We start from the raw sequence: 288358 nt of genomic DNA, 5'->3' as shown, positions 1-288358 counted from the left end.
TGACCTCGTGATCCACCCATCTCGGCCTCCCAAAGTGCTGGGATTACAGGCTTGAGTAGGGGAGGCTTTTAATGCTATAACTGTTTTGAGCAGTTTGATACTTTCTTATGAATTAACAGACACCACAGGTCTTCAAGATATTTTTTTAACTAGTACAACCTTGAAAAGGCTGAAATTGAAAGTGATGAAATTTGCTAGAGAAATGCCAGTGTCCATTGTAGCAACTATTGTTGGTCTAGAAAAGGTAATGGTTTTGGACAATTAGTGTTTGATGGGTATTATTTACTAAGTTTATTCAAACTCTTGTGCTTTAAAAATTTTTTTTTCCACAGGCACGATGATGTTGAAAACTAGAGCATATGTTGCCTATTCTTTGGCAGAATTACATAATAAGAAGAAAGGATATTTTGAATATTTACCCTTGCTTGTACTTTATTTCAAGCAATATGTATTAACAACAAGTTTTAAGAAGTAAAATTATTGGCTGGGCATGGTGGTTCACGCCTGTAATCCCAGCACTTTGGGAGGCCGAGGTGGGTGGATCACCTGAGGTCGGGAGTTTGAGACTAGCCTGACCAACATGGAGAAACACCCTGTCTCTACTAAAAGTACAAAATTAGCCAGGCATGGTGGCACATTCCTGTAATCCCAGCTACTCGGGAGGCTGAGGCAGGAGAATCACTTGAACCCGGGAGGTGGAGGTTGCAGTGAGCCGAGATCGTGCCATTGCATTCCAGCCTGGGCAACAAGAGCAAAACTCATCTCCAAAAAAAGAGAAAAGTAAAATTACTACTTCCTTGAAGTTAAGCATGAAGATATTGATCATTATGATTTTAAAAATTATATTATGATTTTTTGATATAATGGTATTTATTAATAGAGATGTTATTACATAGCAGTAATATTCTTTATAAAATATGATTAATAGTTTATTTGGAAAACAATTTGTAGACCTTTTGATCCTCAGTATTATGAAGATGAATTTGAAGATGAAGAAATGCTGGATGAAGAAGGTAGAACCAGGTTAAAATTAAAGGTACCATTTCATGCTTTTTCCTTTTTTTTCTTTTATAAAGTAAAACCTGGAGAACTAACTTGAAACTTGAGCTTTTGAAAGTGATTTTTTTTAGGCCGGGCGCGGTGGCTCAAGCCTGTAATCCCAGCACTTTGGGAGGCCGAGGTGGGCGGATCACGAGGTCAGGAGATTGAGACCATCCTGGCTAACACGGTGAAACCTCGTCTCTACTAAAAATACAAAAGATTAGCCGGGCATGGTGGTGGGTGCCTGTGCTACTCGGGAGGCTGAGGCAGGAGAATGGTGTGAACCCGGGAGGCGGAGCTTGCAGTGAGCCGAAATCCAGCCACTGCATTCCAGCCTGGGAGACAGTGAGACTCTGTCTCAAAAAAAAAAAAAAAAGAAAGTGATTTTTTCACCTAACACTTCACTATATGGCTGTGTTCTTTTGATTGCTTTTGTTGACTATTAGGAGAAAATTTGTTGTACTAAATTCCCATTAATGCTTCTCTTTGATACCTCATACCATCTGGTCACACTATCCAAGGAGAGCCTCTAATCTTTTAAGTAAGGAGGCTGTAGGTTGAGTAGAAGTTTCATCTTTTTATTTTGAGACGTGGTCTTACTCTGTCATTCAGGCTGGAGTACGGCGGCACAAACACAGCTCTTGGCAGCCTCAATGTCCTGGGTTCAAGTGATCTTCCCATCTCAGCCTCCTGAGTAGCTGGGACTACAAAAAACATGCCACCATGCCCAGCTTTTGTTTTTTTTTCCCCGTAGAGATGAGGTCTTAGCTGTGTTGCCCAGGTTTATCTTGAGCTTCTGAGCTCAAGTGATCCTCCCGCCTTTACCTCCCAAATTGCTGGGATTACAGGTGTGATCGCTACTGCACTTGGCCAAGTAGACATTTTAGAATTGAGTTGTACAAGGGAACAAGAGGTGGTTGAATGCATGATACTGAAACTGGAATTATGCATTTTCAGTTCTTAAATCTGAAGGATTTCCCATAAATTTCTTATTTTCCAGTGGGTATATATATATTTTTTGAGATGGAGTCTCGCTCTGTCGCCCAGGCTAGAGTGCAGTGGCACAATCTTGGCTCACTGCAACCTCTGCCTCCTGGGTTCAAGTGATTCTCCTGCCTCAGCCTCCCAAGTAGCTGAGATTATAGGTGCGCACCACCATGCCCAGCTAATTTTTGTATTTTTAGTAGAGACAGGGTTTCACAATGTTGGCCAGGTTGGTCTTGAACTCCTGACCTCAGGTGATCCACCCACCTCGGCCTCCCAAAGTGCTGGGATTACAGGTGTGAGCCACCACACCCGGCCTTGGTACCTTAAATAGTATTAAATTGTTAGAAAGGGATAGTCTGGTATTTTTTAGGTGCTGAATTTTTATATTTTTAATAGTACCATCTCTTCAATGTGGTGGATTAACAACTACCTAAATAACCTTGGTATAAGATGGTTTCTATCCAAAAACTTTTCAGTAGACTTCACTACTCCTCTTAATGGAAATGCAAATCAAATAAGAAAATTGAGATAAACAGATGCCAAGAATTTGTTCAGGATCACACAGTCAACAGATATAGTGCTTATACTATTTTTTTTTTTTTCCTGTCCTCCCTCTACCACCCATCTACTCGTCTCTGTTTATTAGCCCATCTGTTAATATTATTTCCATGGGACATGTGGATGTATTGATTTAGGCTTGTATCAATACATCTATTATATTTTTAGACCATGTGATACCAGATGCTAGTATGGGTATCAAACTTCCTAAATAAGGCTGGACATGGTGCCTCATACCTGTAATCCCAGTACCTTGGGAGGCCGAGGTGAGAAGACTGGCCTAGGAGTTTGAGACCAGCCTGAGCAACAGAGAAAGACCTTGTTTCTACTAAAAATAAAAAAAATTAGCCGGCAGAGATGGTGCATGCCTGTAGTCACAGCTACTCTAGGAGGCTGAGGTGGGAGGATTGCTTGAGCCCAGGAGTTTGAGGCTGCAGTGAGCTGTGATTGTGCCATTGCACTCCAGCCTGTGTGCCACAGCAAGACCCTGTCTCCCAAAAAAAAAATTTATAAATATGTATTTCACCCTAAAATTTCAGTGCATCAGACTATAAAATATTGGTGTTTAACATAAACTGTTGTCTTAAAACCTTGGTGTGTGATAGAAAATAACCCTGGACCCTTATTTTCTTGAGTGATGTTTAAGACTAGGCTGACCAGTCTTAAAGCATGTTGTAGTTAATTCTTTAAGAACAAGGAACCATGGAACCAGGTACAGCTTATGTACCTCTCTGAGGTTCCCCTGTCTTCAGAAATGCTATTATGTGTCCTTCATCCCGATAGATTAGGACCTAGCAATGTGTCCTATTATAGAATAATTACTATTTGAATCACTTTATATAATAGGAAGCATTTTTTTAGAATGGCTTCTCGATTAATAATGGCCTATTCGTTTTTTTGTTTTGTTTTGTTTTGTTTTTGAGATTGAGTCTTGCTCTGTCGTCGCCCAGGCTGGAGTGCCGTGGCACAATCTTGGCTCACTGCAACCTCCGCCTCCCGGGTTCAAGCGATTCTCCAGCCTCAGCCTCCCGAGTAGCTGGAATTACAGGCACGTGCCACCACACCTGGGTAATTTTTGTGTATTTTTAGCAGAGATGGGGTTTCACCATGTCGGCCAGGCAGGTCTTGAACTCCTGACTTCAGGTGATCCGCCTGCCTCAGCCTCCCAAAGTGTTGGGATTACAGGTGTGAGCCCCACGCCTGGCATATTTGTGTATTTATATGTGGCCAACCTATTGTGTGAGAGGGCAGACAGGAATAGTGACAGATTGTTTTGTTTTCATTCCTTACTAAGGAAAATTTCAAACATACGCCAATGTATTAAGAACAGTATAATGAACTCTCTCATGTGCCCATGACCCACTTCAACAGTCGTCAAGTTAACAATTTTTTGTCATCTCCACATTCCCCACCCCAGCTTCCCCAGACTATTCTGAAACAAATTTCAGGTATGACGTCATATTTAATTCATGAATATTATGGAGTTATTCAGTCAGCATACTTTATAGCTATTTGTGAGGAATAAATAGGGAAAGAAGAAAAACTGGAAGGGGGAATCATTAGGACCCAGTTGCACAGACATTTGCAACTAAGGGAGTGGAGATGCAGACGATCTCCTTGGGACTGGGAGCAGCTGTGTTTAGGATTGACACTGGGGGAACAGGCAGAGGGAAGCACGGTCTTGGCATTGGCAGTTTTCACATTGTTAGCTTCTGTCTGTCTGTTGCCAGCTTCATTCTCATTCTTTCTATCCTTGTCTGTCCTGTTTTGACTCTTCATTGTCATTTTAGTGGGTTTCCAGGAGGCAGCAGTGATAAACTTCATGCATTTAGCATGCTGTGTTTTCCTGGAGGTCCCACTGACTTTAATTTCAGTAACAGTGGTTTTCATTTGCCAACTCTGTCTGGTGTTTCCCCACCATGCAGGTAAGATAGGCTCTAAAACTATTGAAATCTGGGGTTTAAATTTTCATAGGGCACTTATTTATCCTTGCTCATATATGGGAAATTTTTTTTTTTTTTTTTTTTTTGAGACGGAGTCTCGCGCTGTGTCACCCAGGCTGGAGTGCAGTGGCGCGATCTCGGCTCACTGCAAGCTCCGCCTCCCAGGTTCAGGCCATTCTCCTGCCTCAGCCTCCGAGTAGCTGGGACTACAGGCGCCCGCCACCACGCCCGGCTAGTTTTTTGTATTTTTTAGTAGAGACGGGGTTTCACCATGTTAGCCAGGATGGTCTCGATCTCCTGACCTCGTGATCCGCCCACCTCGGCCTCCCAAAGTGCTGGGATTACAGGCTTGAGCCACCGCGCCCGGCCGGGAAATTTTTCTCTTTGTGCCAATAGGCAGAGTTTTTGGTCTCATTTTTCTAGAGTTTTTAGCTCTGTGAGAGAACCTGCTTTATATAGGGGTTTCAATTCAAAATTTCTGCCTCACATGGACTCAAGTTTTATCGCCTGTCCCTTGTAATTCTTACTGTGTCTTAACGTATCTCGGGGTTACTGTACATTTAGTATCTGCCATCTGCTCAAATGCTCTAAGCTTTCTCTATGATTCTGATATTGGGAGTTCAGAAATTCACTTAAGCATATTTTTTCCCCTGCTTTTAATTTATCCAACATCTCTAGGTGATTAAGAGGGTTTCAGTGTTGTTCATTTTCCTGCCACACATACATCTGTCACCTCTGTATGCTTATTCTGTGATTATGTGCCTCTTGAGGAAGAAAAAGATGCATAGAATCATTTAAACTGTAATTTTCTAAAGTACTTGTGTTGTGAAACAGGTAGAAAATACTATAAGATGGAGGATACGCCGGGATGAAGAAGGAAATGAAATTAAAGAAAGCAATGCTCGGATAGTCAAGTGGTCAGATGGAAGGTGAGCACAAAATGCCTAAAGGGTATTGACATACCCAGAATGGGTCAGAGGGATCAAGTTTTGAAATACTTTTTATTTTTAAATTTATTATTATTAGTTTTAGAAATGGGGTCTCTGTTGCCCATGTTGGAGTGCAGTGACATGATAATAGCTCAGTGGAGCCTCAAACTCCTAGTCCTAAGTGATCCTTCCACTTCCCAAGTAGCTGGGACTGCCTGGTGTGCACCACCCTGCATGGATTATGGGAAAAAATAAAAAAAGCCTGGGCACGGTGGCTCACACCTGTAATCCCAGCACTTTGGGAGGCCAAGGCAGGTGGATCACGAGGTCAGGGGTTCAAGACCAGCCTGGTCAAGATGGTGAAACCCCGTCTCTACTAAAAATTAGCTGGGTGTGGTGGCAGATGCCTGTAATCCCAGGTACTCTCAGGAGGCTGAGGCAGAGAATTCCTTGAACCCAGGAGGCGGAGGTTGCAGTGAGCTGAGATCGCACCACTGCATTCCAGCCTGGGCAATAGAGCAAGATGCCGTCTCACAAAAAAAAACCAACAAAAAACACTTTGTAGACACAGTTCTCCATATGTTGCTTAGGCTGGTCTTGAACTCCTGGGCTCAAGCGATCCTCCACCTCCCAAAGTGCTGGGATTACAGGCGTCAACCACCATGCCCGGCCACAAATTGACATTTTAGAAAAATTGCCCTTCACTGGGACTGTAGTAGAGCCTGGTAAATGTCCCAGCATGTGTTACTTCTTTGTAGTCAGTCAGTTTTTCTCATTATGACTTCTTATTTTCTTTCCTTCTGAATTCTATTTAAAGAGAGAGAGCAGCAGTTGAATCACATTTTGTTTTGTTTTGTTTTTTTCCTTGAGATGGAGTCTTGTCTTATCGCCCAGGCTGGAGTGCAGTGGCACGATCTTGGCTTACTGCAACTCCACTTCCTGGGTTCAAGCAGTTCTCCTGCCTCAGCCTCCTGAGAGCTGGGACTACAGGTGTGCGCCACCACACCCAGCTGATTTTTGTATTTTTAGTAGAGACAGGGTTTCATCATGTTGGCCAGCCTGGTCTCAAACTCCTGACCTCGTGATCCCACCCGCCTCAGTCTCTCAAAGTGCTGGGATTACATGTTTGGGCCACCGTGCCCAGCCTGAATCACCTTTAAGTGAAGTAAGATGGTAGAGTGAAAGCTTTATGACTTTAGTATATGAAATGTTTCTTCTTTCCAGCATGTCCCTGCATTTAGGCAATGAAGTGTTTGATGTGTACAAAGCCCCACTGCAGGGCGACCACAATCATCTTTTTATAAGACAAGGTACTGGTCTACAGGGACAAGCAGTCTTTAAAACGAAACTCACCTTCAGGTAACTGTTACTATTATTATGTTTTTTTTTTAATGGTAAAAGCAGTGAAACATAGATGTTTCTGTAATGCCTGCCACCTGATTGATGGAACCCCACGGTGTGATTCAGCAAGAACCAAGATCTTGTGCATAGTTCTGATGGTTCAAAGGTTATTTTGTCAAATACACTGAAAGTTGCTATTTCTTAGGGAACCAGGTCATGCTAACCAGACTTACAAGAGAATGTCAATGTATTTAATTCCAGTGACTATTATAACTACCTTGGGTAATGCTTATCTTTAGAGGGGGCACAATAATGTTGGTTATGATTTAGCTTTTTGAAATTGTAAAGGTCAACATACAGGCTTTGGAATCAGTTAGGCTCATATTTGAATTCCGTTTCCACTTGTGTGACCTTGTGCCACTTTCTCAATCTCTTTTTGCCTCAGTTTCCTAAATCTATAAAATAAGATAGTTATATTAACAATATTAACATATTAATACTAATTAAAAGTAATGGCAAAAGCCGTAATTACTTTTGCACCAACCTGTAGTATCTAATTCATGTTGCTTGAGCTTATCCATTTATTGCTTCTAGAAGGCGATCATGCCATACAGTCTTTTTTACAACCTTCTGTTTTCATTTGTGGAAAAAGAATGTCTCAGTGAGCCACAGAATGAAGAAAATCACAATCTTCCACCTGGTATATTCAGTCGAGTGTCCCTGCCTGTTTGTTCAGGTGACTAGGAAATGGTCACTGGGCTCTTCTGTGACGTGGGTATCACTGGCTCACAAATGTATCTGGTAAACAGTGAGATGCTCTTTGTTTATTTCCTGGCAGACCTCACTCTACGGACAGTGCCACACATAGAAAGATGACTCTGTCACTTGCAGATAGGTGTTCAAAGACACAGAAGATTAGAATCTTGCCAATGGCTGGTCGTGATCCTGAATGCCAACGCACAGAAATGATTAAGGTATGTTTGCTAAGCCTTATCCTGGGATTCTTTGTTAATTAGGAAAGTATTTCCCAAAATGCTTGTTCTTCATCTCTTCTTGGCCCACCTTTTCCTCTTCCAACCGACATGAATAGGGAGCTGGATTCATTTCCTCAGCATTCGCCAAACAATGCGTGATGCGGCGATGACAATAAAACAGACACATGGCTCAAGTTCTCTCTTCACCAGGCCCTGAGAGTTCAGCAACAAACCAGTGATTGAAATATCTGAATTTTCATGTATAAGTCCAAAGATCATTAAGTCTTCTATGTGTGGTTTAGAATCCATGTCAGAAGTCAGTGGAGATACTAGAGAGTAGTGTAAAATAGAGAAGAGACCAGGAGTTTGAATGAGAGAGTGCCTAAAGGAGACTCTGGTAAAGAATAAGACGAGCTTATGAGTTTTTAAGGTCAGTTTGTAACATTCTACCTGGTATATTTTCAAATGTGACCCAGCTGTTAATTAGGCACAAGTTTATTTGGGGCGTTGTACCTAATCGATAGAGCATGCGCTCATATTGGCCATTGGCCTTTCCTGCAGCACTGTGTTTGAGAAGCCAGATGCAATGGTAGAGGCTCATCATTTCTCCTCTCCATCTCCTCTAATCCCTACTAGATTTTGGCCTTTGCCCAACCTGCCTTTGTGATTATATTGTTTAGTGAAGCAGGGCATGGTGAGGCTAAGACAGTCCAGTTGCCTCAGGGCCTTTCTTACTAATCTTATGGTCAGGCTCTGCTGCAGGTTTGGCTCTGAGCCCTTACTTTTTCCTCCATCCTATATTTGTTCATCGAGGCAGATTAAATCAGATCTCATAGCAGTACCTAACCCAGTGGTATATAGGGGCATTTGCTTTGGAGCTGGGCTTGTTCCATTTCCCCACCTTTTCTGTACAGGCTAAGGGAGTTGGAGGAACCTGCAGATTCCAGCCTCAGCATTACTGGAGGAGCTCTTGAACCACTTTAAGCATCCCCCTACACCCTCCTCCATGTCCCCAGCTCCTGTGAAAATGTAGACAAGGAGTCAGCTAGTTTGTTCTCAGTCCCTGTACTACTGACAGTGATTTTTACTCTAACCTCCGTACAGCCACATATTACAAAAACAATCTGTTTCATAGAATTCCTAGCAATAGATGTGGAGTTGTGTATGATAATACAGAGCAATTGGATGAGGAAGACCTTCAAAGAAATCCCAGAATATCCCTGAAACCTACTCGAACACCACTCCTACCCCCAACCTGGTTTAACATCAAGATGCAGAATGCCAGGCAGTGCAAAAGAAACGAAAGCTCTACCTTGTGGCTTTAGGACGCTCCCCAGCCTGTCATCAGGAGCCGTGAGGAGCTGTCTGGGTTGAGGGGCTGAGGGGCTGGGACCAGAATATCTGGAACTATGGGCGTTTGGTAGAGCTGGGGCAGATCAGGTGTCTGTGGTTCAGGGATGAACAGGAACAGCCACTGCTACTCCAGGGAGTCAGTTTAGGTGTCTGCTGGGCATGGATGGGGTTTCTCAGGCGGGTCGCTTCTCTCTGGGTTAAGTGGCAGCACAGGACACCAGCACGGCTCCCAAGGACACACCTGTGCCAATGCCAGTTGGGCTGGTTAGTGTCAGGGCTCCCTTCTGCTGCTTTACCCTTGTGTTGCCTTCGCTCCTCCTGCAAACCAAACCAGAGGGTCCATGTGGAGGCACAGAGGTGTGATGGGGAACACACATGGGACAGCTGTTATCTTGACCAGACATTACATGCTGTTTGTGATAAAAGTGGGTTCAAGTGGGCACAAAAGTAGCTCCTTTTTAGGTTAAAGAGGTTATTTGCTTCTTTACAGAAAGAAGAAGAACGTTTGAGGGCTTCCATACGTAGGGAATCTCAGCAGCGCCGAATGAGAGAGAAACAGCACCAGCGGGGGCTGAGTGCCAGTTACCTGGAACCTGATCGATACGATGAGGAGGAGGAAGGCGAGGAGTCCATCAGCTTGGCTGCCATTAAAAACCGATATAAAGGGGGCATTCGAGGTGAGTCATGTGTGGAAATTACATTTCATCATTTCAGGATTCTGGACTTCATCCTAGCATTGGATGTAATCTGACTGCCAAGTCAATGGACCTTTTTTTTTTTTTTGAGACAGAGTCTTGCTCTGTCATTCAAGCTGTAGTACAGTGGTGTGATCTCGGCTCACTGCATCCTCTGCCTCCCGGGTTCAAGTGATTCTCCTGCCTCAGCCTCCCGAGTAGCTGGGATTACAGGTGTGCACCACCACACCCGGCTAATTTTTGTATTTTCAGTAGAGACGGGGTTTCACTATTGACCAGGCTGGTCTCAAACTCCTGACCTCAAATGATCTGTCCGCTTTGGCCTCCCAAAGTGCTAGGATTACAGGCATGAGCCACTGTGCCTGGCCAGGACATTTTTAAAGAACCGGTTGTCATGAGTGATCTTAGTTCATTCAGATGGGCTTGAAAGGTAGGAACTGCTGTTGTTCCCACTTTGGGTTTTATCCCTTGAGCTTCTGCTTTCTGACTTGAGAATCTGTCAATTATATTGGAACTTCTGTAAACTTTTTTTTATTACCTAATTGGGAATCAAGAAATTAAAGTATTCCGAAATTATGTGATATTTTCTTTCATTCTTCTTCTACATTTCTCTTAGAAGCATATTTCCTCCTTTCGCAAGTATCAGTGATTTCTGATGGTTACCGTTTTTTCCACACATACTGAATTTTAGGCAGATGCTCAACACTTGACATGCATCCTATTTGATCCTCATAACAACATTATGATCTAGTTGCTCTTATTTCCTTGTTCTTATTGCAGAAACTGAGACTTTGAGAGGTTGAATAACTTGCCCAAAGGCACGTAGTTGCTAAGTGGTCAGTTCTTAAACCAAGGTCATCTGACTTCTGAGACATCTGTCCCACCTGGTTCTTACCCAGGGGTTCCCCCAAGCCAGTAGCAAGAAGACATGCTGAAAAGCAAACGAAGAAGACCTGGCTGGCCTCGACCCTGCCCACTCTCATCTCAGTCCTGCCACTTTTTAGTTGTGTAACTTCTGAAGAGTTACATAGTCTCCCTTAACTTCTGTTGCCTCATCATGACAAACACAACCTATTAATAATGGTAGTTAGAACATAAGGTTGTTTTGAGGATTACATGATATAATATATTTAAAGTACTTAGCCTAGAGCCCGGCATTTAACAAGTAAATTTTTAAAACACCCAAATTTATTTTTCTCTGACTCTCCTGTGAAACTCATTTCTCCTTTTCTTGTAGTGACTGCATTTGGTCTGGTGACCTGTTACATATTACCTATCTATTATTTTTTTGGGGGCCACAGTACAGAGACCCTTTCTTTTTTGTCAATGCTGATTTCCCATAGAAAAAGATTCAATTGTGTGGAAATAAACCACACAAAAATTAAATAAAAATTTTAAAAATCTGAGGATGCTTTAAGGGAGAGAGGTATGTAACATTCAGGTCACCAGAGATTAAAAATCTAGCACATGAGTCTAGTAGTGCTCAGATCCATACAGTAATCAGATAGACAAGGAGCGGGGACAAAGGGAAGGCTTTGGGTTTTGAGGGGAGGGGCTTGGTCTAAAGTCCTTGGCTCTTATTCCACCCAGAGGTCCACCTGGGCTTGGGCAGTGGAGCAGATGGGCGCCCCTCTGCATCTCTCTTTGAAAAGTCCACCTGGCAACAAATGGTCTTTACAGGACCAGGAAAACACTTTCTTGCTTTACCTTCAAAGCTCATTTTGGAATTAACTGTTACTGGTGGAAGAATGTCTCAGGCTTTAATAGTTGACTTCGGAAGAGTAGGGTATCTGCTTCTTTAGAAACCTTGCACACAAGCCTTTTTGATCTTTAAAGGTGGTCAGGTTTTTGTATTTTGAGAGGGTAAGTCTGCTTTATTTCAACATATCTAAAATTTATATTTATCTTTAAATCAAAAACTTTAAAATTATTTGGTTCCTCTGGGAGGAAATATATAGAGGGAACTAAAGATATTTATGAGAAGAAACCATTTAAGAATGAATAGTTCACTGTCTTCGAAAGTCACTCACAGCTGGGCACAGTGGCTCATGCCTATAATCCCAGCACTGTAGGAGGCTGAAGGAGGAGGATTGCTTGATTCTAAGAGTTCAAGACCAGCCTGTGCAACATAGCAAGACTTCATCTCCACTAAAAGGAAAAAAATACTAGCTGGGCATGGGTAGGTAGTGCACACCTGTGGTCCCACCTACTTGGGAGGCTGAGGCAGGAAGATCACCTGAGCCCAGGAGGTCAAGGCTGCAGTGAGCCATGATTATGCCACTTCTCTCCAGCCTGGGCCTCAAAGCAAGACCCTGTCTCAGGAAAAAAAAAAAAAAAAAGGTCACTCACAATCTATACTTTTGCTTTCAGAGGAACGAGCCAGAATCTATTCATCAGACAGTGATGAGGGGTCAGAAGAAGATAAGGCTCAAAGATTACTCAAAGCAAAGAAGCTTACCAGTGATGAGGTAAGACCAAATTTATTCAATTCTAGGGGTTTATCCTGTACTCAGGAGCCAACTGCTTTGAATGAAGAGCTTACAGATCAGGCAGGCACAAATTAGTTGTCTACACACTTCACTGAAATCCAGCGAGATAAATGCAGTAACAAGACAGAGTGCTCCAGAGGAGGGTCTGATACCAGTATTTAGAGAGGTCTTAGAAGGCTGCATGGAGGATGAGACTTCTTGCTGGGTGTTGAAGAGTGATCAGAAGCTTGCTGGGCGAACTGTCCTATATCTGGTAGGTCACTCTGGATAGATGGAAAGGCCTGGAAGAAAAGGTGCAGGTCCCTGACATACCAAGGCTCATCCAAGAGAGAGTGATAGATCATTCAGTGTGGTAGACCAGAGGGTGTATCTCCTTTTTGTAAAAATTCTCAGTATTTTTTTTTATTAGGAAAATAATTCATTCTTGGTTAGAGGTGGTGGCTTATGCCTGTAATCCCAGTATTTTGGGAGGCCTAGGCAGGCAGATCGCTTGAGCTCAGGAGTTTGAGACTAGACTGGGCAACATAGGGAGACCCCATCTCTCCAAAAAAGTACAAAAATTAGCTGGGGGTAGTGGTGTGTGCCTGTAGTCTCAGCTACCAGAGTCTTGAGGTGGGAGGATTGTTGGGGTGGGAGGATTGTTGGGGTGGGAGGACTGTTGGGGTGGGAGGACTGTTGGGGTGGGAGGATTCTTGAGGCTGCAGTGGGACATGATTGCACCACTGTGCTCCAGCTTGGGCAACAGAATGGGACCCTGTCTCCAAAAAAAAAAAAAAAAAAAAAAAAAAGAATTCATTCATGTGTTGGGAAAACATATTTTCTTTTTATTTAGATGAAATAGTATTTGGCCGGGCATGGTGGTTCACGGCTGTAATCCCAGCACTTTGAGAGGCCGAGGCAGGCGGATCACTTGAGGTTGGGAGTTCCAGACTAGCCTGACCAACATGGAGAAACCTCGTCTCCACTAAAAATACAAATTAGCAGGACATGGTGGCGCATGCCTGTAATCCCAGCTACTCACAGCCTCAGGAGACTGAGGCAGGAGAATCGCCTGAACCCGGGAGGCAGAGGTTGCGGTGAGCTGAGATCGTGCCATTGCACTCCAGCCTGGGCAACAGGAGTGAAACTCCATCTCAAAAAAAAAAAAAAAAAAAAAGAAAGAAAGTATTTGAAATTGTATTGAGTAATAAATTGAAATAAGTTTTCATTTATTATTGACAAAATAAATTATTTTAAACAGTATTCTTTTCATATTATAAGAGAATAGGCCCTGAGAATTTTTCTTTTTCTTTTTTTTTTAAGCCTTGCTCTGTTGCCCAGGCTGGAGCGCAGTGGCATGACCTCGGCTCACTGCAAGCTCTGCCTCCCAGGTTCATGCCATTCTGCCTCAGCCTCCCGAGTAGCTGGGACTACAGGTGCCCGCCACCACGCCTGGCTAATTTTTTATATTTTTAGTAGAGATGGGGTTTCACCGTGTTAGTCAGGATGGTCTCGATCTCCTGATCTCGTGATCTGCCCGCCTCGGCCTCTCAAAGTGTTGGGATTATAGGCGTGAGCCACCACGCCCAGCCTCTTTCTTTTTCTTAATACCCCAGCAAGTATTTCACACCCCACTGGGTGATGCAGAGATACTGAGAAATTTAAAGTCTTTATTATACCAGTGAAATACTATATATGGTAGAGCAGATGGTGAAAAGTGGTCAGGAGACAAATTCTGCAGGAAAGGGATATAGAGAATGTTCTGGGGGGTCTTGGGAGTTGGGATATTGTACTTTTAGAAATACTGTTCAGGGAAGCTCTCACTGGAATGGTGATCTTTGAGTAAGCATCTGAAGGTAGTGACAGTGAACTGTTCAGCTCTCTGGAGAGTGGTGCATGCAGAATTAGGAAGTGCAAAGGCCCTGAGGTAGGAACCTGCCTGGCATGTGTGAAGAAAGCACAGAGGCTGAAGCTAGAGCCTTGTGAGGGAGAGGGCAGAAATATGATGGGGCCAGATCACCTACGGCCTCACACCATTTGTAAGGCCTTTTTTTTTTTTTTTGTATTTTTTGTAGAGACAGGGTTTCAGCATGTTGCCCAGGCTGGTCCTGAATTCCTGGACTCAAGCAATGTGCTTGCCTCAGCTTCCCAAAGTGCCGGGATTACGGGCATAAGCCACCATGACAGACTGATTTTTTTTTTTTTTGGTTTTTTATTCTGAGTGGTTTTCGTTGGAGGTTTTCAGCAGAGGAGAGAAGATACGATTTAACTTTTAGTAGGATCACTGACTGCTTTGTTGAGAGTATGTTGATTGTGCCTGTGAAATAATGGCCTTACCTGTTTCCCAGGTATCTATAGATCAAGGTAGCATAGCAGAGCTAAGAGAGTAGAGGCTTTGGAGTCTTAAAAGACTACCTAGGTTTGAATCCTGCTTCTACTACTGAAATCTTTTATCTTAAATATCTGGCTTTTCTGAACCTCATTTTTCTCTAAGCGTTGCTGTAAAATTAAAATTTTATATCATGTGTATAAATTAAAGTTTACACATAGTATATATAAAAGTATATAAATACATATTTATATTATGAAGATACCATTACTATTTCAAAGTGTGATGAAATTGGAATTTTTAAAAGGCACATGGAAACAGATTGTTGACCATTTCAGTTTGTTCTCTGACAAGTACGCCTAAACTCTCTTAAGATAAGGACTTCCCTTAAGTATCATTCAGGAGTAAATCAGTAATGTACCAGACAGCATGATTATTAGCAATTAAAAATTATAACTAATTTTTTAAAAATTCGTATTTCTATCCTTTACCCTAACTGGTACCTTTGTAAAGCTATGTAGCTGAAATTCCTATTTTCTTCGTTGGTATCTTTATCTGAAATATATTTTATCCTCTTGAAACATTTTCAGTGGTTATGCAATTTTAGAGCAATTTTCTTTCAGGAGATTTTTGGCTTCCATTATTATTATTGAAAAATGAGCTTTCTAATGGTGATTTCTTTTGGCACTTTGAATATGCCATCCTCTGCCTTCTGCCCTCCATTGTTCTGATGAGAAGCCAGCTCTTTATCGTCTTGAGATTCCCTTGTATGTGACCAATCATTTTTCTCTAGCTGTTTTCAGGAATTTTTTTGTCTTTCAGCGTTTTTACTGTGATGTATCTGCATGTGGTTCTCTTTGCATTTATTCTACTTGCAATTTGTTGAGCTTCTTGGATGTGTAGGTTAATGTTTTTCAACAAATCTGGGAAGTTTTCAGTCACTGTTTCATTTAATATTTTTTCTGCTGTTTTCCCTCCTCTCCTGCTGTTCCCATTAGGTATATGTTGGTGTGTTTAGTGGTGTCTCGCATTTCTCTGGGACTCTATTCATTTTTCTTCATTCTCTTTTCTCCGTTCTTCAGACTGCATAATCTCTTCGTTCCATCATTAAGTCTGCTGATCCTAGTTCAAATCTACTATTGTGCCCCTCTGGTCACATTTCATTTCAGTTACCCTTTCAGTGTAAGAATTACCATTTGATCCTTTTTTTTTTTTTTTAAATCATTTCTGTCACTTTATTGATATTCTCTCTTGATAATACATTATTACCAGGCCTTTCTTTCTTTTCTTTTTTTTTTGAGACAGGGTCTCACTCTGCTGCCCAGGCTGGATTGCAGTGGCGCAATCTTGGCTCACTGCAACCTCCACCTCCCAGGTTTAAGTGATTCTCCTGCCTCAGCCTCCCAAGTAGCTGGGATTACAGGTGTGTGCCACCACACCTGGCTAATTTTTGTACTTTTAGTAGAGACAGGGTTTCACCGTGTTGGCCAGGCTGGTCTCGAACTCCTGACCTTGTGATTCACCTGCCTTGGCCTCCCAAAGTGCTGGGATTAAAGGCGTGAGCCACCGTACCCAGCCTATTTTTAAATTTATTTAATTTAATTAATTTATTTATTTTTGAGACAGATTTTCACACTGTCACCCAGGCCGGAGTGCAGTGGCGCGATCTTGGCTTACTTCAACCTCCGCCTCCTGGGTTCAAGCGATTCTCCTGCCTCAGCCTCCCGAGCAGCTGGGATTACAGGTGCCCGCCACCACGTCCGGCTAATTTTTTTGTATTTTTAGTAGACATGGGGTTTCACTATGTTGGCCAGGCTGGTCTCGACCTCCTGACCTCGTGATCTGCCTGCCTTGGTCTCCTAAAGTGCTGGGATTACAGGTGTGAGCCACCGCGCCCAGCCTATTTTTTATACACAGAGGGTCTCACTTTGTTGCCCAAGCTGGTCTCAAACTTCTGAACTCAAGGGATCCTCCGACCTCAACCACCCAAAGTGCTGGGATTACAGGCATGAGCCACTGTGCTCGGCACTAGACAAAATTTGTTGGTGTTTTTTTTTTTTTTTTTTTTTTTTGAGACCAAGTCTCATTCTCTTGCCCAGGCTGGATTGCAGTGGTGCCATCTTGGCTCACTGCAGCCTTCACCTCCTGGGTTCAAGCAATTCTCCTGCCTCAGCCTTCCTAGTAGTTGGGATTATAGGCACCCGCCACCATGCCCAGCTAATTTTTGTATTTTTAGTAGAGACGGAGTTTTGCCATGTTGGTCAGGCTGGTCTCAAACTCCTGACATCAGACGATCCACCTGCCTTGGCCTCCCAAAGTGCTGGGATTACAGGTGTGAGCCACTGCGCCTGGCCAAAATTTGTTTCATTGTTCTGCAACATACTTGTTTTAAATTAGATGAGGCAACATCTTAATGATACATTTATAGTGCTGAACTGTTGGCAAACGTGAGTCCTCATCTAAGCAGATGCTATCTTTTTCTTGGCAAATAGAAACTGTGAATGAAAATTGAGAAGTATCATGGGACTTCTGTCTATTCCTAGTATTCTCAGAAGTGAGTTTTTTTTTTTTTTTTTTTTTTAAGTGATCCATCAGATAGCCTTCTTCTAGGCTGGGCAGTTGCAAACCTATACTGCCTGACTTAAAAATGCCTCTTGGGAATGGCCACCTAGCTATTACAGGAACCACCCTCTACCTCCCTTATCCAAATACTCTCTTTCAGGTCTTCCTGCACTCTTCCCTTTCCTGCCCTGACAACAAAGATTTTACTTCTTCCTGGACCTCTCAACCCCTGCCACTGCCTCTTCATGTTACCCTAGTGTGAGTCCTGGTCATGCGTTACAATGGAAGAAGGAATGGGAGCATTCCTGTTCTAAGTCCCTCTCTGTTCTTTGCACACTAGAGCCCACCCAAACATCGGGAGCCTGGGTATGCCTCTGATATTAAGGGGAGTTTTCAGACCCCAGGTCCATAGCCCAGAGAACACCATTATCATCATAGCATGCCTTGAAATGGAGGTGAGGGCCAGTCTATAGTAGAGTGAACTGCATCGATTTTGGTGCTACCCTTTCCCACTTGTATGGCCTTGGGCCAGTCATCTCGTATTTCTGAGTCTATCTCCTCATCTGATCAATGGAGTTTATGCTCCCTGTCTTGTAAAAATGTTGTATTACAGTATTAATAAACAACAGATTTGAAAGTAACACAATATGTAGTAGCTGAACAAGAAATACTATTTTCCCTTTTCCAACAGAGTCTAAGTTACCAAAAAGAAGAAAAATGTAAAGGAGAGCTTTTTATTCTCCCTCATTTTTTTAAGTAGTTAAAACTTTACAAAACCTCAATTACCTCAAAGATCTAGATAAACAGGTAGGGGGAGAAACCGTGTGCTGGTACTCTGTTCTCCAGGAGTCTGGGAAAAGGGAAAGGCCCGAACTGAAAGAAACATGGAGACAGTGGAAGGGAGAGGTATCAAGGCCAACCCTCGGCTTCTTAGACAAAAGAGGTACCTGCTGTGAAGGATTAGTTAGAACATGGTGCCAGGCAGCCTTCTCTCTGTGTCTCTTTCTCCAGCTCTCCCTCTTGAGACTCCATTTCCCCTCTGACAACCCTGCCTTATCTTCATAACTGTGGACTGTTTCTGTACCTACAGGGACCTGCATTCGTGACTGTATTAGCAAGTTTTCTTTTAGACTTAATAAACATATTTTTGTCATTTACTGCATTTATATATGACACTGGGATCCATTCCAGTTATGTTCAGTAAGGCAGCATCCCACATCCTGAAGGCTTCTGTCACCTTTCTAAGTCCTGGGAGTCTGAGAAACTATACACCTTTGCTCTGTGTGATGGCTGACTGGCTGGCTGGCTTATTTATTTATTTATTTGTTTGTTTGTTTGAGATGGAGTCTTGCTCTGTTGCCCAGGCTGGAGTGCAGCACCGCGATCTCGGCTCACTGCATACTCTGCCTCCTGGGTTCAAGTAATTCTCCTGCCTCAGCCTCCAAATCCACGCCCAGCTAATTTTTGTATTTTTTAGTAGAGACAGGGTTTCACCATGTTGGCCAGGCTGGTCTCTAACTTCTGACCTCAAGTAATCTGCCTTCTGCAGCCTCTCAAAGTGCTAGGATTATAGGCACGAGCGACACGTGACCTTATTATTTATTAAAATTTTTTTTGTAACAATTATTATTTTTTTTTTTGGTGAAGACAGATGTCTTACCATGTTGCCCTGGTTGGTCTCACTCAAACTCCTGGCCTCAAGTGATTCTCCTGCTTTGGCCTCCCAAAGCCCTGGGATTACAGGCATGAGCCACTGCGCCCATTCCCTTTGTTGTGTTTTTCTGTGCTCATGTCTAGCTGCCAGAGAAGTCAGTCCTTGGCAGGCTTTTTTTTTTTTTTTTTTTAATGAGACGAAGTCCTGCTCCGTCTCACAGGCTAGAGTGCAGCAGCGTGGTCTCAGCTCACTGCAACTTCCGCCTCCTGGGTTCAAGCAATTCCCCTGCCTTAGCCTCCCAAGTAGCTGGGATTACAGGTGCCTGCTACCATGCCCGGCTAATTTTTTTGTAGTTTTAGTAGAGATGGGGTTTCACCATGTTGGCCAGGCTGGTCTTGAACTCCTGAGCTCGTAGTCCGTCTGCCTTGGCCTCCCAAAGTGCTGGGATTACAGGCATGAGCCACCACACCCAGACTTTTTTTTTTTTTTGAGACGGAGTCTCGCTCTGTTGCCCAGGCTGGAGAGCAGTGGCATGATTTCTTCCCACTGCAACCTCCACCTCCCGGGTTCAAGTGATTCTCCTGCCTCAGCCTCCTGAGTAGCTGGGACTACAGGCATGCACCACATCTGGCTAATTTTTTGTATTTTTCATGCAGACGGGGTTTCACCATCTTGGTCAGGCTGCTTTCAAACTCCTGACCTTGTGATCTGCTGGTCTCAGCCTCCCAAAGTGCTGGGATTACAGGCATGAGCCATCACGCCCAGCCAGTCCTTGGCAGGCTTTCCAAAGCAGAACTTCACAGCTTCTCACTCCAGAGGATGGATTAGGACTGGTGCCAGTGAGACTTCTTTGGGAGAGACCTGGCCATCTCCTGGCTGCTGCTGTCCAGGGACCTTTAGGACAGGCTGGACCATCTTTTAGAATTACCATGCTAGTTCTTTTAGTGATTCAAATTTCATCTCCTTAAAGGATTTTAGAGCTGAAAAGACAAACACACCAAGGCTCATTTTTGGAAGGTTACCAAAAAATAGTGATTGCATGTAAAATGTTTAAGATAAGATTTTTCCTTTGAAAATTAAAAGACAAGTAGTGTGATTGAATGTGCTCTTTGCCTGTGGGGCTGGGAGAGAAGTATTTGGGTTTGCTCTAGCCTGTAGAGTAGACAGGAGGGGCTCTTGTTCCTTCTTGGGGGCAGGATCTATCTTTCAGTGTTGCTGTTTAGGTAATTTCCCTGCTGCCAGCTGGGAAGTAAATGGAGGAGGAGGACTTCTCTAAATCCCTTACTGTGGATTCATAACTTCCCCCCTTTGAATTCTCCTATGGCCTTTCAGGTCTGTGGGAATGTATTTGGGATAACAAGGCAGAAAACAAGTGTGAGATGCTATCTTGTCTGTCAGAGGGCCAGCCATGAGAACCATCAGAAAAAAGTGGGCATACCAGGTTGCATTCTACATCTAGCAGCCTGTGGTCACAGCAGCAAGATGTCTGGCTTTCCCTAACTTCAACCTTCAAACCGTTTGTTCATCCCATTTAATTTTTAATTTTTATTTATTTTTGAGACAGAGTCTTGCTTGCTCTGTTGCCCAGGCTGGAATATATTGGCACGATCTCAGCTTACTGCAGCCTTTATCTCCTGAGTTCAAGCGATTCTCCTGCTTCATTCTCTTAAGTAGCTGGGATTACAGGCGCGTGCCACCACACCTGGCTAATTTTTGTATTTTTAGTAGAAATGGAGTTTTGCCATGTTGGCCAGGCTGGTTTCAAACTCCTGGCCTCAGGTGATCCACCCCCTTTGGCCTTCCAAAGTGCTAGGATTACAGGCATGAGCCATCGTGCCCGGCCCATCCCACTTAGTGTCAGTTTATTTTAATCAGTATTTGACACTTAGATACTGACATGTTCAAATTCTATCTGTAAAAAATGTTTTTTAGATAACTTCCTAAATTATTTGTTTCTGTTAGAACATTTGTACAGAATGATTTTAAACAGAGGAAACTTGTGTATAGATGCCCTTTAATGTCATGAAATATTTTCTTAAAAACCTTTATGATGTGAGTTTTTAATGCATTGAAACAATTTGTTCCAAAAAAACCCAAATCAACAGTCTTTAAAATACTGAATTTTAGATAATGAAAAGAAGTGAAATGCTGAGGAGGCAGAGAAAAAAAGCTTGAGAAATTACCTGATCATGGTAAAAATATCCCGACAGGACCAGTGATTAGACAGGCAGAACTTTTGGGAGAGCCCCGCCCCTTCTGTGGCAAATCCTGTCTCCAGTTTCCTGCACATCCTGCTCTGTGTTCAAAGGTTTCCCTGTGAGAGATTAGCTCACAGTTGCTGACACCTCACAATCTCCCTCACAATCTGCAGGAACAGTTACTTTGAGTTGTCAGAGGGTCATTCAGCTCATAGCTACTTTTGATAAACCATCCTAAAAATGTTCTTTATTGACTTGTAGATTTGTAAAAATTGTATCTGTTTAGGAGGGTGAACCTTCTGGAAAGAGAAAAGCAGAAGATGATGATAAAGCAAATAAAAAGCATAAGAAGTACGTGATCAGTGATGAAGAAGAAGAAGAAGATGATTGAAGTATGAAATATGAAAACATTTTATATATTTTATTGTACAGTTATAAATATGTAAACATGAGTTATTTTGATTGAAATGAATCGATTTGCTTTTGTGTAATTTTAATTGTAATAAAACAATTTAAAAGCAAGTCTCTGTTCAAGAAATCTACTTTTCCGGCCAGGTGTGGTGGCTCATGCCTGTAATCCCAGCACTTTGGAAGGCCGAGGCGGGTGGATCACAAGGTCATGGTGGCATGCGCCTGTAGTCCCAGCTACTCGGGAGGCTGAGGCAGGGGAATCGCTCGAACCCGGGAGGCAGAGGTTGCAGTTAGCCGAGATCGTGCCACTGCACTCCAGCCTGACGATAGAGCAACACTATCTCAAAAAAAGAAAAGAAAAGAAAAAAAAAGAATCTACTTTTCCCAAAGCAAACTGATTTTGTTAATGCTTTACACAAAGTCTTAGGTCTCAGTGAATTCCTGCTGCTCTCTCAACCCCCTTACCTCTCATTCCCCACAAAGAAGCCTTCTGGCCAGGCTGAGATTCTCACAATTCTGGAGACTTGGAGTCTAAAATCAAGCTGTGGGAGGGCCATGCTGCCTCTGAAGATTCTTGGCAGGGATCCTTCCTTGCCTCTCAGTTTCTGGTAGTTCCTGGCAATCTGTGGCTTTTGACAGTATGACTTCCGTCTCTGCCTCTGTCTTCACATGACCTTCCTCGTGTCTCTGTTCCGGGTCTCAGTATCTCCAGATCTCCCTCTGTTCATAAGGACATCATTCATTGGATTTAGGGCCAACTCTAATCTGGTGTGATATCATCTTAACGAATTACATGTGCAAAATTCTCTATTTCCAAATAAGGTCACATACTGAAGTTGTGGGTAGACATGGATTCAGTGGGGTGTGGGGGGTGGGTCACTATTCAATCCACAATGATAACCATGATAAATATTGTTGTAATGTAATTTTTAAAATTGTATTCAAAATTAATGTCAAAAAAATCCATGATGAACAAAATGTCAAAATTTTAAATGAAGACGGGATCTGGGCTGGGCGCGGTGGCTATCCTGTAATCCTAGCACTTTGGGATGCCGAGGTAGGCATCACTTGAGGTCAGGACATCGAGACCATCCTGGCTAACACGGTGAAACCCCGTCTCTACTAAAAATACAAAATTAGCCAGGTATGGTGGCACATGGCTGTAATCCTAGCTACTCGGGAGGCTGATGCAGGAGAATTGTTTGAACCCAGGAGGCAGAGGTTGCAGTGAGCCGAGATCCTGCCAGTGCACTCCAGCCTGGGTGACAAGAGTGAGACTCTGTCTTAAAAAACAAAAATTACAAAGGGAGGGGAATTTGATTCCTCTTGATTGGAAGAATGGCAAAGAATCTGCAGGTATGTTTGAAATCCACCACACACATATTTGCCTTCTCTGTGGAGCTCTTCTACATACACTAATCTTGTCCTTACTGATAGCCTCTACTTTGACTCATCTTTCTTCCTGGTGCTATTAGTCCAAACTGAGAGTGGCAGTTGTGGGAGGCTTACCCTGAAGCCTGGTTATAGATAAAGAAAAGTGACATCAAGAGAGGGGAGGCCTAAGTCATCATCATGTCACTTTCCTAACTCAGAAATCTTCAGTGCCAGCGATTTCCTGGCTTATCAAATGGAAACCCCTCTACCTGGTTTTTAAGAGCCTTCATTCTGACTCCACTCCTTCCAAGGCAACACAATTTTGTGTGTTTGTTTTAAACATGTTACCAGTAGACACCTGTGTCAGTTGTTAAGCTCTTGTCTCTTCTCCAAACCTACTCTTCTGTACCTGGCACGGAGGTGCTGGGGCCAGGAGTCCACAGACCAGAGTTGAGCTTCGCCAGCTGCCCCCTGTTAGGGGGCGCCAAAGGAAGACTGGAAGCCTGGAGAACTAAGAAGGGATTGCTCCTTCCTGTTTGCTTATGGAACTTTCTGGGGGCTTCCTGTTGACTTGCATTTTCTGAGAGGACCCACCAACACTTCTTCACCTGAGCAGAGGCAGAGCCTTTCTGCAGCTGCAGAGTCCAGTTTGCAGTTTTGCCAGCACTTGCAGAGCCAGCTTCATTTTCCCCCCTGAGAGACATCAGGACCAGCTGGGCAGCAGCTTTTCCTCAGGTATGAGTTAAGCTCCAGGGGGCCCTTTATGTAAGTGTTTTAAGTTTTTATAATCCCCCCTTTTCCCTATCAGCCCCACAGGTGGAAGCTGTTCTTTGCATCTGCTACCTCTGTGAACCCTCAGAGTTCCTCTTTTTATACTTTCAGTAACCTAGTCCACAACTTTAAACCCAGTTGCAACTTTAAAATATTAAATTATGTCTGTACAGCTGTACAGACAACTGGTGTGTTTTCTGTTCCCTGACTAGAACCTGACTAGGTGGTCAAGGCAACAAATCCTCAAAGATGGAGTTTAGGGGTTGGTTTGGGTTTGAGTGCAATTCTGAGCTCCCCACCAATGAGCAGGGGGATGCTGGTAGCCCATGGTGTCCATTGGTATCATGATGAGTCAGATTATCTCCTTTACTAGAGTAGACTACAAACTGGGGAAAGGAAATACCCAGAGTTGGAGGACTACTAGATACTGGCTCAGTTGATGCTCACTCCTAGAACCTCAAATACTCCACTAAATACAAAGTGGAGACTGACAGTGGTCAGGTGATAGATGGAGTTTTAGCCCAAGTTCAACTCACAGTATGCCCTCCAGATTTACTGACCCACCTTGTGGTTTCCCCAGTTCTTAAATATATGATTGGAATAGGTATATTTTGTCAACTGAGAAATTCCCCACATTGTCTTCTGATCCATGAAGTACCATTAAAAAGTAGAAAGGACCAAGTGGAAGCCCCTGGAACTTATTTTTCTCACCAGGATAATAAACCAAAAACAACACTGCATGCTTGGGGGAATTGCAAAGATGAATGATACCATCAAAGACTTGAAAGAAGCAGAGTTGATGATACCTCTTACATCCCCCATTTATTTATTCATTAATTTATATTATTTATTTATGAGACAGAGTCTCGCTCTTTATGTATTTGTTTTTGAGACAGAGTCTCGCTGCATCGCCCAGGCTGGAGTGCAGTAGTGCGATCTCAGCCCACTGCAACCTCCGCCTCCCAGGTTTAAGTGATTCTCCTGGCTCAGCTTCCCGAATAGCTGGGATTACAGACACACGCCACCAAGCCTGGCTAGTTTTTTTATATTTTTAGTAGAGATAGGGTTTCACTATGTTGGTCAAGCTGCTGTAGAACTCCTGACCTCATGTGATTTGCCTGCCTCAGCCTCCCAAAGTGCTGGGATTACAGGCATGAGTCACTGCACCTGGCCACATCCCTCATTTATCTCACCTGTATGGCCTATTGGCAGATTGATCTTGGAAATGACTGGTTATCTTATACCGAATCAAATAATGACTATATTAGCAGCTGCTATTTCATATATATTTCTTTGAGACAGTTTCATTCTGTCACCCAGGCTGGGTCACAAGGAAAGTGAGAAATACATTAAGCAGAGGAGGACATGTATCCTTCAAAAGCTGTAGGCAGGGCCAGGTATGGTGGCTCACACCTATAATCTGAGCACTTTGGAAGGCCAAGGTGGGTGGATCACCTGAGGTCAGGAGTTCAAGACCAGCCTGGGCAAATGCTTTTTTCCCCTTCATATTAATATGTAAGGACAAACAGAAACAGTTCGCTTTTACTTTTTAGACCAATGGCACCCCTCATTAGACCAATGGTACCCCTTACTAGACCAATGAAACCCTTTGGTCTGAGGCAACAATCTTGCCTCACAGCTACATGGACTTACCTATATACTTTGCCATATGGAGTCTGCAAAACTCCTGACCATCTTGATGTTCCACATGTCACACTGGTCCACTGCAGCGATGACATTATGCTGATGGTATCTGATCTGATGAGTAGGAAATAACTGTACTTTAGATGCCTTAGTAATCAGCCCTCAGCGTGTAAACCACAGAGTGGGAGATAATCCCCATCAAAATTTAGGGGCATGCCACCTCAGTGAAGTTTCTGGGGGACTAATGGTCTGGAGCATGTCTGGATAGCCCCTCCAAAATGAAGGATATGGTGCTGTACCTTAAACCACCTACCAGTGCAAAATAATGCTTGGTGGATCTTTCTGGATTTAGGAGCCAATGTACACTTTATTTCATTGTGCACTTTGACCTTTTGCCAAGTAAGGCAGAGATGCTACCTGTTTTAAGTGAGGACCAGAATAAGAGACTGTTTTGCAGTAATTCCAGGTTACAGGGCAAACTGCTCTTCCACTTCGGCCTAATAACCCAGCATATCTGATAATGCTTAGTGTGTCTGTGGCAAATATCACTGCTGTCTGAACCCTGTGGTTAGAATCAGCAAGAGAACTGAGTACAGGTCTCTAGGGATTTGAACATATCCACGTCCTCTTCTGTAGACAGTCGTTTTTTTTTTTTTTTGGAGACGGAGTCTTGATCTGACCTCATGATCCGCCCGTCTCGGCCTCCCAAAGTGCTGGGATTACAGACATGAGGCACCACACCTGGCCTAGACAGTCCCTTTTAACACTTAATCATGGAACATCAAGTAACCACACAGGCTGAGCTTCTCAGAATGAACTGGGCATTTTCTGTCCCAGGAAGCTGTAAGATTGGGCATATGTATGGCAGTCTTTTACCAATCTATCATCTGGGCTCAATAAGGTCTAGAAGGCATGAGAAGGTTTCTTGTAGAGGTGGCTCAGGCTCCCTTAATACAGACTCTTGCTGAATTGTCTCTTCTGTCCCCTTCTCCAAAAGCAAAAAGCCTGGTTTCAAATATCCTCAATTTATTTACTCATTTGTTCAGTCCCCAGTATGCAAATAATAAAATGACTATGGCTGTCTGCTCAGCTCTGGGCCATACACAGTGGCCATGCAGGCCAAGTTCCCATTTAATTTACAGCTCAGAAAGCTCTACTCATATTGAGAATTAAAAAGATTCCAGTACCCAGAGTTTAAGAAAGGGGCAGCAACTGCAAATATCTTAAAGAAAACACCCAAGAAACTCCAACTGAATGAAATACTATGTGCTCATGTGTACTTTGCCAAATGATTTAAGATTTGACACAAATTAGGCTGGCTAATTTGGCTCACACCTGTAATCCCAGCACTTTGGAAGGCCGAGGAAGGTGGATTACTTGAGGCCAGCAGTTCAGGACCAGCCTGGCCAACATGGTAAAATACTGTCTCTACTAAAAATACAAAAATTAGCTGGGTGTGGTGGCGCACGCTGGTAATCCCAGCTGCTCTGGAGGCTGAGGCAGGAGAATCGTTTGAACCTAGGAGGCGGAGCTTGCAGTAAGCCGAGATCGTACCACTGTACTCCAGCCTGGGCGACTGAGTGAGACTCCGTCTCAAAAAAAAAAAAAACCTGAAAACAAATCACTCTCAAATTCAGCACTTAACAACAACAAGCATTTACTATTATCATGCTGATTCTGAGGATTAGGAATTCAGGAATGGCTTACCTTTCACCCACCAACTCTGCCTCCTTCTTTCTCCAAAGACACTCTAGTTAGTTAAGCTTCTGAGAACCTGGCTTAGGGAGCCAGTTTGAGGTTGGTTTAATGGAGATTTGTTTTATGAAGCTTGGGACTATGTTGAAGTGGTGGACCAAGAACTGTGTATAAGAACTTTGGTTGGAAAAATTAATACTGTGCATTTTCCCCCAACACCAAAGATCCTAGTGGGACCATGGATCTGTTTGGAGATATAGATGACATTTCTTCTGAGAGTGATGAGGGCAATCAACCACCTACTCCACGACAGCTGGTTGTAAGTACAATCACCAATATCAACCAATCCCATTATTCAAAGCTAAAAAAAGAAAGCTTCAGAGGCTGATGGGTCTGTCTCATGTTGAGAGAGGATGTGGATAGCCAAACATCTGATGAATAGGTGACTTTCTTAGCTATATTGGGAATTTCTGGATATAAGAAGGCACAGAAGGAACTACTCAGAATAAAGCTGATGCCAAACTTTAGGGGCTAGACTAATATAAAACAATATAAAAATATAATACATAACATAAAAACCTTTGATTTAAAGGTTTTTCTTATTCAAGCCTATGACAAGAAGCATGAGCGATGCTGATATTCTCTGATTTTAATAGTTGTCTAGTATTGATGGGGTGAATAATTTCATACTTCTGTTGCTGAATATGTTATGCAAAATACGTCAATAAAATAGATACTTTTTTCCAATGTTGGCTAACGGATCCTGTTTTCCCGTGTTTTTTTTCTGTTTGGTTTTGTCTTGCTTTTTTTTTTTTGAGACGAAGTTTCAAAGATTACAGACATGAGCCACCACGCCCAGCCTGTTTTGCTTTTTGTAGGCATGAGGTGAGGTTTTAGGGAGAAGCTTGGAAGAATTGCTGACTGTTTTGTCCCTAAAGTGGAGTGTAAATTTACTTCCCAGCCAGGCGCGCTAGCCCAGGCCTATAATCTCAGCACTTTGGGAGGCCAAGGTGGGCAGATCGCCTGAGGTCAGGAGTTTGAGACCAGTCTGACCAACATGGTGAAACCCCGTCTCTACTAAAAACACAAAAATTAGCCAGGCATGGTGGTGCAGGCCTGTAATTTCAGCTACTCAGGAGGCTGAGGCGGGAGAATCGTTTGAACCAGGGAGGTAGAGGTTGCAGTGAGCCGAGATCACACCACTGCACTCCAGCCTAGGTGACAGAGTGAAGACTCTATAAAAAACAAACAAACAAACAAACAAACATTACTTCCTGTCAAACCTGCATCTGCCTAGTGCAGGATGAGTAAAGCTAGCACATTTCTAATGTCTTCAAGCTCTCACATTCTGATTCCTTTCTTAGGATGAACATGGAGTGCCTCAGGACCAGCAGGAGGAAGAGCCAATTTCTGAAACCATAATAGAAGAAGAAATTCCCAATATCAACTCCGATTTAGGAAATGAATTGTATTTTGTTAAATTACCCAAGTTTCTCAGTATAGAACCCAAGTAAGAGGACTGATTAAAATTTTCAAGATATTAAAAATATGTGTAGAATAAATATTTTTTTATTTATCATGAGTTTGCTAATCACAAAGATGGGAGATTTCTCATATAACTTTGAAAAAATTAAATCTAGGATGTGCTGTGGTAGAAAAATGAATCACTATTGAGAGAGAATTTTAATGCTAATAATTTTTCTAGCATTTTGGCACTTTCTTTTACATAAACAGATCACAATGGATGAAGGTGTTTCTCCCTAGTATAAAGCTGACAAATCAGAAAATAAGAGTGACAAAGTCTGCTAGAGAAATCACAAATGTTGTGGCCGGGTATGGCAGCTCATGCCTGTAATCCCACCACTTTGGGAGGCCGAGGCGGGCAGATCACTTGAGGTCAGAAGTTTGAGACCAGCCTGGGCAAAATGGTGAAACCCCGTCTCTACTAAAAATACGAAAATTAGCCGGGCGTGGTGGCACACGCCTATAATCCCAGCTACTTGGGAGGCTGAGGCGTGAGAATCTCTTAAATCCAGGAGATGGAGGTTGCAGTGAGCCGAGATTGTGCCACTGCATTTCAGCCTGGGTAACAGAGTAAGACTCTGCCTAAAAAAAAAAAAAAAAAAAAAAAATCACAAATGTTCTATGCAAAAGCCATTGTGAATCTAGAAAAGACAATTATTTTGTACTACAAAATAGTGTCGGTGGGTATGATTCACTAAGGTACATGCATGCAAGCTCTTGTGCTTAACACATTTTCTTTAAAAAATATGGGAAGACCATGTGTTACCTATACTTTGGAAGACATATTTCATCAAATAACATTTTGAATTGTTAGTTGCATTTGAATTTTATTTCAGGCAATATGTTTTAGAAACAAATTTCAAGAAAGCATGGTACTTTGCATACTTCTTTGAAGGTTTACATGAAGTTATTTGTTTACTGTGATTTTTGGAAACACATGGGGACACCTTGTAGGGATGATTAAATATAATATTAATCATATTCCTTACTAAATATGGCTAACATGATGTTAAAAACACAATTTGTAGGCCTTTTGATCCTCAGTTTTATGAAGATGAATTTGAAGATGAGAAAGTGCTTGACGAGGAAGATAGAATCAGGTTAAAATTAAAGGTACCATCCCACACTTTATTCCTTTTAAGTTTTTCCTTTTATAAAGTAAAGCAGGGATGACAACGTGAGACTTGAGTTTGGGAAATCCTCTTATGTTTCTTGTTCAATAGCTCTTTAGACCTAGGAATTAAAACACCTTTTCAGAATATTTTTACGGGAGGAGGTATGTGCTCTTTTTCATACCTGTAGAATTGTCACTTTCTTCTTTTGGTTGCAGTTATGCTTTTTTTGACATAAGTAAAGATAAACAGTTTTGAAAATTGTTAGCTACTTCCTTCAGGATAAATAATAATAAGGCATATGGAATTGACTCCACATTTTACAGTGGGTAGATCCTGGTGATTTCCCACAATAGAAATGTCTCAACTCTTCATGGATATTCAAACTATGCACAAAAGAGAACTTGTCATTAGGTGGTTCCTCTCTTGAAGGCCGGGGACAGCAAAGCACTACCAACTGCTTTCACAGGCATGTTGTTCTTCCTTAAGGGGGTTTCCTTTAAAACAATTTTTTTTTTAACTTAAAACTTTGTGTGGGTTTTTTTTTTTTTTTTTTTGAGATGGGCCTTGCTGTTTTTCCCAGAATGGTCTCAAACTCCTGGGCTCAAGCGATCTTCCCACTTCAGCCTCCCGAGTAGCTGGGTACAGGTGCACACCACCACACCTGGCGACAGGATTGCCTATGAGTTTCTACCGGGGCCCCAGTGGTAGCACTGGGCAGGGGAAATTGTTGTTGTTGTTGTTACTTTCCACCATATGGGTAGAATAAATTCAGACTCAAAAACAGGGCAAAGCACTGATCTCATGTTTTAATTTTTTAATTCGTTATTCTTTTTTAAAAATTGTAATTTCATGCCCAGAGCTTCCCTGTCTCACTAGGTGAATGGGGCACTTTTTTTGCCTGTCTTTCATTGGGTTCATCTTCAAGTGGCCCTACCATAGGCAGAGGTCTCATTTTAACTCTCTACCTCATGTGGACCCAAAGCCTCATGCTGTCTCCTTTGGAGTTCTTCATGTGTCTTGTTTGATAACACCTCTGGCCTGCATGCTACTTAGCTCCTGCTTCCACTGATATGAACTGGAGCTCAGAAGAGATTTGAAGAAAATGTCTGGTTAGTTTAACCAACATCTCTAGGTATATGTAGCAGGTAGGTTTCAGTTGTGCTGAATCAGTTAGTTTTTGTAAGCTCACTCTATTATTACCTATCAAGTCTTTACACATGATTATAAATCACTTGAAGAAAGAAGAACATTTAGTTAAACTGGTTTAACTAACCAATGCCTTTGGGTTTTTAACCAGGTAGAAAATACTATAAGATGGAGGATACGCCGGGATGAAGAAGGAAATAAAATTAAAGAAAGCAATGCTCGGATGGTCAAGTGGTCAGATAGAAGGTGAGCATAAAATGCCTGAAAAATACTGATATGCCAAGAGGGAGGCCTGGGATGAGTGAGGTTTTCTTTGTAGAAACTTCTTTTGGGGTCATTTTCTTTTCTTTTCTTTTTTGTTTTGAGACAGACTCTCGCTCTGTCAGGCTGGAGTGCTGGAGTACAGTGGCGTGATCTTGGCTCACTGCAACCTCCGTCTCCTGGGCTCAAGTAATTATTCTGCCTTGGCCTCCTGAGTAGCTGGGATTACAGGCATGTGCCACCACGCCCGGCTAATTTTTGTATTTTTAGTAGAGACGGGGTTTCACTGTGTTGGCTACGCTGGTCTCGAACTCCTAACCTCAGGTGATCCGCCTGCCTCGGCCTCCCAGAGTGCTGGGATTACAGGCATGAGCCACTGCGCCTGGCCTGGGGTCATTTTCACTAAAGGATTTACAAAAATTTAGGTCTCTGGAATTACCTAGGAAACTTGAGAGAAGTAAATAGGGTAGTGGTCTTATAGCTGTGCTGGTGGAGACTTCGGAAATGAACTGAAGATGTGACAAAAGCCATTGTATCTACCTTACTGAAGTGAAAGACTAAAGGTAGCTCCCATTGGTGAGATATCAGACATGACAAATTGATACTTTTGAAAACTTGTTTCTGCTTTGCTAATGAAGTGGTAGAGATTTGTAAAATTACAAAACAATTAAGAGGATAGATTTTTACCACTTTTTACTTTGGAAGGAGACAGGTTATTTACAGCATCTTTTCTGCTTTTCCTATGAATTCAGTATGAGGACAGGATCTAGCAGTTCCACACTATTTTAAGCAAAGCTCACATGACAGAATGGAAGCCGTAGGACTCATTAAATATCCACCCTAATATTTGAACTGTTTCTCATTTCCAGCATGTCCCTGCATTTAGGCAATGAAGTGTTTGATGTGTACAAAGCCCCGCTGCTGGGCAATTACATCCACCTGTTTGTAAGAGAAGACACTGGTCTGCAGGGACAAGCCATCTTTAAATCCAAACTTACCTTTAGGTAACTATTCACACCGACACATGATTACCTGCAGTTAAGGAGTAACAAAGTAGAGATAGTACAACCCAACCCTGGACCACGGTCTAGTTCTCATACACCTTTTAAGTTGACTCCAAGCTGAACTGCTCAGGGAGCCAGTTCATCCTATCAGAATTCCCAGGAGAGTGATTATAACCCAGAATGTAGGTATGTTAATCCACAATGATCAGTACACTTGGTAAGAAGCCGGGAGGATTTGTCCTTGCAGCTCTGCTGCTCAGCAGGTCCTTTCCCTGGAGTGAAATTGACCTGGGAAGCTAGGCCATCATCAGAATAGTGCTGGTGTGTGCTGGCAACAGACCCTTGCCTGAGGCTGCTGCAGCCTGTGCCTGAGCAGTCAGATGCCGTGGCCAGCTAAGCTTACTGTTGTGGCCCCTTCTCCATGCCTTCCCTCTGAAGGACACAGTACTGTTGATTAGGAGTAGGCTTTCCTCCAGAGGTGGAGTACTTAAAAGACAAGCGCTCTTTTGGGGGACATGGAAGTTTTCTAAAATCAGACAGGGGTCATGGTTGTAAAACTGTTTAATTGTATACTTAAATGAATGGATGTCATAGTATGTAAAACATATTCAGTATATCTGTTGGTCTTTTTAAAGACTATAAATAGGGACAGCTCTCAGGTTATGTAATCTTGAGGAAGGGTTGCAATCTCACTAGTTTCCAGCTTCCTTATCTATAAAATGGCAATAACAACATCTACTGCACAGGGATGTTGTATCAATGAAGTCAAATAACACATAGAACATCACATAGAGACCTGGCACAAGTGCTGAGTGGTGCTCAATCCAGTCTCTTCATCATCTCTCCTAGAATAGCGTCCTAAAAGACGTGTGATTCTGAGCTTGCTTTTTTTCACTGTCCCCCGTGCTCCACACTGTGATATTTGACTGCCTGGCATCATCTCATTCTGGACGTCCCATCTCTCTGTAGCCATGCTCTCTCTTCCAGAGACTCTCCCCTAAGGATCATTCTCCTCCCCTCTGATATACATAATTAAAAGCTGCCTTCCTGTAGTCAGGAAGACATTTCTTTCCACCCAGGACTCCTGGTCTAGCTGTATTATCCCCCTGGGCTGTTATAAGGCCCCTGCTGCTACTGTGACCTGCCTCCTTGCTTTGACTTCCAATTTTTTCCAGATGGAGAGACTCATTGTTAGTTCTCTAAATGTCCCTTCTGGCATCTGCACCTCCCTCTGGGAACTGAGATTTCATATTCCGTCTCTTCTCCTCTCTCTGACTGCAATCGGGGATATTCTTTGTAAAATACTTTGACCTTGCCACCTGCCTCTCCTCACTTCTGCTGCACTCCCACTTTAGCCCAGTTAGCTTTCCCCAGGAGGTGGGGCAGAGGGAGGAGTTTCTCAGGAGGCTGAGAAGGAAGAACTGTGATCCTACCTCCTCTGTCTGCTGAGTGCGAGGTCCTCGTCCCCAGGTGTTTTTGCTATGGGTATGATTGCCTCCAAATGTTCATAGTGACCAGTGAGACATTTTTGTCCACTTCCTGGCAGACCTCACTCTGACAGTGCCACATACAGAAAGATGACCCTGCCACTTGCTAATAGAAGTTCAAAGACACAGAAAATTAGAATCTTACCAATGGCGGGTCGTGATCCTGAAGGCCAACACACAGAAGTGATGAAGGTATGTTCGGTAAGCTTTATCCTGGGACACTTGGAGTAGTAAGACCTATGTTTTCCAGAACATTAATTCACCATTTCTTATTGCCACTGCTGTTTTATTTCTTGCAGTCATCAGGGAACCAGCTTCACCTTCTAAGTGTGTAGTTAACCACAGTAATGTCAGTGGCTGCTGGTGAGACTACCAAACAAAGGACTCTGAAATCTAGAAAACTGATGATTTAAAAAAATGTAACCTTTCACAAACATACATTGTGAACCCCAATGTGTGAAATGCCAGGCAGATTTTAAAAAATGGAGTCTACCTTGTGGCTCAAGAACTGTCCCCTAGTAAGGCCTCTCCATTCTGTCACTGGAGCTATGGGGAGCTCTGGGTTGAGGGGTCAGGACAAGAGTATCTGGGAGCCATGGGAGTTTGGTGGAGCCTGGGCAGGTCAGGTCGTTGTGGCTCAGGGATGAACAGAAACAGCCTCTCCTGCTCCAGGTGGTCAGTTCGGGTGGGTTGCTTCTCTCTGGGCCGAGTGGCAGCACAGAACAGCAGCACGGCTCCGGAGGACAGGCCTGTGCCAACAGAACAGCAGCACGGCTCCGGAGGATAGGCCTGTGCCAATGCCAATCAAGCCGGTTAGTGTCAGGGCACCCTTCTGCCTCTTTTTTTTGAGATGGCGTCTCGCTCTGTCGGCCAGGCTGGACTACAGTGGCATGATCGTGGCTCACAGAAACCTCTGCCTCCCAAGTTCAAGTGATTCTCCTTCCTCAGCCGCCTGAGTAGCTGAGGACTACAGCTACAGGCGTGTGTCACCACCCCCATCTAATTTTTGCATTTTTTAGTGGAGATGGGGTTTTGCCATGTTTCCCAGGCTGGTCTCAAACTCCTGACCTCCAGTGATCTGCCCGCCTTGGCCTACCAGATTGCTGGGATTACAGACGTGAGCCACTGCACCTGGCCCCTTCTGCCTCTTCACCCTTGCATTGCCTTCACACCTGCAAACCAAAGGATCCATGTGGAGTAACAGAGGTGTGATGGGGAATATGGTGCCCCAAAGACACATGGGACAGCTGTTACCCTGGACTACGCATTATGTGTTCTTTATGGTAAAAGTAGATGCAAGAGGGCACAAGTTTTGGTTTTAGGCTGAAGAGGTTATTTGCTTCTTTACAGAAAGAGGAACGCTTGAGGGCTTCCACTCACCGGGAGTCTCAGGCAATCCATCTGCGGGAGAAGCGCTACCAGCAGGAGCCAAGTGTCTCCTACCAGGACCCTGGCAGTGACGGTGTGGAGGAGGAAGGCAAGGACACCTTCAGCCTGGCTGCTATTAAAAACTATTATCAAGGTGAATTCCAAGGTGAGTCAGGTATGGAGGTCACATTTCATCATTTCAGGGTGGCAGTGCCTGCTTTTGCTCTGGCGAGCTGTTACTCCTTGTCCTACTATTTATTGAGGACAAAAGTACGAAAGCCTTTTTGTTTTCTCTCCCACAGAAAAGATTAGCTGTGAAAATATGGCATCTGGCCGGGCGCAGTGGCTCACGCCTGTAATCCCAGCACTTTGGGAGGCTGAGGCAGGCAGATGACCTGAGGTCAGGAGCTGAAGACCAGACTGGCCAACGTGGTGAAACCCCATCTCTACTAAAAATAGAAAAATTAGCCAGGCGTGGTGGTGGATGCCTGTAATCCCAGCTACTCGGGAGGATGAGACAGGAGAATCGCTTGTACCTGGGAGATGGAGGTTGCAGTGGGCCAAGATTGCACCACTGCACTCCAACCTGGGCAACAAGAGCAAACTCTGTCTCAAAAAAAAAAAAAAAAGAAAGAAAAAGAAAAGAAAACATGGCATCCTCCAAATAAAATCAATTAAACAATTTATGTCCTTGTGGAAGGAAATGTATATAAGATAGTTCCTCTGCTTGTATAATTAAAGACCCAATATTTAAGCTTCACAGTTCTTAAAACTGATGTGTATGTATTTAAAAGTGATCAAATAACCTGAGAACAAAACCTCTCAAATCTAGTCATTTCAGCATGTCTGAAAGTTCTATTTACCTTCCTACTGAAACTTTTAAAAAAAGTTGACCCTTCAGGAAAAATGTACAGTGGGAAGTAACAATATTTGGCAGAAGAAACACTGAGGAATAAACCATCTTTGAAGGTGAATCCCATGTCTTAAATTCCTTTGCTTTCAGAGGAACAAGCCAGCATCTATTCCTCAGACAGTGACCAGGGATCAGAAGATAAGACTCAAAGATTAGTGAGAGCAAAGAAACTCAGTAATGATGAAGTAAGACCAAATGTAGTCAATTCTCAGAGTTTACCCTGTGCTCAGGAGCCAACTGCTGGGAACAGAGCTCACAGACCAGGCATGCACAAATTAGCTGTCTACACACTTGACTGAAATCCAGTGAGATAAATGCAGTAGTAGGACTAGGAGTGACCCAAAGGTCTGATACCTGTGCTCGGGTGGGTCTTGGAAGGCTGCATGGAGAAGGAAGTCTCTGCTGGGTATTGAAGAATGAGCAGAAGCTTGCAAGCACACAGGCCAGGTTAGGCACTCTAGGAACATGGAAAGGCCTGTAAAGAAAGGTGCAGGGCCTGAGATATCAAGTCTCAGCTACAGAACTACAAATTGCTTCATGTGGGTAGAGCAAGGGTGGTCTACCATGTTCATTGTGGGACACTGGGTATCTTTTAAAATTTATTTATTTGAGATGGAGTCTCACTCTGTCACCCAGGGTGGAGTGCAGTGGCACAATCTCGGCTCGCTGCAACCTCCACCTCCCAGGTTCATGTGATTCTCCTGCCTCAGCCTCCCAAGTAGCTGGGATTACAGGCACCTGCCACTAAGGCTGGCTAATTTTGGTACTTTTTAGTAGTGATGAGGTTTCACCATGTTGGCCAGGCTGGTCTCAAACTCCTGACCTCAGGTGATCCTCCCACCTCAGCCTCCCAAAGTACTGGGATTACAGGCATGAGATACCAATACCACCACACCCGGCCTTTTATTTTATTTTATTTTAAAGACAGGGTCTTGCTCTGTTGCCCAGGTTGGAATGCAGTGGTATGATCATGGCTCACTATAGCCTCAATCTCCTGGGTTGAAGTGATCCTCCTGCCAAAGCCTTCTGAGTAGCTGTAACGAAAGGCGTGCACCACCATGCCTGGCTAATTTTTAAAATGGTTTGTAGAGATGGGGTCTCAATATGTTGCTCAGGCTAGTCTCGAACTCCTGGCCTTTAGCAATCCTTCCACCTTGGCCTCCCAAAGGTGCTGGGATTACAGACGTGAGCTATGGTGCCTGGCTTAAAACTGGGTGTCCTTATTGTTTCAATGTAATAGTAGTTGAGGGGTTATCTCATTTGTTATAAAATATTTTCCTTTGTTTTCTTTTCCTTTTATAAGATCACAGGTACAAATAAATTTTAAGTCATTTATTTATTTATTTATTTATTTATTTAGAGACAATCTTGCTATGTTGCCCAGGCTAGAGTCAGTGGCACAGTCTTGGCTCACTGCAACCTCCGCCTCCCAGGTTCAAGCAATTCTTGTGCCTCAACCACTTGAGTAACTGAAACTACAGGCATGCACCGCCATGCCCGGCTAGAGAGAGAGAGAGAGAGAGAGTGTGTGTGTGTGTGTGTGTGTGTGAGAGAGAGAGAGAGAGAGAGAGAGAGAGAGAGTGTGTGTGTGTGTGTGTGTCTTCAGTAGAGATGGGATTTTGCCATGTTGGCCAGGCTGGTCTTGAACTCTTGGGCCTCAAGTGATCTGCCTGTCTCAGCCTCCAAAAGTGTGGGGATTACAGGCGTGAGCCACTGTGCCTGGCCTTAAATATGAATTATATAAGACAATCACTATGGTATTGCCCATTGGCCATATTAATTCATTGAATGTTTTCTGAACACATGCTCTGTTCTAGGTTCTAGAGATACAGACAGGAAAAACACTGCAGTGACAACAGTGGTCACTGTGTGTTCATTTATTTTTTCCTCTCTCTACACAACACACAGTTGTCCCTCAGTATTCATGGTGGATTGGTTCCAGGACTCAGAGGATACTAAAATCACAAGTGCTCAAGTTGCTTATATAAGATAGTTTAGCATTTGCATATAAGCTATGCACATCCCCCTGTACGCTTTAAATCATTTGTAGGCTGGGTGCTTTGGGAGCCCAGCACTTTGGAAGGCTGAGGCGGGTGGATCATTTGAGCCCAGCCTGAGACCAAGATGAGACCCCCATCTCTACAAAAAAAAAAAAATTAAAAAATTAGCTGAGCGCAGGTAGTCTCAGCTACTCAGGAAGCTTAGGCAGGAAGATCAATTGAACCCAGGAGGTTGAGGCTGCAGTGAGCCGTAATCGTGCCACTGCACTCCAGCACAGGCAACAGAGCAAGATCCTGTCTCAAAACAAAAAATTATCTCTAGATTACTTATAATACAATATAAATTCTATGCAGGCCGGGTGTAGTGGGTCACGCCTGTAATCCCAGCACTTTGGGAGGCCGAGGCGGGTGGATCACCTGAGGTCAGGAGTTCGAGACCCATCTCGAACTGGTGGAACATGGTGGAAACCCATCTCTACTAAAAATACAAAAATTAGCCGGGCATGGTGGTGCATGCCTGGAATCCCAGCTATTTGGGAGGCTGAGGCAGAAGAATTGCTCGAACCTGGGATGTGGAGGTTGCAGTGAGCTGAGATCACACCACTGCACTCCAGTCTGGGAAATGAGCAAAACTCCGTCTCAAAAGAAAAAAAAAAAGTAAAGTGTCTCTTCAGCCTTGACCACTGCCTAGGGGAAACCTATTCAGTTGCCTGATCTAGACGGTGTCTGAGCTCTAGCGTGAAGGGCTGGCTCCCTCACTGTCGGGTCAGAACCATTTTAGATAAAATTTCCAAAAACAATTTATTTTAAAATGTCTTACCTCTCATATTTATTCAGGCACACCTTCTGGAAAGAGGAAAGCAGAGCATGAAGAGGAAGAAGATGATATAAAGCCCTAAAATGTGCACTCACTGTATTCAACAGTTTGTTTTAAAACAATTATGAAATGACTTGTTTTAATTGAAGTTGAGTTGCTTTTGCATAATCCTAGTTGTGAATAAAAAGTTTTCAAAAGCAAGTCCATTACGTTAGAAAATTCACTTTTTCCCAAAGAGGAGGATTTTGTTCACTGTTTACTGTAGGTGGATTTTAGGTTTTAGTGCATTCCTGCTGTTAAGTTTGGCTCAGTTATGGCCTCCTCCAGGATGTCCTCCCTGGACTGCCTAGCTGAGTTTGGGGCCTTTCTGTGCTCTGTAGTCCCCTTAGTATGGCATTAATTCCATTTCCCATATGGCACTGTGCTCTTGGAAGAGCAGGTACAGCAGGGAGAGCTCACTGGATACCTGGTACTTAACCAGAACTGTGTGGGCTTGACCACTTCTAATCCTTAGGGCAGGTGCTATTATACCCCTTTTATAGATGTGGAAGCTGAGGTTTAAAGAGCGTAAGACTTTTGTACAAAGCTTTTACTTAAGTAAACAAGTAAGCTTTTCTGAGACAAGGGTTAGAATCTTCCATGCATAGTGATCACAATGCTGGGCTAATACTTTAGTGACCTTATGAAGATACCCAAAATATCTACCTGAGATAAACAGGCACCATTAGGTTTAGGGAAAAGTGCAATGGGAAACAAAATACCAGATTTGATTTCTAGTTTTGTGATTGCTACAACAGCTGGAACATAATAGAACCTAAAAACTACTGAATGAACAAACAAATGCTGTTGTGTTGGACAGTCCCTTCTCTGACATCAGTTTCTTGAACTAGGGGGGCTTTAGATTTGACCACATAAATCCTTCAATTCAATGTTTATATTTCTTTACCTCTGAGAATACTATATATATATTTTAAAATGTTTTGTTCAATAGAAATGATCAAGGGGAAAAAAAACTAGCCCATTTCACCATGCCAAAAATCCCATTTTACAATTCTATTTCCTTCCCTTTTATACTTTTACAGCATAATTTTGTGCTTGTATATTAAACACATTCACAATTAGCATTAGCTTCTAAAGAAGAATTGAGAGACTCATTCAGAACAATGAAGGGTACTAGCACAACTTAATTTTAACATCAGGTTTCTTTCTAAGGGGCTGGCCTTGAGGATCTGCTACGTCTGTGAACAGGACAGGGGCTGGGGGACTGGGTTGGGATCTACAAGCCCTCGACCTTTGCAGACCATGCAGGAAAGCTTAACAGTTGAAGGAAAAAAATGTTTGGCAATTTTAGACTCACAAGTGGTCAAGCCACTCCCACTATTTGGTACCTATAAGAGCAGTGGTAGCACCAGGCTGAGCATTTTTAGTTGGACTGCTTTGGAGGACATGGTGAGGGCACTGTTGCCGCACAGCCAGTCCCTGGCACTCAAGTTCTCTTGAACTCAGGGGAGCAGCTCACAACTCACGCACCCGAGTCTCCCTGACTCACCAAAGGGAATATGCATCGAGGCTTCCTGTACATGAATATGAAGCTCAACAGCCATTCTCAGAAGGGAGAATGACATTAAAGATTCCAGGTCAATTTCTTTATTCCCCTAAGTTAGGAAAACTCTGAAAACTTTAAATTATTTAACTTTTATCCTTAAGTTTCCTCAAACCTATTACATGTTTCCCTGTTTTTTTTGAGACGGAGTCTCACCCTGTCACTGAGGCTGGAGTACAGTGGCGCGATCTCGGCTCACTGCAACCTGTCTCCTGGGCTCAAGCGATTCTCCTGTCTCAAGCCTCCTGAGTAGCTGGGATTATGGGCACTCGCCACTGCACCTAGCTGATTTTTGTATTTTTAGTAGAGAGGGGGTTTTGCCATGTTGGCCAGGCCGGTCTTGAACTCCTGACCTCAGGTGATCAGCCCGCCTTGGCCTCCCAAAGTGTTGGGATTACAGGCGTGAGCCTCTACGCCCAGCCTTTTTTTTTTTTTTTTTTTTGGGACGGAGTCTTGCTCTGTCACGCAGACTGGAGTGCAGTGGTGTGATTTTGGCTCACTGCAACCTTCACCTCCTGGGTTCAAGCTATTCTCCTGCCTCAACCTCTTGAGTAGCTGGGACTACAGGCATGTGCCACCATGCCTGGCTAATTTTTGTATTTTTAGTAGAGACGGGGTTTCACTATGTTGGCCAGGCTGGTCTTGAACTCCTCACCTCAGGTGATCCACCTGCCTCGGCCTCCCAAAGTGCTGGGATTACAGGTGTGAGCCACTGCACTTGTCTGACCCTGCTCTTTCATATTTGTCAACTCAATTCAATTTTATGAACAGACAGGGCCTAGTACTGATGATATTAGGTTGAACCTTATGAAATTACTATTTTTATGAGTAAAAGTGTTCAACTATTATAACTAATTTTACATGATTCATAGACTGAGTGGCTTAAATAACAGAAATTTATTGCTCACGTTCCTAGAGGCTGGGAAGTCCGAGATCATGGTTTGGTTCCTGATGAGGGTTCCCTTCCTGGCTTGCAGACAGCTGCTGTTTTGCTGTATCTTCACATGATGGAGAGAGTCTCCTGTCTCTTTGTATAAGAATACAAATGCCATCATAAGGCGACCAACCTTGTGACCCTATCTAGCCTTAATTACCTTCCAAAGGCCCCATCGCCAAATACCATCACATTGGGGGTTAGGGCTTCAACATGTGAATTTGGGGTGGGGGGCAGGTGTGGATACAAATATTCAGTCCATAACAGGTAGGACTGAATAACTCAGGGAAATTGATAAACTTGTTCTTGAAGAAGGATGTAAGGAATGAATTTTAGAACTTAGGAATGAAAGGGATTACATGCTTTTTCAAAAAGTCCAAGTTTACAGAATATTTGAAAAACTTTATTGAAACGATTTATCCCAGTATATATTGGTTAAGTTCTAAATGCTTCTAGTACAGTCTTCAAAAGAAACTTCACTGTGCTGTTATGAATTTGGATAATATTTTGTATTACTTAAATATCAGTGTTAAAATTCATTGCTTTTATACTTATAAAAATGGAAAAATAAGGCAATTACAATGTTGGATATTTTAGCATTAGAAAAAAATGTAAATACCTGATTTCATTTGACAATGAATGATACTCAAATGATTGTTACAAAGGTAATTTTCAAGCTTTTAAATGTAACTAAAACCAAATATAATAATTCATCCAAAAAACACATTTGAAATTACAAAAATTTTTATGTTATACATGTATATACATTTGAAAAAACAATTCTTAAATGGATTGATCTAAAAATTTGAAACCACTGAATCAAAAGCTTATCTTTCTGAGTACAGGTGAAATTTAAACTTCTAAAAACTGCTATATACACCTATCAAGAAGCACCAATAATTCATTCTTAAACCTTACTCTCTGAATGTATAGACTATAATATTTGAAACATTTTAGGCCAATTAATTGCTTTGCATCAATTAAGACATACTGAGTGTAGAAAAGGGAGTAAAACTTCATATATGTAGACTCTAAGAGGTGTCTGATTGTCTTAAGAATGTAATAACTTGGGCTGGGCACGGTGGCTCACACCTGTAATGCCAGCACTTTGGGAGGCTGAGGTGGGTGGATTAAGAGGTCAGGAGTTCGAGACCAGCCTGGCCACGATGGTGAAACTCCATCTCTACTGAAAATACAAAAATTAGCTGGGCATGGTGGTGGGCGCCTGTAGTCCCAGCTACCCAGGAGGCTGAGGCAGGAGAATCGCTTGAACCAAGGAAGCGGAGGTTGCAGTGATCCGAGATTGCACCACTGCACTCCAGCCTGGGCGACAAGAGTAAAACTCCATCTTAAAAAAAAAAAAAAAAAAAAGAATGTAATAACTTGTTACAGCTATATTAACAAAACACTGCTGGTGGTGTTTCTTAATACATATATTTTTTGGAGATGGAGTCTCACTCTGTCACCCAGGCTGGAGTGCAATGGTGCAATCTCGGCTCACTGCAACCTCCACCTCCCGGGTTCAAGTGATTCTTCTGCCTCAGGCTCCCTAGTAGCTGGAATTACAGGTGCACACCACCATGCCCAACTAATTTTTTGTATTTTTAGTAGAGATGGGGTTTCGCCACGTTGGCCAGGCTGGTCTTGAACTCCTGACCTCAAGTGATCCTCCCACCTCGGCCTCCAAAGTGCTGGGATTACAGGTGTGAGCGACTGCACCCGGCCATTACAATCTATTTTTATCTAGCCTTTAGAGCAGGTGTCCTAGGTGAAAGACAAAAACAACAACAAAAAAACTGCTGGGTTTTTTTTTTTGGAGACAGAGTCTCACTCTATTACCCAGGCTGGAATGCCGTCACATGATCAAAGCTCACTGCAGCTTCAACCTCCCAGGCTCAAGCAGTTCTCCCACTTTAGACTCCTAAGTAGCTGGCAGTACAGGTGTCTGGCTAATTTTTAAATTTTTTGTAAAGATGGGGTCTTGCTATGTTATCCAGGATGGTCTCAAACTCCTGGGCTCAAGTAATCCTCCCTGCTTGGTCTCCCAAAGTACTAGGAGTACAGCTCTTTTTTTTTTTTTTTTTTTCCTTGAGATAGCGTTTCACTCCCATTGCCCAGGCTGGAGTGCAGCGGCATGATCTCATCTTATTGCAACCTCCACCTCCCAGGCTCAAGCACTTCTGCCGCCTCAGTCTTCTAAGTAGATATGACTACAGGCATGCACCACCACACCCAGATAATTTTTGTACTTTTTGTAGAGATGGGGTTTTGCCATGTTACCCAGGTTGGTCTCAAACTCCTGAGCTCAAGTGATCCGTCGGCCTCGGCTTTCCAAAGTGCTAGGATTACAGGCATAAGACAGTGCTTGGCCAAAATTCTTCATGTGTTAATGAAGGCTTTCCAAAATACTTAGTTATGGCTTACAATAGTTTACTTAGCCATGTCTTTTTTCTAGGTTGACCTTTCTGAACAATCAGACTGCAAGACAGAGCTTAAAATTAATAAAATATATTATGTTTTATTATAAAATTTCTAATTCATTCATTTTTTATAGGGAAGAACTTATAGAACTGAATTATAGTGGAGAAAAATCAATACAGGTTGAGTATCCCTTATCCAAAATGCTGGGACCATAAGTGTTTCAGATTTCAAATTATTTTGGATTTTGAAATACAGGGCATTACACCAGTTCAGCATCCCTAATCTGAAAATCTGAAATTCTAAATGCTCCAATAAGCATTTCCTTTGAGCACTATGTTAGTACTCAAAAAGTTTTCAATTAGGGATGTTCAATCTGTAGATCTAAGAAAGAATGACCAAATTAAAATATAAGCATAAAGGCCGGGCACGGTGGCGCAAGCCTGTAATCCCAGCACTTTGGGAGGCCGAGACGGGCGGATCACGAGGTCAGGAGATCGAGACCATCCTGGCTAACACAGTGAAACCCCGTCTCTACTAAAAAAAATACAAAAAACTAGCCGGGTGTGGTGGTGGGTGCCTGTAGTCCCAGCTACTCGGGAGGCTGAGGCAGGAGAATGGCGTAAACCCGGGAGGCGGAGCTTCCAGTGGGCTGAGATTCGGCCGCTGCACTCCAGCCTGGGCGACAGAGCAAGACTCCATCTCAAAAAAAAAAAAAAAAAAAAAAGAGTAAGTCTGGGTGTGGTGGCTCAAGCCTGTAATCCCAGCACTTTGGGAGGCTGAGGTGGGCGGATAACCTGAGGTCAGTTTGAGACCAGCCCCACCAACATGGTGAAACCCCGTCTCTACTAAAAATACAAAAAATTATCCAGGCGTGGTGACGGATGCCTGTAATCCCAGCTACTTGGGAGGCTGAGGCAGGAGAATCACTTGAACCTGGGAGGTGGAAGTTGCAGTGAGCTGAGATTGCACCACTGCACTCCAGCCTGGGCAACAGAGTGAGACTCAGTCTCAAAAAAGAATATAGAAGTCTTTGCCTCTGAATACTATTTTCTCAATTTAAAAATAATGAGTGAAGAGTTTCTTTGCTTTATTGGTAAGCAAGTCTTAGGGCAAGAAATATCCAGAAACATTAATGATCAGTGAAGGAAAGGGTAATTTTACAGATACTTAGACCCCAAGAACTCACGGCCCTTAACTGAGAGCAGCAACCCGAGTTGTCTCTAATGCATCCATATGTTTGCTTCTCTTGGGTGCCATGGGTCAATACATTCGAAGTGCAGTAGCACTGTAGAATGAGTGAAGTTGGGCAGTACTAAACTTGCAAAGAATGGAAGTGACTAAGGACTCCAGAGAAAGCATGATCCTTGCATCTGCTGAGAGGTTAACAACGGTTCCTGGTTTTATAGGGAAAAAGTGAGGCAACCCTGGGAACACAGACCCTAAATAAGATTTTATAAAACTCCATAAAGGCTGTCATCTTATTTTAAAGACAGCAAAAGTTAGATATAATGTACAACATGATATGAGTAACATTTTATCAAAACTTTTTTTTTTTTTTGAGATGGAGTTTCACTCCTGTTGCCCAGGCTGGAGTGCAATGGTGTGACCTTGGCTCACCGCAACCTCCGCCTCCCAGGTTCAAGGAATTCTCCTGCCTCAGCCTCCCGAGTAGCTGAGATAACAGGCGTGTGCCACCACGCCTGGCTAATTTTGTATTTTTAGTAGAGACAGGGTTTCTCCATGTTGGTCAAGCTGGTCTCGAACTCCCGACCTCAGGTGATCCGCCCGCCTCGGCCTCCCAAAGTCTAGGATTACAGGCATGAGCCACCGCGCCCAGCCCCAAACATTTTTAAAAATAATTCTTATTATGTCATGGAATCCTCTTTTTAAATGAAAACACAACAGATACTTGGTCAACTGGAAAACAATTTATAAAGGTCTATTTACATGTAACTTCTCCAGAGTGCATCTCTTATACAAAGCAAGGATGTGGGTTATTTCATTCAAATAACATGAAGTCGCAATTAAATGACCAAACTAACTCTCCTCGAAGTCTCTAACCATCTGCTAATTTATTTAATACAAAAATGCTTATTTGGTCTTTTAATGACAGGCAACCTTTGAAAGTGTATTTCACCTATTCTTGAGACTTCTACTAGGCTTTAGCTATAAGAATATAGCACCAAAATCCATTTTAATAGTATTAATATTTGCCACTAATATTGAGTTTTTAATACATACAATTTCATGTAGGAATATTGGGAAAATTCAGACAAATATGAGTATAACATTTTATAAAATGGGTAATAAAAAGCTTTTTTAAAAATAGCAATTTAAAAACACAAAGAATATTCTTTTACAGAACCAGATAAGCTGGTTAGACTACAAAACCTAAGGTCTCAGAAAACCTTTGGCTTAAAAATTAAGATTACTGCAAAACCGTAATCTATTTATTATAAAATTTTAGAGCAATTTAGAAATACTGAAAGTTACAAAGAGGTGCCAGATTTTTAAAGATTGAAGTAAACACGATTTTTCTCCCTTATACTTTTGGAAAGATTTTCTATATTCAATTGGATGAATGTTCATATTTAATGTTACTTATGAAGAAATCCTTTCTTTCAGTTATACAATGAACTATTATAATGCAGAATTGAAATGGTACAAGCAAAATACTCAACTTCATGCTTCGATAAACAATAAAGGAAAAAGATATTACCCATAGGTATGAGGCAAAATTATAGGTAGAGTCCCACTTACCTATATTAAAAAAAAAACCAAAAAACTTAAGGGATGAAGGGGGTACTAGTTATCAACTGATTGACTTACAGGATAATGCAAACGAGGATGCCTGACTGAAAGTCTAGGTGACCAATTCTTTCTGGTAGCCTGAGATGCCTGCTCCATGCCTGACTCTCAATCTTGCTGGAACTGTGCAGTCTCTACAAAACCAAATACAATCAAAAAGCTGCATATGGGCGCGGGGAGGGGAAGAGGGGTGAAGAAGAGAGGGAGGGAGAGAAATAGGGAAACAGAAAGTCGGAAGGGAGAGGGATGGAGGAAGGGAGGCAACAAAGCAAGCAGGTGAGCCTTGCTAACTTAGAAAAATATCAGTGGCCTTTAACTGACAGGGAATAGTGCAAGTTAATCTTTGGCCCCTATAAAACACTGGATACTGATATAACAAAACAAAACAAGACAAAACCAAAAAAAGAAACCAAAACAAAACAAAACAAAAAAACCAAAGACACATACCACAGTTCTTATGAGGGAAGCTTAGTCTATTAAGAAGGCTTATTAACAGAGCACACAAGAAGCTGCCTTGCTTGTTAGATAAACTGTCCAGCCCAAGCCAAAGTAGCAGACGTATTGCAATTCAATTTCAAAAAGTATTTTTGTTTTTGTTTTTTTTTTTTTGAGACAGAGTCTTGTTCTGTCGCCCAGACAGCAGTGCAGTGGTACGATCTCGGCTCACTCCAACCTCTATCTCCCAGGTTCAAGTGATTCTCCTGCCTCAGCCTCCCGAGTAGCTGGGATTACAGGTGTGTACCACCACACCCAGCTAATTTTTTGATTTTTAGTAGAGACAGGGTTTCACCATGTTGGCCAGGCTGGTCTTGAACTCCTGACCTTAAGTGATCCACCCACTTTGGCTTCCCAAAGTGCTGGGATTCCAGGCATGAGCCACTGCGCCCAGCCCAAAAAGTTAAAAAAAAATTAATAATGATTAGCTACCTTGCCTCCCTCAGAAATGAGATTTTTTCCCTTCAGAAACATCTCTGTAAATGATACAGCCAGGCCTGAATTTTGAGGCCAGGGTTACCTCAGGTTCCATTCCTCCGTTTTCTGCAGCTGTAAATGCCTCTGCCATCTCCTGCTCCAGGGGCTGCCCTGAGACAGAACATGAACACAAGTCCAGATCCTCTTCCCACCAGCATCAGCTCTGCAGTCTCCAATCAGTCTCCCAATCACAGTACTCTAGTTCAATTGTTCACTTTAATACTTTGAGCAAGAAAGACTGCTTTTATTATAGAAATGACTTTTATAAATATGGACAAAAGTATAAGATGAAAGGAAGCATATACTAAAAATTAGATTTATGAAGAATAGCAGTTTTCCTTCTTGGCTGGAAGATCTGTAGCAGTGATTAAATACTGTATGCAATTCTGCACTGCAAATAGGAACTTCTTGATACTGTGTAACACCTAGTAATTTACATACATGCTAGCTTCCAGTTGACTTACAGTAACCATCAGTTTAAACAACTGTTTTGCAAGTGCCTCATACTGGAACTCTATCATATTTATTCTCTTTGATTTCATTGTTTAACAGTTTTCTTTTTTCTCTTACCCTAAATAATTAAGAGTTGGCTGTATACCTTTTTTTTTGGGGGGGGGGGCGGTGAAAACAGCTTTTATTTTTTACTATTAGCTTTCACAAAAATTTAATAATGCTCACTTTATTAAAATGAAACACTGGAATGAACTTAGACCTCACTATACTTTTAAACAAAGTATGTAACCTAGCAAAGCTGATGGCTTTGTTTTAAGAAAACCTGGGTGTTGCTGTGTCTCATCAGACAAGTGCAGTAACCTGGAATGCACAGATGACCACCTCTCTCCCTGGAGACCTGCTTTAGCTCCAACACAGATGACCAGATTTTGAGTCAACTGTTTTAAAATTCTGGCATTTTGTTCTCTTCATAGAGAAAAATCACACCCTTGCAAAGTTCATGTATTTTAAAAATTTTTTAAAAATTTAGAAAAGTCTCCAGGTCATGGAGTGAAGAAAATACTGAAGTGTTTTATGTCTAAATGAAGCAATAACAATTCTGATACCAGCAATATCCCTTTTCATTTAAAAAAGATTGGTCCTCACAATGTTCAAATTATTCTACACAAATGACCTGTGAAATTTTTTACAATTGTATTTTTTTGCTCAAGAGTCATCATAAATCATTTGATTAAACTAAATTAAAATTGATTTCAGCAGAAAGTAGAAATGTTTCAGAATATAAAATATCACATTACTGATTTTACAATTTGAAACTGATAACAACTTAAACTATAAAAAAAAAAATGCATATCACTAAAAAAAATTTTCCAGTCTTTTCCCTTCTACCCAGGAAAATTTTACATCTGGTGTCACCAACATGAACCTTTGGTGATCTTCTGAAGTCTTCCAAAGATTACACCTTGGCAGACTTACTGGTGATCTCCTTCAACTCGTCTCTTGCGCACTATGAGAAAAATAAAAGAAACTATGTTAGAAATCCCTATTAGTTTTTACAATGGTAACTTGCTTATAACAAGCAAGTTTCTGCGTAAGTTATAAGTTCTACAAAATTGAAACGTCCATTTCCAGTTCACATGACCATTAATTAAAAAAAACAAAAACAAAAACCAAACCTACTTCCCATCATTCACCACTGTCATTTACTTGTTGAGAACCGAGGGGCTTCAAAACAAGAACTACATGCCCTAAGCTCAATGACTCATAGCTGTGCTTACATAGCAGCAGCACTAGAAATCTAAATGGTCAGCAATCATCTACAAGTCATTTGTTTTTATTTTTAACTTTGTAATTTATTTTATTAATAAAATAGAGATTAGGTCTCACTATTTTGTCCAGGCTGGTCTCGGACTCCTGGGTTCAAGTATCTGCCCACCTCAGCATCCCAAAGTGCTGGGATCACAGGTGTGAGCCACTGCGCCTAGCCCAAGTCATTTGTTTATTGAAAAAGTACATACTCAGGTTTAAAAAAACAGCTAGTAAATTAGTGTGTTAAATTTTGAAGTGACATTCGGGCAGCTGGGGTTAGAACATATTAAAAGTAGCTATTTGCATGCTCTCCTGATTAGACACTACAATGTATTTCCTTAGGCTGTAAAAGAATATACCAAAAACATTTTTGTCATTTTTATAGGTAAGTGATTTGCTACTGCTTTCTGAATTTTCCTTCTCTTGCTTCCTGTAAAATAAACCAGTTCAGGGTCTGATAAAACAACAAATGCAAAGTAATGAAAATCTCAGACCCTGGTAATATGGCGCGGTCACTTCTGACTACCATAAACTTTGGCTGCCTAAGTGGCCAACTCGCTCAGCTTATGCAGCAAAGAACGGTACATGTATGTATCTCAGACTACCAGCCTCTTCCTGGACTGGTGATGCCAAACTACTCAGGGGTGTTCTCTAGTAGCAGAACAAGGTCTTCAACTTCAAATCTTGCTACCTGCACTCTCACCTATCAGCCACTAGACAGCATTCACTGACTGCCACCAATTCAGGACTCTCAGCACTGTGGCCAGCTCCTAGAGAGGACAAAAACCACAGGTTCCAGAGTTGGTGACAAATAGAGTGAATCATGGCTCTGTCACTTCTGTAGTATGTATTTTGGCCTAAATTGGCTGTTTGACAGAGGAACTAGAAGCCAACAGGTGTACCTGGTGTCCTGGCCAGGCCATAGACACTCCACTCTTGTGCTACTCTGACTGCTGGCTTCTGTTTGTCAGCCTTTAATAGATAAGACCACACGTTCAGATGACGTATATAAAATCTTGTTCAGCCATAGGCTGGATGCTCGCTTGAAAATAAAACCAGAAGGACTAAAGTATCAGGTTCCCACAAACATTTTTATACTTATCTAATTAAGTTTGCCCGACTCTAAGTTTATTTTATTTATTTATTTTTTGCCAGAACTCAATAAAAATAGGGATTGCTTCATGAATGTGTGTGTCATCCTTGCAAGGGGCCATGCTCATCTTCTCTGTATCATTCCAATTTTAGTGTATGTGCTGTCAAAGCAAGCAACTGACTCTAATTTTAATCCATGCTAACAAGGACAAGTTTCATGTGTTCACTGAAGTATTAAAAAAAAATTAAATGGAGACTTGAGCTCTCAAATATCAAATCATGTATATAGATCTCTGAAAAATACAGAAATGTCTGAAAGGCAAACTTCAGATAATTCTTTAGGGTAGAACATTTCAAAGACAATTTTGAATTGTAGCAGGGTTTGGATGTTATTGGCATACCACTTCAGATGCTAAAATGCATGCTATAAAAAAGGACAGAGTGCAGCAAACAAAAAAGGTCTACAAAATGGAATATGTAGTTAGCTAGTGCAAAGATAGTAATGTGAGACTCAAAAGTAAATAGAATATTGCATGTATACCATAGAACCTCTTTGCTGTTACAGCTGTGACACTTCTTAGCTGGAGAGATGGAGAGTAGGTAGAATTATTTCAATGAATAGCTGAGACTAAGAAAACAATGAGAGAGGGAACGATGTTATCAAAATCAGAACTCAAAGATCTGATAAAGCCCCCTCTACAAGGTGAAAAAGAACTATATGCCCAGGAGATTCTGCACAAGTTTCAAGTATTGTTCTTTGATTATCTCTTTTGTGTTAGCACATATCAGGCTGCTGAGACCAGTATGTCAGAAAACATGGTCTTCAGACTTTCCATCTTTATCTTCTAGGCAGAGGTCAGAGTATACAGCTGAAAAAAAGTTAAGCTGAGCGGGAGAATGAGAAACTGCTGCCACTGTGTGTACAACAGAGGACAGTGGGGCAACAGGCCATTTCTGCCTCCTCTTTCTCACCTGGTGCTCACCTGTTACCTTCCAGCAATTCCTCAGCTCATCCTCTAGATGGCAGGCTTATAAATGTTGCCCTGTTAACAATTTTTTGGATCTGGTCCAATTTCTTTCCAAAACACACTCCACTGATAAAAGTTGTCAATACGTCATCATTAGTTAATTGCGAATGTCCTAACTAACCTAATTTTCTAACTCTAAAAGAGCAATAAGGGCAGTTTTTTTTTTAAGTATCTTAATCATGTATTCAGTGTTCTCTAATGGCTCTCAAACGCTTCCTGCATAAAATCCAAATAAATCCAAGTTCTTTAACCATGTAATTTTAGTGTATTCTACCAACACTGCCTCTTAAATCTGCTGATATCACTTTTTTTTTTTTTTTTAAGACAAAAGTCTCACCCTGTCGTCCAGGCTGGAGTGCAGTGGTGCAATCTCGGCTCACTGCAACCTCTGCCTCCTGGGTTCAAGCAATTCTCATGCCTCAGCCCCCTGAGTAGCTAGGATTACAGGCACCTGCCACCACACCTGGCTAATTTTTTATTTTTAGTTTCACCACATTGGCCAGGGTGGTCTCAAACTCCTGACCTCAGGTGATCTACCCATCTGGGTCTCTCAAAGTGCTTGGATTACAGGCGTGAGCCACCGCACCCAGCCTTGATCTGCTGATATCACTTTGTAAATACTAGCTTTAAACAACAAGTACTTATTGAAAGTTTATTCTGGAGCCAGCCTCATGATAGTCAGTTCTTAAAATCCACAGGCTGTCATCAGCACATAAATAACTTGCTTGCTCTCAAATTTGAACTTTTATCTATAATTGCCCTGTCCAGGAATGTGTTTATTGTCATTTCATGCCTGAGACCCACATCTGAAAATGTAGTTTGGATCAGAATGAAACAGTGTAAGTGGGAGTCTACAGAGTTCCCAGCACAAAGCTGCTTGCTTTCTCTCTATTCTGCTTTGGGTCAGAACACAGCTTCTTCAACATGGCCTTCAATTCCTCTATAACACCCCACTGTGCACAGCTATTCAATTGCTCAGTGCCAACATAAAGCAGTCTAGGAAGTGGTTTTCATTTGCCCCCCCATCTTGCATTTGCCCAAATCTCCCTCACTCTAACACTGGACATTTCTTTTCTTACAGAAATGCAGGCAAAGTGCCTACCAAAACAGGCTTCACAAAAAAGCACAACTGCGGAAGCCTTGCAAAGGTCAGCACCCCTGCCATGACATTTATGGGCATTCACTGTACTGCCCCTGGAGGGCCAGTTGCTGGAATCACCTGCCTCCTGGAGGGAGGTAAGTAACAGAGCTGGTTGGGGCTTGTTAAGTTGGTTTCCAAGGAGAGGAAAAATGGAGGATACTTCTGGCTTAGTTTATGGCCATTTAGGTACCAGAAAATTGTAACTTTGAGAGAGTTCAAATTCTACCACTTATTTATTCACTTAATCCAGTTTTCTTAAGTACCTATTGTGTGTCAGGCATGGTTTTAAGAGAGTTGGGATTCAATAGTTGGACATGGCCCTGCCAACAACATAGTCCCTGCCCTCAAAAAGCATATAGTCTTTGGAAATAAGACTATTACATATAATTAATTTTCTGAGTAAAAGGCAATTTAAAAAATAGGACAAATGCTGTGTTAAGTAGAAGACATACGGGGCACACCTGCTTAAGATGTATAATAATGATGAACTCAGAAACTCAAATATCCACTCAACACTGGAGAAACAAGCCAGGGTTTCTGAGTGTGAAATGACTTCAACCCAAATCCCATCATAGACTAAATCAGAACCTCTAAGGAAATTCGCTCTGTCACTTTTCTGTAGTGTGTTTTTTGGCAAGTCAGTTAACTTCTTTGAGCCTCAACTTATCCTGCATAACAGGAGAACAACAGTATCAGTACCTCGTGGCTGTGTAGTGCACTAATGAGAACATAGTAAACATTCAACAGAGCACTTGGCTTCACTATCCATCAAAGTAGGGTTATGTGATGGTCGTGAGGCCCTGGTCAACCAACTTTTTGGGGTGAAGAAAGTCATTTTAAGCCAATAATGTATGTGTTTTTAAACCTCTCCAATTATTTATGAAGTCCAGCTAGAACTTTATGAAGTTCTCTTAAAACATTGCTCTAAGAAGCAAAATTAAATGCCTGAAGGAAAAAATAGAAGCTAACTAGTGAACCAATACTAAAACAATTAGCATGACTTTGCAAACTACATTTGGAATCAACAGTACACCAAAACACACCAATTTTCTATTTTCAAAAGCAAGCAGCTAACATCTCCTCTGGGAAACCATAGTGATACAAAGGACAGAAAGAGTTTGAGCTAATATTTTCCACAGTGATCTGGAATAAAGAAATGAAGTGCTATTTTTTTCCTGCTCCAGAAACTTTTACAGAATGCAAACTCAAATATGGCTGAAGCTTAAGAGAATGGCAACACTTTGAAATGTCACTCCTTTTGAGAAGTCTTGTTTTACTTCTTTTCTAAAAGGCATCTTTAAAAATGCTTCAATGGCAAACATCCTAGTTTAAAAGAATCAACTTTTGGAAACATGTAGAAATAAAATTCTAAGCACCATATTCTTTAATTCAGCCTTGGCTGGAAAGTCTATTTCAAACAGAAGCCACAAGCCTCAAGCAATTAAATAGGAACCACAGGAGAATGAGAGATTACTGACCTAGATGTATGCAGTGAGAAGAGAGTTCCACAACAGTCCTGTTAGAAAGATGAGCAAACACCTACATACCAGACTGTAAAACCTGGGTGAGGGCCCAGGTGCGGTGGCTCACGCCTGTAATCCCAGCACTTTGGGAGGCCAAGGTGGGCGGATGGTGAGGTCAAGAGATCGAGACCATCCTGGCCAACACAGTGAAACCCCATCTCTACTAAAAATACAAAAACTGGCTGGGCATAGTGGCTCACGCCTGTAATTCCAGCACTTTGGGAGGCCGAGGTGGGTGAATCACAAGGTCAGGAGATCGAGACCATCCTGGTTAACATGATGAAACCCCGTCTCTACCAAAAATACAAAAAAAAATGAGCTGGGTGTGGTGGCAGGCGCCTGTAGTCCCAGCTACTTGGGAGGCTAAGGCAGGAGAATGGCGTGAACCCGGGAGGTGGAGCTTGCAGTGAGCCGAGATCATGCCACTGCACTCCAGCCTGAGCAACTGAGCAAGATTCTGTTTCAAAAAAAAACCAAAAAAAAAAACAAAAAACAAAAAAAAACACCCAAAAATTAGCTGGGCATGGTGGTGCACACCTGTAGTCTCAGCTACTTGGGAGGCTGAGGGAGGAGAACCACCTGAATCCCAGAGACGGAGGTTGCAGTGAGCCGAGATGGCACCACTGCACTCCAGCCTGGCAACAGAGTGAGGCTCCGTCTCACAACAACAACGACAAAAAACCTGGGTGAGAAATATAATTATTCTCTATTTTATATATTTCTATATTCCATATTCTATCATATAAAACTGAATTTCTACTGGGTCTATTTGATTAAAAGGGCAAAAAACTTTCCTTTAATGTTGAAATCTTTGTTTCAATAGCTCCAAGGACTGATTTGTAACTGAGAACAAATTGTTTGTTGTAGAAAACTGGTTACTTACAACTACGAAATATGCTTGTCACAGGAAGCTGACTTTACCCATTGACCCAATCATCACAACACCCTCACTTTAATTGAACTAGAATTCAATCGGTATAAAAAGGACCATGTAGATTTTAGAAACAAAAGCCAAATAACTTCTTTGTTAGAATTTATTCTTAAGAGGGAAAGAAGTTTCCTCAATACATTAGCTTATGATAGAACCCAGAAACTCGATCGATACTGTCTATGTCTTACCTAAGTCATTGTTTTTTGTTATAGCATTAGCTGCCCTGGTTCGTGGTCCCTGCTGTGTAAACTGATATCCAAATTTAAGGATATTTGTATTTTCCTCAAGCATCTTGGCCATTTCCAATTCTACAGCTGTCCCCAACTGCTGCCTCTGGAATAATTAGAAAAAAAAGAACAATATTAATAAACTAGATCAAAATACTTTTCTAGGTAAATTAAGACATTCAGGCACATGCTGATTCTTTGATCTCTTTAAAAAATGTTCCCAATTCCTACAACATATACATAGTTCAGTAGTTCCAAGGACTGATTTGTAACTGAGAACAAACTGCCTGTTGTAGAAAACTGGTCACTTAAAGCTAAGAAATGTTTGTCACAGGAAGCTGATTTCACCCACTGACCCCATCATCACCACAGCCTCACTGGAACTTTACACGCACACACACAAAATAAACTTTTTAAAGTTCAGTAATATGATCATACAGACATCAAAAAAGTGTGAATTACTACAATGAGATATACTTCATACCCACTAGGATAAGTATAATAAAAAAGATAGATAACAACAAGTGTTGGCAAGAATGTGGAAAAATGAGGACATTGCTGGGAGGAATGTAAAATAGTACAGCTACTGTGGAAAACTGTTTGGCTGCTGCTCAAAAAGTTAAACATAGAGTTACCATGTGACCCAGCAATTACAGTCCTAGCTATATAGAGAAATGAAAATCTATGTCCATGTAAGAGTTTGTAATGAATGTTCATAGCAGTATTATTTCTAGTGGCCCATACGTGGACACACCCCAAATGGAATAGAATATTATTCAGTCATAAAAGAATGAGGTACTGATGTATGCTACAATACAGATGAACCTCCAGAACGTTATGCTAGGTGAAAGAAGCCAGTCACAAAAAGATCACATATTGTTTGATTCCCCAGATACAAGCTGTCCAGAATAGGCAAATCCTAAGAAACAGAAAGTGGGTGAGTGATTGCCAGAGCCTGGTGAGAGGGGTGAATGGGGAGTGACTGCTAAAGGGTATGGGGTTTCTTTGTGGGGTAATGAAAATGTTCTGGAATTAGTGGTAATGGATGTAAAACTCCACAAATATACTAAAAACCATTTAACTGTATATTTTAAAAAAGTGAATTTTACTGTATGTAATTATATCTCAATAAAAAATTAAAAACATGGATTAAGAAGCACTGGGTTAAATTTTAAGATATAATCCTCTTTTCTACCTTCATAGTTTACAAAAGTTGTTTGAAGGACTGAAGGAGACATTTACCAAATATTTTTTCAAATAACTGGAGTTATTTTTTCAAATAAAAAAATTAATAGCTAATCTGGATGGAAACATTGCTAACATGTATCTCTCTGCCTCTTACTTACAAAGACCCTACAATGTGGACCTTGCCAGCACAGAGCTGAAAAATTGGAAGGTGGACTAGGTCACAGGTAAAAGTCCTCTCAGTTCAAACTAGATAGCCATCTAAATTCTCTTAAAATGATCTAGGGAGAGTATACACCTTTACATTGTATACACTGTTATATACACTAATATTCTAGATACCCCAAATGTCCGCTCTCCATTCAGCCCAGAATCTTTCAACAGGGATCCCTGACAGCCCACCTCCCATTCCCATCCTGAGTCGCCAAGCCCTACATAGCAGTGTGGGCTGTAGCTTCCTCGACGTTATTGTTGTAGAACATTGACCTGATTGTCAATCTTGAGCTCTGCCAGGGTTTCATTATCTCTTAACGCATCAATCAGTGCCAGAATCCCAACTCCTGTGATAAAGTTGGACTCCACATTTAAGCTCTTCAAAGTTTTGTTCACTTTCAGCATTTCTGCAAAAGCCTAGAAATTAAAGAAAATATTAAGAGATGAAAATTTGATACAGTACCTACTACATATTGTACATGTCATAAACAAATATATTAATTAACATAACTGCCTTAATGTTTGTCATTAGTTGTTTCAGTTTGACACAGTAGCCCATAGCTCTCACAGGTACAGTTGTCCCTCAGTATTCATTGGGGATTCGTTCCAGGACCACCTGCAGATACCAACATCTTCAGATGCTCAACTGCCTTATATAAAATGGCATAGTATTTGCATATAACCTGCACACATCCTCCTTTATACTTTTCATTATCTCTAGGTTACTTAATATACCTAATACAATGCCTACACATCATTTCATTTTTGTGGATTCAACACAGTATCTGGCATACAGCAAATTCAGATTTTGCTTTTAGAAATCCATAGAATTTTTTTTCCCAAATATTTTTGATCTGAAGTTGGTTGAACCCATGGATGACTGTATCTACTTTTCTTTTTTTTTTTGAGGCAGGGTCTTGCCCTGTCACCCAGGCTGGAGTGCAGTGGCACGATCACAGCTCACTGCAACCTCTGCCTCCTGGGCTCAACTGATCCTCCCACCTCTGCCTCCTGAGTAGCTGAGACTACAGTTGTGCACCACCATGCCCGGCTAATTTTTGTATTTTTTGTAGAGATGGGGTTTCACCATGTTGCCCAGGCTGGTCTCAAACTCCTGGGTTCAAGCAATCCACCCACCTCGACTTCCCAAAGTGCTGGGATTACAGTTGTGAGCTACTGCACCTGGCCTGTACCTATTTTTCATATGCACCCTGTCATAATCTTTAGATTTTTTGGTCACGTGTAATTCCCTGTTGGTGACATTCTCTACTCCTCATTCCCTACTTCATGCTTCTTTCTTCTGTCTCTCTCACTCTTTCAGTTTCTGTGTCAGACCAACTTCATCAATGTCCCTGGAACATCTTTTCTTATTTGGGTCTTGCCGTAGCTGGACCATGTGAAGTCAAAATGAGGGTAAATTATGTACTAATTTCCAAGGCAGGGGCCAAAAAAGTGGTCAAGGCAGAAGGCCAGAAAAGAACACAGATAACCAGAACCAGAAGAGCACAAAGGCCATTGAGAAGAAGGGGCTAATGATATATTAAATTCCTCAAGTAATAGTATGTCTTCAATCTGCTTCTGTTTCACTTCTCATAGGATACGGCACAGTATTAGACATTTGACTCAGTGCTTAATAAATACCATATTGATTAATTAACAGAAGCCTACAAGTGAAAAAAGAAAGAGGAGGGAGACTGGGAAGGAAAGAGAAAGAGACAGAGAGGTAGGAGAGAGAAGAAGGGAAGGAAGGAGGGGAAGGAAAGAGAAAGAACAAAGAAGAACGATCATGAGTTTATATAAAACAGCCCCGTAGGGGGATTAAAAGCAAGCTTAAACTACAGAAAATATGGGTAAGACCAAGCTTAAAGTTAAAGGAAAGGCAATAAGGGGTAGAGATACTACAAAAAACTGTGGCTGATACCTACATACTTGTCCTTTCTATTAGCAACAACTAGCTATGTGAGCTGGAACAAATCCCTTATCCATACATTTATTCAAATATTACTGATGGTCTATTATTTGATTAGCACTGTTCTAGAGATTCAGAAATAAAACATATTGGTCCTTGCCTGGCAGAATGTTCCTTCTAGTTGGGGAGGGACGCAGATAATAAAAGTAAGCAAAGTGCAATGTTAGAGGGTAAAAAGAAAAAAGGCACAATAGGGTAGAGGGGGAGTACTCGGGGTGGAAGTGGGGTTGGTATTTTATATAGCATGGTCAGGAAAAGCCTCACCTAGAAGGTGACTTTTGAGCAAAGAGTCAAAGTGATAAGGTGAAGTTATGTGGATTATTTTAGGAAGAAAGTTCAAAGCAGAAGGAACAAAGGTATGGGCCCTGATTTGGGAGTCCACATGGCATGTTGAAGAAGGCTGTATGGCTAGAGTAGAATGAAAGAAAGGGCAAGTAAAGGAGATGAGATTGACTTATGTGAAGCCTTATAAGGCCACTGAAAGATTTTGATTTTTACTCTTAATGAGATGGGAAGCTGCTAGAGGGTTCTCCGAATAGGAATGAGATAATTTAACTTAAGTTTAAAAGAATCACTCTTAGTGCTATGTAAAGAATTGATTTTGGGGTAGGTAAAATAGATGAAGGTAACTCAATTAGGAGGCTGTTGCAATAATCCAGGTGGGAAAAGATGGTGGCTTGGGTCAAGGTGGTAGTTGTGAAAATGGTGAGAAGTGGTTGGATTCTGAAATATTTTGAAGATAGGGCTAAAGGTATGTTTAAGGTTGCAAGAAAGGGATGTCAAGAATTATTCCATTATAATTTTTTTTTTGCCTGAGCAATTAAAGATTGAAATTGCATTTAGTAAGATAGAAAAGAGCAGAGAAAAGCAGGCACAGGATGGAAGTCAGGAGTTTGGTTAAGGACTTACATGTAAGATGTAAATTAGACATCCAAGTAAAGCTGCTGAGGAGGTAGCTGAACATGAATACAGAATTCCGGAGAGAGATACAAACTGTAGATAACAACACCGGGAGGCATCAGCAAGTATATGGAGATAATATATATATTTCTGAGATTACCCAGGAAGTCAATATAGACTGAGAAAAGAAGGACCAAGTTCTGGTCCGTTCCAATATTTAGAAGTTGAAGAGATGTGGAGAAACCAGTTCAGGGCTTTGAGAAGGACTGTCCACTGAGGTAAGGGGAGCCCTCAATGGAGTGAGTGATATTCTCAAAGCCAAGTGAAACAAAAGGTTTATACCATGACCAAGTGGGATTTATCTCAGGAATGAAAGGTTGGTTCAACATATAAAAGTCAATCAATATACCATATTGACAGAATAAAGGACAAAAACCATATGATCATCTCAAGAGACACAGCAAAAGCATTTAACAAAAATCCACCACTAAGGATCCATAAATGGAATCCTCTGAAGATGTTAAAATAATGTGGTAGATCCCTATGTATTGATACAACAAAACTTTAAAGATAAAACATAGAGTAAAAAATCAAGTTGCAGAACAGCATACACTATATGATTCCATTTATGTTTTAAAAAATTCATAGGAAGGAGGGGGAAGCTGGGAGGGGGAAAAATTCATAGGAAGGAAATACAGGAAAAAAATAAACACAAAAAGGTGGTAAGTAATATACTGCCTCATCGTGAGCTAAAAGATTAACTATAAAATAAAGGGGTAAATCTCGTTCATAAAAATCACCACTGTAACACACCCTGGGTATGTCATAATTTTGATATTCTCAAGTAGCTTACTTACAGTAGCAACAGGGTCATTGCTCCGGGTGGCTGCAAGACTGAAACATTTCACATGTGTGTTGGTTTCCAAAGCCTTTGCAAAATCTTTTAGGGTTGGAATTGGGATATTCTTGAAAGACAATAATATAAAACATCATTACATTTCAATTTTCATTATATTTAGTTTCCATTAATCAAATTTTTTTTTTTTTTGCTTTAAAATTCAGAAGTTATACAAACTCGTAAGAATTAGTCTACAAATGAAAACAAATAATGCAGTTTTCTCCACATTTATCTGACTTATTTATGATGGAGCATTTGCATAAACTACTGACTTAGAGCAGTGCACATAACACCATTTCTCTAGCATTTAGATTTAAAAAAATTCTCACTATTCTCACCTTTCATTATTCTTTGTATGTATGTATGTATTTATTTATTTATTTTGAGACGGAGTTTCACTCTTGTTGCCCAGGCTGGAGTGCAATGGCGCAATCTCAGCTCACTGCAACCTCCATCTCCGGGGTTTAAGCAATTCTCCTGCCTCAGCCTCCCAAGTAGCTGAGATTACAGGCATGTGCCACCAGGTCTGGCTAATTTTGTATTTTCAGTAGAGATGGGGTTTCATTATGCTAGTCAGGCTAGTCCCGAACTCCTGACCTTGGGTGATCCACACTCCTTGGCCTCCCAATGTGCTGGGATCACAGGCGTGAGTCACCGCTCCCGGCCTTCATTATTCTTTTTATATGAAAATAAAAGTGGATTTACTTTTCTACAAGGAGAGAGATGAAGGAGCCCATCTCTGATGGAGTATGATTCCTGAGGCAGACAGACTGTTCTCAGTCACTTAGTTTAAGCTACAAAGTACTAAGAGAGATTAACCCTACACTACTTGAAGGAGAGAAAATAAAGTATTGAAGATGCTGGTTTTTCTCAGTAGTATCTGAGACTTCAATTCCCCTTAGCCTGGTTATTTTCAGATCATTACTGTTTATTTAGAGAAAGGGATACACAGGGACCAAATTAAAAACATTAAAATAGGCCGGGTGCAGTGGCTCACACCTGTAATCCCAGCATATAGGGAGGCCAGGGTGGGCAAATCACTTGAGGTCAGGAGTTCAAAACCAGCCTGGCCAACATGGTGAAACCCCATCTCTACTAAAAATACAAAAATTAGCCAGGTGTGATGGTGGGTGCCTGTAATCCCAGGTATTCAGAAGGCTGAGACACAAGAATCGCTTGAACGTGGGGCGGGGCAGAGGGTGCAGTGAGTCAAGATCGCAGCCTGGGCAACAGAGCGAGACTCTGTCTCAAAAAAACAAAAAAACAAACAAACAGGCCGGGCGCGGTGGCTCAAGCCTGTAATCCCAGCACTTTGGGAGGCTGAGACGGGCGGATCACGAGGTCAGGAGATCGAGACCATCCTGGCTAACACGGTGAAACCCCGTCTCCACTAAAAACTACAAAAAAACTAGTGGGGCGACGTGGCAGGCACCTGTAGTCCCAGCTACTCGGGAGGCTGAGGCAGGAGAATGGCGTAAACCCGGTAGGCGGAGCTTGCCATGAGCTGAGATTCAGCCACTGCACTCCAGCCTGGGCGGCAAAGCGAGACTCCGTCTCAAAAAACAAACAAACAAACAAACAAAAAAGTGAGTAATCAACTATGAATATAAGCTTTCTCTGAGGCTTTCCTTCCTCCACTCACAGGAAGGATTACTCCCTAGAGGAGCACAGAGGCTTTCTTCCCTAGGCTCGTGATTTCCAGATGCTCTCCTCCCCTTGTCCCCCAGTTCAAAAAAATCAAGTTTTAAAATAAGGAATTTATAATGAAGCTTTTACACAATGGCTAATATCTAGATAATCTGAGTTTACTCTTCGGTGATTAATTACCCCTATGCCCTCCTAATTTCTTCTTTCCTTACTCCAGGGAACAGTTGCATTGTTTAAAACTCAAAGTAAGATCCCAGAAAGCCTATTCCTAGGTGATTACTCAAGAGAATTTAAAGCATGTTCACACAAAAACCTGTGTGTGAAAGTATATAGTGGCTGTATTAATAACCATCCCAAACTGGAAGGAACCCATATGTCTACCAACTGATGAACAGATAAACAAACTGCAGCGTATCTGACACACTCACCAGGAATGAATCTCAAATGCATTATGCTAAGAAGTCAGACCCCAAAGGCTACATACTATAGGATTCCATTTATATGACATTCTGGAGAAGGCAAAATGATAGGGAAAGAAAATAGGTCAGTGGTTGTCAGGGGCTAGAGCTGGGGGGCAGAGAATGACTACAAAGGGGTATGAGAGAACTTTTGCAGTGACAGATATATTCTACATCTTGAGTGTAATGGTGGTTGTACGAAATTGTATGCACCTGTCAAAATTCATAGACCTGTACATTAAAAGGGAGATTTTTACCATATTTAAATTTTACCTCAAAAAAAACCAGGTTTTATTTTTTAAGATGGGGCGGTGGCAGGTCTCACTACGTTGCCCAGGCTGGTCTCAAACTTTTGGGTTCAGGCCATCCTCCAGCCTCAGTCTCCCAGATAGCTGGGATTACAAGTATGCACCACCATACCTAGCTAAGGAACCAAATTTTACAAAAGCAAGACCCAAGAGGCTAAATGTTCTTAGAAGCGGTCAGTATTTAGAAAACCCGAGAGATTTATTCTGACAGTTTGTAGGGTTTACATTTTTAGATGATAAATTTCTCAAAAAGCAAGTGAGAAAATACTACACCATAACACTTCAGTATCTAAAATATGAAGAAACCTATGTTAGCATACTGGTAAGAGCAAAAACTTTACCTTAAAGTAGAAAGAATTAGACTATTTTATCAACTGCCCAGCTCTCATCCTAGGTTCAGCCGACTCAAAGCAATACAAAACCACTCTGACTAGCACACTTACCTTTATATTATTCAAATTAACTTCAACAAGATAAGCATCATTTTCTTTAATTCTCTTCAAACTCTCTTCTACGTTGGTTGGATTTGGTGGCTCATCAAATACTGGAAGAATCTTTTCACCTTTGACCACATCTGCAGTGATAAATGAAAAGAGCAGCAGTTGATACTTTTTTTTTTTGAGATGGAGTCTCGCACTTTCACCCAGGCTGGAGTGCAGTGGCACTATCTCGGCTCACTGCAAGCTCCGCCTCCCGGGTTCCCGCCATTCTCCTGTCTCAGCCTCCCGAGTAGCTGGGACTACAGGCGCCCACTACCACGCCCAGATAATTTTTTTTTTTTTTTTTTTGAGACGGAGTCTCGCTCTGTCGCCCAGGCTGGAGTGCAGTGGCGCGATCTCGGCTCACCACAAGCTCCGCCTTCCGGGTTCACGCCATTCTCCTGCCTCAGCCTGCCTGGTGGCTGGGACTACAGACAGGCGCCCGACACCACACCCCGCTAATTTTTTGTATTTTTAGTACAGATGGGGTTTCACATTGTTAGCCAGGATGGTCTCGATTTCCTGACCTCGTGATCCGCCCGCCTTGGCCTCCCAAAGTGCTGGGATTACACGCGTGAGACACCGCGCCCGGCCCCGGATAATTTTTTGTATTTTTTGTGGGTTTCACCATGTTGGCCAGCATGGTCTCAATCTCCTGACCTCGTGATCCGCCCGCCTCAGCCTCCCAAAGTGCTGGGATTACAGGCGTGGGCCACCGCGCCCGGCCTGGAGTTGATACTATTACAGTGGATGCAGATATTCACTTGGTAACATCTCTTTCTCTCTCTCTCATACACACATATTTATTCAAGGGGACAGATTTAAAAGTTTCAGCCCCACAATTCCGAAAAGATCCTTTATGTGTTGACACATATTTATTTATTTTTTTTAAATGATTTTTTTTTTTTTTTTTTTTGAGATGGAGTCTCACTCTGTTGCCCAGGCTAGACTGCAGTGGCGTGATCTTGGCTCACTGCAACCTCCTCCTGCCACGTTCAACTGACTCTCCTGCCTCAGCCTCCCGAGTACCTGGGACTACAGGTGTGTGCCACCATGCCTGGCTAATTTTTGTATTTTTAGTAGAGATGGGTTTCATCATGTTGGCCAGGGTGGTCTCGAACTTCTGGCCTCAAGTGACCTGCCTGCCTTGGCCTCCCAAAGTGCTGGGATTACAGGCGTGAGCCACTGCGCCTGGCCTTGACACACATTTAAGGCATCCAAATAAAATTTTACTGAATATAAATACCAAACATATTCAATATTTAATTTATTTGCCATGTATCAGTCTTCAAAAATGAATATTTTCATTGTCTTAGTATATTACAAGATATTTTTACCACTCAAATATATTTGATAGCACAAGTTGATGATGCCATTTGTTTTTAGCAATATTTAAGATAAAGTACTAGTATGATAAAATCTAGCATCTCATCATTTCTCTGAGATTTAACTGATAATTGGCATAAAGGCAGTAAGAATCACAGACTTAAAGAAATATAGCCTAAATGAGAAGAATAAGGTGATGGGAGGGCACATTACCTCTTCCTCCCATGGGGAGTACTCTGCAGTGGGAGAGTAGGGAGAACTTTCTGTGAGAAAGAAGGAATAGGAAGGAGGGTGGGAATAAGGAGCAGAGAGGGAGAGGAGGTAAAGGTACACGGAAGAGCTACTGAGACAGAGTCTCCAAAATTTACTGCCCTCCCTCACTCTCACTCCCTAATCTTTACCTCAGCTACCCACACGATAGGAATATGATGCTTCAGATGTGAACAACAGAGGCCCTGAAATCCTTGAGCCCTTTCAAGAGATCACTGTGCTCTGCTGCCTGTGTGTGGGGGTCCATGAACAACTGTAACAGGTAAACTTTTATGGATACATTTTCTGGGGAAAGCATTACTTTTTTGTGGTCATTCAAGTCAAAGACCACAAAAGGCTCACAAACTAGTGAATGACCACAAAAGAGTAAGAGCAATTGACATGGAAAGACTGACTGGGTTCAAAATGGACTACTATCTGGCTTTTTTCCTTCCTGCCTTCCTCTAGATTTTAGAAGCAAAACTCATCTTGAGACAGGGTGCACTGATTATCCAATAAATTCCATTAAGGGTATCTTGTTACTTTCAAATATCACACACACACACAAAGCATCTTGAAGAGATCAACTTAGATAAAGGTTTGAAAATTACTTTCCTGAGGTAGGGTGAAAAATCTGAATATATTTAGTCTGGAGAAGTACATATTAAAAGAAGTTATGCTAGCTGTTTTCAGATTTATCCTGTAGAAGCTGAAAAGAGACAAATTTAGTGCTGTTCTGAAAGGCTGGGTTAGAACAAGTATAGATTGCCAAGAAGCAGAACTTGGTTCAAGACAAGGAAAAGCTTCCTAATGGAGCTCTGCTCAACAACAGAGAGTGGGCTCCCTCTCACTTGAGTTCAGCAAGGTAGTCTTCAAGACAGCTAGGGAAGAACTTCCTCATTGAATGGAAAATTGAGTAGTTCTAATTTTATAAAACCACAGGATGTGTGGAATGGGGAAAGAAATCTCGAGAGTCTTGCACCTTAATGAAATAATGAATCCAGTCAATGGGATGCAGGAATTATTAAGCAAAAGGTTCATGGGAAACTTAAAAAGGATGGATCAGGCTGCCTACATTTGAACCCTGTGATCAATCTCATTCCCCCAAAGAGGAAGGATTAGATTTGATAAGCTAAGTTCTTAATATGATTCAATCACCACCCATGAAGCATTCTTGCCAAAAGGGACCTGCACCTGCACCTCATCAAGCCGCTAGAACTAAAAGTTTATGGAAACACAGGTGATAGAAAAACATAAAATGATACCATAAGGTTGAAATCAGCCAAATCCAGAATGTGGAAAATTCTATGAAAAATAACCCAGTTTCTTAAAAAATAAATGGCATGAAAAAAAAGAAAAAAGAAAAAAAAAAAAAAAAAGGAAAGAGGTTGGGGAGGAGAACTGTTAAGAAATTAAGGGAGACTAAAAAGACAAACAACCAAATGCAGTGTGTAACCTTTTTTGAGTCAATAATGAAATGACATTTTGGAGAGAATAGAGGAAATCTGGACACAGACTGGGTATTACATGATATGAAGAAAATACTGTAAATTTTAAACTTTGATGATGGCATCATGATTACATTAAAAGAAAAGCCTTTATTTGTGAGACACACATATGGAAATATTTATAGGTGATGTAATACAAATGAACAGGGTTTGCTTTAAAATACTTCAGGAAAAAAAGTAGAAGGGCTAGGGAGGGAGACAGAAGATGAATAAAACAAGGCTGGCAAATGTTAAAAAACAGCTGAAGCTGGGTAATAATATATTATTCTCTCTTCTTTTATGTATGTTTGAACACTTCTACAATAAAAACTGAAAAATGAGAAGCGGGATGGTCAAATTGCAAAACATCGTAAAAAGGAATGTTATACACATGTCTGAATGAGGTAGATGTATACATATTGACTAGAAAACATGGTCCACTGCTAAGTGATACACTATATAACACGGGTTAAAATCCTTACCACTGACTTTGTGTAAAATATTGAGGTTACTTAATTATTTTAAAATCTCAGCTTTCTCACATGCAAATTAAAGATAATAATATCTATTTCATAGAACTGTTTTGAGGGCTGAGAGTACTCCACGTCCAAGAGCTGTGCATGCAACATGGCCCACAGTAAGCATTCAAAAACATTTAGTTGGCCAGGGATTGTTGGCTCACGCCTGTAATCCCAGCACTTTGGGAGGCTGAGGTGGGCAGATCGCCAGAGGTCAGGAGTTTGAGACCAGCCTGGCCAACATGGCAAAACCTCGTCTCTACTAAAAATACAAAAAAAAAAAAAAAAAAAAAAAATTAGCCAGACATGGTGGCGTGCACCTGTAATCTCAGATTCTCAGGTGGCTGAGGCAGGAGAAGTGCTTGAACCTGAGAGGCAGAGGGTGCAGTGAGCCACGACGGTGCCACTGTAATGCAGCCTGGGTGACAGAGGGAGACTGTTTCCAAAAAAATAAAAGAAAAGAAAAAAAATTAGCTAATAGAATTATTACTGAAAAATTAAGTTGCAATAAATACTTACAGTATAATCTTTTTTTGTAAAAAACAAGAGACTATGTATAACAATGTATACATTAGTACAAACAGTGAAAAGTCTGGTAGGGTATATACAAAAGTGTTTTAACAGGGTGCTGTTTGGGTAAGCAGAGGGCATGACAGCTGCAGATAGAGACACTTTTACTTCTTCCCATAAATACTTATGTATTGTTTAAATGTGCTACAAAGGCATGTATCACCTTGCTAATTTAAGAACACCCTATACATGAATTTTTTATCTGTTTTTTGAGATAGGGTCTTGCTCTATTGCCCAGGCTTGAGTGCAGTAGTGTGATCACGGCTCACTGAAGGCTCAATCTCCTGGGCTCAAGCCATCCTCCCCTCAGTCTCCCAAGTAGCTGAGACTAGAGACATGTGCCACCATGCCCAGCTAATTTTTAAAATTTTGTAGAGATGGAGGTCTACATTTCCAAAGCTGGTCTTGAAGTCTTGGACTCAAGCGATCCTCCTGCCTCAGCCTCAGAAAATGAAATTACAGGCATGATCCACCACACCTGGCCCCTATAAGTGAATTTCTGAAAAGCTTTGCTTTAGGCTATATAATACTTCACAGCAGACTGAAAGGTTTAGGGGTTGAATAGTTTTGTAGTATCGCCTGAATCTGATTTTATAATGTAATTTCTTTGTAAGTATTATTATCTATTTCTTGAAAATTAGTAGTAGTGATAATAAAATGTCAACAAAACCAAGTTTGACTAGCTTTAATACTGTTTAGTTATTGTTTAGTGAGGTAGAGTGGTTCTTACTACATTTGCTGACCCATTAAGCACAAAATATTTAATACTCTATTTTCAATGTCTTTCTTGGTTAATACCACCAAATTGAAATATCAGGTTTCAAGTACATATATATAACATCTAGTATGTGAATACTTAAGCTGACACAAGGCGAAAACAAAATATATTTAATAAACGATTAGAATTCACAAAGCATTTTAAGTACTCACCTGAAAAATGTTCTTGGTCAACACCATTACTACTTCCCATCATATTACAGAACTGTGTATTCGTTATCAAATTGTGCATCCCAAGAATTGCTATATAGAAAAAGAAAGTTTTTATTGTTTTAAACATGAAGAGTTTTACAACTAAAAATTTCTATCAATAATTTTAATATTCTCTGGACCTTTTCCTATAAATTATAGATCACACACACACAGAAGAACAAAATGATTAAAAATCACCTACAATCTCATTCTCATCAATACTTATTATTTTTCCCCACATTTCTAAATTTACATTTCCCGGCATTTCCAAAATCAGAGTTGGAGGCAGCCTAATCCTGAACGTAAATCTATGCTTAGCTCCATCTGGTGGCTAAGAGAGAAAATGGAAAGGATCTATTTTTGCCGTTAATTTCACAAGGTTTCTAGGAACATCATGTGACAAAAAGCAGATTTTCAACTTTTAACCTTCATATTTTAATGTATGTTAATCTCATGTCATTAATTTGCATTTGGACTCCAGTTAAGAGTAAAATACTAAAGTATTAGGTTCTTGTATGTAAGAATATGAGCACCCTTCAAATATGACAGGAGGAAAAATAAATTTGGTTTTAGTTTTTGATGCCCTTGTGTACAAATAAGGCAGAAGTCAGAGGATGTCCTTGGCTCATTCCACTCTGATGAATGTACTATTTACAGATCTGTCAGTCCTCAGTCCCTCAACGCAAAGACTCCTGCTCTGGCTGTGGCATCACACCTTGACCTGTCCCTTTCCAAGGTCCTTCCCAAAGGACCATCAGTGCTACATTCAAACTTAATAGTTCTTGGGGTTATTTGGTATGAAGAACTCCCCATGCATCACACTTTTCTATCTAGGAAAGTAGGTCGTACATGGGTACGGAGGGGAAGATACTGGTCTAGATAAGAAATTGGCAATAATGAAAATAATAGAGAGGTTTGGAGTGTTTCATATACACTTCAGAAAAGTTGGGAAGGTGGTGAGTATAGCTCAGAACTGACTGCTTCAATCTACTTTCTAGTTACTCATCTCTCAGTCTTCTGATAAAGTAGGTCAGCAGTTGACCCTGAAGACTCTTTTTCAGTGTTCAGATGGGACAGCTTCTAGCTGAGCACCAGCTGATGAAAGATTTTTAGAAAGACTTTCAAATATGACAACATGGGAAAAGGTGTCGAACAACACAATACATTCTCTTAACATAAACATTTCACTATTGAGAGTATTTAGAGAAATGAAACTCTTTATGTCAGCTTTATCGTGTAAAATATAAAGCCAAATATGTGGTTACTGATTTAACAGCACTTGCTAGGTAAAGAAAACATCTGTATCATGTATATAGGTATGTGCTGGTATTTCCCACTCCACCACACGTTTATTCACAAATTAAATTGTTTTAGGTGATACCTGCGAGGTCACACAATTCTGTATCAGAAGCACTTGTCAAAGCTTCTTCTAATTCTGGATCAAGAGACACTTTTTCTTCTGTAAAAGTCTGTACAGGTTTTTGTTTGGGGATAAATATTTTCCCTGTAAAATAAAGCACTTTGTTAATTCCACTATTACTGCTATTAACTCATTACCATTTTATCCTTGTAACCAAAGTATGTATAATTGAACCTGAAGGAAAAGATTAACATTAACAGTAATTTTGTTTTATCTCTGACATAGATTTTTAAGTTTCCAGTGTAATATTTTGGCTGTAAAAGTTGGAAAGAAAAGGTCAACTGAGAAACTTTTCATCTGTGGAAATAAAAATGGGCTCTTTTTAGAGTAATTGCGAGTTGCTTTACAAATAATCAATCAATAAATGAAGGAATAAACAAAAAAACCTATAAAACTTTAAAGAGATTGAAAAAAAAAACCCCCAAAAAAACCAGATTCCAATTTCCTTTTTTTTGAGATGGAGTCTCACTCTGTCACCCAGGCTGGAGTGTTGTGGCGTGATCTTGGCTCACTGCAACCTCTGCCTCCTGGGTTCAAGTCATTCTCCTGCCTCAGTCTCCTGAGTAGCTGGGACTACAGGCGTGCACCACCACACCCGGCTAATTTTTGTATTTTTAGTAAAGACGGGGTTTTGCCATGTTGGCCAGGCTGGTCTTGAACTCCTGACCTGAGGTGATCCACCCGCCTTGGCCTCCCAAAGTGCTAGGATTACAGGTGTGAGCCACCGCGCCCGGCCCCAATTTCTTATTATTAAGCAACAAACTGTTACTGTCACATGGGGGATGGCAGAGACAATTATGATTCTAGAAATTCAAATTCTGATTGCAAATAAATTTCTACGTCCTGAGTGGCACTCTGAAATTTTTAGTCATTATTCCTCCAAGCCTCAATGTACATGAACAAGAAACTAGTTACTTTAGAAACCTAAAGACTTTATCATATGAAAATCATGTTTATGACCATATGTTCTATGCAAGATTGAAAATACGAAGGGAATGGAAAAATGCTAATAATTATAACTGCAGCACTAGCTGACCAAACAAGATGTACTCACACAACTTGGGTTACTAAGCTTGCATAGAACAGAATACCCAATTAAAGTTGGTTTAAACTGGTGCTTCAAAAGCTCTGATGTTCATGTTAGTCACCAGGGATCTTACTAAAGTACAGATGCTGATGCAGCAGGTCTGAGTAGGGCCTGAGATTCTGCATTTCTAACCAGACTTCCAGATGATGCTGATCCACAGACCACTCTTAAAGCAATAAGGGTTCAAACAACATGAAGTTTTATTATCTCACTTAATAAGCCCACAGGAAGGTGGTTCTAGGGTTGGTTTAGTAGCTCACTGTTGACATCAAGGATCCAGGTTCCTTTGTTTTTCTCTTTGGCTATTCTCAGTGTGGAGGCCTTTGTTCTTAGGCCTTCACAGTCTCAAGATGACCTTTGTAGCACCAAGTATTCTGTCCCCACACAATAAAGCCAGAACAGGAAGGAGTTCTTTTTCAATTGCCAACTTTTTTTAAGGCTAGTCAAGTGAAGCAGCGGGAGTAGAAATGGAACAAATAAATCTGTAACTGGTTGTGATCAATTAGCTGTAACCACCACTGCACTTGGACCACCCTCAACTGCCAACTTTTACAAGAAATCCTGCACTGCAGATTTTTCCTTTGGTCTATGCCCCAGCTGCAAGGGTGGCTAGGAAAGCAAGCATCTGTGAATGGTTGTTAAATGGGCAACTATAGTGTCTGTCCCAAACTGAAACCAACTAAAGTACTTTTATATTCCCTCAATTCCCTGAACATTTCACCATAGCTACACTTAGACATTGTGCAATGTGTTTGTCTTTTGCATGCTTTTCAAGGGGATGCTGTATGTTCTGTTCATCCCTGCATCCTTGCCTAGAACACAATAGGCAATCCAATTTGCTGAATAAACAATTTGGTGATCACCTTCAGTCCAATGACCCCATTTTATAAAGTATAATTTAAATACATGGGCTCAAAGTCACACAGCAGAGCTAATACTAGAACACAGGTTGTCAAACTCTTAAGGCCAGGGCTTCAGTGCTTTTTCCAATTAACTGGCGGCTTACAAACTTGATTTTTTTAGCAACAGACTTCCCCCCCGCAAACAAATGCCCACCTATATGGTGGTATGTATAACTGATCTTAGTACCAAATTTTGGAATTCTGATGACTGGATAATCTTTTATTATTGGTTCACAGGTAAAGAGAAATCCAAATCATTAGGTCCTGATAATTCCATACTTTTCATAGTGGTTGAGATTACAACTAAAGTGACATACATTTCAGGGGGGCATAATTTTAATTGCCATTTCAGGATAATTACATTTTCCTTAGCTCAATCTACCAGTATTTTCAACTGTGTATGGCAGTAGTTCTAAATGTTATATGCACAGTGGCTTCACTGTGAGAGCTTTAAAAAATTCTCATGTCCAAGCCCCACTCCAGAGATGCTGGTTTAGTTAATCTTGTATGCTGCATGGGCAGCTGAATTTTTTAAAGCTCTCTAGGGATTTTGATGCATAGCAGCCAAGGTTGAGAGCAACTGGATTATGGTATTCACTGACTAAACAAAACTACTCAAGCTACTTGCCACAAAAAATGATCAGTATGTGAGGTAATATGTATGTCAAATTTAATTTAGCTATCCCACAATGTGTACATGTAAAAAAAGTTATACACCATAAACAACACAATTTTTACTTGCTAATTTAAAAAAAAACTACACAAGCTATCAAATAGCTGCCCATGTCTTATTTGAGGGACTGATGGAATCTAAAGCACTATAAAAATCTAAGATGCTTATTTTTTATAATCCTTATACACATTCCTTAAGAGGCATTATTCGTATCTAATTTCCCCCATACATAAATTTTTGCTAATGCTTACAAATACAAAATGAATCTCGGCAGAAAAATCAGTAAGGCAAAACAAAACTCCCAACGACCTAGAAAAATTTTTCTGTCATACAGAATTTTGCTCGATTTCATAGAGTTCTGACATAGCGTGGCACCTCTTCTGGCACTCCTCTTTGGCACTTTGGGAGGTCAAGGTGGGTGGATCACCTCAGGTCAGGAGTTCAAGACCAGCCTGGCCAACATGGCAAAACCCCGTCTCCACTAAAAATACAAAAATTAGCCTGGTGTGGTGGTGCACGCCTGTAGTCCCGGCTACTCAGGAGACTGAGGCAGGAGAATGACTTGAACCCAGGAGGCAGAGGGTGCAGTGAGCCGAGATCACGCCACGACACTCCAGCCTGGGTGACAGAGTAAGACTCCATCTCAAAAAAAGGAAATTGGATTCTGGTTTTTTGTTTTTTTTTTTTTTAATCTCTTTACATAATTTTTGCTATAGAGCGATTTAGCTTGTACAATATTGTTTTTTAAAATACAAAAAGTAATTACTTCATACTTTCTTCTAGGTTAGTTGAACACTAATACACTGTAATAAGTTATCTTTTAATGCATATATATGAAGTTTAGTTATAGAAAAGTAGAAGTAAAGAAATTAATTTTGTAAGAAAGGATAAACTAGGAAGGACCTAAGTTAGTATTATGAATACAAAACCTAAGGGGCTCTCAGCAAATTAATTTACAGATTTATACAATCTCTTTCAAAATCTCAGTTGGTTTTTTTTATAGAAAGTGACAAACTGATCCTAAAATTCATATGGAAACCCAGAATAGCCAAGAACACAGTTGTAAGTAAGACTTAAACTTCCCAGTGTCAAAATTTAATGCAAAGCTACTATAATCAAAACGGTGTTGGTGCACTAGGAAAGACATTTAGATCAACAGAATAGAACCAAAAATCCAGAAATAAACCCTTATACTTATGGTTGATTTTCTGCAGGAATACCAAAACAATTCAATGGAGAAAGAACAGTGTTTCAACAAATGGTACTAAGACAACTGCACAGTCACATGCAAAGTTTTTTGTTTTTGTTTTTTTTCTTTTGAGAGAGTCTCTCACTTGGTTACCCAGGTTGGAGCGCAGTGGTGCAATCTCAGTCCAATGCAACCTCCGCCTCCTGGGTTCAAGCGATTCTCATACCTCAGCCTCCCAAGTAGCTGGGACTACTAGTAGATGGGGTTTTGCCATGTTGGTCTTGGTCAGGCAGGTCTTAAACTCCTGACCTCAAATGAGCCACCTGCCTCAGTCTCCCAAAGTGCTGGGATTACAGATGTGAGCCACCACTCTTGGCCTCATATGCAAAGTTGAATCCTTACCTCACACCATACTCAAAATAGATTATAAACCTAAATGGGACGGACATGGTGGCTCACGCCTATAATCCCAGCACTTTGGGAGGCAGAGGCGGGCGGATCACCTGAAGTTAGGAGATCGAGACCAGCCTGGCCAACAAGGTGACACCCTGCCTCTACTAAAAATACAAAAACTAGCCAGGTGTGGTAGCACACGCCTGTAATCCCAGCTACTCAGGAGGCTGAGGCAGGAGAATTGCCTGAACTTGGGAGGCGGAGGTTGCAGTGAGCCGAGATCGTGCCATTCTACTCCAGCCTGGGCGACAGAGCAAGACTCTGACTCAAAATAAATAAGTAAAATAAAAACAAAAACCTAAATGTAAGGGCTAAACTATAAAACTCTTAGGAAAAAAGATAAGATTATATCTCCTTGGCAGGCTGAGGCAGGCGGATCCCTAAGGTCAGGAGTTGAAGACCAGACTGACCAACATGGAGAAACTCCATCTCTGCTAGAAATACAAAAGAATTAGCTGGGCATGGTGGTGCATGCCTATAATACTAGCTACTCAGGAGGCTGAGGCAGGAGAATCGCTTGAACCCAGGGGGCAGAGGTTGCGGTGAGCAAAGATAGTGCCACTGCACTCCAGCCTGGGCAACAAGAGCGAAACTCTGTTTCAAAAAAAAAAAATTTATATCTCCGTGACCTTGAGTTAGGCAATGGTTTTTAGATATGACACCCAAAGTATAAGCAACAAAAGAAACATAGATAAATTGTACTACATCAAAATTAAAAACTTTTATGGGGCAAATTATACCATCAAGAAAGTGAAAAGACAATCTGCTGAATAGGAGAAACATTTTTTGAACCATGTATCTGGCAAGAAAGTTTTATCCAGAATATATAAGGAATGCTTGCCAATCAACAATAAAAGGACAACCCAGTTTAAAAGTAAGCGAGGATTTGAAGAGACATTTCTACAAAGAATATGTACAGCTGGGCATGGTGGTGCACATTTGTAATCTCAGCTACTCGGTCGGTTGAGGTAGGAGGATTGTTGAGCCCAGAAGTTCGAGTCCAGCCTGGGATGCATAGCAAGACCCCATTTCCAAAAAGCAAACAAATATACAGTAGTCTAACAGTACATGAAAAAATACTCAGTATCATTAGTTATTAGGGAAATCCAAATCAAAACCACAATGTGATATTACTTCACACCCACTAAGATGGCTATAATAAAACAGACAACAAGTATTGAAGCATGTGGAGAAATTTCAACCCTGGTACATTACTGGTGAGAAGGTAAAATACTGCAGCCACTTTGGAAAACAGTTTGGCAGCTTCTCAATTTGTTAAAAAATCGTTACCTTATGATCCAGCAATTCTATTCCTAGGCACATACCCAAGAAAAATAAAGACATATGTCTATACAACAACTTGTATAAAAATGTTCATAGCAGCATATTCACAAAGCTAAAAAGTGGCAACAACCTGTATGTCCATTAACTGAGAAACAGATAAACAAAATGTGGTATCCATACAATAAAATATTACTCAGCCATAAAAAAGAATGAAGTACTGACACACACTGTAATAAGATGAAACTCCAAAACCTTATGCTAAGTGAAAGACGCCACAAATACATATTGTATGATTCTGTTTATAGCCGGGCGTGGTGGCTCACGCCTGTAATCCCAGCACTTTGGGAGGCAGAGGCAGGCAGATCACGAGGTCAGGAGATCGAGACCATGCTGGTTAACACAGTGAAACCCCATCTCTACTAAAAATACAGGCGCCTGTAGTCCCAGCTACTCTGGAGGCTGAGGCAGGAGAATGGCGTCACCCTGGGAGATGGAGCTTGCAGTGAGTTGAGATCACATCACTGCGCTCCAGCCTGGGCGACAGAGCGAGACTCTGTCTCAAAAAAATAAATACATAAACAATGATTAGATCAGATTAAAAAACTCTCGGATAAGTATGAAATGATACATTCCCCGCCACCAAGTTAAACAAAACAAAAATAAAGCTGACCCTTAGTTGCTAAGAGTGTTAAAACAGTTTAGTAATGTTTTTGCAACTACAAAACAGCAGCTAAGGAAATGGAAGACACTGAGATAAGAATTCATATAATAGTAATTTAAATGTATGGCATTTATCCAAACCCATGTTTGTGCCAAGAAAAAAAAAGAAAAAGAAATATCCTGTGCCAAGATCCTTGTTATTGTCACAAAATCAGTGAGAAATACTGTGATCCATGTTAGGAATTCCATTGCCAGGACCTTTCTTTACTACTCTTCATCTCTTTTGCTCTGATAGCAAGTTACAGCTGCAACAAATGTTAAGAATTATCTTAGTCATAGCTCCCACCCTTGTTGAGTATATAAAAAATATAGTAACAAGAAACAGAGATGGCTCTTGGTTACTTCATTCCTACAGAGTTGAAAGGCCCTAGCTAACTTTACTGTTTGTTTATAAACTGCCTTGTTCCAGAAAAGATTGAAGGACCCTATGCCACTATAATCTCCAGGAGGCTTTGCGATATATTGTTTGACAAGCAGCACACAAACCTCAAACCAATCAAACTAAAGGATGAGGGGACAGAGCCTAGAAAGACGTTTTTGTTTTGATACAGTGACACACACCACACCTGCTTGATGCTGCAATATGGTCACCAATAAATGCTTAGTCAACAAATGTTTAGTGAGTGAGTTTGTGTATCCTAGACAATTAACTAGAAAGACACCACAAGGAAAACAAAACAAGAGATCCTTCACTTTGGGGAGCTAATACTCTAACAGGGAAATAGAATAGCAACTGAATCCTAATCTGGAGGATCTTATGTCAAGATGGGGTAATAAGGACAGAATTTACCTACATGCCTGAAACAACTAAAATGGATAAAATATATGAAACAAGTTTTACACACACACACACACTTTTAAAGAGATGGGTCTTGTTATGTCGGCCAGGTTGGTCTTGAACTCTTTGGCCTCAAGCAATCCTCCTGCCTCAGCCTCCCAAAGGGCTAGGATTACAGGCATGAGGCACCATACCTGGCCAGAAACAACAGTTTTCAAGACACTGGCCATCAGGCAACAAAGGACAGTGATACCTATGAAATGGGGAAAAAAGAGGTGAGCCCTATGATTACCTAGCTTATTGCCTGGAGAAAGGTTCCAGGCTGCAGATCAGGGAGCAGAAATTCAGGAAGAGCCTGGTGAACTCTGAGCTGAGGAGACACAGCTGAGGTCCAGAAAAACCAAGGCAGCCAGTGTTTGAAGGATAGGGAACCAGAGAGGAGGGAGCTGCACACAGAGGGAGCCCAGGAGTTGTGCAGAGGGTTGCACTGAGTGTTCAGCAGAGCACCAATTGGTACGTGTATGTGAGGAGCTACCTTGAGCCAAGGAAGAAAAAAAAAAATCTGAAAGCTTAGAGGTAATAATGCCCGTGTTCATGCAGAGCTGGGAAAAGAACCTGTTCCTACCAGCCAGACTGGAAAAGCTGACAATTCACAAGGCTCATAATTGGGTAGGGAACTCAGAAGGGTCTTGCCTCAGTATTGGGGAAATAATTAGTCCTAGACTGAACACTGCTCTAGTCTCACCTAACAAATCTTAAAAGCAAGACTCTAAGGAATCAAACTGTTTCCAAGTAACTTAATTGCATCCCAGAATGAAACTCAAGAATATATATAGGGATATCAATACATCCAGCACCGGAAAGTTAATGTTTGATACCCAACAAACAATTACAAACATGCAAAGAAACGGGAAAATCTGATCTAGAAGAAGAAGAAAAAAAATCGGTCTATCAAAATTGACTTAATGATAGATGATAAAATTGGCAAGTTAAGGATATTAAAAGTTACTATAATTACATTACATATGTTCAAAAAGTGAAGTAAAGGCATGAAAGATTTTTTAATTTTTTTTGAGACAGAGTCTCACTCTTTTGCCCAGGGTGGAGTGCAGTGGCATGAGCATGGATCACTGCAGCACTAAACTCCTGGGCTCAAGCCATCCTCCCACCTCAGCCTCCAGAGTAACTGGAACTACAGGCGCACACCAACACATCCAGCTAATTTATTTTCATTTTTAGTAGAGACAAGGTCTCACTGTGTTGCCCAAGCTGGTCTGAACTCCTGACCTCAAGTGATCCTCCCGCAGTGCTGGAATTACAGGTGTGAGCCATCATGCCTGGCCGAAAGATTTTTTGTTTTTTAAAAGTGCTGGGTGCAGTGTCTCACATGCGTAATCCCAGCTACTCAGGAGGCTGAGGTGGCTGGGAGGATTGTGTGAGGCCAAGCATTTGAGAACAACATAGCAAGACCCACCTCTAAAACGAATTTCAAAAATTAGCCAGATATGGTAGCACATGCCTGTAGTCCCAACTACTTAGGAGGGTGAGGCAGGAGGATTACTTGAACCCAAGAGTTTGAGGCTGCAGTGAGCTGTGATCACACCACTGCACTCCAGGCTGGAGTACAAACAACAACAACAACAACAATAACAACAAAGAACAGATAGGACAAACAGAAAAGATATACCATGCCAACTAATCAAAAGAAAGAAAGGCTCTAGTAACATCAGGCAAAGTAGGTTTTATAGCAAAGAATATTACCAGAGACAAAGGTCATTTCATAATAACAAAAAGGACAATTCATCAAGGGGATATAACAATCCTAAAAACAAATAAACAAAGCCTCATAGTACAAGATTCTGAAACGATCAAAAGCAGTATTTTAGCCTGGGCATGGTGGCTCACATCTGTAATCCCAGCACTTTGGGAGGCTGAGGTGGACAGATCACGAGGTCAGGAGACCGAGACCATCCTGGCTAACATGGTGAAACCCTGTCTCTCCTAAAAATAGAAAAAAAATTAGCCGGGCGTGGTTGTGAGCGTCTGTAGTCCTAGCTACTCAGGAGGCTGAGGCAGGAGAATGTTGTGAACCCGGGAGGTGGAGCTTGCAGTGAGCCAAGATCGTGCCACTGCACTCCAGCCTGGGCAAGACTCCGTCTCAAAATAAATAAATAAATAAAAAGCAGTACTTTATGGTATGTAAATCATATGAAGAAATATTGGAGGAAAGGAACTATCCAGAGTGGGTGTAGTTATCCAGGAAAGGTTCCCCATAAAACCGCGTGTTAACATGAGTAACAAGCCATCCATCTGGCTAACTCCTTACCCTAAAGGAGTTAACAGTGAATCATTCAAATGATATTACATGACCCGTCTGAAAAGGAGATGCCAGCATCTGCATGACTAATGTAAATAGCCCATTTCAAACACCAGCTTCAGTGCCTGGGAAGACCACTTTTCAGGTCTACAAGGGACGTTTAGGATTCATAAAATATGATTACAAAAATAAGAGCCAGTTTTTATCTTTGGACTTAGCGGAAACCAATTGCCCAGTGGTGGTTATGTAATCCTGTAGATGTAGGCAGGTTTGTAACCATGATCTTTCTGGTTTACTAAGGGATCACATCTGTCTTTCCTCCAAAGAAATCACATATTCAGAAAGGTGAGAAAGAGTAGGTTTTCTGGAAAGCTAACATAACTGTGAATAAATAACTTGAACAGTATATGGGAAGTCCTTAGTTTAAGGCAACTGGGTGAAATTTACCTTTAGAAGAGCAGGGAGGGGCATGTGGAATTCTTGGGAAAGAACATAAGGGCGTTCCATTCTCAGGATAGGAAAAGAGAAAACAACCACCAAAAGGCATAAATGGCTGTACCCCAAGGCCCAGCAGGAAGAAAAGGAGTGTGGTGCAAGGAAGGGAGGAGCCCACAGCGGGTGAGTCAGCAGCTCAAACAGAATTAGAATGCACATCTCTGTATGGGATATAAGGTGCAGCCATGGCTCTGGTCCATCCGTGAAGTAACACAGGGAAAAAAAAAATCTTAGTCTAGGTAAGGGTGGAGCATGATACTAGCAACAGAGAGGAAGAGTCCCCAGCAAAACAAAACAAAATGACAGGCAGTAAAAAAATACTGAAGACTGGGACACAGTATTTCTGTAAGTGATAAATTCATGGCAAGGTTCTATGCCTCATCTATCTTTGAGACAGAATACACATGCTACGTAAAAATATCATGGGAACTAATAATCAGCACTGAGAATTTTCACCATTCTCTGAATGAGAACAAGCTGGATGAATACTCTCTTTCACCCTTGTGCTGGCCTATGTCTCAGTTATATACTTTGCAAAATTTTAAAGAGGAAGAGGTAAAAAGCTACATGTACCTTTCCAACATTTTAACATGATATTTTTAAGCAAAAGGTACATATATTGAAAATATGGACCAGGACACAGTAGCTCACACCTGTAATCCCAGCAATTTGGGGGCTGAGGCAGATGGAAGTGCTTGAGCCCAAGAGTTCGAGACCAGCCTGGGCAACATGGTGAAACCCTGTCTCTATTTTTTTTTATTAAAAGAAAAAAGAAAATATGTTATTAATTTTGTTAACTTTTTTTTTTTTTTTTTGAGATGGAGATTCACTTTTGTCGCCCAGGCTGGAGTGCAGTGGTACGATCTTAGCTCACTGCAACCTCTGCCTCCTGGGTTCAAGCGATTCTCCTGCCTCAGCCTCCCAAGTAGCTGGGATTACAGGCATACGCCACCGTGTCCAGCTAATTTTTGTATTTTTAGTAGGGACAGGGTTTCCCCATGTTGGCCAGGCTGGTCTTGAACTCCTGACCTCAGATGATCCACCTGCCTTGGCCTCCCAAAGTGCTGGGATTACAGGCATGAGCCACCACACCCAGCTGTTTTAATTTTTTTTAACAGACAGTAAGAAGAGGTAGATTGTTTTAATTTTCTTAAACATTCAGTTTCTCAACATTTTGAACATAGTAGACTCATAAGAAAGACATTTCCATTCATCTTTGTCAAGATTATTTGATATCATGATACCATTCCTACCGAGCTTATTAGATTTAGGCGAATTTAACATGTGTATATTGTGGGTTCTATGGTAAATAATGCACTTAAAAACAATCCGTAACACACCTTTTGTCAGCTTACCTTTACTAGCTAATGTCTTTTTGCTGTTAATAAAACTATAGTATTAAACGTAAAACATTCACCAGTATAGGACAAAATATTCCCCCAAATGCATGTAAGACATAAGGCCTTGAGCTTCACTTAATTAGGATTACTTTCTTCTTCTCATATATTGACATATGCTTTCAATTCTGTAAAACATATAAACAATCATTTCACAAATCATGAGGTGAAATTATTAATGGATTTACATATAATAACTCTTAAGTGTCCTTAGTCTATCAGGCTTCTAAAAAACATTTTTTAGCAATCTAGAAAATAAAATTTGGCATGAATATATACTTTTTTATTGGTCAAAAGGAAAAACCCTACCATGTGCAATTTTTAGTTTTATAAGGATTCCCTCCTGTCCTGGCCAGTTATGTCTAATTTTGGCTCCAGAAACAGAGTGTGCCTTTAAGTGAAAAAATAACAAGTATAATTAATTGTGAGTCTCAGAATATGAGAAAATAGTCTAATGACTAGGTAAGTAATCCTTTTAGTGGTTCCCAAGTTTTTGCTCTTAAAAAAGCAGTCGGCCAGGTGCAGTGGCTCATGCCTGTAATCTCCGCACTTTGGGAGGCTAAGGCAGCAGATCGCCTGAGGTCAGGAGTTCGAGAGCAGCCTGACCAACATGGCGAAACTCCGTCTCTACTAAAAATATAAAAATTAGCCAGGCGTGGTGGCAGGCCACTGCACTCCAGCCTCGGTGACAGAGTGAGATTCCATCTCCAAAAAAAAAATTAGGCAGTCATCTGATAGACCCTTTAAAATAATTAATTTATAAGTTTGGCATATAATTGTGATTTTGGCATATAACTTGCAAAGAGTTCAAGGAACTGAATGACACTGCTATAACATTCCCTGGTCAGAAGGCTAATATTGCCATTAGGTACTGCACCCTGAGGCCAGTCATGTTTGAATGAAAAAATCATTTAGAGAACAAGAGAACATCTTATGGATTCTAACTAATCTAAATGTACCAAGAAAGTAAAATGCCTTTGTTTCTCAATAGAGGTAGGTTTGCAAACTTTTATGAAGAACGAGGAAGACCTCTATTGTAGGGGAAAGCATCCTCAATCTGAAAGTCCATCTCCACTAAAATAAGCTATTAAGTAAAAAATCTGAGACTCAACCCAGGTGTTCAGGGCAGAGTCATAGGAGAGGCATCTTTAAAAAACAAGCTTCTGGATTTTTGGAGCTACAGAGGAGATTAACATTTAGCTTGATGGGAAGTATTCTAATAAGACACAGATGAATTACTCTGAGGACCTTCTGGAATGTTATCAGGATCTTGGAGATTAGATGAAGAGAAAGGATGGCATATTCGTGACTAAGGAAAACTAAGGCTAACTGCTTTAAAGATGAGAGTCTAGGGTGGATTTCAGAACACTAGAGGTGGCTTTTTGCTATATTTCAAAGCAGAGCTTTACAGCCAAAGTTGCTTGATTATTGAAGAGGAATCTGCCCTCCTTCAGGTCCGTGGTACTGTGACATGGCTTATAAGGCTTGATTCTACCACATCTGATAGTATGTGTTTCCATCTGATAGATTGATGAAACTCACAAATTCACCCCATGGTTGTTCTGGACCACTCCTCCATGACAGAGAATGAAAATCTCTTGTTTGGTAATCATCTCCCATATGATCCTTTACAGTCATTTCAGTGTACCCATTAACAAATTTGGTCCTCAGCTGGGTGTGGTGGCATGTGCCTGTAGTCCTAGCTACTCTAGAGGCTAAGACGGAAGGATTGCTTGAGCCCAGGAGTCCCAAGTTGCAGTGCCACTACATTCCAGCCTGGGCAACAAGAGAGTGAGTCCTGATCTCTAAAAACCAAACCAAAACAAATTTGGTCCTCACAAAAACTGTATGACATAGGCATGCCAGATGCCCGGAATGTATGTTTCCATCAATATAAAGTTCAAAACAAGCAGAACTAATCATTTTATTAGACACTATGTTGGTTATTACTTTTCAGAAGACAAAAGGGAAAAGTGACTGGGAAGGAGCATGATAGGGCCTTCAGTGGGTGCTGATGTTATCTTTTTTTTTTTTTTGAGACAGGGTCTCGGCTCTGTCGCCCAGGCTGGAGTGCAGTAGAGCAATCTTGGCTCACTGCAACCTCTGCCTCCGGGGTTCAAGCGGTTCCACTACCTCAGCCTCCCAAGTAGCTGGGACTATAGGCACGTGCCACCACGTTCGGCTATTTTGTATTTTTAGTAGAGACGGGGTTTCACCATGTTGGCCAGGCTGGTCTCGAGCTCCTGACCTCAAGAGATCCGCCCGCCTCGGCCTCCCAAAGTGCTGGGATTACAGGCGTGAGCCACCGCATTTGGCTGCTGATGTTATCTTTACCTGAGTGTTTAGATAAACCATGGTGTGTTTATTTTATAATTCACTGAGCTACATACAGATGATCTGTGCATTTTCTCTACGTAACAAAAAGTTCATTATTTTAAAAAAAAGCTATCATTTTAATCACTGCATCAGAACCACCCATAAACAATATTTAATAGACATATGTAGCTAAAAGATGCAGTAAAAATACTGAATGTACTATAAAGAGAAACCACTGATTGTGAATGTAAAATTACTTGTTCAACTACTTCCATTTATTCTTACCCATCTAAAACCTAAAGTAAGAAGTAAAAATTTAGAAAGATACATAGGAGGACAAAGATATTCTACAATAGTTGAGGATACAGCACTTTTTCCTAATGTCACCCATATTCCTCACCTCTATCCTTTTCCCCCTCTTGTATTTTCTTATTTTCCATAATTCTTCTCTACTTTCTTTCCTATTTCCTCTAATCCTCCAAGGTATTTTCCTAGGTAACTGGAGATTATGAAACAAGGGCATATTAGGAAGCTTCCTGGGTTAGCCTGGGACAAATGCAGCTTTCTTTCAGGTCTCTTATTTTTTCTCCTTGTCCTCAAATTCCATAGTTTTTTTCTGACATCTCTTTTTCTCACATCTCTCCCTTTGTTTCTACCTCCATTCCTTTCCAAATTATACCCCCAGAGTCCACCTAAAACACACAGAATAGAAGGTGATCAACCAGTATTTTTTCCCATAAAATTATGTTCTCCAATTTAAGCAGGATTAAAGCCATAAACACTGACATCTGTATGGCTGTACAGAGAAAATATAACCAGTAGTTTTCTTGGACAAATAAAAAGGAAGAGATGCCTCTGCCTGTCTTTATGATTCTCCACATTTCAAAATTCTGCATTGGTTTTGAACTCTTTTTCTGGCCCCAAACACCTGAGGGACAGGACATTCCCACCTGTAACAGTGGTGTGATGGTTAGTTTTATGTGTCAATTTCGCTGGGTTGTGGTGCCTAGATATTTTCTCAAACATTCTTCTAAAAGTTTTCATGAAGGTTTTTTTTGTTTGTTTGTTTTTGTTGTTTTGGATGAGATTAAAATTTAAATCAGTGGACTCTAAGTAAAGCCAATTAACCTACATAATGTGGCTGGGCCTCGTTTAATCAGTTGAAAGCCTTAAAAGAACAAAGATTCATATCCCCAAAGTAAGAAGAAATTCTGCCACTAGACTGCCTTTCGACAAGAACAGTAAATCCTCCCTGCGTCTCCAGCCTGCTAGATTTTGAATTTTAAAAGCCTCCTTAAAATAAACTTTTCTCTCCCCTCACATCCCATTGGTTCTGTCTGTCTGGAGAACCCTAACTCAAGTAACAAAGATAGTGATCCTTAACAAGAGATGAAGGGGAGGAGGACTCTAAAGAAAAAGCACAGGGGCTGAGGTGATGGATAATTTTGGAAAAGTCAAGTGCTGAGTTTACGGCTTACCTACTATTACCATTCACTAGCCTTCCTCTACTATAGAAGCTGGAGTGCTAAAATGAACTTTCTTGCTTCCCTTGCAGCTAAGGGGTAGTCATGTGACACAGTTCTGGCCAAAATTATTGAGAAGGGCCTCTTTCTCAAATAAAAAGCCCAAGTACCATTCTTCCTGCCCAGACTAGAAAGAATTCAGACATAAAAACGGTGCCTGCAAGAGCTGATATGCAGCTTTGCCACTGCTGTCACCATTCCCCAGTATTCTATACACAATATTCCAAATAAGAGTGAATGTAGAATTTGCGTTTTTAGGTCAACCTATATTCTAACCTGTTTGGAAAGCTGAAAAACTTATCCTGTTTCATTTAAGTATATATATAGAACTTTTAAGAACACAGCTGTGGCCAGGAGCAGTGGCTCACGCCTGTAATCCCAGCACTTTAGGAGGCTAAGGTGGGTGGATTACTTGAGGTCAGGAGTTTGAGACCAGCCTGGCCAACATGGTGAAACCCCATGTCTACTAAAAATACAAAAATTAGCCAGACGTGGTGGCGCGCACCTGTAATCCCAGCTACTCAGGAGGCTGAGGCAGGAGAATCGCTTGAACCCGGGAGGTGGAGGTTGCAGTGAGGTGAGATGACACAACTGCACTTCAGCCTGGGTGACAGAGCAAGACTCTGTCAAAAAAAAAATCAAAAAAAAAAAAAAAAAAAGCCACAGCTGTACTTAAGCTCCACTGAGGATACATAAGCACAAACACTTAAATGAGGGAGACTTGGACTAGAAAAATTTCCTAAAAGTACTGATTACGAAGCATTAGCAGTCATAACCATGAATTAATAAGGATGGCTATAGAACAGCTTTTAAAAAGGGTCTTTGAAAATATGGCATGAATTGTTTTATGGCATTCCACTTTAAAGAATGCAGTGAGAATAGATGCCTTAACATCATTTGTACTCTGTAATCTACCACTGGATTTAAAAGTTTCCTTCAATACACTTTTAGATCTGTTACAGTAGAGAATTAAAGAATGTTATACAAAATCATTGTGTAATAAAACTTCACTGGCCGGGCGCGGTGGCTCAAGCCTGTAATCCCAGCACTTTGGGAGGCCGAGGCGGGTGGATCACAAGGTCAGGAGATCGAGACTATCCTGGCTAACATGGTGAAACCCCGTCTCTACTAAAAATACAAAAAACTAGCCGGGCGCGGTAGCGGGCGCCTGTAGTCCCAGCTACTTGGGAGGCTGAGGCGGGAGAATGGCGTGAACCCGGGGGGCGGAGCTTGCAGTGAGCCGAGATCGCGCCACTGTACTCCAGCCTGGGAGACACAGTGAGACTCCGTCTCAAAAAAAAACAAACAAACAAAAAAAAAACTTCACTAACATCATTAAGAAGAAACTTATTGGCCAAGTTGATGAAAAATGTAAATAAAGTGTCTAAACTAATAAATATTTAAGTCAACAGTATCCTATATTTAAGGCTACCAATGATGTACCTCTAAAAATATGATTTTCTCCATACCCACCTATAAAAAGAAAAATCAAGTGTTACCACATAATAACTTCAAAATTCTGGGCTTACCTTTTTTTTCTCCAGTGTAGGGCACATAGTCTTCCCTGTCTTTATGCTCCAATGCTTCCTTCTCCAGATATGAAAGGAGATGCTCTCTATCAAATGGCCCTGTGGCGGACTTTGATGTCTGGTTCTTCTGCCGGAACCCTGCAGGCAGAAGGGCATTCTGCCAGAGAGAATGAATCAGCCAGTATGACCAAAAAGAATGCTAATGCTATATGCTTCCGAAGATTACCCATGTAAAAAAGAATTACAGACCGGAATGTGATACAGGCACTAAACACTTCATTGCAGGATTTTAGGACAGCAATATACAACTGCTCCAAACATGAAACTTCTTTTTTATTAGGTAGAATTCACTTACATTATTATTAAAATAGGCACATACATTAGTACAGTTTCTTTTCTTTTTGGAGACAGAGCCTCCTTCTATCCCCAAAGCTGGAGTGCAGCGGCACAATCTTGGCTCACTGCAACCTCCACCTCCTGGGTTCAAGCCATTCTCATGCCTCAGACTCCCAAGTAGCTGGGATTATAGGCGCCTGCCACCACACCTGGCTAATTTTTGCATTTTTGGTAGAGATAGGGTTTTGTCATGTTGGCCAGGCTATTCTACAACTCCTGACCTCAGATGATCTGCCCTCCTCAGCCTCCCGAAGTATTGGGATTACAGGCATGAGCCACCGCGCCCGGCATATGTTTTCTAATAGAACATTTTCTTCAGAGAGGATTCTACTAGCAGGAAACAATCTTTAGTTTTTAAGTGTTCTGGGATACTAATAAAAAAGTTTTATTAACCACATACCGCATCTTCTCACTTACCTAAGTGGGAACTAAATGATGAGAACACACAGACATATAGAGCACACACACTGGAGCATAGAGGAGGGAGGGTGGGAGGAGGTAGAGGATCAGGAAAAATAACTAACAGGTATTAGGATACCTGGGTGATGAAATAATCTGTACAACAAACCCCCATGACACAAGTTTACCTACGTAACGAACCTGCACATGTATGTCTGAACTTAAAATAAAAGTTTTTTTAAAAAGTTTTATTAATGCTTAATTGCTCAGTGTATATGTACAGAGAATAATTCTATTACAAGAGTGTTAAATGACTCTGTACATGATATTCCTTCATGACTTCCATTTCATTGTACAGACTTTTTCATGATTAAAACATGTATACCACACAGTAGAATATCAGATTGTTTACTTCAGTTTAAACACAATGTGAGATGTTCCACTTATGTGTGTATGCATACATATATACATGAGCACTAGGATGTACTTGCAACAATCACTATCATTGTTTCACATGCCCCAAGGGACCCCTGAAATACTCATAGCAAGAGCTATGTTCCTGGGTTTCCACATGGATAAAGCTTTTGAGTGCATGGACTGACTTAGAGTTGAGGGAGGTGGAGTAGAAGGTGATGGATTAAAGTTTTCTCCTGTAGTCCCTTAATTTTCACTAAGCGCAGTAAACACAAGGGCTGACTAGACAAAGAGAGCACCGTCCTTTTGCTTGTCAAAAGCCAAAGAGGTGAGACTGCCTTGTCTCCTATTTCTGGGTATATCTTTGCTTTGAAAATGGGAGGCAGCCAGAGAAATCACACAGAAGGGCCAGCCCTCTTTTGCAAAACCTCCCAATTGAATTTCATGGGTGGTATAAGACAATTTTTCATTATAAAGGGTAATCTTATAAGGGTAATGTTAATAGAAAATATTCAATTTGTAACTAGGAAATACAGCACTTCAACTGTGGTCATTTGTTGAGATACATAATAATTTTCATAAAATTCACCTGTGTTACCCTTTATGTAATGGTACCTACTACACAGAAAGCTGAACTATAAAGATGAAACATACAGGACGTCCATTCCTAACTCTGTACCAAGTATATTTCTGTAATACAAAATTGTTTATGGAACCATAAAAAAGAAACATAAGATTTCTACCTTTAGACTTAGAAATCAAGAGAGGAACTACACATGAAGAATCCATTTCCAATTGACCTGCAAACCCTACTCTTTTACTTCCTGAAGAACTCATTCATCTTTTTCCCATCTCCAACATTATTACTTTGGTCCAAACTATGATCCAAGCTTGCTGAGACTGTTACACTAGCTTCCCAACTGTATCAGTTGCCTGATATTTTTTATCCTTCACCACCAGCCCCTCAATCTGTCACCCTAGGCTCATCTCATACATCCTCTCCATTCCCGTCACACTGGACTTTTTTTTCTCTCTTGTACTTGCTACATACTTCCTTCTACCACCAGGCCTCTATGTGTGTGGTCTCCCTTCCCTGGAATGCTCTGCCTATCCCTTTTTGCAACTCATTTTTCAGATTGTAGCTCCATTCCCCCAGGGAAGCTTTTCTTAACCTCTCATCACAAGCTCTTACAGTGTGTAGCATTTACTATTCTTTTAATATGGTATGATTATTTGATTAATGTCAAACTGCTCCTATTCCTACCAGCCTGCGTCATGAGGGCAAATACCACATTTGTTTTGCTCATTCTTGTATTCCTAAGCCTAGCATAGTACTTGAAATCTACAAGTTGTCCCCAAATATTTACTGAATAAAGTAAATGGTAGAATGCTTTTAAAGATTCTCATTAAGGCAAATTAATAAAAAGTTACTTTACTTCTCCATCAATAATAAAAAGTTACTTTACTTCTCCATCAATAATGCATAGATGTATATATTGCTATTTCATGGCGGTGGTAATGGAAGTTGCACTACTCTACCTGCCTGTTCAAGCCCATGCGACACACACAGTCCTAAATATGATAGCTGAAATCCTGGCTCCTTAGAAAGCCTTTTTTTCTTTCTTTCTTTTTTTTGGAGGGGAGACAGGGTCTTGCTCTATTGCTCAGGCTGGAGTGCAGTGATGTGATCATAGCTTCCTGAAACCTTGAACTCCTGGGCTCAAGCAATCTTCCTGCCTAGGCCTCTGGAGTAACTGGAACTACAGGTGTGCACCACCATGCCCCCAGCTAATTTTTATAATTTTTTGTAGAGGCAAGGTCTTGCTATGTTGTCCAGGATGGTCTGGAACTCCTGCTCTTAAGCAAATCTCCCTTCTAGGATTACAGGTATGAGCCACTATACCTGGCCAAAAACAGTCTAACCACAAACTAAATGACAGCTAGCTGGTTTTAGAGGCTATAAACTCATGAACCAAGCTTCATTAGAAATATACTCTAATCAAGTAAGCTAATAGATCATAATTACTTTTCAGATAAAAATTTTCTTTAATATGATTGTCACTAAAAATGACATGTTTCTCTCTTGTAGTGCAATTTTGCTGTAAAATATATTCCCAGCCTTCGGGGGTGGGGCAGGGGAAAGCTTTTGCTAGGCTGGCTGTCTTCTGGGGATAGATTTTTTTTTTTTTTTTTTTTGGCAAAAATGCAGTGAGTTAGCAAACACGTACACTGAATATAGCAGAAGGACAGTAAAACAGTCCTCCAAAATATAAGGTACCACACATACCTTCAACCTACTTCCTGAGACTTTGTAAGTTACAGTGGTATTTCGCTGCTACTATCCTTGACCTCTTTTCTTACCTGGTTCTTTACCAGAATGCTTTCCAAAAACATGTCACCCAACAAACAGATGCTGTCATAAACATCATTGTTCTCCTAGTCTCAACTAACAGTATTGAGGTTAGGGGAGTTATGACTGGGGTTGGGGGGTTTGCAAAAGACATTTAGAGGCTAATCAAGCCTCCCCACACAAGAAGCAGGCCATGGATTTACAAATGAAAAATAAGCCATCAGATTTCAGACTGATACCATAGTGCATGAGTTGGGAGGAGACTCAGTGTGGTTTAACAGAAAGACTGCTAGACCGCCAGGTATCAATGAGGCAGTGAGGGACCTAGTCCCAGCTCTTTCCCTAATTGTAATAACTGACGTAATTTCTGTTTTCCATCTGTAAAACAGAGGGCATGAACTAGATCAATGTTTCTGAACCAGTAGTGTTTTTGTCCCCTATGGGACATTTGGCAATGTCTGGAGACATTTTTGGTTGTCAGCTCAGGGGGAGGAGTATTAATCACGGTTTTCAGTCTGGGTAACATAACGAGACCTTGCCTCTACAAAAAATTTTACAAAGAAATTAGCTGGGTATAGTGGTGCTTGCCTGTAGTCCTAGCGACATAGGAGGCTGAGGTGGGAGGATCGCTTGAGCCAGAAGTTCAAGGCTGCAGTGAGCTATCATTGCACCACTTCACTCTTGCCTGAGGAACAGAGTGACAACTGGGCTCTAAAAAAAGTCATGTTTTTTATTTTCTGAGTTTTCTGATGCTTTGACATCTTGGGGCCCTGCTAATCCTGGAGATCACTCCTTCCAGGGCTAGCTAGAGAGCACTACTCCCTACCAACCTCACCCTGAGCACACCTTTCATATGCAAACCAACCAATTCTCCTAACCACCTCTTTTTTATCTAATTCTCACTTACCAAGCCAGTATTTCCCCTCCCCCTAAATCACCCAGAGCCAGATATTGGACAACTAGAGACTACTTACATAGCCCTGAGCCTGTTAAAATTATTCAAACTATCTAGTCCTAAACTTGTTAAAATTTGCCTATCCTGACTCACCCATTCATTCCTATTGAACCACAATAAAGGCTCTTGGCCATGCTTGTTCCTTGATCCTTTTGCCACCTGACCAACCTGGGTGCTTCCCCATGTGCCTCTGTGTGGCATGGTGTGCCTCCTGCTCTTGGAACTGTAAGTAGTAAACCCTTCTTTCAAGGCAGTAGTTTCAGTGTCTGTCATCCATTACCAAACCTGATTAAAACAATATCCTAGGAATATTTTAAAACAGGAGGAGTGTGCTACTGGCCAGGGATGTTGTTAAACATCCCTCCAATGCACAGGACAGCCCCCCTACAACAAATTATGCAACCTCAAAAGTAAATAGTGTCAAGATTGAGAAACCTGGACTAGGGACTAGATAAAGGCTTATGCTTTTTCCAGTTCTTTTATTTATTTATTTATAAATTTATTTATTTATTTATTTATTTATTTTTGAGATAGTCTTGCTCTGTCACCCAAGCTGGAGTGCAGTGGTGCAATTTCGGCTCACTGCAACCTCCACCTCTCTGGTTCAAGCAATTCTCATGCCTCCGCTTCCCAAGTAGCCTGGGATAGCCTGAAACTACATGCATGCACCACCACGCCCAGCTAATTTTTGTATATTTAGCAGAGACGGGGTTCACTATGTTGGCCAGGCCGGTCTCGAACTCCTGGCCTCAAGTGATCCACTCACCTCGGCCTCCCAAAGTGCTGCGATTATAGGTGTGAGCACTCGTCCACTTTTTCCAGTTCTAAAACCATTTGATTCAAATAGGTCTAATAGATTGAACTGCCTATAGAAGATATTGCTGTGATGTGATTAAAAACAGCACTGTTATCCTGAGTAATCCCCCTCCAATTAGGTGTACTGGGAACTTTTCCTTATAATAGTAATTATGGTTAAGGGACTTGATCTATGGTATAGACACATCATCCAGTAAAAAGAACAATGTTATAAAATGAACTCCATCTCAGTCCTTAGAGGATACTTAAAATCAACATCTTGGCATAAAGAAATGTGGTAAAGAAAAGAAGCCTAGCAAACAACCATTACCTTCAGGACCTTCAGGTTCTTACCTCACTGCCCCTCCCCCGACATATCAGGGAATAACAATTCAAGGGTCATGGGTGTCTATCTAAGCCTTGTGTAATTTATAAGACAAACAACATCCACCTTGCAAGTTAAAGCTTACATACATATATTCAGGTCTGCTCCACAGTGGACTGCTGTATTGTCAAGAAATTACTTAGATCTATTCTTCCAATGACTGGAAACTTAATCGATTGGGTCAGCATCTTTCAGAAAGGGAACAAGTAGATTTAGGGTCATGAAGAATCTTTTAGAGGCATTCTACACTGGAGCCACCTGGCATACAAACTCGGAAGAGACAGAGGTTGGCGTGTATCAAAAAGGTAATCACCTGCTGCATTGTACTAAAAATATCCCTGCCTGCACAGAGGAGAAAAATTTCTTAGAGGGGGAAGAAATTTCAGGAGATGTTTGAAAATAAGGATACTGGAGTAGTTTAGGACAGTCATGTTAGTAAACACATGGAGGCAGAAGTGGGGAACTGGAGAGGAAGCCAAAAGCAAACTGATTTGGAATAAAGAGGAGGGGGTAGAAGGTGCCAGAGAAAAGTCATGAAAAAGCTCAAAGGCAGCTACTGAGTTTCAAAGAATTTGAAAAGTTATTTCATTTCTCTTCATCAGCTAGCACCTACCTCTGGGTCAAGATCATCCAAAACAGTTTCCAGTTGTTTCAGTTCTGTTTCTGACAGATTCCCAAGGAGCTCATCTTCATCAAGGTCTTTGTACTTTTCTAAGTCCTTACGGAATGGCAGTGCCATGATTTACAGTGTAGCAAGTCACTTAATTTCTGCTGTTCAGTACAGTCAGAAGTGATCTCTACTTTTTCTTAAAGCTACGGAGAGAAGAAACAAAAACATTTTAAATAGTGAGTCATCTCCACCTACTTCGATCTAATTCTTAGGTTAAGTGAAATGTAATTTCCATATGTCATATATTCTTTGATCATATATCACATGCTATTCTTCTTTATGAATCATTCAATGTTCTTTGCCTTGTGTTGAAAAAAAAAACCAGGAAAAAAGAGGGAAAAGATAAAACAAAATTCAAATCCATTAAGGCAGTCACTTGACAGAATTTAGAATTTCTAATAATTAAATTTTAGGGGGAAAGAAATTATGTGCCAAAATAAAAGTTTTTCCATCAATGGTTTTCAAATTATTTTACCAGAGTACTTTGCTTCAGCACAATGTGTTTAAGGCACATTTGTTTTACTATATATTATTCAGGAGCACAATATGACTCAATATTAATATGGGGGGATATCAATACATTCCACATGACAGGAGTGGTCTCTTGCCACTAGGAAAAATTTTCTTTTGAAAAGATGCATTTGAAAATATTTTTCTGAGGTGTTTTTAAAGGAAAAAATATAGCATTCTGAAGATGTTTGAGTAAAATACTCAAAATCATGCTGGGATATGTCACCCACTGATTGACAAGGTTGGTCGGAGGGTCTGACTATGGGAAGGGACCATCATCGTTTCCTTATTGTGTGATCTCTCCTGGACAGCTATGAGGTTAATCAACAAGCAGGTTAATAGAAGCTCTAGAGACACAGAAGTTGGCATATATCAAAGAGCTAATCATCTGTTGATTTGGCAGGATTGTTCTATAGGAAAGGCGAAAAACCAAGGATTTCTCTATATTCTAGTCATATGTATGAACCATCTGTCTCATAAAATATACCTAGTACTGGGCCAGATGCAGTGGCTCACATCTGTAATCCCAGAACGTTGGAAGGCTGGGGCAGGTGAATCGCTTGAGCTCAGGAGTTTAAGAGCAGCCTCAGCAACATGGTGAAAAATATGAAACATCAGCCAGGTGTGGTGGTATACACCTGTGGTCCCAGCTACTCAAGAGGCTGTGATGGGAGGATGGCTTCAGCCCAGGAGACAGAGGTTGCAGTGAGCCGAGATCATGCCATTAGACTCTAGCCTGGGTGACATAGCAAGACCTTGTCTCAAAAAAAAAAAAAAAAAAAAGTACTTACTACCTATGGAAATACACTTTAGACTTAGTGATTTGGTTTTTTCTTGACTGCAAAATGCTCAGTACTTCAGTTTGACATATTTACTACTCCTTCCCTCAAGTTTTCTCAACTTAATATTTTAGTATGTTTTTCCTGCCAAACCAGTAACATTTTAAGGCTCCTTTGATGTGTTTCCATCTCCCATGAATGGAACTGTTCAAAGTGTTTAGAAAGGCAGGCTCACCGCAAGAGTCTGACAGCAACTTGACTAGCAACCACCTTAGGTCCAACAACAAGCAAATGGGGGAGCTTCCTGCATGTGTTTGTGGTTAAGAACCTCCCCATGGGGTTGTAGAGTTTGGACCTCATTGTAGAGATAATTCAGGAACACAAAGATCAGCTCCCCAAATTGCAACAGCTGGAGCACATTGGACTGTTCAGTCATGCAGAGATTAAGGCTATCATTAAGAAGGCTTCTGATCTAGAGTAGAGAATCCAGGGAAGAGCCCTTTTCAAGGACGACTTTACCAATTATGTTCAATATGAAATTAATCTTTTGGAACAGATCCAGAGAAGAACATGCATTGGATATTCATTTAGAAAGGATGAGATTGAGAATTCTGTTGTACACGGGGTACAAGGTGTTTTCCGATGTGCCTCAGCAAAGAGGAAAGATGATATTCAACTTTGGCTCTCCTATGTAGTTTTTTGTTTGTTTTTTGAGGCGGAGTCTTGCTCCGTTGCCTAGGCTGGAGTGCAGTGGCATGACGTCGATTCACTGCAACCTCTGCCTCCCAGGTTCAAGCAATTCTCCTGTCTCAGTCTCCCGAGTGGCTGGGACTACAGGTGCCCGCCACCATGCCCGGCTAATTTTTGTATTTTTAGTAGTGATGGGGCTTCACCTTGTTGGTCAGGCTGGTCTCAAACTCCTGACCTCAGGTGATCCACCTGCCCCGGCCTCCCAAAGTGCTGGGATTATAGGCGTGAGCCGCCGCGCCCGGCCTCCTATGTAGTTTTTTGTAAGAAATGGGCTACTAAAACTCAACTTAGCAAGGTATTTTCTGCCATGTTGGCCATTCATTCCAACAAGCCAGCTTTGTGGATTATGGCAGCCAAATAGGAAATGGAAGACTGATTGTCTTCAGAAAGCACAAGGCAACTATTTCTTTGGGCACTGCACTTTCATCCAGAGGGCCCTAAACTTTATCAAGACTATTTTAGAATGAGGCTGATGCATGCTGAAAAACTGAGGAAGGAAAAGCAAGAATTTGAAAAAGCCAACATGGATGTGGAGAATCCTGATTATTCTGAAGAAATCCTTAAGGGCGAGTTGGCACGGATCATCTACGAAAATTCTGTAAGCATAATTTGAGGTGCAGAATTTCATGTGTCACTGCTTTCAACTGCACGGCGATTTGACTTTGCCAAAGGTCTACAAAAAGAAATTTATGATGACCCTCAGGCTCTACACACAGATGATCTTCTCACTTGGGATTATGCGGCAAGATGAGAATTAGAGATCGAGCCACAGACGGGAGAAGAGCAGCCTACAACGAAGTAAGACAAAGCAGAGGAGGGCCAGAAGGAGGAGAGATGTTGTGCCGTATACGAAGAGGCAGCGAAGACTCTGCCAACGGAGGCCATGTGGAAGTGTTACATCACCTTTTGCTTGGAAAGATTTACTAAGAAGACAAATAGTGGGTTCCTCAGAGGGAAGAGGTTGGAAAGAACCATGACTGCATTCAGAAAGGCACAAGAACAAGCTTCTGCCAGAATTCCAATATAAGCAGTTAACTTGAGTTGTTGCTGTGCCATAACTTCCTGAGGGAAGCTCTGGAGGTGGCAGTAGCTGGGACTGAATTATTTAGAGACTCTGGGACAATGTGGCAGATGAATGTGCATGTGGTGATCGACTCAAAGAGCCCTGACATAGCCATGCTTTTTGAAGAAGACTCTGTGCACCTGGAACCCCAGGTTTGTCTGCCATTGCAGACTTCTTGACAGAGTGGAGTGAAGATGCCAAAAGCCAAGAAGACACTGAGGCAATCTTTAAGAAAGTTCTCTTAGCTGTCACAGGTGCCAACTCAGTAACCCTGAAGGGTAAGTACCTGGATTGGGCTTATCAACATGGTGGCTACAAAAAAGCCAGAGCTGTGTATACAAGTTTACAGGACAGTCATCCATTTTCAGTTGACTTTTTCAGGAAAATGATTCAGTTTGAAAAGAAGCAACAATCCTGCAAGATGGTGAACATAAGAGAATATTATGAGAGGGCTTTGAGAGAGTTTGGATCTGTAGATTCTCATCTTTAGATGGATTATATCAAGGAACCACTGAACCACCCCCTTGGTAGACCTGAGAACTGCAGACAGATCTACTGGCGAGCAATGAAAATGTTGCAGGGAGAGTCAGCAGAGGCGTCTGTAGCTAAACATGCTATGGAGACTGGCTGTTTGTGAAGAGGAAGAATACAGCCAGCTTTGTGAAACAGTATTGCAAGCCCTGTGGGCAAATATGTATTATGAGTCCATTTTTGTAATTTGTTCAGAGATGGCAGACAAGATGGCTGTCTGATTTCAAGACACATCTTAATTTTATGTTAACTTGTTAATTTTTTAAAAAATTAAAAACTTTAATTTTTTGATTGAAAAAACTAATCATGATTGAAGACAGGGTCGTGTCCTGGTTGGTCTTGACCTCCTGGATTCAAGTGACCCTCCTGCCTCAGACTCCCGAGTAGCTAGAATTATAGGCACAGGACACCATGCTCATGATGCACTAATCTCTAATTCCAGGAAAGAGAACTACTGATTTAATGTTGAGATGTTGAGGTCAGATCTACCATAGGTCCTAAATGTTTTCCAGAATACATGGAAAGCATACGACTGGGTTTTACCTATCCCAGTTCAAGCATGAGTATCTCTAGCTAGGAGTCAGTTAAAATGAAGGAGAAAGTACAGTTTTGTTGGTTTATTCTCATTATAAAAGATACATTTATGCATTTGTTCTGGAAAATATGGAGGAAATAGAATAGTGTGTCAAAAAAATTTAAAAATCCTGTAATCATAGGAAAAAAAAAAACCAAGCAAATTAACAGAATTTGTTTATGCAGATATTACATTGCAGGCAACTTGTGTAACTGCCCAAGACAGGTCTGGTTTACACCTGTTTTATTGGCACCTCTTCTGGTTTACTGGTTATCTTGAAATTTTTTTCTTTTTTTCTTTTTTTTAGCAAATTATTATCATTGTCATTACTGTTTGTTAAGCCTCCATTTTGTACTTCCAACTTTAAGATAGCAAGCTTGGCCAGGCACAGTGGCTCACGCCTGTAATCCCAATACTTTGGGAGGCTGAGGTAGGAGGATCACTTGAGCCCAGGAGTTTGAAACTAGCCTGGGCAACATAGTGAGACCTCATCTCTATGCAAACTTTAAAAAAATAGCTGGGCATGGGGGCACACACCTGGATTCCTAGCTACTTGGGAGGGTGAGGTAGGAGGATTGCTTGAGCCCAGGGGTTTGAGGCTGCAGTGAGCTATAGTTGCATCACTGCACTCCAGCCTGGGCAACAAGGTGAGACCCTCTCTCTAAAAATAAATAAATAAATAAATAAATAAGCAAGCTTACAAGTATATTTACAGTGTATTTTCTCCATTAAAAAGAATACAGTCTGCAGAGAAGATTCAATGGAAGATATCGGCACTTTCCAATATAATAGCCATAAAATGTAATTTTGAAGAAGGTAAACTTTTTAAGGGACAAAAATAAAAAATAAGACCACTCAAAAAATTTTTCCCTTTATAAAAATACCAATGACATAGTATTTCAGACAGATAAGGGTAAGAAACTGATAAAAGTATATAAATATGTACCAAGAATAATTTAGTTCATGCTATTTTTTAAATGTTTGAATAATTACTATTTTAAAAGTTTTTAATGTGCTTTAATATATTTTTGAAAATTTCAGTATATAAGCCAATTTTCTCAATGAATATTTTAAAATAGACATAGATATAAGTTTAATTATTTTATGCATCCCTAACTTTACTTTTTTTTTTTTTTTGAGACGGAGTCTCCCTCTGTCGCCCAGGCTGAAGTGCAGTAGTCGGATCTCAGCTCACTGCAAGCTCCGCCTCCCGGGTTCACGCCATTCTCCTGCCTCAGCCTCCCGAGTAGCTGGGACTACAGGCACCCACCACCTCGCCCAGCTAGTTTTTTGTATTTTTTAGTAGAGACGGGGTTTCACCGTGTTAGCCAGGATGGTCTCGATCTCCTGACCTCGTGATCCACCCATCTCGGCCTCCCAAAGTGCTGGGATTACAGGCTTGAGCCACCGCACCCGGCCCCTAACTTTACTTTCAAGAATGTCCTAGTATGGGTCATACATTCAATGGTCATTCTAACAGGGCACTCTAACAGGCAATATGATAGGAATGAGGTATCAGGAGCAAAGGCAAGCAATGCTGTATGCCACCCAGGTTCTGTAAAGTTGGAACATGACATTCTACAGTCCACGGAGAGACTAAATAGCTTACTCCAATACATTGCTTCTCCTAATCCCAAAGTAAAATCTACTACACAAAGCTTGTTTACAATATTGCTTAAAGAATAAAATGAACACCCTGCCCAGCATAAAAAAGAAAACATTACTAATACCCTCATGTTCATTTCTCTAGTTGCATCTCCCCCTCCAAAAGTAGCCACTCTACCAGATTTTGAATTAATCATTCTCTTGCTTTCCTTCAGAGTTTTGCCTTATTTGTACATATCCTCAAGTTTTAGATCTGCCCCTTTTCTTGTATGTTATGTAAACAGACTCGCAGAGTATGCACCCTTCTGTGACTTGCTTTTTTCATTTAATGTTGTTCATTGTTTTGAGTTGATGCTTAGAGCTATACTACTTTCTTTTCATTTCTATAGAGTATTCTATTGTATAAATGAACATTTAAGTTGCTTATAGTCTCTCCCCTCTATTTCTTTGCTATAAACAATCTTGTTACCTAGTTCCTGGTACACATGTGTGAGAGTTTCTCTGACGTTCAAATCTAGGAATGGAATTGCTGGGAAAAGGGTATGCTTATACTCAACTTGATTAGGTAATGCCAAACTACTTTCAAAGTGATTGCATGAATTAACGTTCCCAGCAGATTCGGCACATGACAATTCACATTGCTCCTCATCCTTGCTCATTGTTGGTATTATCAGAGTATTTATTTTTGGCCATTCTGGTGGTATTTCACTGTGGTTTTAATTTGTATTTTGCTGAATTATGATAAGGTTGAGCATCTTTTCATATGTTCATTGGCCAATGTGTTCCTTATTGTGTGAAGAATCTTTTGCCCATTAAAAAAAAAATGCCCTTAATATATTCTTTGTTGGTTATATGTAACAAATCTCTTCCTTTTTTTTTTCTTTTTCCAAGTCTTATCAAGTTTATCATGGCATATCCTAGGGGAAAACGTTTCTAAGTATTTCTCATTTTAAAAAAGTTTACTTCTTTAGCTAGGTTTTCCTTTCCAAAGCAGTGGAAAATGAATTTCCTTCAGATTCAGATTATAGAATTTTGCCATGAGGCAAGAACTTCTGGGTAATACACCAAAGTTCAAAGTTTCAGTTCTGCTTCAATAAAAAGCAAATAACTGTTGCTCATCCTATCTAATGATGCTCAAAGCTTATCACTTTTTGTTTGGTTTGTTTTTGTTTTTTAAGGCAAGGTCTCATTCTGTTACCCAGGCTGGAGTACAGTGGTGCAATCACGGCTCACTGCAGCCTCTGCCTCCTGGGCTCAAGCTATCTTCCCACCTCAGCCTACCAGGTAGCTGGGACTGCAGGCATGTGCCACCACACCCAACTAATTTTTGTATTTTTTGTAGAGATAGTGTTTTATCATGTTGCCCAGGCTGGTCTTAAACTCCTAGAATCAAGTGATCTGCCTGCCTCAGCCTCCTAAAGTGCTGGGATTACAGGTGTGAGCTACCCACTGCACCTGGCCACTACTAGCATTCTTTCCTCAGATGTTCCCATTCTCAGATTCTCTTAACTTGATTTTACCTTCCCTCTCAACTCTCATCCTTGATTGAGGAATATGTGTATTCTGACAACATTCCAAGTGCCAGCAGGAGCTCAGAAACTGCTTAGGAAGGGAAGTTCTGGAAGGAGTGCTTTGCTTTTCTTTCTGTCCTGGGATGACATGTCTCTCTTGTTTGTCTTTTGACATCTGTCTTCTAGAAGAGGAACAAATTCTGAGTGATGAAGAGGTGAAACCAGTGTGCTAGAAAAGTACTTTAAATCTACACTTTGTCTACAGAAACTTTTAATCTCTAAGCTAATGTATACTGTACTTCATATAAAAGTAAAAAAACAATTTATATTGCACAAGAATATGGGAATTGGTTTTCAAAGCATAACATTCTCATGATCATTTAAGAAAAACAAAACTTTTTGTAAATAAGCAAGTTCTGCCAGCTAAGTTAGGCAAAGCTTAAGAATTTTTAATCTGGAATTCTGGTATGTTCAGACTATTTTTCTTCTTAACTCACTTTTTACAGCAGTGTTTCTCCTGCTTTTGACGGCATCATAATCTCCTGGTGGGCTTGTTAAAACACAGATTCCTGGGCCCGCCCCCAGCGTTTCTTGATTGGGTAGGTCTGGGGTGGGCAGATAATGTGCATTTCTAATAAGCTCCCAGGTGGTGCTGATGCTGCTGGTCAGGAACTACACCTTGAGATGTACTGCTCTAGAGGTACTCCCCTCATCAGTTCTGACAACTACATCTCATACTGTGTGGCAGAGTATATTTTGTTTAACTCAAAATTCTTCGAAGGCTGAAGAACTTTGTTTAAATATTCCACAAAGTCTATGGGTGCTGTTGCTTTTCTTCTTTCCACTCACCCACTGCTTCACTGAACTTCAGCTAGTGGAGGCTATACTTAAGGACATCAAGAAACTCCTGGAATATTTTCAGCCAAAAGTCTTCATCCATTTACCATCTTCCTTTTTAATTAATCACTTATTTCTAGAATCCCTGTTTTTCACACTGGACTTCCAGGACCATGCTAATTTTTTAATGGAATCTCAGCAATCTCATTTTGCTAAGAGTTTTAAATTTTAGCTTTCTATAAGAATAATTTCTAAAAATTAATAGCCATATTCTAGATCCTTTGGATCACTTAAAAAGAAGCAATGTTGTAGAATTTCAGTTGCCACATTTACATTTATATTTATCATTGCACCAGCACCTGGTAGAACTGCTTTAATTGTTTTGATTGTCAGTTAACACTAGGGGCCCGACAGCTTTTTTCCTTTAAAAGGGATCTATATATAAGTTTGAGAAGCAATGTTCTACTCTATTCAACCAATCTCCACTTATTTTCTTCAAGCTTTATATTTGTATAGGGAGTAAGGTGTCAACATTGACTATATTTTTAAAAATATGGAATCATATGATTCAGAGAGATACTCTATGAGTTGTTAACCTCCATTTCACCACCATTTCCATAGGGCGGGCTCAGAGTTTTCAGATTCTTATCTGTTCTCTCTTTAATGTATACATGTGATCATATTGTTCTCTGGTCCAAAAGCCTTATATAATTCATATTACCCACAACAGGGTTAGGCAAACTACAGCGGGCCAAATTCGGCCTGCTGCCTGTCTTTGTAAATGTTTTATTTGGACACATTCACATTCATTCATTTCTGTACTACCTATGGCTGCTTTTGTGCTACAATGGCAGAGTTGAGTAATTGCAACAGAGACCCAATGGCTTGCAAAGCTAAAATATTTACTATTTGGCCCTTTACAGAAAAAGTTTGCCCATCCCTGACCTACAAGAGAAAGTCCAATCTTCTCAGCATAAGATACACAGTTCAGAAGCTGGTCCTGACTAGCTAGCTTTCCTATATTATCTCGGGCTGCTCCCCATCACATAGCCTATACTCCAAACAGGCCACAAACTTTAGACCTCTCTATTCCTTTGCTTATTATGTTCCCTCTCTCTAGAAAAAATGCATTCATTCCCATCTACCTCTATCCTCAACTGAACCTCACATATTCTTCAAGACCTGGCTGAAAATGTCATATCTTCCCTGAAAATTTCCCTGGTCTCCATTCTCACATACAGGCAAAATTAATGATTTCTTTAAGGATGTTGGCATTATCTTTTTTTTTTTTTTTTTTTAAGAGACAGAGACTTGCTCTGTCAGGCCAGAGTGCAGTGGCGCAGCCTCAAACTCTTAGGTTCAAGTGATCCCTCCTCCTCAGCCTCCTGAGTAGGTAGGACTATACGCATAAGACATCATGCCCAAACTGTTGTTGCTATTATCTTTCTATATACATCCATTAAAACCACAGGTTGTATTGTACATTGGTAACTTCAAAACTTAAGGGTGTAACTGAAAATACTGACATAAAATGATAAGAGGGTTTCCTAGAAAATCAGATAGAACAAATTACTATAAAATGACAGTACCATAACTAAAGAAAGTCCAGGTGCAGTGGCTCACACCTGTAATCCCAGCACTTCGGGAAGCCAAGTCGCGAGGATTGCTTAAGTCCAGGAGTTTGAGACGAGCCTGGGCAACATATTGAGACCCCCAATCTCTACAAAAAATAAAAAATTAGCCAGGCTTGATGGCTCACGTCTGTAGGCCCAGCTAGTAGGAGGCTGAGGTGGGAGGATCACTTGAACCCAACAGGTCCAGGCTGCAGTTAGCCATGATTGCACCACTGCACTCCAGCCTGGGTGACAGAGTGAGACTCTGTCTTAAAAATAAATAAACAATAAAGAGGGCAATATTTCATCATCCAGTTATTTCCTCTTATTCTTCTCAATGTTCAAGATATCTTCTAATTAAAATTTGGCTATTCATGTAACTTTCCTCACTAGATATTAATAAACTGATATTTTGGCTCACGTATAAGTCTTTTATGATTATGGTTGCTACGGGCCAGTTTTTAAGAGATTAGACACCTACCAGTTGACTGAAATTGTGTCTCGGTAAAGATAAAGCTGTGGGCCATCACCTGAAATCCTATCCAGAGCTACTCCATAAAGATACCCCTCAAACTTACTTCAAACCAACATATGATACTGATTGGAGTTAGTCTTACACCTGTTTCTCTCACTAGACACTGTAAAGTTCTTGAAGGGCAGAGGCTCTCTCCCAGATCTCATTCCTCACTGGATTGCCATCGCGAGGTACAGTACCTGGTAGTACACAGCTAACACAAATTTGATATACTTGAATCATACATCAATCTCTGCTTTCCCCTCTTTGGTAGTTCCCTCTTTCTCCTCCAGCCATGTAATGTCCTCTTGCTCCCAAACTCTAATCCCCTTATCACAACTAAAGGGGGACTGAAAAAGAGTTTTTGACACTTGTGTTGATCCTTTGTAGCCCCTTCTTCACCTTTTCTTCCCTATCAACTCATCTGAGCATAGGATTCAGAGTTCTCTGCTATCTAATCTCCCCCAGTTGAAAACGAAACAAAAATATCTGATCGTCAGTCATCTGATCTCTGAAATTAAATGAAAATCTGATTTTTTTTAGGTAACCAAATGAGTTTGGTTAGGAGATACCAGGCCTGAGGTTAACTCCACTTCAGGTGCTGGAGGCCTTCTCTTCAATTGCGCTAGGCTTAAGACTGTGTTATGTTGTCTTTTCCCCATTGGCTTCTCCTAGGATTCCTGGGTGCTGAATCTCCACAACCCACCAGATCAGAGAATTTTTTTGCTCTCAAGATTCCCAGATGAATATTTGTTTTTCAATATACTTACTGTTCTTTTGACATATATTTTTGAACATTTCCTACGCCATGAATTATTTGTTCTAGACAACAGGCATAAGCAGTATACAAGACAGACAAGTTCCCTGCCCTATTTTAAAGGTGGCATACAGACAAAAACCAATGAATAAAGGAAGAAGGTAATATGAGACAGCAATAAGTACTATAAGGAAGAAAACTTAAAGCAATGGAGGTGGGGAGGATCAGGAAGGCTAACTTAAGTGGCTCAGAAAGACTGTTCTGAAAGATGACTTTTGAGCTAGGACCTAAGGTCTCTAAGAAGCTCTCTCAGCCTAGGACTATGCTAATAGCTGCAATCTAGGTGAGAAATGATGGCAGCTTTGCCTAGAGTTGTGGCTGTGGAGATGGAGAGAAGTAGATAAACGTGGTATGTTTTGGAAACACAGCGGTTGGCTGTAGGGGATAAACACATGAGAGGCTCAAAGGATGACTTCTAGGTCCATTTCAGTTAGTATTTAATAATATTTCTTATTCCACACCTATTTTTTTTTCCTGAGGAGCTGAACATTGTCCTATGCCACCTCTATTTCTAAGCCTGCTTTAAAGAGTTTCTTGGTTGATATTTTCATCATAGTCTGTTTTGAGATCCACATTGTGAATGGTCCTAATATAACAGTTTATGAACAAACCCATAATAATGATAATCAACTAACTAAACAAAATCAATCAATCAGAAGTTACTAAATAAAACATTTGCTGGCTGTCCTTAAACATACAGTCTAAACCAAAGAACATGTCTTTTTGTTAATGCCATTTCTGGTATCATTTTTTGCAAAAGATTGAGTCTAAAAAGTAAAACAAGCAAATAACTTGTCATGCCTTAAAAAAAATTTTTACACAATTGCTGCTTCTTATTTTCTTTCCAAAATCTTCAATGCTTACTGGTCAAACTGCTGAAGAAGAATCATGAATCTGACACCCAGGAACCATAGTGATGTTTCCCTTACTCTGAGTTCCCTGACCGTCTTTCTTCTAGCAGTCCAGTCCTCAGCTTACCTCAGCTGAACACACAGTTATCACCCCCCAACAGTCCTTATCCTTACCAATAAGCATGCCCCTCCATAACTCTCAACATCTTTGACCCTGTCTCTCTGGAACTCCTCTGGCAAAACTCCACATCTGATTAAAACTAACTCTTCTGGCCGGGTGCGGTGGCTCACACCTGTAATCCCAGCACTTTGGGAGGCCGAGGTTGGCAAATTACAAGGTCACGAGTTCAAGACCAGCTTTACCAACATGGTGAAACCCCTGTCTCTCCTATAAATACAAAAATTAGCTGAGCATGGTGACACATGCCTATAACTCCAGCTAAGGAGGCTGAGGCAGGAGAATCACTTGAACCCAGGAGGCGGAGGTTACAGTGAGCCGAGATCGCACCATTGCACTCCAGCCTGGGCGACAGAGCCATACTCCGTCTCAAACAAACAAACAAACAACCTAACTCTTCCTACTTCTCACCAGCACCAGGGTGGCAGATGAAGCTGGAGAAAAAACACAGGAACTGACTGGCTACATTTAAAATGTATCACCACTAATGTCAAAGAATACTGCCTAATAATTCTAATATTCTAGTATTTCAAATCCTAGTCCAGTCGCTCTCCTACTCTCTTAGATGACTTTTTTCTACTTCTTTTTTCTCAAACCTTCAATACTGCCTACCCCTCACTCTCTGATGACCTTACCTTAATATTTCACTAAGAATACAGAAGCAATCATAAAATAACATCTGAGTTCCCATCATATCTACAAACCTACCACACCTGTACCTACACACTCTACCTTCCCTCTTGCTGTTATGGATAAACTGTCCAGTCTCTTACCCAAGGCCAATCTGCCTCTTGGAACCAGATCCCATCCCTGCTCATTTATACAAGGGTTCCAGTATACATTTATACAAGAGCACAACTATCCAGTACTTGTGCTCTTTTTCTACTGGACCATGCCCATTAGCACACAGACTGTCATACATACCTCAAATAAAAAACATACAAACTCTCCTTCTACTTCACATCCCTCTCCAGACACTACCCTACTTCTTGGCTCCGCTTTACAGCCAAACTTAAAAGAATTGTCTATATTTGGTACCTCGAGTCCTCTCCCTCTTATTGTCTCAAATATTCTCCCATCTGACTTTCATCCCCACCACTCACTCCACCCAAAGTGATCTTGCCAGCACAGTGCTAAATCCAATTGTCAATTTTTAGTCCTCATCTTTTTCTCTTTTTGGAGACAGAGTCTCGTTCTGTCACCTAGGCTGACATGCAGTGGTGTGATCTCGGCTCACTGCAACCTCTGCCTCCTGAGTTCAAGCGATTTTCCTTCTTGAGCCTCCTGAGTAGCTGGGATTACAGGTGTGAGCCACCATGTCTGGCTAATTTTTTTTGTATTTTTAGTAGAGATAGAGATAGTAGTCTTTACCATCTCCACAGATTCCTTCCACTCTGGTCCAAGCCATCATCTCCGTCTATCTGGGCTATTGCAATAGCCTTCCAACTTCTGAAAGCAGCTTATCGGGAACATACGCCAACAAACACTCCACTGAGTGCCAGTCAATCATTGTCATACTTCTACAGATTATGTTAACCTGCTATGGCCTCAGAAAGTTTGCCAATCCCTGAATTCCGCAATTCCCCAAAATAAGAAATTGGCCTGCTCTACTTAGAGAAACTGTCTAGCCAGCACTGCTCTCCCTTATTACAGTAAGCATTAAATTCAGCTTTGCCTTTGCTTCAGATATTGACTGGCAGTCTTATCGTTTCATGCTGAAGAAAACTTTTGTTTTCTTTTATATATATGTTTACTTTTAAACAAAACTATTTCAATGTTGACACATATTAGATAATAGTAGTTAGGATCAAAATATTCCCTTTGGATGAATATCCATGTAATCTTTTGAAGTACATACGGTTCACTAGCCAACAATTTCCCAAGTATCTGCTCCAATTTACCTCAATTAGAAAAATTCAAATTGACATTCCCTTTTCTTTTTTGTTTGGACATGGTTCAAAATTAATCTGGAAATAATGCAACAATAAGTTATCTCTGGCTGGAGATTTTAACATTCAAAACATCAAAATACTCTTCTATTTAATGTTAAGGTTGAGTTTCATTTCTGCTGGTTTGAGGAACATTCTCTTTGATAGAGAAGGCTGAGGTAAAGACAGTCATCTATGTATTCTTGGGATTGTTGAGGCTGAGTATGAATATCTGTCAGAGACAATGTGGCAGATTCCTCAAAGGCAAGGGAGTTTCAAGACCTCATAAGGTCATATCCTTTTTATAAGCTTATAATTCTAAATAACACTAATTATAAACAAAGAATATATTCAGTGACTGTCTTAGCCCATTTGGGCTGCTATAACAAAATACCACAAATTGGGTAGCTTGTAAACCACAGCAATTTATTTCTCACAATTTCCAGAGGCTGAGAAGTCCAAGAAGACGCCAGCAGATTCAGTCAGGTGCGAGCCCACTTTCTGATTCACAGATGGAGCCTTCCAGCTGTGTCCTGAAATGATGGAAATGCAAGGTAGCTCTCTAGGGCCTCTTTTATAAAGGCACGAATCCCACTCATGAGGGCTCTATCCTCACAGCCTACTCACCTCTCAAAGGCCCCACCTCCTAATACCATCATATTGGTGATTAGGTTTCAGCATATGAATTTTAGGAAGGTACAGACATTCAAACTGTAGCAGTGCCCACCACGCTCAAAGCACTGTATTGGCAAACATATTTACCTTCTAAAAAAAAATGCCCATTTTATTGTAGTTGTATATAATGTATATTACTTTGATAGTAAATGGAGGAGGATAGAGATGGGGTCTTGCTTTGCCCAGAATGGTCTCTTGGCTTCAAGTGATCCTCCTGCTTCAGACCCTCAAAGTGCTGGAATTATAAGCGTGAGCCACCATTCCTGGCTAAGACTTTTTTTAAAGAAAATACACTGGATGCTAAATTTATCCTTTTGTTCGGTTCACTGACTCTTCTATACAGTGAAGCCTAAAAGACAGTATTTTAATGATTTTTGTGGCGTTTTGGGGATGCTATCGCTTGTTGTCTCAGATATTAGCACAGCTCAGTGAGATAGCTGCTTTGCACACAGTCGTTTGAAAAAAATAGTGGTTGATTATTCCGTGTAAAAGTCCCACGGAAAATAATCAACCTAAGTATGGGATAAACTATGTAGCCCTGTTTTTCCTGCCATTGCTACTAATGCCATCTTACATTTTAAAAAATGAAATCTATAGATCGCAGAGAAAACAGTTAGAAATCTGAAGGCAGTGCAGAAAAATTTGTTAGGGCTAGAATAAAGGAGATGTAATTAGACACAGGTCACGGAGGACTACCTTAAAGTAGAAAGTAGCCAGATCAGTTCTGTGATTACTACAAGAAAATACTTAACAGGTTATTCATATCACCTTTTTCAAAAACAATCTTTCAACAAGACCCTGCTGAGAGACTTTGTGGCTCTCTTGTAGGTGCCCCACTTCCTTTTCTGATGAATAGTAGCAAACCAGCTCCCAGTCCTATCCCACCTCCCCTTTTTCTTCTTAGTGGAGCTGCAGCATCAGAGACACAGGGCAAGGTCAAAGAGGAACCAAACCCACTCTGTGCATACCAAACATGGATGCCAAAAGAGCCACACCCTTAGCATATCCAGTTTCTCGGCACCAAATGTTTTTCAGTTTTTAATTTTTTGGTTTGTTTGTTTAATAGACTGGGTAGACTGGGAAATGTTTTTTCCCAGTTGTTGCAAACTCAAAATATCTTTAAAAAGAAATGACATCATACGAACAAGTCTCTGACAGTAATAAGGTTACAGAGGCTGGTTAACTGAAAAAGAGACTTCTACCAGTCCTACTGTGAACAAAACTAAATATGATATGAAGTGGCTTAGAGGGAAAGATTTATCAGAGCTCAGCCATCAATCAAAATGCTGAATCCATGCCAAGTGCATAATGGTGAGATTAATCTGAGGGTTTTCTTTCTCTCCCCCAAAGGGAAGTATCACCATGACTCATTCTTCCTCTTGCAAGAATTTTCTTAATCCACCAAGTTAGTAAGCATTGAAGAACACATAAAACCTAAAATAAACTAGGCCAGGTCTAAAAGAAATCATGCTGAGAGCAAGTTGAACGTTATGCAGTGAACAAAAGGTATTATTTTTCCTCAGTTTCAATCCTTCCAAATTTCCTGGGCTTCAAACTAGATTTGGTTTTTGTTTGCTTTTTTTTTTGAGACAGGGTCTCACTTTGTTAACCAGGCCAGAGTCTAGTGGCATGATCATGGCTCACTGCAGCCTCGAACTCCCGGGCTCAAGCAATCCTCCCACTTCAGCCTCTCAAGTAACTGGGACAATAGGTGCGTGCCACTATGTCTGGCTAATTTTTATTTTTTAATTTTTTAATTTTTTTTTTGTAGAAATGGGGTTTTACCATGTTGCCCAGACTGGTCTCAAACTCCTGGGCTCAAGTAATCCATCTGCCTTGGCCTCCCAAAGTGCTGGGATTATAGGTATGAGCCACTGAGCTCAGCAAGTAGTGCATTTTTAAATTTTAATGGAAAAATCTTCAGTCTTAAAAATAGATTAAAAGTTTTTAATTTTAGCTAGATTATATAACTCAAGCTCCCTTTCTTTGCTAGAATAAGGAGAACTTTCTGTACCTTCTGACTCCTTGACTGACTACTCTGAAATTCTGTAACAAACTGTGACAAACCTATGTAATTAATAGGATTCAATTATCACCAGAGGAGGAAAAACAAACAAAACCCAGATGAAACCAAAATTCTTCTCTTGTTTTATTTTTTGAGACAGGGTCTCCCACTGTCACCCAGGCTGGAGTGACCACAGCTCAATGCGGCCTCGACCTTCCGAACTCAACCAATTCTCCCACCTCAGCTTACTGAATAACTGGGACTACAAGTGTGTGCCAACCATGTCCAGCTATTTTTTAATTTTTTGTAGAGATGAGGCCTCACTATGTTGCCCAGGTTGGTCTCAACTCCTGAGCTCAAGCGATGCTCCCACCTCAGCCTCCCAAAACACAGAATTACACATGTGAGCCACTGTGCCTGGCTGGAACCAAAATTCTTCAGGAGAGAAAGTCTAGCACTTAGTTAGCTCCCAGCATCAAACTGAGGGTGAGCAGCTCTATGGATTTAGGGGTTCTGACTTTAATCTCTTCTTAGTTTCCTGGGCTAGATGAAGAATAGCTAAAATATAGTCCTGGTTCTGACAGGTGACTCTTCCACGTCCATGACAAACACAGCAAATCAAACAGCCTTTTTTTCACTGAGCACAGATCCTCCCTCAGTCCTTAGGCAGCTACTACCAGTAGATGAGATTTGGCAAAGGTTGAAACCTATTCATTTTATCCCTGAGCCTGATGGACTCAGGTCTCTGCTAATTCTAATTGTCTATGATTTTAAGGAAACACCATTTAACCCAATCTTGGGGGAAAAAAATACTGATGTGCCTTCATCACTGCCAAGGTGAACAATGTATAAGTAAAAAGGAAAAATATGAAAGCTGAGTCATGCTAGATATGCACATACAAAAGCTGAAATACTTCAGGAAAGTGACTTGAAAAACCAGAACCAGATAGACTTAAAAAGTGAACAAAGTAAACAATGAAGTCAAGCATGAGCCAATGTTATTAAGTAGTAGAGGGAAAAAAAGTTACAGTAGTATGACCATATTAATACTTTCCCGAAAACTCACCAAATAAAGCAAATTTATACAGCTGATTTTCTATTTTCACATTGATTTCCATAATAAAGTTAGACATGTTTCCACAAAAACATGAATTCCCTACATATCAGAAATCATAGGAATGAATGCAAAAAGTTTCAATCACAAAATTAAATATAAATTCTGTCAATGTAGTATGAATACTAAAGTAGCACATTCATTTCTGCCTTGGTCTTTATTTCCTTTTCTTTTATTAAAATAAATTTAAAAGTATTTAACTACTGCCTCTCTTTATTTTGATTAAATTTTATAACCAAGACTCTCAAGAGGAGAAGAGTACTGAAAGATATTAGAAAAAAGACTTCAGAATAAGAAAAAACAGGTTAGAAAAATGGACTTGGAATTTGGAAAGAGGCCTTTGGGAAACAGGTTTCATAAAGGCTTTAACCACAGAAGGTGATATTTTACGGAGTTTCAGAGGGTTCTCCTCACCCCATCATTCATTGACATCTATTCCTCAAATGTGGCCCACTTTTTTTGGCCCACTTTTTTCTAGTACCTCAAGAAAGTCTACTGGTTAACAAAAGACCTCCAAGGTCCTTCGAAATCTAAATAATCAACTTTTAAAAACAAGTGCTTGAGAATAACTCTGGAAGGATCCACAAGAACCAGAGACAAACTAGTTAGCTGAGGATACAAGTGAGAGGGTTCACTCAGCATTTGCTATATATCCAGGAGGACCCCAGGAGTTTTGTACCATGTGCATTTATTAATTTTATTTTTAATTTAAAGGACAATTCAATCATTTGTTGCATTTTGATGCTGTGTATGAAAAAACAACAAATATTATCTCTGACTTTAGAATTATGCATGCCACACTCAGGTAATAGCAAGAAATGCTTTGGTAGAAAAAACAAAGAACGATTAGCCATCAAACAGTCCTATTAGAATTTCAGAACGTTATTTAAAAAACAAACAAAAAACTAGCAATCTGTGAAACGAATAGCAAAGCTCATTTTAAAAAATATGTAATTATATATTCTCCCAAGTTCCACAGCTTTGGACCAAAGGCCCTATTTAAGTGAAATCCTGAAACTGGGATTGAGGCCAGTTTTGGGGTATGTTTTCTCAAAACCTTTTCCCTAAGGAAACATCAAGAGAAACAACTTTCTAAAGTCCTATGCAGGCTCTTCAAAGCCCTATGTCTCTAAGCCCTGCCCCTTCCCAGGAAAGGTTTTAGGATCTAGAGAAATTTCTGGAACCTCATAAAGAGAAGTAAAAAAATACTGCTTTACTAAGACCTCTGTCACACCAGGCTCTAGACAAGCAAACTGACTCTAAGCTCTTGTTTTCCTGCTCTAACATCTGCATCTTTCCTATAGTCACCTAAAACACTGCTTTTAAGATTTTACTCCTTTACTTAGAAACGTTTCTTGTTAGGTGTTTGTAGTTTGACAGTTTCTTGGGTGATTTTGATAAAACACCCCTTCCTACTTGCTCTAAGAATCCTCTGCTTTAACCAGGCTAGATTCCTCAGGGCCTCACAGATACCCAAACTTCATTTTCACCTGGCTGCCTCATTGGTTTCCCACAATGGTGTCACTCTTCTTAAACAATCCTTTTTACCCCAGGCCCAAATTTCACTTCTCTATCTTATCCGCACACTGCACAATTCAAAGACTAGCTGAAGTCTGTCCTCTCCAAAGCCCTTCCTAGCTCTTCCAACTCTGACTACTCTTTTTCCTCCTCTCAAGGTCAGCAGTGCTCCAGGTGTGGCACACCATCTAGCCCCACTGCTCACCACTGAGTCCTGAGTACGGTGCCCCAGCTGGTATGAATGAATGCTCCTCAATGGACCATGCCTCACTCCTACATGGTGAAGGCATTCATACGCACCTTCAGAGACACGGCACACTTCTGACTTAGAGATACCACTAGAATTACTCTAATCAACTTCAGGGGCCTGGAGATATAGCAAGTTTTATTATCACAATTAATTTTCAGATTGAAAGAGTAGTAGTAGTTACAATAGGTTTTTCAAGAGATACAAGCCTAAAATTTGCATAATGTATTTTGTACTTCATGAGGGAGGTGGGGAATATAATACTACTCAAAAAGAGATTTGGTAACTCCTGGAGTTAGGGTATAATTCTCATGAGGTGGGATAAAAGCATGAACTCAGCCAACAGTAGGGCAAAACAGAGTCAATTCTTCAAGAAAATGACACTGCCCCACTACCTTGACCCTAGGCCCTAAATGCAGAAAACCTCATGCCTAATGAGGTTCTATGATATCCAGAATGAACAGCTGAAAAATAACCAACAGGGCACTTGTAAGTAACCACACAGCAGCCACAATCGGCATCCACACAACCCCCCATAAGCAATTTTTGGAACACAAAGAGAAAGGGCAAGATGACTTACACACCACAGACAGCTCGGAAGAGGGCTTGCTAGGAAAAGTAATTTGTTATCATCAAGCTGTATACTTAAAGTTGATGGTATATAAATTATGCCTTGATAAAAGCATGTTTTGTTTTTTTGTTTTTTTTTTTGAGATGGAGGCTTGTTCTGTCGTCCAGGCTGGAGTGCGGTGGCACGATCTCGGCTCACTGCAAGCTCTGCCTCCCAGGTTCACGCCATTCTCCTGCCTCAGCCTCCCAAGTAGCTGGGACTACAGGTGCCCACCACCATGCCCAGCTAATTTTTTTGTATTTTTAGTAGAGATGGGGTTTCACCGTGTTAGCCAGGATGGTCTTGATCTCCTGACCTCGTGATCCGCCTGCCTCGGCCTCCCAAAGTGCTGGGATTACAGGCGTGAGCCACCGCGCCCGGCCGATAAAATTGTTTTTTAAAAAAGTAATCTGGTGACATGAGCTAGGGTATTCACCTATGGAGAAACAGCATGCAGTCCAGTAAAGTGAGGGGAAAGGGGTATTCACTAGGTTTTCATTGGCAGTTTCAAGATAGCAGGCACAAAGCCTCTGGCACAGAAGTAGAAATGCCTCATGATGTTAAGATAGACAGTTCACTATAAATGATAAGAACTACCACAATATAGCCTTTGGAAAGTACACACAAACATATAATAAAAAGCCAAACCAGGCCGGGCACAGTGGCTCACACCTGTAATCCCAGCACTTTGGGAGGCCAAGGTGGGTGGATCACTTGAGGTCAGGAGTTCGAGACCAGCCTGGCCAACATGGTGAAACTCCATCTCTACTACAAGTATATATAAAAAAATTAGCCAGGCAAGGTGGCCCATGTCTGTAGTCCCAGCAACTTGGGAGGCTGGGTTAGGAGAATTGTTTGAACACGGGAGGCAGAGGTTGCAGTGAGCCAAGATCGTGCCACTGCACTCCAGCCTGTGTGACAGAATGAGGCTCCATCTCAAAATAATAATTAAAAAAACCCCAAACCATATAAAACTACTGAAATAATGAGAACCATACAGCTAAGTGGGGATTGGGGATAGTTTCAGAGAAAGGAGAAATGGGAGGGGGTGGAGGCAGAAAGAAAAACAAATTAATACTTAAGATTGGTGATAGCTAAAGAAAGCAGAACTGATGAAAGAAGGGAAGTCTTAGAAATCATTGCTATTGGCCAAGAAGCTTGGTTCACAGTCTCCAAGACATAAGGTCTGCTTTGGGATAGGTTTTTTAAATGGGGGCTAAAGGACATTTTTCCTTTAATATCAAATGAGGGAAATCAAGGGAGCCACACACAAGTAAAAGACAATAATGCAGGCAAACAGAGGAGGTTGCTGAGAGCTTAGTAGAAGGACCCAAAACAGGAGTTCAGGATAATATTTCTAAAATTAACACTTATGACAACAACTATCAATTATTATCTTTAGTGATAGAATAAAACTCGTTATATCTTAATTACATCATAGGAAAACATTTATTTCATTTTTTACTTTAGTCTCTCAGAATAAAGGGATCATGTCCCATATCATATTATAATGAAGTGAAAAAGAAAGGCATCAATTTTTGTTTATATACGTGTTAAAATGCCAGGCACTTTATCGTACACATCTCCTCATAATAACCTTGCAAAACAGTTCTATCTCCAATTTACAAATGAAGACACTGAGGCTCAGAAAGGCTAAGAGCCTGCTCAAGGATATATACGTTTCAATAGCGGATGTGAGATTTGAACCTGACCCTAAAAGCCATACATTTTTACACAATATCACACTTCCTCTAAAACATACTCAATTTTTGCCATGTTTTTAGTTTTATGATACTAGACACTACACGTTAATAGAAGCAAATTAAGTGATATTAGGTGACAGCAACAAGCCACAGCTGGATATAAAAGAGAAGGAAAAGCTACCAACTAACCAAAACACAAAAGTGTGGGACAATTTAATGCAGTTTCTAAGAGCCTATAAACTTCAACAATCTCAGAAGGGAATTCAATAGCACAGTACAATAAATTGTGCAAAGAAAATGAATTCTGAAGTCGATATTTCCCACATCATTTTGGCTAAATTAAGCAGGGACTCCATTTAAGAAGGGCAGGAGAAATTATTATAATACATTTTATTTTTAAAATGACATTTAAAATAACTTACAAAAAAGATTTTGACTTCTTGCTAACTTTATAACCTTGGGCAAGATACTGAACTATTGTTTTGTCCCTCTGTTTTCTCATCTGTAAAATAAGAATAATATTCAGAGTAACTATCTCATGGGATTGATATGTTAATTTGTTAAATGAGGATAACATATATACATCACTTAGAATAGTACCTAACACAGAGCACGTGATCAATAGTCAATATTATCTTCATTAAATATTATCTTCATTTTTAAGGAACACTTCATTAGTTCATGTTAAGTAAATGAGATATTATTCATACTATACTCTGATCCACATAATATAAGCAATTAATTGCAGAGATTGAGAGAGTTGGAAACTAAAGAGAATATAGAAGAGTGAGAGATCGATGTACACAAAGAAAACAATAGAAGAGAGGTGCTAGCCACCACTTTGCCCACACTTCTATCAACATTTATCTCACCAGACTGTAATCAGTTGCATAAATATCTACCTCCACCATAGATTGTGAGCACTTTGAGGGCAAGGACCTACTTTTACATTATCAGCCCCTAACATAGTGCCTGCAACGTGACAGACACTAAATTAACATAAAATAAAGTAATATAAGGGGACTCAGTAAGCATTGAGATCAATGATGTGAGTACTTAGTTTTATCATATCCTAATGGGGCTGGGAGCAGAGTCAGTAAAGTTGTACTGTATTGTCACTCTTTGATTATCAATATTCTACTCCCCTATTCTTTCTGAACTGGGAAACAAATTTCAAAAAGTAATGTTTAAAAAATATTTAATCTGCTATAAAATTAGAAAATTTCCAAATGATAATACAAAATTTAGTAATTCATTTTAAGTATTACAAATATTGCTCACTAGAAAAATTAGCCAGGTGTGGTGGTGTACAAATCCCAGCTACTTGGGAGCCTGAGGCAGGAGGATCGTTTGAACTCAGGAGTTCAAGGCTGCAGTGAGCTATGATCACACCTGCACTCTAGCCTGGATGACAGAGCAAAAGCCTGTCTCGAAAAAAAAAAAATTGTTCTGAATTGACTATTATACCTAAAAGTTAATCCTAATGATCAAATGGTCAGTCATAGGAATAAACAGACACTAAATAAGAGAAGACTGAGTGCGGTGGCTCACATTGGTAATCCCAGCAATTTGGGAGGCTGAGGCGGGAGGATTGCTTGAGCCCAAGAGTTTGAGACCAGCCTAGGCAACATAAAGAGACCCCATCTCTATAAAAAATACAAAAAAAATTAGCCAGGCATGGTGGCACTTACCTATAGTTCCAGCTACTTGGGGAGGCTAAGGCGGGATGATTGTTTGAGCCTGGGAGGCGGAGGTTGCAGGGAGCTATGATCACACCTGCACTCCAGCCTAGGCAATAGAGTGAGACCCAGTCTCAAAAACAAAACAAAATGGAAAAAAAAAAAAAAGAGAGAGAATTACATCTATTTCTTAGCTGTCAATCTGCCAGATGCAGGGAACATACCAAAAAAGAGAAGGTATGGTCACTTCCTTCTGACATCAAAATAAGCATGTTTTGAGATGAACAACCCCAAACCTCCTTGTGTGTGGGAACCCACTCCTTACTCCAGTCCCTGTGAAATATACAGCCAAAGCAACAACATAACAATGTCCCATTTTTCACAGCTGTTTGGTACAGGGGTCACCACCCTCAATCTAACCAGGATGGACCAAATTCAATTCTTCTCCAGGAATCGGGAAAGCTGGGAGACAAAACTCAAGTTGAGACATAAGGTTATCACCAAGTCTGGAGACACTACCATAACAAGCCAGTCACCTTGAAGCTGAAGCTAAGGGGAAAGCACAGGTCAGTCTGTAGGGAAGAGAATGAAGCAGGGCTGGGGCTAGAGGGAAGAAAGAAAGGAGAGGCACCTGCCCCAGGCACAAGACTTAATAGGGTGCAAAAAGCTCAGCAATCAAGATAAATTACATAGTAATGCATACTACTTTTTTAAAATCAAAATTAATGTCCTAAAATGGAGCAGAGGCACAGAAAGAAGCCCAAGAGAGCCCCACAAGCAGAGAGAGGACAGAGACTTTCAAAGTGTCTGCTCTGGGTTCCAGCTGTAGGTCATTTCAGGGACCTCAGCGGCCTTACTATAGTAACGCACTACAACTCCCAGCTCTGCCACCATACCATCTAGCAAGCTAGCTAAAGTCGGTTTGTGTTCCCTGAGACCTAAACACCTTGACTAATATACTCTATTTGGGAAAATGAGACATGCACATAAAGTGCTTTTTTTTTTTTCCCAAGAAAATATATAATTAACTGCCAAAAGGATGGTACTAGCTATTAGTGTACAGAAATTCAGAGATCACTGTGGGTGGTCAGGGAGGGACAGAATTAGCTAGACAGAGAGGGGTGGAGAAGTATATACTAAGCAAAGAGATCAAAGCACAGGCTGAAAAAGCTTGGGGCTGGGAGGGAAGCCAGGGCAAGAAGAAGTAAAGGGAAAGGAGCAATCTTCACACACCCTGTGTCACACAGAAGTAAGTACGCCTCCATGCTCTTCCGCCTGCAGCCCTTACATCACACGGTTCATTACACAGGAAATGTCCTTTTGCACTCTTTCTCATGTTCAAATCCTTTCACATCTTTCAGGGACCAGTTCAAATAACATTTCTGCAGAGGATCCCCTTGTGTGCTAGACCAGATTCAGGCAGTGAGAGAAAAAAAGAGGAAACAGTTTCTTCTGAGGTAGGAGGGAAGGTTAAGGGGCTTAAAGCAGTGGCAGCTATTCTCTGGTGGAGGGCACACTATATCACTTGGAATGTTGGCCAATGTCTAAGGAAAGCAGAAAGTGAGATGACTTGACAAGGAATAATAATGGGGGTTCAAGAAAAGTGGCAGAGGAAAGGCAAGCATAGAGGGTGTGCTGAAGACTAACAGAAGAGCCCACCTGCACCAAAAGCCTTGCAGAGGTGAAATCCTACACATCTCCCTTGGTCCATTTCTGTGTAGGGTTCTGTAATTTTTCTCCAAGAAACTAAATTTTGGGGACAACAGCAGAAAAACAAAACGGGAGGGAAATATATGGTAACTAGCCCTGGATCAATCTCACTCAAGTCCCAATCTGGAAGAGGAGCATAAAAATTTTATTTTTAAGATCAGGGTCCATGCTTAAGAAACTGACAATATAAGCACAACTAAAATGCAAAGTAGCTCAGCTGATGAGCTAAGATGCCAAGTCAATCTAATGGAGAAAAACAAACAAACAAAAAAGAGGTTTGTTTTGTTTTGTCTTGAGACAGGGTCTTACTCTGTCACTCAGGCTGGAGTGCAGTGGCACGATAACAGCTCACTGCAGGCTCCACCTCCCTCAGATGATCTGCCTGCCTCAGCCCCCCAGGCAGCTGGGACTATAGGTGCATGCCAGTACTCCTGGCTAATTTTTGTATTTTTAGTAGAAATGGGGTTTTGTCATGTTGCCCAGGCTGGTCTCAAACTCCTAGGCTCAAATGATCTGCCTGCCTTGGTCTCCCAAAGTGCTGGGATTACAGGTGTGAGCCACCACTCCTGGCCGAGAAAGGAACGTTTTTCTTAAACCTATCTTTAAAGTTTTCTTTTTTTTTTTTTTTTTTTTTTGAGATGGAGTCTCGCTCTGTCGCCTGGGCTGGAGTGCAGTGGCCGGATCTCAGCTCACTGCAAACTCCGCCTCCTGGGTTTACGCCATTCTCCTGCCTCAGCCTCCCGAGTAGCTGGGACTACAGGCGCCCGCCACCTCGCCCGGCTAGTTTTTTGTATTTTTTAGTAGAGACGAGGTTTCACCGTGTTAGCCAGGATGGTCTCGATCTCCTGACCTTGTGATCCGCCTGTCTCGGCCTCCCAAAGTGCTGGGATTACAGGCTTCAGCCACCGCGCCCGGCCTAAAGTTTTCTTAAACCTATGTCGCTGGAACAACTGGATATCCAGGGAGAAAATGAACCCAAACCCCTATCTTAATTATAACACAATAATAATTAGTTTGAGATCAATCACAGACCCAAATGAAAAACTTAGAAAAATAAAGCTTCTAGAAGAAAAAGCTTTCTTCGCAATCCTGGGCACAGGTAAAAATTTATTGGTCAGGACAAAAAACACTAGCCATAATACAAAAAATTGATAAAACAGACTATAAAAATTAAAAATTTCTGCTCATCACAATATCATTGAGGAAGTAGACAAGGGACAGACTGTGTAAAAAAAAAATGCCAACACATCTATCTACATACATGACAAAGAACTTGTACCTTGAATATATAAAGAGCTCCTACAAACAATAAAAAGATGAATGACCCAATGAAAGACTAGGTAAGACTTGAACAAACAATTCACAAAAAAAGATGCTGCATAGCCAATTAACGTATGATAAAGCACTCAACATTCTTAATCAGAAAAATGTAAATTAAAACCATAATGAGGTAGAACCATACATCCTGTACTATGACTAACATTGAAAAGGCTGACAACACTAAACATTGGCAACACTAAAAATATGGAGCAAGTAGAACTCCTGTGTATAAATCACTTTGGAGAACTGTTTGGCAGATTTTTTTTTTTTTTTTTTTTTGAGACAGAGTCTCGCTTTGTCGCCCAGACTGGAGTGCAGTGGCCAGATCTCAGCTCACTGCAAACTCCGCCTCCCGGGTTCACGCCATTCTCCTGCCTCAGCCTCCCGAGTAGCTGGGACTACAGACGTCCGCCACCTCGCCTGGCGAGGTTTTTGTATTTTTTAGTAGAGACGGGGTTTCACCGTGTTAGCCAGGATGGTCTCGATCTCCTGACCTCGTGATCCGCCCGTCTCGGCCTCCCAAAGTGCTGGGATTACAGGCTTGAGCCACCGCGCCCGGCCGCAGATTTTTAATAAAGTTAAACATACACATACCATATGACTCAATAACTCCACTCCTAGGTATTTATCAAGAAACTCGTAGGCCGGGTGCAGTGGCTCACGCCTGTAATCCCAGCACTTTGGGAGGCCAAGGCGGGTGGATCACGAGGTCAGGAGATCGAGACCATCCTGGCTAACACAGTGAAACCCCGTCTCTACTAAAAAAATAGAAAAAATTAGCCGGGTGTGGTGGCGGGTGCCTGTGGTCCCAGCTACTTGAGGCAGAAGAATGGCCTCAACCTGGGAGGCGGAGGTTGCAGTGAGCCGAGATCGCGCCACTGCACTCCAGCCTAGGCGACAGAGAAAGACTCCGTCTCCAAAAAAAAAAAAAAAAGAAAAAGAAACTTGTAAAAGAATGTTCATAACAACTTTATTCCAAATATCCATCAAGGAGAAAACATAAATTGGCGTATATTCGTACAATGGAATACTATTCAACAACTTAAAAGGACAAACCACTGATACTTGCCAACAACATAGATGAATCTTTCTTACATGAAAGAAACCAAACACAAAAAGGCACATGCTGTATGACTCCATTTATGTGAAGTCCAAGACCAGTCAAAAAAACTCTGTAGTGTGAGAAATCTATGGAGTCAGGAAGTGATTGCCTTTGGAGGAAGGTGGGTGAGGGAACTTTCTGGGGTGACTTAAAAAAAATGTTTTCTGGCCGGACGCAGTGGCTCACGCCTGTAATCCTAGCACTTTGGGAGGCCGAGGCAGGTGGATCACGAGGTCAGGAGATCGAGACCATCCTGGCTAACAGCGTGAAACCCCGTCTCTACTAAAAATACAAAAAAATTAGCCAGGTGTGGTGGCGTGCGCCTGTAGTTCCAGCTACTCGGGAGGTTGAGGTAGGAGAATGGTGTGAACCCGGGAGGCAGAGCTTGCAGTGAGCCGAGATCATGCCACTGCACTACAGCCTGGGCTACAAAGAGAGACTGTCTCAAAAAAAAAAAAAAAAAAAAGTTTTCTATCTTATTTTGGTAGAAGTTACAGTGTAGAAAATTGTCAGAACTCCTTGAACTAGAATCATGTGCATTTTATTGAATGTCAATTACACATCAATAAAATACAAAGTAGCATTCTGCCTCAAGATACACACTAACAATTTTGTTTCAAATGAAACTCCTCAAGACTACACAAATGCATTTTCAGTTACACAGCATTTTCAATCATGAGACATTCTGATTTATTCACACTTCTATTCTTTCATCATTGTAAATAAGCTAATGGATTACAGACACATATAGATACAAGAATGTAAGTTCACATATATAATTTTTTATAAACACCAAATTAAATTTGATTGTTTACAATTTAAACAAGAACTTAATGGACCAGTTATAGGCCCAGTAGAATTTTCTATTGTCTATACCATTTTTCTCTCCATATATTTGTGATTTTAAAGGATCTGACATAAAACTGCACGTAAATCAAATGTCAGCAAGGACTATCAATGACCAAGGGATGATAGCACTTTAGCCATACAGCCTAGAGAATAATGCCCTCCTTATCTATTCTAATCGAGAGAGCTCACGCATATTAAATTTAAGAGCAACTGAAAAGCGTGAAGAATACTTTGCCAGCTATAACACAGCCTAAATATCAGTATACATCAGACTGACACCAGAAAACCTTACTAAAAGTCTTTTTTCCCTCTACTGTTTACTGGATCCTCCTCTTTATCTTTCTCTCTCCCTCTATCCAGGTATATTTTTATCCCCACAGCCTCTCATCCTCCCTATGATATTGCTCAGATCTAACTGATTTTCTCTTTTGTTTTAGTTTTTGAGACAGGGTCTTGCTATGTTGCTCAGGCTGTCCTGGAACTCTTGGACTCAAGTGATACTCCTGCCTCAACCTCCCAATTGGCTGGCACTACAGAAGTGTGCCACCACATCCGGTTCTAATTATGTTCATGTTTCTGGCTCATCTAAGGTTCCAAATAAAATAAATTTACAGAATTGCACTATATGTAGATATATGTCACATACACTCAAACAGTATAGACAGTATCGCCTGGAGAAAGAGATGACCAGTGAATGGAAAAAAATATTGACTTTATTTGTTCCCCACTCCTACAACTGGAAAAATCTCTCCTAAATATCTACTACCTTTTTACTCCCTACAGGTGGCTCTTACAAGTGCTGTGGACTACACATAAGTACATCTGCCTAAATCCAAAGAGAATAAGGTCCTAGACAGGAACCATGTCATTCATATTTTTATATACATATAATTTTTTTTCTTTTTTTAGAGAGACAGGGTCTTACTCTGTCACGCAGGCTGGAGTGCAGTGGCACAATCATTGTCTCTCACTGTAATCTCAAACTCCTGGGCTCAAGCAATCCTCCTGCCTCAGCCTCCTGAGTAGCCAGGACTACAAGCATCACCACTACACCCAGCTAATTTATTTTATTTTGTAGAGACAGGGTCTTGCTATGTTGCCCAGACTGGTTTCAAACACCTGGGTTCAAGCAATCCTCCCACCTTGGCCTCCCAAAGTGCTAGGATTACAGGTGTGAGCCACCAAGCCCGGCCCTGGCCTCATGTCTTACACATAGTCACCAAGAGCCTAAAACACTACTTTGTACAGAATCGGGCAGGACACATACTTGAATTCATGAACTGCCAAATTAATGTGAGTGAAAACAAGGAAGGAAGAGGAGGAGAGAAAAAAAAAAGCAAAGAGAAAAAAGACAAACTAGCAAAGGAAAAGGAAAGAAAAAAACTTATGAAGACAATTGTTCTTGTTAGAGTTAATAGGATTACAGTATTTTTAAAAACCGAGAGTTGAAAAAGCCATCAATTATGTATCTAATATCAGTTATCAGTATCAGTATTTAAATTGCCATTAAAAACACCTTAAAATATCTCTAAAATTACCTCCCCACACTTGACATTCAAAGTGTGGTCTCTGACAGCATTACCTATCAGACATACAGACTTTGGGCTCTACTTCAAGCTTACAATATCCTGAGTGAATTACGCATGTTAAAGTTTGAAAAGACTGCCCTCCACCATTCAGGGCCTTTCTGTCATACCAAACCTGTTTTGTTTCAATGGGCCAGTAATTACGAACGAAAAATCTTTGCATGGGATTTGACCTGTACGTATTTAACTTCAGATGAAGTTATTAATTACAGTGTAGGTTAGCATACTGGATATACCACAAAATTTAGGAATTAGTCATAAAAAATACATGATTAAATAAAATTGAGCAGTAGGTCTACAGCATTCTCAAGAACTCATGTTTGCTCTTTCTCATGGCTAGCATAGGGCTTGGAATTCATATGGCCAGTGTTTCCTGAATGAGTAAAATAAATGAACTTTTAAAAACCAGAGATATTTAGGGGCAGAATAATCTTGGGGGTCATCTGGTCCAACAACCTAATTTTAAAGATTAGCAAACTAGAATTTCTGCGAGTTGCAAAAGCAAAGAAAGCTCAAAGAGCTAAAATATATTTGGACATTTTAACTAGTTTTGTTCCTTTCGTAGGAATGTGTAAGAAAGGGGACTGTAATATTATAACTGCTGACTCTTACAGGTGAAAAGGTGCCTAGGAAGAAGAAACTAGCAAGAGTAAATGAGCCTTGGTAAAGCTATTTTTCCAAGCCTAATATATTTTTGACGGGCCAATTAATTAATCAATTTAATCTGCCAAAAAAATTAATCTGAAGGTTTCTCAGAAAAGGACGCATGAGCTGCATGAAAATGTTACAAACCAAGGAAGACTGCACATAACTAACTTAAATCTCCACAGGCTTATTTCCTGTTGAAGTATGGCCTCCTGGGGTAAGTTTTACTGCAGTGTTCATTGCCAGATGACTTTTGGTTTTAACAGAGGCCAAGGGCAAGTTGGAAATGCGATTCTTAACTAAACATTAAAAAGAAAGAAAGAAACTGGCTGTTTCCCATTTCTGTTTGCAATCAGAATGCAGGCTTGCGGAGGAAACGCACCACCCGCTGCAAGCAAAAATATAACGACCCAGTCACGTCCTCAAAACAAACTAACACACAAACTTCCCAGCCGGATCCAGCTGTGCTGCCTGGGAGCTAGGAACTTAATTCTAAGAGCAAACAGATCAAATCGGTGAATGCAAGGGCAGCCACATTTCAATCACAAAAAGGGTGTGCCCTAAGTTTTGGCTCCCCTACTCCGCCGCCCCAACTTTTAAAAAGCTGAAGCCTTTGAAGGAGGCTTGGTGCTATCGTGTCCCGGCGATGCTGGGTGGGGTGCAGGGAGCCAGCCTGGCCGCGGCTCCGCGGGAGGGGAGGGGGCCGGTCCTGAACCCGGGCGCCCGGGCCGCGGGTGATTCACCGGGAACGCCGGGTTCGCGCGCCTCGACCGGCGGGCGACGCCCAGCGCGCCCCACGCCCCCGGCCCGGGCCGTTCGCAGAGAAGCAGCCCCCGTGTGCCCCCGCTCCCCTAGACGGACCCGTCGGGAAGGAACCGGGAGTCGGGCGGCGGGCGGGCAGCAAGCTCTCCCTCCTCAGCCACCATGGCCGGTGCGACTCCCAGCCCGCGCCCGCAGACGGACTTCCTGGAAAGCACCGGGCTGGGCTTACCTGACTGGCGCCCGCAGGGGCCGCCGACTTCTTCACAGATCACGGAAACTGCCGGCCGCAAGCCTAGGCTCGGTTCCCAGCACCCGCCCGTCCGCCTGCGTCGGCCTCCCAAGGAGTTGCCTGACCCACCCGCCAGCAGCTCCCTCACTCGACCGCCCTGTCGGTGCGGCGGGTTCCTCCTCCGCCTCCGACGCGCGTGCGCACTCCCATGCCGCAGGGTATCCTGGGAGTTGTAGTTCCAGCGAGGAGGGCGAGGCTCAGCGCGGACTCCGGTCTTTACAATGGACAGAACGTAGGAAGGGAACTGCGAATACCAACCCTTATCCCAGTCTAAGACAATGTTCTCTACCCGTGGAAGTACCTACTGTGGACTCCCCCGAAGCTGGAAATAGTATCTAGAGGCTCTTCGGTATAGATTTCCTTTCTACTTTGACCTTTTGTAAAGAAGCACACACGGCACGGCTTGCACTGTACTCTTGGTTGTTAATGGGAGGACATGACATTGAGCCCTTTAAACTGGCCATGACAGGGTTATAGAAAAGTAAAGGAATAAAATCTAAACCCCAAGAGAGGCATAAATCATGCGAATGTCACCTCCAGGGTGTGGTGACCCTAGTGGTTTTCTTAGGTATGCAACCAGGGATGATGTAGCTATTGCAGGGCAGTTTCTGCCCATCCTATCGTCCCGTTCTATCTTCAAGCTCTACACCAGGCGGTGGGGCTGGCTGCTGTAGTGGGAGAAAAAACAGAAGTGGCTGCTCAAGGGAGGGATTGGGGCAGATGGGTAGTCTAGAGGGAAGAGGAAGAGTATGGGAATCTCTCAGAGGACTGTTTGACAGTGGCCTATGTAATGACTCCCTTTTGTGCGAGGCTCTGTGGAGAGAGAACTGCGACATTTTACCATTTATTCATTTAGTTACTTACTGGGAATTTTCCTGGCCTGCTCTTCGGGAGCAGACCATCCCCAGGAGTAATGCTAAACTTTGACACAACCTTTCAAAAATGTAGCCAAAGAAGTGGACTGACGTGCCTGCTTGAGGTACATTCCAGCTACACCCAGTATGCAAGCCACTTAATGGTTTAAACCTCTCCTGGCATCTACTTCTTCCCCTCAGAGAAGGGAGCACCCTAGGTTAGATAAACATCCTGGAATTTCATGCAACTGGCACCCACTAATGTCAGCAATGGAGATCACTGATGGTTTGGGTTTTTAAGGAAAAAAAAAACTTCTTTTTTTTTCTTCTTCTAAGACAGTCTTGTTCTGTCGCCCAGGCTAAAGTGTAGTGGCGCGATCTTGGCTCACTGCAACCTTTGCCTCCTGGGTTTAAGTGATTCTCTTGCCTCAGCCTCCCGAGTAGCTGGGATTACAGGCATGCACCACCATGCCCGGCTAATTTTTGTACGCTTAGTAGAGATGAGGTTTCACCATGTTGGCCATTCTGGTCTCGAACTCTTGACCTTGTGATCTGCCCACATTGGCCTTCCAAAGTGCTGGGATTACAGGTGTGAGCCACCGTGACTGACCAGGAAAAAACCCTTCTCAATTGCAAATATTTAGAGGACAGTCAATACTCAATATTGTGGCCATTGCGTTTTATTTTCTATACTATCTTTAGGTCAATCTCTTGGAGATAACAGCTTTCTGAGTGCAATTTCCTACATAATTCAGGTTGATATGAATGTTTATACTTATAATACATACCAATCACTGGGCCAGCACTTCATTTGTAATATCTCATCTAATCCTCAAAACTCTATAAAGAATAAACTGGCATCCTCTATTTCTATAGATAAGAAAATGAATACTCAGAAAACTTAAGTAATTTGTATAAGGTCCCACAGCCAGTAATTGGAGATCCAGAGATGAGACACAGTTCTCTTGAGTCAAGTTCTAATGTGCTTTCCACTGCTGATCAGACTGATGTGTCTCCTAAATCTCATCAGTTTTTTTTTTTTTTTTTTTTTTGGAGACAGTCTCATTCTGTCACCCAGGCTGTAGTGCAGTGGTGCTATCATGGCTTGCTGCAGCCTTGACCTCCTGGGCTCAAGCAATCCTCCAACCTCAGCCTCCTGAGTAGCCTAAGCAGCTGGGACTACAGGCATATGCCACCACACCCAGCTAATTTTTTTTTTTCATTTATTTTTTGTAGAGACAGGGTCTCCCTATGTTGCCCAGGCTGGTCTTGAACTCCTGGGCTCAAGGGATCCTTCCACCATGGCCTCCCAAAGTATTGAAATTATAGACATGCAACATCATACCCAGCTGATATGGTTTATTTTAAGAAGGACTTTCCTCTGCAATATGGCTTCTTTTGCTTTGGTCAGAGAGGTTTTTAAATTCAGTGTCTGACTGACTTAATCTATTACACTTTTCCTCTCTCACCTTCCTATATGGGCTGCTAGGCAAATATTAAATATATTTTCTTTTAGCTATTCATTTCAAATTTTTCCTATCAAATGTATACATCTTATTTTACTTCCTTTTTCTAAAATAATGCAAAATTTAATGGTGGATTTTTTCCTTTTTTCAGGCATACATTATCATATTTTAATCACAAAACTTATAAACATGAATCTCTTAAATCTGTGTACATTAAAAACCACATATGGGGCCAGAGATGTTAAGAATAGTACCTTAGTATTGGATATCACTAAAGAGGTAGAACCTTCCACACTTCTTCCACTCCTTTGCTCTAACACATTTTCTATATTAGCAGTCAGAATGACTTTTTTTTTTTTTTTTGAGACAGAGTCTCTCTCTGTCGCCCAGGCTAAAGTGCAGTGGTGTGATCTCTGCTCACTGCAACCTCTGCCTCCCGGGTTCAAGCAATTCTGCCTGCCTCAGCCTCCCTAGCAGTTGAGATTACAGCACCCCCACTCCCGCCGCCACCACACCTGGCTAATTTTTTCTATTTTTTAGTAGAGATGGGGTTTCGCTGTGTTGGCTAGGTTGGTCTTGAACACCTGACCTCAGGTGATCTGCCCACTTTGGTCTCCCAAAGTACTGAGATTACACGCGTTAGCCACCACTCCCAGCCCAGAATGATCTTTTAAAAACAAATCAGATCATATCGCCGTCTTGCTCCAAACCATTCATGGCTTCCATCACATTTAGAATAAAATCCAGAATTAACACCTCTACAAATCTGTGTATGATTATTTTGTTTCCTACCACATATTCTCTCTGACTCTGCTGTAGTCATACTGGCCTCCCTGAGGTTTCTTAATCCTGCCCAGTTTCTCCCCATCTCAGAGTCTTTATGCTACGCAGGAGAATGATTTTCCTCCCAGATGCTTCTAGCTCATACCCTCATTTTAATGAAGGTTCTGCTCAAATGTCACCTCTGAAAGGTTTCCTCTTATCACCTTACCCAGTCATTCTCTCCTTTCTTTACTTGTCACCATAGCACTTTTACCACGTAACATCATATTGCTTGTTTTCTTAGTGGAAGCCCCAAGAAGCTTTGCTTTGTTTACTCCTCCATCCCTAGCATCTACAATACTGCTGGCACCCAGAAAGTATTCAATAAATATTTGTAAATAAATGAATGTTGCATTCTTCCCCCTCTCTCCTGCTCTTCTCTTGGGACACAGAACCAGAAGATTCACCTGTGAATGCCAGCCAGTGACCTGGTTTGGATTTAAACACTAGCTGCAAGAGGGTTGACTACACAGGAGAATAAGATCCTGTGAAAGTCCTGAAATAGAGACAGAGTTCTCTTTTAAAAAGACATAATTTAGGGTTGCCACTATTCGCTTATAGTTGGAAACATAATTTTTGGAGGAAAGCAAACAGGAAAAGCCTGGAAATTATATTTACATAAATAAGTGAAAAGGTAAGTCCACTAAATGCCTGTGGTAGATTGAAATACTGTTACCAAATATTTGCTTTCCTTTAGAGGAATAGACAGGCTTGCCCACTACTATGTGACTTCCAGTGCTGCCTCGTAGGCATTCCAGGCTTGGCTATGATCCCATGATGGGATTTTCCTCCTCTCCTCAGATAAATGTCATATTGTAATCACAAAGTTTAGAAACATGAATCTTGCTTTGGTCAATAAAATACAAGTGGAGGTGACAATCAGACAGTTCTGGGTGGAAGCTTTAAGAGTCACTGCCTTTCTCTACTAGTGTGCCTGCTCTTTCCCTCCACCAAGAGAAAGCCATGTTCTGAATAGAGGCTGGTCCTTCTGCCTGGGTTCTAGAATAAGAAATTACGTGGGTCAGAGCCTCAGCCACTAGCTGACATAATATAATGTAAGCAAAGAGGAAACTGAAGTTTAGGTTCGTTTATTACTAAAGACTTACTTAGCAAAAATTGACTACTACAGTGCCTAATCAAAGAAACATGATGATCTGAACTAGAAGTGGTATGGCACCCCCAACCTTCTGCATTTAACCCACTTCAAGTAATGGAAAACAGTTGAAGTTCAACATCCTAACACACTGAAGAGAACAAATCTGAGGACTTCAGGTAAAATATTTGAACAAGTGACAGAGTATGGTTCCCATTAGTGTTCAGGGTTTGGTTAGAGTGAAAGTGATAGATAAAATGACACTCCGACTCTACTTAATGTGTTAACATTACAAGCTCTAATTAGTGTTATCTCTAAACTTCCAGCCAGAGTAACTCAGAAAGCGTGTCACACTGAATCATCATATGCTAATTAATAACAGCAGCACTTTTCTTGTTATCAAAGAGTTCCTATAGGAAATAGTTACTTCGGTATACATAAGCATATTCTATGTGTATGTAAAAACATGTATTTATAGGAGAGTTGAGAAAAACTAAAGACATAAATTTGAAACGAAAAGGTAAGGATTTCATTATGGAAGCTTGGAGGTAGGAATCCTATGGAAGCAGTGGGAGGCGGGAATCACAGAAGACAAGCATCATGGCTGGGTGCATACAGTTTTTTTTTGAGATGGAGTCTCACTCTGTCACCCGGGCTGGAGTGCAGTGGTGTGAGCTTGGCTCACTGCAACCTCAGCCTCCCAAGTAGCTGGGATTCCGGGTGTGCACAACCATGCCTGGCTAATTTTTGTTTTCTTTAATAGAGACGGGGTTTCATCATGTTGGCCAGGCTGGTCTCAAGCTCCTGACCTCAGGTGATGTGCCTACCTTGACCTCCCAAAGTGCTGGGATTACAGGCATGAGCCACCACGCCTGTGTGCATACAGTTTTATAGGAAAGATTCAAGCATGCTTTTTGGCCTGAAATGCCCTTTTTCTATCACCCATCTCTGCCTGTTAGAAGCCTCCTCATGTTTCATTGTCCATCTCAAATGTCTGCCCCACTCAACCTTCACTAATGCCATCATCTGGAATTAATTTTGCCTTTCCCATATTTTCATACCCCATTATGCCTCCATTAGAGGTGCACTGAATACATATTTCAGCCAAATGCCAAAAGGGACAAAAAATGAGTCACTCTTCAGCTGAAGCCGAAGTTGATGACAAACATCACTATTAAAGAATAAACTTCTGGGATATACACATAAACCTAAAATATTATCCCCAAATTTTAATATTATTTTAATAATATTAAACAGTTTAACATTTAGTATAGAAGTGATAATTTTCCAGTGCTGTCCATTGTTAGACTCTCCTACAGTCACTACAGAAAGCCAAATTTCAGCTCAGGTGAGTGAATGAATATGATCCCTGTCATAAATGGAAGTAAATAACAATTAAATTCAGGTCTTTAAATGATAAATGCTAGATACCCCAAACCCTTCTACCAAGACCAGAGTTGTGATATGATATAACTTCTGCTTACCTTTCCTTGTTTTTATTTATTATCATTATTTGTTTTTGTGATGGAGTCTCGCTCTGTTGCCCAGGCTGGAATGCAATGGCATGATCTCGGCTCACTGCAACCTCCACCTCCCAGGTTCAAGCGATTCTTCTGCCTCAGCCTCCCGAGTAGCTGAGACTACAGATGTGCACCACCATACCTAGCTTATTTTTGTATTTTTAGTAGAGACAGGGTTTCGCCATGTTGGCCAGGCTGATCTCAAACTCCTGATCTCAAGTGATCCTCCAGCCTCAGCCTCCCAAAGTGCTGGGATCACAGGAGTGAGTCACCGTGCCTGGCCTCCTTATATTATTTAAATGTTTTATAAACATTTATTGGCTCAAAAACAATATTTTTTCTAAATTATCTAGCCAATGGATTCTTTCTTGATATTTATAGTAATTGTCAGCTTATTTCCCTATTTGCTTGAAAGTTTTAAATAATTGTTTCTTTTTGTCTTTTACTAAATACTTATTGATACATTATAATTGTACATATGCATGGGAGTACATGTGATATTTTGATACATGATATAATGTGTAATAATCAAATCAGGGTAATTGGTCATCACCTCAAACATTGATTATTTCTTTGTATTGAGAACATTTCAAATCTCTTCCAGCTATTTTGAAATATGCAATACATGATTGACAACTACAGTCACCCTACTGTGCTGTTGAACCACTAAAACTTATTCTGAGTGTATTTTTGTACCCATTAATCAAACTCTCTTCATTTTTACCCTCCTTAATTTTTAAATTTTTGTTTGTTTGTTTTTTTGAGATGAACTCTTGCTCTGTTGCCCAGGCTGGAGTGCAGTGGCATGATCCTGGTTCACCGCAACCTCCACCTCCTGGGTTCAAGTGATTCTCCTGCCTCAGTCTCCCGAGTAGCTGGGACTACAGGCGTGCACCACCATGCCTAGCTAATTTTTTTGTATTTTTAGTAGACACAGGGTTTCACCAAGTTGGTCAGGTTGATCTCAAACTACTGATTTCAAGTGATCCACCCACCATGACCTCTCAAAGTGCTAGGATTATATGTTTGAGCCATTGCACCCAACCAGTTCTTTAGAGAAGTTTTACAAATGTTTACCCTTCAAAAAGCTTAAAGTTCTATAAAAATGTCATGAACCTTTCCTAAATTCCCGGCTTTTAAAAGTGATGCATCCATAAGTGAGCCTAAGTACATAAAAGAAACTTGTGGTATCAGGAGCCAGGGCCAAAATGTGTGCATTGCTAGAACATGAAAAGCACCATCAGGGGATTACTTTTTAAATTTCTTTTTCAGGTTGTTCATTGTTGGTATATAGAAATGCTACTGATTTGTATATGTTGACTTTGTTTACTGTAACTTTATGGAATTTGTTTATCAGTTCTAATAGTTGTTTGATGGCATCTTTAGGTGTTTCCAAATGTAAGATTATGTCATCTGCAAACAAGGATAATTTGATTTCTTCAATTCTAATTTGGATGCTCTTTATTTATTTCTCTTGTCTGATTGCTCTAGCTAGGACTTCCAGTACTATGTTGAGTAACAGTGGTGAAAGTGGGCATCCTTGTCTTTTCCAGATCTTAGAGGAAAGAGTTAATTTTTTCCCATTCAGTATGAAACTATCTGTGGGTCTTTCACATATGGTTTTTATTATGTTGAGGCATGTTCCTTTTATTCCCAGTTTTTTTTTTCTTTGAGACAGAGTCTCACTCTTTTGCCCAGGCTGGAGTGCAGTGGTGCGATCTCAGCTCACTGCAAGCTCTGCCTTCCAGGTTCACACCATTCTCCTGCCTCAGCCTCCCGAGTAGCTGGGACTACAGGCACCCGCCACCACACCTGGCTAATTTTTTTGTATTTTTTAGTAGAGATGGGTTTTCACCCTGTTAGCCAGGATGGTCTCAATCTCCTGACCTCGTGATCCGCCCGCCTTGGCCTCCCAAAGTATACCCAGTTTTTTGAGGGTTTTTATCATGGAGGGACATTGAATTTTATCTTTTTTTTTTTTTTTTTAGCATCAATTGAAATGATAATATGGTTTATATCCTTCACTCTGTTGATATGATGTGTCACATTGATTGATTTCTGGTGGGGGTTTTTTTTGGTTGTTTTTTTGTTTGAGCGAGGTTCTTGCTCAGTCACCAAGGTTGGAATGCAGTAGCACAATCTTGGCTCTTTGGAACTTCTACCTCCTAGGCTCAAGTGATTCTTTCACCTCAGCCTCCTGAATAGCTGAGACCACAGGCGCACACCACCATGCCTGGCTAATTTTTTGTTTTTGTTTTTTGGTGGAGACAGGGTTTCACCTTGTTGCCCAGGCTCCCAAAGTGCTGGGATTATAGGTGTTAGTCACCATTCCTGGCCTGATTTATGTATGTTGAACCATCCTTGCATTCCAGGGATAAATTTTACTTGGTCATGAAGAATGATCTTTTAAATGTCTTGTTGAATGCAGTTTGCTAGTATTTTGTTGAAGATTTTTGCATCAATATTCATCGGGGACATTGGTCTGTAATTTTCTTTTTTTGATCTGTCTTTGTCTAGTTTTGATCTCAGGGTAATACTGGCCTTGTAGAATGAGTTTGTATTCCCTTCTCTATTTTCTGGAACAGTTTGAGTAGAATTGGTATTGGTTCTTCTTTAAATGTTTGGTGGAATTCAGCAGTGAAGCCATCAGGTCTTGGGCTTTTCCTTACTGGCAGACTTTTTATTATGACTTCAATCTCGTTACTTGTTATTGGTCTGGTCACACTTTGGAGTTCTTCATGGTACAATCTTGATAGGTTTATGTGTCTAGGAATTTATTCATTTTCTCTAGGTTCCCAATTTATTTGCATATAGTTGCTCACAGTAGCCACTAATGATCCTTTGAATTTTTGTAGTATAAGTTGTAGTGTCTCCCTTTCCATTTCTGATTTTATTTATTTGGGTCTTCTTTTTTTTTCTTAGTCTAGGTAATGGTTTGTCAATTTTCCTTTTCAAAACACCAACTTTTTGTTTCATTGATCTTTTATGTTACTTTCTTCATTTCAATTTCATTTATTTGTGCTCTATCTTTATTATTTCTTTTCTTCTACTAATTTTGGGTTTGGCTTGCTCTTGCTTTTCTAATCCTTTAAGATGCCTCATTATTTATTTGAAGTTTTTCTTCTTTTTTTGATGTAGACACTATTAACTTCCTTCTTGGTACTGCTTTCACTGTTTCCCATAGGTTTTGATATGTTCCGTTTCCATCATCATTTGTTTCAAGAAATTTTTCAATTTTTCTGATTTCTTCATTTACCCACTGGTCATTCAGGAGCATATTGTTTAATTTCCGTGTATCTGTATAGTTTCTAAAATTCCTCTTGCTATTGATTTTTAGTTTTATTCCATTGTGGTCAGAGAAGATGCCTGATATTATCACAATTTTTAAAAATATATCAAGACTTGTTTTGTGACCTAACATCTATACCTGAAAATGATCCATATGCTGAGAAGAATGTGTATTCTGCAGCTTAGATAAAATGTTCTGTAAATATCTCTTAGGTCCATTTGGCCTATAGAGCAGATTAAGTCCAATGTTTCTTTGTTGATTTTCTCCCTAGAAGATGGGTCCAATGCTGAAAGTGGGGTGTTGAAGTCCCCAGCTATTATTGTATTGAGGTCTCTCTCTCTCTTTCTCTTTAGTTCTAACAATATTTGCTTTATGTATCTGGGTGCTCCAGTATTGGGGGCACATGTATTTAAAATTGTTATATCCTCTTGCTGAATTGACCCGTTTATCATTATATAATGACCTTCTTTGTCTCTTCTTACAGTTTTCTCATGAACTCTATTTTGTCTGATATAAGTATAGTGACTTCTGTTCTTTTTTGGTTTCCATTAGCTGAAATATCTTTTTCCATCCCTTCATTTTCAGCCTGTGTATCTTTAAAGGAAAAGTGTTACCTGTATGCAACAGATCAGTCAGCCTTTTTAAAAAATGTTATTCAGCCCAATAAAAAGATAGTATGTCTTTTTACTGGGGAGTTTAGTTCATTTATATTCAATGTTATTACTGCTAAGTAAGGACTTACTCCTGCCATTTTGTTGTTTTCTAGTTACTTTATGGTTTTCTCTTCCTTCTTTCCTTCATTCCTGTCTTCCTTTTAGTGAAGATGATTTTCTCTGGTGGCATGATTTAATTTATTGCTCTGTGTGTGTGTTTTTGTGTGTATCCACATTAAGCTTTTAATAAACTAAAACATCAAAGTCTTTCTCCACACAGGTAGCAGTTAAGTTATATTCTCCTCATGCTATTTTTAAGTTGATTTTTAAAATTAACTGCTCTATTCATTATAACCCAATAGGCTGAAAGGGAGAATCTTTTAAACAAAATAATTACTATACTTCTTTGTCCAAGAGAAGGTGTGAAACAGCAAATACAGAAATTAGACACTGGCTCTTTATGTTTCTCAGTTGAACCTTACCAGCCTAAACTGAAATCCAAGAGTTGGGACAGAGTTCAGCAGAAGGGCAGGAAGAACAGCTTTTCCTGTTTTTCCAGGGTCAAACCTTTACAACATAACTTCATCATTTTTAGTGTTCAGTATTACAAATTACCAGAAGGGCTTTAAAAATAATAATAATGTAAATCCAAAGTTAGTGTAAAAAATTCAGGGTAAAATAGTTAACCTGTTTGGGCTTTCTGTATTCCTGTTCCCATTCATTCTAGTAAATTTTTAACTATTTAGCCAAATGTGTACATTTTTGTTTGATAACGAGTTATTTCTCTCTGTTATGGCTACTTGTAGTTGTCTTGTTTCTTCATAATAAAGGCATTTTATAGTTTTCTGCAGATGTGCTCATCTAATAACATGATGCCAACCATTTGTTTTAAAGAAACACTGTCTAAAAATTAGCCATATAAAACCAGTCTTTACTTTTACTTCGAAAGGAAAGTTTATTAATTCCCAATGTTCTTTACATTTTCATTTGGAAATATCATTCCTGACAGAAATAGATACATTATATCTTTGTTTTTTTTTTTTTTTTTTTTTTTTTTTTTTTTTTTTTTTTTTTTTTTTGGAGACGGAGTCTCGCTCTGTCGCCCAGGCAGGAGTGCAGTGGCCGGATCTCAGCTCACTGCAAGCTCCGCCTCCCGGGTTCACGCCATTCTCCCGCCTCAGCCTCCCGAGTAGCTGGGACCACAGGCGCCCGCCACTTCGCCCGGCTAATTTTTTGTATTTTTTAGTAGAGACGGGGTTTCACCGTGTTAGCCAGCATGGTCTCGATCTCCTGACCTCGTGATCCGCCCGTCTCGGCCTCCCAAAGTGCTGGGATTACAGGCTTGAGCCACCGCGCCCGGCACATTATATCTTTGAAAGCTAATTAATTAAAACAGTTTACATTTACCTTAGCATTAAGTCTGGCTGGCTAATTTCAAAGTATTAAAAATTGCACCTATTTGGGCCAACTGGGGTCCTGAATAATTATCCAGGGTAAAAGTATAATATTTCAAACTTTATACATTTTGCTTTATCACACATTTACTTTCCACACAATGTTCAACTTCACATTTAAAAGGCAAATTAGTCTTTAATTCCCTAATGAATATAATAGTCTTGATTTGATTGAAGTTTCAAATGGAAAATAAAACTATATGGAGTTTTCAGTAACTGCTTAGCCCAATAAATGTTGCCAATAGAAGTTTAAACACTTGTTTAAACAGTTTACAAAGTATTACTTCCTTTGTTATCTTCAAAACAACACAGACACACATAAAGTCACACATTACAGGCATCTGAACTGGTAAAATGTTACAGATTAGTGGCATGCAGATATTTTACATTTTTAAGTACAATGAAAAATGCTGCTTATTCATTTTCCTTGAAGAGATGAAAACAACTAAGCTAAAGGCTTAATTAAAATATAATTATTTCATGTATATAAGAGCTTTTGTTTTTAAACCAAAGTGGCAGAGATAAGAATTTTAGGTTAGAATAACTTATTTCTTAACTGAAGATTGTCACTGGCAACATTTGGTACTAAAATAAAATTTCCTCAAAAAGCACATTTCCTATTGATCTCATTTCACCATATGGCCGATTCCTATCTACTCACAGTTCGATTACCCAAAGGAAGTTTTAAATCCTGGGTCAGCCTCTCTCAATTGCACAGTATACTTTTGATTGGCTTCTCTGTTTCCTAGTCAATACTTACACACACACACACACACATACACACATACACTTTAAATAAGAGCCTACAAAAAATGCTGTGTTTACTGTGCTCAGTTTCTTTCTTTGCCTCCCCTCCTCTCCTTTCCCACTGGTTGAGGAGCAAGATAGTATATATTTTATTTATTTTTTTGAGATGGAGTTTCGCTCTTGTCACCCAGGCTGGAGTGCAGTGGTATGATCTCGGCACACTACAACCTCCACCTCCTGGGTTCAAGCGATTTTCCTGCCTCAGCTTCCCCAGTAGCTGGAATTACACGCTCTTGCCACCAGGCCCAGCTAATTTTTTGTATTTTTAGTAGAGACGAGGTTTCACCGTGTTGGCCAGGCTGGTCTTGAACTCCTGATCTCAGGTGATCCACCTGCCTTGGCCTCCCAAAGTGCTGGGATTACAGGCATGAGCCACTATGCCCAGCCTAAATAGTATATATTTTTAAGTATCCTTTCAGAAAAGGCCGCTCATCCACAACTATTCTGAAGACAGTAAAGAACTGCTGAAGAGGAAGAAAAAACTGGCTGTGCAATAGTCAGACCTCCTCTGAACAAAGCCTCCTGGAGGAAAACAGAGCTGCAGTGGAGGCATTACTCACCCATGTTCAGAGGCAATGGAAACGATTTAGAATCATAGGCTTGTCAAGTATTGGAGCTGGAAGGGACCTTAGGGAGCACTGAATCCACTCACTTCATTTTACAGATGAAATGAAGACAAGATAGATGGGAGAGTCTTGCCCAAAGTCACATACAGCTGGCATCCAAATCAGTATTGTTTCCCAAAAATATCACATGGTGGCAAATGGAGCATAACTCTGTGGGGCTGGACAACAGCTAAATTCAAGCAATATTTGTTCATTAAGCACCTACTATGTACAAGGCACCTTATGAGATGGTACTTAAGATACAAAGATGGATGAGACACAGTCCTGACTCCAAGGGCTTATGAAAGTCCTTGGAGGCCATGCTTCAAAACCTTTCTTAGCAGAAATATTACTGACTAGGGCTAAGGTTGCTGGTGATAACAAGGCAGCTGCTGCCCTGCAGAGCTGATCCCACAACAGGTGGCATTTTCTCCCCTTCACTATCTGTCAGAACTGGTGCTTGTTACTCAGCTGCTAGGCATGAAAATTCTTGAAACCCTAGGGACACTCTTCTCTCCTAGGCCTCCAGTCATACCTGAAGTCTTAGCCTCTCCCACCTGCAGCAATGACAGGAGGGCAGTCGTGCTCCAGACCCTCCTCTCAATTCTCAACTGTTTGCTTTCTCCCTTGTGCCCAGCCTCGGCCCTCTGCAAGGATTCTGACAATTTCCCAAGGTACTGTCAAAGTGACCCAGGAAAATGTCCTACCATATACATCACTGGTATCTAACTTCCACCGCCCCATCAACCACCTCTCCCACCTCTATGTGGGAGCTGAAATAACTCCAGTCCCTGATGACACACCCAAGCCTCAATTGCCCACACTCCAAAAGATGAGGAAGATGTAATGGTTGGTTAGAATAAAACCGATTCAAGAGGCAGTGGAAAAAAGTGATTTGATAATAAAACTGATCTCTCACATTTGTATGGCGCTTTCCAGTTTATATAGTGTTTGTATCCAGTTATCTGATTATATTCTTACCACAACTCTGTGAGGTAGTTAGTGAAGATATTATTCCCATTTTATAGCTGAAGAACCTTAGGCTCGAGAGACCAAGTGGTTTGCCCAAAGTTACTCAGCTAAGGAAGTGTGGAGCCAAGTGTCCACGTTTCTTGACTCCAAATCCAGTGCTCTTCCCCCTATGTAGTCTATAATTGGCAGGCAATTGAATGAATTGCCCATGATCATATACCTGCTAAGTGTTGGTGATGGGATTAGGATTCAGTCTCCAAATCTGTTAGTACGGTGCCCCTTCACCATACCAACTAGCTGGGCCAATGTGCTCAGAATCACTACCATGGAAGAGATCAGAAGAAAATCTAGTTAGTTAATTACTCTTTTCTGTGTCTAGGTTGTCAGCTCTCTCCTTCAGCCTCCCCCAAGTCAACAATGTATCCCAACTGGCAAAGCCTCTAAAACATGTACTGTTTCTAGAACAGAACCCAGAGTCAGGTTATAAATTTAAACTTGCAACTCCACTTCCATTGGTCTACTGATTATTCAGTCATTGCTATTACAGACATATGGGAAAGAGGTAAGCAGAGCAAATCTCAGTTCTGCCATTAAACAAATGTAAACCTTTAATTTCCATCCTCCTTCCCCACCTCGGTCAGCAATTTGACTTCTTAACTTCTGAACTACAAAGTAAAATCCAATCTGATCTAGTGCTGGGAAGTAGGAAAGCAGTGAATAACATCCCTGAAGTTCTTGGCACTTTTCTCTGGCCAGTATATCACAACAGGAGGCCCTATCGTGTGATTTTCCTCCAGTGGGCTCAGCTGGATGCTTCCAAGCACTCTCACACCTTTCCTTTGTGTGCGTCTCAGTACGTTAGCTTTAGGATTGGTTGAGTAGCAGGGATATTTGAGATGAAAGCAATAAGGGGAGGTAAAGGGAAGTTGCGAGTGGAAGGTAGAGCTAGGACCTTTCCTCTTAGTTCTCTGCTAATTAAAACGAAAACAGCTATTATTGCATCATTAGTGGAAGAGGGGAAGGAAGCTTCAGGATCATGACTTAAAACCTGACTCCAGAAACAGTTCTACCGAATACAGGTAACATAGCACAGAACCTAGTGTTCTCAACTTCCTGTCCTCTGCCCTTTTTTGCTGATGCTATAAATACTTGAATTAAATATGGGATCTTCTTTGTAAAAAAGGCACTCAATCTACTCCCCAATCCCAGAAAGACATATAAAATTATATTAGTCCAGAATTTTTATGCTTCCTCTGTCTCCTTCATAGTGCCTAGGGGAGGGCTGAGTACATCATATCTGTGAACAAGGAAATAGCTGCACATGTGTTTGTAAATTCCAGAGGGCTATCTTACACTTAAAGCATGCTGATGCTTAACATTGGTTTTAAGAGTTTTCAGTTTGAGCATCTGAAATATTCTCATGGCAGCTATACGGAAGACATTGGTTTCCCTAATGCTGGTGCCCTGTCAGGGGCCATGTTTCTGTTAGAAGAGAAGCACCTGTTCTTTGGGCTGGTGTGCCAGTCTCCCCTTAGGGAAATTGGTTTGAGGAGTACAGGCACTGGGATGATTTCTGAGTTTTTAAATGAATGGACTTTTATTGTAAGATGAACTACATGCCCCTCCAGGTTGGTAATCTTCTAACCTGGGCCTGCAGCAACTTGGACAGGGACAAGGGAAGCAGGGCTGAGAGACCGCGTCTCCGTCCAATCAATTTTCCAGATGAAGCCAAATACCTCATTACAGTATTTGATGATCTTTATGTACAAAATATTTATATACAATGAGCCCTACAAAGATGGATGAAAGGGGCTTAATCATGTTGATGAGGATGGAATGTTAAATACATTAGGCAAACGGATAGATTTGGTGCTAGAACAGCTAAATGATTTCTAGGCTTCTAATATTTATTTCCTAAGAGTCATCCTCTACATAGCTATAAAATGTGGTGGTTGGTAACATAAACTGCAAACTCTAGGGAGTAATTTCATATTTAACCTGGGCCTGCAGCAATTCTAAAAAGGACAAGGGAAGAGGACTGGGGAGAGAGCATCTCCCTTCAATCAGTTGTCCAGATGTAGCCAAATACCTAGTTAGATATCTGACAGTACACATGCACATACACACACGACACTTATTTACATTATACCCTCCAAAGATGAAAGAAACTAAGTCATTTAATCACTCTGATGAGGATGAAAACAGCTTCCAGTTATACACAATAAGCAGATGGGGAGCTGCAGTGCTGAACTAATCATATGATTTCTAGACTTCTAAGGTTTATCTCCTAAACATCATCTACATATGCCGTAATAGATGTTGGTGATATGAGCCCACAAGTCCAGGTGAATGATTTTATACTTAAAGTGGACCTGCACAACTCTAAAAGGGGGGGGGGGAGATAGGCCTGGGGAGAAGTTATCTCCCTTCAATCAGTTATCCAAATATTGCCAAATATCTCAACACAGTATCTGGCAAAACGAATACATAGAAAAAAATTTTATATACATTATGCCCCATTACAATGGATAGCAAAGGATTAACTGTGCCCATGATGATGAAAGACCTACCATTTCCACATACTTTGGGCAGAGAGAGGGATGAAGTCCTAGGCTAATTAAATGGTGGATAGGCTCCTCAAGTGTATATTTTTCTAAGGATTATCATCAATATGTGCATACTCATGGAAATGCCACCTTTCAAGCCACTTTAAAAACACAGGTAATAATAAAACAAACTGATTAGTAATCAACATTTCATTTCATAGACTCTGTTGCATGCGACCCAACTATTTTATAAGCTAAAAACAGTGCTATATTTTTGATAATTTTCCATTATCTTGCTTTAATACTATCAATAACTGCTTGTACAAAAGAAAAGCCATGGTTGAACTCTGATTTTTTTTTTTTCTTGCTTTCTGCCAGAGTTTGCCAACAACTGCTTTAGCCCCCAGTTCACAGCACTGTGGGGCTGCAAGGAATGCTCTATAAGGTCCGGGATTTTAAGAGGCAAGGCAAGAAAGAGAGTGAGAAAAAAAAAAGGAAAAAGGCTTACTTGGAGAGGCAGGTCAGGGACTGAGCACTTAAATAGGTTTGTAACAAATCCAAAGAGGAGAAAAGACATCTAAGAGAAATGTTCTTCCCTTTGGCAACATGGTAAGCAAAACATATGTATAAAAACATTTGTAATTTCACCCAGTGGTGTGCTGATGAATGCTTATCAACCAGCAATCTAGAGGGGGAGAAAGCCCTAGTTTCTTACATATTGCTAATTTCTGTGATGTAAATATTTCTACCACGGCCAATTTCAAGCCATTGTAGTAACAAGAAGTAGTGAACATGGAGTTGAGAGGATATGTTCAGTAGCATACTATTAAGTAGTATTTCTACATACATACCTACTAGATGTAAATAATCTTAAGAGGTTAGAAAATAGTAAAATGTAAGATTTTTGAGTATAGTATTTGTTACTTTTGTCCTTAATATAATTCATTCAATTGTAAGTACACATCATTTCATTTTAAATAATGGCTGTATTGAACAACCAGTTTGCAAAATTCTTGAAAATATAACAATTGGCAAGCCTGTACAAGTTGACTCCAACACATCACACCTAAATGGGTGAAAAGGAAGGAAAAATCAGACTGAAAACCATGAAACAGTATTTACTGTGTTTTTAAAATAGATAAGGAGATGAAGCCATAAATTAATTAAAGGATTTTTAGGGCCAAAGGTGTTAGAATATTCTGCTTATTGTGTTCTCAAAAATTAAAAAAATTTCAAGAAAATGAGATATTTCAAAGGACTTCAGAGACACAGCTGTGGGTACTTATAATACAGGTAAATGTCCAACTTTACAAGGGCTATCTTAAACAGATTCCATGTGTTTTACAAGCTAAATAGAATAACAGAATAATATATTAATCATTTTCCTATTCACTTGTTTTATTGCTACCAGGCAACTAAGGAACACTCGGTTACTAAACAAACTCTGGAATTTGTTTAGTAACAAATTAGAGAAAAGAAGAGAAAAATGACAATGAATTGGAAGAAAGGGAGGGGAAAAAGGAGGAATACAGGGTGAGTTGCCTTGGGCAGTGTCAGAATGTCACCAATCACAACCTCAGGCACTGACAGTTATCAGAGTAGTGCACTTGAGCCAAAGGCTGCAGTCACCTGCTTCCTTAGTTTAGCATTGCATTTTTACACCACTACATCAAAAGATTAATGCACACTACAATGCAACCATTTCAGCTGTACTTTCACAGGCTTTGTCCTTGAGATGACATGCATCTGGATAAATGATAATTCACATTTTTCTCCTGACATTCGCAAATGTCTGGATGGATCATGTACTGCGGACAAAAGTCTAGATAATTAACCTGAATGTTCATCTTTCATCCTGTGATCTTGTTACACTAAAGACAAAGCCATAAATGCTTCTAAAATTTGCCCAAAAAATGCAATCATGTGCATCAGACAGCCTTAAGATACAATATTATTGTTTTATTCAGGAATGTACTGTTTTAAAAGCTTCTCTCTTACTAACATTTAGAAAATTTCTATCATGTTTGAAAAACTTTAAAACAGCTTTGTAAATAGTTATCCTTTAAAGTCATGTTAAAGATTCAATTTATGTTGAATAGTCAGTAAAAGTAGGTGTGCTAATTCATTTTGCTACCTGTGAGTCTGGCTTGAAGCTACATTTGTGGGTTAACAAATAGACTTCTTTGCTAATACTGTTTTAAAGTGTCATAATGTTGTCTTGCTTTATGAAGATGACACTACTGATCTCCAATCAACAGGGCATGTGCATTTACTGATTTTTCTGAAACGAAGACAGAATTTGCGCTAAATTGGTCACATTTTCACATGCAGTGAAAGATTGGCAATACTAACTTCTTATGTGGTCAGCAGAACACTTCTGATGTATTTAGCCTAACTCAAAGCTATGCATGTAAACAGAGATAGGCCTCTATCATAATCACAATTACAAACACATAGTATACACTAAATTCCTTTCAATGATTAAAAAAAAAAAGTTCATGTAAGAAAGCAAGACAACCCAATAAGAAAGTGGTTAAATTCATTTTCCATGTCGTCACTCTCTAAAATCTGCATCAGTCCATTTGTCAAGTTGCCAGAAGTGCCCATGAGCAAATAAAACAATTGTATATATTACAAAATCCAAGATAAATAAGTAGTGCTAAAAAAGAATAACAATTAAATTATTAGTTATGTGGTTAACGGAAATGAACAAACTTTGATAAAATGGTCCCGATGGGGAAGAAGAAGAGTATTTGTTTTTCAATGGCCACACCACGGTGAAACTTCACTCCTCCCTGAGGAAGTTTACCTTCTGTCTGCTTCAACTCTCTTCTTACGAACTAGGTAAGAAAGAAAGGAATAAAAAGACAAATTGAAGGGATACTTCTTAAATTCCAGATAAACAGCATTAATTACGTAAGATGACAATCTCACACGCTTGAGGATATAGTTATCTTAAATTTTAATACTCAACCATGACAATCAATGGAAATGATAAAATAATCCAGTGTCTGGTGGAATTGACATTTAAATACAGGTATGTCTGATAGTTGGGTACTCGAGTGTTAGAACGTTCGCATTTCTATGGGGTAGAAATTCCAGAAGAGACCTGTGAAACTATGCACTTTGACTATTTTCATGGCCATTTATCCATGGCACTAGCAACTCTGTCACCAACTGGCTTTAACTAACTCTTCACAATCTTTTAATGCTGATTATGGGTTGAAGTCTGGAAGGAGCTGCAAATAGTTCAAAGATTCTAAAACTCTTCTAAATAAAAACTCTTACATATCAACCTACAGGAAGGTATGATTCAGTTAGCAAGCAAACTCAGAGATTAATTTCTATTAACCTGATGTTTAGGATCGAAGAAGTTGCCCAGACTGCCTGTTTCCCAGTTCCTGCAACCCTCTTCTTCCACCTTTCACTTTCCCAGCTGCAGGCTCTCCTAGTCACTGGGAAGAGGGCTATTGAACCTTCTTGGATTTGGTAAAAATGTGCCCTGGCTGTAGTCTTGCTCTAACTCTCCACTTTAAATAGCCTAGCTCCGGCCTAGGCTCTTGCCCACAGATGCTGCTGCTTGGACGTAGGCTGCCCTATTTTCTTTAGACCTCTCGTTTTGCCTGTTTTCCTTTGGTCTCCATGTTGTTTGGTTGTGGACCCAATGTGCTTTTCCTAGGTGTCTTCTGACTGCTGCTTCCACTCTTCCCCAAATCCGTATTTGCCTGTCTACCCCTTGGCCTCACCCTGTGTACCCCCCAGGTAAGTACCATCACATGTCCAGCCAGCTTCCTGATGCCACACACTACACCTTGCCTAGGCCTCAGGGTCTTGGCAAAGCCTGTCTGGACAAGGAATTGGACACTAACCTTTATTTGCCCCTTCTTGTTCTAACCTTTAGCTTCTATCTTGCTCACTATCTGAGTCCTCCTTGAGGCCAGCACTGTACCTGGTGGAACGCCTTGACCAGTTCCTCGACCCAAGATCTGGTATTCTGTCCCTGAACCTCAAACTGGGGATTGAAGCCTGCTGTTGACTGACTGACCGCTTGCCAAATGGATGTCTCCTCCTAGATGTCCTTTTGCCAGGCTGCTCCAGGTGGCTGGGATATCCTCAGACCAAGTTTTCCCAGTTCCATTCCTCTTTGCTATGGTTGATCAGGATATGCCCCACCTCTAACAGAAGAAATGCCAGGGATCCTCAGCAACAAGTGGCCACAGGAAAAGCTGAAGGGGCTAACTGAAAAGGCAACTTGTGAGTTTAAACTTCATAATGTAGCTCCATGTTTATATCACGTGTAAAGTGCCAAAGTATCAGACATATCCATATTTAGAACTAAGTACCAAAGCAGTCAGAAGTCAAACATAATTGGGTATCTGGTGCATGTAACAACACAAGGTGATTACATGTAAGTAAAAGAGAAGCAAATACACAAAAGAAATCAAGCAAAAATCAAAGGCTACCTGGAAAATAGAACAAACTTCTTTTTTGAGAAAATGCTATGATGTAACTTAAACACTGCGAGGACCACAAAGACTCCTATGACCATGTATTATAATAATGTGTCTTATATGAAGAAGTGAGTGACATCAGAGGCCAATGGAATGGTATCTGTAAGATGCTGCATCTGAAGTGGAGAAGTGAATGCTCATGCTCTTCTAATGGTTAACAGCACATATTATGGCTGAATTACCCAGGTCATTATTCTTTGTGATGGCAGCTGCCACCCTTGTTCGTGGCCCTTGCTTGGTAAACTGGTATCCAAACTTGAGGATCCTTGAATTCTCCTCCAGCATCTGGGCAATTTCCATCTCTACAGCTGTTCCCAACTGCTGCCTCTGGTTGCAGGTGCAGACACACGCGCAGGATGACCAAGAAGGAAGAGGAAACAGTTACTTGCACAGGAAAAAGACAAGGCTACTTGCTAGACAAAAAGGCAAAGAGGCAAAGGTCTCAAATTAAAAGGTACAGAGTCACTTGAGATGTTTTCTCTCATAATCATTTGAATCCTGCTCCTTGTCTAGAAGCAAAATCCAACAGAGAGCTGAGTTTGCTGGTGTCCTACAGCTGAAAAAACTAAGCAAATTGTTTATGAAGGAAAGGATAATTCCAGAATTAAAATGAAAGCAAAACTAATATTTGGTGTTTTGAATTCATCCCAGTATCTGTGATTTAAACAAAGTGTGTTTTAAAAATAATGAAACTATTTTGTAGCAGCCAATCCAATTACTAAATTTTTATTTTTATTTTTTACTTTTCACCTAGGAAATTCTTATTTACTTATTGTGGTAAAATATACATAAAATTTTGCCATTTTAAACTGCACAATTCAGTGGCATATAGTACAATCACAATATTGTGCAACCATTACCATTATTCATTTCCAATACTTTTTCTTCTTTTTTATAAAATGTTTTTATTTTTGACTTTTGTGGATACACAGGTATATTATATTTATGGGGTACATAAGATATTTTGACGCAGGCATATAATGCATAATAATCACAAGAGGGTAAATGGGGTATCCATCACTTCAAGCATTTATCCTTTCTTTGTGTTACAATCAATCTAATTCTACTTTTTAAATTTAAAATGCATAAGTTATTGTTGATTATAGTCACTCTGTTGTCACTGTGTTGTGCACAAATTATATTTGTGCTATCAAATATAATTTTTTAATTCTGGGACCCATATCCAAAAATAATTAAAGATCTCAACCTATGGGCTGTTGTCTCTCAGCAGAATCTCATTAGGTGATTCTGAGCAGCTTTATTGTGGTTTGAACCATGTACACTTTTGGATGAATCAGCAAACTCTGAAGGCGGGCTACAAAAAAATCTCCAACTTGTTTAAGTTTGTGGGAAAAGGTTTTTTTTTTTGAGACGGAGTCTCCCGTGTCGCCCAGGCTGGAGTGCAGTGGCGCAATCTCAGCTCACTGCAAGCTCCACCTCCCGGGTTCACACTATTCTCCTGCCTCAGCCTCTTGAGTAGCCGGGACCACAGGCGCCCGCCACTACGCCTGGCTAGTTTTTTTGTATTTTTAGTAGAGATGGGGTTTCACCGTGTTAGGATGGTCTCGATCTCCTGACCTCGTGATCCACCCGCCTCGGTCTCCCAAAGTGCTGGGATTACAGGTGTAAGCCACCGCACCCAGCAGGGAAAAGGCTTTTTTTGTTTGAGACATAAACTAATAAAAAAATAAAAAAGAGGGTTTTTTTTTCCCTTTTTTCTTTTTTTAATAGGGAGGTCACGCACTGTGGCTCCACCTGTAATCCCAGCACTTTGGGAGGTCGAGGCAGATGGATCACTTGAGGTCAGGAGTTCGAGACCAGCCAGGGCAACACGGTGAAAGCCCGTTTCTACTAAAAATACAAAAAATTTGCTGGGCATGGTGGCATGCACCTGTAGTCCCAGCTATTTGGAAGGCTGAGGTAAGAGAATCACTGGAATCTAGGAGGCGGAAGTTGCAGTGGGCCGAGATTGTGCCACTGCACTCCAGCCTGGGTGACAGAGTGAGACTTTGTCTCAAAAAAACAAAAACAAATAGGGGCATGTAAATATGGGAATTTAAAATTAAGGGACAAAGTATACTTTGTCCCTTAATTTTAAATATAACTGGACGAGTTATATTTTTTCATAACACAGTCATTACATTTCAAAAAATAAGGCTGGGCGCAGCGGCTCATACCTGTAATCCCAGCACTCTGGAAGGCCGATATGGGCAGATCATGAGGTCAGGTGTTTGAAACCAGCCTGGCCAACATGGCAAAACCTTGTCTCTACTAAAAGTACAAAAACTAGCTGGGTATGGTGGCAGGCGCCTATAGTCCCAGCTACTCAGGAGGCTGAGGCATGAGAATCGCTTGAACCCGGGAGGCACAGGTTGCAGTGAGCTGAGATTATGCTACTGCATTCCAGCCTGGGTGACAGAGTAGACTCCATTTCAAAAAAAAAAAAAAAAAAAAAAAAAAGTACAGGCTTGTTTGGAAAATGCAAATTAAAATGTATATAAAATATAAAAGTCCCCTTACTTCAACATTCCCATTCCCCACAGAGAAAGCCAGATTGGCGTGCACTATGTAGTGTTCTAAACATTTTCTATGCATTCACACATCTACACAATCACTTGTACATCTATGCTTTTTTCACACAAATGGATTATACTAGCATGTTGTTTTGAAGTGTGTTTTTATTTTTCATTTAACATTAAGGATATCTTTTCATGTTGGTAAATATACATTTACCTCATCCATATAAAGAACTGTGCCACATCCCATTGCAGTGATGGATCATAGTGTATTTAGCCAGGTCTTACTGACTTACTGTTACATTGCATTCTATTTCCACTATTCCAAACAAAACTGTAGTGAGCTTCCCTCCCCCCAGTGCATCTTGGGGCATTTCTGCAAGTATGCTTGTAGGACAAATTATAGCTGGGTCAGAGGGCAAGCATGTTTCCAGTTCTGGTATATTACTGACTTACTGTCAAAGGTTATGACAGCTTTTATTCTTGCTAACTGTACGAGTGTTACTGCTTTCCCTACCCTAGCCAAATAAGATACTACTTACCTTTTTAATCTTTGTCAATACACTTTGTGAAAATTTATATTTCTTTTATATTTATTTAACTCCCTTAATTTGCATTTGTCAAACGATGAATAAGAACAATGAATTTTCTTATGGATTTATATTTCTTTTTTCTCAGGAACTACCAATCCATGCCATTTGCCTATTTTTCTACCAGCTTACGGTTCCTGTATTTTGTGTTTTTTAACTTGATTTGTAGGTTTCTTGTATGTTAGGAAATTAGCCCTTTGTCAAATGCGCTGAAACCATTTTGCTCTGTTTGTCTTTTGACTCTCATTTTGTCACTATCAGAACTTGTTTTTCATTTTCATATGGTCAAATTTATCAATCTTCTAGATATCATGTTTAGGAAGCCTCTCTACTCTTCCTGATTTCTTCCATTTGGTTTATGATTTAATATATTTTAATGTTTAAATCTTTATTTCATCTGGAATGAATTTTAACGTAAGAGTGAAGATAGGGCCAGGCATGGTGGCTCATGCCTAAAATCCCAGCACTTTGGGAGGCTGAGGCTGGCGGATCACCTGAGGTCAGGAGTTTGAGACCAACCTGGTGAACATGGTGAAACTCCGTCTCTACTAAAAATACAAAAATTAGCAGGGGATGGTGGCATGCGCCTGTAATCCCAGCTGCTTGGGAGGCTGAGGCAGGAGCATCACTTGAACCTGGGAGGCAGAGGTTGCAGTGAGCCAAGATGGCGCCACTGCACTCCAGCCTGGGTGACAGGAGTGAAAGAAACTCCATCTTAAAACAAAAAAAGAAAAAAGAATGAAGATAGAGACCCAATTCAATTTTGTTCCAAAATGCTAGCAAATTATCCTACCATCTTTTGTTTCATTCTTCCCTGATTTGAATCTGCTTTATCGCTCTGCTAGTCTATTTTTGTGCCAGTACCATACAATCTTGATCACTTTGTAATAAGTTAAAAACATATACCTTTTAAATTTGGAAAATTTAAATATGGAGTAGATGAAGAAGAAAAGTTTATGGCTTGCATCCCAAGCAAGTTTTAAGGCTTATCTCTTTGCTTTTCTCTTTCTCGTCATCCAGCAACCCCTCAAATGAGTCTCTCCTTGAGAACTTAACACAATGTGATATTTCCAGTTAGACAATAATAATTATGGGCATCCACCATGTAGAGATTAACGCTTTAAGCATCATGAGTCAATGGGAGGGAGTGGCAGCAAAAAAGTAAGGGAAGCTGACCTCAGATTTTCATGAGCAACTTTAGCAAATGTCATAGTTTAGAATAGTGGGACTGTATCAAGGAATGAACCCTGAGCTAAGGTTAGGGCTGCCATTACTATGGCTTGTGCCCCTGGAGCATTTGAGTCCTGGACTTGGGTAACTTGCAGTGTTAATGCAATGGTCAAAAGTTACCCCAAATCACCTATATTCCCAAGTATCTGAGTCCCTCCTCTCCAAGTAGCTGGCTATTTCCCCAATAGTTTAAATTCTGCTCAGCATCCTTACAGCTGCTTTGTTGTGCAATAAAAGCAAATCCACACTTACTCGCCCTTGATTTGAATGTTCTATTTATACAGACATCAATTGTAATTTCTTTAGGGTTTTCTGTATTTTGTAATGAATCTTGGATGACATTCTGGCAAAGCAGTGAAACAGAAACACCATCTCTGCTTTTTTGTTAACTTAAACCATTAATATAATCTGGAATCAAAAATAGGAAATATTAATAATAGAATAATAGCTTTTAGTTTTGTTTTTTTGAGGGGAAGGGAGGAGATGCTAATAGCTACATAAAAGACTTAGAAGCTGAAGAAAATTATATTGGGGGCATATAAAAAAAGGGGAGGAATTAACATAACATACACTATGTTTCTTCCTCAGCCTGTATCTTTTTTTGGATTTGAGGTCTTTTTTTACACAAACCCAGGACAATAGATGGGCATCAACATTTCTTACAATTTGGATATATATTTTTTATATATACTTAAATTATGTAAGTATGTAGTATATTAAATTATATAACTTTTATTATGGTATATATTTTATATATATATATAAAGATGAGGTATTGCTATGTTGCCCAGGCTGGACTTCAACTCCTGGGCTCAAGGGATTCTCCTGCCTCAGCCTCCTAAGTAGGTAGCTGGGACTAGAGGCCCAGGCTCTTTTTCTATTTTAAGTCACCAAACACAAAGGGGGAAAAAATAGAAACAAATGTTTATGCATATCTTCAAATCACCTTCTGTTTTTTTCTAAGTGACCTCTTTTATCTACTCAAATTTATTTAGCAGTTCCCCATCTGTTTCTTTTATATGCATCACTGATTGTTCTTCCCGCAGGGGCACCTGATTAAATCACTGCATTTTGACCTGGAGCCTAGCCCAGCAGTCTGCCCCTGGTGGTGGATTCTCAGCAGGCCTTCATTTCGGTGCAGCTGCCTATTGCTGTGCTGTTAAATTGGTCTTGGCTTCTGGTTCTGCCTGAGGAAACTGTCTTACAGATTATTTTATTTCAAACCCCTCATTTGATAGCTAAGGAAACTGAGGTTACTTCTAACAGTCTATGAGTCAATGAACACAATTTGGATGTAAGACAAGTTTTGACCCTGAATTTCCTCATTTCTTAAGTAAAGCAAAATAATTTTTTCCAATTCCTCTAGGAAATCGAGAGAGAGAGAGAGAGAGAGAGAGAGAGAGAGAGAATAGACAGGGTCTAGCTCTGTTGTCCAAGCTGGAATGCAGCGACACATCCATAACTGACTGCAACCTGGAACTCCTGGGCTCAGGTGATCCTCCTGTCTCATCCTCGCAATGCATTGGGATTACAGGTGTGAGCCACCACACCCAGCCTCTCTAGAAAATCTTAATCCTCCTTGTCATATACAAATAAAGAGAAGCCAGGCTGGGCATGGCGGGGCTCATGCCTGTAATTCCAGCACTTTGGGAGGCTGAGGCAGGAGGATGGCTTGAGCCCAGGAGTTGGAGACCAATCTAGGAAATATAGTGAGACCCTGTCTCTACAAAAAATTTTAAAATTAGCTGGGCATGGTAGTGCGTGCCTGTAATCCCAGTTACTCAGAAGGCTGAAGCGGGAGGATCACTTGAGCCAGAAAGGTGGAGATTGCAGTGAGGCCAGATTGCATCATTGTACTCTAGCCTAGGCCACAGAGTGAGACTTTGTCTCAAAACAAACAAAAACAACCAAACAAAAAAAAGACGAAATAAAGAGAAGCCATTTCGGAAGCAAAATGAAAGATTACAGTTGAAAAACTACATAAATCCATTCCTAGATGGCTGAGGAAGGGTGATGAGGTTGATTTAGCGGGGATTTTAGGGAGCAAATTCTTTGTACTTCAGGGTTTTTTTTTTTTTTTTTTTTTTTTTGAGACAGGGTCTCACTCTGTCGCACAGGCTGGAGTGCAGTGGCATGATCTTGGCTGACTGCAACCTCTGCCTCCTGGGTTCAAGTGATTCTCGTGCCTCAGCCTCCTCAGTAGCTGGGATTATAGGCGTGAGCCACCACGCCTGGGTAATTTTTGGATTTTTGGGCAGAGATGGGATTTCATCATGTTGGCCAGGCTGGTCTCAAATTCCTGACCTCAGGTGATCTGCCCGCCTTGGCCTCCCAAAGTGCTGGGATTACAGGCTGTACTTCAGGGTCTTCTTTATATGCATTGCCAAAAGCTGCTCTATTCTAAATTTTCACAATTCTAGCTCATTCTAGCCTCATTCTAACTCAATACTAGGCACAGAGTTGCCAGGTTTAGCAAATAAAAATACAGGACACCCAGTTAAGTTTGACTTTCTGATTAACAACGCATATTTTTTTAGTATAGTATAAGGTATCCCAAATATTTGATGACACATGCTAAATTTATATATCATTTATCTGAAAGCCAAATTTAACTGTATTTTATGTGGCAACCTTAGCTAGGTGGTATCTTGTAAGGAACTAGAGACAGAGTGTGTGATACTATTTCAGCTATGAGGTTTCACAATGGCCTAAATCCGTAAAAAGAGTTAAATATACTTTCAAACAGGGTATTCACTTCTGTGTTAGTTCCCCTGGAAATACTTACTAAGTGCCCACTTAGCTTCTTTCTGATATGAGTCTATTCAACAAATATCCCTGAGTGATCACTTCTGTTCACTCCCTTCATATTTCTCTCTGGCTTGTTTCCTTACTCCCCCATACCCTGATGCCACTTTCTAATTTACTAGCAGCTGGACATATGCTAGGATACACAGCATCAAACTTCCTGAGTGTGCAGAGCCCTGTGTGGCACATCCCCTGGGGTGCTGCCTCCACATCTCTGTGTCTGGGAAAGCTGTTTTGGTGGCACATCCCTTCTGGCAGGATGAGAATGAAAAAGCTCCTGTCTCCTGGTGGGCCTTCCGTGTTCCTCTGGCAACAAACATCAGAAGTCCAAGGCCAGAGGGCCTGCACTGAAACAGTCTGCTTGTCCTGGTTAGCAAAGACAGAGAGTAGAGCCTCCATGGGAACTGTTGGGAGTTTCCAGGGTTAGGCAACAGTCCTGGGTGGCACTCTGCAGCTTTACAGGTCTTGGAGGGTCTGGACCAGGAAATTTCCCAGAGATGGCCCCCAGACATGCAAAGGATGCTCTAAGCAGCAGTCACCTCCCCAACTGTCTCTCCCACCACCCCACAGGGGAACGAATGCTCATACCACAAGTCTCCTTGGTCTCTCCTTTCCAAGGCCCTTTCTTTTCAAGATACAGTGTCTGGAACCCCATCACAGACCCTCCCCCGTGGCCAGAGGAGCAGGGCTCAGCATCATGGCTGATCACTGAGAGTTGCTGTCTGTGGGCAGGACTCAGCTGAAGCCAACAGGGCAACTCGGAAGGCACTGCAGGCTGATGCTGGGAAAAAGAGGTTGCCAGGCAGGAAGAGTTGGCTCTAGGGGAAAGCACCTTCCTTTGGCTGCAGATGGGAACCTGAGAAATGCTGCGGTCATGATCAATGAGATTGTGATCAGACCACAGTCTCATGGGTGTGGCCTGCCACTCTAAGCCAGACCATCTTCTAGAACCCTGATTCCTTTAAATAGGCTCTCTGCAGCCAGCATCAGACTGCAGGAGCCTGCCTCTGCTCTTTTGGTTGTAGAAGTCTTCAGCCAAGGAAAAGAAATCTGAATCTTTGGCCATGGCCACCCTGCTTTCTCTGTTAGTGACAGTCCCACTGAGAAGCAAAAGGAAGGCTGGGATAGGACAGGGCAGAGATACATGCCAAAAGGCAACAATGATGAGACTGAGTAAAGCAGCTGCCACCACCTCCTTGCTTTCTTTTCTTGAGCCTGACTAGCCTAGGGTTGTGGGTAGATGGCTCTTTATGTCCCAGGCTGCCCCACTGTACATTGTTTGATTAGTAACATGCTCTTCTGCACATCCTCCATGGGCCAGAAATGGTTATAAAACTTACAGGAAATCCAGTACATCAAATAGAGTCACACACAGAACTGTGTCTTTTAACTCATTTCTTGTGGCATTTCCCTTGCTCACTGCACACCCTGTGAGTTGGCTTTGCCTGTTCTCTGGCCTTCCTTACCTGGTTGTCAATCTTGATCTCTGTCAAGGTGTCATTTTCTTTCAGTGCCTCTACCAGGGCCAGGATTCCAGTTCCAGTGATAAAATTGGATTCTATGTTTAGACTTGTCAAAGTCTTGTTTACTTTCAGCATGTCTGCAAAAGCCTTATGATGCAAAAAGAAAAAAACTTAGAATTAAGTTAGAATTTCTAAAGATTAATTTACTAAACCCCTCACTCCGAAATTAAATACAGATGTTTTCTAGCACTTAAAGAAAACTTTCACCAAATCATACTTTCACTTCCAAGTAACAAAGATACAATTTAAAACCGCAATTAAAATATTTCAGTCCAGCAGTCTAGACATAAATTTCACATACTTGCAAAAACTTTTTTTAAAAAAGATACTGACATAGGATGACTGATTTTTTTTGTTGTTGAGTAGAGACATTAAAAAAACACTATCTGTTTTCTTTTCTTTTCTTTTCTTTTTTTTTTTTTTGAGAAAACACATTTTAACATTAGAAAAAAGGTAGAAAGGACATAATCCCAGAAAACCCAGTTTTTTTCCTTTTACTCTGAATTGATTAAAAAAAAAACTTTACCATTGACTAGTACTTGGACACTACTGATTTAGTTATATTATTTCAGATCATCTATAAATCAGAATTTTAAAAAGATAACTTTTGGAACAAAATCACCACTGAGGGTGGCAAACCCATGGGAGACTCCAGTTTGAGACAGCAGACTGCACATGTGCACCTGCCGGCTCTCTTTACTCCCAAAGTTTCCCACCACCAGGAAGAAATAATATAATTTTTAAGAGACTGAAATTCTCACCGTGCAAGAAAACAAAACAAAAGGCCATTATCTTGAGAAATTGCTGAAATACAGAAAATAGAAAGATTGACAGATAAATTAGCACAAGCAAGTTGTTGCCTGAGCTGCTAGAGATAGGTTCCATTTGGGGCAATTCCTTAAAGAACTGCCTTAGGAACAGATGGAACAGCTAAGGCAGATGGAGAGCATACTATCCCTCCCAGCACCTTCCAGGAAAAAGAGCAGCTGCCAGCACAGCTATCAATGAAGTCTCCCAGGAAGAGCCTCTGGTGAAGGTGCTGCGAACTGTGAGAGAAGCAGTGCGGAAACGGAGGCGCCTCCAGACCTTCATACCAGTACAGTGTGGGGGGTAAAGGGGAAAGGCAGCTCTGCCAGGAAGGAAGTACAGTATTCCCCGCAATCTGCGGTTTCAGTTACGTGCTGTCAACCGCAGTGGGAAAATGTTAAATGGACAACCTCAGAAATAAACAATTCTTAAGTTTTAAATCGCATGCTGTTCTGAGTCGTGTGATGAAATCTTGTGGTCTATGTCGCCCAGGAGGTGAATCACCTCTTTGTCCAGTATCTCCATGCTGTCCCTGCCTATGAACCAATGACATTGTCTGCTTTTGACATCCAACTATTGACATCATCATGGCTGGATGAGCCAGGATCACCAGAGGCAGATGATCCTACTTCTGACAAATGGTCAGGAGGGCAACAGTAGCCTAACACAGTTCCCTTGCCTATGTCATTCACCTCACTTCATCTCATCACACAGACATTTTACCATCTCACGTCATCACAAGTGGGAGGAGGACAGTACAGTAAGATATTTGAGAGAGACCATATTCACACAACTTCTATAACAGCATATTGTTATTACAATTGTTCTATTAGTTACTGTTATTAATCTCTTACTGTGCCTAGTTTAAAAATTAACATTATTATGGGTGTGTAGTATAGGAAAAGACATAGCACATATCGGGTTTGGTACTATCTGTGGTTTCAGGTATCCACTGGGGGTCTTGGAACATATCCTCTGCAGATAAGGGGACTACTATATATTGAAAGGTGTCCCTCCCAGAATGAAGTCCTCCTAACTGTAGTGATTGCAGGGGACTCTCAGGCTGCCTGTGGGCTCCTTATACACATACTGCAGAGAAGGTGGCAGGTCAGCACACCTGCTGCTGAAAAAAGGTCTCACTCATACATTCAAAAAAGACTATTTGTCAGGCTTCTACTGTGCTCTAGCAGTAGAAAAAACAAAAATCCTTGTCCTCAGAGAGGCTTATATTTGAGTAAGAGGGCAGAGTCAGTAAATTAATAAATAAAATATATAGCTTATCAGATGGTGACAAATGGAGAAAAATAAAGGGGCCTCCTTTTTAAGGGAGAGGTCTGTTGGTAAAATAGATAGATATAACTGCAGGAAAAATGATCCTGGTTTATACAAACCAACCTTGCTCTCCATTCAAAAATATAAACAGGCAACCAATAATTGTCAGACATTTTAGGAAAACCAACATCATGAAAGAATAAAGTTGACCAAGCAGGACAATATGCCATAGAAGGAACAGCACAAATGTAAAAATTCTAATTATGTATTATTTTCCTCCCTGCCCCACAAAAAAAAAGAACAGGAAAGAAAGAGAGAAAAAGTGGGGGGGAAAGAGAGAGAGAGAAAACATTTTGAAAATTTTAAAAAACTACATTGAAATAAAAGAAAATAATAGACATCTAGAATTACAAAATAAACATGGCTGAAGACCAAGTTGGTGATCTAGAAGATAACACTGAGGATATTTCCAAGGATATACAGCAAAAAGACAAAGATAGAAACTATGAGAAAACCTTAAGAGATGTGGATGAAAGATGCAGAGATTCAACACTCATCTAAGAAGAGTTCCAGAAGGATAAGAAAGAAGGAAAGAAAGAAGGAAAGAAAGAAAGAAAGAAAGAAAGAAAGAAAGAAAGAAAGAAAGAAAGAAAAACAGAAGGGAAGAAGTTATCAAATAATTAAGGAGGAAAAATAAATTTCCCAGAGATGAAGAAAGTTATGGATCTTTATCTGAAAGAAATCACTAGACACTCAGCAGAATGAATAAAAACTACTCTTTTTTGTTTTTTNAAAGAAAAAAACAGAAGGGAAGAAGTTATCAAATAATTAAGGAGGAAAAATAAATTTCCCAGAGATGAAGAAAGTTATGGATCTTTATCTGAAAGAAATTACTAGACACTCAGCAGAATGAATAAAAACTACTCTTTTTTGTTTTTTGTTTTTTGAGACGGAGTCTCACTTTGTTGCCCAGGCTGGAGTGTAGCGGCACTGTGTCAGCTCACTGCAACCTCCATCTCCTGGGTTCAAGCAATTCTCCTGCCTCAGCCTCCTGAGTAGCTGAGATTACAGGGGCTCACCACCACACCCAGCTAATTTTTATATTTTTAGTTGAGATGGGGTTTCACCATGTTGGCCAGGGCTGGTCTCAAACTCTTGACCTCAGGTGACCCACCCGCCCTGGCCTCCCAAAGTGCTGGGATTACAGGCGTGAGCCGCCGTGCCTGGCCCAAAACGACTCTTAAGTGAACAGACAAGTGAAATTTCAGAATTCCAAAGGGAAAGAGAGTACTAAAAATTTCTTGCAAGGAAAAATAAGTTACCTGCAAATGATCAAAAATCAGGTCAGCACTAGTCACTAGATTGCAAGGTCCATGGGAATGGAGATTTATATTTATATAGTTATATAATTGTAAATGCTGCTAATAGGTTAATTTTTGGAATCAATCTATATACAAACACAGAACATAATTACATAAAATGTATAAAGCTCACATGTGTGAAAATAATGTAATATCTACAGTTTGGAAGTGGAAGAGAAAGGAGGAATGGAAAATAAAGTAAGTATAGAACTGCCCTCATCTTTTATAACAGAGAATAAAAAATTTTCTAAGATGATAAATGAAAAATATAAATTTCTGTACATTAGTGGTTTTCTACATTGACCACACATTAGAATGGCCTGAGAGCTTTAAAAAATTTACCCCAGAAGAATTGAATCAGAATCTCTGAGGCTGTGGAATGGCCATCTGCATTTCTGAAGAGCTCTCCAGGTGAATAATGTGCAGTTAGGGTTGACAACCACTGTTTTTTTCCCCCCCGTTTTTTGGTATAGAAACAGGGTCTCTCTATGTTGCCCAGGCTGGTCTCAAACTCCTGGCTTTAAGTGATCCTCCTGCCTCGGCCTCCCAAAGTGCTGGGATTACAGGCATGAGCCAGTAACCACTTTAATTAAAGTCATAAAGACAACAACTAGAAGAATGAAAAACAAACTACTAATAGTGATTGCTTCTGGGGAGTAGAACAAAAAAGTTCTGAACTATTTTAATTGTTTTTACAGTGGAAAAGACAGGAAGAAAGAAGACGAGAAGTCCCAACATTGGACGAGAACAGGGTTATTTAACCCCAGCATGACTGACACTTGGGGTCAAAGAATTCTTCGTTGTGGGAGGCTGTCCTGTGTATTAAAGAATATTTAGCAGTATCTCTGGCCTCTGAGACTCACTAGATGTCAATAGCACTCCTCCCCATCATGACAACTAGAAATATCTCCAGATGCTGCCAAATGTCCCCTGGAGGGCAAAATTGCCCCAGGTTGAGAACCACTGGACTAGAAGAATAATCCTGTATCTTGATCAGGCAGTTGCTCGTACTGCAAAGAAAGCTCAAGAATTTGGATTTACACTATGGCACACCACGTAAATTAAAGCGTATTTATTCTGTGCTAGGTCCTTAATTAAAAGTAAATCTATACATTTTAATCTGATCACCAGAGAGGGATGCATCAGGACTTTCCTTTTGGACACTCCAAGCTTTGGGATTTACTCTCATTATTAGAATAACAAAATGTCAGAGCAATTAGGCCTTTACAGAAAGTTGCAGAACCTCCTGGCAAGTTGCCAGGATCTTGCCAATTTCTTTTAAACTTGAGAAAACACTTTCTTATGCTCCACAAAACAGCGGCGAGCCAGCCAAACACAATCCTGGGCTGCAGGCCCAGGTTCACTTCAGTTCAGCAAATATTTGAGCATATTACATGTGCTGGGAATAATAACATTATTAAAACAAAGACTAGATGTTTTAAATGTCATTGAAATAGAGTAGAAATACATCTTTAAAGAGAAGGGTTTGCTCTCTGTACTTTATAGGATTGTACGGAAATGCAAATTTCTGCACTGGCCAAACGGTAGCCATGAGAAATGTGGCTATTGAGCCCTTGAAAATTGGCTAGTCTGATTTGAAATGTGCTGCAAACATAAAACACACTGGATTTCAAAGATATAGTATGAAAACAAGAATGCAAAATACCTCATTATTTTTTCAAATTACATTTTGGATATACTGGTTTAAATACAATACAGAGAGTCCCTGACATGGTGGTTCCACTTTAGATTTTTGGAATTTACCATGATGTGAAAGCGATACTCATTCAGTATGCTCCTTGACTTACGATGAGGCTATGTTCAGATAAAGATTTTCAATTTACAATAGCTTTATCTGGACATAACCCCATTGTAAGTCAAGGAGCATCTATTTACTACTAAAATTAATTTCGTCTACTTTTTTTTTTAATGTGGCTACTAAAAAATTTAAATTTATACGTGGGGCTTACATTTGTGGCTCACGTTTTATTTATTTATTTTTTTTATACTTTAAGTTCTGGGTTACATGTGCAGAATGTGCAATTTTGTTACATAGGTATACATGTGCCATGGTGGTTTGCTGCACCCATCAACCTGTCACCTACATTAGGTATTTCTCCTAATGTTATCCCTCCCCTAGCCCTCCAATCCCCACAGGCCCTGGTGTGTGATGTTCCCCTCCCTGTGTCCATGTGTTCTCATTGTTCAACTCCCACTTATGAATGAGAACATGCAGTGTTTGGTTTTCTGATCTTGTGACAGTTTGCTAAGAATGATGGTTTCCAGCTTCATTCATGTCCCTGCAAAGGACATGAACTGATCCTTTTTTATGGCTGCATAGTATTCCATGGTGTATATGCGGTACATTTTCTTTATCCAGTTTATCATTGATGGGCATTTGGGTTGGTTCCAAGTCTTTGCTCTTGTGAATAGTGCCACAATAAACCTACGTGTGCATCTGTCTTTATAGTAGAATGATTTATAATTCTTTGGGTATATGTCCAGTAATGGGATTGCTGGGTCAAATGGTATTTCTAGTTCTAGACCCCTGAGGAATTGCCACACTGTCTTCCACAATGGTTGAACTAATTTACACTCCCACCAACAGTGTAAAGCGTTCCTATTTTTCCACAACCTCTCCAGCATCTGTTGTTTCCTGACTTTAATGGTTGCCATTCTAACTGGCATGAGATGGTATCTCATTGTAGTTTTGATTTACATTTCTCTAATGACCAGAGATGATGAGCATTTTTTCATATGTCTGTTGGCTGCATATATGTCTTATTTTGAGAAGTGTCTGTTCATATCCTTTGCCCATTTTTTGATGGGGTTTGTTTGCTTTTTTCTTGTAAATTTGTTTACGTTCCTTGTAGATTCTGGGTATTAGTCCTTTGTCAGATGGATAGATTGCAAAATTTTTCTCCCATTCTGTAGGTTGCCTGTTCACTCTGATGATAATTTCTTTTGCTGTGAAGAACCTCTTTAGTTTAATTAGATCCCATTTGTCAATTTTGGCTTTTGTTGCCATTGCTTTTGGTGTTTTAGACATGAAGTCTTTGCCCATGCCTATGCCCTGAATGGTAGTGCCCAGGTTTTCTTCTAGGATTTTTATGGTCCTAGGTCTTACATTTAAGTCTTTGATCCATCTTGAGTTTACTTTTGTATAAGCTGTAAGGAAGGGGTCCAGTTTCAGTTTTCTGCATACGGCTAGCCAGTTTTCCCAACAGCATTTATTAAATAGGGAATCTTTTCCCCCCATTGCTTGTGTGTGTCAGGTTTGTCAAAGATCAGATGGTTGTAGATGTGTGGTGTTATTTCTGAGGCCTCCGTTTTGTTCCATTGGTCTTTGTATCTGTTTTGGTACCAGTACCATGCTGTTCTGGTTACTGTAGCCTTATAGCAAAGTTTGAAGTCAGGTAGCGTGATGCCTCCAGCTTTGTTCTTCCTGCCCAGGATTGTCTTGGCTATGCGGGCTCTTTTTGGTTTCATATGAAGTTTAAAGTAGTTTTTTTCAATTCTGTGAAGAAAGTCAGCGGTAGCTTGATGGGGATAGTGTTGAATCTACAAATTACTTTGGGCAGTAAGGCCATTTTCATATTGATTCTTCCTATCCATGAGCATGGAATGTTTTTTCATTTGTTTGTGTACTCTCTCTCTTATTTCCTTGAGCAGTGGTTTGTAGTTCTCCTTGAAGAGGTCGTTCACATTCCTTGTAAGTTCTATTCCTAGGTATTTTATTCTCCTTGTAGCAATTGTGAATGGGAGTTCACTCATGATTTGGCTGTTTGTCTGTTCTTGGTGTATAGGAATGCTTGTGATTTTTGCACATTGATTTTGTATCCTGAGACTTTGCTGAATTTGCTTATCAGCTTAAGGAGATTTGGGGCTGAGACTATGGGGTTTTCTAAATATACAATCATGTCATCTGCAAACAGAGACAATTTGACTTCCTTTATTCCTATTTGAATACCCTTTATTGCTTCCTCTTGCCTGATTCCCCTGGCCAGAACTTCCAATATTATGCTGAATTGGAGTGGTGAGAGAGGGCATCCTTGTCTTGTGCTGGTTTTCAAGGGGAATGCTTCCAGTTTTTGCCAATTCAGTATAATATTGGCTGTGGGTTTGTCATAAACAGCTCTTATTATGTTGAGATACATTCCATCAATACCTAGTTGATTGAGAGTTTTTAGCATGAAAGGCTGTTGAATTTTATTGAAGGCCTTTTCTGCATCTATTGAGATAATCATGTGGTTTTTGTAGTTGGTTCTGTTTATGCGATGGATTATGTTTACTGATTTGAGTATGTTGAACCAGCCTTGCATCCCAGGGATAAAGCCAACTTGATCATGGTGGGTAAGCTTTTTGAGGTGCTGCTGGATTTGGTTTGCCAGTATTTTATTGAGGATGTTTGCATCGATATTCATCATTATTGGCCTAAAATTTCTCTTTTTTTTGTTGTGTCTCTGCCAGGCTTTGGTATCAGGGTGATGCTGGCCTCATAAAATGAGTTAGGGATAATTCCATCTTTTTCTATTGATTGGAATAGTTTCAGAAGGAATGGTACTAGCTCCTCTTTACACCTCTGGTAGAATTCGGCTGTGAATCTGTCTGGTCCTGGACTCTTTTTGGTTGGTAGGCTATTAATTATTGCCTCAATTTCAGAACCTGCTATTGGTCTATTCAGAGATTCAACTTCTTCCTGGTTTAGACTTGGAAGGTTGTATGTGTCCAGGAATTTATCCATTTCATCTAAATTTTCTAGTTTATTTGCATAGAGGTGTTTATAGTATTCTCCGATGGTAGTTTGTATTTCTGTGGGATCAGTGGTAATATCCCCTTTATCATTTTTTATGGTGTCTATTTGATGCTTCTCTCTTTTGTTCTTTGTTAGTCTTACTAGCGTCTATCCATTTTGTTGATCTTTTCAAAAAACCAGCTCCTGGATTCATTGATTTTTTGAAGAGTTTTTTTGGGTCTCTATCTCTTTCAGTTCTGCTCTGATCTTAGTTATTTCTTGTCTTCTGCTAGCTTTTGAATATGTTTGCTCTTGCTTTTCTATTTCTTTTAGTTGTGATGTTAGGGTGTCAATTTCAGATTTCTCCTGCTTTCTCTTGTGGGCATTTAGTGCTATAAATTTCCCTCTACACACTGCTTTAAACGTGTCCCAGAGATTCTGGTACATTGTGTCTTTGTTCTCATTGGTTTCAAAGAACATCTTTATTTCTACCTTCATTTCATTATTTACCCAGTAATCATTCAGGGGCACGTTGTTCAGTTTCCACATAGTTGTGTGGTTTTGAGTGAGTTCTTAATCCTGAGCTCTAATTTGGTTGCACTGTGGGCTGAGAGACAGTTTGTTGTGATTTCCATTCTATTACATTTGCTGAGAAGTGTTTTACTTGCAATTATGTTGTCAATTTTAGAATAAGTGTGATGTGGTGCTGAGAAGACTGTATATTCTGTTGATTTGGGGTGCAGAGTTCTGTAGATGTCTATTAGGTCCACTTGGTCCACAGCTGAGTTCAAGTTCTGGATATCCTTGTTAATTTTCTGTCCATTGATCTGTCTAATACTGACAGTGGGGTGTTAAAATCTCCCATTATTATTGTGTGGGAGTCTAAGTCTCTTTGTAGGTCTCTAAGAACTTGCTTTATGAATCTGGGTGCTCCTGTATTGAGTGTGTAGATATTTAGGATAGTTAGCTCTTCTTGTTGAATCCTTTTACCATCATGTAATGCCCGTCTTTGTCTCTTTTGATCTTTGTTGATTTAGTCTGTTTTATCAGAGACCAGGATTGCAACCCCTGCTTTTTTTTACTTTCCATTTGCTTGGTAGATCTTCCTCCATCCCTTTATTTTGAGCTTATGTGTGTCTTTGTACATGAGATCGGTCTCCTGGATACAGCACACTGATGGGTCTTGATTCTTTATCCAATTTGCCAGTCTGTGTCTTTTAATTGGGGCATTTAGCCCATTTACATTTAAGGTTAATATTGTTACATGTGAATTTGATACTGTCATTATGATGCTAGATGGTTATGTCGCCCATTAATTGATGCAGTTTCTTCATAGTGTTGATGGTCTTTCAATTTGGTATGTTTTTGCAGTGGCTGGTACTGGTTGTTCCTATCCATGTTTAGTGCTTCCTTTAGGAGCTCTTGTAAGGCAGGCCTGGTGGTGACAAAATCTCTCAGCATTTGCTTGTCTGTAAAGGATTTTATTTCTCCTTCACTTATGAAGCTTAGTTTGGCTGGATATAAAATTCTGGGTTGAAAATTGTTTTCTTTAAGAATGTTGAATATTGGCCCCCACTCTCTTCTGGCTTGTAGGGTTTCTGCCGAGTTATCCACTGTTAGTCTGATGGGCTTCCCTTTGTGGGTAACCCGACCTTTCTCTCTGGCTGCCCTTAACATTTTTCCTTCATTTCAACATCGGTGAATCTGACAATTATGTGTCTTGGGGTTGCTCTTCTCGAGGAGTATCTTTGTGGTGTTCTCTGTATTTCCTGAATTTGAATGTTGGCCTGCCTTGCTAGGTTAGGGAAGTTCTTTTGGATAATATCCTGAAGAGTGTTTTCTAACTTGGTTCCGTTCTCCCTGTCACTTTCAGGTCCACCAATCAAACGTAGATTTGGTCTTTTCACATAATCCCACATTTCTTGGAGGCTTTGTTCGTTTTTTTTTTTTCACTTTTCTCTCTCTAATCTTGTCTTCTCACTTTACTTCATTAATTTGATCTTCAATCACTGATATCCTTTCTTCCACTTGATTAAATCGGCTATTGAAGCTTGTGTATGCTTTATGAAGTTCTCGTACTCTGGTTTTCAGCTCCATCAGGTCATTTAAGCTCTTCTCTACACTGGTTATTCTATTTAGCCATTCATCTGACCTTTTTTCAATGTTTTTAGCTTCCTTGCAATGGGTTAGAACATGCTCCTTTAGCTCAGAGAAGTTTGTTATTACTAACCTTCTGAAGCCTACTTCTGTCAACTCGTCAAACTCATTCTCTGTCCAGTTTTGTTCCCTTGCTAGTGAGGAGTTGTGTTCCTTTGGAGAAGAGGCGTTCTGGTTTTGGGAATTTTCCACCTTTCTGCTCTGGTTTCTCCCCATCTTTGTGGTTTTATCTACCTTTAGTCTTTGATGTTGGTGACCTACAAAGGGGGTTTTGGTGTGGATGTCCTTATTGTTGATGTTTATGCTATTCCTTTCTGTTTGTTAGTTTTCCTTCTAACAGACAGGCCCCTTAGCTGCAGGTCTGCTGGAGTTTGCTGGAGGTCCACTCCAGACCCTGTTTTCCTGGGTATCACCAGCAGAGGCTGCAGAACAGCAAATATTGCTGTCTGATCCTTCCTCTGGAAGCTTCCTCCCAGAGGGACACCTGCCTGTATGAGGTGTCAGCCCCTACTGGGAGGTGTCTCCCAGTCAGGCTACACAGGGGTCAGGGACCCACTTGAGGCAGCAGTCTGTCCGTTATTGGAGCACGAATGCCATGCTGGGAGAAGCACTGCTCTCTTCAGAGCTGTCAGGCAAGGACGTTTAAGTCTGGAGAAGCTGTCTGCTGCCTTTTGTTCAGATATGCCCTGTCCCCAGAGGTGGAATCTAGAGAGGCAGTAGGCCTTCCTGAGCTGTGGTGGGCTCCCCCCAGTTCAAGCTTCCCTGCCGCTTTGTTTACACTGTGAGCATAGAACCACCTACTCAAGCCTCAGCAATGGCAGACGCCCCTCCCCCTGCCAAGCTCTAGCATCTCAGGTGGATCTCAGACTGCTGTGCTAGCAGTGAGCAAGGCTCCATGGGCATGGGACCTGCCGAGCCAGGCATGGGAGGGAATCTCCTGGTCTGCTGGTTGCGAAGACTGTGGGAAAAGCACAGTATTTGGGCAGGAGTGTACTGCTTCTCCAGATACAGTCACTCATGGCTTCTCTTGGCTAGGAAAGGGAAATCCTCCAACCCGTTGTGATTCCTGGGTGAGGCAATGCCCCACCCTGCTTCAGCTCACCCTCCGTGGGCTGCACCCACTGTCCAACCAGTCCCATGGAGATGAACCAGGTACCTCAGTTGGAAATGCAGAAATCACCCGTCTTCTGCGTCGATCTCACTGGGAGCTGGAGACCAGAGCTGTTCCTATTTGGCCATCTTGGAAGTAACCTCTCAAGTTTTATTTCTAATAAACGGTGCTGTCCTAAACTCTTGATTTTTATATGGCTCACTGTAAATAACAGTAGCATTTTAAATACATTTGAGCCTTCTCCCCATTGGCATTCAGTGGGGACAAATTCCATTTGAATGCTCAGTTACTATAGATGTGGTTATATGGAAGTGCTTGGGGCACAGTAAACTAAACTCAATCACAGGTGACTTACATTTGCATCCTGGCTTGGCCACATGTGGTGTAATCTTAGTTCAGCATTCAACTTCTTTGAGTCTCAGTTGCCTCATCTGTAAAATGGCTTGTGTTCACCACGAACCCCAAAATGTGTTTTCTGATTGAATGCAAAACAGCCTTAAATGGGCACATGTCTAAACAGATGCCAGTCACACAGGGCTTCACTGATTCTTACAATATATCAGAATAATAATTTATAATATGAAAGCAGAATAAGGTTTGAGGTCCACAAATGTCATCCACCAGAAACGCCTTTTCACTTCATGTCTGAATGCTAAAAATGAAGACTTTCTGCCAGGGCTCCCAATAAAACAGTCACCCAGGCACAGTGACAACCAAGAAAATCTTTCCTAAAATCATCACTTCGTTCCCTTGGTTCTGCCTCTCTTCTCTGCTTACCCTTGAGGAGGGGGGATTAGGGGAGTCAGGAGGGGAGGAAGGTGTGACACATCTTAGAACTGGAATGGAGGACAAGTGAAAAATTTCTATTAGGAGTGATGCTCTTCAGAAAACAGTAGCAAAGGCCGGGCGCGGTGGCTCAAGCCTGTAATCCCAGCACTTTGGGAGGCCGAGACGGGCGGATCACGAGGTCAGGAGATCGAGACCACCCTGGCGAACACGGTGAAACCCCGTCTCTACTAAAAAATACAAAAAACTAGCCGGGCGAGGCGGCGGGCGCCTGTAGTCCCAGCTACTCGGGAGGCTGAGGCAGGAGAATGGCGTAAACCCGGGGGGCGGAGCTTGCAGTGAGCTGAGATCCGGCCACTGCACTCCAGCCCGGGAGACAGAGCCAGACTCCGTCTCAAAAAAAAAAAAAAAAAAAGAAAACAGTAGCAAAATCATGTTTTGAAAACTCTATCCACATAAATGAATATATATATATGTATATCTTCCTGTGGTCCCTCTATTTTTTATAGATTGTACTATGACTATACCAAATAAATTAAAAATGTTTTACTGATAAATAATAGTTGTACATATTTTTGGGGGTAAATGTGATATTTTGATACCTTTATACAATGTGTATGCAGTGATCAAATTGGAGTAATTGGGATAGCCATCACCTCAAAGGCTTATTTTTGTGTTGGGAACATTACAATTCTTCTCTTCTAGCTATTTTGAAATTTATAATAAATTATTGAATACAACAACTTATTCCTTCTAACTAACTGTATTTTTGTACCTCTTAACCAACTTCTCTTTGTCCCCACTCCCTTCCCAGGCTTTGGTAACCACCATTCTACTCTTTACCTCCATGAGAACCACTTTTTTTAAGCTCCCACATGTAAGTGAGAACATGCTATATTTATTTTTTTGTGCTTGGCTTGTTTCAGTTAACACAATGACCTCCAGTCCCATCCATGGTGCTGCAAATGACAGGATTTCTCTTTTTTTATGGCTGAATAATATTTCAGTGTGTATATGTACCACATTTTCTCCATCCATTCATCTGGTGATGAACATTTAGGTTGATTCCATATCTTGACTGTTGTCAACAGTGTTGCAGTAAACATGGGAGGGCAGATATCTCTTCAATATACTGATTTCCTTTCTCTTGGATATATACCCAGCAGTGGGATTGCTGGATCATATGTAGTTCTAATTTCGGTTTTTGAGGAACCACCATACTGTTTCCCATAATGGCTGTACTACTCTACATTCCCACCACCAGTATACAAGTGCTCCCCTTTCTCCACACCTTTCCCAACATTTGCTACCAAATGAAGTATTCTTTAAAAAGCAAGTTACAAAAGGTCAAATTTGCCTGAAAAGTGTTGCCAAAAAAATTCAGCTCCTAGTGTAGTGCTTTTCATATGATAGGCATTCAACACATAGTTGTTGCATTAAAAACAGCATCAAAGTGATTATTATATTTGGAATTTATTTAATCCACTTAGTAAGTTATCTATTTGGTCTAGAATAGGAGTTAGATTATTTACCAGTAGTGTTGGCAGTTGATTGTGAACTAACCCCACCCCTGCAATTTTACTCAAAATAATATATTAAACAGAAGTGACAAATCATTTCTTTATCCCTTTATTCATTTACATACAAAGTATATTGTGAATATTTTTGCTTTACTGAAAAACATCTACTAAAAGGCAGAAATAGCACAAAATCATACAGAGATAAGAATCCTTAAACTGTTCATTTCACCTTACCAATTATCTAGTTCTGCTATCTTTCTATTTTAATGCTAGGTTTCAAATTCAAAACTGCTTTCAATCTACAGATTTAGATATGTAATAACTGCTGGTAAAAACATTGATTTCTGTAGCCTGGTTCCTCTTTTACATGAGTGCTTATTTCAAGTTTGCTGTGATCACCACAGAAATATTCTCTATTGCTAGAGGTTGCAGGTTATGATCATTCATTTGTCTAACAAGTACTTTCAAACAGCTATTCTGTGCCAGGACCATGATAGGTAGTCATTACTTTCATGTCATGTTTTAAATGCTATTTTAGATCTTCCAAAAGGCACGTTACTTTAAATCAAAAGATCAAGTCAAGACAACTTCCGTTTTTCTTTTCTTTTCTTTTTTTTTTTTTTTTTGTTTGAGACGGAGTTTCGCTCTGTCGCCCAGGCTGGAGTGCAGTGGTGTGGTCTCGGCTCACTACAAGCTCCGGCTCCCGGGTTCACGCCATTCTCCTGCCTCAGCCTCCCAAGTAGCTGGGACTACAGGCGCCCGCCACCACGCCCGGCTAATTTTTTTCTATTTTTTAGTAGAGATGGGGTTTCACCATGTTAGCCAGGATGGTCTCGACCTCCTGACCTCGTGATCTGCCCACCTTGGCCTCCCAAAATGCTGGGATTACAGGTGTGAGCCACTGCGCCCAGCCCAACTTTTGTTTTTCTAACTTGATTCAAGGGCTGAGCATTAAATGCCATAGAACAACAGGTTGATGCCCAGGCTTTTGATAAATGACATATTTTAGCAAATGTATGAAAGCCAGTCATTGTATGTAAATCTAGCATAGCTTGATGGTTAAGCTTCCTGGTTGTAGAACCAGAAAGACTTGGTAGTGAATTCTGGCTCTGCCATTTACTGGTTTTATTACCTTGGATAACTTACTTAACCTCTCTGAGGCTGTTTTCTCATTTGTTAAAGTTGGAACTAATAAGCGTATATACCTCATAGCATTACAGTGACAAATGGATGAGATACTGTGTGGAAAGCACAAAGATTGGTGCTGGTATTTACTAATTCCTCAATAAATTAGCTATTAATAGGAGTTATTAATTGGCTATTGATAGGAAGAATAAAAATCATGATAGTGATGGTATAAGTATTTACCTGGGTCAAGGGGCTTCCTTATTTGGCTAAATTATCTAAAATGCGTAGGAAGAACAGAACTTTTAGTTGGCTACTTTTCTTTTACGTATGTATGTATGTATGTATGTATGTATGTATGTATCTATCTATCTATCTATCTATCTATCTACTGTCTCGTTCTATTGCCCAGACTGGAGTGCAGAGGTGCGATCATAGCTCACTGCAGCCTAGAACTCCTGGGCTCAAGCCAATTGTCTCACTTTAGCCTCTTAAGTAGCTGGGACCAGAGCTGTGCGTTACCACATCTGGCTGGCTATTTTTTTCATATTCTGGTTAACAAGGTGTCAAACACAAAATGCTTCATGATTTGGTTGTCTAAGATATTTTAGACACACATTAATCCATTTCAAAGATTAAAATATACTTTAATATTTCTTTTTTTTTTGAGATGGAGTCTCCCTCTGTTGCCCAGGCTAGAGTGCAGTGGCATGATTTCAGCTCATTGCAACCTCTGCCTCCTGGGTTCAAGTGATTCTTCTGCGTCAGTCTCCTGAGTAGCTGGGACTACAGGCCCATGCCACCATGCCCACTAGTTCTTGTAGTTTTAGTAGAGATAGGGTTTCACCCTATTGGCCAGGCTGGTCTCAAACTCCTGACCTCATGATCCACCCACCTCGGCATCCCAAAGTGCTGGGATTACAGGCGTGAGCCATCACGCCCAGCTACTTCAATATTTCTATAGGTGCCTAGTTCCTGAAGGATTTTAAGGTCATAATATGCAATGACTGCAGATGCAAAAGTTTTAGAAAATGTATCCTAAGCACAGAACAAACCCTAAATATTCAGTTAGTTAAATGCCAAACTTATCTTGTTTCTTTCTCTGAAAATTGTAATGCTGACAAAATTCCAGATAACTTACAGCATCTGACAGTTTGGTTCTGAAGTTTTACTATTGCATTGTAACTATAATTTTGCTCATTAACTGTGTAGAATGTAAGTTTACCAGATCTAAAAAATTGTTAGCTAAAGAAACAAATTAAATAGAGCCTCCAGTGGATTAAATAACTTTATGTTATATTTCTAAGAATTCTACTCACAATGGCCACAGGGTCATTGCTGCGAGTTGCGGCCAGGCTGAACTTCTTCACGTGAGTGTTGGTCTCCAGAGCCTTTGCAAATTCCCTCAGGGTTGGAATTGGAATGTTCTAAGACAGAGAAGACATGGCTAGTTGATGACCCATTCTATGGCACACTCTTGCCAAGGTAAGAACCCACAACCTTTAAATACCATATGTATGTAGATAAATACATGATATCCCTTCTAAATGAGGGTCGTTACCTACCCTTCAGCAACCAAGCTATCCTGAGCCAACAGCACCACTTAGTGTCCAATAGGGGAATCTAGTCTACCACTATGGTACCTCTTGAGTGTTGTCTTTCTGTTTTCCCTTACCAAGAAAGTATGCACATACTACACTTCCCTCTTTTTATTTTTCACTCTGTATTCTAGCCAGACCGATATACTTGCCATTGTTTTAATATACCACAGTCTTTCTCTTTTTCAGACCTTTATATATGCTTTCCCCTTAGCCTGGAAATTCGTTTTGTCCTTTTCTCTGATTACTTCCTACTCATCTTTCAAGACTCAGATGTAATATCATCTCCTTTGTTTACTGGATCTCCTAGGTAGCATTAAAATTTTTCTTTCTTGCAATTCAATGACATTTGGGGGCTCACCACATCATGTTATAATTATCTATTTAGTGTTTTTCTCCTAGTATAATATTTTTCAGAGTAAAGACTGAAAAAATCTTATTCATCTTTTAGTCCTTTTTCTAGATCATTTACCACAGTAATGACCACTGGGGAAGGAGACAATATGGGGTGCAGTTAGAAGTGGAGAAGAGTCCTGGCTGCACTATAGGCTAGCTCTATGACCTTAACAACTCTTTAAGTCCCACTAATAATTAAATGAGATAATAAATTCCAAGTATTTAGTAAAGGACATGGCATATAGTACGCACTCAATAAAAGTTGGTTATTATTAAATGCTAAGAACTGGCCCAAAAAGAATAAACAAAAGAGACTTCAGGTAATATTTACACACACACACACACACACACACACACACACTCTCTCTCTCTCTCTCCTACTCTTTCCCTTTGAGAGTGGCATGACTTATCAAACTGAATAAAGTGGAAGTAACAAACATGTTCAGTAACTTCAGAAACCGGGTCAAAACAGGTATTGTGGCTTCCTGCTTTCTCATCTTTCTGTCTTGGATCACTCGCTCTGGGGAGCCACATGGTGAGAAATGGAGGCCTCTTCCCAACAGCCATGTGAATCTGCCATCTTAGAATTGGATCCTCCTGCCCCGGGCAAGCCTGGTACTGCAGCCTTGGATGACAACTTCACTGTCACCTCATTTGAGACCCTGAGCCACACTATCCAGCTAGCTACTACCAGATTCCTGACACTGAAAAATTGTGTGTGAAATAATAAATGTCTGTTGTTTGAAGCCTCTAAGTTTTGGAGTAATCTGTTACTCAGCAATAGATATAACTAATGTACTACGCTTAACTCAGGTATGGTGATTCTTTTCAAATAATTATAGAAATCACTGTTTTCCAAAACCCACTTCTTTTGAATCGGATACCTTGACTCCAACTCAGTGACTACAAAGAACTGCAAACAGGTGTGAAAACAAGCAATTGGTCATCTCTGGTAAGTTTTCTGACCTCATGATAAATTAAGTGACTGATGATAATCACAATGAAATACCTTAATGTTGTTGAGGTTGACTTCTTGCAAGCTAGGATCATTGGCTTTCATCTGCTGCAGGCTTATTTCCACATTTGTGGGATTGGGTGGTTCCTCAAATACTGGCTTTACCTTTTCACCTTTGACAACATCTAAAACACAATTTTTCATTTTAAAAAATGCAAAGTCTCTCCTATGAAAATCAGTGGCGACTTCCCAAAAAATGACATATCTTTCATATGCTCTGATTCCAATAAGATTTTAATAGCAATGACAGTAGGTTTATTCTCAGCTGAGCAAGCATGGGAGTGGTGTAGCTCTGAGTCACAGTTTGGAAGGCTGGTGTTTCTCAACTGCAATGAGAATTCCCTGGGGCTAACACTGCATGGAGCCAAAAGTTCAGGAGGCCCTGCAGCAAACTCCAATGTTCAAAATATCCATGGGCAGTTATTGCTGCTCCATATGGACATCTGTCAGACTATACTAACTAGACTTCAGGATCTGAGATACAAATCAGACACCACAATAAGTCTTCACTTCCCAAACTCTAATACCCCTCTGGCCTCTTGATTATACCCTACCCTCCTCTGAGTTCTATTCTGGAGCTTTAGTTTTAAGGAAGGTATGGGAAGAGAAAGGGATAAAAAAGAAGAATGGAAGTTAACAGAGATACAAAGGATTAACATCCCAACATACACAGAGCTCCTACAAATCAATAAGGTGACCCAATTAAAAATGAACCAATAATACAATCAGAAGAATCTGTCACTCAACCAAAAATATAAAAAAGTAACTAAGCTCCAAAATAAAGAAAGGAGATACCATTTCATTAACAAACAAGTGTGAAACAAGATAACATTTGGAGTTGGCAACAATGTGGAGGAAAAAGCATCTTCCTACTTCTCTGTAAGTGAGAATGTGATCTGATGCAAATGTTTTGGGAGAGTAATTTGGCATTATCTATTACAATTTAAGATGTGCATGTTCTATGACCCAGCAATTCTACAGAAGTCTTATCTACAAAAATAGCACAGATACATAAAGATATATACTCACGGATATTCCCTGTTCCCTGATATATTACTTGTGACAGCAAAACATGATAAAATGTCCATCAATATGAAAATGGGTAAATAAAGTATAGCATCATCACATAACAACTCATTGTCTATTCATTAAAAGAATCTATTCACGAGCCAGGCATGGTAGCTCACACCTATAATCCCAGCACTTTGGGAGGCTGAAGCAGGAGAGTTGCTTGAGGCCAGAAGTTTGAGACCAGGCTGGGCAACACAGTGAGACCCAGTCTCTACAATAAATTTTAAAAATTGGCCAGGTGTAATTTTGCCTGTAGTCCTAGCTGCTCAGGGGACTAAGGTAGGAGAATCCCTTGATCCCAGGAGTTTGAGGCTGCAGTCAGCCTTGGTAGTGACGCTGGACTCTAGCCTGGACAACAGAATGAGACCCTGTCTCAAAAAAAAAAAAAAAAAAAAAAGATCTTCATTATCTATCCATTAAAAAAGTTATCTACTCATTAAAAGAATGAAGGAAACCTATAGGTACTGATAAGAGACCACAATTTGAAGACAAGTTAATATTTGTGTGTATGTGTACATATAAACGACCAGAAGGTTATGCATCAGATTGTTAACAGCAAACATTGTCAGAATGTTACCCTTTGATGCTGAAGCTAAAAAGGATGAGCATTTTTTATCCATAAGCATAAGAAACAAGAAAGGCCAGCCTAGGCAACATAGCAAGATCCTGTCTCTACAAAATAAAAATAAAAATAATTAACTGAGTGTGGTGGCATGCACCTGTAGTTCCAGCTACTCAGGAGGCTGACGGGGAGGATTGCTTGAGTCCAGCAGCCAGAAGCTACAAAGAGCTATGATTGCACCATTGTACTCCAGCATGGGCAACAGGGCAAGCCTCTATCTCAAAAAATAAAAGGAATATTGCTCATTGTGTGTCTAAATTACCACTAAAAATAATATATATGCTACTGAGATTAGAAAGCATCTCCCAAGTCTCTATTAAAGTGAATAAAATAAAATTAACCTAAGAAAAGTTGTAATCCTAAAAATGAGCTGGGTGTGGTGGCACACGCTGGTAGTCCCAACTACTCATGAGGCTGAGGCAGGAGAACTGCTTGAACCCAGAAGGTGGAGGTTGCAGTGAGCCGAGATCGTGCCACTGCACTCCAGCCTGGGTGACAAAACAAGATTCCATCTCAAAAAAAAAAAAAAAAAAGCTGTAATTTTCTATGAGTTTTCAAAGCATATGGATCACACTGTACTGAAATGACCTGAATATTGGTCCTTCCTTACCCTGGACAGATAAATTTCTTTGGGCAGGGACCATTTTCATCTTTGTACCTAATCCTAGAACATTCCTGACACATAGCAGGTATTTGGATGACTGACGAATGAATGAATAAAAAAGTCTAATTAATTGTTTACTGCTACAGGAAATGGTGACATAGAAGATGGTGGTGTGGAATGTCCTGTGCACGTAAGTCCATGCCAGCATGTCTTTCATGCCCTCTGAGGGAAGTGGGCATTCAAATTCTAATGACAAGCGTCTATTACTGAGACAAAAAGACACTCAAATAGAGAAGGGAACTTATTTAAGCTACCATAGTTGATTAAAACATCCTTAGGAACATGAAACTCTGCATTTTGTGATGACTAAGCAATCTCATATCAGCAATTTTTTTTTCATGAATATGTATTATACCATTTAATGCAGACCCATATATCAACAATTTCATCTTCTGACTAAACAGACCTACCAAGAAAGTGTTCTGGGCAACACACACTGATTTGTACTAGTTTCACCACCAGATGGAGCTCTCATTGTCAGCTGCTCCATATCCCAGCCAAATGACAGAGTGCAAAGCCTGCAAGAGTCAACAGGCCTCTCTCCTGCCAGCAACCCTGGAGGCTCCAAAGCTTTACAAAACCACAGATTCCACATCAACTTACTTCTGACAGGCCCTTTGCCACCTTTACTGTTGGCTGTTTCTTCATCGAACTTTGGATTGTTGAGCAAATTGTGTACTCCAAGGACAGCTAAAAACAGACAGTCAACAAATGAGCATTATGTTTGGAGAAGCACATGAGGATGTCCACATTGTTAATATGCCCCTTGAAGAACAATTCTTTACATCATAAATGTAAGTCCCTGAGTCCTCTTTCCTTGCACAGTGTGTGGTACATGTATAGTGTTAAATACACTTATTTGAAAACCCTCCTTTCAAGACCACCAGTAATCTTCATGTCTTTCTACATCTCCACATGTAGAACCATTTAGGGTCTGAGCAACGGTGGCCTAGTTATGGCCACAGTTTACTGAAAATCTGCCTAGACCTCCTAGTTAAATAAACTCAACCTTTCAGTTTTCTCATCTGTAAAATGAGAAGGTAGGACTGAGACTAATGATTTTCAAGATCTAACATTATATAGATGACTGCATATATTTTTCCAGAGGCCTCTTTCAATGTCAGCCTCCTCATCTCTCAGTACCAAATATAATTGTCTCTAGAGCATTCCAGGGTGGGGAAAAAAAAGCAACATCAGCAATAAAAGGTCAGTTAAGCGTACTGAGATTTTCAGCTTCCTGTATTACACAGAACTTGCACCAGGAGGCAGCGTAGGATGCAGGAACAACACTGGGGAAGAACGAACGCGGGGCTGGACTGAACCTGCAACTTCTATGCAGATTTCCCTTTGCTAATGAAATTCTAGATGACATTGGCCACCTGGAGAAGGATCCCAGAAGGGATAATATTCTGTTGACAGGTGGCAGAGGAGTGCCTCTGAGATGCTCATCAGCTCTACTGTAAGCTACATATTGAAGGAGGGAGGCAGCTGGCACAGCACAAGGAAGGGCAAATGGTCAGAGCTAGCAAGGACCTGGTGAAGAGGGGGACTTGGGAGCAGTCAAGAATCCTGACTCTGACACATGTTAAACTGTGTGACTTGGGAAGTTGTTAAATGCCTGAGTCTCCGTTTCCTCATCCGTAAAACAGGGATAATAATTATACTTTATTACCAAGATTAAATGACTTTCTATGTGTCAGGCACCGTTCTAAGTGCTTTACAAATTCTTGTTAAATAAATAAGAATTTGTCACTGTGGGCTGGGCGTGATGGCTCATGCCTGTTATCTCAGCACTTTGGGAGGCCGAGGTGGGTGGATCATGAGGTCAAGAAATCGAGACCATCCTGGCCAACATGGCGAAGCCTTGTCTCTACAAAAAATACAAAAATTAGCTGGGTGTGGTGGCAGGCCCCTGTAATCCCAGCTACTTGGGAGGCTGAGGCAGGAGAATCGCTTGAACTCGGTAGGCGGAGGTTGCAGTGAGCAGAGATTGTGCCACTGCACTCCAGCCTGGGTGACAGAGTGAGACTCCGTCTCAAAAAAAAAAATAATTTGTCACTGTGTCTCTGTGAAGGGGACAGAAGGAGAAGGTGTCCCATTTGATAAACACTGAGGCCATACAACGAACACATCTTCTTGCTCTGGCTCCATGCTCACCAAGTAACTTCTAATTACAATTTGGCTCCTACTGCCAGGTTTTCGTTTTTATCTGTTATCTGTGAATTGGGCTAATGGATCAGTTCCCACCACTTTGCTCCAATCTGACTACTTCCATGTATACTGATAAGATCAGATTTCCAGTCCAGAGCTCCCACAGTTTAGGGCCAGGAACTAGACTCCGGATGGTGACCACACTGACACCCAGCCAGTCTAAGAGGTGCTGTCTTGCAGGTCAACTACCACTCTCTTGAAGAACTTTCTCTTTGCTCTCTATCTGCCACAATAACATGGGCAATACGCCGACACTCTTTCTTATCTAAAACTCAATGGCTGCCAGCCCATCTGCCCATGGGGCTGCCTTCAGTCTTCCAGAAGGGTCCACCCTAAAGAAGATGCTGCCAACACCCCCAGCCAAGCTTCCTTCTGAATTCCTAGGGAACACAGGATGAGGGAGGGAAGCTGAGTAAGGATGAACAAGGACAGTTTTCTATTTGGATTCTCTCTCCAGTTTTACTGTATGAATTTCAGGATCTAGTATCTTCCAAATAATTGGTGTTTTTCTCTTTTTCCTTTCTCAAGGCGTTTCCTGGGAGTTCAAGTTCAGCCTGGCATTCTCCCTCTGGGCAATTCCGGTAGAGACCATGAAGCAACCCCTGGGAGGACCAGTAACCATAACAGGATCCCTCCACAGCAACCCCAGGGCTAAGACCAGTGCGTGCAAAACACCTTCTTCACCAGGTGAAGCAAGGGCCTCAACTCCCGCAGTGGCCAATATTAAGTTCACAAACATGGGAACTTCCTGACATCATCACAGAAGGAATGAGAATGGAATTGAGATGGCTGGTACATATTAGAATAAGGCTGGTTCTCCTGGGAGGAAAGAGGTGATTATTATATCTGTCTTCCAATGGAATAAAAATTATTGCTAAAGCTGTGGATTTGTTTTTAAAGTGCCTCTATCCTGTGGGGATCTAATAACCCTGTGTGTGTAGAAGGAAGATCTAATGTATAAATATACTGGTACATACAGAAAATCTTTCTTAAGGCTATACAAGACACAAGAGTGGGCCTAGGCAATTAAGGTCGAGAGACTTACTTTTCATTACACATTCTTTTGTACTCTTTGACTTTTTTCTATCCGCATTTTAAATAATAATCATTATAATCATTATTATGTTGCTATTGTTAAGACTAGAAGGCTAACAGACCTCTTAGCATTTTCTGAATCAAAATGGAACAGTGACCACGGGAAGAACCAGAACTTCATAGAAATGTTGTGATGATAAAATGCCAAATGTGAAAGCTCCTTAGAAAGCAAAAGAGCTGTTGTTTTATTCTTTAAGTTCTCAACACTCCTTCATATTTGTTTGCTTTAATTTCTCACAGTAACTCTTTGAGTTTTGCGGGATGGGTATTATTTGCAGCTGAAATAGAGCAAAATAACATTTGCTTAGAGAGGTTAAGTCACCTGCATTAAGACTGACAGTTCCATAATGGCTGGTGTCAATCTGCTATTCTCCTACCTACAGAGAAGCTCAAAGGCTGCTGGCATGGGTGCCAGTGAATGCTGGGAGGTCATGGAGCTAGACAGGAAAGTTCCCAGAGTTCAAGACTAACCTGCAAGATCATAGAGTTCGGTGTCAGAGGCACTGGCCAAAGCTTCTTCCAGTTCTGGGTCAAGGGTCACTTTTTCTTCTTTACGAGTTTCTACAGGCTTTTCTTTAGGGATAAAGACTCTCCCTTTAAATCAGAAGAAAAACAAAAATATTGAGTACTACTGCCTTACGGGTAGGGTAAGTAGACTGAGCAGAGAATGCAGTTCTGGCCATTGAGACTCATATGATTAAGCCAGTTCACATCCAACTGAGATTCCTGGATGGCCAGGATGGTGCCAACATCAATAAGTCACTGTCAGAGGGAAGGAACACTGCAGGAGGAATCCTGCATTCTGCCACACAGAGATCTGAGACTATAGTCCTTAAACACAGAGGGCAATGGTGGCTTCTACCCCTTTCCTATTGGTGGTACTGCCCTTTGGTCTGGGTAGGAGAGGTCCTGCCCTGCGTCGTGCACTTTATAGGACCCCATACTAGTCTTCCTGTAGCTGCACCTCTCCCCTCCAGGGGAGAAACCATGAGGCCAAAGGGATATTCCCATCTAGCATATAGGCCACTTTCTAGACTACACTTCAGGAACCTAGGACCCTGGAATGTCTTGCCCAAAGAGTCCCGTGCCTGCCTCTAGGGCCTCCTTAAGCCCCTTCCCATGTCTATCCTCCTGAAGGCAGGTCACGCTGCTGGGTGTGTACCCCCAGGTCAAGGGGAGGCTATTTGTGGGGGAGCCTGGATGAAGCTTGGATATGTGGGCTTGGGTGTCCAACATGTGTGTTTGAGGCCCTGGCAGTGTGGGACAGATCAATATCCCTGCATGGAACTCTTGGAAGTCCAAGAATCCTGGCCTTCTGGGTATATCTAAAGGAGGATACAGCATATTTTAATGGTTTGTTAGCCTTTAAATATTTGGAAAATATTTAAATATTTGGCTGGCTTGATCATAGCTAACACATCCACTTCCCACACGTGCACCCAGGACAAGCTAGAGCCATGATCAAAACACCCCAGAGCATTCATATTCCTTTCTAATTCTTCCCAGCTTTTGACTCTTGGTTTCTCTCTTTTTTGAAGCTGGTCTTACTTTTTGGGCATAATCTTTGAAATTGCTCTCTTCCATTTTGATTTTTAGAGTTCCCTAAAGGCTCATCTGGCTCCAGTTTCAGTCCATTGGGACCCAAGTTCTCTCCAGGTCTCCTTGGCTAGGCTGGCTTATCCCACTCCCATGGGAAAGGAAAGGGTCTAACCCGAAGTCAATAACCCTCCTGCATGAGAACTCTCCAGGAGACTTCCCTGATTACAAGGGCTGTGTATTTCTTGTTTTACCATATTGTCAAATGGCTGGATGAGTAAACAGGAGCGTGTCAGAGCTGGGCACTCCAGACAGGAAAGAAAGGCACTGCTTGTGGTCAGTCTGGGGCATCCTGGCAACAAGGTCGTTATCACTGACATGCATCCTACTTCCTGCCTTGGGATCACTTTAGCTGCCACATTTCTCAGAAAGAAGGAAAATACACTGGGAAACAAAGTAGGAGGATGGCCAGAAGATAGAAAATGGAAAAAGAAATCAACTAATCAGTAACATCTCAAATACTGGGGTTCATCTCAGACTTAATATTCCTAGTATTTATGGCCTGAAACATTTTCTTTCTGGCCAAGATGATCTTAGGTCTAGAGTCAAAATAAGATTTCTTTCCTTATTTTTTCGTTTTTAAAGACAGGGTCTCACTCCCTCACCCAGGCTGGAGTGCAGTGGTGCAATCATAACTCACTGTAACCTTGACCTTCTGGGCTCGAGCAATCCTCCTGCCTTGGCCTCCCAAAGTGCTGGGATTACAGGCATGAGGCACTGTGCCCAAGCTAATATAGGATTTTCTAAGTTCCTCTTTCCTGGTACTAAACATGAGGTATGCAGCTATTGGTATTCAGGAGAACTGCTGATACAGAGCCATTCCTGGAGGTCCAACCAAATAACAAGTTCTAAGCAAAACTCTGCACCACAATAAAATCTAGCCCAGGAACCCGAGGTGCGCCAGCACATAGTATTCAGCACTGCGGACCTCACTGAGGACCTCATAGCAGCTTCCCGCTGCTCCTGGATGGTCTCACTGGTCCTTCTGGGGGCCCTGCATACTCTTCACTCTGCTCTGCTGCTCTGATTATAAAACTTGCTCCCTGCTCATTTTATTCAATTGTGCTACTTCTCAACCTTCTCCTAAGCTACACTATGCAATCATATACCCTTTTTATATCTCTCTTACTCAGACAGCTCCTACGTTCCTAACTCTCCCACCAACCATCTGGAGATCAATCTTGATCATGAGATAATTTACCATAGCCACTCCTAAGACCTCTACACTAAGAACAAAAGATAATAGCTTTTCCCTTATTATGCTGTCACTACTTGATGTTAATTGGGACTTTATTGAAGATTTGACATAATTTTTTTCACAACTAAATTAGTCCAATAGCAACTATGCAGCTATAGAAACAGCTCCATATTTTCACAGTAATCCGTGATTATTTGCCTGGTTTGTAACTGTTCACAATTACTTTATTTATTAATTATTGTTTTGGAGGCAGGATCTCACTTTATCACCCAGGCTGGAGTGCAGTGGCAGGATCATAGCTCATGGCAATCTTGAACTCCTGGATTCATGGGATCCTTCTGCCTCAGTCTCCCAAAGTGCTGGGATTACAGGTGTGAGCCACGGCATGTGGCCCAATTTTACTTTCTTAATGACATTCTCAATGGTGCGTGACCCACTGAATGTGCGCAATACAGAGGGCAGCCTGGGAATTATGTGACACAAGGCAGTAGCACTCTGCCTCATGCCAACTAGGAGCTGGATGCTCCTGCTCCCACTGCTGCAGTACAGATTTCTGAGATGCCATTCACTTGAACCCATGTTTATCAAGTGCCTCCCATGCCAGTTTCTGTGCCAGGATAAAAAAAAAGACCCTATCACATGAAAACATGCAAAAACCAAAGTAAATAAAGTGATAAACATTGTTACAGTGCTGTGAAAGCAATATGCAGCTGTCATAGTAGAAAGAAGTGAGGTCAGAGAAAGCCCAAGGCCCTGAAATTTAAGCTGAGACCCTTAGGATGTGAAAAATGGGGACATGAGTCAGAAGGAAGAGTCCATGAGAAGACCAGCCTGAGGGAGGAAAAGAACTCAGCAGGTTCAGGGAAGTGAATGAAGACAGTGGGGCCTGAGGATTAGCAAGGGAAGGCCAGATGCAGGTAGAGAGCTGGATGGAGGCTATATCTACTTTAAAGACCACAGTAAGGATTTGAGACATTAAGAAGGGAAATGCCAAGATTTTGTTTGTTTATTTATTTTAAGACAGGGTTCCACTCTGTTGCCCAAGCTGTAGTGTAGTGGCATGATCACGGCTCACTGCAGCTTTGACCTCCTGGGTTCAAGCGATCCTCCCATATCAGCTCCTAAGTAGCTGGGAACACGGGTGCGCCATCAAAAGCTTGGCTAATTTTTGTATTTTTTGTAGAGACGGGGTTTTGCCATGTTGCCCAGGCTGGTCTTGAACTCCTGGGCTCGAGTGATCCTCCTGCCTCAGCCTCCCAAAGTGCAGCAATTACAGGTGTGAGCCACTGCGCCCAGCCAACACGATCTGATTTGTATTATAAAAAGATTGTAATTGCTGTGAGGTTATCAACAATTCCATTAGAATTTTTGGGGTCAAGTCAGCATCTATAGCTGAGGAAGCTGGACAGGCTATTGATAGTCACTCTTCCTCCCAAGGGAGCACAGGGTCGGGAGCTAAGGAGGAGGGTTCCCTATTCTTGGCTCAGAGCTCAGTCCTGGCATGGAAAAACATCTCCTTGCTCCTCACAGCCTTCCTAGCTCTGTCATCCTGTTTCTCTCACTAGACTACAAGCTCCTTGAGGGCAGGGCAGGGTCTTATTTGCCTGTGGTTCTAGCATCTGGCCACAAGGCTCTGCACAGAGGAGGCACTCAGTAGATGATGGATGCATGAATGACTGCACTAAACTTTAATGGTAGCCTCTAAGGTTAAAGGTGCAGTGCTACAGCCATCCTGGACATGGAGCAGAAAGGCCTTGAGGGACTTCCAAAGTTGGTAAAGCACCAGGCTAAGAGAAACACACCAGTGCCTAGGAAACTCTCAGGCATGACACCACCTCACATTTTCAAAACTTTCTTTGGGGTTTGAGATTTTTTCAATAAACTAATTTGAGAACCATCACACCCTAAGCAGTTAGCCTATATATTTGATCATGTTTCTTTTTTCCTTCAATGTATTCTCCCCAACTCATCCTCCCCCGACTAATGGCATCCTATACCATAGCGATACATATATTACAACTGATGAACTTTCATGGAGACATCATTATCACCTAACGTCCACAGTTTCCATTAGGGTTCACTCTTGGTGTTATATTTCCTATGGGTTTGGCCCAGTGTAGAATGACATGTGTCTCACAGCCATGATTCTTTTTAATACTGAATCCAGTTCATGGGCTTATTTCCCATTTCCAGGACAGTTCCCTTGCTTGACCCTCCACAATAAAATAAATACTGACTCCAGTTCATGGCTTATTTCCCATTTCCAGGACAGTTCCCTTGCTTGAGCCTCCATGACAATAAAATAAAAGAGATACTCTTAATTAAGAGTGCCTCCGTTTCAAAAAAAAAAAGAGTGCCTCCGTTCCAAGATGCTCTGCCTGTGGTCCTTACCTTTCTTTTCTCCAGTGAAGGGCACAAAGTCCTCTCTGTCTTTCTGTTCCAAAGCCTCCTTCTCCAGGTACATGAGGAGATGCTCGCGGTCAAAGGGGCCGGTGGCTGCCTTCTGTGTCTGGTCTTTCTGTCGAAATCCAGCCGGTAGCATGGCACTCTGACAAGACAGAGGTGTGAGCAGGAAGGAAGATGTCTGCTGGCCTGTACTTTGCTACTTCCTCTTCCACCCCTACTCACTATGTGCTGGGGAAGCAGGAGGGATACCTACGCAGAATGCACGTGTGAGCTGAGGGCTGGGGGCTCTGGGACGTCTCTGAGGCCTTACTTGTTCTAATGTTCTGGGCTGACAGGGGGCTCCCAATGAGCTCAAGCAGCGCAGGGATGGCTAGAGCAGTCTCTGAGTCTTCTGAAGCTGCCTCCTAGAACACGGAGGCAAAAGACCTCTTTCCTTGTAGATCACGATTAGGTTTGGCTAGGGCTGCACCCAAGGAGCTCCCAGGCAGAAACATGAGACTCTAACAAGGAGCCGACATGGGGAACCCCTCTCCTGCAGAAGCAGCCAAGCTGATAAGTAACTATTACGATGATATTAATGCCTGCTTGATAAAACTTTGCGATTCCTTCCTTAAGTTAAAAAAAAAACAACAGAATACCTGTATTTTTAAAAGTAAACACCATATCCAAAGTATCTGATGTATCAGAATTCCGTATACATAATTTTGTTTTAGTTACATTTTTATTTATAGTAAAATTACTATTTTGGATGCCTCCAATTCTAAGTTTAAGATCATACCAGCAGGTCTGAAGAAAGTGCTTGCTAAACAAACAATATAACAAGAGACTTAGCTTTTCAAGAACTCATAAAAATATTGGAAACTCCATTGAAATGAACTTGATATCATGATTATAGTCAGTCTAATCTATTCATTGTTATAAGTTCATCAAAGAGTTCACATTATTTGTGCATTTGAAAGAAATTAGATATTTTTTAAAAATCTGCATTTGGGGTCGGGTGTGGTGGCTTATGCCTGTAATCAAGCACTTTGGGAGGCTGAGGTGGGCGGATTACCTCAGGTCAGGAATTCGAGACCAACATGGTCAACATGGTGAAACCCTTTTTCTACTAAAAATACAAAAATTAGCCAGGCATGGTGACATGTACCTGTAATCCCAGCTACTTGGGAGGCTGAGGCAGGAGAATTGCTTGAACCCGGAAGGCAGAGGTTGCAGTGAGCCGAGATCATGCCACTGCACTCCAGCCTGGGTGACAGAGTGAGACTCTGTCTCAAAAAAAAAAAAATCCGCATTTGGGGTTTAAAACCTGGTTTAAATACCATCTCTGACACTTACCAGTGTCGAATCTTATATAAATTACCTCTCCATGTCTGTCTCCTCATTTATGAAATGGGGATAATATAGTTTACCTCAAGGGCTTCTGTGCCCAGAGAAATGTATGACCCAGAAAAACTCAGTAAGATTTGCCTCTTTTCCTCTTTCCTTCCTTTTCTCCTGTCAGACTAGTCCTTTCTCAATCAATGGAAAATATTTCCCCCCATTTACATTAGGCTGTTTTTTGAGAAATACATTTGCTGTATCACACTGTAGTGGCTATGAGGTTCTCTATGAATTTGTAAACACAGGTGACCCAGAACCAATCAGAGGAAGAAAAGAAAATCTGCATTCAGAGCTAAGGGCTTTCTACCATTGTTTAAGGACCAAGCCATGCCATTTATCCATACTATCATTAACCACTCTGCTTCAGTTCCATGTCACTAACCTCGGGATCTAGGTCATCTAGAACATTTTCCAACTGTTTCAGTTCCTCTTCTGAGAGTTTGCCAAGAAGCTCATCTTCATCAATGTTCTTGTATTTCTCCAGCTCTTTTTGAAAGGGGAGTGCCATGGCTTCTTATATGCCTTTCTCATGGGCCGCGCACATTTAAATGGTCCAGTTTCCTGAGACTTTAGATTACTGCTAATAAAAAAGAAACACAATAAAAAAGAATCTCCATTCTGTAAATAAGACTTATTAACAGGAGACAGAACTATCCTCCAATGGAGCCTACTGTATTGAACGAATAATTCAACAACAAGGTAATATTCCCTTCATTTGCAGAGCAACCTGACAGCTTACAAAGTGTTTTCACATACTTCACTTATCTTGATCTTTACAACAATCCTGTGAGGTGCCCAAGCCGGTATTATCATTCCCATGTTATAGATGACGATTCTGAGGTGCTTTGCTTGAGCCTAGTGCTTTGCTTGAGGTCACAGAGCTGGGATGGGTGAGCCCCGCCTTCTGATTCCCAGCGTAGGGGGTGCTTTTCCATTATACTACTCGGCCTTCCCTGGCTCTCCACAGAAAAACAGGGGAGAACAATGCACTAATTGTAAGGCAGTTGTAAGAAGCACGCTTGTGTCTTTTCAGGGAGAGAGTGATGTGAAGAATACAAAATGGGATTCATTCAGGAAGGAGAGTTTGGAACGTCTATGTGAGAATGCATTGTCCAGTAACTCCCCTGCAATTAAACTAAGTGCGATTCTAAAATCCTGGCCACATGAGCACTCTCTCTATTTTTCTCCTGGCTTTGTCTTCCATTCTATTTCTAGTCTCATTTCCTTTTCGTTCTACCTATTCATTCTTTATACCCCCAGACCGTTCTTCTCTCAACCTTTATTTTTTATATTACTTCACTTCTAAATTTTCACCCCAAATGCAATTTTTACTCAATCCCTTCCTCCTTGCAGAGGATGCTACAGATCTTCCTTAGAAAGATAATATTCAAGAAACAGTAATGTACTTCACTGACTGAATTTCTCCTTAGGAGGTATTACCACCAATCACATCTTTCAGCCCAACAAATATTTGTTATATACCTACTATTTGCCAGACATAGTTCTAGAAAACAGAAATACAAAGATAAACAAGATATGCCCCCTTTCCCCAAGAAGATCACAGCTTAGTGAGACAGGCACACAAATAGCAATAATGGCATAAGTATTAGACGTAATGTATAAAGTAGGTTTAAAAATACATGAGGAGGCCGGGCACGGTGGCTCACACCTGTAATCCCAGCACTTTGGGAGGCTGAGGCAGGTGGATCACCTGAAGTCAGGAGTTTGAGACCAGCCTGACCAGCATGGTGAAACCCTGTCTCTACTAAAAATACAAAAATTAGCTGGGTGTGGTGGCATGTGCCTGTGGTCCCAACTACTTGGGAGGCTGAGGCGGGAGAATTGCTTGAACCTGGGAGGCAGAGGTTGCAGTGCTGAGGTGGTGTCACTGCACTCCAGCCTGGGTGACAGAATGAGATTCTGTCTCAAAAAAAATACATATATATATTTTTATCAAAATGACCCCTTCCCCAAGATCACAGCTTAGTGAGACAGACACACAAACAGTAATAATGCCATAAGTATTAGACATAATGTATAAAGTAAGTTTGAAAACACATGGGGAAATAATCACTAAGTAGGGGAAGTTTGAGGGGAAACTGTGAAAAAGAGGTTGTATTTAAGCATTGAAGGAAGAGGTCATAAGGTGGACATGGATTGGCAAGTGTCATTCTAGCAAAAGGGAACAGCACGAAGGGGTACAGGATAAGACAGTAAATGATATGCTGGTAGAGCAGGCAGCGTGGCGAGAGAGGGGGATTCATGGAGGAAGGGAGAGGAAAGAACTAAAGACGAAGATGGGGCATCTGTGAAGGGCCTTCCTTCCACGCCTTGCTAAGGGACCTGGACTTTATTCTGTTGGGAATGGCAAGCCACCACAGCTTCTTAAAGTAGGGCAGTGATCTGAACACGCCAATCTTTTTTTATGACTTCAAATCATAAGAATGAAGAATGAGGCCGGGCGCGGTGGCTCAAGCCTGTAATCCCAGCACTTTGGGAGGCGAAGACGGCCGGATCACAAGGTCAGGAGATCGAGACCATCCTGGCTAACCCAGTGAAACCCCGTCTCAACTAAAAAACACAAAAATCTAGCCGGGCGAGGTGGCGGGCGCCTGTAGTCCCAGCTACTCGGGAGGCTAAGGCAGGAGAATGGCGTAAACCCGGGAGGCGGAGCTTGCAGTGAGCTGAGATCCGGCCACTGCACTCCAGCCTGGGCGACACAGCGAGACTCCGTCTCAAAAAAAAAAAAGAATGAAGAATGAGTTGGCATGGAATGAGACTGGCTGCAGGTGGGCCTCTTAAGGGCTATTAGAATAGTGTTCCCTTTCCTTTGTGAATTCAACTGCTCACAATGTTCAGGTTTGTGGTTTCTGTGTCGATGCTCCTTTCACATGCAATGTAACGCTTTTCCATTAGCTCACCTTCTTATTTATTAATATAGAGGTAGGGTCTCCCTGTCGCCCAGGCTGGAATGCAGTGGTACCATCTTGGCTCACTGCGACCTCCACCTCCTGGGCTCATGTGATCCTCCCACCTCAACCTCCAGAGTAGCTGGGATTACAAGTGTGCACCACCACATGCCGGACTACAGGAATGTGCCACGATGCCCAGCTAATTTTTAATTTTTTTTTTTTTTTTTGGAGATGAGGGCTCCCCGCCCTTCGTTTTTTTTTTTTTTTTTTTAAGCTTTAGTGGCTATATTCTAGTAAACAAACAAACAAAAATCCTACTAAAGTCAGAGAAACCAATTGGATCTATATGCTTTGTTCTGGTGCCAACTACCACTAAATTATTACATCACACAGGACAAGGGTGGCCCTTATCCATCAAATGAATTGGTTGAACTAACCTACTTAATGGATTCTAAAATGCACACTTTGCCACATTTAACATTCTGAAATTGAGATGTGTCTTAGAATTGATGGTGTCCTACAATTACTGTTGTCCTAGCAGTAGTAAAAATGTACTTGTCATTGCTTGTATCTAAATATCAAAAGCACCAGCTTCAAAACAGCAGAGTGGATGTCAAGGACTTGGAAGGAAATCCCAGGGACAACTGTGGAATACTCTTTCAAAATTTAGAAAGCAGACAATTGTGGGCAGGTGACAATGCAGGTATGTTTAGCAGCACTCCCAAAGAGAGGTCCAGATTAGGATAGTTCCACATAATTACAGAGTGAGTTTAAGTACCCAGTTCAATGACTTTTAGTTTTAGTTTTGTTTTTTACAGATTTTTAAAATTACCACTAGATGGCACAGAGGAAATTATTATGTAGAAAAGAACCAGATATGGATGAGTAAAATAGGGATATAAAATGTTGGACTCTTGAGTATGAAGAAGTTTTAAGAATATCAACCAATGAATGCATTTCACTTACATTTCCCCTTTTATGTATGCACAGGAGAGATATGTGATTTTAAAAATCCATGTATATTCATAGCACATTTATTTGTAATTGCCAAAAACTGAAAACAATCTGAATGATAGTAAATGAATAAAAAACCAATTGTGACCAGGTGCAGTGGCTCACGCCTGTAGTCCCAACGCTTTGGGAAGCTGCGGCAGGAGGATTTCTTGAGCCCAGGAATTTGAGACCAGCCTGGGCGACACAGTGAGACCCCATTTCTACAATTTTTTTTTTTTTAATTAGCTGGGCATGGTGGCACATGCCTGTAGTCCCAGTTATTTGGGAGGTTGGGGTGGGAGAATTGCTTGAGCCAGGAGGTCGAGGCTGAAGTGAGCTATGATTGCACCACTGCACTCCAGCCTGGGCAACAGAGTAAGACCCTATCCCTAAATAAAGAAATAAAAATAAATTGTCGTATATCCACAAAATGGAATACTTCTCAGCAATAAAAGGAAATGAACTATTGATGTACACAAAACATGGATGAACCTCAAAATAATTATAATGAAAGAAGACCAAAAAGAATGTACACTGCAGGATTCCATTTATCTAAAATTTTCGAACATGTAAACTAATCTATATGACGGAAAGAAATCAGAGCTGCTTAGGCATGGGAGAGAGGTGGGGGGGCAGATGAGAGGAATGACATAGGGGCATGGGGAATATTTTGGGGATGTTACATATGTTTACTATCTTGATTGTGGTGATGGTTTCACATATACATGTGTATGTCAAACCTTATCAAACTGTACACTTGAGATATGTGCACTTTATTGTATGTCATTTATACTTCAGTAAAAAAGATTTCAAAAAACCTATGTGGAAGTCGAAAACAGCTCTTTCAATAAAGTAAAAAGTATTAATTTTTGTTGAGACATGGTCTCACTCTGTTGCACAGGCTTGAGTTCAGTTGTATGTCATTACAACTCACTGCAGCCTTGACCTCTTGGGCTTAGGTAATCCTCCCACATCAGCCTCCTGAGTAGCTAGGACTACAGGTGTGCACCACCATGCCCGGCTATTTTATTTTTTTATTTTTTGAAGATACAGGATCTCACTATGTTGGCCAGGCTGGTCTCCAACTCCTGTGCTCAAATGATCCTCCCAGCTTGGCCTACCAAAGTGCTGGAATTACAGGTATGAGCTACTGTGCCCAGCCAAAACTTCATATTTTTAAGAAAACATATTATATTGTGATTGCCAGCCTTTTTTTCTTAGTGGTACATAAAATACTGGAGAGTTTTATAATCAATGGTATCTTAGAGTTGTTAAGATTCTATTTGAATTTTTTTATTTTTTATTTTTAAAGACAGGGTCTCACTCTGTTGCCCAGGCTGGCTTGATCATAGCTAACTGCAGCCTCCAATTCCTGGGATCAAGTGATCTTCCTGCTTCAGTCCCTCGAGTAGCTGGGTCTACAGGTACATGTCACCATGCCCAGCTAATAAAAAGTTTTTTTTTTGCAGAGACGAGGTCTTACTATGTTGCCCAGGCTGGTCTTGAACTTCTGGGCTCAAGCGATCCTCCTGCCTCAGCCTCCCAAAGTGCTGGAATTACAGGCATGAGCCACAGTGCCCAGCCTCTATTTGGATTTCTATTGCTGGATTCTGTAACTAAACTCCCCATTTTTCTCTAAAATAGACTTGCTGTCTAGATTCATCTACCAGTCAGACACTCCCAACACTCATATCAGCTTCAGATTCTCCCACTTTTTTCTGAGTCCAGCCGGTCAGCACCTCCTGCAGGTCCTTACAGTACATTTTTCACACCACCCCTTTTTTTCACTCTTGTTTCAGCCTTTTGTTCCTTCATGCCTGGACTACTCTGATTGCATCTTGAAAGATTTCTGTTTTTCCCTGTAAGCCACCCAGAACACTATAATTGGATCATTTTTCTCAACACTGCTAACCACTTCCCTGGTTAAGAACTTACAATGGCTCCCTCTTGTCTACAGAATGAAATCCAGACAATCTAGCTCCAAAGCTCCCATGATTTGGCTTTAACCTGCACTTCCTGTTTTCTCTCTCATTAGTTTCCTGGGGAACCCACTTCAGCTAAAATGGTTTATTTGCTCTCTGTGGTAGGCAGAATCACAGCCACCTAAATATGTCCTCCTCCTATTCCTCACACCTGTATGTTACTTTTCATGGCACAACAAATGAGTTGTGATTAGATTAAGGATAAAGGATTTTTTTTCTTTTTTTGAGACAGAGTTTCACTCTTGTTGCCCAGGCTGGAGTGCAATGGCACGACTTCGGCTCACTGCAACCTCTGCCTCCCAGGTTCAAGCAATTCTCCTGCTTCAGCCTCCAGAGTAGCTGCGATTACAGGCATGCACCACCACACTCAGCTAATATTTTGTATTTTTAGTAGAGATGGGATTTCACCATGTTGCCCAGGCTGGTCTTGGGCTCCTGATCTCAAGTGATCCACCCACCTCGACTTCCCAAAGTGCTGGGATTACAGGCGTGAGCCACCATGCCCAGCCCAGATTAAGGATTTAAAAAGAGAAAGACCATTTTGGATGATCTGGGTGTGCCAACGTAATCCAAAGAACTCTTAAAAGATGGAAGAGGAAGGCAGAAGAGTCAGTGTCATGCAATTTTTTTGCTTTGAAGATGGTGGAAGGGGCCATGAGCCAAGGGATGTGGGCAACCTTTGGAGGCTAGGAAGGGCAAGGACATGGATTTTCCCCTAGGGCTTTCAGAGAGGAATATAGTCCTGTGACACCTTGATTTCAGTCCAGTGACATGTGTTTCAGACTTCTAATTTCCAAAACAGTAAGAATAAATTCGTATTGTTTTAAGCCACTGGATTTATGCTAATTTGTTACAGCAGCATTAGGGAAGGAACATACCCTCTTACTCAAACACTTCCATTTTCCAGGATGATTGTTCCGGCTGTCTTCTGTTTGCCCCTCCACATCCACTCCCCTGCTGCTCCAGGAAGATGATCTATTTAGACTGTATCAATGGGTTCCCTTCCTGTTTGGCCCACAGGAGGCACTAGCAGGAAACTGGAGAGCAGGGGAGGGGGAGGTTGGGTCCAGAAGGTCACATCTCCCAAGAGACAGCCCTCTCCATACAGCTGCCTGCCCCTGGCTGGCCTCAAGCCTTGGGTGGTCAGGGGTCCTTGTGGCAGCTGGTGCCAGAGTTCTGCCTTGTTGGATTCCCTAAATCCTCCCCCTATCTTTGTAAATAGCCTCTTTATTAAAATTTTCTCAAGTTACTCAGTTTGAGTGTAACCCATTTCTTGTCAGGATGCTGGCTGATATAATAATATTACTTGGAATGCCATTCTCTATTCTCATGGCCTATGTATGCGCTCTGCTTTGGAGACCTGGCTCAGATCCCGGTTCTGCAGGACCACAGAATGTCAGAACTGAGAGAGGCCTTAAAGATTGCTCAATCCAGCAACATAGATGGTTTTTCTCCTATTTCTCTGACCATTTCTTTTCGGTCTCTTTTAGCAATTCTTCTTCCTCCACCTTAAATGTTGGCATTCTTCAAGATCTCATCTTATAAATTCTTCTATTTTCATACTACATATTCGCTCTGGAGGAACTCATTTGCCTCCAAAATTTTAATTATAATATATATCCAGGAGACTCCAAAATCTGTATCTTCATCCTAGACTTTGTTCCTGAGGGTTAGGCCCCTATATTTCTATCTATCTAATCTACATCTCTCCTTGGCTGCCTCAGACACCTCAAATATGTCAGAAGTGCTCTCATCATTTCCTCCTCCAGAATGCCCCATTTCAGGAAATTGGCCAAAAAACCAGGGAGCCATCCTTGACATCTTCTCTCGTCTCTTTTCCAGCCATCAATCACCAAATCCTGTCCTTACCTAAACGTGCGGAGAATCCACCTACTTCACTCATCTGCATTGCCCACATGTCAGCCCTATCCCCTCCTGATCCATTCGTCATACAAATGGCCAAAGTGAGCACAGAGTTAAACAGCTCTTCTCTAGTTACTTAAAATCATCCAGTGGCTTCTGCTGCCTCGAGGATAAGGTTCAAATTCAGTCTGTCTTTCTGTCATTCTCATCACCCTCATCCTGCGCTGCACTCCCCATCTCCTCCTGGCTCCAGCCTCCTGGCCCACTTCCAATGCCTGGATCATGCCTTATGTTGTTCTCTCTGCTCAGAACACTCTCACACCACTCCCGTCTGGCTGACTGCTATCCTACTCAGCCGCTGGTCTCATGCAAGCTTCACTTCTTCAGGGAAGCCTTGTTTGGACCTGGAGACAAGGTCTGGGTCACTCCCCATCTCCATGCTACCCCTTTAATCACATCTGTTCTTGGCTTTATTACAACTACTTGCTTTATCTCTATTTTCCTTGCTAATCTCTGTGAGGGAGGGGGGCTGTATGAATTTTATTCACTGACAAAATCCTGACTCCCAGCACTGTTCTTGATCTGAAGTAGGTATCCAATAAATATTACATAACAAATGTCATGTGAAAGAAATGAGCTCAAATGAACCCGCAGGTCCAGGGCTCATTCCACTCTATCCACTGCTTCCTCTCCCTGTGATGGAACTTTCTGGATCATCTAAGCCCACAGAAGTTTCTTCTTCCTCTAAATTTGTATGCCTACATCACCAATTTGATGTATCTTGCTATCTTTTCATGTATATTATATGTATGGTTCTCTCTCCAGCTACACTACAAACTCCCAGAAGACAAGTACCATGTCATAACTCAGTAGGAAAATACATTAATTAATTAAAATAACATGTTAATACTATGTAACAGTAGCTGTTAAAACAAACTGCCTATGTTGTGTCAATGTACCACGGGGTCTCAAAGTCAGAGGAGAAAAAAACCTGCATCCTCCTGGAGCACAACTTTGATTTGAAGATTTGGGGAAAAGCTAGTTGTTGTTGTTGTTGTTGTTGTTGTTGTTGTTATTATTAGAAACAGGGTCTCACTCTGTTCCCCAGGCTGGAGTGCAATGGTGTGATCACAGCTCACTGCAGCCTTGTACTCCTGGGCTTAACTGAACCTCTTGCCTCAATACTCTCCCCACCTCCCTTGACTGCAGCTGAGACTGCAGGTGTGTGCCACTATGCTCAGTTAGTTTTTAAATTTTTTGTAGAGATAGGGTCTCGCTACATTGCTCAGGCTGTATTTTTAAAAAACAAATATAGAAATACTGGGAGATGACTTTGGGAGGCCAAGGTGGGCGGATCACAAGGTCAGGAGATCGAGACCATCCTGGCCAACAGAGTGAAACCCCGTTTCTACGAAAAATACAACAAATTAGCCAGGCGTGGTGGTGGGTGCCTGTAGTCCCAGCTACTCGGGAGGCTGAGGCAGAAGAATGGCGTGAACCTGGGAGGCGGAGCTTGCAGTGAGCCAAGATCGCGCCACTGCACTCCAGCCTGGGTGACAGTGCAAGACACCATCTCAACAAAAAAAAAAAAAAAAAGAAAAGAAAAAAGAAATACTCTGGAGATGAATGCAGTATTCTCATAGCTTTTAAAGTCAAATCAAAGCTTTTCCAGCTCATGGCTGGTCTGCTTTTTCCCCCACCAAGGCTGCACAAGGGCTCCCATTTGTCTTCCCTTCCTGTTAGCAATGCTGCAGTGGGAAGTTAGCAAAGCACTGCTACAGCCTCACCTCCAGCAGAGTGTCTGTCCCATGGCAAGCATTTAACATGCAATACGATGCTAATGTACATGCTGGAGTGAAGCAAATGCCTAACAAGGCTTCCAGGAGTCCCAGTGGGCAAGTACAGGAGCCAGTTAGGAAAATGGAAATGGGATTAAAGACTTGAGCTGATGTAAGTATGACTTGGGCCCTTAAGTAACTCTTCCTATTATCCAAATATACAAGCCTTGGGAATGAAAAGAAGGAGTATGGTTTTTTCGGTTTTTTTTTTTTTTTTTTTTTTTGAGATGGAGTCTCACTCTGTGGCCCAGGCTGGAGTGCAGTGGCGCCATCTCGGCTCCTGCAAGCTCCACCTCCCGGGTTCACACCATTCTCCTGCCTCAGCCTCCCGAGTAGCTGGGACTACAGGCACCCACCACCACACCCGGCTAATTTTTTGTATTTTTTGTAGAGACGGGGTTTCACTGTGTTAGCCCGGATGGTCTTGATCTCTTGACCTCATGATTCGCCCACCTTGGCCTCCCAAAGTGCTGGGATTACAGGTGTGAGCAGGAGTATGGCTTTTTTTGCTTCTTATTCCACTACCTTATTTGTATAACTGTGGTATGAAAGAGGAAAATCAGAAACAATGTGAAGTGCTCAGGCTTTGGGCCTGCCTATACACAAAGACAGAACCAAAGCCGAAACAACAAGCGATCCTATATATTAAACCCAAAAGAAACCAAAGACTAACTTTTACAAAAGAGTAAACAGGCTGGGCTCAGTGGCTCACGTCTGTAATCCCAGCACTTTGGGAGGCTGAGGCAGGTGGATCACGAGGTCAATAGATCAAGACCATCCTGGCCAACATGATAGAACCCTGTCTCTACTAAAAATACAAAAAAAAAAAAAAAAAAAAAAAAGTAGCTGGGGGTGGGGGCATGCGCCTGTAGTCCCAGCTACTTGGGAGGCTGAGGCAAGAGAATTGCTTGAACCCCGGAGGCAGAGGTTGCAGTGAGCTGAGATTGCACCACTGCACTCCAGCCTGGCAACAGAGCGAGACTCCATCTCAAAATAAATAAATAAATAAATAAATAAATAAATAAATAAATAAATAAAATAAATTTTAAAAAAAGAGTAAACAAAAATTACTCTTCAAAACCTAGTGAGGCTGAGTGCTGTGGCTCACAACTGTAATCCCAGCACTTTGGGAGGCCAAGGTGAGAGGACAGTCTGAGGCCAGGGGTTTGAGACCAGCCTGGGCAACATAGCAAAACCCCATCTCTACAGAATTTTTTTTTAATTGGTTGGGCATGGTGGCACATGCCTGTAGTCCCAGCTACTTGGGAGGCTGAGGCAGGAGGATCACTTGAGAGTCCAGGAGTTCGAGATAACAGTCAGCTATGACTTCACTGCACTCTAGCCTGGGTGACAAAACAAGATCTTATCTCTAAAAAAAAAAAAGTAAAACAAGTTTAAAAAACACGGTGAAAATTTTTTGATTTTTTTTTAGAGATGGGGTCTCACTCTATCACCCAGGCTGGAGTGTAGTGGCATGAACATGGCTCACTGTAGCCTTGATCTCCTGGGCTTGAGTGATTCTTCTGCCTCAGCCTCCCAGGTACCTAGGACTACAGGTGCGTGTCATATGCCCGGCTACTTTTTGTATTTTTTGTAGAGACAGGGTTTTGCCATGTTGCCCAGGCTGGTCTCAAACTCCTGAGCTCAGGCAATCCGCCCACCTCACCCTCCCAAAGTGCTGGGATTACAGACATAAGCCACCGTGCCCAGCTGTAAAAAGTGTTTTAAATGGGCAAAACAGTTTCATCAATCACCTAGGAGTATGTATATATCTAGGAAAGCTACAAAGGACTGCTGATAGGACAAACACCACATTGGGAGCGGGTAGAATTTGATTGGAGAAGGGAGTCTTGGGCTTCAATGGTGCTGGTGATGCTTTATTCCTAAGTGGAAGAGGTCAGTAAATGAGAGGTTATTATTCTTTTTTTCTTTTTTTTTTGAGACAAAGTCTCACTCTGTCACCCAGTCTGGAGTGCAGTGGCGCGATCTCGGCTTACTGCAACCTCCACCTCCCGGGTTCAAGCAATTCTTCTGCCTCAGCCTCCTAAGTAGCTGGGACTACAGGCGCACACCACCATGCCCAGCTAATTTTTGTATTTTTAGTAGAGACGGGTTTCACCATGTTGGCCAGGATGGTCTCAAACTCCTGACCTTAGGTGATCTGCCCACCTCGGCCTCCCAAAATGCTGGGATTACAGGCGTGAGCCACTGTGCCCGGCAGAGGTTATTATTCTTTATTCTTTTTTTTTTTTTGAGACAGAGTCTTGCTCTGTTACCCAGGCTGGAGTGCAGTGGCATGATCTTGGCTTACTGTAACCTCTGCCTCCTAGGTTCAAGTGATTCTCCTGCCCAGCCTCCCAAGTATCTGGGACTACAGGCGCATGCCTCCACGCCCGGCTAAATTTTGTATTTTTAATAGAGACGGGGTTTCACCATGTTGGCCAGGCTGGTCTTGAGCTCCTGATCCACCTGCCTTGGCCTCCCAAAGTGCTGGGATTACAGGCGGGAACCACCACACCCAGCCCTCTTTATTCTTTTTAAAATATCTTTAATATTTCATAATTTTTTTTTTTTTTTTTTTGAGACGAGTCTCGCTCTGTCACCCAGGCTGGAGTTTAGTGGCCAGATCTCAGCTCACTGCAAGCTCCGCCTCCAGGGTTTACGCCATTCTCCTGCCTCAGCCTCCCGAGTAGCTGGGACTACAGACGCCCGCCACCTTGCCCGGCTAGTTTTTTGTATTTTTTAGTAGAGACGGGGTTTCACTGTGTTAGCCAGGATGGTCTCGATCTCCTGACTTCGTGATCTGCCCGTCTCGGCCTCCCAAAGTGCTGGGATTATAGGCTTGAGCCACCACGCCCGGCCCAATATTTCATAATTTTAAACAATTACTGCACTGATTTTCACCAGAGCTAAATCCACATTTTCTAAAACTAGTAAATTAGAACAGAATCTGCATATCAATGTATCCTCCAACAAAACATGAATTGATCCTAAATATTTAATTCATTTCTGGCTGCTGGGCAAATATAACATGGCAATGGCCTGTGTTTTGTCATGTAGCTATTTGAAGATGAGCCAGTTAAGTTTGTTTTATTTTAAAACAACTAAAAGGCTTCTATGTATTCTGGGAAATACTGGCAGAGGATGAAGGACAGAATGAGGTGGTGATAAGGAGAAGTCTCCATCAAAAATATGGTACAGTAATGGGAAGGAACAAGCTGAAAGAGGAATGAGGAACAGATCTTACTAGAAGGCAGAGCTCATATTTCCCAATCTTACAACACAAAACTTGCCAAAGCTTAAATCATACTTGAAAAACAAGGTGCCCACTAGTGACTGCTCCTGTCCAAGGTTAGAAGAACGCAGAAGACTAAAAGCACGGGCCTTGGAGTTAACCAACCCAAGGTCTGATGGTGCAGATACGTGTGCAGTGACAGCCTCTCCAAACCTCTGTTCCATCCTCAGTAAAACACGCAAAGAACAGTGCTTATCTCAGAAGGCTGAGGTGACACTTAAGGTGACCACGTACATATTAGGCACAGTGTCTGGCAAGCGCAAGCCCTCAGTCAAAGCTATTTCTCTTTCATCCTTGGTTATGGAATAATCTCCTGTTTTGGGTGTTCTTTCCCTCTGTTTTCCCCATCAAGATCTGCTGAATATAAAGAGGCAGAACCTGTAAGAGCTGCAGGTCAGTGTTGCTAGGTGTAGAAAGCCACCATAGTGTAAGCTGGCCAAGCTATGAGATAGATTTCCACCTGGGCAGGAAGTAGTCAAAAAGCCAAAAAGTCTTGCTGTTTGCCCAGCCTGCCTCTTGGTTTCCAATTCTCATGGCGGGTCCTATTTCCCGCTGTTGCCTTGTTCCTGTGTTTGGCCTTCTTTTCTGTTTTTAGAGGAGTTCCTGTTTCTTGACCTCTATTTATCTCCTTGCCTTCCACTTGGAGATCTGTGCCTTTCTGGTTTTTAACTGCCTGTTGCTTTTAACCATGTCCTTCCTCTTGCCTTTGGGAATTTATAGGCTTCTTCTAACTTCCTGATTGGCACCTTGCGTTTCCTGCTTTTTGTCCTTTGATTCATGTGCCCTCCTTTCTTCTGCTTGCTTATGTGGTCTTTGACTCACTCATCTTGTCTCTTTCTTCGGCATTTTATACCAGGTAGGTTTTGATCCAGGCTTTGTTATGACTTATGGATGCTGCGTGCACCCTGGCTTGTAAGTGCTTACCTAGATGATGTACAAAACATTTAGCAACTGGTATACAATGGACACTGCCCAGTCAGAATGGTTGTTTATCAACAATGAGAACAGTTGTCCCCATGCACACTGCCTGAATAGCAGCCCAGTTCAAGGGACCTCCTGGTCCTTTCTTAGGGCTTGTGCCTCAGCTTGTCTCCTTTCTCCTCTTGTCCAGGCTTGGCATGGCTGGCCTTGTGCCCTGTTTCATGAGCTCATATCACTCACAGTCCTGTAGCTGACTTTCTCATCCCCACCCTACCTAACTTTTACTAGGGGAACCCAGGAATACTGATGACACATGTGAAAGAGGTAATAAGTGGGGCAGCTTTGATGCCAAAATAGGATGGCAATTCATAAAAGCAGAAATAGGAAGAAATCACAGCTTTAAGGAAGGTTGTGCTGAAACATGTGACCAAGGCCAAGGAACTCAAAATGGCTTTGGGAGTAAAGGTGGCTATCTCAGTCCATGAAGAGCCAGAGCAGAAGAGCGCGTACCATTTTACACAACCACGAAGCCTTAAAGTTATGTAGAATTGACTTTTTGGTGTACTGAAAATAAAAATGGTTCATAGTATACAACAAAGGACTAAGCAGGATAATTTATAGGAAGAAAGATGGGAAATTTAGGTTGAAAAAGTAGACGGATCAAACTGTTATGATCCATTAAAACCAGAAACTGAAATTTGAATTCTAATCTGTAGGTAATGGGAAGCACAAATACTTACAACTTACACATTTAATCATATGTCCTGATCTATCACTCAAAAATGCATTAAAGGCAGTTTCTCAAAGTTGGTTCCATGTAATGACAGTCCCTCAAGATATTTTTCATTTTTTATTTTTGCACGCAGTTTGGGAAACATTACATTACATATCCCATCCTATGGACATTCCCACCCCATTTACATCCCCATATACAATGATCATTAACCCATGAAAGGCTCCGAAAGTCAAGAATAAACCAACTTTTCCAGCTTTGCTCAGTGTTTTCCACATCTGGCTAGGCACTTTCTTTTTCTTATAATCCATTAACATTCTACATATTTTGGGGAATACTGATTGAGAGATTCACAGATACACACAGACATTCATGCAAGTAAGTATGTATACTTTAAATTAATATTTTCATGTATACATATACACATACAATCCAGGAAAAGCAAAAATATCTTTGCAGCAAGGGATTTGCACCCTACCTAGCTGTCACTATCTCCACATTGTCTTTTACAGCTTTTTTTTTTCTCGTCTAGGATTCAAAGTTCATACATCCCAGTTCACTGTTGTATCACTCGAGTATTTAATCTACAATAGTTGCCCCCATTTGCTCTGCCCCATCCCCAAGTCTTTTGGTAGGAACACTACAGAGGTGAAATTATGCCTCCTTATTGCTTTACGACGGGAGACTCACAGTAGATGCTGCTAAACTTGGTCATTTACTTCCAGTGGTAACCTCCTAATTTCTCCATTGTAAGGACAAATTTTCCCAGAGTAACCTGTGGTGAGATACTTTAAAATAATATGAAAATCCTATTCCCCAACTACCTTTCACTCAAAGGTTTTGGACCAGTTGGTAAGTCCTTGCCTTATTCAACTGTCATGTTAGGGTTTGCAGAGCGCCAAATTTCTGATTTTCTCATTCCTTCTGTTGTGTATTTCTTTTTCAAACAATGATCCATCCGTATGCATCTTCTCTTTTCTGTATATATACACTCTGGTTACTTCTTGTTGGGGCTTCCTCCCCCACCACCATGCTGACCACATTTGACCACTCATGCCCAGCCCTAGGGAGCCACTAACCCTTTATCTGCTGATCCCATCACTTCACCTTCAGCAAATTAAAGACAAAAACAAAAACAAACCCCATCACTTTGTTGCCCACCAACGTACAGTTCCTTATAAAAATTAAAATGATTGCAATGCATATTTACTGGGTTAGACTGAAGAGAGTAGACAGAGAAAATCAGTTTTCTCTTAAAAAAATCAGGCCGGGCGCGGTGGCTCACGCCTGTAATCCCAGCACTTTGGGAGGCCGAGGCGGGCGGATCACAAGGTCAGGAGATCGAGACCACGGTGAAACCCCGTCTCTACTAAAAATACAAAAAATTAGCCGGGCGCGGTTGTGGGCGCCTGTAGTCCCAGCTACTCGGGAGGCTGAGGCAGGAGAATGGCGTGAACCCGGGAGGCGGAGCTTGCAGTGAGCCGAGATCGCGCCACTGCACTCCAGCCTGGGCGACAGAGCGAGACTCTGTCTCAAAAAAAAAAAAAAAAAAAAAAAAAATCAGATTGCTGAAGCTCTGAAAAATCTTTCCTCCTCACTAGGGCAGAGGCGCTTGTTGTCACAATCAGGCTTTCTGTAGTGCTGTTTGAAACAGAAACACTCTCATCTTCTCAGTTCCCTGAGAGGGGAGAATCTTGGAAGAACAGAGGTTTACAAATCATTTAGCCCAAACACCCCACTTTATAGGCAGAGGCCCAGAGAGGTGGAGAGACTTGCCCAGGTCTCTCAGCTCCTGAATGGTCGAGCTAATAGGAGAACCTGGTTTTTGAAACACCTCCCCCGATATTCTTTTCATTCCCTTCCCAAATGCCTCGTGATTCAGATATGTAATGGGCACAGACGAAGCTGCAGCAAGCACGGCCTCCTTCACCGCTAATTTGCATTGTGACGGCATCACCTTCCTACCTCTGAATATTCTAAAAATTCCCATTAGGAGCCTTTTATTATTCTTTTAAAAATTCACCTTCATTTTCGCAGGCCAACAGGGAAAATTTAGGAAGCCTCAATGGAGCACATACTACCATTACTTTAACCAGAAAAGTAATAACAATAATAATAAGGTTCTCGAGGATCCGCACGAGGCCGCTTTCTGGGAGGCTGAAACGCCCTGCGAGTGACAGCTCCAGCGATCTCAGGAAAGACGCCGGCCAGTCCACCCCTCCCCATCGCCTGCTGAACGAGGCAGGGAGATGCATAGCGCTCCAGGAGCTCATCAAACATGCACAGGAAGGGGGAAAGTGGGGGAACAAAGCCCGGCGTGGAAGAACACAGCCCCGCAGCCCGAGAGGACAGGAGACCGCGCCCTCCACGCCGCCGCCCAGCGAGCTGCAGAGGCTGCGGCACCGCAGTGCGGGGCGCGGGACCCACACCCCGGCGGGCGCCTCCTTTCCGGGCGCAGCGCCTGGTCTCCCAGAGCAGCCGGCCAGGCCGGGAGGCGAGAGGCGAGAGGCGGCCCGGCTCTGCCCGCCCGCCCGGCCGAGTGCCCATGCCGCGGAGCATCCTCCCGCGGGCAGGGAGGGCGCGGCGGCCACAGCGCTGCGGGCCCGGGGGCTGCAGACAGCGGCTGGCCAGAGCAGGCCCCACCCGCCCCCCGGCGCGCTCACCCGTCAGTGCACTCATCCCGGAGCCGGCGGTGTGGGCCGTCAGTCCGTCAGCCCCGGTGGAGCGGGGCCGGGAGAGCAGGGGCGGCGCCGTGGCCGGGGCGAGAGCGGCGATCAACAGGCGGCTCCCGGCCGGGCGCGGCGCCGGGGCGCGCGGCTGCAGCGGAGCAGGCTGGGAAGCGTAGTTCCTGGCGGCGCCTCGCCGCGGCCCCGCTGTCCCCCAGCCCCGCCCTTCCTCGACAGGTGTCCCCTCCCGGAATCGGGGTCTGAACCCCGCCACAGCTCTGCAGGGGAGGAAGCACCTGGGTCGGGGGGAAGCCTGGGCAGGCTCTTTGGAGACGCTTGGGGCTCCGGAGAGCGTGGGTGGCAACGGCTTTCAAGCTTGTGAGGAGCATTCTTGTAAGCGAGCATCCTGACACGGAAGCCGCGTTGAGAGCGGGCTCAGGTACAGACCCCGCCCGCCCCAGGGTTTTCTGGCTGGGCAGAGGCGTGGGAGGAGAGAGTAGTTGGGCAGCCTAGGGAGGGAGAGAGGTGAGCGAGGTGGAGGTTAGCAAGGCTCTAGGGTGATGGCGTGAGGGGCTGGAGAGCCCACGCGCAGTGGTGGCTTCACTGAGGTGAGACCGGACGACGTAGCCTGTCTGAGCCTTCGCGTCCTCATCTGTAAAACAGGCTTAAAGCTTGAAAAAGTGTTGTGAGGATTAAGCGACCCATAGCACTTAGGGTCTGGCGCTTAGTGCATACTCAGTGAAAGTTCCTTCCTTGGGGGTTCCAAGGGAGTTCTTGGGCCGGGAAAGTCCTATACGTCGTGCTAACCTAAAGATAGTTGGACCTCGTTGGGCTGGGTAAATGTTAAAATCCACTGGGTTTGTTAGTCGTTGAGCCGGTTCACTTCATCCCTGAATATACCATAAGATATTCTCTCTGTCAGATTCTTGAGAGCTCCAAAGATAGAGAAAATAAAGTCAAGTTTCTGAAGCATGACAGTAGAGTGGGATGACAAAGGACAAAGACCAACATTATGAAAATACATGGCATCTATATTTACCTTCCAGAAGCCTTTTCTAATTAGATGTGGTCTCTCTCTCCTTCTTGAACTTTTGCAGCTTATTTTGAGCGTAACCTTTGCCTATGGGACTTGTCTTGACAGTTTAAAGTTGGTTGAGTTTTGCAAGTTGCTACTATGCAGTGTTTCACATGATGGTGGGATTTGCATTCAGAGATGTGGTGGAGGAAAATGAACCAAAGGGATGGATGCAGCATGGCTGTTGTAATCTCTGTATGAAATTTTAGGCAAAATGTGAAAAGAGGTGAAACAGCTTTATAGTCTGTCTGGCACGAGGTGTGCAGTAATCGTGTGGCCAAAAAAAAAGTGCTGTAGAGGAAAGTCCATATCTGAAAATGATAACACTGCTTTGCATTTATGAAAATACTTTCCTATTCGTGTTCTTATTTTATTTTTATGAGAACTCTTGTGAGACAGGCAGAGTGAGGGTATTTTTCCCCAATGATAGTTAATAAGAGGCAGAGAGAGGTGATGTGACTTATTCAAGGTTATAGAGGTGGTCAGTAAGCCTGTCTTCTCTCCTTCCCCTGTGGGCACCCCCAGCACTGTCTCCCCTTTGCACATTTCAAAATAGGGCCATACCTTCCCCAGCAGATGGGTTGAACCAGAAAGTAAAGTTAATTCTCTAAAACTCTGGAAACTAGCATGATGAGCACTGGCACGCAGTAGCTGCTGACTGAGAGACCAGTGTCGTTTCTACGAACAATTGTGGTAATGGACTATGCCCTGGGCCTCCTGTCAGAATGACAAATCTGAGCCAGAAAGAGTTAAAGGAAATGGGGGTGTGACCAAATTACTTTAAGTCATGTTCCCAAGTTTTCCTGTACATTTGTTATTCCGAATGTCCTGTGTAACCGACGGGATGCCTTTGACTTTTTTATGTTGTGCATTTGTTACCGTCATAGCCTTCTGTTAAATAAGAACAGGACTGCTTAAGGATCGAACCAGCAGTTTTCCCAGAGAAAGCTGATAGTAGGCATAAGCTGAAAATAATAAAGCAATTTCATTCATATTGGAAGAAAGAGTAGCAACGGTGCTCAGTAGTGTACGGTATTTCTCTTTGGTTTCCTGTGGTTCCTCACAAGGAAAATGGCTGCATGTGATAAAATGAATAGATTATTCCTGCAGAAACCAGCCATGAAAGGAAGCAGACAGGTGAATGATTTAAGTTAAAGTCATATTTGGCAGTCGAAGCAGAGATACAAGAGCTATCCTACAGCCCTAGAGCCATGCTCCAGGAGGATATTGACACCAAAATAAAGTGAGTTGTGAAAAGGAACTTCTGATCAGTCTCTGTCTGTATGATGAGTGTTGGAAACTGGAAGGTGTTCATGGATGAGTGAGGGAAGTAGAACATTTAACCTAAAAGTGAAAACTTAATGGAAAGATATTACCAGTTCCAGTCTGTTTAGCTCTTTACATCTGATGCTTATGTCCTATTTTAAGGGAGACAGGATGTCAATATGCCAATGACTTATCAGTTGAAACCCATTATCATTTCTGGACCATATCTTGTAGGTGTAACTTTTCTACTTGCTTTTTAGAAGATGAAAATGTAAAATTGAAACAGAACTCCTGGAACTGGAAGGGACTTTACATATCATCTTGTGTAACCATTTCTTCCTGTAAATGAAGAAGCTGATATATTGACTGTAATTGTCACATGACAGAAAGTAAAAAAGTTCAACGTGGCAGTTATAATGAAGTATTTTAATTATTCACAGTGGAATATGTAGCATACCTCATTAGGAACAGGTAGTAGATACTGTTGGTTGTCTATTCAAAATTCAGTCCACCCTCCTCTTCTTCTTTATAGAAGCCTATGTGGGTGTTTACACATTAGGAAAGGTGACTCTATCAGCTTCTGAGGTACACTCTCAAATCTATCATAGACAAGAGGAATGGGATCCTCTTAACTGGTCTCTAAAAGTTTAGTAGTGGACATGTGACCCAGTTCTGGCCATTGTAAAGAGATACAATTAATCTGGGTCTGCCATGTTGTTAAGTCAGTCATCAACCAGCCGCAGTGCTGCCCTTCTTCTGGATTTCTTGTTATATGAGATAATAAACAACCTTATTGTTGAGTCAATTTGAGATGGAGTTTTCTGTTACTTGAAGTTGAAAGCATCCTAAGTGTTAAAGATGAAATGTGAAAGTACATTCTTTGAATGGACTGAAAGACTGCTTCCTAGAGTTGATTAAAAACAACCACCACAAACCACAGGCAATGTGATGGAATATTATCATATAACAGATAACAGCATGGGTTTTAACATCAGAGAGTTTGAACCCAGATATTTACTGGCAGATTCACTATGGCCAAGTTTCTGTAACCTCTCTTAAGCCTCATTTTCTTCTTCTTCTTTTTTTTTTTGGATACTGTCACCAGGCTGGAGTGCAGTGGTGTGATCTCGGCTCACTGCAACCTCCGCCTCCTGGGTTCAAGTGATTCCCCTGCCTCAGCCTCCTGAGTAGCTGGGACTACAGGCGCTGCCCCCACACCCGGCTAATTCTTTGTATTTTAGTAGAGACAGGGTTTCACCATGTTGGCCAGGATGGTCTCAATCTCCTGACTTTGTGATCCACCTGCCTTGGCCTCCCAAAGTGCTGGGATTACAGGCATGAGCCACTGCACCTGGCCGTCTTCATCTCTTAAATTGAGGATAATAATACCACATAGGGTTATTAGAAAGACTAAATGAGATAATTTGTGTCAAGGATGCTTCAAAGGATATGGTGGATTGTAAGGACTAAAAGGAGCAGCGACTATGTTGATGAATTATGAATTAAATCGTATGTGTAGTATAATTGACAGCAAACATCTAAAAGCTAACTACTATGTAATCATGATCATGTTAAATGATACCACAGTGATGCAATCAGCAAAATCCAAAATATAGGAAGCTCTACATGACAAACAACTGTTTCTTCAATAAATAAATTGCAAGAAAAATAAAAGGAGAGAAAGCTTATAGACACACAGAAATTCAAGAGACAAATAACAAAATGTACTGTGTGATCTTAATTTGAAAAAACAGCTGTTAAAATTTCACATTAATGAGACAATTGGGGAAAGTGTGAACACAGAATATTTGATAGTATTAAAGACTGTTTTTAAAAATTATTATTATTATTTTGAGACAGAGTTTTGCTCCTGTTGCCCAGGCTGGAGTGCGATGGCGCGATCTTGGCTCACCTCAGCCTCCACCTCCCGGGTTCAAGTGATTCTCCTGACTCTGCCTACCAAGTAGCTGGGATTACAGTCATGCACCACCACGCCTGGCTAATTTAGTATTTTTAGTAGAGACGGGGTTTCTCCATGTTGGTCAGGCTGGTCTCAAACTCCTGACCTCAGGTGATCCACCTGCCTTGGCCTCCCAAAGTGCCGGGATTACAGTTTTGTTGTTGTTGTTGTTGTTGTTGTTGTTGTTTTGAGACAGAGTCTTACTCTGTTGCCCAGGCTGGAGTGCAGTGGCGTGATCTCGGTTCACTGTAACCTTTGCCTCCTGGGTTCAAGCAATTCTCATGTCTCAGCCTCCCCAGTAGCTGGGACTACAGGCGTGTGCCACCACGCCTGGCTAATTTTCGTATTTTTTTTTTTTTTTTTTTTAGTAGAGACAGGGTTTCACCATGTTGGCTAGGCTGGTCGTGAACACCTGACCTCAAGTGATCTGCCTACCTTGGCTTCTCAAAGGGTTGGGATTACAGGCATGAGCCACTGCACCTGGACTAAGGTGTTATTTAAAAAATTTTTTGGATGTGATAACAGTATCATGATTAGTTTTTTGAAGAGTCCTTACTTTTTGGAGCAATAAACTGATGATTTACAGAAGAAATAATATCAGGAATTTACTTTAAAAATTATCCCGTGTGGGAGATGGGGTAGATTGGTGGGGTGGGGTTTAGATGAAATGATTGGCCGTGAGTTGATAATGGTTGAAGCTGAGTGATGGAGCTTTATTAAACCATTCTCTCTCTCTCTCTCTCTCTCTCTAAATACAGTTTTGTTAAGACATATTTCACATATCAGAAATTCACCTTTTAAAAATGCACAGTTCAATGGTTTTTCGTATATTCACAGAGTTGTGTAACTATCACCCAATCTATTATAACTTTAGAACGTTTTCAAAACTCCAGAAGAAACCTCAAACATGTTAGCACTCACTCCTCATTCCCCCTACACACCCAGACCCTGGCAATCACAAATTTATTTTTTGTCTTCTCTAGATTGCTTATTCTGGACATGTCACATAAATGGAATCATACAACATGTTGTATTTTATGACTGGCTTCTTTCCCTAATTATAATATTTTTAGGGTTCATTCATGTTGTAATACATATTAGTACTTTATTCTTTTTTATGGCCAAATAAATTCATTGTATGGATAGACCACATTTTGTTCACCTGTTCATCAGTTAATGGACATTTAGACTGCTTCCACATTTTGGCTGTTATGAATAATGTTGCTATGCACACTCATATACAATTTTTTGTACAGATATGTTTTTATTTCTCTTGGGTATATATCTAGGAGTGCAATTACTGTGTCATATGGTAACTTTATATGAAGCATTTTGAGGGACCACCAAACTGTTTTCCAAAGTAGCTGCACCATTTTGCATTCTAACCAGCAATGGGTGAAAATTCCAATTTCTCCACATCCTCGCTAACACTCGTTAACGCCTTTTTAAAATTATAGCCATCCTAGTGAGTGTGCAGTGGTATCTCATTGTGATTGTAATGATTTCCCAAATGACTAATGATGTTGAACATGTTTTCGTGTGTTTACTTGCCATTTTATATCTTCTTTGGAGAAATGTCTATTCAAATCCTTTGCCTATTTTATTTTTTAGTTGGACTATTTGTCTTATTGCTATTGATATATAAAGGTTCTTTATATGTTCTAGACACAAGTCCCTTATCAGATATGTGATTTGCAAATGTTTTCTCCCATTCTGTTTGTGTGTGTGTGTATGTGTGTGTATGTGTGTGTGTAACTTTCTGGATGGTGTTCATTGGTAAACATCCTTTATTAGTTTGAGGGAATTCCTGTTTATTCCCACTTTGTTGAATGTTCTTATAACAAAAGGGTGCTGGATTTCATCAAAGAGTTTTTCTGTGTCTGTTGAGAGGGGTCTCTGGATTGTTTTTCCCTTTATTCTGTTAATATATTGTAATACATTGATTTTCAGGTGTTAAATTTACCAGTAATTCCTGGGATAAATCCCGGTTGGTCATGGTAGATAATCCTTTCTACATGTTGCAAGATTTAGTTTGCTAGTATTTTGTTGAGAATTTTTGTGTCTACATTCGTAAGAAGTATTAGTCTATAGTTTTTTTTCCTTGTTATGTCTTTGGTTTTGGTACTAAGGTAATACTGGCACTATAAAATGAGTTAGAAAGTGTTCTTCTATGTTTTGGAAGTGTTTGCAAAAGATTAATATTAGTTTTTCTTTAAATGTTTGGTACAAATCATCAATGAAGCTATCTAGGTCTTGGCTTTTCTTTGTTGGAGGTTTAAAAATGACACATTCAATCTCTGCTTGTTCTACGTCTATTCAGATTGTGTATTTCTTCTTGAGTCAGTTTTGTTAGTTCATGTCTTTCTAGGAATTCATTCACTTTATTTATCTAATTTGTTGTCATACAGTTGTTCATAACATTCTTTATTATCCTTTTTATTTCTCTAAGATCAGTAGTAATATCCTCTTTTTTATTTCTGATTTTAGTAATTTGAATCTTCTCTCTTTTTTTTTCTTAGTCAGTCTAGGTAAAGGTTTGTCAATTTTGTCGATCTTTTCAAAGAATACACTTTTGGATTTGTTGACTTTCTTGTTGTTTTTCTAGTCTCTATTTCATTGATCATAACTCAGGTTGAGCTGGTGAATTCTATGAAACATTTAAGGAAGAATGATACTAATTCTCCACAATCTCTTTCAGAAAACAGAAGCAGAGGGAACACGTCTTAACTAATTCTATAATGCCAGCATTGCTCCAATACCAAAACCAGACAAAAATATTACAAGAAAAGAAAATTACAGGCCAATATCTCTCATGAATATACATGTAAAAGTCCTCAACAAAATATTAAAAAATTGAATCCAACATTTGATAAAAAGAATTATGCTTGCAGTGAGCTGAGATCCGGCCACTGCACTCCAGCCTGGGCGACAGAGCGAGACTCCGTCTCAAAAAAAAAAAAAAAAAAAAAGAATTATATGCCACAATCAAGTAGGATTAATTCCAGGTAAACAAGGCTGGTTCAACATTCAAAAATTAATTAATATAATCTATTACATCAACAGGCTAAAGAGGAAAAATGTCATATGATTATATCAATAGATGCAGAAAAAACTTTTGACATAATTCAACATCTGTTCATGCTAAAAAGTCCTCAGCAAACTGAGAACAGAGGGGTACTTCCTCAATTTGATAAAGAACATCTATGAAAACCTCTACAGCCAACATTATATTTAATGGTGAGAAGCTAGATGCTTTTCCCCCAAGATTGGAAACAAGGTAAGGGTATCCCCTGCCACCCTCTATTCAACATTGTATTGGAAGTCCTAGCAGATGCAATAAGACAATAAGGGGGAAAAGGGATCTACAGATTGAGAAGGAAGAAACAAAACTGTCTTTGTTCATAGATAACATGATTATCTATGTAGAAAATCCCAAAGAATTGTCCAAAAAGCCCCAAAACCCTCCCAAAACAAAAAATCCAAACTCTGGAACAAATGACTGATTATAACAAGATTGTAGGATACAAGATTATTATAGAAAAAACAACTGCTTTCCTGTAATTGGAATTTGAAATTAAAAGCACAATGTCTCTTACATTAGCACCAAAAAAGAAAAAAGGAAACAGACAGAAACAAATAAATACTTAGGTATACATACAATATCTATGTGAGGAAAACAACAAAACTGATGAGAGAAATAAAAGAAGATATGAATAAATGGAGAGGTATTCCATGTTCACAGATAGGAAGGCTTAATTCTTCACAATTTGATCTATTGATTCAATGCAATCCCAGTCAAAATCACAAGTTATTTTGTGGATATTGGCAAATTGATTCCAAAGTTTGTATGGAAAGGTAAAAGGCTTAGAAATGCCAATGCAATACTGAAGAAGAACAAATTCAGAGGACTTACCCAACTTTAAGACTTACTATAAAGCTACAGTAATAAAGACACTGTAGTATTCGTGAAACAATAGACAGTTAGATCAATGGAACAGTATAGAATGTCCAGAAATAGACGCACACAAATATAGTTAACTGATTCTTGACAAAGGAGCAAAAGCAACTTAATAGAGAAAAAATAGTCTTTTCAGCAAATGTTGCTGAAATAACTAGACATCCACATATAAAACAATGAATCTAAACACAGACCTTATACTGTTCACAAAAATTAACTCAAGATGAATCAGCCTGCTGGGTGCAGTGGTGCTTGCTTGTACTCCCAGCTACTCAAAAGACTGAGGTGGGAAGATGGTTTGACCCCAGGAATTTGAGACCAGACTGGGCAATAAAGTGAGACCCCATCTCAAAAAAAGGAGGGGGAAATGCATTGATCACAGAAGTAAATGTAAAACGCAAAACTATAAAACTTCTAGAAAATAACATAGAATATCTAGGTTGTACTTTTATAAGCAACACCAAAAGTATGATCCATGAAAGACAAAATAGAAGTTCTCAAGTTAGAAACATTTATGTATGTGTGTATGTATGTATGTATTTTTGAGTCAGAGTCTCACTGTGTCCCCCACGCTGGAGTGCAGTGGGGTGATCATGGCTCATTGCAGCCTCAAACACCTAGTCTCAAGCAATCTTCCCATCTCTGCCTTGTGAGTAGTTGAGACTACAGGCATGTGCCACCACAACTGGCTAAGTCTTTCTATTTTTTTTGTAGAGACTAAAAAGTATGACTATTTTGGCCAGGCTGGTCTCAAACTCCTGACCTCAAGGGATTCTCCTGCCTCAACCTCTTAAAGTGCTGGGATTACAGGCATGAGCCACTGCACCCAGCGAGTAAGTTGGCCTTTATTGAAGTTAAAAACTCCTGTTCTGAGAAAGACCCTGTTAAAAGATTTAAAAGGCAAGCCACAGACTGGGAAACAATTATTTAAAAACTACGTCTCTGCTAAAGGACTTATATTCAAAATATACAAAGAGCTCCCCAAAACTCAACATGATACATGTTACAACATGGATGAACCTTGAAAACATTATGTTAAGTAAAATAAGGCAGACACAAAAGGAAAAATATTGTATGCTTCCACTTATGAACTATCTACAAGAGTCAAATTAATAAGACCGAAAGTAGATTAGAGGTGACCAGGGACTGAGGAAGGCAGGAATGTGGTTATTGCTCAATAGTTAAAAATTTCTTTTTGAATCCCAGCACTTTGGGAGGCTGAGGTGGGTAGATGACCTGAGGTCGGGAGTTCAAGTCCAGTCTGGCCAACATGGTGAAACCCCATCTCTACTAAAAATACAAATTTCAGCTAGGTGTGGTGGTGCACACCTGTAATCCCAGCTACTTGAGAGGCTGAGGCATGAAAATCGCTTGAACCTGGGAAGTGGAGGTTGCAGTGAGTGGAGATTGCACCACTGCACTCCAGTCAGGGTGACAGAGCGAGACACTGTCTCAAAAAAAAAAAAAATTCTTTTTGGAGTGATGACAAACTTTTGGAAATGGTGATAGTTGCATAATATTGTGAATATATATATAATATGTGTGTGTGTGTATGTGTGTGTGTGTGTGTGTGTGTGTATATATATTTAATTATTATTTTTTTGAGATAGAGTCTCCCTCTGTCACCCAGCCTGGAGTGCAGTGTTGTGATCTTGGGTCACTGCAACTTCCACCTCCCAAGTTCAAGCAATTCTTGTGCCTCAGCCTCCCAAGTGGCTGGGATTACAGGCACCTGCCACCACACCTGGCTAATGTTTGTAGTTTTAGTAGAAATGGGCTTTCGCAGTGTTGGCCAGGCTGGTCTTGAACTCCTGGCCTTAAGCAATCCACCTGCCTTGGCCTTCCAAAGTGCTGGAATAACAGGCAAGAGTCACCACCCGGGTCATGAGTATATTTAATGTTACTGAATTATATGCTTAAAAATAGTTAAAATGGTGAATTTTGTGTTAGGTATATTTGTGACAATTCAAGAAATTAGTAATGTAATATAAATATGCAGAAAAGCATTGAATTATACACTTTAAATGGATGAATTATGTGATGTGTGAATTATATGATTTTGGTATCTTGTTTAAAAAATCTTTTACTATCCCACGGTTATAAAAATATTGTTGCAAAAGCATTAAAGTTTGTTTTTCCCAATTCTGTCTTTAATCAATCTATAATTGATTTTGATGTATAGTATAAGGCAGGGATCTAATTTCATCTTCTCTCACAGAAAACTAATTGTTCCAGCAACATTTATTGAATACGTAACTTTATGTCTGTTATAGATTAAGTTCTCCAATGTATTTGAATCTGTTTACTGGCTTACTTCATTGTCCCTTTATTATGTTTTTCTGTCTCAGCACCAGTCCCACATTGCTTTAGTTCTCATAGTTTTTAAGTCTTGATGGCTATGACGGTAACCCTGTTTCCTAATTCTTCTTCAGGAATGCCTTGGCTCTTGTTAGTGCTTTATCTTTCATATGAATTTCAGGATAACTCTGTCATGCCCTTTGAAGACTCCTATAGAAATTTTGTTTGGAATTTTAACGAATTTAACATTAGTTTGTAAAGAAAATGATACTTTCATTATTTTGCATTTCCCATTCACAAACATGGTATATCTCTGCTTTTATTTATATTTCTTTTATGTACTTCAAAAAAGTTTTATATTTTCCATACAAGGCACACTTTTCTTTCTTTTATTTTTTATCTTTTTATTTATTTATTACCTTAAAATTTTTTTTGCTCCTACTCCACCAGGAACAATTTTCTTTTGTTAAATTTATTCCTAGGTATTTTTGATGGTATCTGGAATGTCATCTTTTTCACACTTATATTTTCTTATTGAGTCATGCAATTGATGTTTTTATATTGATCTTGTATCTTGTAACTTTGGTGAACTCTTGTTTGAGCAGTTCTAATGTAGTCATTATCTGTGTTGCCTGTAAACATTTTAGTATTGGCTACTATCTGTAAACAACAGTTTGTTTATTTCTTTTCAATCTTCATTTTCCTTTCTTCTTTTTAAAATTGCATTGGCAAAGACCTTCAAAACAATGTTAAATAGAGGCAGTAATAGGCTTCCTTTTCTTATCCTTCCCTTCAAAGGAAATGCTTTTAATGTTTCATCATTAATTGTGATGAACTTCTATGTTGTAGGTAGATACATATTAAAACAATTTTGAAGTTCTGGTTTAAGAAGGAAAACAATGAACATCTAATAACACCTCATGTAACCCAGTTCTTTAAAACAAAACAAAACAAAACAAATAAACAAAACAGGGCCAGGCATGGTGGCTTAGGCCTGTAATCCCAGCACTTTGGAAGGCCGAGGCTGATCGATCACTTGAGGTTAGAAGTTTGAGAGAAGCCTGGCCAACATGATGAAACCCCATCCCTACTAAAAAGACAAAAAATTAGCCAGGCATAGTGGCGCACACCTGTAGTCCCAGCTATTCAGGAGGCTGAGGCAGGACAATTGTTTGAACCTGGGAGGCAGAGGTTGCAGTCAACTGAGATCACACCACTGCACTCCAACCTCGGCAACAGAGCAAGACTCTATCTCAAAACAAACAAACAAACAAGGAAAACCCCAAAACCAAACCAAAACAAAAAACCCCAGGGTCTCGCTGTGTTGCCGAGGCTGCAGTGCAGTGGCGTGATCTCTGCTTAGTGCAGAGATCGCCTTCTGGGCTTAAACGATCCTCCTATCTCAGTTTCTCAGGTAGCTGGAACTACAGGAGTATGCCACATGCCCGATTAAGTTTTGTATTTTTTGTAGAAATGGATCTCACTATGTTGCCTAAGCTGGTCTTGAACTCCTGGGCTCAAGTGATCCTCTTTCCTTAGACTCCCGAAGTGCTGGAATGGGCCACTGCGCCGGCTCAGTTCTTTAATCTTCAGATAAAAACTTTCAGTCATGCAGTAAACTTTTTCTTAGTGGAAAACATTATATGCTATCTCATTCCTAGATTGTAAACTCTTTGAAGGAAGACACTTCTTTCTTGAAACATTACCAGATCTTGTCTATATATTGAGACAGATTCTGCCTCTCTCTTGGGTCCTGAAATGGACACACGAGATACCACCGAAAAGTTCATGCGTGGCAGACTTATGCTAAAACAATCCAAACTAGCATTCAGGATCGTTTTACTACACTTCAATTCAACCACTTGTAATTATTATTATTATTTTTTTTCCCACTGAGCTAGGCACTGCTGGAGCTAAAAAGATGAGTAAGACCCAGTTATGCCTCCCAGGAGCATGTATCTGTTGGAGGAGATAAGACAAGCTCATGCATGTACATGCAAGTACAAACACAGAACACAGAGAGTTAAATACTAAACCAGAAGTATTAATACAAACCTCTTGGAGTTCAAAGATGAAACAATAACAGTTGGGTAGGTGAGAAAAAGGGACCATTGGGAAGAATTAGGAAAAAATCTCATGGAGGATGTATCATTTGAAACAGAACTTAAAGATTTAAAAAATGTAGTAGAGGGTACTGGAAGAGTGTTACTATTGGAAGGAATAACATGCAAGGTATGAAAGTAGGAACAAGGAGGCCAGTTTCAGAGGCTCTGTTTGGCAGGAATATGTGGAGTATACAGAATGAGTTATAGATGGGGTATGGTCAGAACATGAATAATAAAAATAGAAATAATAGCTTGAACGCCAATGTAGGTTTTCAGTAATGCTGTTGTCCCCAGAGAGCCATTGTAGGAGTTTTGAGTGGGATGGTGATGTGGAAGCTTGCTCCTGTCCCATCCTTTGTCTCCTGAGCAGTATTAGCTTTGCCTCTGTCCAGCACAGCAACATACCAAAACTTCAGCCAACGAATCAAACCTCCTGGCTCCGGACCTTCCTACAAGGTACCTCTTCTTGGAGAGCTGTCCAAAATACAACAGAAACCAGGCACTAGATGCTAGTAAATGTGTACAGTGTGTTGAAAGGGTGTTCAAAAGTAGACGGTGTTCAGATGAAGAGTACAGATAAGAGGTCTTTGGTGGTTATAATATTAATAGCAATACGGGGCAGGGAGTTGCGATTTCAGGGTGTCAAAGAATAAACTGAGGAAAAGAAGATGAATGCAGATAGTAAATTCCAACTACTGAGCCAGAAGAATGAATTGTATGTGGCCAGGCTTTTGAGGCAGCCAGGACTTAAATTGGCATTAGTATACAAAGTGTGAAACCCGAACAACTAGGGGGTTATTTTGAGGCCACCTATTAGGCCTTAGAAGTACTATCCCTCCTAGTGCAATGTTGAAAGGACTGAGCTCTGCGGCTATTAAGATGGACCTGGAGAAGCTGTCTGTGTGTGTTTGATGATCTTAAGTTTTTCTGTGACGTGAACTTTGAGGTCACCGGGGTAGGGGGAGGGAAGTACCCTTGGCATTGGCAGAGCTTGAAGGTCTGAGCTGGTTCCTGCTGGGGAATAAATAAAGGAGGCAGAGCAACGCTTTTTTTTTTTTTTTTTTTTGGCCGTGGCCAGGGCAGGGTTCTGTCGGGGCTCTATGAGCATGGAGCAGGGGTCCACCTGGGGCCTAGGACGCCTGCAGATGGCCCTCCCTTAGCCCCCACGGCCGCGGGCTTCAGCGCGCCCCCGCTCCCTCGCTCCGCAGGGTTTTCCCGGTACCGGCAGGCCGCAGCGGGAGCTACTTTCGCTCTTCCCCTTGCGGGTGCGTGTGCCGCGGACGCCCCGGCAGGCAGGACGCGGAGGAGGAGGCGGCCGCCATGCCCGGCCTGCGGCTCCCCGCCTCGGCTTCCCGCCCGCCGCCCCCGCGGAACGGCCTGCTGCAGCCCCTGTGAGGAGGAAGAGGCGGCGGCGGCGGCGGCGGCGGAGGAGGAGGAGGAGGCACCACCCCCTTGGCAAGCTCCCCGACCCGGCGGCCTCGGCAGGACCCATGGCGGACTCCTCGCCCGCACTATCCCTGCGGGAAGGCGGCCCCCGCGCGCCGCGGCCCTCGGCCCCCTCGCCGCCGCCGCGCTCGCGCTCCGGATCCGAGTCCGAGGAGGCCGAGCTGTCGCTGAGCCTGGCCCGCACCAAGACCCGCTCGTACGGCAGCACCGCCAGCGTGCGGGCTCCGCTGGGCGCCGGCGTCATCGAGCGCCATGTGGAGCACCGGGTCCGCGCGGGCGATACGCTGCAGGGCATCGCGCTCAAGTACGGTGTCACGGTGAGCAGGGCGCGCCGCCGCGGCCCGGGCTGGCAGCTCCCGCGCGGGGGGCGGTGCGGCTCGGGGTGCGGGTGGGGGTGGGGGTGGGACTGCGGGTGGGGGTTTGGGGGATAGGGAGTCGCAGGGACGGCGTGCGTCTTCGGGCGACTCGGCTCCCAGGGCTCGCTCAGCGCGCGCTGCTGGCCACCGCAGTGGTCGCCCAAGCTGGTCCTGCAGCGGGTGGGGCGGGTCGCCAGGGCTCCCTCCCTAGGTAGCTGCATCCAGTTCCCGGGGCCCCGCCCAGGCTCAGACTAGATCTGTCGCGTGAGGGAGGCCAAAGAGTACTAGGGCTTTGGCATCCCCGGGAACCACTTTCACCCGATTTGCAGTCCCCATCACTCCACTCTCTATTTACGCAAAGCCCAACTGAGGTGAATTTTGTTGTCTGTGAAAACAAGCTCCGTGATGAGTCAGGAATGGTGCAGTTGTTCCTACTGGGTGGTTCTGGTGCTATCGATTATGCCTCTTTATGTAGAAGTGAAATTACACCCTCTGGGCTCACTGGCAACCGCGAATGTGACACCTGTCGCTAAGCAGCAGCCAAGAACTGTGGTGTAGGTGAGCTGGAGGGCTGCGTTTATTACAAATTTATAAGTGTGTGTGTCTTGGGTGTATTGCATTACACCTCTGGGAAGAACATGGAAACCTGAGGGAACAAATTGTTTCATTAAAATTACTTATAATTAACTGTGAGCTATGTGATGGCCTTTTTACATTTGGGCTTTGTATCAGTTTTCAGTGTTCTTTCTCAAAGTACCTTAGACAGCAGTGGGAAGAAAGAGGATCTTATCTATATCTTTCTCTTAAAGTGAAACTCTTTCTGGCCATTTACCGAATGAAGGAGAATCAGTATGAAGGAGAATGTATTTTGCATATTTAAGCTGGTATGTGTTTACCTATCAGGTCCTTCTCTCTTTGAAATATTTTGAGAGGGACCTTGCTGTGCAGTCATGTATTGACTTTATCATGCCCATTCTGCCGTCTTGGGAGTTCTGTAAATGTGAACATAGAACTACAATTCTCCATGTGCATTAATGGGGCCTGGTTTGGGTCAGAGCCGGAGGAAAGTGAAGTTGGGAAATACCAGTAGCTACCCTCTGCTGACTGCCTCCTGTGTGGCAGGCATTGCATTTGTCTTGTTTCATCTTTATCTTATTTAATTTTCACAATAAGCCTAGGAGGTAGGTGTAATTAATCTTTTTACAGATGAGAAGGTGGATGAGAGGTAGGGATATTTTCCAAGTATGATCATTCATTGAGACCAGCTTGAATTAACAGTGATAAAGCATTTGCTCTTCTTTAGATATTACTTTTGATATCCATTTTTATTTTTATCCTAGTCTTATCAGGAGCTCTCTCAGCATCCTGGCTGCTGAAGAAGGACAGTCTTTTCTGTCTGGTTTTCCGGTATCTTGCCTTACTAGGCTAGTGACTGCACCTAGGAATCTATGATATGCAGAAGAGTGTTATTTCCCATGCTCTCTTCCCATGCAATCTCTCTGTGACCCACAGCTCTCTGTGGTTTCACCTGAGGTGATTGTAGATAACTGCTATACATCTGTTCACTGCAGTTCTCCACCTTTGATCAAATGCTTCCTAATCCCTGTTATGTCTAATATAGATCCTGTTACTCATAACCTCATTACTCCTTTTTAAAATTAAAGTGTAAATCAGATTTTTCATTGCTTTTATAAAGACTTTTGATTTTAAGATGTTAAACACAAGTGTAATGAATCAAGAACTATAATTGCTAGTGACACATAGTTCATTACAGGGTTTCCCAACCTCAGCACTGTTGGTGTTATAGATCAGAAAACTCTTTGTTGTACGGGGTTGTCCTGTGCAGTGTAGAATATTTAGCAGCAACTCTGGTCTCTACCCACTAGATGCCAGTAGCACTCCCTGACCCCTATTCAGGCATTGCCAGATGTTCTCTTGGAGGCAAACTTACCCCTGGTTGAGGACCACTGGTTTGTTACATGTATTTCTCATTACTTTGGGCACTGGCTTATAGATGATAAAAATTTTTAGAGACTCCTCCACTGGTAATATAGAATCAGTGATAATACTTACCATAACAGTGAAGTGATATTTTTGTTTTAATATCTTCAGATTTTTTTGTTGTTGTTGAGACAGGGTCTCACTCTGTTGCCCAGGCTGGAGTGCAGTGGTGCTAACATGGCTCACTGCAGCCTCGACTGCCGCTGCTCAAGTGATCTTCCCACCTCAACCTCCTGAGTAGCTGGGACTACAGGCCCAAGCCACATGCCTAGCTAATTTTTGTATTTTTTGTAGAGGTGGGGTCTCACTATGTTGCCCAGTCTGGTCTCGAACTCCTGTGCTCAAGCAGTCCACCCACCTCCACCTCCCAAAGTGTTGGGCCTACAGGTGTGAGCCACTGCACTGGCCTAACATCTGCAGATATTGATTAGGTTTACTCACTGTGAGTAAAGGTGGAAGCTGTAAAGGCAGAAAAATATTTTTCTTCTCCTGACTCAACAGAAAGAAGTTGAGCAAATTAGGTTTCTAGTGTTGACTGGCAAGATCATCTACAACATGTAGATCATCTACATATTTAAATGATTGTTTTAAAAGGTCAAAAATGAGATACTGGGGGCTTAGAGACCCAAGGCAGTGCACCTAGAAATTAAGTCAGTCCAGCAAACAGTTGTCCTGAACATATCATGTCTGGCAATCTTGCATAGATGAGCAGAAACTCTCAGGGAAGCCTATCTTTCCATGGCAGCCTCAGCCACCCAGCTGGGTGTCCAGGCAGGACTTCAGTCCTTTGGTGGAAGACTGATTAAGAGCCAGTCCTACTCTAGGTACAAGGAAGTTCCCAGAACAGAGACTCCGACAAGGGGGTGAAGATGGAGACCTGGTTTCCAGCCCTGGATTACAAGGGGAACAAGCTGGGAGCCATTTTCTGAGGTGGTGCTGAAGGACTGGTAGCGGGGCACATCTCAGGATGTGAGAATAGATCCATGTTCCTCAAATTTGCCTGGACAGGACAGGAATACCCTGCGGCAAACTAAAAATAAAGGATCCTAGCTGACATTGGATCTATGGGATTGGAATACCCAGAAAAGGAGTCTAGGAGTCTCTGTTTTGTTTGTTTGTTTGTGTTTGTTTTTGAGACAGAGTCTTACTTTGTCACCCTGACTGGAGTGCAGTGGCGTGATCTTGGCTCACTGCAACCTCCGCCTCCCGGGTTCAAGCTATTCTCCTGCCTCAGTCTTGCGAGTAGCTGGGACTTCAGGCACATGCCACCACGCCCGGCTAATTTTTGTATTTTTAGTAGAGATAGGGTTTCACTGTGTTGGCCAGGCTGGTCTTCAACTCCTGACCTCATGATCCACCCACCTTGGCCTCCCAAAGTGTTGGGCTTATAAGCGTGAGCCACCACACCTGGCCAGAGTCGGTATTTTTAACAAGCATGGCTGCTTTGCTTGTTCCCAAAGTACTGTTCCGCCTTAGGGTTCTTGCACTTGCCATTGCATGTGTCTTTCTCTAATAGCTGGATGCAGGACCAGCTTCATGGGCATGTGACCTGCACAGTCGCACAAGACCCCATGCTTAGAAGGGCCTCACACTTGGTTTAATGCTCTACTGTCATCTCTTGAAATTTTTAATAGTTCGTGAACAAGGGCCTCACATTTTCATTTTTTTTACTGGCCCTGGGCGAATGATGGAGCTGATTCTGGCTGGGTGATTTGTTCCCTCAAGGCCATCAAGTCTTTGCTTAAATATCTCATTCTTAAGACCTTTTCTGCACACTCTATGTCAAATTGTAGCCTTTCTTCCCAGTCCGCCAGCACTCCTCCCCAACCTCCCTGCCATACTTTCCTAACAGTATTTATCGTTCATCCAAATTTTTTTCTTTCCCTCAGAGCTACTTTTCTGGTGATACATTAGTGAGTAAATAAAAATCTGTGTCCTCATAGAGCTTATATTTTAGTTAGTGGAGACAGTAAGTAGAAAAATAAAATGTCTCATGTCAGATATTGATAAGCATAATGAAAAAAAAAATCAAGCAGGAGAGGAAGTTGGGGAGGGCTCGTGGAGATGGCTGGAATTTAAAATGGTGTGGCCAGGGAAGGCCTTGCTGAGAAGGAGGTGAGGGAGGGAGCTGTGCAGATATCTGGTGAAGAACATTCCAGGCAGAAGGAATAACCAGTGGTGCAAAGGCCTTGAGGTGAGAACATAATTGGCACCTTCCAGGAGTACTGTGGCTGGTGCTTAGAATGCAATGGGGTATAGTTGGACTAGATCACTTTGGACCTTGAAGACCATTGTAAGGACTTTGTCTTTTTCTCTGAGTTGGGATACATTTAAGGGGTTTGAGCAGAAGAGTGACATAATCTGACTTGTGCATTAAAAGGATTACTCTGGCTGCTGCTTTAAAAATAGTTTGTAGGGAAGCTAGTACCAAGCCAGGAAACCAGATAAGATGATGGCTTTTGTAATAATGCAGGTGGGAGAGGATAGCAGCTCGGACCAAAGCAGTAGAGAAGGAAGGAGGTGGTGAGATGTGGCTGGGGTCTGGATGATTTGCTGATATGCTGTAAATGTTCTGCTTGTTTGTTTACTGTTTAGTTTGAATGTCTCTCCCCTAGAGATGGGCCTGGGCATCCTGGGGATGGGAAAGAAGAATGTGGAGTTTCAAGAAGCTGGCTAGGTGTGACACCTGATGGACCCAAGTTCTTTTGCTAGTGACTTAGGAATGATCATTATGACTCTTTCCTACCATCACTTTTTTAGTCATTGATAGCCACTAAAAACTGGCATTCATTATTTTCATAACCAACTTCTATTGAGCCTGGTTGGTTTGAGACCTTGGGCTAGATGCTGGGGCTGGAAGATAATACATGTTGTTCTCTTTTTATTCATGGTGAGTTTTTCAGCTACTGCTTTCTAGTAGCTTCTAGCTACTTGAGAAGCCAGGGAATTTGTTTGATTGATGTTTGTATCTTCCATGGCTAGCCTGGAGCCTGGCATGTTGTGAGTTCTCCACATACATGTGGACTCTTCATCCACAGGAAAGCTTGACTGGTTTGAAATAGCCAGCCATGGAGCCCAACAGACACTGGAAGTCAGGGCCCAGGGCAAGGGCTGAGTGAAGAGGTACGGCCTGCTGAAGACTTGAACAGCAAGATTTGGTTTGAGGCTCATTCTCAAATCTATAAAAGACTGCTGCCCTTGCTGGTGCTCAGTGTTTGTCTCCTCCCCTCCACCAGCAGTGGGTCTTTACATTGAGTGACATATAAGTTTAGGCTTGAGCAGCTCTGCCAGAGGAAGAGGCATTTGAGGAAGTGGGTCTGGGAAACTGAAACTATTTGGGGTGGGTTGAGTAACTGTTAAATATAGTTCAAACCTCAGATGTAAACTTGCTTGGACTGGCATTCCCCTGGGCGTGTTTATCTCCTCTGGGACGTTAAGACTCCTTCCCTAAGTCTGTATTCTTGATTTAGCTATTGCTTTTTCAGTGATCCTGGCTCCTCCCAGTTGAAGTCAAGCCTCTGGAGGAAATTGATCAACTCCAGGCTGCCACCGTAAATTTTTGTGCAGAAACCCTGGAGAAACCTCCAGAGAGCCATGTAGAAACTGAAAGTGGAAAGGAGGCAGCCAGGAGGACCTATTATTTGCATACACTCTGTCTTTTTTCTCTTTGCTTCCTCCAGGCAGTTTGCCTGTCTTTTTCCCTCTCCAGAGGCCACCTCACCCTGCAGTACCGTCAGCTACTTCCTAGCCAGTTTTATTCCCAGGATTCTCTCTTCCTCTGCCAATTCGCTGCTAAGCCAAGTTGTTGCTTAATGTTTCCACTAACAAAAGTTACCTTGCTGAGAAAAGGTGAAATGATTGTCATTTTTAGAGAGAATAAACGTTGTGATTTAGAATCCTAGGTGCACATAAATCTTTAGTGTTCATAACTTTAACCCCTGCTGCTGATAGAGATTGCTGTCCCTTGCTAAAGAGAAGATAACTATAAATAGTGCCACCAAAAGTGAGAGGTATGGCAAAGTAGCCTTTAGTCATTCGGGGTTTTTGTAGATTCTCATTGTTTTTTTAAACACCTTTATTGAGGTTGTATACCACAAAATTCACCCATCTTAAGTGTACAATTCAATGACTTTAAATTTACAGAGTTGTGAGGCCATTATTGGAATTCAATGTTAGAATGTTTCATCACCCTGAAAAGATCCCCATGCCCATCCATTCCTCTCACTCTTTGTTTCCTTCTTCAGTCTTAGACTACCACCAATATGCTTTCTAATCTATAGATTTGCCTTTTTTGGACCTTTGCCACAAATAGAATCTCATGTACTTTTGTGACAGTGTGGGGAAGGAAGAAAAGCCTTTTTCTCATGAACACATAGCAATGGAGGGGTCTGGTCTCATTGCCATCAACACTTAGAATGTAACAGGAGACAGATGTGGGGGTGAATCTTGGGAGAATGATTTAATATTTAAGTCTGTTTTCTGCAAACTAATAATCACGTGAGAGCTGTATGCGTATGTGAGAACATTCCGCAAGCCACACAGTGCTATGTACATGTTATTATGTATCCTGAAACGTTTTTGGATGAGCTTATATCTTTTAAGGAATGGAGAGGAAGGAAAAAGAAGTTTTGAGAATTGCATTCACTATTAGGTAGGTGGACTGATGATGCTGGTCTAAGATGGGAAGAGTTCTTGACCTTACTCAGCAGCCTGCTCTTAAGGTATCTTCTAGAAGGATGCTTTGTGAATTTCCTTCACAGGGGAATCATTGTATTTTATTTTATTTAAAAAAAATTTTTTTGAGACAGGATCTTGCTCTGTCACCTGGCCTGGAGCGCAGTGGCAAGATCTTGGCTAACTACAGTCTTGACCTCCCAGGCTCAAGCGATTCTCCTGCCTCAGCCTCCGAGTAGCTGGAACTATAGGGGTGCACCACCACACCCAGCTAAATGTTTTGGGGGATACTTTTTGGTAGCGATGAAGTTTTATTGTGTTACCCAGACTGGTCTCAAACTCCTGGGCTCAAGCAATCCATTTGCCTTGGCCTCCGAAAGTGTTGGGATTACAGGCATGAGCCACCACGCCTGGCTGGGGAGTCATTTTCAGTATGTTGTTTTAAGTTATTGATGGCATTTGTTCTACCTAATTTCACCATGATTGAACTTGTGACCACCCTTTGGCTATTACTTTCCTTATTCTATAATCTGTCTCTTAGTGACTACACAGTAAATTTATACTTCACTGAGTCATACTATTCAATCTAGATTAAGGGAGACTTTTGAAATGAAAGCATTGATTGATGTACCTCCCCACTCCCATTCATCCATCCCTAAGAAACAGAGGATAGTCCTACATTAGTTTGAAAGGACACACTTTCTAGTCTCAGCACTAATTGGATCTTAGGAAATGTTGAACAGAGGGTAGGTAGGAAAGCTATAGAGTTTTCCAGCTCTTCCTTGGATTGGATGACGACTTTTCTTAGCTTTATGTGAAGTGAAATTGCCAGAACAGCAGACCCATCTATGTTCAGACAGAAGTATAAAAGATACCAAAGCAGGCCGGGTGCGGTGGCTCATGCCTGTAATCCCAACACTTTGGGAAATCGAGGCAAGTGGATCATGAGGTCAGGAGATCAAGACCATCCTGGCTAACATGGCGAAGGCCTGTCTCTACTAAAAATACAAAAAATTAGCCAGGCATGGTGGCATGCACCTGTAATCCCAGCTACTCAGGAGGCGGAGGCAGGAGAATAGCTTTCATCTGGGAGGAAGAGGTTGCAGTGAGCCGAGATCGTGCCACTGCACTCCAGCCTGGGCGACAGAGTGAGACTCTATCTCAAAAACAATAAAGATAAAATAAATTAAAAACATATCAAAGCAAAAGAAAACATCATTTCACCATTTTGGATTTTTCAGTTTGTTGTCTGTACTATGGCAGGTGCCTCTTTCTTGCTAATCCATTTTCTGCACCCAGCTGCTAATTCGTTTTCTACACCCAGCTGCTAATTCATTTTCTGCATCCAGGTGCGGAAGCGATCTTTAACTATGATCAGATCATGCCACTCCCTGCCTTCACCGTCCAGTGGCTTCTCATCACATTTAAAATAAATTCCAAATTCCTTAGCTTGGCACCCAAGGCCCTGCCTGGTTGGAAGTTTGCTTATTACGCCCTACACTTTAGCCACGTGATTTTTTTCCTGCTCTGGGGCATTTGCTGCTCCTTTTTCTAGATGGAATGCTTTTATTCCTGGCTCTTTGCATGTCTGATTTCATATTTCTTCATGGGTGACAGAGTTTAGAGCCTACACATTTGGCCTAAGCCATAGCTTGTAAAGAACAGGTTAAGATTTTCATTACCTTTTGAAAAACCTATTCAAAGTCTTTTGTGACACCTCAAAGCAGTGACAATATATTATGGTATTCATCTGGGCTTATCCATGTGAAATTTTCCCTATATAGTCTTATTTTGGGGCAGAAACCATTTTTTTTTGAGATGGAGTCTCACTCTGTCACCCAAGGTAGAGTACAATGGCACAATCTTGGCTTACTGCAACCTCCGCCTCCCAGGTTCAAGCGATTCTTCTGCCTCAGCCTCCCTAGTGACTGGGATTACAGGCACCTGCCATTATGCCCAGCTAATTTTTGCATTTTTAGTAAAGATGGGGTTTCACCATGTTGGCTAGGCTGGTCTTGAACTCCTGACCTCAGGTGATCCACCTGCCTCGGCCTCCCAAAGTGCTGGGATTACAGTAGTGAGCCACCATGCTTGGCTGAGAAACAATATTTTGTGGGAGAAAATTTCTACCTTCTTCCTTCTCATTTGCTGATTACATGTTAGAATCTGCCCTTACCTGATGCTTTCTTACTTTTAATTAAATTTAATGATAATAATTGCTGACACTTTTGAGTACTTCTTGTGTGCCGTGTGTGTGTGTGTGTGTGTGTGTGTGTGTGTATGTATTCCTGGAGTACAATGGTGTGATCTCGGCTCAGTGCAACGTCTGCCTCCTGGATTCAAGTGATTCTCATGCCTCAGGCTCCCAAGTAGCTGGAATTACAGGCATGCACCACCATGCCCGGCTGATTTTTTTTTTTTTTTTAAATAGAGATGAGGTTTTGCTGTATTGGTCAGGCTGGTCTCAAACTCCTGACCTTGGCCTGCCAAAGTGCTGGGATTACAGGCATGAGCCTCTGCACTCAGCCCATATGTCATTCTAAATACTTTACATGAATTAATTCATTTAATATTCACAATGATATAGGGAGATGAAGGAACTATTACTATCCTTACTTTACTGATAGTAAACAGACAGGGAATGGTTAGAAAATGGGAAAGCCAGGATGTGAACCCAGAAAGTATGGCCCCTGAAACCTTGCTTCTGAGTACTATCCTGTATTAAACTCAAGACTCAAATCTGCCCCTGTCCTTAGATTGGTTCCCACCTTGATGCTAACTGTGTCTGGATATCCCTGGTGTCCTTGACTCTGGCATCTCATGTATCATCTTAGAGTCTAGACCATAAAGGTCCACATACATCTTAAATGCTTACTAATGACATTGAGATGAAGACAGTAAAGCCCCTGACTTCAGGAAGCTTGTGGACCAGTTATAGTGAGTCACTTATGCAGCAGTATGTACAGAAGCCAGGGGAGCCTTGCCCTTCACTGCTTATGGACTCCCTGACTGCACACAGCCTCTGACTCAGTCACCTTGTCTAGTCCTCTGTAGGCCCCTTGCTTGGCCTTGATGGCCCATTGTGCTCCATATGATAGATGTATCTGTCAGCATCCCAGCAGAATACAGATAACACTCTCAGAGGATGTGGCCGAAGAGAATTTAATGAAGGGACATTCACTGAGTGTGAGCATGGTTGAGGGAACCAATAAGGGAAGGTGAAGCACCCAGAGACTAGCAATAGTAGGGAGACATTACCCCTAGGCCTGAAGGGCCAAGGGAACACTGGCAAGATCTGGAGCCTTGGATCTGGGACTCCTGATAGGAACTCTCACCAGAGAGGAATGCAGCCACTGGTTATGGTAAGGTCGTTCTGCTGCTGTTGGAAAACCAACTGGAATTCCAAGGACAAGGAGGCCTGGGTAATGCAGTTCTTAAAAAGTCAGCCTCCTAGGGTTTAGAACAAGTCCAAGAAGAGTGGGGAATGGATTGGGAGGGGAGAGTGGGTTTGAAAGGAGAGTAAGCAGCCCAACAGACAACTTACTACCCATTTCTGATTACTTCATTTTCCGTGCCCACTCCTTTGACCTGTGTTAAGTCATTCATCCATCCATCCATCCATCTGTCCATCCATCCATCCATCCATCCTGAGCACTTAGTGCATATGAGATCTGTGTCAGACCAGGAAGCCTATAGCAATAACCAGTTCTTGCCCTGAAAGAATTCATAGTGTACTCTTGCAGTTCCTAGCTCTGCTCAGCAGTTTGGATCCTGGTGTTCCCATCTGTTTCTGTCTTCCATCGTTATTCCCAGGAAGCAATGACTATCAGCAATCATAGTCCCCTTCTGATAAGCATTTCAAAGGGCACTGTATCAGCAAGAGCTCTTTCAGCTACAAGTGACAGACAACCTAACTCAAATTGGCCTAAACAAAAAACAAACTCCAAGTGGAGTTTAGTGGCTCTTGGAAGTGAGCACGTTCTGTCTTCAGGCTGTGATCCAGAAGTCCAAATGCTCACTTCTAAGGTAGCTGTAGCATCAGATTCCACAAGGTGCCAGGATGACTGCCAGCATCTCCAGCCTATCTCCCTCTGGCAGAAAACAGTAGAGATCGCTCCCCTCTACCGCCCTGCAGAAGTCTCTTTGCATGTCTGAATGATTCTGTCATGGGCCTGTGATCTATCACGAAAGCCTGTGATGCTCCACAGGGCAGGAATGAGTCATATGTTCACTCTGGAGCCAAGGGAGGGCTTAGTGTCATTGGAAGCCTATGCACTAAGAGAGAGGGAGCAGTTGGATGCTTGGGGGCAAGATCTAGGGGCCCTAAAGGTGAAATAGCATATACCTGAACCTGCTATGGGCAGAGTGTCCAAGTTATTAACCCTCTCAAACCTGAACTAGACCAGATATACTTTGGATTTTTAGTTTTTAATTTTGTCTCTAAAAGGCACCCACCCATGTTTATGTTCTCTTTCTCCTTAAACTAGAAACTAGAACACAAAAGACCATCCTTTTTAAAAATCTCATTCCTTTAATGGAGTACCTTTAGAAGAAAAAAGAAAGCTTTACATGTATGATTTGCATGGAATCAACTTATAACAAAGCAGGAAGAACAGGGTCCACTTAGTTGACTGTTGGTTTTGCAGGTTTTTTGAAGTAGAAATACAATTTTTTTTGTTTTTACTCAGAATTCATTTGGCATTAAAGGCTCCCCATAATGTGGTTTCATTAGTTGTGCACTTTAATCCAGATGTTGTGTGGACTTTGGAGTCAGACAAAAATCCCAGTTTAAACGTTTAAAGAGCCGTATGTGCTTGGTCAAATCTACCATCTCTTTTGTGTTTTGATTTCTTCATTGGAAAATGGAGAGTAGTAAGTACCATCCACTGCCAGATACTCTAATCACTACTTTCTCTCTCTCTTTCCATATAGATATATATGGGGATATATGTATAGAATGTACATATATTTGTATCTATTCTCTCATATATATATCTCATATATCTTTTTTGATATATACATATCAAATATATATTTGATATATACATATATATTTCATATATATATATCTGTGATCTCATGTATATAGATATATATCTCCTCGATGTGAGTGGGTATATAAGCTCTCATTTAATCCTTGCAATAACCCTGCGAAAAGTAGATGGTTCCTGTCTTACACATGAGGAGAAAGGATCAATGAGATAAGTAACAAGCTCATGTTCATACAGTAACTGTATTTACTAAGCACAGTTCTAGAGACATGGGAAGCACTCCATAAGTAAAACAGCAGCCATGGTAAGTTTTTAAAAAATCAGATAATAGAAATGTTAAAACAAGAATGGAATTTATTAAGTGCTAAATATTTTACATTTTTAAACTTCCGAGATTTAAGTCCACTGATATTAAAAGCTGCCTTGTAGTAGAAATAGTATAGTGGGGAAAAATTAGTCTGTCCTTTTTTAAAATCGGGAAACAATTTTCCAACATCTCTTGAAATAACTGGAGATATCTGGGAAGGTTACCGAACCTGAATGAAGAGTCTCAGATCCCAAGAAAGCATTGTGTACATTTTGCTTATGAATATTGGTAGTTGTTATATAATAAACCTTACTCGTTGACTTGGTCATATGTAACTCTGTGTTTCCTTTTTTATGTTTTAGATGGAGCAGATTAAAAGGGCCAATAAACTGTTTACCAATGACTGTATATTTCTGAAGAAAACTTTGAACATCCCAGTTATATCAGAGAAGCCTTTGTTGTTTAATGGACTTAACTCCATTGATTCTCCAGAAAATGAAATTGTTGGTAACAGTTTTTCTCAGGAAGAGGAGCCAGTGGTGGCCGGGGAAGACCTCCCTCCTCCCAGTCCTCAAGAATCTGATGTTCAGCCTGTGCAACCTGAGGAAGTATCAGCCAGAGATTTCCTGCAGAGACTTGACTTGCAGATTAAGTTATCAACACAGGCAGCCAAGAAGCTAAAAGAAGAGAGCAGGTAAGAATACCCTGGTACAAACGTCAAAGTCTAAAGAAATCACTATTAAGATGTCCTTGCTGGGCCAAATCTTTCTTGTCTCTCTCTCTTCTTTTCTTTCTTGCCTTTCCTGTTTTTTTTTTTTCTTTAAAAACTGCATTTTAGTTCTAGAAAGGCATTTTTAGTATGTAAACTCTAAACAGAGCTGCTGCCTGCTGCACAAGGCTTTATCTGTTGCAGCGTTGTTATCTGTTATTTACTATAAAAAGTTTGCTTCTTTTCTTTAATAGCATCACTGTCCAGCTAGCAATTCTGGATAGCAGCAAAGTAAAAGCGTCTCTCTCATTGACACGTTCAAGAGAAGCAGTGTCATAGAAAATACTTGTAAAATATTGATCTTTATAAAACTTGTCAAAGACATTGTCTGTTATTTGTTACTGAGTATTTCCTACGTAAGATCTCATGCAAGCTTTTTTCTTTGTTTTTAAAATTTGATATTAGGACAAACTTTTCTCTCTCTTATAGGAATTGGTTTCCTGTTTTCTTTATGATTTGATTTCAGAAAAGTACAATCTACTGTTTCCTTTTTTGCTGTGGTTACTGGGAAGCTTGCAACTAAAATTGATACCTGGGTTCAACTCCTATAATATTTCTTATGATTAATACATTGGTTTCCTTCTCCTTTCCTTAGTCCTGATTTTTTTATTTCTATTTTTTTCATCTTATTATATATATGCCCTTTATTGTTGGTACCTTAAATCCTTTTGAGAAAGAGGTGAAATATAGAAAACATAAATATAAATATGAATATAATTTAGTATAGATTTAAAATATATTTAAATGTAATATAGACAAATATAAATACATGAATGATATTATTTATTCTCATAACTGAGATACGAATAAAATGGAGATAGTAAGGTATGTCTTAAGTATTGGCATTTCATACAATTTTCTAGGCATGCACAATATTCTAAATTGATATATTCTTTCTTTGGCAAGTGGATATTAAATTGTATAATAAGTTTATGTTTTAGGTTTCTGAATACAGTTCTAAACACTGATTTATGCTGTATTTATTTTCTTTCAGAGATGAAGAAAGTCCCTATGCAACTTCCCTCTATCACAGTTAGGTGATTTGGGGGCATAACTCTAACCAAAATTAAGATATGTTTGGACCTTAAAGAATCCAACAACTGAAGATTCAAAAACATCCCTTCTGGATTCCTATAGTGTCCATCTTAAAATCATAACTAGGTAGTTCTACCTGCTGCAATTGCACTGAAGTGATTAGTTTCCTCTGGCTTTCTATAATTTTAAGTCTTTATTATGGCATGATGGCAAGGTTGTATCCTAAAGCTCATCACTTTTGTAGGTGGTGTTAGTTTTTAGACTAGCTTTTATAAATACTAATTGACATAAAGCATCAAAGACTATTTATATATTTAGGCTAAAAATAATGTTTATCTCCTTATGCAATCCTGATCATGTGAAAATATGGTTGCTGTTTAAGTGATGCTGAATTTGCTGTGTGTTTATAACTTAAGTGCTATATATATATTTCGATATGTCTTACGTATTCTCTATTAATATAAAGAACCAAATTTTGTCCGCTATTTTGTAACAATAAACTACAAAGCCTGAATGAGAAAATAAACTATGTTTTTAAACTTGAGTCTTCATTTTTTTAACAAATGAGAAAATAAAATTGACTTTTAAATTATATATTTAAATGGTGACAGCTCCTTCTTCACTTTAATGGTTTTTATTATTATAAATGCAATTTTGAAAAAAGTGTTACTAATCTAAAAGCAAATCAATTACAATTACTGGTAATCTTGGCATTTTCATTGACCTAATGTGATTCAGATATGGTGAAAACATGGAATAAATCAAAAGAACAAATAAATAATACCATAATCTGACATTATATTGCAGAATTCTAGTTTAGATTTCATTGCTAAGTTACTTTATGAGTGTTTGGTAGTCCTGTACTTATTTAAATTGACTTTTATTCTCATAATTTAATTGGTCTTTATTATATGTATAGATTACAGTAGTACACTTTAAGCAATATATCATTTATAATTAAATATTGTTTTGGTCTCAATTTCTGTTCAACTGTTAGATTAAATAAATCTTTAGGCTTCCACAAAAAATCCCCATATCTACCCCATCCCAGCATAGCAAAAATACTTTCACTTTCTTCTTTTTGTTATTTTTTCTCCTGTCTCTTTCTTTTATCTTCCCTTGTTTTCTTTCCCTCATTGTGCTTCTCCAGCTCATCCATTAAGCAAGAAACAAGTGCCCTTAGGTGTTAATGCATCAGAGCTTGCAGAATTAGAACTGCATATATCCAACCCCTGAGGCTGACCAACTGCTGCATCAATGGGAAACAGTAGCTGTCAGCCCTTGTCTTGCTGATTTTTTTGTTTGTTCCTAACATACATAATCCCTGTGTCTTGTCTTTTTTTTCTCACATTATAGGATCTTTGAAATAGGGTACCCTCTTGAACATGCTTTGCTGTTTTCTTGTATTCACTACCTGAACTGTGGGGAGTTAGTTGGATGAAGAGAGACCTAAATGAAAAAAAATAAGAGGAGAAAAACAGGTATGCGTGTAAGAAAAGGTTCAAACAAACATCTGTGGTGGCCTAGGAACCATTAAAAATGTAGAGTTATCATGCCATTTAACATAAAATGTTCTGAAATTTGAGAGTAATCCAAAAGACGTAACAGCTCAAATTTGAAATTAAGACCACAATCTCAAAAACATTTTTTTTCTGAGTATTTTATTCTTGCCTAAGGTCTCTCTTAGCATTCTCTAGCCAAAACGTTGGTCGTCTTCAAGTTATTAGTAACTTGGAATTCTTTGTGGCCACAGTTAAACTATTCTGGACTGAGTACTTTAGTCCCTACCTTGCACATAGAATCGCTGGAGTGGGCTAAGAGACAAGAAACTTAGGTTCTATCCCAACGTTACCATTTCTTGGCTGCATGAGCTGGAGCATATCCTGTGCTTTTGTTCCCTTTGTGAACCAGTTTCCTCTTTCATAAAACCGGACTGATGATCTTCCTTTTGTTTTGGTTATGGATAGGAGCTAATGAATGCCAATGTGCTTTGAGAACCATAGTAAACTCCCTAAGTACGTTTCTTATTTTTAAAAATACTGCTTATTTAGATTCTTTATAGAAAAGTGAATGGATAAAATGCTTTAGCCAGCGCCAGTTTATTGTCTGATGCACACGCAGCCTGTTTGGGTATGGCTGAATCGGAGTCAGTCATGTTATCAAAGATGACTTATGGAAACAGTCTGATTCACTGTGTTTTGGCAAGTGTTATTTGGACAAAGGTGTTTTTAGTTCCCTGTCCCCACTCACAGATGGGTACTGGCTTCTCTAGAACATACTGAGTTTAGTTCGTGTGTGTGTGTGTGTCAGGCTTTGGCTTTTGTTTGTTTTTGCAACTCTCTGGAGAGGATGGGAGAAGAAAACAGCTTTCCCCCACAGTCCCCACCAAAAGGTGGGGTACCAGGTAGTGGCATTCAGGACAGCAATGCAGGTGTCAAAGACTGTTTGAAACAGTGACAGCTAATGTGTCCAGAGTTGGTTCCTGCCAGTGGGTTTGTGGTCTTGCTGACTTCAAGAATGGAGCCACGGACCTTTGCAGTGAGTGTTATAGTTCTTAAAGATGGCACTGACCCAAAGAGTGAGCGGTAGCAAGGTTTATTTTGAAGAGCGAAGGGACAAAGCTTCCACAGCGTGAAAGGGGACCAGAACAGGTTGCCGCTGCTGGCTGGGGTGACCAGCTTTTATTCCCTTATTTGTCCCCTCCCATGTTCCCTTTTTGCCCTATCAGAGTGCCCCTTTTTCAATCCTCCCTGCGATTGGCTACTTTTAGAATCCTGCTGATTAGTGCATTTTACAGAGTGCTGATTGGTGTATTTTACAAACCTCTTGCTAGCTACAGAGCACTGATTGGTGTGTTTTACAGAGCACCGATTGGTGCGTTTTACAATCCTCTTGTAAGACAGGAAAGTTCTCCTAGGCCCCACTCGACCCAGGAAGTCCGGCTGGCTTCACTCTAATACACAAAGCATTATGTTATTTTTACAATTTGAAGTAAATATATAGAAAAATATGTATGTAATTAATTTACACCGAGTAATACATTTTCAAAGCATTCTCTGGTTTGGGAACATTACTTATTAACATTTCAAGAGGACCTTAAGCCACTGTATGTTTCCAGGGCTGTGTTTGTGGTGGGGGCTGAGTTGCAGGGACCTGAAGTTCATTAACCTTTTCCTCCAGGGAAGCTGCTCTACCAGCTTTGGATCACAAGGAAGGAATGATTTTTATCTCAATTTCTACCCTACTGCCTGGCCCTTTGCTCTCTGTTGGGAAACCTTGGCTTGGATCTAATCCAGTTTAGATAACTGAGATGTGGCATACATTTTTACCTTGCTTTATGCAGTGTTTATGACCTCATTTGTCTTCTTAGAGAGTGCATAAATATCTCTATAAGCAAACTTAAGTCTGAAAAGTCACTAATAGGAAGTGTTAAGAGCAGGGCGAAATTGTCAGTAAATCCAGCAAATCCTATACCCATTTACCTGGATCCTTTTTATGTCACTGGGCCTAATAAAAAGCCAGCTAAAAAGCAGCCAAAAAAGCAGATAGCTCCTCCAAAGCTACAAGACTTTGAGAAAACGTGAATTTACTTCAACTCCCCAAAGGGAACTGCTAGTGGAAACGACATCCTGTAATAGACATACTCTGCAAGGTGCTTTGGTAGCTGGCATACCTTGAAAACAGAACCCACTTAATTCTTCAGGGAGTGCTTGTGTGGATGAGACAGTGAGTTTTAAGGTCAGTCCATTAGAGGCTTTTTCAAAGCAACATATTCTGATTATAAAATATAAGTCTATGAGGAAATAAGGATTCTGTATACAAAATCTCAGCTTACATACAACTTTACTTTCAGATAGTTTTTACAGGAAGAAAGCTATGTTTTAACCACTTGTAAAAGGTTAACTACTGTAAATTCAGCACTTTCTAATAACCCTTGGGTCAAAAAATTTTAGTCACAGAATTAGAAGTGTTTTAAGCTATATTATGTTTTCTGAAACAGTTGAAAGACTCCTGGATCTTTTGCCATTTTTACAGGCTGCTATAAATGCGCTTAATGGCCTCAGCTTCTTCCTTGTCAAGGATGCCTTTCTCCACATAAGCATCAGCTTGTTGGTTGATGAAATCTCTCATCTTCGAAAGGTCATAATCTGGAAAATATTATTACAGCATCATGAACAAAGATCAGGAAAGGCCAATCCCATTACAGTGATTACCATTAACTGAGAAGCATTTTATATGATAACACAATTACCATTCTCCATTTTTCACATTGGGAGACATTTTAATTCGTGGCATTTGTGCAGTACTTTGCGGTATAAAATAATGTTTACATGTATTATCTGCTCTTCATCACAACCCTGTGAGATGTTCAGGTGAGTCATACCATTCCCATTTGACCAAACAGGAAATAGGCTCACGACCAGGGCTTTGCAAACTTTAATGTTTATACCAAACACCTGGGGCTATTGGGAAACAGCAGAGTCATATTCAGTAGGTCTGGGGTGAGGATCCAGGTTATGCATTTTAAACAGCTGTCAGGTGATACCGATGCTGTTGGTCCAGAAACCACACTTGGGGGTTAAGTGCCTTGTTCAAGGTCACATAGGTAGTAAAAGTTATGATCAGAACCAGGTGTTCTGACTTCCTGACTTACACTAGGTTTAAGTCCCTGTTGATGTGACAAACCACTTTTTTTTTCAAATTAAGAGTTACTTTATTTCATGCTATTTGAATTGTATGCAAGGAGCAAAAAGCCAAACTGTAAACTCTTTTTGGTTCCTCTGTCCTACTTAAACAAACAAACAAAATCTGTATAAATTGTCAAGACACCCACCAAAAATAAAGATTTCCAGGTAAGAAGGCTGCCTATGACACCTTGCTGAAAGTTTTAAAAACCCCCATTTTCTCTTGATCCTTTAAATATTAAGCAATTATAGCTATAAATAACTAGAGAGAACCCTGCTTTCTGTTCATTGGTAAAGAGGAGAGAAAGGGGAGAGTGGGTATAAAAGGGTGGTTTAGCAGCCACCCTTAGCGAGCCTGAATGTAATCTGAGCCTGGGTCACTTGGGTGTCCTTAAGCTCCTATGAGAAAGGAAAATGAACCACGAAGGACCTCTCTACAATCACTAAGTGAGTGAGGCTTAGACAGGGCTTATTTCCTCTCCGGCAAGCAGGACATCTGCTCCCTGTTAGGGGACAGCCATGAGGATTGAAGGAGAAATCCCAGCACTGAGCACTTTACAGCCATCACCTTAATTGCTCCCCACAAAACCCCATGAGGTTGTACCCTATGACATCTTTCTTTCTTTCTCTTTCCTTCCTTCCTTCCTTCCTTCCTTCCTTCCTTCCTTCCTTCCTTCCTTCCTTCCTTCCTTCCTTCCTCCTTCCTTCCTTCCTTCCTTCCTTCCTTCCTTCCTTCCTTCCTTCCTTCCTTCCTTCCTTCCTTCCTTCTTTCTTTCTTTCTTTCTTTCTTTCTTTCTTTCTTTCTTTCTTTCTTTCTTTCTTTTCTTTCTATCCATCATCTAACTATCTATCTACATTTGTGTCCATGATTCCTGGCTTATAACTCTCATAGCCCTTGTTTCAGCCCTTTGTCATAATGTTGGGGCACTCTGGGCCTGAGAAGAAGGCCTCAGGAAGCAGATTCTTTCTCTGACCTGCCCTCCTTTCACCCGGCCAAGGCAGGACTCTAATCTGATTGTGGGTTATAAGACCCTTGATCCATAGAGGGTCCTGCCCTGTACCCTGGAGGAAGGAATGCTGCACAGAGAGGTCAAGAAGAATCTAAAGAGACAGGCCTTACTGGGTTTAGACCATGCCCTTTCTGTCCAATCACATTCCTACATGGTTGCCAATCATGCCTATCCAATGAAGTCTCCATGAAAGGCCCAAGAGGACAGGGTTCAGGGGCTTCCAGATAGGTGAACACGTGGAGGCTGATGGGAAGGTGAACAAAAACTCATTCACATGCCGGAAGGTTAGTGCACCCCAGCTCCACAAGGATGGAAGCTCCTGCACTCTGGACTCTTCCAGACCTTGCCCTGTGTATCTCTTCATCTGGTTGTTTATTTGTATCCTTTAAAATATCCTTTTAGTAAGCCAGTAAATGCATTTCACTGAATTCTAGCAATCTTTTTCTTCTTTTTTTAGACAGGGTCTCACTCTTTTACCCAGGGTGGATGCAGTGGTATGATCATGGCTCACTGCAGCCTTGGACTTCTGGGCTCAAATGATCCTCCTGCCTCAGCCTCCTGAGTAGCTTGGGACTACAAGCGTGCACCACCACACCTAGATAATTCTTTTTTTTTTTTTTTTGAGATGGAGTCTCGCTCTGTCGCCAAGGCTGGAGTGCAGTGGCGCTCTCGGCTCACTGCAAGCTCTGCCTCCCGGGTTCACTCCATTCTCCTGCCTCAGCCTCCCAAGCAGTTGAGACTACATGCACATGCCACCATGCCCAGCTAATATTTGTATTTTTAGTAGAGAGAGAGGTTCACCATATTGGCCAGGATGGTCTCAAACTCCTGGCCTCGTGATCCACCTGCCTCGGCCTCCCAAAGTGCTGAGATTACAGGTGTGAGCCACTGCACCTGGCCCACCTGGCGAATTTTTTTTTTTTTTTTTTTTTTTTGAGACGGAGTCTTGCTCTGTGGCCCAGGCTGGAGTGCAGTGGCCGGATCTCAGCTCACTGCAAGCTCCGCCTCCTGGGTTTACGCCATTCTCCTGCCTCAGCCTCCCGAGTAGCTGGGACTACAGGTGCCCGCCACCTCGCCCGGCTAGTTTTTTGTATTTTTTTTTTTTAGTAGAGATGGGGTTTCACCGTGTTAGCCAGGATGGTCTCGATCTCCTGACCTCGTGATCTGCCCGTCTCGGCCTCCCAAAGTGCTGGGATTACAGGCTTGAGCCACTGCGCCCGGCCAGAATTTTTAAATTTTCTGTGGAGATGGGGTCTCGCTATGTTGACCAGGCTGGTCTCAAACTCCTGGCCTCCAGTGATCCTCCCACCTTGGCCTCCCAAAGTGCTGGGATTACAGGTGTGAGCCACCACACCAGACCCACTCTAGCAAATTAACTGAACCCTAAGAGGAGGCTGTGGAAACCGAAACTTGCAGCCAGTCAGCCAGCTGTTCCAGAGGCCTGGACATGCAACTGGTGGGAAGGAGGGGGCACTCCTTTGGGACTGCGCCCTCACCCTGTGATGTCTGAGGCTGTCTCTAGGTAGATAGTGTTGGAATTGAATTGGCGGACACCCAGCTGGTGTCGGCTGCAGAATTGATTGCTTGCTTGGTGGTGGGGAGAAAACCCCACACATTTGGTCACAGAAGTCTTCTGTGTTGATTGTTGCGTTGAGTGAGAGAATAGGAAAAAGCATGTTGAGGGTTGTTTTTTTGATACTCATGGGTAAGCATTAGTATCTTCATTTCAGAGATGAAGAAACAGAAAAGAGGGGGTAGGTCACTTGTTCAGGTAGTGGTAGAGTCAGGTTCTGAATGCTGGTCATTGATTGACCATTCCATAGCCTTGCAGTACTGACTATAAAACATCTAACAGGTACAGAGCAAATGTTCAATAAATGCTCCCTTTTGTTTTTGTTTTTCACTTTTCCCATTCTCTCAGGCATGAAGTAGAGAACGAAGCTGAACATACATTTTGTGGGCACTGCACCTAAGGCGATGATTCCTTTATTCCTGACCCCTAAGGCACAAAGGGCACTTCTTGTTCATTACTGGTTCATTAATGCTGGCTCTGCAGAATAGGCTGCAGTGTCAACATCTTTAATGGAATAAAAGGCAGACTCCCAGCTGGGCGCGGTGGCTCACGCCTGTAATCCCACCGCTTTGGGAGGCCGAGGCAGGCGGATCACTAGGTCAGGAGATCGAGACCATCCTGGCTAACACGGTGAAACACCGTCTCTACTAAAAATACAAAAAATTAGCCGGGCGTGGTGGCGGGCGCCTGTAGTCCCAGCTACTCGGGAGGCCGAGGCAGGAGAATGGCGTGAACCCGGGAGGCGGAGCTTGCAGTGAGCCAAGATGGCGCCACTGCACTCCAGCCTGGGCGACAGAGGGAGACTCCGTCTCAAAAAAAAAAAAAAAAAAAAAAAAAAGGCAGACTCCCAAAGACATATGTGAAGAGGTCCAGTGATTTGAATGGACAAACAGGCAAATATTTTGCTTTCTTTTGAAAAGGAAAAATTGTATGTTTATGGCATGGCTATTACTATGTGCAGTGGGAAAACCGGCATAGTGCAGAGGAAAGGCCCTTTGGTCTAATGCCAACTCTGCCCTAGCTGGGTGTTAGGAGACATAAGCTAGTAGCCATCCTGCTAACCTTAAAGGAAGTTTTAAGGTTGTAAGGCTCAAAGGAGAGAAGGGCTGTGATTCACTTTTTAAAAGCATATTTTTTCAAGGCTACATAAGATTTTCTCATTATCCTCACTATCACATCACATGGATCCTCCCTTTCCTGGGTTTGAGAAGGGGGTTCAGGTCACCCAGTCCCTTACCAAACAAAGGGTGGCAACGATGGTTAAGAAAGGTCAGAGCTAATAGTAATTCTACTTGCTTATACAGCTGCAGCCACTGCATAGCCCTAGGACCTAGATCCCCCACAGGCTTTGAGAGATGACCCCAAGTCAAGCAGAGCACATATGAGAGCAGTGGAGAAAGAGTTTCTGTCTTGAAGAGAGCATACTGCATATTTCCCGGAGACAAAAGGGAGCATCGAACCCAATGCTATTATTCTGAAGTTTGCTAACAGAGCCTTCCATATGCAAGCACCAGAGTTCCATGCTTCACCAGGTTGGTCATTTCTGGAATGGGAACGCTGAATTGCAAGATGTTGTTGATTATGACCAGGAGTCTGATTCGTATGCTAATCAGTGAAAACAGTAACAAATACTCCAAATTGATGTACCATACGATTTACCATGGCTTTGGAATGTATTTTGGTACACAGTGTATTACAATGATTCTAAGATGAACATTTTAATTTTAAAGTCTTTGCAGTCATTGATGGTATGTTGTAATTTAATCGCACATAAAACAATGGTGCATTTTTAATCAATGACAGATTTGATGAAATACAGTTCATGTCAATTTTAGTATAACTGACAGCCTGGAAATTCAAATCATTTTGAACCAAATAAAGTATGCATGAATATCGATAATTATTGCCATCACACTCAGCTTAGAAGACCCAAGCTAAGAGGGTGCTGAAAATACCTCTTTCTCCCTCTGTTCCCAGAATTTCTGATTTAGTGGTGCTGCAGCACAACCTGGGCAGTGGGATATTTAAGAAGTTCCCCAGGTGATTTGGATGCACTTTAAAGTTTGAGAAGCATTACTTGTTTCTTTGGAAGGCATCACTTTGCAACTGCTCTGGCCAGATACCTGGGAATCATATCAGAATCCTCCTTCTCCATATAGCTCTCGAGTTCCTCCCTTCCTTTTTATTTCCTCTGTTGTCCCCTGGTTTACAGCCCCATATTTCTGCTCCAGATCTCTGTCTTGCCTCCTTATCGCTCTCCTGCCTTCTGGGGTCTTATTTTTTCAATCTGTAGTCACACTGCTGCCAGATGGATTTCTCAGTTCTTAACCGAATTAGGCCCCAATTTAGGCTCTCTTGGCTAAAACCAACCTCCTCTAAAGGGTGCACAAACCTCTTCCTGACATGGCCTCTGCCCACTTCCCAACCCTGTCTGCTGCTCTTCTCCACAAACATCCAGTGTTCCTGGGGACATGAATGGCCAGTTCCTAGAACAACCCCTCTCCTTGGTCCCTTTATGTCTTGGTACCTAGTGTTCCCTCTGCCTCCATCTCTCCTCACTTGGCAGATTCATTCTTAACTTTCCAGGAAGGGCTTTCTTGTGGCCCTTCTCTCAACTGTCTCTGTCCTAGTATGAAGATCCACCCCATCTTCTCGCCTCCTTGGCAGTAACACACCTATCCATGACATCACGGAGCAGGACCAACCATAGCTCTAATGACGCTGTGCACTCCTCGGGCGGGGCATCTCTGGCACTTAGAACGGGGCCTGGTTCTGTGTTTGCTTTACATAAGTGAGTGACTGCTTTTGTGACTGCAGGGTGCATGAAATATGTACTCAGAAAATGCCTTTGTTTAAAATACTTCAAGAAAGGGGGGCTAAATAAAACAAGACTGGCAGCATTTGATAATTATTGAAGAAGGGTGCTGGAGACACAAGGATCCATTATAGTATTAGTTCTACGTTCACTTGACATTTTTCATAATAAAATGTAAAACAAAAGAAAACGTCTTTGCTTGAAAGGCTAATTTGAATAATAAGAGAAATGGAGGTTCTGTTCCCCTCTGCATCTGAGAGGTGACTTCAGTCTTTTTTGGGCTCTGTGGGGAGACTTTGGCACAGTCAATTTGATTGTGGGAATTTTTATATAGAAAGACCCCCTGACAAATGGGTGAAGTTTGCAATGTACAACCACACCCGGTCCTACCTTCTTTATTTCCTTTTTTGTCATGTTTCTTCAACCATTCAATATTTTTTCTGATGGCTTCCAAATAGGCTTCTGTTTTTCCTGAAAGAGGTAAGAGAACGAAATCAAACACTCAGAAAATATCACTACATCTCATTTTAGAGACCACACTTATGTTCAAAACCACAAATATTAGACGTATGCAGCACTTGCAAGGTTGTTTCCCTAACTAGGCAATGTACATATTTGCATGTGCATATGTGTGTTTGTGTGTTGAGGGGTTTAGGTCAAGGAGAGCAGGTGGGGATGAGGTTCCAGGAGGAAGAATCAAGTTGGTAAGTGTCAAGGGGCATGATTCCCACACACAAATAAATCCACCTTGATGTCCTGGCAGAGAAGAGTTTTGATTCGGTTTACTAGATAGATGGGCCCCTAGATTAGTTCATTTCTGGTTAGGGATGGTTCTTCCAAACTGAGGAGCATCATCAGGCCAAGGACTTGAATGAGAGTGGCAGATACTTAAAGATTCCATCACTTCAGTTAAAAGTCCAAATGTGTGGCTTTATGTAAGCAGCTCTAAGTCTTCTGCCCAATTCTGGCAGGGGACAGGTAAAAACTTAGACAAAGGGGTGACCAGTGCTTCACTTCAAGGTTTGGATGGCAAACTTTAGAACTGGTTCTAATAAAACTCTCCAGGATGTAAACACTGTTCAAAGGGCCTCAAGTGTGGCACAAGAACACCAGGCATCACTCATGCACCTGCTCTGTGATGTCCTTTACCTGCACTTATGTCTGCAAGTGGATATTACCATCCACTGAGAGGTGAGGAATCTGGGGCTCAGAGAGGCGAAGTGAGTAGGCTAAGGCTACACAGGAAATAACTGCTGGCATTTGGACTCTGATCTGCTTAGTTTCCACTACCTGCATTATCTGCAGGATAAGACCTCACCTTCAGACATGGACAGCAATGTTGCTTTGTTCTGTATCAAAGAAATCAGCCATTCTCTTAACCAGGTGAGGCCCGAAAGCTTGAGAGGCCCTAAAGCTTAGGGAGTCAGCACCAAGAAACCAGGTCTCTAGAAAGTACCAGATGGCCTACAAAAAGAGGCTTTCAAAGTCCAGGGCCTCTGCAGAAGCAACAGACGCCGAGCTCAGTGTGGTGACCACCCCATTCTGAGCCGCATCTGAGCCCTGTTACCTCTACTCTACTGCACAGTCTTCTTGGTTGAGCTACCTGTATTGTGTGCTATCATGTGCTGAGGACTGCTTTATGCTCCAAAATGCACTGTCTCATTTATTCTTCACTTTTTGAGGCAGTCCTATTATCATCCCCATTTCACAGATGAAGAAACTGAAGCACAGAGACATAAAGTCATAATCACATGGCTAAAAAGTAGCAGAGCCAGGCTTGAACCTGGGTACCTCCAACTACTGTCCATGTACAATAATACTGCCCTAAGAGTTGACCGTGTTCCAATTGCCCCCACTGTGTTTACCTAAGTGACTTTCTGAGCATCTTTCTTCCTGATCTTGAAGCCTACTCTTGCCTTACCACTGAAGATCTGTGTCATCTGGTTCCCAAAGAAGCACAGAGACTCCTATGCAAAAAGGGGTAAATGGACCAGAAGAGATCCACAATTTTTAGTCCTTAGTTGCTTCAATAGTTGGTGTAGAAACTGCCTTGATTTCAGCAGTCTGGGAGGCTGAGGAGGGAGGACTGCTTGAGGCCAGGAGTTCAAGACCAGCCTGCACAACATTGTGAGACCCTATCTCTACTAATAAATAGATACATAAATAATGATTTTAAAAATGCAGTGTTTTCTGTTTCAAATTAATTCACTTAGATAAGGCATTTTGAGCAAGGAAAGAAATCTAAGTGCAGACCATTTCTAAACAATGCAACTTCATTATTTTAAAGAGTTTAAATCAAATTACTGATCCCCATAGGGCTCGCTTTAATGAATAATTTGTCATTCGCACATTAGGTAGTTAGGACTTCTGAAACTTTTGAGTATGTCTGAAAATAGTCTTGTTCTTTAAATAATTTTAAGCATTTTTTCTACTATCTTCTCTGATATCAATATCATGATGTTAGAGCTTATTTGGGAGAAGGAAAACCACAGCTTGCTCTGTTTAAACACTGCATTAAAAATTCCAAATTAGGAGAGTAAAAACAAATGAAGTTTTCACTATAGTGGGGCAGACATTGCCCACTCTTGTGCCTCCCTCTTCATAACTAGCTAATAGAGCAGCCTTCTACTGATAACGGATGAAATGGGTAGATCAATGCATCACCTTTTTTGATCCTCAGGCATGTTCTACTGTTTCCCTGAAGTTTTCAATAGGATTGAGCTCTAGTTGCTGATGCTGAAGTTTGGTCATTATCACACCTTATATTGGCTTCTTTCCCTTCGTGCTCATGTACCTACCCTGCAGTGGTGCTTCCTGGGGTCACTTCCCAATGAAGCTACTTCACCTCAAATCCTTCTCTTAGTGCATGCCTTGGAGGGAACTCAACATAAGACAGTTTGAAATAGAGGCCTTGACCAGGCTCTGTGGCTCACACCTGTGATCCCTGCACTTTGGGAGGCCGGGGTGGGTGGATGGCTTGAACTCAAGAGTTTGAGACCAGCCTGGACAACATGGAAAAACCCCATGTCTACCAAAAAAAAAAAAAAAAAAAAAAAAAGATTAGCCAGGCGTGCTGGTGTGCATCTGTAGTCCCAGCTATTAGGAGGCTGAGGTGGGAGGAGGACTGCTTAAGCCCAGGAGGTGGAGGTTGCAGTGAGCCAAGATTGCACCACTGCACTCCAGCCTGGGCAACACAGCCAGATTCTGCCTCAAAAGAAAAATAAATTAAAGGTCTCAGCATTATTACATTAGGCTGCTTTCTGTTCAGGAACCCACTACCTATAAAAATGATATGGAATTTTAAACAGTATGTAATGTTTGAAAAGCTATTTTATTCACTATATTGACATTATCAACTCACAATAGAGAATGCGTTTACTATAGCTTAAAGAAAATTGGACTGCAATTCTAGTAAGACTAGTATCTTAGTACCTAACATATGATTAGGACAGTTTCCCTAATTTATAACAGAACACCCTGTCATTCTCATCCTCTTTCATGCTTTATTTTTATCCATCGGAAGGTGACTACTTATCACCTTCTACTGTAGCATATAATTTATTAAGTTTACTGTCTTCCTCCCTTAGAAATATGTTGTTTGCTGATGTACCCTCTTGCCTAGAACAAGGACTGACAGAGAGGAAGCTCTCAAGAAATATTTGTCAATGAGTAAATGGATGAAGGCTTTCTATACAGAAGCCAAATTGCAATTAGAAGATTGCCCAGTGAGGCCGGGCGCGGTGGCTCAAGCCTGTAATCCCAGCACTTTGGGAGGCCGAGGCGGGCGGATCATGAGGCCAGGAGATCAAGACCATCCTGGCTAACACGGTGAAACCCCGTCTCTACTAAAAATACAAGAAAATTAGCCGGGCGAGGTGGCGGGCGCCTGTAGTCCCAGCTACTCGGGAGGCTGAGGCAGGAGAATGGCGTGAACCCGGGGGGTCGGAGCTTGCAGTGAGCCGACATCGCACCACTGCACTCCAGCCTGGGGCACAGAGCAAGACTCTGTCTCAAAAAAAAAAAAAAAAAAAGAAGATTGCCCAGTGAGCATGGAATCCAAACTAGGAAACGACGTCTTAAAAAAACATATAAATGGCATAGATTTATCTCTACCCTTTTTTTTTTAGTGACAATGAATGATTTATTTGAAAGACTTGAAATGTAATGGATTCTAAACTTAAATGACAGCTATATCAGAACATTTAAGACACAAGTGTGATAGGTATACTATATCCATATGTCATTCTTCATAGAATTCTATTAATTAAATATTTTCTCAGTTTATTCATGAAGAAACTAAGGCTCAGAGAGGTTAAATGACATGCCCAAGGCGACATAGCTAAGTGAGGGTCTGATATGGTTGGGTTGTGTCCCCACCCAAATCTCATCTTGAATTGTCGTTCCCATAATCCCCATGTGTCATGGGAGGGACCCAGTAGGAGGTAATTGAATCATGGGGGCGGTTACCCCCATGCTGCTGTTCTTGTAGTAGTGAGTGAGTTCTCACAAGATCAAATGGTTACGTAAGGGGCTTTTCCCCATTTGCTCAGCACTCCTCCTTCCTACCGTCATGTGAAGGAGGATGTGTTTGTTTCCCCTTCCACCATGAGTATAAGTTTCCTGAGGCCTCCTCAGGAACTGTGAGTCAATTAAACCTTTTTCCTTTACAAATTACCCAGTCTCAGGTATGTATTTATTAGCAGCACGAGAGGGAACTAATACAGGGTCAGAGCCTGGTTTTGAACCAAAATTAATATGGAGCCTTTAATGACTGGGGCTGGGTCAAATTCACCTTTTAGACTAGAGAAATTGAGTGCCTGCCATTGTTGTTAAACTGGCTGACAAGGCAGTGGTTCTCAAACTTTGATGCACATTAAAATCACTTAGCGAAAAATTTTAAAGGCCCAGTGTCCAAATTGCTCCTCAGACCAATTAAATCAGAATATCTGGGGCTAGGGACCAAACATTTGTACTTTTTAATGATCCCGAGGTGGTTCCAATGTGCAGCAAAGTTTGGGAACCACTGCCACCAGTTTTAAGACCTCCACACGCTTACAAGAGCCTTGGCAACAATGGGAATCATATCAGGTACTCTTTTGCTCTTGGAGCAAAGCAGCTGGCTCATATTGACTTTTCTCTTTGCAGGAGCTGTAAAGCAAATCTTCTATTTACACAGTATGCACTGAAAACCTTAGGAGAGTCGACTTTGGAAAGCTGGACTATTTTTTTCCTCAATTTATTTCATCTTCCTTTGGAAAAAAAAATAGCTCATGGCTGAGGTAATAGAGCACAAGCCTTAAAACATACGCTGAAGCAGATGGGAAAAGGGCCAGAATCAAGATGCAGCCTTGTTTTTCTGGCTGTTCTGGTTTTTAACACTGTGAGAAAAATATCTTTTCTAAACATGAATTTGTCCTTACTCTGCTATGCTGTCCTGACTGTCTCCCTCTGGAGAAAGTGTATAAATCAATCAGGTTGTCCTATTGCATACTGCATGTACTAAAGACATTAGGTTTTGTAAAAGAGTGTTTATAAAAATTAAAGTTTGATATAATACTTAAAATTATGCCAAGATTACATGACTGCACTTTTGAACTGGATGAAGCAAAGCAACTGATACTGATGCATGGGTGCCGACACAGGCCACAGAGCTGTGAGATTCAAGATTCTGCATAATGATGACATTTTACATGCCCATTAGATGCAGTATGGAAGACTGGAAGAGCACTGGAAGAAGAGTCAGGAAACATGGGTTCAAGGCCAGCTCCACCACTCTGGCCATGAGGTCTTGAGCAAGTCGCTCATCTTCTGGGCCTTGTTTTACTGGTTTGTAAATCAAGGGGTGAATGCTAAAAAGGAGACTCATGATTTGTACATATAGAAAGAAATTCCCTTTTGTTGTCCTTGAAAAATCCATATTGATATATGGCTCTCCCAAGCCGACTTGGGACTTCCTCACCCACTTGCTGACTCCCAGGGGAGAATATTGGACTCCTGATTTTTGGACATTTCTAGCAGAATCCCCGGAGACTTGAAGGGAGGCGTGAATTCTCTCATGTTGCTTAAAAAATAAGTGTATCCACATGAATTAGGCAATTTATTATCAATTTATTAAATAGGCTAACTTTTCTGGCTCCTGTAAAAAAGATATGACGATGATAGGACATTTAAGTGAAAGTTACCTTAGAGATCACCTTTTCCAACCTAATTTTATTGTCCAGCCATAAACTTAAACGATAGCACTGGAGTGAGTTTATGGGTGTTATAACGCTTATCTCATCCCTTGGATGATTAAAAAAAAAAGACTTTCAGTGACCCACAGAACAGATGTGAATGAGTAAACATCCAACTGGCAAAAAGAGCCACACTTAGATTATGAAATAAAGTTTGAAAACAGTTTTCTTTGGTCTTCAGAGAGCAATTTACTTGAAAAGTTAAGCAACTTTATAGATTTGGTTGAAGTTAGAATAAATTATAATTTATTAGAATATCCATAAAAATTTAGGAATAATTATTGAATCAGTCAAACAACTAGACCAACATTGAAAAACACTATTCTTAATGTGGGTCCCTGTGGAAACCGTAGTTTAAATAGTTTAAACTATTTTCAAAGGTGAGTGTATCATTTTTCATCATTGGTAATGAAGTTGGATGTTTTTTACATTAAGCTGGAAATGAGATGCATAGAAACATGCTTTGTAAACTGAAGCATGATATAAATGTAGAGTATTATTATGACTTACATTCCTCACAGGACCCAGTTCATGCTAGGCATGGTTAATAAACGGTTGCTGTGGTTAGATGAGGCTATCACTTCACACACTGCAAGGCCAAAACAGACTCCCCACAGATACTATTGCCAATGTGTTCTGCTTATAATTATTTCCGTAAGTGGTTTTAGCTGGACCATTACCTCATCCTTTATTCTACTCTGTAACGTCCTCCAACTTTCTGTCCTGAAGGGATCCTGTTCTACATATGTCTGGCTCATCAATAAGTGGGATATGTGTGCATGTATGTGGCCTGTGTTGCACTTGCCAGCATATGGGTTAAGGACTATTCTTGGGCCATTTCAAAGCTTGCTTGAGTCCTCAAAGGCAGGAATTGGTTCTTATATTCCTTCTGTAGCTGCTTCCTAGGCACAGCGTTAGGCATGCCATTGGAATAAGTGTTTATTTCTTGCTGAATAACTGTCCCAGAAAACCCAGTCAACCCTGCCTCCACTCAGACGGATGATTTTCTTTTTCTACCTACAGACAATGGGTGTTTTCTCACTGGGTTTCATAACGGAGAAGCAAAATAGCCCTTGAGAAAAATGCAATAAAACAACTACGAACACAAAGATATATGTCGGTATGTCCTTTTGGGGATTAATTACATTTTTTTCTTAGAAATTGTTAGTCCTTGGCTTAAACTTAGTTGGTGTTTTCTAAACTGTATTAGAGTCAGTTGTCCTTATCCCAGAGTAATGGGGTCAAGGGTAACATGAATAAATTACATCTCTGAACAATAGCAGAGGGACTAATTTTAACCCCAAATTCCTGCCTTCTTTTTAATGTTTTAGGAGAGCCATTGCAAAGAATAACCCTAGGCTGGCCGTGTTGGCTCACACCTGCAATCCTAGTACTTTGGTAGGCTGAATGGATTGGATGGATCACCTGATGTCAAGAGTTTGAGACCAGCCTGGCCAACATGGTGAAACCCCATCTCTACTAAAAATACAAAAATTAGCTGGGGGTGGTGGCACATGCCTGTAATCCCAGCTACTTGGGAGGCTGAGGCAGGAGAATCGCTTGAACCTGGACGGTGGCGGTTGCAGTGAGCAGATATCGCACCATTGCACTCCCCCTGCCTGGGCGACAGAGCAAGACTCTGTCTTGGGGGAAAGAAAAAAAAAAAAAAGTAAATGGATAGAGTTTTAGTCTATTCTGTTCCTCTCTCCCCATTACTATCTGATGGAAATCCTAATGAAGAGGGAATTAGTCTCCAAACACTCACATCCTAAATAGGCCATAGTGGACTACTGAGAATCATCTCCTTTATATTCATTTTTTACATAATATTTTCTTAAAAAGAAGCCAAACAGATCTGTCAGCTCACATTCCTACAGCCCTGTGCACAGCGATAGAAGGTGGTGTTTAAAACACTGAGAACGTTACCCCAGCAAGTCAAAGGACGTAGAATGCTGGGTTTCTGTTGAGCCAAGCTGTAATGCTCTATGCTGCCCAGTTCCTGGTTCTCTGTCTCAGGTCACAGGCCACTCTTTTCTTGGTTAGCTACTTTTAAAAATTTACCGTTCATCCTCCACCTCACATCTGTTAGGATAAAAAAAAAAAATCCAGAAATAAAAAATCTAAGCAAGGATATAGAGAAACTGGAACTCTTGCACACTATTGGTAGAAATTTAAAATGGTGCAGCTGCTACAGAAAACAGTATGGTGGTTCCTCAAAAAATTAAAAATAGAATTCGCATATGATCCAGCAATTCCACTTCTGGATATATACCCAAAAGAACTGAACGAAGGAGCTCAAAGAGACATTTGTATACCCATATATATATATCCGTATTACTCACAACAGCCAAGAGGTAGAAGCAGCCCAAGTGTCCACAGACAAATAAATAGATGAAATGTGGCATACACATACAGTGAAGTATTTATTCAGCCTTAAAAAAGGAAGAAAATTCCAACATGGATGAGCATGGAGGACATGATGCTGAGTTACATATGCCAGTTGCAAAAGGAAAAATGTTATATGATTCCACTTATATGAGGTCACTAGAGTAGTCAAATCCATAGAGACAGGAAACAGAATGGTTATTGCCATGGAGTGGGCAGAGCGGGAATGGAAAAGTGTTGTTTAATTGGTACAGAGTTTCGATTTTGCAAGATGAAAAGAGCTCTGGAGATGGATGGTGGTGATGGTATGAAAACAATGTGAATGGCCGGGCGCGGTGGCTCAAGCCTGTAATCCCAGCACTTTGGGAGGCCGAGATGGGCGGATCACGAGGTCAGGAGATCGAGACCATCCTGGCTAACACGTTGAAACCCCATCTCTACTCAAAAAAATACAAAAAACTAGCCGGGCGATGTGGTGGGCGCCTGTAGTCCCAGCTACTCGGGAGGCTGAGGCAGGAGAATGGCGTAAACCCCGGAGGCGGAGCTTGCAGTGAGCTGAGATCCGGCCATTGCACTCCAGCCTGGGCGACAGAGCCAGACTCCGTCTCAAAAAAAAAAAAAAAAAAGAAAAAAGAAAACAATGTGAATGTACTTAGTGCCTCAAAACTGTACAGTTAAAAATAGTTAAGATAGTAAATTTTGTTATGTACATTGTACCACAATTTCAAAAAGATATATATATATATTTTTAAAAAGAGTTTACCACCCATCCAGAGTGACTTAGGGTTAAATGGAAGTATCAAAGCGGCCTGACTGTTCTACAAGGTTCCCAAACATGGCACACATATCATCAGTTCTGCCTACTCTTGCTCAGGACAAACATTATTAATTGATCATTACAGCTTTCTTTCTTCCTGAACCCAGATACAATATCATAAACTTTCACAACATGGGCCACTACCAAGCAACTGGAGTGGACACGTCAGCTATGTCAATGTAGGAAAAAAATATAGGAAAATGTACAATGTAGGAAATGTAAAATGTAGGAAAATATAAAATGTAGGAAAAAATTGTGATGGTCTATGAAATCCATGCTAGAGAAAAGAAGGATACAAAAATATAAAAATGTATAAGATAGGAAAAATCAACACAAACTTGATACATTAAGGAAAAATTATATTTTTCAGCACTGTCTCAAAAAAGTCCCAATAGCTGAAACAGAAGCATCATCTTTTGCCACTATTACCACTCATTTGAACCCGTATAACCCAGGTTTGGGTGTCCAATTCTACAAGTCTTTTCTACAAAAAGGAACCAGAACTCCTTCAAGGAGAATTGATTTCAAGTCTTGGGAAAGGAAAATTCAGAGTGGGTGTAGAATATCCCATTGTTGCTAGCAAGCAAAGACGATGTACTACAAGGACTAAAGAGAAATTTAGGGAGCTCCCACTGCCCAAGCTACACCAATTTAGGCATAAAGTGTTAGCAAAGGTAGTAGTAATATAAAAGGGAAATAGTTTGTAATTTTATTGGTATTGTTGAGTTTCAAGGTATTGAATACATAGCTAGTTTGTTTCTCTTCTACTTCATACACAGACATTAAGCATGGGTCTATTATTAAGGGTGAATAGGAACCTGCTTCTATTTGTGTTAGCAGGAGATACTGGGTGGGGAACCTGTAAGTGGGCCAGTCTCTTCAAAATTAAGAGCTATACCATGAGCAAGATTGGTCCTTGTGATCTCATATCATATCATAACAAGGAATAAGAAAAAGTCTACCTATTCACTGCCACTGACGGTTATGCATAACCAATGAAAATCCCTTTTCAGAGAGTCCAGTGGTATGTTTTCAGATGATAAATTAGCTGGGTTCCTCCACTGCCTCCCCCAAGAGAGCACTGACCCACTGCCTCAGCTCCTAAAGAATAAACTCTGTAGATGAACCTACTAATGAGACATTAATCTCGCTGTGTCACCCAGGCTGAAGTACAGTGGTGCAGCCTCCACCTCCTGAGTTCAAGTGATAAGACATAAATAAGGTTCCAATTATATCAAAGATGTCAATATATCATAATGACAGAAAAATAAGGTAGGTTCGAACCATTTGTTCACAACTTCTGGTAAAGACGTTGAGTTTCAGAAAAATAATATCTATCTGAGACATAGAGATGTAAATTTCCACGATGTAACTAGCACAACTTTGTAACAAGGGGACTTGAACCACTGAACTATACAACTAGATCCCACATTCAGACCTGAAATCAAAGGGATAACAATTTAGAACTTATAACCTCATCGAGTCTTTTTCTTTATGGGTATGGTAAAGTTTCTAAAATCCTAGGAAGATGGCCGGGCACGGTGGCTCACACCTGTAATCCCAGCACTTTGGGAGAGTGAGGCGGGGGGATCACTTGAGGTCAGGAGTTCAAGACCAACATGATGAAACCCCATCTCTACTAAAATTACAAAAAATTAGAGGGCATGGTAGTGCGTGCCTGTAATCTCAGCTACTCGGGAGGCTGAGGCAGAAGAATCACTTGAACCCAGGAGGTAGAGGTTGCAGTGAGCTGAGATCGCGTCACTGCACTCTAGCCTGGGCAACAGAGGGAGACTTCATCGCAAAAAAAAAATAAAAAATCCTAAGAAGATGTAAATTGCATTATATATTTCATAGATATATTTATGCTATTTAAGGAAATTTGATATGTTGAATTTGTTATTTTTATCAAGTCCTTAAAAGTGTTTAAAGTTACAATCACTGGTTAAATCATTTTACAATTTTGCTTTGTTAAATTTAATTTTTCTTTTTTTTTTTGAGACAGGGCCTTGCTGTGTCACCTAGGCTGTAGTATAGAGGTGCAGCCTCCACGTCCTGAACTCAAGAGATCCTCCCACCTCAGCCTCCTGAGCAGCTAAAACTACAGGCATGCACCACCATACCTGGCCAATTTTTGCATTTTTTGTAGAAATGAGGTTTTTCCATGTTGCCCAGGCTGGTCTCAAACCCTCAGCTCAAGCAATCCAAACTGCTGGGATTACAGGCATGAGGCACTGCACCTGGTCAAATTCATAAATTTTGGTGATCTTTTTGAATAAGTAGTATGTGATTATTTAGAGGAGTATTCAGTAAATTTAAAAATATTGCTCAATAAATTCGTAAGATTATAAATTACACATTAAACAATGCACTAATGGTCATACATATTCCTTCCCAAACAGAAAAGTCCATTGAACACTAAAGACTATCAAAAGATGAAATCAGTTTGCCATCCCAGGAGACTCAAGACCATTAAAAAAGATTGCTATTCAAATAAAGATACCACATGCTAAGCCTGTTCTATACAGATTGTGTCAATTTCTCAGATGTGGTGGAGCTTGCTCTTTGGATCACCCTACCTTGTGTGGTGAAAGCTTTTGTTTCCCAATTTTATTGCTAACCTAGAGCTGTCAATCCCATACCTTTGGGTTCATCTGTCTTTCCTCCTGGGTTGGAGTTATCATCTTTTGTGGAATCCTTCAAGGTTCCATATTCCTTTTCCATCTTAGCTGCTTCTTCCTTGGTACTGTCTGTTTCTTCATGACTCTTCTCTGATGGTGCTGTAATCAGATTGAGCATTGTTGTCATAGCCCTATTTCCTATCTATTAATTGGTTCCTAAAGTAGAAATCAACTTTATTGACAAGGTACAGTTTGAGGTCAGATCATATTTTGAGTTGAATGGGATCTTAGTGCTTATCTAATCCAATCCTCTAACCCCATATCACAGAAGAGGAAATTGAAGCCCAGAAAGGGGAGAGATATGTCTAAAGTCATCCTGTGAGTTGACTTCAGACATATCGCCCCCACCCCACTCCAGCTTTCTGAATTCTGATTTGGTAATTTTTCCTTTCTGCCACACCGTGCCATTAGAGGGCATATATTCTTTGTCTTACTTTAATCAGTGTAGGTGATCAAGCCAGGATATGTCAGGTTCTGAAGTATATTTGGTGGGTCTTGATTCCAAATGATAATAACTCTATAGCTGCCCAATCTGTCCTTGACATTGCATTTTTGAAGGACAGTCTATTATTCAGAGTCACACCTAAGTATCTGGGGCTATGGGAGGACTTCTCTCCTTCTGCTCCTTTCTTCACACTCCTTTACCCCTAGGAACCTTAAATTTGAAGAAGAGACTTGAACTCTTACTGTCAAAAGAGAATAACTCTTGCTCCCTTCTCACTTTAAAATAACCATATTTCCATGTAGTAATCCTTTGTTGAATTAAAAATCATAAAACTTAAAGTAGGTAACCATTTGGAAACAATTGAATGCATTTCTGTAGCCAATAAAATATTTGGAACCTCAAGCAGTCTAACAGTAAACTTTTAAAATAAAGTGTTTTTTTATTGTAGAAAAATAGGAAGAAAAGAAAGAAATCAGTTATTGTCTGATATCAAACATCCGCTAGTGTGCTGCGGTATATACAGAGATGCATATTTTTTTTTTTCACAGCTGTGGTACAATTTTGTTCTTTGCTTGTGTCATTAACATTATTATGGAAGGATATTTCCAGGTAATTAAAAACTGCTTGAAAACATTTTAAAGGGCTGTATACTATGCCATCAAGAATATGTACATGATTTCTGTGATAGGGACAAAGAGTCAAAGTATAACAATTTGCAATTTTTGGTTGTCATTAATAGTTAAACAAATTTAAAAAAGAATCTGCCATTTGCAAACTTTTCTCTTTTTGTTCCACCCTCCTCCTTGAAAGGAGGCTTCTTTCCATAGCTCAGTTTCCTGGGGTTTGATGGGCAGAGTAGGGTGATGGGTGGAGGTTTGGAACTGATGAAATCAAGAGCGGGGGTAAAGCGCACTACCTAGGGGCACAGACCATCCCAGGGGAGAGAGAAGACCTGGGAGGCGAGAGCAGGAGGTGGGACAGTGGAGAGTGGACAGATGACCAGGGACAGTAGTCTGGAGAAGTGGTTATCTAGTGAGATAAGATACCTAAAGGAGAATTTTAGGACAGATTGCTCAGTTTTGTGATGTAGCCTTTTCCTTTCCACCTAAGATTCCTAGCCACCTCCAAGAATCTTCAGTAAAGATCTACATTATTTTTCAATGTTTTTTGAGGTCAGATTTATGTGCTGTGATTGGCCACAAAATAACCAAGGTCACATCTCATTAATCCTATGGCTGCATTTCAGATTTTAACACTTTTCAAAATCTGTAATTTTGTATTAATGTTTATTAAAGTTCATTATTTACTACTCAAAATGGTTATTATTCTAAAGGTTAGAAAAATAGTTAAATAATCGTACCTGGGAAAAGCTTGCTTATATTGTCAGTAGCATTTTTTTCTAGCTTGTTTTTGGTCTGAAGAGCAATCATTTCATCCAAGTTTTCTGGAGGGAGGAAGGAAAGAAATATAATTTTATTCCCTGAGAGATGACATCAAATTTTTACTAAAAATGTTTACATTGCACCAGAAATATCACAATAGCAACTCCAAAATATTAACACCGCTGGTAAGGTGTTTTGACCTGGATTTTATTTCTGAGAATCATAGACTCTCAGGATGGAAAGACATATAATTTGAAATCCTCAAGTTCAGCCTCCTACTCAGCTAATTGCAGAAGTCACTTCTACATCTCTGTGGCCACTGCTAGAACACTTCCAGGATTGGGAATTAGAGTGGATACTTGGAGTTTGACTTACTCAACACCTTGTGGTAACTGCACCTTGAATTTTCTCTGGGGAACCTACCACTGTCTCACTCTCAGAACATTTGACTCCACTAGTGCTAGAATAACCCTAGAATGACAAACAGGGTCTTCCATGACCTGGGCTATAATTCAAGGAGGAGCCCAGGACCCTATCCAGGTCAGTGAGACTCAATGGTAGGACCACTGGTAGAAAGAGGCTCTCTTTCCACTGGGATTGATGTGCTGTGAGGAGGTGAGATTGGGACTGTCCCAGCCATCTTGTTCCCACAGGGAGCAATCTGTCTGGAATAAATGAAGACACAAAAAGTCGGAGCTGTGAGATGAGATAAGGTCAGTTCCTCACACTGTTGGTGGAATTCACAAACCCAAAGCCAGGCTACCCCGTCACTCCATAGACTTTTCCAGTTATATGCAGCAATAAATTCCTTTTTTGCTTAAGCCAAACAGTTGGATTTCTGTCTTTCAGGGCTTTCACTAATTCATGAGAAAGAAAGTTCTACTGTCAGGTAATCTTAGGGATCATTTCCCTACTTATATTAAGCTGCACTCTGTATCCTTGTCTTTGTTCTAATTCTGCTCTTTGGAGTAGTATCATATTAAGTGTTGCTAGACAGGAGTCTAGACTGTGACTTCCTCAAGGTAGACGATGAATTAGAAACCACACTTTTTGTACTTAGCTATTCAACCAGTCACATAGCTATCTCACTACACTATTTTAGGATGAGCCTTTTCCACCATTCACAAACAAGCAAGTCTTTGCAATTAGTTTGTAAGGATCTTATTATTACTTTGTATATTTTCTCCCCAAGTAAACTCCTTTTGCCCTACCCCTATTTTAAGAAGATAATTAATATATTCTAATGTGTGATGCATTGCTTTCTTCTTGGAAATAGTTGCCATACCTGGCAACATTTGTAATCTTGATATACTGTTGAGGCCAGAATAGAAAGGCAGATCACTGCTTGTCACTAGCTCGGATGGGAGGAGAGGAGGCTGGTCAATCGTCTTCTACCCACGCTGCCCTGAGCCCCTGGGGATATAAGGGTGGCTCTCCATGGCAGCAGAAGTCAAAAGCCAATGTGCTTATACAGAAAAATTCTTAAAGACATAACTCAAGCTCTAATTGTAAAAGTTATACACACACTCTTAATACATATATGTATATAAACATGTACATATACATTAATATGTATGTAATACATATATATTTATAAACAATATTTACTTTGCATATGTAAGGAGCAGATAAAATTATTTAAAAACACAAACCTTTAGAATAAAATTTAAATAGTCTATCATAAAAATAAATAAGTAATTTACTTTAGATAGTCTTCTCTTGTGGAGTATCTAGCCTATTTTCACTGCTTTGCTCCTACAAGCCAATGTTGTCCAATAGAACTTTCTGCAATGATGACTGTATTCATTTCTGCACTGTTCAATACGGTAGCTACTAGCTACATGTGGCAACTGGGCACTTGAAGTGGGCCTAGTGCAACTGAGAAACTAGATTTTAAATTCTGTTTCAGTTACTCTTAATTTAAATAGGAACTTGTGGTTAGTGGTTACCATATTGGGCAGCACAGTTATAAGTGACAGTGGGAATATCTGCCTTGCACATAAGCCTTTGGGGCATTTCTGATTTATTTCCACAGGATAATTGACTAAGTGTGGAATTTCTGACTCACAGGGTATTGATATGAAACAGTTGTTGATATGAAAACAATGTCTTTGATCTACTGTTAAAAAAATAAAGTAGGCCCCAAAGCACTATGTGTAATATGAGCTTATTTTTTGTTGTATAAGAGAAAGAAATGACATAGGTATACACACACACACACACACAGAATAACATTTGGAAAAATATAAACCAAGATGTTACCAGAGTGTTGATGTTGTGAGTGATTTTCACTTTCTTTTTAGTACTTTTTGCATTGAATGACTTTTGAAAATAAACATGCTCTTTCACAGTCAAGGAAAAAACCAGTAAAACTACTTTCATTTAGAAAAAAAATGAGGTTCATCCAGAGTAATTCTGGATAACCCTATCTGATATAGTTTTGATATTTGTTCCCCCCACACTAATGTTGAAATACAGTCCCCAATGTCGGAGGTGGGCCCTGGTGGGAGGTGATTGGTTCATGGGGGCAATTTCTCACAAATGGCACCATCTCCTTGGTGCTGTCCTCGGATAGTGAGTGAATTCTCACGAGATCTGATTGTTTAAAAGTGTGTGGCACCTCCCCTACCCTTGCCTTTGCTTTCACGCTGTGACATGCCTGCTCCCACTTTACCTTCTGCCATGAGTAGTTGCTTCACCAAGCAGATGCTGGTATCATGCTTTCTGTACAGCCTGAAGAACCGTGAGCCAATTAAACCTCTTTTCTTTCCTTCTTATTTTATTTATTTCCTATTTATTTATTTGAGACAGAGTCTTTCTCTGTGGCCCAGGCTGAAGTGTAGTGGCACTATCTCGACTCACTGCAACCTCAGTCTCCTGGGCCCAAAGAGATTCTCATGCTTCAGCCTCCTGAGTAGCTGGAACTACAGGGGTGCACCACCACACACAGCTAATTTCTGTATTTTTTGTAGAGATGGCATTTCACCATGTTGGCCAAGCTGGTCTCGAACTCTTGGCCTCAGGTGATCCGCCGGCCTCAGCCTCCCAAAGAGCTGGGATTACAGGCGTGAGCCACCGTGCCTGGCCTAGAGTCAAATTTTTATAAAATTGTCTCCATAAGATTACTAGAAAATGCTAATGAGACAATTAATAAATGTGAAATATTTGTACTCAAGCTGGTTCTATAAAGATAAAAAGTTGAAAACTGGTTAATTTTATTTGCATATATTATCAAACTGGTTGATTCTTGCTACCCAGGTGATCTGGGAAGCTTTGGCATAAATTATCAAATTAATGAGGTCATTATTGCCAAGTCCCTAATTTACTTTGAACAGTGAAAACCACCACAGTAGAAACAAACCACATAGGATCTCACCAAGGTAGGAAACACCTTCTTCTGGAGATATTGTTCCATATTTCACCATCATCTTCACAAAGTCAATCAATGTTTTCATGATAGTAATCAGTGTTTCTTTCTCTTTTGCTTCTTTTTCTATATGAAAGAACAAAATAACTTAAAACTAGTGGGGGATAGCTTCCTCTTTCAATGTCAGTTTATAAAGTACAGCATCTTTTTGTTTGTTTGTTTGGGGTTTTTTTTTTTTTTTTTTTCCAAAGATGAGGTCTCAGTGTGTGACCCAGGCTGGAATGCAGTGCTATTTGCAGGTCTCATCATGGCTCACTACAGTCTCAGACTAAACTCCTGGATTCAAGAGATCCTTCCATGAAGTTGGAACTATAGGTAAACACCACCACACCCAGCACTAGTTACAGTATTTTACTGAAATATTTTTCTCTATATTTATAGCTAAAACCATATATATTTAACTTACAAAAAAAATCTAAGCTTGATTGGAAATATAGGGTAAGATAGATACAGCTATACTGAACTTTTTTCAGAAATAGGCAATTATAACTTCTCCAAAAGAGTTTAATTTCATTTAAAATATTTTGCTGATAGAGTAGATGATAAAGACACAGTTTTCAACCCGAGATAACATGAACTCAAAAGGAAGGGTAGAAGACTGGCAAGCTAACAACTTTTCTCTACTCAGGTGGTAAGTCTTTGAGGGCAAGAACAATCTTTATTCATTAATGAAGCTTAATTTTCTTAATTGAAAATAAGAACATACATAGTTTTAGTTTATAAATGCAAAATTGATTTTTGAACAAGATGTTACTTTTTAATCTTTGTTTCATTTGAAAGAATATATGCGTATAGTAAAAATATTTCAACTACTCAAAAGTAAATAAAAATGGAAAGTAATATTCTCTTCCTCATCCCCTCTAACTCTCTTTAAGTAACTATTACTAGCAGTTTCTTGGGAACCCTTTTTCTTTTTCTTTTCTTTTTTTTTTTTTTTTTTTAGGTGGAGTCTCACTTTGTCACCCAGGCTGGAGTGCAGTGGCACCATCTTGGCTCACTGCAATCTCTGCCTCCTGGGTTCAGGAGATTCTCCTACCTCAGCCTCCCGAGTAGCTGGGATTATAGGCGTGTGCCACCACGCCTGGCTAATTTTTGTATTTTTAGTAGAGATGGGGTTTCACCATGTTGGCCAGGATGGTCTCAATCTCCTGACCTCAGGCGATCCGCCCGCCACGGACTCCCAAATTGTGGGGATTACAGGCATGAGCCACTGTGCCCGGCCTCTTGGGAACCCTTTGTATTTGACATTCTGTTCTGCATCTTGATGGAACAAAATGGATAATGATGCCATAATAGCTGAGAAAAAAATATTAATTCTAAAATCAGAAAAAAACATCAGTTTCCATTTTTGAAGAAAAGAAAAACTAAGATGCTAGAGGGGAGCCCATTTTCCCTATTCTTTGAGCTTCCACTGAAAGATTTTCTCTAAATACTCCTAGCCTTTCCCCCTTCCTCTGCATCCTCCCCCACAGATATGGTTGGTAAGCAACAGCCATTAGCCTATGTTTCTCAGCTGGTGGGGATTTGGAATCTTTCTTTTTTCCCACTTGCTTGGAACAGTGCAAGGCAAGAACCTGAGAAACGAGCTCGTTCTGCAGACCCAAACTATCCCTGAGACTGGCTGTTGATCTAGATGGAGGAGTAGGGAGCAAATAAGGCCACAGTTGGCTCTCACATGAAGCTACGTTCTGCAGCCCCGTGTTTATCAGCAACAGAGATGATATTTTGGTTTCCTGCCTGCTTTATTCATTCTTAATTTGTTGAGACCCTGGGCAAGAAAGACAGATGCTAGCAAAGAACTCAGTATAAATATTTAAATTAAAATCATGGGAAAATAAAGGCAATAAGAAATGAGGTGAGGAAAATGGAAAGATAAAAATGAATAAGGAACATTTTATACAGTAGCATTTTTAAAGATGCCATCAAAGTCATGGGTTGGGAGGGAGGAAAAACGGGAGAAGAGGCAGGGGAAGAGATCTTGGAAAAGAACTGATAAATAGTAACTTCAGCTATCACATTATTTGCTCAAGGGCACATCCGTAAAAGTACTTGGCATCACGCTGGTGCTCTTCACTGATGAGAAGTGACTCACCAGGATGACAGAGGTTCTGAGTTGGGCATCTGCCAACCAATGGGGCAAGATGGCTCAGAATGGACCCTCTACAAGCCCTGCAGAGCCAGCAGAGTGGTCGGTGCCATCTGGCCAATGTCTGGAATTGAAGCACAAAGGATGTTCTCCAGAAATGAAAGCTTATTTTAAGGTCACTTCTTGGGAGAAATAGATTACAGTTATAGAAGTCTTTATATAAATGTTCAATCTGGGGCTGAATCCTTGAACAGGGAAAGGAAAAGCCATGAAGGCAGTCCAGAGCATCTGTTTGAACAAGAACAACAGAAACATTGCACATTATTATCCTCCTTGCAGATTAACCAAAATAAACATGGACTGAATCCTCAGTTAACTCAGTGCACCTAGGAGCAAAGAGATCAGCATGAATGACTTTGCTTTAAAAAACAAAAACAAAAGCAAATAATTTCCCAAGTGTGTTTTAGGCTCCTGGCTTTCTTCAGTCTAATGTTCTCCATTTTAACTCTGAAGTGAAAATGTTCATAAAGGCTGAAGCTGAAACTGTTCATAAAGAAGTCTTGAATAATCTTTTGAATTAGGTTTCATACACTGTTTCCATTAAGGAAAGTGAGTAAAGCCTTTGAAAGAAAGATATGTTGCAAATGGCAGGATTTCCTTCCTACTTTCGTGTTTGTGTATGTGACAACATGTATGCCACTAAAAAAAAGTCAGGCAAAGAAAGACAAATACTGTAGGATCTCACTTATATGTAGAATCTCAAATAGTCAAACTCATAGAAGAAAAGAGTAGAATGGTAGTTGCCAAGGGCTAAGGGAAGGGAAAAATGGGGAGGTGTTGGGGTCAAAGGGTACGAAGTTTCAGTTATGCAAGATGAATATATTCTGGAGAATGTACAGCATGGTGGTGATAGTTAACAGTCTTGTACTGTGTACTTGAAATTAGCTAAGAGGGTAGGTCTTAAGTGTTCTCATCACACACACAAAAAGAATAAAAGAAAAAAAAGAAAAAAATGTTAACTGTGAGGTGATAGATACGCTAGTTAGATTCATTGTGATAATCATTTCACAATGTATAAATGCACCAAAACATCAAATTGTACACCTTAAATATATATGATGTTTGTTTGCCAGTTATACCTCAATCAAGCTGAGAAAAAAAGAGTTGCAATAAGAGTTGAGGTTGAACTGGGTAAGGGCAGGGACACTGCCTGGTTCATATCCATCTTGGTGCTAGGTCTTTTCCGGTACCTTGTACATAGCACGTGTCCAGTATTTGTTTGCTGAACAAATAAATGAACGTTCTGTTAACAAGAAGATTAAATTATCCAGAAACATCACCTTTCCTGATTATCCTTTCCTAAATATTTTCATAACTGGTATGCTCCTTTGGAAAAAAGAAATTGATGTGGACCGTTTTCCCCAAGCCCACAGTGTATGTCATTGAAGATTATATTTGGAAACTGAAAACAGGAAGAAAAAAACCCACCCACACATTTCCTGGAATTCCTCTTTCTGTTCCACATAATCACAACTACACAGTGGTTACCTGAATCAATACTTTTCAGTAATGCATAGAAATTTGGGAAATACTGGAGTTCCTCAAAGTTGTCTTCACTGTAGGTTTTAGTTCTCCTTTCCAAGCCATTTGTCAAGGTTAAGGTGTTAGATACTGTTTCATCGTTTTCTCCCTTAGTAAGACCATCTTGAATTGCTGCCATTGGAGTCTCCAGTGGGGAAAAAATCAATAAAAAATAAACATTTTGTTAGAACTAGTGAAACTCCAGCTTGATTCCTTCCTTTGTGATGCCCTTAAATGTGAAGAGAAAGAATTCCCCCACCTTTGCAACCTCCTGCAGGTTCAAACCCATTTCTAGACATGTGTGCTCTTGTCATTTGAAAAGGTTATTGAAGCTTAGGGAAAGGAGCTCTACCTCAAGGGAAATCCCCTGAAGAACCTGGCTCCTGCTCAGGGGAAAAAGGGGAATTTCTGGGCTCCTTCTCTGACCATGTTTACCTCCATAAATTCTCATGAGTCTGTCCTCGAAAAACTGCCTTTTAAAGAAGAGGGAAACTTTGAGTTCACAGAATCCACCAAGAGGGCTGGTGTCAGGATACAGGAAAGCCTGTTAGAATGTCTATCCCTAGCAGGGCAGTGATACTTGGGAATTTCTGAGTAAAATTTAAGTGCTGTCTGGATGAGTGTACAAAATCCTTTCTCTCAGACCTGATATTTGTTCCATGGCTCCCATCTTAGTAAATGATTCATTCTCTGTTCAGTGAACTAGATAGAAATTTAAGAGCCTTTCTTGCCTCTTCTTCCTTTTCCCCCATCCAATCAATCAGTAGCCTTGTTGGCCCCGCTTTCAAAATTTATCCCAAATTTGCATGTTTCTGTCTCCACTATGCCACTCTAGTCCAAGCAGCCTTCGTTTCTCACCTGCTAGCTGCAACACCACCCTCCCCAAATCTGTGCCCAACACTGCGTTTCCACATTGTAGCCAGAGTTCTCTTTTTAACAGTCTGATCATGTAACTCCTTTGCTTAAAATTCTTCAGGGGACCAGAAAATTCTCATGGTTCTTACAATAAAGATCAGAGTCCATCCATGGCTCCTAAGGCACTGCATGGTCTGGCCCGGGTCCACCTTCCCAGTCTCTTCTTTTTTTGCTCTTTCTTTCTGTGCCAGCAACACTGTGCTTGTTTCAGTTGCTTGGATACTCCACACATCCTTCTCTGTGTGCTGCCTCTCATGTTCACAAGTTAACTCCTATTTGACCTTCGGTTCTCAGTTCAAGTTACTTCCTTAGGGAAGCATTACCTGAGCCTAAGTCCAGGTCAGGTTCCTTTTTTGAGGTCTCACAGAACCATGTTTCTTTCCTCAGAGCACTTAATGCAATTGTAATGAAAATACATGATGATTTAAACATGATCTACCTCTTCCACTAGACTTTGAGCTTCATGATTAAGGGATTATGTCTTTTTAAATGGGCATGGTATTTCCAGTGCTTGGTACAGAGTTGGTATTCAATAAATATTTGTTGAAAGAATATTTCATTTGTATTTAATTTGCATTGATGCATTCAGGTAACATGAGTACACAGGTCAAGCATGTGAACATTTTAGAGATGGGTGAATAGGATTATGTAATGGGAGTGAAGAATTATGGAAATAGCTATGTTAGTTGTTAGTTTTAGCTCAGACTGGTAAGCCTGGGTGAAAGTCATAAGGGTTTTTTTTTTTGATAAATCTAGAACTTTTTTTTTTTTTTTTGAGTGGGTGAATCTTCAAAAGCTGCTTTAAAAGATGGCAGCTGTTGAGGATTGGAAGTAAGGAGAGCAGAGGAAAGTTTTTAGGCTACCCAGTAAAAAAAAAAAAAAAAAAATACAGACCCAATTTCTATTTTCTAGCCTCTCTAAAACAGAATTATCAGCCTCTATAGTCTTTGTATTTGAGATAAGATGTTGGAGGAGATGAGGAGCCATGGGTGTGGGTTCTTTACAGAAGAAAATCAAAGGACAGATGAGGAATTTGATATCCCCCTATGATCAGTTTCATCTAAAGTTTTAGAGAGAATTCAAGGTGGGGAGAAAGATCTCAGCAGCTTGGTTGGTGCCAAGGAAAAAATGAAGAGGCAAGGAGTCCAATAAAGGGAAGGAAGGATGAAATTAGCCTGGGTAAATAGGCATCTAAACCAATGAAAAGGGGAAGGAGCAGGTGGAAGAGCACTGCCAAGAACAGAGAGGCAGCATTAGGTAGCTGGCTCTGGGGAACACAAAAGCTGGTGGAGCAGACGATCTAGTCAACCCACTTCTTTGTGGGGGGACTGGGCACAGATGATGACATCTGCTGTGAACAGATGTTGGATACCAAAGGAACTGTGAGATGTTTGGTTGCAGTTCACTGGGACTGTACATATAGTTGTTATTATGTGATATTGTTACTTCACATATTATTATGTATTATTTTACTGTGGGGTATAAGATGTAATCTTTACCAAATAATAGACTATAACATAATCTTTACATTATTTTCAAAGTGGAGATCATTTATATTTTTAACTTTTTGGTATTTTATGCATATACATATTTTTAAATTAATTAATTAATTTTTTGAGACAGGGTCTCACTCTGTCACCCAGACTGGTATGTAGTGGTGCCATCATAGTTCACTGCAACCTCAAACACCTGGCCTCAGGCGATCTTCCTCTCTCAGCCTCCTGAGTAGCTGAGACCATAAGCTTGTGCCACCACACCCAGCTAATTATTTTTATTTGTAGAGATGGGGGTCTCACTATGTTGCCAGGACTAGTCTTGAACTCCTGGTCTCAACTCCCGCCTCAGCCTCCCAAAGTGCTGGGATTATAGGTTTGAGCCGACATGACTGACCTGACTATAAATGGGCTAAAAATGCCACATACCTCAAATCTTCCTTGGTATCAAGTAAGGCACTAATTATTATACAGATAGAAGTACACACACACACACACACACACACATCCATCCATGCAGATACGTATACACTCATACATACCACTTTCTCTGGTATTTTTCCAGCCTGATTCTCAGTCCTGCTAGTTGGCTTATTGAGATCCTCCTCATAATTATTGGCTTCCTTTGAGATTAATTTTTGTAAAACCTCCGCTACTTCATCTTCCAGTGTATGTGCTTGGCTTTCTGTGATCTGTCATAAAAAGGCAAAACATATATAACTGCTATATTCCCAGTCCTGTGATTTAAAAAGAAATGCGGACTAAACTGTAGTCAAACATATATTTTTTAAAGAGGACTCTTCTGAACCATCTTTCAGACAGCCTTCACTTATGCCTGCACCACATACTAGCTGTTATAGGGATTGCTTGGCACTCCTGGAAGAAGTATATTTGGGCCCACCATGCAAGCTGTTAGTCCTATCTCTTGAAACCCACGGACCACATATTTTGAGAAACACCCGGAGCATTGCTCCACCACAGCTTTAGGTCATAGTCAGATAACCTTTGACATCCCACAACATTAGCATCTTAATAAAGCCTGCCAGGGCCAGGTCAGGGCAGAGGAGCCAAGCTGAGGTGGATTCAAATGAGATCACCTGGAGTTTCTAAAATATAGATCACATGCCTTTGCTCCTGTTATTTCTTTTTTGTCACATACATGTCTTTTACCTCTGCTGGTCATATCCTAACTATCCCTCTAAGCTTCCTTCATGCACCTCTCCTCTGAAGCCTTTCCTTACTCCAGTTGGAATAAGCTATTCTCTGGCTCTTATGGTTTTTAAGCAACTGGCATTTGGGGCATGTGTCTAGTTCTACTTGCCTAGTTCTTCTGATGGATGATAAACTCCCAGAAAAAAAGAATGGTGCTTTACTTTTTCTTAAAACCTATGGGTCCTAGTAAAAGGAAGACACATGATAAACACTTGGCTACTTGAGACAAGTGACTTGGCTTCTTGGCATACTCTAAACTGCACTAGGAATTTGGTTTATTTCCATGCACATGACTTACAAGGCCAAGATTCAGTAGTTTAGAAACAATCTTGTCAAACACTGCTCTGTCATTTTCTTCATAAATCCTGGTAGCGATTTTATGGACAATGTCTTCAGCAGTTAAAGGAGTCCCGTCTAGTTGATGAAGACCATCTGGATCATCTAGACAGAACGACCACAACTTCACACCATAGTGATCATAGATCTGTTTCATGCATCATATTATACTTATAATCTGTACTTCACTTTTGTACACTCAGATATGTTTGAGATGTATTTATGGTGGTTCTTGGTCCACGGAAACCCTTAGTTTGAAATAAAATTGATCTTCATGTTAAAAACTTAGTATGATAATGGACATTCTGGAACTTTCTTAGGTGACTATAAGAGGAAGGAAGAGCTAAAGGCAACACAAAAGCCCTCTCCATTTATTGTTATCACAAACAATACAAACCATATTATACCTTTTATTAACATAGTATGCCATATTTATATAGCATGTCATATTATTCAATGTACCCTTCTATATATTGTATGATTTGATATTTCAGTTCCATACAGGGAATAGATTGTTTGGTAATATCCCCACATGTACTACCTTTGCAGGCAAATTCCTGGGGTAGGCGCAGGGACCTCTACCTCACACCCAGAATCAGAGAGTGTGTACTGAAGATTTTATGACTCACCTAAAATAAATATTTACTTCTAACTGAACCTGTATCAGAGTGTCTTTATGTAAAAAAGGCAGCTTAAAGTAACAAGACTCATTCTTAGAGAACAGGGAACTTACTTTATGTGCCTGGAATTTAAACTTTTGAAATGTGGCAACAGATCTGCACAAAGCAATATGTAAATCTTTGCAGAGAAGCATGCTAATATGTACCCTTGGCTTTCCTAGAAATACATTTGGCAATACGACTTCAGACCAAAGTAAGGGCCCATCCTGAGGGAAAGGGCTAGTGGCAATGAAGCATTGTAGCACATCCATGGAGATCTTCCAGGAATCAATTATTAGTCATCTCCAATCTATACCACATTGAATGGATCAAATTTACAAGACTCTTAATTCTCCCTGTTTCCTCCGGGAAGACTGGAAAGATCAGAATTTTAGCCCCAGTGATATCTCTGGTTAGCTATATCCTTGGATCACTGTAAAGGAGTCTAATAAGGTATCTATTTCATGGGATTGTTGTGAAGATCAGATGAAATAAAATGTAAAAGTACCTTTTAGATTGAAAAGTACTTAAGGTCAATGCAAAAGTAATCGCGGTTTTTGCCATTACTTTTAATGGCATTACTTTTTAATGGCAAAAACCGCGATTACTTTTGCACCAACTTAATATATGAAAGCTAAAGTATTATTGTTATTATGCACGATACATTTGTATTTTGAAATAAAGGAACTGCAATTATCTTCTAGAGAAAATGGAAATTGAATCTCTGGCCAGATTCTGCCCAGACAATCCTCATCACACTCACTCAAAGAAAGAAGAACCTAGTATTTCTCTTCTGATTCTGCTCTTTTCTTCCATGGGTTTTGGGGATTTGGACAGGGAATATCTCCTTTGGCTTTTCTTTCAGACTCTATGAAAATAGAAGTATATGCTGCCTCAGGCAGAATATCTTCTTCTTGTTTGGAAAGAAGCTTAGGAAAATGAGTAGGAGTAAGTATACATGGAGGACTGGAAGTTCTCTGTCAGTACAAAATTGCCGAGCTGTTGGCCAGCCCATGAGCCATGAGCCCTTCGAGCTGAGTACCAGACAGACAAAAAAGCAGAAAAGCCCCTAAGAAAAACAAAACAAACAAACAAACAACAAACATAAAATCAGTTCTCCTCCTGGCTGACTGAAAATTTGGTTCATCATCTATTTTTCAGAAGCAGAGACTCACTATTATGTGTCTGATTTTTCCATTTGTGGGTTGCAAGTCAGGCCCTCGGGAATACACAGAGCAGAAACTGCCCCAGTCTATGCAGAGGTGGAAGAATGTATTTCCCTTCCCACTTATCCCTCAGGATCCGTAAAAGGAGGAATATTGGTTGCCTGCTAAACCTGGAAAATAACTGAGATGATTGTTTTTCAGTCCATTTACTTCACAACAGGGAGGATGTTAGTAACCCACTGAAGAGACTTTGCTCTGCTACACCGCTGTACTCTCTTGAGCCAGGAACTTAGGTCTCCCCTAGCAGCGCTTTGCTGGATGGGGTAAACAGTGGAACGTGTGACCATTGCTCCTCACCTTTCCCTGATTTCCTTCACTCTTCTAAAATGGATAGTATGACCCAGAATGGCTTCCCTCCTGCTCATGAAGGGGTATTTCACCCTCCATGTATAGACTCCCAGAGGGGAGCCAAACATGGGTTTAACACATAACTTTTGTTAAGTAGCCACAACATTCTAAGTGAATGTCAAAGGGTCATGTCCCAAGTCATCATCTGCCCAGTTATGTTTTGAATCCCTAGCATCTAACATAGCACTTGACATTCATTTGTTCAATATATTTTAATTGAAGCCTTACTATGTGTCAGACACTGGAAATAGAGTGATGTAAAAGTTAGGCATGCTCCCTGACTACACAGGGCTTATTGTCTAGCTCATAGTCCAATACGTAGCAATTGCTCAATAAATATTTGAATGCATACAGGAGGCCCAAAGCACTGCTTTATAAGAGAAATTTGGAGAGATCCTAAATTGTGCATACTATAGAAAACAGTGAAAAGGAGAATTGATGGGTCCTGTATCACAAACCTGTTTGGAAGCTTCCCAAAGGCAAGAGTAGGTATGGGAACACATCTGGCAGAAGTTAGCTTCCTTTACCTTCCCCTCTGGGATGAAGTCTACATGCATCTGAGGCTCTATTCAACTTGGTGGCCAAAACCCCCTGGTTTCAGGATTTCCAGAGCACAAGGGGAGACCAGAAGCTTACTCACAAATCATTGTCTCCAAGAACCCTGGCCGGTCTTTTCTGTGATCTCAAGTGGAGTTAATACCTCCTACAGTAAACCTGAAGTCATTAGGACTAGCACTTGGTAGTTCCAAACATATTTGGGATGGTAATAAAATGTTGAACAGTTAAAAAATTAGTTGCTCAAGTTAGTAGTCAGATCAAAAACAGATCTATGTCTCTGCCTGCATGTACAACCAGTTTGACCAATCCAGCCAACTCAATATTAGATTATTCTATTAAATCAAATGATCACTTCGGCTGCAGTGGTTGAATCTGTTTTGTCTGCAGTTATAATCAGTGTCTATTTGTAGTCCCAATATTTTAGGTAAAAAAGTTGAATTCAAGATTTTAAAAAGTAAATTTCCCTAAGTAGCATGGCATACGATATATGTCAAAATATATACCCATTGCCTCCATTCCACTTCATAGGTACACAAGACACTTTGGAATACTCCTAGGTCATTATGTCCTATGAAAGTCCACTATTTAATTGTCATATAAAAGTCATATATTTAATCATCATTTGTTTTCTGTCAGAGATAATCAGCATAAATCTCCTGTAGCCATGGAACAGAATAAGGACAGGGAAGAAACCTGTACTTACTCCTAAGCACTGGTTCTCAAAATGAAAAACATACTTTTCTCCTTAATGCCTAGGTATGGCAGTTCATTTATTCCCTCATCTGTTATTTCATTCGTTCATTCATTCTTTCATAAATTTATTCAGTAAATTCATGGGCTTCCAGGCACTGGGGTTACAATGTCTCTATTCTTATGAAGTTTTCAGTTTAGTTTTGGAGAAAGGCATTAATCATAGATAGTCACACTTATGAAGGTAAGATTACAAACTTTATGAAGTGCCATGAAGGGCAAGGACAAGGTTTCTATCAGGTTATGTGTGCTGGATGAACCTAGAAATGTAGTCAGGAAGCAGTCCATGCAGGACTATGCAAGCTTCATTAAAGACTTTGGTTTTCCTGTTTTGTTTGTTTGCTTGAGACGGAGTCTGGCTCTGTCGCCCGGGCTGGAGTGCAGTGGCGTGGTCTTGGCTCACTGCGGCCTTTGTCTCCTGGGTTCAAGTGATTCTCCTGCCTCAGCCTCCCGAGGAGCTGGGACTACAGGTACCCACCACCACTCCCGGCTAATTTTTGTATTTTTAGTAGAGACGGGGTTTCACCATGTTGGCCAGGTTGGTTTTGAACTCCTGACTTCAAGTCAGGAAACTATCACATTGGCTGCCAAATGAAGAATGAGTTGGGGAGAGGCAGAGTGGTTGCTGGGAGAACTGTAGATTTTGCAATAGTTTACATGAGACATAATTGGAGCTTGGACAAGGATTGGAGTTTGCACAAGTATAGAGAAAAACAATTGAGAGATGCATAAGACCTAAAATTAGTAAGTTTTGGCAGATTAGAATTTGAAAGGTGACGGAAAAGATAAGTAGTTTGATCCTAGATTTCTGTCTTTAAAAAACTGAATGGATAGTAGTGTCTTTCCTAAAGAAACAGTACTCTAAGAGAGCTAGGTTGTGAGGTGGACACAGATTATGAATTTAATCATGGGCATGCTAAATTTGAGGTGCTTCTGAGACTGCCAAGGGAAACTGTCAAATAGGTAAACAGATAAATAAGTGTATAGCTAAGAGAAGCCTGGCCTAGCGATACAGGGTATCAGGATATAGATGTAATTGAAGCCATGTAAAGGTTAGGATGACCTACAGAGAAAGGATATGACTAGGAGAAAACATTGAAAAGGAAATAGTGGATATTTCACATTTTTGGGTAGGGTGGGAGGGTACTTTATTGATCTAATTATTTGAAAATTATGATATTTTGTGTGTACTAATTTTTAAAGTAAATTTGAATGTTCAAATGAATTTAATAACATAAAATGTAAATACTAGATTAAAAATGTTTTCAGAGCATCGCTAAAGGAATTTTTAAAGGGAAAATAAAATTTGGCACTCTGTGGAGCTGGGGCTTTACACATTATTGTAAATAGATGCTTTATCTCAATTTTTGACTTGACTAATAAAGGATTATGAATGTTTAAAAGATATTTTTAAAATATTGGACTTTCTCTTAACCCACTATAGGGAACTCCACGTTAACAAAAATTCTTTTTTCTCATTTACCTTGAAATTTATGATCCAATCCACTCTTAGTAGAATCATAATCATCTATCAGTTTTCGATTCTTGGTTGAATCAACATCTTCCACATTCAACTTATTATCAAGTGGGGTGCTTCTTATAGATTGTCTTTCTTTCTCCATTTTTTCCTTTTCTGTTATTGCCTTTAGCAGGTTCAAGTTATCAACAAAAGAATAGTTGCTCTGACCTGGCTTGTTTTCTGGAAGAAAAGCCCCAAACCAACACAGCCATTTTAGTTCAGATTCTCATAGCCTACATTATTTAAATTAACATCAACATGATTTCTTTTTACCTAGAGGATATGTTTTTTTAATCTTGTCTGCTTCTGCTTCAGCAATCTGTGAACAAACAGGAGATAGACCTGGTTTAAAAATCATTGCTCCACCACTTACCAAGTATGAGAGCCAAATGATTTACTCTCCATGGGATTTAATTTTCTTGTTTGTAAAATGTGGATAATTCCTATTTCAGAGCACTGTTATAATTATTAAATGAGATAAAATTAAGGGCAGATGCTCAGTAAGTGTTAATTCCTTTCTCCTATAATATTGGTGAAAGAGAAATCTCTGGTAAATTAGGCAATCTTACAACAGAGTGGATGTGATACTGAGCTTACTGGGTTATTATATAGCTACTCTATGTATTCAATATACAGAACTCAATATAAATAACTGCTAGGGCACAGAATTTACCAAAACTAGATTTCCCATCCTAATTGCTGTCAATTAACTATTAAGTTCCTGATGTTTGTAAATTCAAAATGACCAAAATGTCACAGCATAATTACATTAAATAATAATAACTAAATCAAAATGAAATAGCATTCATAATGTTACTTTTGACCTACCTGTTCATTCAAAGGTCTTTCTGCACTTAATTCTCTATTATGTAGAGATTTGTCTAGAATAAACACACGTGAATATAAATTTAATTGTGCATTGAAAGACAAAATATGCCTCTTATTAAATAAAATCTTTATAAAAAGGAAAAACAAACATTAGGAGAAATAATTTTTGGATAACTATGAAACAAATACTAACAAAGATTATCAAGATTATACAATAACAGTAATTATCAATATTGCCTTGTTTATTATCTTGGTGTATCTCCTGAGCTGACAGAATCACACTTTTTTTTTCTGACCAGAAATTTAACATATAGTTCTAACACTAGGGTTACCAGCTCTTCTCAACTAGAGAGAGCATAATTTGGATTGGTATTATTGGCACACTAAAAGCTCTTTCATCATATACTGCCTATATAATGAATAGACTATCTGAGAAAGGTTGTAAGGCAACTAGGAAAAAATCCGAGCCACTTTAGGTGAAAAAGATTCCCTTCCCTTTTCAAAATAAGATCTTTAAAAACAATCCATATTACTGCTCTATCATTTTAAAAGTGAAGAAAAAAATCTGTCTTCTGTCTCTAAATTCGAACTGATTTCTCTGTTCGTATTCATGTATATGATTTGATCAGAAAACGAGGCAGGGTGATTTACAGCTCACGTTATTATACCAAACTTTACCTTTTGGTGGCGAAATAAAAGGAAGGTAGGAAGAAGAAAAGTGCTCACATACCTTGGCTGCCTCCAGGTTTGGGGAAAGCTTGAATCGGGAGCGCTAACACCAGAATCCAAGTGCCGGTCCCGAGGAACCCCATTCTTCCACGCTCGGCTTGGGTCACAGCCCGGCGCTGGGCTCCTGGAGCTGTAGCTTTTGTTATGAATGAAAAGGAGGAGTAAAAACAGGAAGAGCCAGGAGGGCGGGTGTGGGGCGGGAGAGGGGCCGGGACTGGGCGGCCGCGGGATCTCTGACACTCGGGGGTGAATGGATTAGCAGGGTTGGGGCACGCGGGAGTCACGTCTCCAGGTGGAGGGGAGCGCTGTCCGCCCCGTGGGTGCTGAAGTTCCTGTGACGCGGAGACGGCCGCGCCAGGGCGTAGCTTTACTCTCGCTCCCTCCTGGAGAGGAAGTGAGGGAGGAAGCGCATGCTCCATGAACGCCAGAGGCGGGAGGGGATGGCGTCAGTGACTCCAACGCTACTCCAATCCCCCGGGAATGGAACAAAGGAGGAGCGACCGGCCAGCTGGCGTATTTTCTGTGCTGCAGTCCTAGGGTGCTCCTGGGCTCAGGGTCAGCTGGCTTGCCCTAAGCGTGACAGAATTGTCCTAACCTCCCAAGTAAACGTTACCTCAAGGGCCAAATGCCTTCTTTGCGTGTACACCTGTCAAGGAGATTTAGATAACCTTGTGCGAGGAGTTCTGCTTTGCGATTCTTCTTTCGGGATATCTGTTCCAGAATCCCTTCGTTCCATTCACCTCGTGTACCCAAAAGGTAGATATAATTCTAATCTCTTTAGAAAAGTCCTGCCTTTTGTGGTCTGTGTTGACGTATCAAGCATCCCTCAGCTCTACCGAGTCTTTTGAATTGGGAAATTCAAGGAGCAGTCTTCCAAATAGTCAGATTGCTGCAACACACTCTCACTCTCTGATGCTGAAACACAACAACAACAAAAACAATTTTTTGCCTATTCCCCTAAGAATGAATGTCTCCATCAGTCCTGAGTAGAAGAGCAGCAATGGCAAATTCTCCTTTCCCCACCAAGTGGAACCTCCCCCACTTTACACACACACCACAAAACTAAATTAGAAAAAAAAGAAGCTGCATTTCTGTAAAATCTTGCCCAGAATTTAATTATGTCCAAAGACCTGGCTGTTTCAGGGGTCCTTCAAGGGAGGGGATAGTCATGAAAAGCATTTTTCATCTTTACTAAGTTAGGGAGGTGCTTCCTATGTTCTAAGAATACTCCCAGAAGCCTAAGGTTATTGCATACAAGGAACTATCAAAGACTTTAAATAATGAAAACAAGCAACATTAATGTGAGCAGGGTGCTGAGTAAGCTCTTTAGTCTGATTTTTAAACAGAACTTGGACCTTTTCCTCTGGACTGCGGCATGCTGGGAACCAGTCTGAATAATGACCAAAGAGAAGGATTCAGCACAATCAGGCCTTTGATTTCTGCACCCTCCTTTTCAAGGAGGAAGTTATTCAAGTACCTAAAAACAAACAAACAACCAAGCTGACAAACAAATCTCCCTCGCTCTGGAGGTTTTTGAGTTTGGAAGTCACTCAAATACTTCCTTTCAGGATCTAAAGAGTACTTCTAAATCTAACAGCTCCTTCAAAACAAAAAAGCTCTTTCTTGGCAGTGATGACATAGCATTATTATCCCATTATACTGCATTAAAAAATTAAGTCATATTTTTAAATCCCAGCTGAATGAAGGGTACATTTCCTTAGTTTCCTTTTCTTTAAGATGGAAATGACAGGCTCTGTTTACCTCACACTCTTATTATGAAGATCAAATGGGTACATGTTTTGAACTAGTCATTTTGATACCAAGAATATTTTGATACAGCCTAAGAAAATAAGTCATGAAATGTTTTCAGCTTTTACGAAACATTACCCAATGTTATCTGAAATAGCCATTCACTGATCCTGAGACTCACTGATCTAATCCCTCAGTTTCACTTTGTCCTTTGTCCCATTTCTGACTCACTTGTCTCCTCAATATATGTTTGCAATTGGGAGACACTCAGGATGGAATGAAGGTCAGGGATATCTGTTGAGTACATTGCATTGCTTGCCTGAAAGAAAAAGGGTATTTTATCTCTCTCTGCCATTTGGATTTAAAGTGATTATGTTAAATGGACACTAAATCTAGGATCATGTTATATTTCTGATCAAATGATTGGTGGAGCATTGAGTAAACCATAGGCATCAATTAGTTTACATTATTCAGCCTTACGGATGATCCCACTGGACTTGGTATAGATCTGTGAATGGAGTAATCCTAAATTGTATTTATTCATCAATTCGCTTAACAGGTGTTTATTGAGCATCTAAAATGTACCAGGTATTGAGATAGTTGCTGGGTGTACAAAGACAAGTAAGACACTAGTCACTGCTATATCACTATAGCCTAGTAGAGAGAAAGGATTGTGGATATAACAACAACTAGCTGGTGAACAGGTTTCACATGCAACACACTATTCTTATTTAAATATAAGTGAATGAATAAGCACAAAAGTGTGTTAAGTGTCCTTTTTGTATGTGCAAAGTTCAAGTAGAGTCTGTCCAAATAGTGGAATGAATGGTCAGGAAAGATTTCAAAGAGAAGACAGCCCTTTTATTAATAATAAAAAGATTAAAATATTTGATTCTTATGTGTGAGCACACTATAAACATGGAATATGAAAATATATGTTGAAATTACAAGACAAATAGCATTGACACAGATCAGATAATTATTAAATTGACAATGTACAATGCACAGTGAGTTTCTCAATGCTGCTTGTTCATTTGTCCACACAAATGGAACAATTGTGGTGTGCTCATTCACTAGTGGAGAATATGATTTTTGGGCTAAGTCTTGAAGATACAGACATTTGTAGGATGTTTTCATTTATTACAGAAAAAATATATTAATTATTATTGTATTTTTGTAGAAAATTTCAAGCACAAAAGTAGAGGAAATAGTGAAATAAGCATGCATGAATCCACTACCCAACCTAAATTATCATTAACTCTGACCATTATTTTTATTCTATATTTCCATCTACTTCATACCCCCAGTGAATTATTTACTTATTTAAAACCCCAGATATCATCACAAGGTCAAGAGAGCAACACCATCCTGGCCAACATGGTGAAACCCCGTCTCTACTAAAAATACAAAAATTAGCTGGGTGTGGTGGCGGGCGCCTGCAGTCTCAGCTACTTGGGAAGCTGAGGCAGGAAAATCACTTGAACCCAGGAGGCGGAGATTGCAGTGAGCCGAGATCGCACCACTGCACTCCAGTCTGGCAACAGAGAGAGACTCCATCAAACAAACAAACAAACAAACAAACAAACAGAAAACCCCGGACTTCATATCATTTCATCCATAAGTATGTCAAAGTATGTCAGTATATTTATGTAAAAGATAAGGATTTTTTTTCTAACATTACTGCAATGCTTTTAACATACCTCCTCCTCATTACAATAATACCATAGTATCATCAAATATTCAGTCAGATTCAAATTTCCCCCACTTGCCTCATACTGTAAATATTTTCACAGTTGGTTTACTTGGACCAGGATCCAAAGGTCATGCTTTGCATTTGGTTGACATGTGAGAGACCCATATGAGTAAGAATGGAAAGGCAGATGTTGCAAGGTTTTCTTTGACTTCCTAGATGAGATCATTGCTTCCTCAGGATACCATGCACACTCCCAGTTGGGCATATATCCCATCATGCTACTTTGTGTAGATGCTTTGTTTCTCCTTAGTTCCAAAATGATAAATACATATTGAAGGAAAAACTTCTGAAAATACAGATAAGAAAAAAGGGGAAATATCTGATAGTGATAACCAATGCAAACTTCAGGGGCATGTCCTGTTGTTGCACATTTTTCTAAGAAAACATTTTGTACATGTATTTATAAAATTATATCTCTCACTGTAATTACATGCTTACATATCTGTCTTTCTACCACACTAGACTGTGAATTTTTCAAGGAAAGGATCTTGTTTCACTCATCTTTGATTTCTCAGCCCTTCTTACAGGGTCTAGGTATCCATCTGCTTAAATAAATGAAGGGATGGAGGGTTTCCTGTTTACCTTTGGTCTTCAAATGCATATCCTTCAAATGCTGATGGCTATCCCACATTGGAGGATCATGACACTGTCAGTACAATTCTCCAGTCAACACTTTCATTACAAAGGCGTAGTCTCACAGAAGAGATGTTCATAAAAGGGCTAAGAATAGAGAGCCTGAGCTGGCAAGGCCCTCGCAGTTACAGCGTTATAGGAATGGATCTGTTGCTGTGAAAGAGACCGACACAGGATGCCAGCACTAGAGGTGGCTGCTGATATAGACGAAAGGAGAAATAAATGTGAAATCTAGAAAGTCACCATCACAGGAAAGTTGAAATGACAAAGAATAATAGAAATGAGCAAATAACAAGACTTAAGGAAAGTGAAGGCATGGAAATGAAAAGAAAAGGGCATGTGAATAGGGAAAGTAGGCCCAAATGACAAGATCATATAGGCCACCTACAGAGTGAAAAGGGCCAGAAATAAATCTGAGAGTGGGTAGGAGGAGAAAGTAGTAAACTTTTCTTGTTCACTTATCTCGCTTGTACCATAGTTGAACCAGGTTGGGTCAGTCACCTACCCTCGGGGCCATAGGAGGAAGATGTAAGAACTATGACTGAGGGTTCACTCAAGAACCATAAGGGTAGAATGACTTGCCAGAAAGAATCAGGGTGAGGCTATAAAGTAAACAAAAAACAACAGATGCTCACTACACCATTAAATACAGTATTTAAAATGAGTTAGCATTGTTGAGTGAAAATATCAGGTTGCCTATCAGCAATGTGATTCTTATTATAAAAAGAGTGTGTGGCTGGGCACAGTGGCTCAGGTCTGCAATCCCAACATTTACAGAGGCTGAGGCAGGAGAATCTCTTGAGTCCAGGAGTTTGAGACTGGCCTGGGCAACATAAGGAGACCCCATCTCTCCCACCCCCACAAAATAAATAAATAGATAGATAAATAAATAAGCCGGGCATGGTGGTGCATGACAGTAGTCCCAGCTACTCGGGAGGCTGAGGTGAGCGGGTAGCTTGAGCCCTGAGGCTGTAGTGAGCCATGATTGCAACACAGCACTCCAGCCTGGTTGATAGAGTGAGACCCTGCCCCAAAAACAAAACAACAACAAAAAAGTGTGTGTGTGTGTGTGTGTGCACACGCTCACACCTAGAAATTTATTTGGAAGTCTATTTCCCATAATATTTACAATGGTTACCTGGTTAGGATTTTTCTTTGTTCATTACGCAGTTCTGAGCTCTTTAAATTTTCAACATGAGTAAGTATTATGCTGTTTTATAATCAGAAAAGAACAATAAAACAACATAGTCTATGTAAATCGTTTTATATACTATAATGTCTCATATTCCATTATGTTTCAGACAATTGTAATAAACTGTTTTCATTTGGGATGTGAGAATACATTGTGATAAGGTCAGTGGAAGGGAAATTAAAATTTGGTGGGAAGGTTTTTTTGTCTTCTCTGACACTCTGCTACTACTTGAGCGCCATTCTAAACAGTTTTTCACAGTGTACTGTCATTACTTCTATGTCCTTTTCATTGTGACCTCCTAGAGAGGAGGGGCTTGTCAGTACTCATCTATTTACCTCAGTGCCTAGCATATATAGTAAAGAGGTCATAAATGTTTGTTTAATGGAATCTTATCATCTTATGAATCTACAGCAGTTCTCTTACATAAGCCTTGGTACCTTTTTTCCAAGTGTATTCCACGAGTGTATTTCAAGTGGCCATACTGCACAAATTCTTCATCAGCCCCGCCCATTCCCTCATTTTCCAGGGACAATGCTGCCAGGTAGACACGGGCATGCTTGAGGTGGGCTAAGACTTCCCAAATGCTCCTCAGGTTAGCACCCGCCCTCTGCCCTCTGGAGCTGAGATTTGTGGTACTAGGAATTTGGAATAGGAAACTATTCTAGTTCTTCTCCCTGTTTAGTGATGCAGGTATGGGGGTTATCAGGCAGGGAGATAAGGTACAAAGTGGTGTTTCTTTCTATAGGGTGCAGCCTTGGGGAATCTGCTAAAATACAGAGGGGATGTGCTCCCTTGTGAATCTTCACAAGGTACTAGCCATGCAATGTGTGTTCAGCTTGCATGAAGTTAAGGCCGTTCTTGACCCCCTTCATTAGTGTGGTGGTCAGGCTGGCCCTGAGTGAGCTACTTCAAACTCTTAGAAGTGTTGGTCAAGATCATCTGGATTTCTGAGGAGGAGACAGTAAGCATCAGAAGCTTGGCCTCTGGCTGCTGGAAGGCACCTTTTTCTGGGTTGTGTAGAGGTGACAGAGCAGTAGGTGCACCAGAGTCATCCTTGCTGGGCCTCTGAGGACAGGTAGAGGACAAGGTGGAGATGGGCACCCACTCTGACTCACTCCTGTCCTGGAGGTCATGCAGATGCTGATTAGTAGCACAGGAATGTGGCAGGGCTAAAGGAATTAGAGACTTTGCTCAAGGTAAGGGGCTCCACGAAATCACTGCTCTCTGGGCCTACTGTGACTATTATAGGGTGGCAGGAATTGAGATTCCTCTGTCATTAGGTGTGGTGGGCTTGGAGCATGAGTTGTTTCTGCTCCATGGTTATAGTGAATGAAGGTGATGGACAAGTACCAAGAATCATGTCTTAAAGGAAGGCATGATTGGAGTTGTGATCAATAGCATAAATTGTGTCACCAAGGCAAGAGATCCAAAAGCAAGAACCAGAGCTCACTGCTTAAAGGGGCAGGGAAACTCAGTGAATTGATGAACCAGAGTACTAGGAAGAAGGCCGGTCTGGAAGAATTTTTGACTTGGTGTTCAGGCAGCTACAGCGGCTTTTTATGCAGGTCGTTTCCTGCTTTGCCTAGTTGTGGCAGATCCGTTAAAGGAACTGAAATGGACTGGCTGGGGATATGTAGAAATGGGTACAGTCTAAGCATCACCCCAGCACTCATGGCAGACCTTAGCTCTCCATTTCTCTTCCTCATGAACACAGTGAGAGGGCTCCACAGGGCAGGATTCCCATTTTAAGTTCTGGATTTATTTTTTAATGTTATAAAAAGGATTTGTTTGTTTGTATGTTTGAGACTGGATCTCGCTCCATCACCCAGAATGGAGTACAGTGGCATGATCTTGGCTCACTTGAGTCTCAACCTCCTGGGCTCAAGCAATCCTACTGCCTCAGCCTCCTGTGTAGCTGGGACCACAGGCATGCACCACCAAACTTGGCTAATTTTTTTTTTTGTAGAGATGGAGTTTTGCCACGTTGTTCATGCTGGTCTCAAACTCCTGGGCTCAAGCGATCCACCCGCCTCAGCCTCCCAAAGTGCTGGGACTACAGGTGTGAGCCACCACACCTGGCCCCTTTTAAAGTTCTTATCTATAGATTTGAAGAGAGTTTCTAAATTTCTAAATCTAAGTTTCCAAATTTCAGATTCCATGAAGTAGTATTTCCTCTACATCAGTATCTGGGGCCTGGATGTGATAACTCAAAGAGAATTTCTCCCTAGAGGTCAACCCAACCATGGACAGTGGGAAGCAGCTTCTATCTAGTTGTACCAGATCCTATTTGGTAAAAGATGATACCAAGGGACCGAGGAATCAATGTCCAGATGCAGGCAGTCTCCAATGGATCAACATGACAGTTCTTGTTCTTTGTCTTGGCTCCATGTTAGATTCTCTGGAGGGAGCTTCTAAAGTCTTCCCAAAGAAAAACAATGACCTAGAGACTGATAAACTCTGGCCCAGTAGCATTAGAGCATCGTCCAAAGCTGGGCTCTCAAGTGCCTGGTAACGGTGGCTTAGGAGCGCCTCTTATATGTGGCGTGAGGGCTTCCTTGCTCCATGTGGGTTTAATCCGCTTACCTGACTCATGGTTCTGGAAGATTAAAAATATGTGGAAATCTTGCCTAGGAAGTTGAAGCAGCTCTGAGAAAAAGCCAGGTTCTTAAATGGTGCATATGTCTCTATACTTTTTGGCTCCCTGCATTAACTCTCATTTCATCTTTTATTGCTGTCCCCCTTGCTTTCTTTAATTCAGCCATGTTAGGTTCCTTGCTTTTGCTCACACACAGCAGGGCCTGCTTCTTCTACCTCAGGACATTTGCAGTTGCTGTTTTCTCTTCCTGGAATGCTCTTCCTCTAGAAATTTCCTTGACTCAATCCCCTACGTACATCATCTCTCTGCTCAAAAGTCATGTTCTTAGGAAGTCCCACTGTCTCAAGTTGGGTTTCCTGAAAAGCCAACTCCGAAGTGGAAATTAGTATGCAGGAAGCTTGTTAGGGAGTGCTCTTGAACCAACTCCTATGGAAGAGAAGGAATGGGAAGGAAGTAGGATTTGGCAGAGGGACAAATTGAGCTGCAATGCAGTCTCGATAGAAGAACTTGCCAAATCTACAAGGAATTCTAAAGATGAGAGGACTCTTTAAAGCTGTGCTGAGCTGGGGTGGGAGGGCTCAGCTTTTATATTTCTGTGTAGATCAGTCACTGGGTGTGAGCCTTCCCCGCATGACCTCGGATGAAGAGGTTCTTTTCTGCAGCTGGAGGAATAAGTCTTTGTGTCCTGAAGGGGGATCTGAGGAGTGTATCTCAATGCTTACCACACATGCTCTGGCCCCCTATTTAAAATTGTAACCCCTTCCCCTGCACTCCCCATTCCCATCCATTGCTTGCTATTTCTCCGTTGCACTTATCACCATCCAGTGTATTGCACCTTCACTTATTGATTTTATTTGTTATCTCTCCCCTACATCTAGAATGTGAGATTTATGTGGACTGGGATTTTTGTCTATGTACTTTTTTTCATTGCTATATTCCTAGCATCTAGAATAGCATCTGATTTACAGTAAGTGCTCAACAGATATTGATGCCTGGAATTTGCTTTAAAATACCCAAGAAAAAAATATACAGTTAGATAAATAGATACAGAGAAAAAATAAGAGTGGCTATTAGTTGATAATTATTGTTTCTTGGCAATGAATACACAGGGGTTCAATATACTATCCTCTCAAAATTTTTCACGATAAAAAGCTTTGTACAAAAGGTTTACTTTAAATTTACTCCTCACTGAGGGAGGGAGTAGTAAGACAGACTATTTTTCTTTCCTCTTCCTTCTCCCAGGGGTATTCTGAAAATACAATTTAACATCTTCCTCAGTGGGGCAGAAAATAAACAGCGTTGCTCTGGTGCTCTAAAGTCCATCCTCCAGTCAGTCGTCCTCCGGCGACCCAAAGTGACTTAGCTGCCAACTCCTCTGCAAGATTAGTGGTGCAATTAACAGTCCTTGAAGAATTAGGCCAGCATTTCTTGTCAGACACTACATAGGTATACTTTGAATGAATGTATTCTGAGAAACTAACAGAGATTAGTGATTCCCCCCCGCCCCACCTTCCGCCCCACTTTCAATAAGGCATGAAACAGTGGCCAGGAGGAGCCTGTGTGAAAATCCTCAGCTCTTCTCAAACGAGAGGGTGGGTTGTGGACTCATGGTGGGTGGGGAGGGGGCAGGGAAGAGAAATCAGCAGTTCCTTCCTCTCTGCTGCTCCTGTGGCCTGTCTGACCTTCTTTCTTTCCACTCTCCCTAAGCCCTGAGCTCCAGCCACACTGGCCTCTGCTGCTGCTGACCTGGCCAGATACACCCTTACGTTGGAGCCTTTACTGCGACCCCCTTGTCTACATGGTTTATTTCCTCACCTTCCCCCAAGCCTTAGCTCAAATGTCACTTCCTCAGTGATGGGCTATTTAAAATTGCACCCTCTTTCTCCACTCCTGTACATCCAACCCCATGACCTTGTTCTACTTTTTCATTATTCCTTGCCACTTGTCTCTTTCAAGCATGCTATATAATTTATTTATCCATCTATTTATTATTATATAATTTATTTATCTAATCATATAATGTATTGATTCATCTATTCTGAGTGCCTATAGTAGTGCCTGGCATGTAAATACGGAAAAAGTTGAAAGAATAAATAGAATTGAGTCCTGTGTTTCTCAGTGTCTATACATTCAAGATTTTTTTTCAAGTCAGTCCTGGTTTTAATTACGTTACTATCAGTCTCTCTCTGCTTCCCTTCCTCTTGCCCTATACCTCCATCCCTCCAGTTCATACTTTAAAGCAACCAGGGTGATCTTTAAAAAATGAGTCTGATCAAAGATAAGTGTGGAGTTTAGGCAAAGCAACATGGGAAATTGTACCCCTCTATGCCCAGTCACAGCAGAGAGCCATTACCATCCAAAGCCTGAGACTGGTGTGAGAACTGACAGGACCTGCAGTCTTCAGTAGAGGATGCAGCCAGCAGGAGACAACCCATCAGAAAGGCAGCCAAGGAAATAAATCTCTTGACTCCACTCTCCTTCCTTCCTCTCATCTCCTACAAGTGCCCCCCAGTGACTGAACTCAACCAGAAACCAGAAGGCAGGGGTGCCATTGATGCAATCCTTAGAAGTCAGCCCTCTTGGGCACAGGGCAAGGTGGACAGTGGAAGTTAGGAAAGGGAGAACATGGAAGATACCCACTTTTTCTCTTCTATCATGTTGCTCCAGTCCCAAGGCCCTTCATATCACTCCAAAAATACAAGCTCTGCCCCAGCTAAGGACTTGTGCACCTGATCTTCTTTCTGCTTGTAGTTTGTCTTTACAAAGTTAGCTCCTTCTCATCCTGTCCTTACTCAATTATCTTCTATTACATTATCCTATTTCTTTCTTTCTTGGTATTTATGACAACCTTTAATAAATTTGCTTCATGGTCCATCTCTTCCTCTAACCTATGCAACCTCTCTTAGGCCAGGAACCTTGTCTATCTCATATTCCAACACTTGGAACAGAGTCTGGCATGGAGTAGGTGCTCAATAAACATTTTTTGAGTGAATGAACAAGTTTTAAAAGAAAATGAAGGTTAGCTGGCTGACCAGATATTAAATTATAAAGCTATAGTAACTAAAACACCTTGACCCAGCACAAGGATAGAAAAAAATAGTCGAGAAATAGAACCACTGTCATAACTTTCTAACTAGTTTCCCTGCAATATGGTGGTTTAGTATACGATCCAAGTGGCATTTAAAATCAATCTGTTTTGTGTTGCTATAACAGAATACCTGAGACTGGATAAGCCATAAACAATAGGAGCTTATTTGCCTCATGGTTCTGGAGGCTGGGAAGTCCAAGATCAAGGGGTCGCATCTGGTGAGGACCTTCTTGTTGCATCATAACATGGTGGAAGACATCACATGCAAGAGAGTGTGCAAGAGAGCTGAACCCACTTTTACAACAAACTCACTCCCACGATAAGGACATTAATCCATTAATTCCATTAATCCTAGGGTTAGGTTCTGTCCTCATGACATAATCACTTCTGAAAGGTCTCACTTCACAACACTGTTGCACTGGTGATTACGTTTTCAACACACGAACATTGGAGGTCACATTTAAACTATGGCAATAATTAATCCCTAAATGATGTTTGTATGATTAGCTAACAATTTTTTATAAAAATGTTTGGGAGGCCAAGGTGAGTGGATTGCTTGAGCCCAGGATTTTGACACCAGCCTGGACAACACAGTGAAACCCCATCTCTACAAAAAAATACAAACATTAGCCAGGTGTGATGGCATGCACCTGTAATCCCAGCTACTTGGGAGACTGAGGTGATAGGATCACCTGAGCCTAGGGAGATCAAGGTTGCAGTGAGCCATGATTGTGTCACTGCATTCCAGCCTGGGTGGCAGAGTGAGACCCTGTCTAAAAGAAAACAAAAAAGAAAAAGAAAAATGAATGCATTCCTCACACCTTCATTGAACTAAATCGTATACAGATCAAATATGTAAAGTGAAAACATGAAAAAATATGTGTGAATACTTTAACAGTTTTTTTGTACGCTTGTTTTTTGAGACAGGGTCTCACTCTGTTGCCCAGACTGGAGTGCAGTGGCACGATCTTGGCTCACTGCAAGCTCTGCCTCCCGGGTTCCCACCATTCTCCTGCCTCAGCCTCCCGAGTAGCTGGGACTACAGGCGCCCGCCACCTCGCCCGGCTAATTTTTTTGTCTTTTTTTTTTTTTTTTAGTAGAGACGGGGTTTCACCGTGTTAGCCAGGATGGTCTCGATCTCCTGACCTCGTGATCCACCCGTCTCGGCCTCCCAAAGTGCTGGGATTACAGGCTTGAGCCACTGTGCCTGGCCCCAGCTAATTTTTTAACTTTTTGCAGAGACAGGGTATCCCTACATTAACCAGGCTTGTCTCAAACTCCTGGGCTCAAGAGATCTTCCTGCCTTGGTCTCCCAAAGTGCTAGGATTACAGGCATGAGCCACTATGCTCAGCCTACTTTCATAATCTTGAGAAGATAAATACTATCCTAAATATTACAGATAGAAAACATAAAGGGCTGGGTGCTGTGACTCATATCTGTAATCCCAGAACTTTGGAGGCCAAGGTGGGAGGATCACTCAAGGCCAGGACAATATAGCCTGGACAATATAGCCAGACCCTGTCTCTACAAAAAATAAATATATTATCTGGGCACAGTAGTGCATGCCTGTAGTCCTAGCTACTCCACAGAAGGTAAGGAGGGAGGATCCCTTGAGCTCAGAAGTTTGAAACTGCAGTGAACTGTGATTATGTCACTGTGCTCCTGCCTGGGTGATAGAGTAAGACCTTGTCTTAAAAAAGAAAGAAAGAAAGAAAGAAAGAAAGAAAGAAAGAAAGAAAGAAAGAAAGAAAGAAAATAAAACATAAAGAAAAAGAATGAGTAGATATCTACATTTCATGTTTTAAAAAATTACAAAAGTGTTATAAGAAGTTTGAAACACTAGGCAAAATACCTGCAAAACTTAATTTCCATAATATATAAAAAGCTCATATAAATCAACGATAAAATAGAAACACTCTAAAAGAAAAACAGGCAAAGGACACAAACAGAAATTCAAAAATAGGAAGAAAATTCATTACATATATAAAGTGTTCATTTTACAATGAATATAAAATATCATTTTTGAATTTTCAAATTAGCAAAGATTGAAAATATTGACAATACTAAATGTCGACCAGTATAGTAGTTTCTTAATGCTGCTGAAATAAACCACCCCAAATTTAGTGGCTTAATTTAGTGGCACAAATTTAGTGGCACAAATTTATTATCTTATGGTTTTGTAGGTCAGAATTCCAACACCTATTTCACTTGGCTGAAACCAAGGTGTCAGAAAGGTTGCCTTCCTTCTAGAGACAGTAGGGGAGACTTTCTAAGGAAACTCCATTTCCTTGCCTTTCCCAGCTCCTGGCAGCTGCCACATTCATTGGCTCATCGCCCCTTCCTCCATCTTCAAGGCCAGCGAGTTTGCTTCTCCTTCTGACTTTTCTTCAGTAGTCACATCTCCCTCTGACAACAGCCTGAACAGGTTCTCTCCTTTAAGGACCCATGTGATTAGGCTGGGCTCACCCAGATAATCCAGGATAATCTCCCCATCATGCGGTCCTTGACTTAATCACATCTGTAAAGTCCCTTCAGACATAGAAGGTAACGTACAGGTTCCATGTGTTAAGACAGGAACACCTTAGGGGGTGGGATGAGGTGGAAGAAGATGTATAATTTGGCTTACCACAGCCAAGGTGAGGGAAAAAAAGGACATTTCATTTAGTTTTCCTGATACATCTTACTTTAAGAATGTACTCTAAGGCAGAATAACCCAAATTGTCTTCTTTAGAACTTTACATAAATTTTCTCTTAGGAAGAGAAAGGAATGTCAGAAGATTCACACTACACATTAGCATCATAAAGTTTATGAGGTCCACAATTTAAAAAACAAAAACAAAAATAGTTTTTAACATTTCCTAAACTTCTTTAGCCATGGAATCTACTTTCTTGCATAACATTGGTTAACATTCAATTACTAAAAGTTATAATATAATTGAACTTTACATTCATACATATACATACAATACATACTATACATATATAATTGTAACAAAGGGTTGTGTTCCTATTTTGTCTCCACAACTAGCTCAGTCCTTAAAAAGAACACACACAAAGAAATATTGCAAATAATAAACATGTGAGTGGTCAAAAGCATGAAAAATAACCACACAATAAGTAATAAGAGAAGTAAAATGTTTCAAAAAAAGAAGCCATTAGTTTTTCTCAAATTTAGGACAGATTTTTGAAAAGATAAATGCTAGAATTGGCAAGGATATGGAAGAACGTGTCCTTAAGTATATCGTTCTGGTGAGAGAGCGATTGGCATAAGCCTTTTGGAAAGCAGGTGGGTTATATAAATCAAAAGCCTAAAAATACATATACCAGATGCCTGAGATGAAAAGATATGTACCCCTTGGTTTAGCAATTTCACTTCTGAAGTGATCAGTGGTAGAAAAGAATGAACTACTGCCACATGCAACAACAGGAATACATCTTGCCCACCTAATGACGAGTGAAAGAAGCCAGACACAAAAGAACACATGTGTTTGTTTATATGAAATTCAAGAATGGGCTAATTTATCTATGGTGGTAGAAGTCAGAATGGTGATTATTCTGGGTCTGGGGGTAAGTATTGGTAGGGAAGGGACATGAAGGAGCCTTCTAGGGTACTGGAAATAGTAAATATCTTGATCTGAGTGTGGTTACATGGCTGTATCCATATTTAAAAATTCCTCAAGCTGTAATTAGGTCCTTTATTGTGTGTATATTATACTTGAATTAAAAAAAACTAACATATATACAGACACAAGGCCCTGTTTAAAGTGATCCTCAATTACCAGAGTCAAGACAACTTTAGCATTAAAATAATGACTGTAGTGACTGAGGATAGCTGAGAGTAATACTTTGGACAAATAAAAATCCATGAACCCATAATGGATACTCAAAAAAAAAAAAAAAATGGTGGGGGCTGGGGAGTAATCCTTCTTCTTTACAGAAGAATGCAAGCTAACAAATCAGAAAAGAGTTCTAGAATTAGAAAATCACCACTTTACAACCTCATATTACAAGAATCATCAATGACCACTTAAACCATTAGGTGAAAAATGATTGGGGAACAGAGTAGTCACAAGATTTCAAAATATCACCTCACAGATTACTTGCTAATTGCAAGCAGAAAATATGCCTTTACAATGGAGTGACTTAGTAGGCACCATTTTAATTTGGTGACCAAATTCAGCATCAGTCACTGGCATCAACTCAACATTATTTGCCTCTTGATGTGTTGTAAGGTTAAGTACACAAGCATCACTATCAGCTGTTATATGCTGCCAAAGATGCTAATTTCCCTGATATGGAATAGAACCTGGACACTGACGTTGGAAGTCTTCACGAGCTCCCCAGAAGATCTTAGTATGCAGTTAAATTAGAGACAGAACCATTAATTTAAATATTTGCAAGGTACATATTGAGTACCTCTATAAATTATTTTGTAGTTACATACTAGAGTCCCATTGAAATGAGCTGAGGGAAGAAACACAAGTGCAATGGAAAACTACCTTCCTGATTTTGGTAAACAGCCAAGTAATCTTTTTCAAAGACCTTTCCCTTCTCTTTGCACTATCATAAATTTTTAAAGAATATGTATCTTTAAAATATGCCATGGTAAGGAATTACAAGTCAATGGGACAAGAGGTTTCTACAGATCAAAGATAGTTAACCGCTACTTAAGGATATTTGGGCTGAGTGCAGTGCCTCGCACCTGTAATCCCAGCACTTTGGGAGCCCAAGGTAGGCGGATCACTTGAGGCCAGGAGTTCAAGACCAACGTGGCTAACATGGCAAAACCCTCTCTCTACTAAAAATACAAAAAATTAGCTGGGCGTGGTTGCGAGCCCCTGTAATCCCAGCTACTCAGTAGGCTGAGGCAGGATAATCACTTGAACCCAGGAGGCGGAGGTTGCAGTGAGCAGAGATCATGCCACTGCACTCCAGCCTGGGCAACAGAGTACAATTCTGTCTCAAAAAACAAACAAAAAAGATATTTGATATAATATTTTAATTTCAAAAGTAAAATGGTGTTTGCCAGGGGATGATGGGAGGAGAAAATGGGGAGTTATTGTTTAATGGGTATGGAGTTTCAGTTTTACAAGAGGAAAAGAGTTATGGAGATGATTGGTAGTTATGGTTGCACAACATTATGAATGTATTTGATGCCACTGACCAGTACACTTAAAAATTTGTTAAGATGATAAATTTTATGTTATATGTACTTTACCACAATTTTTAAAATTGGAAAAAAATATGTATTTTTGTTCTCACTGCCCAAAATGAACACTATCAGAAAAGAAGGTTTTCACTATTTAAATAATATTTGCCCTGACAGATTACTGCTAGTCGTGAGGGAATGAATGGGAGGGTGCGATTTTACAATGCAAAAGTCAGGCTGTTACCACATATTATATAATTTTGTTTATATAAAATGTCCAGAATGGATAAATCTCATAATGATAAAGAGTAGATTAGCGGTTGCTCAAGGCTGGGGTGGTGGGGGTTTCTTTCTGGGGTGTTGAAGATGTTCTGAAAATATTTACAGTGATGGTTATGCAGCTCTGTGAATATACTAGAAATCACCGAGTTATATACTTTAAATAGGTGAATTGCATGGTATATGAATTGTATTTGAATAAGGCTGTTATTTTTTTAAAAAATCAGTCTGTCACTCCCTGAATCTAGGGTTCAATCTTTAACATCACAGATAGTGGAACAACCAGACATATGGGCATCCTGCTATAATGCAATTTAAAGTACCACTAAAATAGTCTTGCCAGAAAAAGTTTACTTGAATCTAATAAATCATTTAGATCTACATTTCAGGGGCTAGATGAATAAATCCTACCTCCATGAGGAAGCAATGAGACAACTCCAGAAGGTGGAAAATTCTACCAGACTGTTAGTAGAAGAGACTACTTTTCTAGCCTCCTCAACAAGTCACTGTCATGGGAGGATACGTGTGGACTGAAACTGTTCCAGATTGCACAAGACTTAAGAGATGTAACAAATTCAACGTGTGGGCTTTGATTGGATGCCATTTTGAACAAACCTCTAGAAAGAATATTTTTGTACAATTGGAAAGTTCAGATACAGAACGGGTATTTTATGATATAAAGGAATTATTGTTAATTTCATTAGGGATTGTTGTTATATGTTCTTAATTTTTAGAGATGCCTACTGAAATCTTTAGAGAGTGAAAAACCATGATGTTTATGCTTTACCTTAAGAAACACAGAAAAAATATAGAGGAAGCAATTACGGCAAAATGTTAATCATTGTCAAGTCTAGGTGAGTATATGGGGGTTAATTTTACTATTTCCTCTCCTTTCCAT

General features: G+C 41.1%; 7 protein-coding genes, 1 non-coding gene and 1 pseudogene across 16 annotated transcripts in view; 4 read left to right on the top strand and 5 right to left on the bottom strand.

The window, feature by feature from the left end:
- Window positions 1-7515, bottom strand: part of MAPK6 (mitogen-activated protein kinase 6) — a 114022-nt gene extending 106507 nt beyond the window's left edge. The window contains exon 1 of the mRNA XM_025389919.1: window positions 7344-7515. The gene's annotated coding sequence lies outside the window, so the exon portion shown is untranslated. The remainder of the gene's footprint in view (window positions 1-7343) is intronic.
- LEO1 (LEO1 homolog, Paf1/RNA polymerase II complex component) overlaps window positions 1-21554 on the top strand; it is a 39288-nt gene extending 17734 nt beyond the window's left edge. Inside the window, exons 6-13 of one of the 3 annotated variants that reach the window (XM_025389923.1) lie at window positions 952-1036; window positions 5364-5458; window positions 6683-6817; window positions 7638-7773; window positions 9617-9803; window positions 12192-12289; window positions 18027-18123; window positions 21319-21554. In XM_025389923.1, coding sequence (XP_025245708.1) covers window positions 952-1036; window positions 5364-5458; window positions 6683-6817; window positions 7638-7773; window positions 9617-9803; window positions 12192-12289; window positions 18027-18123; window positions 21319-21326 — 841 coding nt within the window. In that variant the 3' untranslated portion in view covers window positions 21327-21554. The remainder of the gene's footprint in view (window positions 1-951; window positions 1037-5363; window positions 5459-6682; window positions 6818-7637; window positions 7774-9616; window positions 9804-12191; window positions 12290-18026; window positions 18124-21318) is intronic. The other 2 variants (XM_025389922.1, XM_025389925.1) reach the window with 2 other exon arrangements.
- Window positions 21555-23837: 2283 nt separating this feature from the next.
- Window positions 23838-40062, top strand: LOC112627486 (RNA polymerase-associated protein LEO1-like). Its single transcript, XM_025389812.1, has 10 exons — window positions 23838-23907; window positions 27152-27246; window positions 28292-28437; window positions 29480-29564; window positions 30864-30958; window positions 31843-31977; window positions 33524-33656; window positions 34815-34998; window positions 35836-35930; window positions 39775-40062. Exons 1-10 carry the CDS (start codon window positions 23838-23840, stop codon window positions 40060-40062), a joined length of 1326 nt encoding a protein of 441 aa, XP_025245597.1.
- Window positions 40063-45428: 5366 nt separating this feature from the next.
- On the bottom strand, window positions 45429-124649 carry TMOD3 (tropomodulin 3). Its single transcript, XM_025390325.1, has 10 exons — window positions 124442-124649; window positions 92570-92769; window positions 86263-86419; window positions 69561-69683; window positions 68141-68230; window positions 63025-63155; window positions 60128-60235; window positions 56675-56818; window positions 54965-55109; window positions 45429-48759 (listed from the first exon to the last, which is right to left on the bottom strand). The coding sequence occupies exons 2-10, from the start codon at window positions 92693-92695 to the stop codon at window positions 48725-48727; spliced, it is 1059 nt and encodes a 352-aa protein (XP_025246110.1). The 5' UTR covers window positions 92696-92769; window positions 124442-124649; the 3' UTR covers window positions 45429-48724.
- On the bottom strand, window positions 50225-50326 carry LOC112628229. Its single transcript, XR_003120390.1, has one exon. It is a non-coding gene; the product is annotated as a U6 spliceosomal RNA (small nuclear RNA).
- On the top strand, window positions 94241-96365 carry LOC112627723 (annotated as a pseudogene).
- An 11269-nt stretch (window positions 124650-135918) lies between the features above and the next one.
- Window positions 135919-201235, bottom strand: TMOD2 (tropomodulin 2). 3 transcript variants are annotated; one of them, XM_025390207.1, is made up of 10 exons: window positions 201084-201235; window positions 184266-184460; window positions 182489-182645; window positions 177775-177897; window positions 174601-174687; window positions 171635-171765; window positions 169951-170058; window positions 153701-153844; window positions 145276-145420; window positions 135919-143422 (listed from the first exon to the last, which is right to left on the bottom strand). In XM_025390207.1, the coding sequence occupies exons 2-10, from the start codon at window positions 184389-184391 to the stop codon at window positions 143388-143390; spliced, it is 1056 nt and encodes a 351-aa protein (XP_025245992.1). In that variant the 5' UTR covers window positions 184392-184460; window positions 201084-201235; the 3' UTR covers window positions 135919-143387. The 3 variants fall into 3 exon arrangements, with proteins under 3 accessions (XP_025245992.1, XP_025245995.1, XP_025245994.1); XM_025390210.1 differs by lacking the exon at window positions 169951-170058; XM_025390209.1 differs by lacking the exon at window positions 135919-143422 and having other exon boundaries at window positions 145155-145420.
- LYSMD2 (LysM domain containing 2) lies at window positions 201211-229871 on the top strand. 4 transcript variants are annotated; one of them, XM_025390212.1, is made up of 3 exons: window positions 201211-201525; window positions 227886-228217; window positions 229287-229871. In XM_025390212.1, exons 2-3 carry the CDS (start codon window positions 227886-227888, stop codon window positions 229327-229329), a joined length of 375 nt encoding a protein of 124 aa, XP_025245997.1. In that variant the 5' UTR covers window positions 201211-201525; the 3' UTR covers window positions 229330-229871. The 4 variants fall into 4 exon arrangements, with proteins under 4 accessions (XP_025245997.1, XP_025245996.1, XP_025245998.1 ...); XM_025390211.1 differs by lacking the exon at window positions 201211-201525 and adding an exon at window positions 214714-215511; XM_025390213.1 differs by lacking the exon at window positions 201211-201525 and adding an exon at window positions 214730-215013.
- Window positions 229872-231906: 2035 nt separating this feature from the next.
- On the bottom strand, window positions 231907-271507 carry SCG3 (secretogranin III). Of its 2 annotated transcripts, XM_025390587.1 has the most exons (12): window positions 271022-271507; window positions 270292-270344; window positions 269737-269782; window positions 269428-269643; window positions 264366-264508; window positions 263398-263547; window positions 260415-260592; window positions 256730-256846; window positions 253332-253415; window positions 251488-251625; window positions 239801-239881; window positions 231907-233475 (listed from the first exon to the last, which is right to left on the bottom strand). In XM_025390587.1, the coding sequence occupies exons 1-12, from the start codon at window positions 271437-271439 to the stop codon at window positions 233357-233359; spliced, it is 1743 nt and encodes a 580-aa protein (XP_025246372.1). In that variant the 5' UTR covers window positions 271440-271507; the 3' UTR covers window positions 231907-233356. The 2 variants fall into 2 exon arrangements, with proteins under 2 accessions (XP_025246372.1, XP_025246373.1); XM_025390588.1 differs by lacking the exon at window positions 270292-270344.
- Between the last annotated feature and the right edge of the window lie 16851 nt (window positions 271508-288358).

This window comes from Theropithecus gelada, chromosome 7a (assembly GCF_003255815.1).
Source record: "Theropithecus gelada isolate Dixy chromosome 7a, Tgel_1.0, whole genome shotgun sequence".
NCBI classification, from domain to species: Eukaryota; Metazoa; Chordata; class Mammalia; order Primates; family Cercopithecidae; genus Theropithecus; species Theropithecus gelada.
The sequence above is the reverse complement of the archived record's forward strand: the minus strand, read 5'-3'. Positions and strand labels throughout refer to the sequence as shown.

Coding starts and splice junctions, on each gene's coding strand:
- SCG3 (XM_025390587.1), bottom strand. CDS start 271,439: ATGGAGCATGCGCTTCCTCCCTCACTTCCTCTCCAGGAGGGAGCGAGA. Junction 264,509..269,427: donor ATTGGATCATAAATTTCAAG/GTAAATGAGAAA, acceptor CGTTCTGTCTAG/ATGATCCAGATGGTCTTCAT. Junction 251,626..253,331: donor TATAAGCAAGCTTTTCCCAG/GTACGATTATTT, acceptor ATCTGATTACAG/CACCATCAGAGAAGAGTCAT.
- TMOD3 (XM_025390325.1), bottom strand. CDS start 92,695: ATGGCACTGCCATTCCGTAAGGACTTAGAAAAGTACAAAGACCTTGAT. Junction 68,231..69,560: donor AGAATTGTGTGACCTCGCAG/GTATCACCTAAA, acceptor TTTTCTATATAG/CAATTCTTGGGATGCACAAT. Junction 48,760..54,964: donor AACAAAAAACAATGACTTAG/GTAAGACATAGA, acceptor TTTTTCTCATAG/TGCGCAAGAGACGAGTTGAA.
- LOC112627486 (XM_025389812.1), top strand. CDS start 23,838: ATGGAGTTTAGGGGTTGGTTTGGGTTTGAGTGCAATTCTGAGCTCCCC. Junction 30,959..31,842: donor GTCAAGTGGTCAGATAGAAG/GTGAGCATAAAA, acceptor TCTCATTTCCAG/CATGTCCCTGCATTTAGGCA. Junction 34,999..35,835: donor TTATCAAGGTGAATTCCAAG/GTGAGTCAGGTA, acceptor CTTTGCTTTCAG/AGGAACAAGCCAGCATCTAT.
- TMOD2 (XM_025390207.1), bottom strand. CDS start 184,391: ATGGCACTCCCCTTTCAAAAAGAGCTGGAGAAATACAAGAACATTGAT. Junction 177,898..182,488: donor CTTCACTGGAGAAAAGAAAG/GTAAGGACCACA, acceptor TCTGATTTAAAG/GGAGAGTCTTTATCCCTAAA. Junction 153,845..169,950: donor GCAATGACCCTGTGGCCATT/GTGAGTAGAATT, acceptor TTGCATCATAAG/GCTTTTGCAGACATGCTGAA.
- LYSMD2 (XM_025390211.1), top strand. CDS start 215,239: ATGGCGGACTCCTCGCCCGCACTATCCCTGCGGGAAGGCGGCCCCCGC. Junction 215,512..227,885: donor CGCTCAAGTACGGTGTCACG/GTGAGCAGGGCG, acceptor TTTATGTTTTAG/ATGGAGCAGATTAAAAGGGC. Junction 228,218..229,286: donor AAGCTAAAAGAAGAGAGCAG/GTAAGAATACCC, acceptor ATTTTCTTTCAG/AGATGAAGAAAGTCCCTATG.